We start from the raw sequence: 288,358 nt of genomic DNA, 5'->3' as shown, positions 1-288,358 counted from the left end.
TCACACAGGGTATATACACGTAGCTGCGTCACACAGGGTATATACACGTAGCTGCGTCACACAGGGTATATATACACGTAGCTGTGTCACACAGGGTATATACACGTAGCTGCGTCACACAGGGTATATACACGTAGCTGTGTCACACAGGGTATATACACGTAGCTGCGTCACACAGGGTATATATACACGTAGCTGTGTCACACAGGGTATATACACAGTAGCTGCGTCACACAGGGTATATACACGTAGCTGCGTCACACAGGGTATATACACGTAGCTGTGTCACACAGGGTATATACACGTAGCTGCGTCACACAGGGTATATACACATAGCTGCGTCACACAGGGTATATACACGTAGCTGTGTCACACAGGGTATATACACGTAGCTGTGTCACACAGGGTATATACACGTAGCTGCGTCACACAGGGTATATATACACGTAGCTGTGTCACACAGGGTATATACACATAGCTGTGTCACACAGGGTATATACACGTAGCTGCGTCACACAGGGTATATACACAGTAGCTGTGTCACACAGGGTATATACACGTAGCTGCGTCACACAGGGTATATACACGTAGCTGTGTCACACAGGGTATATACACGTAGCTGTGTCACACAGGGTATATACACGTAGCTGCGTCACACAGGGTATATACACGTAGCTGCGTCACACAGGGTATATACACGTAGCTGCGTCACACAGGGTATATACACGTAGCTGTGTCACACAGGGTATATACACATAGCTGCGTCACACAGGGTATATACACGTAGCTGCGTCACACAGGGTATATACACGTAGCTGTGTCACACAGGGTATATACACGTAGCTGTGTCACACAGGGTATATACACGTAGCTGCGTCACACAGGGTATATACACGTAGCTGCGTCACACAGGGTATATACACGTAGCTGCGTCACACAGGGTATATACACGTAGCTGTGTCACACAGGGTATATACACATAGCTGTGTCACACAGGGTATATACACATAGCTGTGTCACACAGGGTATATACACGTAGCTGCGTCACACAGGGTATATACACGTAGCTGCGTCACACAGGGTATATACACGTAGCTGTGTCACACAGGGTATATACACGTAGCTGCGTCACACAGGGTATATACACGTAGCTGCGTCACACAGGGTATATACACATAGCTGCGTCACACAGGGTATATACACGTAGCTGTGTCACACAGGGTATATACACGTAGCTGCGTCACACAGGGTATATATACACGTAGCTGCGTCACACAGGGTATATACACGTAGCTGTGTCACACAGGGTATATACACATAGCTGCGTCACACAGGGTATATACACGTAGCTGCGTCACACAGGGTATATACACGTAGCTGCGTCACACAGGGTATATACACGTAGCTGCGTCACACAGGGTATATACACGTAGCTGCGTCACACAGGGTATATACACGTAGCTGCGTCACACAGGGTATATACACGTAGCTGCGTCACACAGGGTATATACACATAGCTGTGTCACACAGGGTATATACACATAGCTGTGTCACACAGGGTATATACACATAGCTGCGTCACACAGGGTATATACACGTAGCTGCGTCACACAGGGTATATACACGTAGCTGTGTCACACAGGGTATATACACGTAGCTGCGTCACACAGGGTATATACACGTAGCTGTGTCACACAGGGTATATACACGTAGCTGCGTCACACAGGGTATATACACATAGCTGCGTCACACAGGGTATATACACATAGCTGCGTCACACAGGGTATATACACATAGCTGCGTCACACAGGGTATATACACATAGCTGTGTCACACAGGGTATATACACATAGCTGTGTCACACAGGGTATATACACATAGCTGTGTCACACAGGGTATATACACATAGCTGCGTCACACAGGGTATATACACATAGCTGTGTCACACAGGGTATATACACGTAGCTGTGTCACACAGGGTATATACACGTAGCTGTGTCACACAGGGTATATATACACATAGCTGCGTCACACAGGGTATATACACGTAGCTGTGTCACACAGGGTATATACACGTAGCTGCGTCACACAGGGTATATACACATAGCTGCGTCACACAGGGTATATACACGTAGCTGCGTCACACAGGGTATATACACGTAGCTGCGTCACACAGGGTATATACACGTAGCTGCGTCACACAGGGTATATATACACATAGCTGCGTCACACAGGGTATATACACGTAGCTGTGTCACACAGGGTATATACACGTAGCTGCGTCACACAGGGTATATACACGTAGCTGCGTCACACAGGGTATATACACGTAGCTGTGTCACACAGGGTATATACACGTAGCTGCGTCACACAGGGTATATACACGTAGCTGTGTCACACAGGGTATATACACGTAGCTGTGTCACACAGGGTATATACACATAGCTGTGTCACACAGGGTATATACACGTAGCTGCGTCACACAGGGTATATACACGTAGCTGCGTCACACAGGGTATATACACGTAGCTGCGTCACACAGGGTATATACACATAGCTGCGTCACACAGGGTATATACACATAGCTGCGTCACACAGGGTATATACACATAGCTGTGTCACACAGGGTATATACACATAGCTGTGTCACACAGGGTATATACACATAGCTGTGTCACACAGGGTATATACACATAGCTGCGTCACACAGGGTATATACACATAGCTGTGTCACACAGGGTATATACACGTAGCTGTGTCACACAGGGTATATACACGTAGCTGTGTCACACAGGGTATATATACACATAGCTGCGTCACACAGGGTATATACACGTAGCTGTGTCACACAGGGTATATACACGTAGCTGCGTCACACAGGGTATATACACATAGCTGCGTCACACAGGGTATATACACGTAGCTGCGTCACACAGGGTATATACACGTAGCTGCGTCACACAGGGTATATACACGTAGCTGCGTCACACAGGGTATATATACACATAGCTGCGTCACACAGGGTATATACACGTAGCTGTGTCACACAGGGTATATACACGTAGCTGCGTCACACAGGGTATATACACGTAGCTGCGTCACACAGGGTATATACACGTAGCTGTGTCACACAGGGTATATACACGTAGCTGCGTCACACAGGGTATATACACGTAGCTGTGTCACACAGGGTATATACACGTAGCTGTGTCACACAGGGTATATACACATAGCTGTGTCACACAGGGTATATACACGTAGCTGCGTCACACAGGGTATATACACGTAGCTGCGTCACACAGGGTATATACACGTAGCTGTGTCACACAGGGTATATACACGTAGCTGTGTCACACAGGGTATATACACATAGCTGTGTCACACAGGGTATATACACGTAGCTGCGTCACACAGGGTATATACACGTAGCTGTGTCACACAGGGTATATACACGTAGCTGTGTCACACAGGGTATATACACGTAGCTGCGTCACACAGGGTATATACATAGCTGTGTCACACAGGGTATATACACGTAGCTGCGTCACACAGGGTATATACACGTAGCTGCGTCACACAGGGTATATACACGTAGCTGCGTCACACAGGGTATATACACATAGCTGCGTCACACAGGGTATATACATAGCTGTGTCACACAGGGTATATACACATAGCTGCGTCACACAGGGTATATACACGTAGCTGCGTCACACAGGGTATATACACATAGCTGTGTCACACAGGGTATATACACGTAGCTGCGTCACACAGGGTATATACACGTAGCTGCGTCACACAGGGTATATACACGTAGCTGTGTCACACAGGGTATATACACGTAGCTGCGTCACACAGGGTATATACACGTAGCTGCGTCACACAGGGTATATACACGTAGCTGTGTCACACAGGGTATATACACGTAGCTGCGTCACACAGGGTATATACACGTAGCTGCGTCACACAGGGTATATACACGTAGCTGCGTCACACAGGGTATATACACGTAGCTGCGTCACACAGGGTATATACACGTAGCTGCGTCACACAGGGTATATACACGTAGCTGCGTCACACAGGGTATATACACATAGCTGCGTCACACAGGGTATATACACATAGCTGCGTCACACAGGGTATATACACGTAGCTGCGTCACACAGGGTATATACATAGCTGCGTCACACAGGGTATATACACATAGCTGCGTCACACAGGGTATATCCACGTAGCTGCGTCACACAGGGTATATACATAGCTGTGTCACACAGGGTATATACACGTAGCTGCGTCACACAGGGTATATACACGTAGATGCGTCACACAGGGTATATACACGTAGCTGCGTCACACAGGGTATATACATAGCTGCGTCACACAGGGTATATACACGTAGCTGCGTCACACAGGGTATATACACGTAGCTGCGTCACACAGGGTATATACATAGCTGCGTCACACAGGGTATATCCACGTAGCTGCGTCACACAGGGTATATACACGTAGCTGCGTCACACAGGGTATATACATAGCTGCGTCACACAGGGTATATACACATAGCTGTGTCACACAGGGTATATACACATAGCTGTGTCACACAGGGTATATACACATAGCTGTGTCACACAGGGTATATACACATAGCTGTGTCACACAGGGTATATACACATAGCTGTGTCACACAGGGTATATACACATAGCTGTGTCACACAGGGTATATACACATAGCTGTGTCAGTACTGACATAAGTATCAGGGCGGCAGAAACCGAGGGATTTGGTGCCATCAAATGGAGTATTGAAAAGAAGGTTAAGTAAGATACATAGAAGCACATGAGGGAGGAGGGCCCTGCTCGTGAGAGCTTACATTCTAAAGGGGAGGGGCAGACAGACAGGGGTGACACCAGAGGCAGAACTCTGGGAGGCAACGGAGTCATCTGCTGCCGGGCTCCTGCTCTGAAGGGGGGCACCTCTCCTCTCATTCTGTGACACCATTGAATTAAGTTAATTGATAGCTGCTGCTGTCTTTTCAGTGGCCGACTTCCTCACTGGTCCCTGCACCTTACACATCACACCCTCCCTATTATACTGAATATACACATTTTACAAGTGTCACACCCAGGATTAGAAACCACAACCTATTACACTGGAAGCAGACACCTTACTGATGAAGCTGTTGCTCCTGTATAGGAAATATGAGAATTTTAACTATATGAAGATACTTCTCTGACAATTACACGTAACGTCATATAGTCAGAATTCTCATACTTCCTGTACAGCAGCAAGTAGCTCCATCAGTAAAGTGTCTGCTGTTAGTGTAACAGGTCATGGGTTCTAATCCTGGGTATAACTGCTAAGAAATGTGTGCTTCAAAATAAAAGACAATTAAATGTATAAATACAGAATATACATTTTTTTTCAGGACACACACACGTATATATATATACACACATGCACACATACACACATACATACATATATTTATCTTAATATAGGAAATAGGGGGGCACCAATATTTATCTTGCCTCCGGGCAACTGTCACGAACTTACGCCACTGGGTGACACAACGGCGTTCACAGACATATCATTCGTACACACTGGCCAAAGGACCCGCGATATATCGGCGTAGATTACAGACATATCACGTCGGGCCTACACCACAGCCGATGGCCAATATATCTGCAGATATATAGGACAGCACGGATGGTGTAGTGGTTAGCATTACTGCCTCACAGCACTGGGGTCCTGGGTTCCATTCCCACCATGGCCCTAACTGTGTGGAGTTTGTATATTCTCCCCGTACTTACGTGTGTTTCTCCCACAATCAAATAAAATATACTGGCACGTTAATTGGCTTCCAGCAAAAAAAATAACCCTAGTGTGTAAGTGTGTGTGTGTGTGTGTGTGTGTACATGTGGTAGGGAATATAGAGTGTAAGCTTCCCTGGGGCACTGAATGGGCAGCTATTCTCTGTACAGCACTGCGGAATATGTGTGCGCTATATAAATAAATATATCAGCGCATGTGGCTGTGTGTATGGGCAGCAGTGCCGTTTATTGCGGCAGGCGAGCCGTGCAACCGCATGGGGCGCCTGCCGCGGCACTTTACGGGTCTCAGATTCCCCCCTCCTCCCTTTTCCCGAGTACTCCTGCTCGGTGGGCGGAGTTTCACGGTATGACGCGGTTGCGTCATGACGTCACGACGCAACAGCGTCAATCCGTGAAACTCCACCCCACGAGCAGGAGTACTCGGGAAAAGGGAGGAAGGGGAGCCAAGCAAGCTGTTAAGAAGCCGGCGGCCGGCGCGAGGAGCGGGGAGATCTTCTTCACATGTAAGTTGTTCATCTCTCTCCCCCCCCCCACTTGACACTTGCCTGCCGTACTGCATAGAATAGGGACACTTTCCTGCCGTACTGTGTAAAATAGGGACACTTTCCTGCCTTACTGCGTAAAATAGGGACACTTTCCTGCCGTACTATGTAAAATAGGGACACTTTCCTGCCGTACTGTGTAAAATAGGGACACTTTCCTGCCATACTGTGTAAAATAGGGACACTTTCCTGCCTTACTGCGTAAAATAGGGACACTTTCCTGCCGTACTATGTAAAATAGGGACACTTTCCTGCCGTATTGTGTAAAATAGGGACACTTTCCTGCCATACTGTGTAAAATAGGGACACTTTCCTGTCTTACTGTGTAAAATAGGGACACTTTCCTGCCGTACTGTGTAAAATAGGGACACTTTCCTGCCGTATTGTGTAAAATAGGGACACTTTCCTGCCGTACTGTGTAAAATAGGAACACTTTCCTGCCGTACTGTGTAAAATAGGAACACTTTCCTGCCGTACTGTGTAAAATAGGGACACTTTCCTGCCGTACTGTGTAAAATAGGGACACTTTCCTGCCGTACTGTGTAAAATAGGGACACTTTCCTGCCTTACTGTGTAAAATAGGGACACTTTCCTGCCGTACTGTGTAAAATAGGGACACTTTCCTGCCGTACTGTGTAAAATAGGGACACTTTCCTGCCTTACTGTGTAAAATAGGGACACTTTCCTGCCGTACTGTGTAAAATAGGGACACTTTCCTGCCTTACTGTGTAAAATAGGGACACTTTCCTGCCGTACTGTGTAAAATAGGGACACTTTCCTGCCGTACTGTGTAAAAAAGGAACACTTTCCTGCCGTACTGTGTAAAATAGGGACACTTTCCTGCCTTACTGTGTAAAATAGGGACACTTTCCTGCCGTACTGTGTAAAATAGGGACACTTTCCTGCCGTACTGTGTAAAATAGGGACACTTTCCTGCCTTACTGTGTAAAATAGGGACACTTTCCTGCCGTACTGTGTAAAATAGGGACACTTTCCTGCCGTACTGTGTAAAATAGGGACACTTTCCTGCCGTACTGTGTAAAATAGGGATACTTTCCTGCCTTACTTTGTAAAATAGGGACACTTTCCTGCCGTACTGTGTAAAATAGGGACACTATCCTGCCGTACTGTGTAAAATAGGGACACTTTCCTGCCGTACTGTGTAAAATAGGGACACTTGCCTGCCGTACTGCATAGAATAGGGACACTTTCCTGCCGTACTGTGTAAAATAGGAACACTTTCCTGCCATACTGTGTAAAATAGGGACACTTTCCTGCCTTACTGTGTAAAATAGGGACACTTTCCTGCCGTACTGTGTAAAATAGGGACACTTGCCTGCCGTACTGCATAGAATAGGGACACTTTCCTGCCTTACTGTGTAAAATAGGGACACTTTCCTGCCGTACTGTGTAAAATAGGGACACTTTCCTGCCGTACTGTGTAAAATAGGGACACTTTCCTGCCTTACTGTGTAAAATAGGGACACTTTCCTGCCGTACTGTGTAAAATAGGGACACTTGCCTGCCGTACTGCATAGAATAGGGACACTTTCCTGCCTTACTGTGTAAAATAGGGACACTTTCCTGCCGTACTGTGTAAAATAGGGACACTTTCCTGCCGTACTGTATAAAATAGGGACACTTTCCTGCCTTACTGTGTAAAATAGGGACACTTTCCTGCCATACTGTGTAAAATAGGGACACTTTCCTGCCGTACTGTGTAAAATAGGGACACTTTCCTGCGGTACTGTGTAAAATAGGGACACTTTCCTGCCTTACTGTGTAAAATAGGGACACTTTCCTGCCGTACTGTGTAAAATAGGGACACTTTCCTGCCTTACTTTGTAAAATATGGACACTTTCCTGCCGTACTGTGTAAAATAGGGACACTTTCCTGCCGTACTGTGTAAAATAGGGACACTTGCCTGCCGTACTGCATAGAATAGGGACACTTTCCTGCCGTACTGTGTAAAATAGGGACACTTTCCTGCCTTACTGTGTAAAATAGGGACACTTTCCTGCCGTACTGTGTAAAATAGGGACACTTTCCTGCCTTACTGTGTAAAATAGGGACACTTTCCTGCCGTACTGTGTAAAATAGGGACACTTGCCTGCCGTACTGCATAGAATAGGGACACTTTCCTGCCGTACTGTGTAAAATAGGAACACTTTCCTGCTGTACTGTGTAAAATAGGGACACTTTCCTGCCTTACTGTGTAAAATAGGGACACTTTCCTGCCGTACTTTGTAAAATAGGGACACTTTCCTGCCATACTGTGTAAAATAGGGACACTTTCATGCCGTACTGTGTAAAATAGGGACACTTTCCTGCTGTACTGTGTAAAATAGGGACACTTTCCTGCCGTACTGTGTAAAATAGGGACACTTTCCTGCCTTACTGTGTAAAATAGGGACACTTGCCTGCCGTACTGCATAGAATAGGGACACTTTCCTGCCGTACTGTGTAAAATAGGGACACTTTCCTGCCGTACTGTGTAAAATAGGGACACTTGCCTGCCGTACTGCATAGAATAGGGACACTTTCCTGCCTTACTGTGTAAAATAGGGACACTTTCCTGCCTTACTGTGTAAAATAGGGACACTTTCATGCCGTACTGTGTAAAATAGGGACACTTTCCTGCCGTACTGTGTAAAATAGGGACACTTTCCTGCCGTACTGTGTAAAATAGGGACACTTTCCTGCCTTACTGTGTAAAATAGGGACACTTGCCTGCCGTACTGCATAGAATAGGGACACTTTCCTGTAGAGATGAGCGGGTTCGGTTCCTCGGAATCCGAACCCGCCCGAACTTCATGTTTTTTTACACGGGTCCGAGCGACTCGGATCTTCCCGCCTTGCTCGGTTAACCCGAGCGCGCCCGAACGTCATCATCACGCTGTCGGATTCTCGCGAGGCTCGGATTCTATCGCGAGACTCGGATTCTATATAAGGAGCCGCGCGTCGCCGCCATTTTTCACACGTGCATTGAGATTGATAGGGAGAGGACGTGGCTGGCGTCCTCTCCGTTTATAGAGATTCGAGAAGAGAGTGAGACAGAGAGAGACACAGTAGTAATTTGGGGAGCATTAGGAGGAGTACTACTACTACTAGTACTTGCTGAAGTGATAGAGAGAGAGATAGTGTGACTGTATTATCTGACTTGTGGGGGAGACACTGACAGTGGGGAGCAGTTAGAGTCTGAGAGCAGGACTCAGGACTCAGGAGTACATATAACGTACAGTGCACACTTTTGCTGCCAGAGTGCCAGCCACACTGCCATTGTTTGTGACCACACTGACCACCAGTATAATATATATTGTGATTGTCTGCTTAGGACTCAGGAGTACTACTTGCAAGTTGCTGATAGTGTGACCAGTGACCTGACCACCAGTTTAATAATCACCACCAGTTTATGAGTTTAATATATATTATATATATATATAATTGTATATAATATATATATAATATTGTATACCACCTAGCACCTACCCGTGTTTTTTTTTCTTTTTTTCTTCTTTATACATACTACTATAGTAGCTTACTGTAGCAGTCTGCGGTGCTGCTGAGCTGACAGTGTCCAGCAGGTCCGTCATCAGTCATTACATAATAAATATATAATATATATACCTGTCCGGCTGCAGTACTAGTGATATTATATATACATATATATTGATTTCATCTCATTATCATCCAGTCTATATTATCAGCAGACACAGTACGTTAGTCCACGGCTGTAGCTACCTCTGTGTCGGCACTCGGCAGTCCATCCATAATTGTATACCACCTACCCGTGGTTGTTTTTTTTTTCTTTCTTCTTTATACATACTACTATAGTAGCTTACTGTAGCAGTCTGCGGTGCTGCTGAGCTGACAGTGTCCAGCAGGTCCGTCATCAGTCATTACATAATAAATATATAATATATACCTGTCCGGCTGCAGTACTAGTGATATTATATATACATATATATTGATTTCATCTCATTATCATCCAGTCTATATTATCAGCAGACACAGTACGTTAGTCCACGGCTGTAGCTACCTCTGTGTCGGCACTCGGCAGTCCATCCATAATTGTATACCACCTACCCGTGGTTGTTTTTTTTTCTTTCTTCTTTATACATACTACTATAGTAGCTTACTGTAGCAGTCTGCGGTGCTGCTGAGCTGACAGTGTCCAGCAGGTCCGTCATCAGTCATTACATAATAAATATATAATATATATACCTGTCCAGCTGCAGTACTAGTGATATTATATATACATATATATTGATTTCATCTCATTATCATCCAGTCTATATTATCAGCAGACACAGTACGTTAGTCCACGGCTGTAGCTACCTCTGTGTCGGCACTCGGCAGTCCATCCATAATTGTATACCACCTACCCGTGGTTGTTGTTTTTTTCTTTCTTCTTTATACATACTACTATAGTAGCTTACTGTAGCAGTCTGCGGTGCTGCTGAGCTGACAGTGTCCAGCAGGTCCGTCATCAGTCATTACATAATAAATATATAATATATACCTGTCCGGCTGCAGTACTAGTGATATTATATATACATATATATTGATTTCATCTCATTATCATCCAGTCTATATTAGCAGCAGACACAGTACGGTAGTCCACGGCTGTAGCTACCTCTGTGTCGGCACTCGGCAGTCCATCCATAATTGTATACCACCTACCCGTGGTTGTTTTTTTCTTTCTTTCTTCTTTATACATACTACTATAGTAGCTTACTGTAGCAGTCTGCGGTGCTGCTGAGCTGACAGTGTCCAGCAGGTCCGTCATCAGTCATTACATAATAAATATATATACCTGTCCGGCTGCAGTACTAGTGATATTATATATATATATATATATATATATATTAATTTCATCTCATTATCATCCAGTCTATATTAGCAGCAGACACAGTACGGTAGTCCACGGCTGTAGCTACCTCTGTGTCGGCAGTCGCTCGTCCATCCATAATTGTATACCACCTACCCGTGGTTTTTTTTTTTCTTTCTTCTTGATACATACTACTATAGTAGCTTACTGTAGCAGTCTGCGGTGCTGCTGAGCTGACAGTGTCCAGCAGGTCCGTCATCAGTCATTACATAATAAATATATATACCTGTCCGGCTGCAGTACTAGTGATATTATATATACATATTGTGACAAGAACACTGGGATAGTGTTTGAGGGCAGGTATATTTGTCCCAGGTTCTTGTCTTACATGTTTTAGAAAATGTTAACTTCTAGGAAAAATGCTTTTTGTTTTGTCTGAACCTTTTCAGTTTGCTGTAAAAGCTGGGTAAAGGCTCTGAGAGAGAGATAAGGCGAGTTCTAGACATTGGGCCCAGTTCGGGTCTTTGGCCTCACAGAGGGCTAATCAGGGTTTCAGCTGTGTAAGAGTGTTATAGTGCTTCTAACCTGATTAGTATGGGCAGACTGCCTGGGAAGGCTGCAGGATCTGTGTGTGAGAGACACGCTTTCTGATGCAAGTAAGCTATACAGTATGTACTGAAGAACTCTGTGTTTTGTTTAGTGACAGTTAGGAACATCTTATGTTTAGTTAGTGCCGGACAGGCAAGGTATTTTTATTTTGGGGTTTGTTTTATTTTCTGTTTCAATAAAACTGGCCGGGGTCAGTTGTACCAGAAACTGGACTTGTGTTGTTCCTCAGCTGCTGCGTGCGGCCATATTCCCCAGGAAAAGGCGCCTTGCACCCCTACAGTGTTACAACTTGGTGGAGAATGCGAGCACACCGTTCTGCGCATAAGTGAAAGCAGCAGCTTTGTGAGGCCTGCAGAAAACGGTGGTTTATGCAGATACAGCCCAGTGTGAAGTTACTGAGACTCACCCCTGAGGGTTTGATATATGTCCTGGGTGAAAGCTGCTAAAAAGCCGCCTGAAAAATCTGTCGACATGGAGGATCTGCTTAAAGCCTTGCTGCAAGCTACAGCGGCTCAGCAGGAGGCCAACCGACAGCAGCAGGTGGCAATGGAGGAAAATAGGAGACAACAGCAGGTGGCAATGGAGGAAAATTGGAGACTACAGCAGGAGGCCAACAGACAGCAGCAGGTGGCAATGGAGGAAAATATAAGACAGCAGCAGGTGGCAATGGAGGAAAATAAGAGACAACAGCAGGCAGTTGTTGATGAACTTTACAGGCAACAGCGTCAGGATAGAGAGGCCTTAGCAGAAGTGGTGCAGAGACTTGCAGCTCGGGTTGGAGATGTGGCCGTCAGTGCTCCAACCAGCTCTAGTTCTATACGGGCCAGTCACTTCCTGCAGAAAATGACAGAGGCTGATGATGTGGAGGCCTATCTGACCACGTTTGAAAGGACTGCCGAGCGTGAGAACTGGCCGAAAGCACAGTGGGCCAGTCTGCTGGCACCTTTCCTGTCAGGTGAGCCCCAAAAAGCTTACTTTGATTTAAGCCCTGCTGAGGCTCGGGACTATGATAAACTAAAGACTGAGATCCTGACCCGCCTGGGAGTCACGCTGTCAGTACGAGCACAACGGGTGCACCGTTGGCTGTACGCCATGGAGAAGCCTCCGCGCTCCCAGATGCACGACCTTATTCAGCTAACAAAAAAATGGCTACAGCCAGAGACATTAACTGGTCCCCAGATGGTGGAAAGAGTCGTCATGGACCGCTACTTGAGATCTTTGCCCATGGTCCTGCGCAAGTGGGTGAGCCATGGAAACCCGGGTACTGCTGACCAATTAGTGGACATGGTAGAGAGGTATTTGGCAGCAGAGGAACTACTGATGACCACCCAGCAACCCATAGATCCTCGACAGCGCCCTTCAGTAAAGACTGGTAAGACTGTTCCGTGGGAAAACGTTGCTGGGCGGTTAAGAGAACGCAAGGCTGGAGAGACTGTAAACACTGGCCCTGGAGACAGGCCAATGGGGCTAGAACGGTCTATGCTGCCCAAACGGGTTGATAATCGTGTGGTTAAATGTTTTAGGTGTGGTATGCCAGGTCATGTTATTGCCAATTGCCCAGTCACGCAAGAACCCATGCAATGTGATGCTGCCTTTGAATGTCGCAGAATGTCTTTCTTTGCTAGGTTAGCCTGTACTGTGGTACCTTCACCTGAGCTGGAAAAACAAATGTGTGATGTGTTCTTAGAGGGTAACCGGGTAGAGGCCTTGCTAGATTCAGGAAGTTTAGTTACCCTCGTGAAAGCTGGGTTAGTGAACCCCTTAAAGGTCCAGCAAATACCTATTGGGGTAACTTGCATACATGGGGATACCCAACATTATGCCACTGCTGAGGTGAATATAGAAACTTGTTGTGGGTCAGCAATGGTTAAAGTGGGACTGGTCCCTACCTTGGTGCATGAGGCCATAATAGGGAGGGATTTTCCTCATTTTTGGAAACTGTGGGAATCACGGTTATCAACAGATGTGAGAAGTAAAAAGCCAGTTGATAATACCGGTGATTTTATGGATGTACGTGGGTCTTCGGAACTTTCTGGCCCTTTGCCTTTTGCTAGTTTGGCTGGGGAAGTGACAGATGGGGAGTCCAGTGAGGACCCTCTTGCCGGGAACAGAGACATAGTAGTTAGAACTGAAAGCGTGCCTGACCTGGAGGTAAAGAAGGATCTGTTTGCGTCTGAACAGTTAAAGGATCCTACCTTAATAAAGGCTAGAGAGAATGTTAAGATTGTTAATGGGGAACCTGTGGTACCAGGTGACAGGGTTACGTATCCCCACATGGCCATCTGTAATGAGCTCTTGTACCACATTGTCAAAAGGGGTGAGGATGTGGTGGAACAGCTGGTAGTTCCCCAGCCTTATCGGAGAACGGTACTAGATTTAGCTCATAGTCACGTTACCGCAGGACATTTAGGGGCAGAAAAAACCACTGAAAGAGTTTTACAAAGGTTCTTTTGGCCAGGGGTTTATAAAGAAGTGTCTGAATATTGTTCTTCCTGTCCTGAATGCCAGTATCATGCCCCTAGACCCCATTTCAGGAGCCCACTAGTTCCCATGCCTATTATAGAGGTCCCGTTTGACAGAATAGCCATGGATCTCGTGGGGCCCTTGTTAAAGTCTGCTCGGGGCCATCAGTATATCCTGGTAATTATGGACTATGCCACTCGATATCCTGAGGCTGTCCCTTTACGCACTATCACAACCAAGGCGATAGCTAGGGAGCTGGTGCAGGTATTTAGTAGAGTGGGAATACCAAAAGAAATTTTGACTGACCAAGGTACTCCATTTATGTCAAGGATCATGAAAGAGTTGTGCAAGTTATTTAAGGTCACTCACCTCAGGACGTCCATCTACCATCCCCAAACTGACGGGTTGGTGGAAAGGTTTAATAAAACATTAAAAAGTATGTTAAAAAAGGTTGTTGAGAGAGATGGGAAAAACTGGGATTGTTTGTTGCCCTACTTGTTAATGGCCATCAGAGAAGTTCCTCAGTCCTCTACGGGGTTTTCTCCATTTGATTTGTTGTATGGTAGACACCCCAGAGGGCTGTTGGATATTGCCAAAGAGACGTGGGAAGGACAGCCCACTCCTTATAGAAGCGTTATTGAGCATGTAACACAAATGCAGGATAGGATTGCAGCCGTGGTACCTGTTGTCAGAGAGCACATGGAACAGGCCCAAAGTGCTCAACAGAGGGTCTATAACCGGAGTGCCAAGATACGGGAATTTGCTCCTGGCGATAGAGTTCTTGTTTTGGTACCCACTGTGGAAAGCAAATTCCTAGCTAAATGGCAGGGTCCATTTGAGATTAGGGAAAAAGTGAATGAGGTTAATTACAAAGTATACCAGCCGGGAAAGAGAAAACCCGAACAGATCTACCATGTTAACTTAATCAAACCCTGGAAAGATAGGTTGTCTCTGTCAGCGGAGCCTTGCCCTTCGGTGTCTTCACCCCGGTTGCTTCCCGCAGTGAAGGTGTCAGAGACATTATCAGCTGATCAGAACAATCAGGTTAAAGAATTTCTCATCCAAAATAGGGAGGTATTTTCAGAGCTGCCTGGCCGAACGACCATAATAAAACATGACATTGTCACAGAACCAGGGGTCAGGGTTCATTTAAAGCCATATAGGATTCCTGAAGCTCAGCGAGAAGCTATTTCTAAGGAAGTTAAAACCATGTTAGAACTGGGAGTCATAGAGGAGTCTAACAGTGAGTGGTCCAGTCCCATAGTGCTCATCCCGAAGCCCGACGGTAGCATACGCTTCTGTAATGACTTCCGTAAGTTAAATGAGGTGTCCAAGTTTGACGCATACCCCATGCCCCGTGTGGATGAGCTTGTAGAAAGGCTGGGAACAGCCAGGTTTCTCACCACATTGGACCTGACCAAAGGTTACTGGCAAATACCTTTATCTGATAGCGCCAAAGAAAAAACAGCCTTTTCGGTTCCGGAGGGGCTGTACCAGTATAAGATGTTACCCTTTGGGTTGCATGGGGCTCCAGCAACCTTTCAACGGGCGATGGATAAAATTTTGAGGCCCCATAGAAAATATGCAGCTGCCTATTTGGATGATGTGGTAATTCACAGTACAGACTGGGGGTCCCATTTGGTTAAAGTACAAGCAGTACTGGTCTCAATCAGAGAGGCAGGGTTAACTGCTAACCCAAAGAAGTGCTGCCTCGCAATGGAGGAGGTCAAATACTTGGGCTTCACCATAGGCAGAGGTCTGATTAGGCCCCAATTGAATAAAGTTGATGCTATTCAAAACTGGCCTCGTCCAGTGAATAAAAAACAGGTAAGGGCTTTTTTGGGAATTACTGGGTACTATAGACGGTTTATTCCTAATTTTGCGACCACAGCGGTGCCGTTGTCAGACCTTACCAAAGGGAAGCAGTCAAATGTGGTGAAATGGAACCCTGATGCAGAAAAGGCGTTCCAAGCGTTAAAAGTGGCTTTGTGTTCACAACCGGTGTTGATAACACCAGATTTTTCAAAAGAATTTGTGGTACAGACAGATGCCTCAGAGGTAGGGATAGGTGCTGTGCTGTCCCAAACCAGAGATGGGGACGAACACCCTATCATTTATTTGAGTAGGAAACTCAATGAGCATGAAAAAAGGTATGCCATTGTGGAAAAGGAGGCTTTGGCCATTAAGTGGGCACTAGATACCTTGAGATATTACCTCTTGGGTAGACAATTCAGACTAGTGACAGACCATGCCCCTTTAAAATGGATGTATGTAAATAGAGGCAAGAATGCTCGTGTAACTAGATGGTTTCTAGCGTTGCAGGACTTTAAGTTTACTGTCGAACATAGACCGGGAACACAATTGGCCAACGCAGATGCATTGTCTCGCATCTTCTGTTTGGGGGCTACAAGTGTTCCGGCCCCTAGGTCGAAACAGGGGAGGGGGATATGTGACAAGAACACTGGGATAGTGTTTGAGGGCAGGTATATTTGTCCCAGGTTCTTGTCTTACATGTTTTAGAAAATGTTAACTTCTAGGAAAAATGCTTTTTGTTTTGTCTGAACCTTTTCAGTTTGCTGTAAAAGCTGGGTAAAGGCTCTGAGAGAGAGATAAGGTGAGTTCTAGACATTGGGCCCAGTTCGGGTCTTTGGCCTCACGGAGGGCTAATCAGGGTTTCAGCTGTGTAAGAGTGTTATAGTGCTTCTAACCTGATTAGTATGGGCAGACTGCCTGGGAAGGCTGCAGGATCTGTGTGTGAGAGACACGCTTTCTGATGCAAGTAAGCTATACAGTATGTACTGAAGAACTCTGTGTTTTGTTTAGTGACAGTTAGGAATATCTTATGTTTAGTTAGTGCCGGACAGGCAAGGTATTTTTATTTTGGGGTTTGTTTTATTTTCTGTTTCAATAAAACTGGCCGGGGTCAGTTGTACCAGAAACTGGACTTGTGTTGTTCCTCAGCTGCTGCGTGCGGCCATATTCCCCAGGAAAAGGCGCCTTGCACCCCTACAGTGTTACAATATATATTGATTTCATCTCATTATCATCCAGTCTATATTAGCAGCAGACACAGTACGGTAGCTACCTCTGTGTCGGCACTCGGCAGTCCATCCATAAGTATACTAGTATCCATCCATCTCCATTGTTTATCTGAGGTGCCTTTTAGTTGTGCCTATTAAAATATGGAGAACAAAAATGTTGAGGTTCCAAAATTAGGGAAAGATCAAGATCCACTTCCACCTCGTGCTGAAGCTGCTGCCACTAGTCATGGCCGAGACGATGAAATGCCAGCAACGTCGTCTGCCAAGGCTGATGCCCAATGTCATAGTACAGAGCATGTAAAATCCAAAACACCAAATATCAGTAAAAAAAGGACTCCAAAACCTAAAATAAAATTGTCGGAGGAGAAGCGTAAACTTGCCAATATGCCATTTACCACACGGAGTGGCAAGGAACGGCTGAGGCCCTGGCCTATGTTCATGGCTAGTGGTTCAGCTTCACATGAGGATGGAAGCACTCAGCCTCTCGCTAGAAAAATGAAAAGACTCAAGCTGGCAAAAGCACCGCAAAGAACTGTGCGTTCTTCGAAATCCCAAATCCACAAGGAGAGTCCAATTGTGTCGGTTGCGATGCCTGACCTTCCCAACACTGGACGTGAAGAGCATGCGCCTTCCACCATTTGCACGCCCCCTGCAAGTGCTGGAAGGAGCACCCGCAGTCCAGTTCCTGATAGTCAGATTGAAGATGTCAGTGTTGAAGTACACCAGGATGAGGAGGATATGGGTGTTGCTGGCGCTGGGGAGGAAATTGACCAGGAGGATTCTGATGGTGAGGTGGTTTGTTTAAGTCAGGCACCCGGGGAGACACCTGTTGTCCGTGGGAGGAATATGGCCATTGACATGCCTGGTGAAAATACCAAAAAAATCAGCTCTTCGGTGTGGAAGTATTTCAACAGAAATGCGGACAACAGGTGTCAAGCCGTGTGTTGCCTTTGTCAAGCTGTAATAAGTAGGGGTAAGGACGTTAACCACCTCGGAACATCCTCCCTTATACGTCACCTGCAGCGCATTCATAATAAGTCAGTGACAAGTTCAAAAACTTTGGGTGACAGCGGAAGCAGTCCACTGACCAGTAAATCCCTTCCTCTTGTAACCAAGCTCACGCAAACCACCCCACCAACTCCCTCAGTGTCAATTTCCTCCTTACCCAGGAATGCCAATAGTCCTGCAGGCCATGTCACTGGCAATTCTGACGAGTCCTCTCCTGCCTGGGATTCCTCCGATGCATCCTTGAGTGTAATGCCTACTGCTGCTGGCGCTGCTGTTGTTGCTGCTGGGAGTCGATGGTCATCCCAGAGGGGAAGTCGTAAGCCCACTTGTACTACTTCCAGTAAGCAATTGACTGTCCAACAGTCCTTTGCGAGGAAGATGAAATATCACAGCAGTCATCCTGCTGCAAAGCGGATAACTGAGGCCTTGACAACTATGTTGGTGTTAGACGTGCGTCCGGTATCCGCCGTTAGTTCACAGGGAACTAGACAATTTATTGAGGCAGTGTGCCCCCGTTACCAAATACCATCTAGGTTCCACTTCTCTAGGCAGGCGATACCGAGAATGTACACGGACGTCAGAAAAAGACTCACCAGTGTCCTAAAAAATGCAGTTGTACCCAATGTCCACTTAACCACGGACATGTGGACAAGTGGAGCAGGGCAGGGTCAGGACTATATGACTGTGACAGCCCACTGGGTAGATGTATGGACTCCCGCCGCAAGAACAGCAGCGGCGGCACCAGTAGCAGCATCTCGCAAACGCCAACTCTTTCCTAGGCAGGCTACGCTTTGTATCACCGCTTTCCAGAATACGCACACAGCTGAAAACCTCTTACGGCAACTGAGGAAGATCATCGCGGAATGGCTTACCCCAATTGGACTCTCCTGTGGATTTGTGGCATCGGACAACGCCAGCAATATTGTGTGTGCATTAAATATGGGCAAATTCCAGCACGTCCCATGTTTTGCACATACCTTGAATTTGGTGGTGCAGAATTTTTTTAAAAACGACAGGGGTGTGCAAGAGATGCTGTCGGTGGCCAGAAGAATTGCGGGACACTTTCGGCGTACAGGCACCACGTACAGAAGACTGGAGCACCACCAAAAACAACTGAACCTGCCCTGCCATCATCTGAAGCAAGAAGTGGTAACGAGGTGGAATTCAACCCTCTATATGCTTCAGAGGTTGGAGGAGCAGCTAAGGCCATTCAAGCCTATACAATTCAGCACGATATAGGAGGTGGAATGCACCTGTCTCAAGCGCAGTGGAGAATGATTTCAACATTGTGCAAGGTTCTGATGCCCTTTGAACTTGCCACACGTGAAGTCAGTTCAGACACTGCCAGCCTGAGTCAGGTCATTCCCCTCATCAGGCTTTTGCAGAAGAAGCTGGAGACATTGAAGGAGGAGCTAACACAGAGCGATTCCGCTAGGCATGTGGGACTTGTGGATGGAGCCCTTAATTCGCTTAACAAGGATTCACGGGTGGTCAATCTGTTGAAATCAGAGCACTACATTTTGGCCACCATGCTCGATCCTAGATTTAAAGCCTACCTTGGATCTCTCTTTCCGGCAGACACAAGTCTGCTGGGGTTCAAAGACCTGCTGGTGAGAAAATTGTCAAGTCAAGCGGAACGCGACCTGTCAACATCTCCTCCTTCACATTCTCCCGCAACTGGGGGTGCGAGGAAAAGGCTCAGAATTCCGAGCCCACCCGCTGGCGGTGATGCAGGGCAGTCTGGAGCGACTGCTGATGCTGACATCTGGTCCGGACTGAAGGACCTGACAACGATTACGGACATGTCGTCTACTGTCACTGCATATGATTCTCTCACCATTGAAAGAATGGTGGAGGATTATATGAGTGACCGCATCCAAGTAGGCACGTCACACAGTCCGTACTTATACTGGCAGGAAAAAGAGGCAATTTGGAGGCCCTTGCACAAACTGGCTTTATTCTACCTAAGTTGCCCTCCCACAAGTGTGTACTCCGAAAGAGTGATAAAAAATAAAGGTATATACAGCGCTAACAAAAAACTGGATATGGGAAAATATTCACAATTTATTAAAAGACATTGTTGCAACAAATAAATTCATATATAAAAGAAGGACATTATTTTGTTAGTAAAAAATAAATAAATAAAGAAATATATATAGGGCAGGTATATATAGGGCAGGCACAGCAATTTTTGTTTGATAAATTACCACACGAGGAGACCGAATGGATGTACTGGTATAAGTCCTTGGAATGGTAGCCACAGTCCTAGGGAGCAGTTTGCAGTGCTAGCAGGTGAGGTCCAAATGTAGGAGGCAGATCTTTAAGATGTTTGATCCGGACTGAGGTGCGTCCTGTTAGATTGGTGGATCTTTCTGCGCCTCGTGGACATCCGCTATTTTTCCCAATTAGCTGGTGGACTTCTAGGCTGGTTTCCAAGTTCCAAAAGTGATTCCAGTAATATACGGCTCCTCAGAACCAACGCGTTTCGCTGTATTCACAGCTTTTTCAAGGTGTAAGGGATAAGCATACCCTCTTAACAGCGCCGGACAAATTACCTTGGTAATTTATTTCTTGCGTACTCCGAAAGAGTGTTTAGTGCCGCCGCTCACCTTGTCAGCAATCGGCGTACGAGGTTACATCCAGAAAATGTGGAGAAGATGATGTTCATTAAAATGAATTATAATCAATTTCTCCGTGGAGACATTGACCAGCAGCAATTGCCTCCACAAAGTACACAGGGAGCTGAGATGGTGGATTCCAGTGGGGACGAATTGATAATCTGTGAGGAGGGGGATGTACACGGTGATATATCGGAGGATGATGATGAGGTGGACATCTTGCCTCTGTAGAGCCAGTTTGTGCAAGGAGAGATTAATTGCTTCTTTTTAGGTGGGGGTCCAAACCAACCCGTCATTTCAGTCACAGTCGTGTGGCAGACCCTGTCACTGAAATGATGGGTTGGTTAAAGTGTGCATGTCCTGTTTATACAACATAAGGGTGGGTGGGAGGGCCCAAGGACAATTCCATCTTGCACCTCTTTTTTCTTTCATTTTTATTTGCGTCATGTGCTGTTTGGGGAGTGTTTTTTGGAAGGGCCATCCTGCGTGACACTGCAGTGCCACTCCTAGATGGGCCCGGTGTTTGTGTCGGCCACTAGGGTCGCTTATCTTACTCACACAGCTACCTCATTGCGCCTCTTTTTTTCTTTGCGTCATGTGCTGTTTGGGGAGGGTTTTTTGGAAGGGACATCCTGCGTGACACTGCAGTGCCACTCCTAGATGGGCCCGGTGTTTGTGTCGGCCACTAGGGCCGCTTATCTTACTCACACAGCTACCTCATTGCGCCTCTTTTTTTCTTTGCGTCATGTGCTGTTTGGGGAGGGTTTTTTGGAAGGGACATCCTGCGTGACACTGCAGTGCCACTCCTAGATGGGCCCGGTGTTTGTGTCGGCCACTAGGGTCGCTTATCTTACTCACACAGCTACCTCATTGCGCCTCTTTTTTTCTTTGCGTCATGTGCTGTTTGGGGAGGGTTTTTTGGAAGGGACATCCTGCGTGACACTGCAGTGCCACTCCTAGATGGGCCAGGTGTTTGTGTCGGCCACTAGGGTCGCTTATCTTACTCACACAGCTACCTCATTGCGCCTCTTTTTTTCTTTGCGTCATGTGCTGTTTGGGGAGGGTATTTTGGAAGGGACATCCTGCGTGACACTGCAGTGCCACTCCTAGATGGGCCAGGTGTTTGTGTCGGCCACTAGGGTCGCTTATCTTACTCACACAGCTACCTCATTGCGCCTCTTTTTTTCTTTGCGTCATGTGCTGTTTGGGGAGGGTTTTTTGGAAGGGACATCCTGCGTGACACTGCAGTGCCACTCCTAGATGGGCCAGGTGTTTGTGTCGGCCACTAGGATCGCTTATCTTACTCACACAGCTACCTCATTGCGCCTCTTTTTTTCTTTGCGTCATGTGCTGTTTGGGGAGGGTTTTTTGGAAGGGACATCCTGCGTGACACTGCAGTGCCACTCCTAGATGGGCCCGGTGTTTGTGTCGGCCACTAGGGTCGCTTATCTTACTCACACAGCTACCTCATTGCGCCTCTTTTTTTCTTTGCGTCATGTGCTGTTTGGGGAGGGTTTTTTGGAAGGGACATCCTGCGTGACACTGCAGTGCCACTCCTAGATGGGCCAGGTGTTTGTGTCGGCCACTAGGGTCGCTTATCTTACTCACACAGCTACCTCATTGCGCCTCTTTTTTTCTTTGCGTCATGTGCTGTTTGGGGAGGGTTTTTTGGAAGGGACATCCTGCGTGACACTGCAGTGCCACTCCTAGATGGGCCAGGTGTTTGTGTCGGCCACTAGGGTCGCTTATCTTATTCACACAGCTACCTCATTGCGCCTCTTTTTTTCTTTGCGTCATGTGCTGTTTGGGGAGGGTTTTTTGGAAGGGCCATCCTGCGTGACACTGCAGTGCCACTCCTAGATGGGCCCGGTGTTTGTGTCGGCCACTAGGGTCGCTTATCTTACTCACACAGCTACCTCATTGCGCCTCTTTTTTTCTTTGCGTCATGTGCTGTTTGGGGAGGGTTTTTTGAATGGGACATCCTGCGTGACACTGCAGTGCCACTCCTAGATGGGCCCGGTGTTTGTGTCGGCCACTAGGGTCGCTTATCTTACTCACACAGCTACCTCATTGCGCCTCTTTTTTTCTTTGCGTCATGTGCTGTTTGGGGAGGGTTTTTTGGAAGGGACATCCTGCGTGACACTGCAGTGCCACTCCTAGATGGGCCCGGTGTTTGTGTCGGCCACTAGGGTCGCTTATCTTACTCACACAGCTACCTCATTGCGCCTCTTTTTTTCTTTGCGTCATGTGCTGTTTGGGGAGGGTTTTTTGGAAGGGACATCCTGCGTGACACTGCAGTGCCACTCCTAGATGGGCCCGGTGTTTGTGTCGGCCACTAGGGTCGCTTATCTTACTCACACAGCTACCTCATTGCGCCTCTTTTTTTCTTTGCGTCATGTGCTGTTTGGGGAGGGTTTTTTGGAAGGGACATCCTGCGTGACACTGCAGTGCCACTCCTAGATGGGCCAGGTGTTTGTGTCGGCCACTAGGGTCGCTTAGCTTAGTCATCCAGCGACCTCGGTGCAAATTTTAGGACTAAAAATAATATTGTGAGGTATTCAGAATAGACTGAAAATGAGTGGAAATTATGGTTTTTGAGGTTAATAATACTTTGGGAATAGAATAGGGACACTTTCCTGCCGTACTGTGTAAAATAGGAACACTTTCCTGCCGTACTGTGTAAAATAGGGACACTTTCCTGCCGCAATGTGTAAAATGGGGACTCTTGCCTGCCGCAATGTGTAAAATGGGGACACGTGCCTGCCGTGCTGTGTAAAATGGGGTCGCGTGCCTGCTGTAATGTGTAAAATGGGGTCGCGTGCCTGCCGTGCTGTGTAAAATGGGGTCGCGTGCCTGCTGTAATGTGTAAAATGGGGTCGCGTGCCTGCCGTGCTGTGTAAAATGGGGTCGCGTGCCTGCTGTAATGTGTAAAATGGGGTCGCGTGCCTGCCGTGCTGTGTAAAATGGGGTCGCGTGCCTGCTGTAATGTGTAAAATGGGGTCGCGTGCCTGCTGTAATGTGTAAAATGGGGTCGCGTGCCTGCCGTGCTGTGTAAAATGGGGTCGCGTGCCTGCTGTAATGTGTAAAATGGGGTCGCGTGCCTGCCGTGCTGTGTAAAATGGGGTCGCGTGCCTGCTGTAATGTGTAAAATGGGGTCGCGTGCCTGCCGTGCTGTGTAAAATGGGGTCGCGTGCCTGCCGTGCTGTGTAAAATGGGGTCGCGTGCCAGCTGTAATGTGTAAAATGGGGTCGCGTGCCTGCCGTGCTGTGTAAAATGGGGTCGCGTGCCTGCTGTAATGTGTAAAATGGGGTCGCGTGCCTGCTGTAATGTGTAAAATGGGGTCGCGTGCCTGCCGTGCTGTGTAAAATGGGGTCGCGTGCCTGCTGTAATGTGTAAAATGGGGTCGCGTGCCTGCTGTAATGTGTAAAATGGGGGCACGTGCCTGCTGTAATGTGTAAAATGGGGGCACGTGCCTGTTGTACTATGTAAAATGGGGGCACGTGCCTGTCGCAATGTGTAAAATGGGGGCATGTGCCTGCCGCAATGTGTAAAATGAGGACTTTTTTTTTTTATCCTGTGGTGGCTGTGATGATGAGATCAGATGAGGACACGCCCACCTTAACAAAGCCACACCCATTTTAATGAGGCCACACACCCTTGTCGGGAGTGCGCGCATGCTTTTCCTCTTTATATCTATGGGGGGGGGGGGGGCGCATTTTTTTAATGTGAATGGGGGGAGGGGGCGCATTTTTAAATCTCGCACTGGGAGCCAAATTGGCTAGAAACGCCCCTGATGGGCAGTCATACCCTTCTGCAGGGACAGCCAGTGACTGGCATCTCACCTGGCGGGCACGTGTAAACCATACTTGCCTACTTTTGAGAAGGCGTGTCAGGGAGATGTGACAGTAACACCTATCAGCGCGGACGGGTACTGTACATCTGAGAGGCGCGTCATAAACATGACTTACATACAAATGTAAATGAGCCCCAAAGCAGTCAGTAACATCTACTTGTTGAAGAAAAGACGCTGATATTTTGCAGGATATGTTTGTGTATTGTGTTTTACAAGAGGTTCCATATACTGTAAGTGGCCACGAGAAACCTTATTTACAATGCACGTCGCCATAGGGATCATTGTGCCTTATTCCCATCAGGCTTCCTCCCACTTGCCTGCACCTCATGTCATCTGTCTGTCGCCCCTCCCCACTAGATTGTTAGCTCTTCAGAGCAGGGCCCTCTTTACTCTTGTTATCTAAGCCCTCGTCTCCTCACATGTCACTCGCAGCGCTCTCCTACTCAGCGACCATCTTTACCGCTTTCTCTCCTGCTGGTAAAGGCTCATCTATTCTCCATATATGGCCGCCAGCCCCTAGTAGTACAATGATCACTCCCTCACTACTTACATCTTAGCTGTATTATGAATGAGAATTGTGGTGCTCTATGTTACCTGTAATCTATTTGTGTTATTTATTTACTGTAATGCTAAGTTTTGTCTCCCTGTACTGTCCTTTGTACGGCGCTGCGAAACACTTGTGGCGCCTTAGAAATAAAATGTAATAATAATAATACCCAATGCAGGGAAATGGCACCAGTGTTCCCATTTGAATGTATGTATCTGATTTATTTTTCCCCCAAGAATGTAACAGCTGCATAATGGGGGTAAGGTAAAATCAGGGAGATTGCTGGTCTATTCAGGGAGTCGGGGAGATTGCTGCTATTTCAGGGAGTCTCCAGAATGAGGGAGGGTAGGCTACTATGATGTAAATGCCTGCCCAGCAGTGATGTCAGGCACAACCCATGGGTGGACGATTGGTAAGTGTGTATGCACTTACCAATCGCCAGAGAGGTCGGCAGAATGGCTGAATGGCCGATCCATCTGCCAGGTGTGTACCCAGCATAACACAATAGAAATGGTGGCAGTCTGCACGTGTGCCGTAGCCAGGGCTGTAACTACGTAGAGTGGTGCACATAGCTCTGCAGGCTAGGGGGTGCTGTTGAGCTATCTACCCTTACATAGAAAGGTAGAGAATCCTAACCATGTGAAGCTTACCTTGTACTCTGTGATAAAATGATCAGCATTGCGGCTGAGCAGATCTATGTAGTGTATGGCTGGGAGAGATTGGATGTGTGGCTGCGCACTACATAGATCTGCTCCATTACAATGCTGATTATTTGTTTGCTTCATGTAGTTAGAAATCTCATAGTTTTTATGCAGAACAAAATAGCTCAATGATACCGCGTTCAGATCGCAATCCCAGGTCAGACCCAGCTTTTGTACCCAGGTCGGACCCCTTCACATTGCAGTTATTCCCGGGTTATTCCCAGGTTGGTGATTTTCACACTGAATCCGGGTCTCCCATGTTAAATGCTGTGATGTGATTTATAATGGACTTTTCTGGCTCACATTGATGAGGTTTCAAAGGAAATAAAAGGAGGCGCTGGGACCGCTCTGAGCAGACAAATACACAGCCAATCAGCACCTTTTCCTGAGACCCGGGTTATATATCCCAGGTCAGAGGCTTTCACACTGCACAACGACCCGGGTCCCAACCGTGTTTACCCTTCTTTTAACCCGGGTTGAAATGGCGAGTTGCTTGCCCGGGTTATTCACTTTGGCGCTTACACACTGCACCTCAGGGACGTGCAGTCAGGGGAGGCGAGGAATGCAGCCAAATCTCTGTGGGAGGCAGCGAGAGCGATGCCTCCCACTGACAATAATAAAGTGGCTGACGAGGGGGGGGGGCAATCTCCGGGCTGGAAAAGCCCATTAAAAAGCGGCACCAGAACGTCTGTCTCATTGACAGGAGGCTGTGCCTTCAGCTCACATCAAGGCACACCCCTGTCAATCAGGCAGACATGATTGGACAGTAGCAGGGGTGGGCTGAGCCGGGTGGGCAGGGTGTCAGATGCCATTCCTCCAGGGCGGCCGTATTTTAAGTACTCACAGACAGGCCTGCCATCAGAAATTATGGGGCCCGGGACTGGCCAAATAGGCAGGGCCCCCAAAAAATAAATAAATAAATAAAATAAAAAATAAAATTAAAATATAGAAATAAATTAAAAATAAATACATATTTAAAACTAATAATAATTTCTATGCCCCATCATCATATTATTCAATGCCCCACACAGTAATGCCCCAGTACCTGTAATGGGGTTCTAATCATTTTCAGGGGTTCTGCTCGTCCTCCTCCATTCCTTGTCACCGCAGCAGGCTGTTCAGCAGCCTGCTTCTTGTAAAACTATTGAAAATGTCCCTCCTAAAATGGCCACCGCCTCAGAGGAGACAGTTATTAAAGATACTAGAGCCTTCTCTAGTATCTTTAATAACTGTCTCCTCTGAAGTGGCAGCCATCTTAAGAGGGACATTTTCAATAGCCTGCTTGCGCTGGGCAGTGGGCACATACGCAGAGGCAGTGGCGGCGGATAAACGGCGGCAGACAGGCGGTGGCAGGCGGGCAGTGGCATGAGCGGCTCGGGCCCTCCCCTCTCTGTCAGACAGGCCGGGCCCGGGATGGCTGTGCCCGCAGCACCCCCTGATGGCGGGCCTGCTCACAGAGCAGCAATCCCTACTGGAGGGAGCGGACGTAGCTCAACCACGGATCTTCTGCAGCTCCTCACCTCCTCCAGTTCAGCCTGCAGCTGCTTGACTACCCTACTCCTCTCCGGCCGCTGACAGCTCCCTCTGCTTGTGCTGGGCGCTCAGTAGAGGGATGAAGGGAAGGGCAGAGCGGTGGATCTCCTGGCTCAGGATGCGGACAGACAGTAGTGTACTGCTGCCAGGTGAGTGCATACCTCCCAACTTTCATTTCTTTTGGGCCCAATTATATGGGGCGTGGCCTCATGGCAAGTGCCGCGATCGCAAGCCACGCCTCCATGTTCGTGAGATTATGGGGACATGAACTGCCTCAGTGAGCTGCTGGCCACGCCTCTTGTCCCTCTCTGCCGGGGGGAGGGGAGGTGTACTTACGTGACCGGTGCTCAGGAGACCGCAGGTCACAATACCTCCCCCTACATCCCACCCCCTCACAATCCGAACAGCAGGGACTATTCCCACTGGTGAGTGTCCACAACACCCATAGAGTGGGAATAGAAAATGTGGCTACCGCAGGTCGCCACCGAGCCCGCAGCATGGCGAGCGCAGCCATATATATATATATATATATATATAATGTGGGAAATGGCATCATAGTATGGGCTTTCTCTGGGATAGTTTTGTCATTCCCCTTCCCCACAAGGGCCTGCACCTTATGTCCCTATCGGAAACATAAGTGTGTGTGTGTGGGGGGGCGGGGGGGGGGGGGGCTCAATTCTCTTTTGGGCACAGGGCACTAAAAAGTTCAGTTACGGGTTCAGTATGAATGACCGCTGGCGAGGATGCCGGTTGTCAGTGTACCGACAGCGGAATCCCGGCCAGTAGTATGCCGGGAGCGGGGCAAGTGCTAGAAAATCCACCGTGGTTTGCTGTGCTCGCTACAGGTTCTACTCTCCCTCTATGGACACCTACACGGGGTAAAATAGCCTGTGTTGCCGGTATTCTGGCGTCGGCATTGTACCACTCTGCGGGATTCTGGCGTCTGCATTGTACCACTGTGCGGAATTCTGGCGTCAGCATTGTACCACTGTGCAGGATTCTGGCGTCAGCATTGTACCACTGTGCGGGATTCTGGCGTCGGCATTGTACCACTGTGCGGGATTCTGGCGTCGGCATTGTGTTCGCCAGGATCTTGTGCGGCAGTATCTTAACCGCTTCTCCTAGTTACAGCTCTGGCGGGAGCACATCAGACTATTAGGCTCCGTTACTTTTGTGTTACGTATGGTAATTATATAAATATTGTAGATTTTGGCTTGTCAGGCGGTAACGGAGCTTTAACTCTGGTTAATAATAAAAGAACTGCACAATAGAGATTTGCTAGCACACAGCCCCTCATTACGTAGGCAGATCCAGGCATGGCTGGCAAAATCAGGCGCATCCTAAAATGCCATTTATACCGCTCAGAATTTGGTGACTTGGTGAAAAATGACAAAAACTTCAGCAAACAGAAGCCTAAAGCTGCGCCGGTCCCCAGGTGTGGGTGTGACTTGCAGTTCTCCTGGGCTAGTCACTTGGTTCTCCCAGTCTCGAGCCACCCTGACTGTCTAGATTATAAGGTAATCCATGTTTGTGCAGATGGTATATTCAGACTGACTGGCATTATTAGGGTTCCTGTACTATGGGGTCATTTTGAGTTGGTCGCTAGCTGCCGTTGTTCGCTGTGTAGCGATCAGTGAAAAAAAACGCTAATCTGCACATGCGTATGCACCGCAATGCGCACGCGCGTCGTACGGGTACGAAGGCCCTCATTCCGAGTTGTTCGCTCGCAAGCTGCTTTTAGCAGCATTACACACGCTAAGCCGCCGCCTACTGGGAGTGAATCTTAGCTTAGCAAAATTGCGAACGAAAGATTCGCAATATTGCGAAAAGACTTCTCTGTGCAGTTTCTGAGTAGCTCCAGACTTACTCTGCCAGTGCGATCAGTTCAGTGCTTGTCGTTCCTGGTTTGACGTCACAAACACACCCAGCGTTCGCCCAGACACTCCTCCGTTTCTCCAGCCACTCCTGCGTTTTTCCCAGAAACGGTAGCGTTTTTTCACACACTCCCATAAAACGGCCAGTTTCCGCCCAGAAACACCCACTTCCTGTCAATCACAGTACGATCACCAGAACGAAGAAAAAACCTCGTAATGACGTGAGTAAAATACCTAACTGCATAGCAAATTTACTTGGCGCAGTCGCACTGCGGACATTGCGCATGCGCATTAGCGACTAATCGCTCCGTTGCGAAAAAATAATAATGAGCGATCAACTCGGAATGACCACCGAAGTCCTTTGTGGTTTTGCACAGGTTCTAGTGACGATTCCAATCGCACAGCCGATCGCAAGGAGATTGACAGGAAGAGGGCGTTTCTGGTGTCAACTGACCGTTTTCTGTGAGTGTTTGGAGAAACGCAGGCGTGGCCGGGCATTTGCTGGGCGTGTATCTGACATCATTACCGTGTCACTCGTCGCAGCAATCATCGCACAGGATAAGTAACTACAGGGCTGGTCTTGTTTTGCACAAAATGTTTTTGCAGGCGCTCTGCTGCACAGGCGTTCACACTCCTGCAAAGCGAAAATACACTCCCCCGTGGGCGGCGACTATGCGTTTGCATGGCTGTTAAAAACTGCTAGCGAGCGATCAACTTGGAATGACCCCCTATACCTTTACACCGGGCCAGAAACCTTTACATTACACAGGTTCTGAGGCTGCTGACGTGAAACCTGCATGTCACCTGGTGTAATCAGCCATAGAACCTATGTAATGAGTGTCCCAGTGTAAAGGGACAGTATGGTAAACCTAGGTATTATGTCAGGGGCGTTATAAGAGAGGAAGAGGCCCGGGTGCAGCCTTCTCTGTCCGGTCACCCTCCTCTCTGCCGTCAGCGCTGAGAGTCTGAGCACTAGAAGGCTCAGACTCTACTGCGCATGTGCAGATCTCCGGGAAAATGGCGCGGTGGCCATTTTCCCTGAGATTTCTCTACTGCACAGAACTCTGTGAAAATGGCCGCTGAGCCATTTTCACAGTGTTTTAACAGCGCTGCGGATGTCGGCGCTGGACTCCGGAGGGGTGAATATTTTAAAAATGAGTGCAGCTTGGACTAGGGGCCCGTGTGCATCGCACACACTGCACCCATTATGGAAACGCCAGTGTATTATGTACTAATTAAGCCGGCTGTGCTTAGACAGATACTTCACACCTGGACTGGTAGGGTGCCGTGAGGTCGGAGTTTGGGAAGCACTGCGCTAGTAGCTCGGCGTTTGTAGGAGAGCGTGGTGTGCCTGCCTACAGATATACAGCGTGTGACTATATGAAGGTAAAGCACAGCTGTAGCGGAGATCCCCTTAGGTGCATACCAGCAGAAACTGATTACTTTACAAGGTGGTTAATTCTGTACCGAGCTCTCTGGCTTTGTGCGGAGCATAGTAATGAGTGACATGCTGGCTGTGGTATTGGGAGAGCAAGCGTAAATCTTACCTAAGGAAAGTGCGATCTGTGCCACGATGGCTTATATCTGTAGGTGTCTAATTGTATGAAGAGATGCTTATTTTTAGAGTGTATCTGAAGCACACTGACACTTAAGATATGCCCCTTTATTCACTGGAATGGAAATGTACAAAAGAAATAAAAGGAATGGAGAAGCTGGAGTTACAGACTGCACATTGCCATAACATCGCACTCCAATCCTGAGCCAGATAATCTGCACATATTAGAACCTAGTGGTCCCCTCTTTAGCTGCCCCTGTCTCTACTCTCTTTAGCTGCCCTTGACTCTCCTCTCTTTAGCTGCCCCAGAGTCTCCTCTCTTTAGCTGCCCCTGACTCTCCACTCTTTAGCCACCCGTGACTCTCCTCTCTTTAGCTGCCCCTGACTCTCCTTTCTTTAGCCGCCCCTGACTTTCCTCTCTTTAGCTGCCCATGACTCTCCTCTCTTTAGCCACCCCTGTCTCTCCCCTCTTTAGCTGCCCCTGTCTCTCCTCTCTTTAGCTGCCCCAGAGTCTCCTCTCTTTAGCTGCCCCTGACTCTCCTCTCTTTAGCTGCCCCTGACTCTCCTCTCTTTAGCTGCCCCTAACTCTCCTCTCTTTAGCTGCCCCTGACTCTCCTGTCTTTAGCCGCCCCTGACTCTCCTCTCTTTAGCTGCCCCTAACTCTCCTCTCTTTAGCTGCCCCTGTCTCTCCTCTCTTTAGCTGCCATTGACTCTCCTCTCTTTAGCTGCCCCTAACTCTCCTCTCTTTAGCTGCCCCTGACTCTCCTCTCTTTAGCTGCCATTGACTCTCCTCTCTTTAGCTGCCCCTAACTCTCCTCTCTTTAGCTGCCCCTGTCTCTCCTCTCTTTAGCTGCCATTGACTCTCCTCTCTTTAGCTGCCCCAGAGTCTCCTCTCTTTAGCTGCCCCTGACTCTCCTCTCTTTAGCGGTCCCTGACTCTTCTCTCTTTAGCTGCCCCTGACTCTCCTCTCTTTAGCTGCCCCTGACTCTCCTTTCTTTAGCTGCTAATGACTCTCCTGTCTTTAGCAGCCCATGACTCTCCTCTCTTTAGCCACCCCTGTCTCTCCCCTCTTTAGCTGCCCCTGTCTCTCCTCTCTTTAGCTGCCCCAGAGTCTCCTCTCTTTAGCTGCCCCTGACTCTCCTCTCTTTAGCTGCCCCTGACTCTCCTCTCTTTAGCTGCCCCTAACTCTCCTCTCTATAGCAGCCCCTGACTCTCCTGTCTTTAGCCACCCCTGACTCTCCTCTCTTTAGCTGCCCCTGACTCTCCTCTCTTTAGCTGCCATTGACTCTCCTCTCTTTAGCTGCCCCTAACTCTCCTCTCTTTAGCTGCCCCTGTCTCTCCTCTCTTTAGCTACCATTGACTCTCCTCTCTTTAGCTGCCCCAGAGTCTCCTCTCTTTAGCGGCCCCTGACTCTCTTCTCTTTAGCGGCCCCTGACTCTCCTCTCTTTAGCTTCCCCTGACTCTCCTCTCTTTAGCTGCCCCTGACTCTCCTTTCTTTAGCTGCTAATGACTCTCCTGTCTTTAGTCGCCCCTGACTCTCCTGTCTTTAGCTGCCCCTGACTCTCTTCTCTTTAGCCGCCCCTGAGTCGCCTCTCTTTAGCTGCCCCTGACTCTCTTCTCTTTAGCTGCCCCTGACTCTCCTCTCTTTAGCCGCCCCTGAGTCGCCTCTCTTTAGCTGCCCCTGACTCTCCTCTCTTTAGCCGCCCCTGACTCTCCTGTCTTTAGCCGCCCCTGATTCTCCTCTCTTTAGCCGCCCCTGATTGTAACCCAGGGTTTCTCATCTTCAGTCCTCAGGTAACCCCAATAATGCACACTTTCCAGGCCTCCTCACAGAATCACAAGTACAATACTCACCAATGTATCAGTCCATAATGAATACACCTGTGCTCAGCACGGGGCATGGAAAACATGCACTGTTATGCCGCTGTCGGACAAGCGCCCCAGGAATTTGCCGGTTCTAGCAAGCATGCAAATTCCCCTGTTTCAGCTCCATGACCCTGTGTGGGAGCAGGGTCTTGTACCCGGGACTTAGTCCCGGGTCGTTTGTATACAGAAATCCGGGGTTGACGCGCGTTCACGTGCAAACACCTGGGATTTACATGTATGTCAGAATAGGGTATCTTGGTGCGCTGAGGACTGGAGTGGGAAAACACTGATCTAACCCAGTGGTCCTCAAGTACCCCCAACAGGTCATGTTTTTTGGATTTGTTTAATCATGCACATAACCTATTTTGCTAGGTTAGTAATTATACCACCTGTATCCGCAGATAGAAACCATGAAAATATGACCTGCTGGGGGCACTGGAAGACTAGAGTTGAGAACCATTGCTCTAAACCATTTTTAGGTGTTATTCTGACAAATGGGAAGGGGGCCCCTATGCCAGTATGTGGCCTGGGGCCCCATTAGGTCTTATCCAGCCTTTGCTCCTTTGAAATGGACTCAGAACTCTCTTTAAGGTAACGTTGCCAAAATAATACTTTGATTTACTAAAGCAAAAACTACACATGGACAACACTCAGCTTTTATATTTGGTAAAGATGAGAGATTCCAATAACTTACGATTATTAACATGGTCATGGGGGATTTTGCTGTTGGGGCTCATTCAGTTCCTCGTTCAGGCAGAACATTGGTTATTGTTCCTCATTATGTTTGGTGTGTTGGAGTATAGTGCACTCAGTACCTTGTCTCCTGTGTATACATTACACTGGGTGCACATCCTCTAGTGTTTATCCTCTAGTGCTGGAGCATCAGGGAGGCGGAGACTGATGACACAGTTCCTCCTGCAGTGGAGAAAGAGAGACGGTTCCTCCTGCAGTGGAGAAAGAGAGACGGTTCCTCCTGCAGTGGAGAAAGAGAGACGGTTCCTCCTGCAGTGGAGAGGGAGAGACAGTTCCTCCTGCAGTGGAGAGAGAGAGAGACGGTTCCTCCTGCAGTGGAGAGAGACAGTTCCTCCTGCAGTGGAGAGAGACAGTTCCTCCTGCAGTGGCGAGGGAGAGACAGTTCCTCCTGCAGTGGAGAGAGAGAGACGGTTCCTCCTGCAGTGGAGAGAGAGACGGTTCCTCCTGCAGTGGAGAGAGACAGTTCCTCCTGCAGTGGAGAGAGACAGTTCCTCCTGCAGTGGCGAGGGAGAGACAGTTCCTCCTGCAGTGGAGAGAGAGAGATGGTTCCTCCTGCAGTGGAGAGAGACAGTTCCTCCTGCAGTGGATAGAGACAGTTCCTCCTGCAGTAGCGAGGGAGAGACAGTTCCTCCTGCAGTGGAGAGAGAGAGACGGTTCCTCCTACAGTGGAGAGAGAGACGGTTCCTCCTGCAGTGGCGAGGGAGAGACAGTTCCTCCTGCAGTGGAGAGAGACAGACGGTTCCTCCTGCAGTGGAGAGAGAGAGACTGGTTCCTCCAGCAGTGGAGAGAGAGACGGTTCCTCCTGCAGTGGCGAGGGAGAGACAGTTCCTCCTGCAGTGGAGAGAGACAGACGGTTCCTCCTGCAGTGGAGAGAGAGAGACGGTTGCTCCTGCAGTGGAGAAAGAGAGACAGCTCCTCCTGCAGTGGAGAGAGAGAGACAGTTCCTCCTGCAGTGGCGAGGGAGAGACAGTTCCTCCTGCAGTGGAGAGAGGAGACGGTTCCTCCTGCAGTGGCGAGGGAGAGACAGTTACTCCTGCAGTGGAGAGAGAGAGACAGTTACTCCTGCAGTGGAGAGAGAGAGAGAGAGAGAGAGAGATGGTTCCTCCTGCAGTGGAGAGAGAGAGACAGCTCCTCCTGCAGTGGAGAGAGACAGTTCCTCCTGCAGTGGAGAGAGAGAGACAGCTCCTCCTGCAGTGGAGCGAGACAGTTCCTACTGCAGTGGAGAGAGACAGTTACTCCTGCAGTGGGGAGAGAGACAGCTCCTCCTGCAGTGGAGAGAGAGAGACAGTTCCTCCTGCAGTGGAGAGAGAGTGACAGCTCCTCCTGCAGTGGAGAGAGAGACAGTTCCTACTGCAGTGGAGAGAGACAGTTCCTCCTGCAGTGGAGAGAGAGAGAGACAGTTCCTTCTGCAGTGGAGAGAGAGAGAGAGAGAGACAGTTCCTCCTGCAGTGGAGAGAGAGACAGTTCTTACTGCAGTGGAGAGAGACAGTTCCTCCTGCAGTGGAGAGAGAGAGACAGTGCCTTCTGCAGTGGAGAGAGAGAGACAATTCCTCCTGCAGTGGAGAGAGACGGTTCCTCCTGTAGCGTGTGTCACACTGCCTGAGCGGGACGGAGAGCAGTGGGCGGTGTGTGTTCCTTCCAATGGGAGTCAGTCTGCACAGATGTGCAATCTTCCATCCTATACTGTCAGAGTCACTACCTTACCACAGCCGCATGACGTATAGTAATAAGTACTGCGCTTTCACTGTACCAGCCTGTTATATATATGAGTGAGTGATTGCTGCTGCAGAACATCTTCCGCATTAACATGTGTTGTCTTTGTATGTTAATAAATCAGCGTTCTGGTTAACTATCAATTGTGTGGATTAACATCACTATCAAACACCGCAACACTCTGCCAACAGGTTATGGGCCCCGCCCCGTGTGTTTGAGTGATAGCCCAGAACAGAGGTACACAGAACAAAAGTACAACAGATTCATTTAAAGGGACATTTTATTAAAACACTGAGAAGATGCAAGGGCTCAGCATGAACTTTGCAAAATTGAAAGTTTCAGAAAACTACACTACATGGAAGTTTGCCATGGAGATGAGGCTTAAGCGGGAAAAATTGTGGAAGGTCACAATAGACCCAGGAGCAGGCCCTAACCCAGATGATGTAGACAGAGCCATCGGCATGATAGGCTTAGCTGTGGAGCAGCATGTCTATTCAATAGTCAGTGGGAAAGTGTCAGCTAAGGACATGTGGACAGCCCTATAAAAGGCATATGAAGACAGAGGTGTGATGTGAAGGATAAGTTTGAGACGCATGCTATATGTGACAAATTGAGTGGCTGCAAGGACATGAATGATTACATTGATAAAATATTGTCAATAGCTCAGCAGTTGGCATCTGTGGGGGCATAGGTAGATGAGGAGGAAGTGGTAGTGGCGATGTTACAAAATCTGAAGCCAGAATTTGATTTTTTGGTGGTTGCTTTGGAGTCTAATGATACCAAGCTGACAACAGAAATTGTAAGGGCCAAGGTGCTACAGTTCAAAGAATGTGTCCCTGTCGAGATTATAGCTGAGGGTTCTGCCATACTCACAAAAGGAACAAAGTCCCAAAAGCTCAAGTTCAAGTGTTTTGTGTGTCACAAGTTGGGGCATAAGGCTTCAGATTGTAGGATGAGAAATTCCAGTGGTGTGCAGAAGCAGCATGACAAACCAAACGAGTCAGCACTGAATGTAGCAGACAGTCACAGGAAGGATTGCTGGTACATAGACTTGGGGGCCACTAGGCATTTCAGTTGCAATCAGCATTGGTTCAGTTCTTTAACACGGTGTGACCCATTACAGTAAAAGGGATTGGAAATAATATCCTTCTGCATGACAAGTTGGGACAATCGCAGTGCGTTTAAAGATTGGAGGAGAAACAGTTGTTACAGATATCCAAGGCGTATTATTCGTGACAGATTTGGGAAGTAATCTCATTGCCCAGTTTGCAAAGGGCAACCGTATGGTGCAAAATAAAAGAGGGACTGTAATTGCTTAAGCAACCCGGTGCAACCATCTATAAGTCCTGGACACTGAGTAGTGTTCTGCAATGATGGATACTGATGCAAACCAATCAGTGGAGCTGTGGCACAAACTTTTGGGTCATCTAGGATATGACAACATCCAGAAACTGCTAGATGGAATGGTAACAGGGATCACCATGAGTAACGATGAAAAACCCATGTGTGAGAGTTACATAAAAGGCAAGAAAACTCGTAACCCATTTCGACAGTCAGTTAGTAGAGCAGAGACAACTTTAGCTCTAGTGCACACCAACGTATGTGATCCAATGGAGGAAGAATCAATCAGTGGCTACAGGTATTTCATGACTCTCATTGATGACGCCACAAGAATGACATATGTATATTTTAGGAAAGAAAAGAGTGAAGTTGTCAACAAAATTGTGGAATACAAAAACCTAGTGGAGACTCAGACAAGTCTGAAATTAGAGGTCTTGAGATCCGACAATGGTGGAGAGTATGACAACAAGGTGTTAGCCACATTCCTTAACAAATATGGCATAAAGCATCAGCTAACAATTGTATCTACAGTAGCTGCAAAAGTTAAAATGCCACTGGAGGCATCGTCCAATAAAAAGCCAAGTATCAGTCATCTTCAAGTCTTCGGGAGCAAAGCTTTTGCACATATACCTAAGGAGAAAAGGAGAAAGCTAGATCCAAAATCTATAGAATGCATTATGCTCGGATACTGTGAAGAAAGCAAAGGATACAGACTTTGGGACATTACAAACGTCTTCTTAAATCCAGAGATGTGGTGTTCCATGAAATAGTGCCACTACCTGGGACAGAGGAGCAAGAAGAAAAACAACATGTATTATTGGATGTACACGCAGGAGAAAGCGTGTCTGAAACTGAGGATGTCCATGTAGACAACCAATCAGGAAACAGAAGTTCCATGAGGAGCAACAAAGGTGTTCCAGCCAAGAAATACAGTGAGGAGTATGCAAACATAGCTTACTGTGAACCCCAAAACATACAGGAAGCAAAGTCCAGCAGTGATTGGACAGAGAGGAAGTCAGCAATTGATACAGAGCTGTCAGCACTGGATGATAACAGTACATGGACTGTAGTTGATAGGCTAAGCAACTGTAAAATGATCAAGAACAAGTGGGGCTTTTGCAAGAAGATAAATGCAGATGGGACAATTGCTCATTACAAAGCCCGCCTTGTTGCCAAGGGATATAACCAAAGGTCCGGAATCGATTACGTAGATGATCTACTACTGGCAGGCCAAGAGAAACACATCACTGACGTAAAACACCCGCTAAAGCAAAGGTTCAAGTTAAAGGATCAAGTTCCGGCAAATCATTTGTTAGGCACGAGGATTGTACAAAATGTAAAAGAAGGGAGTGTTACAATTTATCAACAAACATATATTGAGGCAATACTTTCCAAGTATAGAATGTCTGACGCAAAACCAGTCAGCACTCCCATTGACAAAGGTGTAGAAATGGTAAAGGCCATGTCAACAAGTAGCCAGGAAGAGAGAGAGGAAATGAAAGAGATTCCCATCAGAATGATGTTGGTAGATTAATGTACGCAAGTATTGGGACTCGTCCTGACATCACACATGCAGTAATTCGGGCAAGTCAGTTTGCAATCAATCCTGGGAGGCAACACTGGATTGCAGTTAAAATTATTTTTAGATACCTTAAAGGTACAATTTCACTAAAGTTGGGATGTACAAAGTCTAAAGATTCCATCTTAAAAGTTTTCTGTGATGTCGACTGGGGGTCAGATGAGGACGACCTTTGTTCCTACACAGGGTATCTGTTTGCATTGGCAGGTGTAGCCGTCAGCTGGTGTCTACTATATCATCTCCAGCCTGGTGTCTACTATATCATCTCCAGCCTGGTGTCTACTATATCATCTACAGCCTGGTGTCTACTATATCATCTACAGCCTGGTGTCTACTATATCATCTACAGCCTGGTGTCTACTATATCATCTACAGCCTGGTGTCTACTATATCATCTCCAGCCTGGTGTCTACTATATCATCTACAGCCTGGTGTCTACTATATCATCTCCAGCCTGGTGTCTACTATATCATCTACAGACTGGTGTCTACTATATCATCTACAGCCTGGTGTCTACTATATCATCTACAGCCTGGTGTCTACTATATCATCTCCAGCCTGGTGTCTACTATATCATCTACAGCCTGGTGTCTACTATATCATCTCCAGCCTGGTGTCTACTATATCATCTACAGCCTGGTGTCTACTATATCATCTACAGCCTGGTGTCTACTATATCATCTCCAGCCTGTTGTCTACTATATCATCTACAGCCTGGTGTCTACTATATCATCTACAGCCTGGTGTCTACTATATCATCTCCAGCCTGGTGTCTACTATATCATCTACAGCCTGGTGTCTACTATATCATCTACAGCCTGGTGTCTACTATATCATCTCCAGCCTGGTGTCTACTATATCATCTCCAGCCTGGTGTCTACTATATCATCTACAGCCTGGTGTCTACTATATCATCTACAGCCTGGTGTCTACTATATCATCTACAGCCTGGTGTCTACTATATAATCTACAGCCTGGTGTCTACTATATCATCTACAGCCTGGTGTCTACTATATCATCTACAGCCTGGTGTCTACTATATCATCAGCTAGAATTTCTCAGAGCATAGTAAAATGTCTATCGTAGACTATCCTTCATTCACACACATACTCAAGACATACTCTTAGGAAATAACTGACACCGACAACAGGAATAATTTTGCCAAATAAAAATGTCAGGTCAGCTTTATTATTAAACAATTGCTATGGTGGTAAGGAGGGACGGCCTATTTAAATCAAGTCCCTATTTATGCTAAATTTTAACCCTTTTATTGTGGCTGAGCCAAACAACATCTAAGTTTCAAACCATAAGAAGAGGCAAGGGCCCAATTTCAGCCCAGCCTCCATCGCATCACAAGGGGCCATATGGGGCCATTTGCCACCCCTTGTGTTGATTAATCTTTACCGGGGATACCGTGGCCAACTCTCCACTCAAGGTATTCCCCAACTCCAAACCAAAAGGTGCTCAGGTGTCTACCCACTCCACTGGAGACTGAAGCCCACCTGGTCCGATAGTACTCCGTCCCTGTAATGTATCAAACTCCACCACCTTCTCATCTCCTGAGCACCTATAAACCCTTTTTCAACTACAGACACAATTTCAGGCTGTCCCAACCTGCCACAGTTTCAACGAAACCCCGTCACATACCTCAAACTTTAAAAAACTCATCTTACTCCTTCTCCTAAAAATCCCATCTTACTCCTTCTCCTAAAAATCCTTCTACCTAACTAATAAAATTCCCAAGTATAAACTGAGGACAACAGGTCCTCCAGAAAGATTTCCAGACCCCTCACATTCAAATGGACACCATCGGCCATGTAAACCTGAGGAGTAGAAACCGAAATGGAGGGATGCGGGACCACAAACCCCCAGTTCTCACTCACAGCCCGGCCCACCACAGAATTGATCCAGCGCCGGACCAACTCTATGGCAGCCGGTCTCTCCGCACCTCTCCACACCAACCGTGGAACGATGTCACACCATCCCACGCTTAGGAAGGATAACCTGTTTTGTAGGCTAACTAGGTCCCTAACCATGGTTTTCCAAAGGTCAAGACTTGACTTTTTGGTCAAGTGATTTCCCCGGCATGAAACACCACTCTCAACAGGCATCCCGACCTCTGCATCTGCTGCCAAAATAGGGGCATGACTTGCTCCCAACATAGGCCCCTCACACTGATCCACCTGATCAGCTCCTCTTCAGGGGACTGAAGGCACTCTAACCCAGACCTTTTTCCATGAAAGACATATGAGTGCCCCACAATCCATATCGGACACTCATCCAAATGCCAATCTGAAAATATAAAAACAATATTCACAAAACCTTCATACTACCAGAATTCAAAGAAATAACCTAAAAGTAACCTTACTTCCAAGACAAAAAAAAACCCCAACTATTCCCATTATGACCTTTCTAAAATGGTATTTTTTTAATCAATAAGCTATTTTTAATTTGGACTCTAAGATAACAAATTTGAAAGGTAGGGTGGAGGGGGGAGGTAATATGGAGAATCAGACTTGACGAGAGGCTAAAAACACACCTGTCAAGCGGGTGTGAACCCCATGGCTTAAGGCACCTGACAGGATAAAAAAATTCTCAAGACCCCCAAATATGGTGAGTGGTTGAAACCTCAAGTCTGATTTAGTTACCCCAGGTCAAAACCTGTTATATTTCCGAAATACATCAGACTTCCACCTACCAAGAGCTCTAATTTACCCGCTCAAACGGCCCTCAACAGCCACTGTTGTCTCCACACCTATACGGAACAAATGGGTACCGTATTTCGATACTGATAAACCCATCGTGAAAATACAACGTTCCATCACCCATCTAAATTGGAATTGAGTAACCGGCATACCATCCATATGCTGCAACCATGGACCTGGAATATCAGTCCTTGCTCTCAAATATTCCTTTGCCAGTGACACTGGGCAAATCTCAGTATCCTCAACACACCTCAAGGCCACCCAACACTCTTTGCCTAATTGATCAGTTTTGGAACACTGCACTTTGCACCATAAGCATCCTTCTTCCAGTGACACATGCTCACGAAGCATAGGTGACATTGCTGTTTTTGATGCAGCCACCAATTCACTGACTGTAAAAGCCCCGAAGAAGGCCATCACAAAACACAATCTAAATATAAGTGCTTCGTAATCAGATGCACAGACCTCCTGCAAAACGACCGCCATGCGCCACAACATTGAAATGGTTATTGGTCTTTGTGCTTCCTGTACAGGGGGCATCGCTCACACCCACCCTTTCAGTACTCTCTAAAAAGAAAGATTTAGTGAAATCATGCCGGCCTTCAAGTCTCAAGAAATAAGATAGAGCAGACAGTAAGCATGATACAAATCCTCCTGACTTGCCTTCGCTAAAACATTCCCAAACATAATCCAATAACATGGTATAATCGTTCTTACCTTGGTCTCGACGTATGTGCACTTATCTCTCCCGCTCTCTCATTGCTGTTCTGTACCCCCGAAGAGTTGAAGGTGCCAAGGCCCTTAGCGCTAAGCCCTCCAATCCGGGTGTATCACCTGCCAGGCATAGGATGGGCAAGGGTCACCAGATACATCCGCATCCGGCGCTAGCACCCTGAACCTGTGCCACTCAAAACGTTATAGAGCATCTGCCATGCCATTTTCAATGCCTGGAACATGCCTAGTGCAAAAATGTATATTCCATTGTAGGCAACGCAGGACAATCTGACCCAACAAACACAAAATAGGTAGACCAGCAGCTTTTTGTCTGTTAATCGCCTGAACTACCCCCAGATTATCGTACCAAAAAACTACTGAAACATTGGCCAGTACCTCATGCCATACCTCCAGCGCAACCATGATTGGGAATAACTTTAACAACAACAGAGTCCCTGTAAGGCCTTCATCAAACCATGGTTTGGACCAGGGGGACGCACACCACCTGCGCTCCAGGTACGCTCCAAAACCCAGAGAACCAGACGAATCAGTGAATAATTGCAACTCAACATTGAATCTGGGTTCAATCTGCCAAATGCAAACACCATTAAAATCCGACAAAAACCTCTTTCCAAATATGCAAATCCCTATGAATTTCTTTAGATAATTGTATAAAATGACCAGGCCTCTTAACAACTGCTGTCGCTCTTTCCAACTTCCTGCTACAGACCTTACCCATTGGGATAACCCTGCAAGCGAAATTAAGCGACCCCAACAATGATTGAGTCTGTTTCAACGTCACCTTACCATTAGTCAATGCCACCATTATATCCTCCCTCAGCTTAGCTACTTTTTCTATGGGCAAACAACAGTAAACCTCAATCGTATCAATTTCAATACCTAAGAAGGTCAACACCGATATAGGGCCCACCGTCTTTTCCTCAGCTACTGGAACCCCAAAATCAGTAAACAGTGACAATGCATTCAATAAAATATTATCACAAATATCAGACTCGGCGGGGCCCATGAACAAAAAATCATCTAAATAATAAACAATTCCAGACTGGCCTGAATATTCTGAAATGCACCAATGCAAAAACTACTAAACTTTTCAAAATACGAACAAGATATAAAACAACCCATCGGAAGATATCTATCAACACAGAAACCATCATCCAGGTGAAAACCCAAATAACGAAAAAAATTCCGGATCAACGGGCAAAAGACAAAAAGCCGACTCTAAGTCAATTTCACTCATCAACGCTCCCCTACCAAATGACCTAATCTTTGCCAACACATCTTCAAAAGATTGATAAACTTCCATAGTCAAAAACTCAGGAATGGCATCATTAACTGAAGACCCATTTGGACAGGATAAATGCTGAATTAATCTAAACTTTCCCGGGGTCTTTTTAGGAACAAAACCCACTGGGGACAAAATTAAATTGGGAACTGGTGGAGAACTAAAAGGCCCTACCATTCTTCCCAAAGCAAAATCTTTATCAACTTTTTCTTTCAAAATTTCTGGAAACTGCTCAGCCGAGCGCAAATTACGAACCAAACCAAAACCAACTTGGCCCTTAACAGGCAAAGGAAAACTTCTGGAAAACGCCCAACCATAACAAAAAAGCTCTTCTCTGTTTGGATAAATTGTCTTATTGGTTAGAATATTACCCAATCTCACAGGAGTAGGGGCGTTACTCAGTATTGGCAACTGCGGGAGCACAGTTCTGCTGTTTGTAAAAACCTCCTCTACCACCCAAGGGCCGCGAGCAGTCTCTAATGGGAAGTGACCCCCCACAGCGGATACAAACATGCTGAAAACGACACCTTGATCCTAGGGTGCATTGACCATTATTAAAAGCATAGCTCCTACCTTGGCTGTTCTTCCCTGCCATCCATCTATTACTGTTACTACCACGTTTCTCGCTTCAGAACCACTCTTCAATGGTTGTGTTTCGTCTACAAAAATCTCCACATATTTTTTACCAAAATCTATGACAACTCTGCCATGCTGTTTCCTGTGAAAATCCTCATCATAAATCCTCCAAGCTGTCCCACGCCCTGATCTCGCTAATTCATGTAACAAATACATATATTTCATTATGTTCAAATGCTCTTGAGGTCTCGTCTCTAAATAACAGGACACAAAGACCAGCATGCCTATTTGCCAATTAGAATATGATTTATACGCCTCTTCACCTATACCCGATGTCTTTCTGGCTGCAGCTAATGCCTTCTGTGCTTTGCTGGTTAATGCAGACATGTTAACATATCTGCCCTGATCCCTAATTCTGGGCCGTACTCCTCTTAAAACAGCCGTATTAGCACATTGCAGAGAATCCTCAGGACCCTCCTCCGAGGACATACTAGAACTGCTGTCTTTGCACCTTCTTTTGTGTTTTATCTTGCAACCGCTGCATTCACTATCTACTGACCCTTAGGACTCAGAGGAAGATGTGGATGAACCACTCTCTTTCCTACGCCTGCGCCTACGTTTCTGCTTATCTGCAGCTTTTTGCTTGCATGTTTTCTCCTTAACTACTGACTAATTGTCCGAGCTGGCCACCACACCCTCCTGACACGCTTCAAAGTCAAAATCAGACTCACCATAAAATCTACCACCATCGTCCAGAGCGGATTCAACCACAGCCGCCGAGTCCCCTGAATCCTCCTGTAGTTCAGGGACAATCAAAGATTCTGCAGGAGAAATGCAAGGGGAAACATCCACTAGACACTCATCAACTATCTCATTACCCCCACTTTTCCTGCGTGCCCTAGCGCATGAACCTGCGGCCACTGGTTCACTTACACTAGACTCATTAATCATGGAGGGATTCTGCCCCCTCAAGACTCTCCCCTCAGCATGACCCGCAGTAAGAACAGGGACCAGAGCTGATATTACTGAAGTGCATATAGACGCCAGCTTAGACGAATTCCAGCCAGCACCTTTACGCCCAGCATCTACATATGAACACCTAGGAACCCTGCGCCTGCTTTAATTTACTTCAGACGCCACACTTCTGCCCCTCATACTCAAGTTACCAGGCTCAATTCTCTGCTGCACACCAGTATTTTCCATGCCTGAAGTACCCGCGCGCTGACCGACTCCCTCTGTGATTCCATAGGCACCTCTTAAACTGGCGCGCTGACCGACACCCTCTGTGATTCCATAGGCACCCCTTAAACTGGCCCTCTCCCTGTTACCGCCTCTATTAGGTGCTCCCAATCCTTGCACCACCAATTGTTCACTTGTGCCCCTTCCAGATTGCTCACCTCTGGAAAGTCCGGTTCTGCAATGAACGCTTCTGCCTGTCACGCTCCCCCACGGGATGACCACGGTGCACTTCCGGAACATGCAATTCTGAGGTACCCCATCTCGATGTCACCGCTCTCTGCATCACCCTACTGCATGATACCACCATGGCACCCACACTCCAAGACATCATACCTTTGGTCTGCACTCCCAAAGGATTAGCACGCACTCCACTAAGTATGCCACCAGTGGGTGACACAGACGAGCTGGTCACCTGACCTCTGTGTGACGCAGCTCCACCCGCCACAGCTCTCTCAGGAGGTTGAGGCCGACCTCTGGTGGCGGGATTACCACCCACATTTACTACACCCCGCCGTCTTCCCTGTGCTGAAATGACCTGTCCCCCACTTGACACAGACTCAGCGGTACCTCTTCCACCGCTTTCAATCGTGAAAATCGCGTGTCGCTCCCGGACCCATGGAAAGGTTGGCAAGTGTCCTGCATCCGCCTCCAGAACCCACACCACCCCCCTTCCTCAGCCGCCCACAACGTTGCACCAGTGAGTGGTCCGAGGTGGACGCGATTTGCATTGAATCGCGTTATCGTAGCTCCGTTCTCCACTATCCAATGCCTGTTTTCTTGGCACTGGATAGTAGGGGGCTGAGCCACAATTACGTTTTCATACCTCCACACCCACAGACATGCCCCCTTATGACTAGACCCGCCCCCTGTTCACCAACCAGGCTGCCCCCTCCCGAAAGAGGGGCAGTAATGTCGGCAAGTATGCATCAGAGGTCCTTTCTCCAATTTGGTTTTAGCTATAACCATGGCATCAACTTGATGGTGATGAGGCAATGTCGTCATCCCCCCCCCCAGTTACACAGTGCATAGGCCCAGCCCCGTCGCATCCACTTAGCCCCACCCTCCTTCTCTGAGTGGCCCATCTCACTCACATGTCCCTAGCCAGTGATGGTTTTCTGCCATCTATGTAAAGTGCCAGCGGCCTTCCCTACCGGGGGGTAGAGTAGTGTTGGGTAGATACAGTCTACCTGTGGAGGTTAGGAGCCTTCATAGAGACGTGACGCAGCGCGGACAGGTAAAGGGTCCCGCCCACAACTACAAGTGCTGCTGAGATTTGCCTGGTGTATCAGGTGGTAGTTCAGACTGGATCGCTGCAGCAGCGATCACAGTCTGAATTACTTTGTGGAGTGTGCACGCACCCCGGGAGCACACGCACCATAGTGAGATGCTGATTGACAGACAGAGGCAGTTGCTGGGGGTGGGCGTGTTAGAACACCGTTGGTGTTTTAACACGCCCGTTCTAACCCACCGTGGCCTGCCCTCCCAACGGAGGTGTGTCCGGACCGTTGGGAGGGCGGGCCACGGTGGCTGCGTGACTTCACATGCTGCCACTGCGACCCGGGATGCAGTGAGTAGCGGCCTGCCAATGCGCAGGAGATGCGCTGGCAGGGAGCTACTCACCAGGTGCAAAAGCATTGCCGACGTGCAATGTTTTTTGTACCTGTGCGGGGGGGAAGGGGGGTCAGAGCCAGACATGTGGGGTGGACTAACCCTGTGCTGGGCGTACCCCCGCATGTCAGTGACACTGATCGTAGATGTGCTATATTTATCTCATATATGATCAGATCTGAATTAGCCCCTTAGTTCCACATATTAACTAATTATATATTTTTTGGGGACTATTTAAATCATTTTCCCAACCGCCACCGCCCAGGGAGGGCCACAGGGTCCCAGGGAGGGCCACCGGGTCCCAGGGCTGGTTTTCCCTGAAACACATTGAATAGAAATGTACAGATATGAATGCGTTTCCCCCAGTACCATTAAAACACACAAATGACATGAAAGAAACTTAAGGAAGGCGTCATTACGCTTTCAGTCGTCAAGTTGCTTGTTAAAATCACCCAGATTTGGAGCATCTTGTGGGCGCGGATGGAAAGCTGCTGCTCCCGGCCCCTCGCTTCTGCTTTCAGATGAGTAATTTGTGCAGTCATTGTGAAATAGGCTGGAGAGCCGAGGATGAATCTGTTAATCTACTGGAAGCATAAATGACAGCACATATATGAAAGTGTGTTATTAATGCACGCCGTCTTCTTGGAATGCTGACTCCGAGACTCTAGCGGCAGCCCCATGATATGTAAATCTGGAGACATTACTATGCAGCGTCTATTGTATGGACTGTAAATGATGTCCCACTGTCCTTTCCCAGGAATGGTAATTAAATCCTGTGAAATATAAGTAGCTCAATATCTAGGAGGTTAGTTTGTCAGCCAGAAAACCTTGGGGAAAATAAAATAAATTGAAACTCGTACGCTTTATTTTTTAGTTTTTAAATTCATTCCTATCCTTCTAAATGGATCAGAAGTTGATCTGGAAATAATTATACATTTTTCTGTTGTCTTCTGATGAAAAAAACAATGGGGTATATTTACTAAAAATCGTATTTTCCCGATTGAGGTTAAAGTTCAATCACGAATGACATCAAAAGTGTAAAGTTGCAACTTTTTGAATTTATTACGACTAATTTACTAAGCTGTCGTATTCTGCATTTTCGTATTTACCGATGTCGATGTCATTCGTATTTTTTTGCAGTGTTTTACGTGAGTGACTTGGAAAACACTGCCGACTTTAACACAATGAATCTCGGCCGGATCTGTGAGATCCGTGCTGGGCTTCATTGTGCACCTTTATAAAAAAATAAATCATTGTTAAAATCTTTAAAAAAAATGCGTGGGGTCCCCCCTCCTAAGCAAAACCAGCCTCGGGCTCTTTGAGCCAGTCCTGGTTGTAAAAATATGGGGAAAAAAGTGACAGGGGTTCCCCCATATTTAAACAACCAGCACCGGGCTCTGCGCCTGGTTCCAAAAATATGGGGGACAAAAAGCGTAGGGGTCCCCCGTATTTCTGAAACCAGCACCGGGCTCCACTAGCCAGATACATAATGCCACAGCCGGGGGACACTTTTATATTGGTCCCTGCGGCCCTGGCATTACATACCCAACTAGTCACCCCTGGGCGGGGTACCCTGGAGGAGTGGGGATCCCTTCAATCAAGGGGTCCCCCCCCCCCCTCCAGCCACCCAAGGGCCAGGGGTGAAGCCCGAGGCTGTCCCCCCCCCCATCCAAGGGCTGCGGATGGGGGGCTGATAGCCTTTTTGTCAAAACTTTAATATTGTTTTTAGTAGCAGTACTACAAGTCCCAGCAAGCCTCCCCCGCATGCTGGTACTTGGAGAACCACAAGTACCAGCATGCGATGGAAAACCGGGCCTGCTGGTACCTCTAGTACTACTACTAAAAAAATACCCCAATAAAAACAGAAGACACACACCTTGATAGTAAAAGTTTAATACATACATCCACACCTCCATATACACATACTTACCTATGTTCACACGAGGGTCGGTCCTCTTCTCCATGTAGAATCCATGGGGTACCTGTTGGAAAAATTATACTCACCAAATCCAGTGTAGAGGGCTCCTCGGGTAATCCATTTGTAATCCACGTACTTTGCAAAATAAAAAAACGGATACATGACCACGCACTGAAAGGGGCCCCATGTTTTCACATGGGACCCCTTTCCCCGACTGCCAGGAACCCCCCCTGACTTCTGTCTAAGAGGATTCCTTCAGCCAATCAGGGAGCGCCACGTTGTGGCACCCTCCTGATTGGCTGTGTGCTCCTGTAGTGTATGTCAGGCAGCACACGGCAGTGTTACAATGTAGCGCCTATGCGCTCCATTGTAACCAATGGTGGGAACTTTGCGGTCAGTGGTGAGGTTACTTTCGGTCAACCGCTGACCACAAAGTTCCCACCATTGGTTACAATGGAGCGCATAGGCGCTACATTGTAACACTGCCGTGTGCTGCCTGTCATACAGTACAGGAGCACACAGCCAATCAGGAGGATGCCAAAACGTGGCGCTCCCTGATTGGCTGATGGAACCCTCTTAGACATAACTCAGAGGGGGTTCCTGGCATTCGGGGAAAGGGGTCCCATGTGAAAACATGGGGCCCCTTTCAGTGCGTGGTCATGTATCGGTTTTTTTATTTTGCAAAGTACCTGGATTACAAATAGAAAAGAAGAGGACCGATCCACTGGATTATGTGAGTATAATTTTTCCAACAGGTACCCCATGGATTCTACATGGAGAAGAGGACCGACCCTCGTGTGAACATAGGTAAGTATGTATGTTTGGAGGTGTGGATGTATGTATTAAACTTTTACTTTCAAGGTGTGTGTCTTCTGTTTTTATTGGTGTATTTTTTTAGTAGTAGTACTAGAGGTACCAGCGGGCCCGGTTTTCCACCGCATGCTGGTACTTGTGGTTCTCCAAGTACCAGCTTGCGGGGGAGGCTTGCTGGGACTTGTAGTACTGCTACTAAAAACAATATTCATTTTTTTACAAAAAGGCTATCAGCCCCCCATCCGCAGCCCTTGGATGGGGGGGGACAGCCTCGGGCTTCACCCCTGGCCCTTGGGTGGCTGGAGGGGGGGACCCCTTGATTTAAGGGGTCCCACTCCTCCAGGGTACCCCGGCCAGGGGTGACTAGTTGGGTATGTAATGCCAGGGCCGTAGGGACCAATATAAAAGTGTCCCCCGGCTGTGGCATTATGTATCTGGCTAGTGGAGCCCGGTGCTGGTTTCAGAAATACGGGGGACCCCTACGCTTTTTGTTCCCCGTATTTTTGGAAACAGGACCAGGCGCAGAGCCCGGTGCTGGTTGTTTAAATATGGGGGAACCCCTGTCACTTTTTTCCCCATATTTTTTCAACCAGGGCCGCCCGAGACTGGTTTTGCTTAGGAGGGGGGACCCCACGCATTTTTTTTGGGAAAAATTAACACTTTCCCACCCCTTCCCACTGAAAAACATGCACGGATCTCATGGATCCGTGCATGCCTATCCGAACACGGTAAAAAAAAGCAGGTCTGGTTTTTTTTTGCACTTTTTCACGAATTGTATTTCTGCACGGCAGTGTTTGGCTATTGTCGGCAGTGTTTGTGATTTGCACTTTTTAGTAAATGACCGATTTCTACCAAATTCCAGGCGTATTTGACCGATGGTGTTTTGATTCGTAATTTTTTCCTAGGACTTCCAAAAAATACGAATGCCCTCATCACTGCCGTGATTTGAGTTTAGTAAATTCCCGAGATGACACTTTGAAGAAAAAACACCATCTCGGTCAAAATCGGGACCTTCGTAAATATACCCCAATGTATCAATTATGTTGAAAAGAAATAGAAGTTTAATGCCGGGTACACAACATCCAGTATATCGCAAGCCCGTCGGCAGGTGCGTACCCCGATATGTCTGTGACAGACGTTGTTCACAGACATATCGCGTCGGCAGTGCAGCACAGCCGACGGCCAATATATATCAGTAGATCTGGCTGTGTGTACGGGCGGTCATCCGAGTGCCGTCCACTTGCTGCAAGGACCGCCGGGGACTGACTTCACAACTGGGCGAGTACGAGTAAATGCCCGCCTACTTGTGACATCATGCACGACACATAGGGCGGGCGGATGATTGGTGAGTGTATAAGCTTAGGGCTGGGTACACACTGAGCGATATGTCGTCTGATAATGCTAATTGGACCGACATATTGCACACATAGGGGGTAATTCAGACCTGATTGTAGCTGATTTGTTAGCAGTTGGGCAAAACCATGGGGGTCATTCCGAGTTGTTTGCTCGCTAGCTGCTGTTAGAAGTAGAGATGAGCGCCGGAAATTTTTCGGGTTTTGTGTTTTGGTTTTGGGTTCGGTTCCGCGGCCGTGTTTTGGGTTCGACCGCGTTTTGGCAAAACCTAACCGATTTTTTTTTGTCGGATTCGGGTGTGTTTTGGATTCGGGTGTTTTTTTCAAAAAACACTAAAAAACAGCTTAAATCATAGAATTTGGGGGTCATTTTGATCCCAAAGTATTATTAACCTCAAAAACCATAATTTACACTCATTTTCAGTCTATTCTGAATACCTCACACCTCACAATATTATTTTTAGTCCTAAAATTTGCACCTAGGTCGCTGGATGACTAAGCTAAGCGACCCTAGTGGCCGACACAAACACCGGGCCCATCTAGGAGTGTCACTGCAGTGTCACGCAGGATGTCCCTTCCAAAAAACCCTCCCCAAACAGCACATGACGCAAAGAAAAAAAGAGGCGCAATGAGGTAGCTGTGTGAGTAAGATAAGCGACCCTAGTGGCCGACACAAACACCGGGCCCATCTAGGAGTGGCACTGCAGTGTCACGCAGGATGTCCCTTCCAAAAAACCCTCCCCAAACAGCACATGACGCAAAGAAAAAAAGAGGCGCAATGAGGTAGCTGTGTGAGTAAGATAAGCGACCCTAGTGGCCGACACAAACACCGGGCCCATCTAGGAGTGGCACTGCAGTGTCACGCAGGATGTCCCTTCCAAAAAACCCTCCCCAAACAGCACATGACGCAAAGAAAAATTAAAGAAAAAAGAGGTGCAAGATGGAATTGTCCTTGGGCCCTCCCACCCACCCTTATGTTGTATAAACAGGACATGCACACTTTAACCAACCCATCATTTCAGTGACAGGGTCTGCCACACGACTGTGACTGAAATGACGGGTTGGTTTGGACCCCCACCAAAAAAGAAGCAATTAATCTCTCCTTGCACAAACTGGCTCTACAGAGGCAAGATGTCCACCTCATCATCATCCTCCGATATATCACCGTGTACATCCCCCTCCTCACAGATTATCAATTCGTCCCCACTGGAATCCACCATCTCAGCTCCCTGTGTACTTTGTGGAGGCAATTGCTGCTGGTCAATGTCTCCACGGAGGAATTGATTATAATTCATTTTAATGAACATCATCTTCTCCACATTTTCTGGATGTAACCTCGTACGCCGATTGCTGACAAGGTGAGCGGCGGCACTAAACACTCTTTCGGAGTACACACTTGTGGGAGGGCAACTTAGGTAGAATAAAGCCAGTTTGTGCTAGGGCCTCCAAATTGCCTCTTTTTCCTGCCAGTATAAGTACGGACTGTGTGACGTGCCTACTTGGATGCGGTCACTCATATAATCCTCCACCATTCTTTCAATGGCGAGAGAATCATATGCAGTGACAGTAGACGACATGTCCGTAATCGTTGTCAGGTCCTTCAGTCCGGACCAGATGTCAGCATCAGCAGTCGCTCCAGACTGCCCTGCATCACCGCCAGCGGGTGGGCTCGGAATTCTGAGCCTTTTCCTCGCACCCCCAGTTGCGGGAGAATGTGAAGGAGGAGATGTTGACAGGTCGCGTTCCGCTTGACTTGACAATTTTCTCACCAGCAGGTCTTTCAACCCCAGCAGACTTGTGTCTGCCGGAAAGAGAGATCCAAGGTAGGCTTTAAATTAGTGATGAGCGGATTCGGTTTTACTCGGTTGTAGTGCTCTGATTTCAACAGATTGACCACCCGTGAATCCTTGTTAAGCGAATTAAGGGCTCCATCCACAAGTCCCACATGCCTAGCGGAATCGCTCCGTGTTAGCTCCTCCTTCAATGTCTCCAGCTTCTTCTGCAAAAGCCTGATGAGGGGAATGACCTGACTCAGGCTGGCAGTGTCTGAACTGACTTCACGTGTGGCAAGTTCAAAGGGCATCAGAACCTTGCACAACGTTGAAATCATTCTCCACTGCACTTGAGACAGGTGCATTCCACCTCCTATATCGTGCTCAATTGTATAGGCTTGAATGGCCTTTTGCTGCTCCTCCAACCTCTGAAGCATATAGAGGGTTGAATTCCACCTCGTTACCACTTCTTGCTTCAGATGATGGCAGGGCAGGTTCAGTAGTTTTTGGTGGTGCTCCAGTCTTCTGTACGTGGTGCCTGTACGCCGAAAGTGTCCCGCAATTCTTCTGGCCACCGACAGCATCTCTTGCACGCCCCTGTCGTTTTTAAAAAAATTCTGCACCACCAAATTCAAGGTATGTGCAAAACATGGGACGTGCTGGAATTTGCCCATATTTAATGCACACACAATATTGCTGGCGTTGTCCGATGCCACAAATCCACAGGAGAGTCCAATTGGGGTAAGCCATTCCGCGATGATCTTCCTCAGTTGCCGTAAGAGGTTTTCAGCTGTGTGCGTATTCTGGAAAGCGGTGATACAAAGCGTAGCCTGCCTAGGAAAGAGTTGGCGTTTGCGAGATGCTGCTACTGGTGCCGCCGCTGCTGTTCTTGCGGCGGGAGTCCATACATCTACCCAGTGGGCTGTCACAGTCATATAGTCCTGACCCTGCCCTGCTCCACTTGTCCACATGTCCGTGGTTAAGTGGACATTGGGTACAACTGCATTTTTTAGGACACTGGTGAGTCTTTTTCTGACGTCCGTGTACATTCTCGGTATCGCCTGCCTAGAGAAGTGGAACCTAGATGGTATTTGGTAACCGGGGCACACTGCCTCAATAAATTGTCTAGTTCCCTGTGAACTAACGGCGGATACCGGACGCACGTCTAACACCAACATAGTTGTCAAGGCCTCAGTTATCCGCTTTGCAGCAGGATGACTGCTGTGATATTTCATCTTCCTCGCAAAGGACTGTTGGACAGTCAATTGCTTACTGGAAGTAGTACAAGTGGGCTTACGACTTCCCCTCTGGGATGACCATCGACTCCCAGCAGCAACAACAGCAGCGCCAGCAGCAGTAGGCGTTACACGCAAGGATGCATCGGAGGAATCCCAGGCAGGAGAGGACTCGTCAGAATTGCCAGTGACATGGCCTGCAGGACTATTGGCATTCCTGGGGAAGGAGGAAATTGACACTGAGGGAGTTGGTGGGGTGGTTTGCGTGAGCTTGGTTACAAGAGGAAGGGATTTACTGGTCAGTGGACTGCTTCCGCTGTCGCCCAAAGTTTTTGAACTTGTCACTGACTTATTATGAATGCGCTGCAGGTGACGTATAAGGGAGGATGTTCCGAGGTGGTTAACGTCCTTACCCCTACTTATTACAGCTTGACAAAGGCAACACACGGCTTGACACCTGTTGTCCGCTTTTCTGTTGAAATACCTCCGCACTGAAGAGCTGATTTTTTTGGTATTTTCACCAGGCATGTCAACGGCCATATTCCTCCCACGGACAACAGGTGTCTCCCCGGGTGCCTGACTTAAACAAACCACCTCACCATCAGAATCCTCCTGGTCAATTTCCTCCCCAGCGCCAGCAACACCCATATCCTCCTCATCCTGGTGTACTTCAACACTGACATCTTCAATCTGACTATCAGGAACTGGACTGCGGGTGCTCCTTCCAGCACTTGCAGGGGGCGTGAAAATGGTGGAAGGCGCATGCTCTTCACGTCCAGTGTTGGGAAGGTCAGGCATCGCAACCGACACAATTGGACTCTCCTTGTGGATTTGGGATTTCGAAGAACGCACAGTTCTTTGCGGTGCTTTTGCCAGCTTGAGTCTTTTCAGTTTTCTAGCGAGAGGCTGAGTGCTTCCATCCTCATGTGAAGCTGAACCACTAGCCATGAACATAGGCCAGGGCCTCAGCCGTTCCTTGCCACTCCGTGTGGTAAATGGCATATTGGCAAGTTTACGCTTCTTCTCCGACAATTTTATTTTAGGTTTTGGAGTCCTTTTTTTACTGATATTTGGTGTTTTGGATTTTACATGCTCTGTACTATGACATTGGGCATCGGCCTTGGCAGACGACGTTGCTAGCATTTCATCGTCTCGGCCATGACTAGTGGCAGCAGCTTCAGCACGAGGTGGAAGTGGATCTTGATCTTTCCCTAATTTTGGAACCTCAACATTTTTGTTCTCCATATTTTAATAGGCACAACTAAAAGGCACCTCAGGCAAACAATGGAGATGGATGGATACTAGTATACAATTATGGATGGACTGCCGAGTGCCGACACAGAGGTAGCTACAGCCGTGAACTACCGTACTGTGTCTGCTGCTAATATAGACTGGTTGATAATGAGATGTAGTATGTATAAAGAAGAAAGAAAAAAAAAACCACGGGTAGGTGGTATACAATTATGGATGGACTGCCGAGTGCCGACACAGAGGTAGCTACAGCCGTGGACTACCGTACTGTACTGTGTCTGCTGCTAATATAGACTGGATGATAATGAGATGTAGTATGTATAAAGAAGAAAGAAAAAAAAACCACGGGTAGGTGGTATACAATTATGGATGGACTGCCGAGTGCCAACACAGAGGTAGCTACAGCCGTGAACTACCGTACTGTGTCTGCTGCTAATATAGACTGGTTGATAATGAGATGTAGTATGTATAAAGAAGAAAGAAAAAAAAAAAACACGGGTAGGTGGTATACAATTATGGATGGACTGCCGAGTGCCGACACAGAGGTAGCTACAGCCGTGGACTACCGTACTGTACTGTGTCTGCTGCTAATATAGACTGGATGATAATGAGATGTAGTATGTATAAAGAAGAAAGAAAAAAAAAAACACGGGTAGGTGGTATACAATTATGGATGGACTGCCGAGTGCCGACACAGAGGTAGCTACAGCCGTGGACTACCGTACTGTACTGTGTCTGCTGCTAATATAGACTGGATGATAATGAGATGTAGTATGTATAAAGAAGAAAGAAAAAAAAACCACGGGTAGGTGGTATACAATTATGGATGGACTGCCGAGTGCCGACACAGAGGTAGCTACAGCCGTGAACTACCGTACTGTGTCTGCTGCTAATATAGACTGGTTGATAATGAGATGTAGTATGTATAAAGAAGAAAGAAAAAAAAAACCACGGGTAGGTGGTATACAATTATGGATGGACTGCCGAGTGCCGACACAGAGGTAGCTACAGCCGTGGACTACCGTACTGTACTGTGTCTGCTGCTAATATAGACTGGATGATAATGAGATGTAGTATGTATAAAGAAGAAAGAAAAAAAAAACCACGGGTAGGTGGTATACAATTATGGATGGACTGCCGAGTGCCGACACAGAGGTAGCTACAGCCGTGGACTACCGTACTGTACTGTGTCTGCTGCTAATATAGACTGGATGATAATGAGATGTAGTATGTATAAAGAAGAAAGAAAAAAAAACCACGGGTAGGTGGTATACAATTATGGATGGACTGCCGAGTGCCGACACAGAGGTAGCTACAGCCGTGAACTACCGTACTGTGTCTGCTGCTAATATAGACTGGTTGATAATGAGATGTAGTATGTATAAAGAAGAAAGAAAAAAAAAACCACGGGTAGGTGGTATACAATTATGGATGGACTGCCAAGTGCCGACACAGAGATAGCTACAGCCGTGGACTACCGTACTGTACTGTGTCTGCTGCTAATATAGACTGGATGATAATGAGATGTAGTATGTATAAAGAAGAAAGAAAAAAAAAACCACGGGTAGGTGGTATACAATTATGGATGGACTGCCGAGTGCCGACACAGAGGTAGCTACAGCCGTGGACTACCGTACTGTACTGTGTCTGCTGCTAATATAGACTGGATGATAATGAGATGTAGTATGTATAAAGAAGAAAGAAAAAAAAAACCACGGGTAGGTGGTATACAATTATGGATGGACTGCCGAGTGCCGACACAGAGGTAGCTACAGCCGTGGACTACCGTACTGTACTGTGTCTGCTGCTAATATAGACTGGATGATAATGAGATGTAGTATGTATAAAGAAGAAAGAAAAAAAAACACGGGTAGGTGGTATACAATTATGGATGGACTGCCGAGTGCCGACACAGAGGTAGCTACAGCCGTGAACTACCGTACTGTGGCCCTCATTCCGAGTTGATCGGTCGCAAGGCGAATTTAGCAGAGTTACACACGCTAAGCCGCCGCCTACTGGGAGTGAATCTTAGCTTCTTAAAATTGCGACCGATGTATTCGCAATATTGCGATTACTAACTACTTAGCAGTTTCAGAGTAGCTCCAGACTTACTCTGCCTGTGCGATCAGTTCAGTGCTTGTCGTTCCTGGTTGACGTCACAAACACACCCAGCGTTCGCCCAGGCACTCCCACCGTTTCTCCGGCCACTCCTGCGTTTTTTCCGGAAACGGTAGCGTTTTCAGCCACACGCCCCTGAAACGCCGTGTTTCCGCCCAGTAACACCCATTTCCTGTCAATCACATTACGTTCGCCGGAGCGATGAAAAAGCCGTGAGTAAAATTACTTTCTACATAGCAAAGTTACTTGGCGCAGTCGCAGTGCGAACATTGCGCATGCGTACTAAGCGGATTTTCATTGCGATGCGATGAAAAATACCGAGCGAACAACTCGGAATGAGGGCCTGTGTCTGCTGCTAGTATAGACTGGATGATAAATAATGATATAAAAAATATATATATATCACTACTGCAGCCGGACAGGTATATATTATATAATGAGGGACCTGCTGGACACTGTCTGTCAGCAGAATGAGTTTTTTAATTTTTATAGAATAAAAAAACACCACACAAGTCACACGACGAGTGTACTTTTTCAGGCAGACAATCACAATATACTATACTGGTGGTCAGTGTGGTCAGGTCACAGTGGTCAGTGGTCAGTCACACTGGCAGTGGCACTCTGGCAGCAAAAGTGTGCACTGTTTAATATGTACTCCTGGCTCCTGCTATAACCTATAACTGCTCCCCAGTCTCCCCCACAATTAAGCTGTGTGAGCACAGTCAGATATTATACATAGATGATGCAGCACACTGGGCTGAGCACAGATATGGTATGTGAGTGTGACTGAGTCACTGTGTATCGTTTTTTTCAGGCAGAGAACAAGAACAGAACGGATTATTAAATAATAATAAATTATAAAACTGCACTGGTGGTCAGGTCACTGGTCATCAGTCACTAGTATAACTCCTCCTAAGCTCCAGTAAGTAAATGAAGTGTCTCACTCTCACTCTCCTATCTATTTTAATTTCTAAACGGAGAGGACGCCAGCCACGTCCTCTCCCTATCAATCTCAATGCACGTGTGAAAATGGCCGCGACGCGCGGCTCCTTATATAGAATCCGAGTCACGCGATAGAATCCGAGCCTTGCGAGAATCCGACAGCGTGATGATGACGTTCGGGCGCGCTCGGGTTAACCGAGCAAGGCGGGAAGATCCGAGTCGCTCGGACCCGTGTAAAAAAACATGAAGTTCGGGCGGGTTCGGATTCAGAGAAACCGAACCCGCTCATCTCTAGTTAGAAGCATTGCACACGCTAGGCCGCCGCCCTCTGGGAGTGAATCTTAGCTTAGCAGAGTAGCCAACGAAAGATTCGCAGAACTGCTACTAAATAATTCCCTGCAGTTCCTGAGTAGCTCCAGACCTACTCACAGATTGCGATCAGCTCAGTCCGTTTAGTTCCTGGTTTGACGTCACAAACACGCCCTGCGTCTGGCCAGCCACTCCCCCGTTTCTCCAGACACTCCTGCGTTTTCTGCTGGCACGCCTGAGTTTTTTAGCACACTCCCTGAAAACGCTCAGTTTCCGCCCTGAAACACCCACTTCCTGTCAATTACTCACCGATCAGCAGTGCGACTGAAAAGCTTTGTTCGCCCATGAGTAAATAGCATAGTTTTGTGTAAAATTGTTTAGCGCGTGCGCCCTGCTGTGCATACGCATGCGCAGAACTGCCGGATTTTAGCCTATTAGCTAATCTGCTAAAAATAGCAGCGAGCGAACAACTCGGAATGACCACCCATGTGCAGTGCAGGGTGGGGTGGGGGTGGAGTGGAGGGGGGCAAATGTAACATATGCAGAGAGAATCAGTGACGTGCGGTGGGGTGAGGCAGAGCCTTTCCTGTCATACTTACGTTTAAACCAGAGTTTTGATTGAATAAAGAATATGAAAAATACTAATAATTTGTTTGATATATCTTCTTTGCATTATTCTAATAATTTTTATAGCCAAAACTCTGGAGTAAAAAGTCTATGGCAGGTGAGGCAGTGCCTCCTAACCACCCACCCTCCTCACCTGCTTATTTTTTCAGCACATCTCTGATCAAAAATCATCAAATTCCAAAGAGTTTATACTGCTGCACCTGTGTATAATGCCCAGATGTACCCTTTGGCTTATATATTGCATGGAAATCTGGCTTTGGGTTTAGCTAACGCCTCCTGAGCCACTTAGCTCACCGCATGTCCCTGGAGAGAAGTAGATTTGGGTGGGGTGTGTTCAAACTGAAATCTAAATTGCATTGTAAAAATAAAGCAGCCAGTATTTACTCTGCACTGAAACAATATAACCCACCAAACCTAACTCTCTCTGCACATGTTACTAGAGATGAGCGGGTTCGGTTTCTCTGAATCCGAACCCGCCAGAACTTCATGTTTTTTTTCACGGGTCCGAGCGACTCGGATCTTCCCGCCTTGCTCGGTTAACCCGAGCGCGCCCGAACGTCATCATGACGCTGTCGGATTCTCGCGAGGCTCGGATTCTATCGCGAGACTCGGATTCTATATAAGGAGCCGCGCGTCGCCGCCATTTTCACACGTGCATTGAGATTGATAGGGAGAGGACGTGGCTGGCGTCCTCTCCGTTTAGAATAGATTAGAGAGACACTTGATTTACTAATTTTGGGGAGCATTAGGAGTACTCAGTACAGTGCAGAGTTTTGCTGATAGTGACCACCAGTTTTATTTATAATCCGTTCTCTGCCTGAAAAAAGCGATACACAGCACACAGTGACTCAGTCACATACCATATCTGTGTGCACTGCTCAGGCTCAGGCCAGTGTGCTGCATCATCTATTATCTATATATAATATTATATATATCTGTCTGACTGCTCAGCTCACACAGCTTATAATTGTGGGGGAGACTGGGGAGCACTACTGCAGTGCCAGTTATAGGTTATAGCAGGAGCCAGGAGTACATAATATATTATATAGTGAGTGACCACCAGACACACAGTGCAGTTTATTTAATATATCCGTTCTCTGCCTGAAAAAAGCGATACACACAGTGACTCAGTCAGTCACATACCATATCTGTGTGCACTGCTCAGGCTCAGGCCAGTGTGCTGCATCATCTATATATTATATATCTGTCTGACTGCTCAGCTCACACAGCTTATAATTGTGGGGGAGACTGGGGAGCACTACTGCAGTGCCAGTTATAGGTTATAGCAGGAGCCAGGAGTACATAATATTATATTAAAATTAAACAGTGCACACTTTTGCTGCAGGAGTGCCACTGCCAGTGTGACTAGTGACCAGTGACCTGACCACCAGTATATATAATATTAGTAGTATACTATCTCTTTATCAACCAGTCTATATTAGCAGCAGACACAGTACAGTGCGGTAGTTCACGGCTGTGGCTACCTCTGTGTCGGCACTCGGCAGCCCGTCCATAATTGTATATACCACCTAACCGTGGTTTTTTTTTCTTTCTTTATACATACATACTAGTTACGAGTATACTATCTCTTTATCAACCAGTCTATATATTAGCAGCAGACACAGTACAGTGCGGTAGTTCACGGCTGTGGCTACCTCTGTGTCGGCACTCGGCAGCCCGTCCATAATTGTATATACCACCTAACCGTGGTTTTTTTTTCTTTCTTTATACATACATACTAGTTACGAGTATACTATCTCTTTATCAACCAGTCTATATATTAGCAGCAGACACAGTACAGTGCGGTAGTTCACGGCTGTGGCTACCTCTGTGTCGGCACTCGGCAGCCCGTCCATAATTGTATATACCACCTAACCGTGGTTTTTTTTTCTTTCTTTATACATACATACTAGTTACGAGTATACTATCTCTTTATCAACCAGTCTATATATTAGCAGCAGACACAGTACAGTGCGGTAGTTCACGGCTGTGGCTACCTCTGTGTCGGCACTCGGCAGCCCGTCCATAATTGTATATACCACCTAACCGTGGTTTTTTTTTCTTTCTTTATACATACATACTAGTTACGAGTATACTATCTCTTTATCAACCAGTCTATATATTAGCAGCAGACACAGTACAGTGCGGTAGTTCACGGCTGTGGCTACCTCTGTGTCGGCACTCGGCAGCCCGTCCATAATTGTATATACCACCTAACCGTGGTTTTTTTTTCTTTCTTTATACATACATACTAGTTACGAGTATACTATCTCTTTATCAACCAGTCTATATATTAGCAGCAGACACAGTACAGTGCGGTAGTTCACGGCTGTGGCTACCTCTGTGTCGGCACTCGGCAGCCCGTCCATAATTGTATATACCACCTAACCGTGGTTTTTTTTTCTTTCTTTATACATACATACTAGTTACGAGTATACTATCTCTTTATCAACCAGTCTATATATTAGCAGCAGACACAGTACAGTGCGGTAGTTCACGGCTGTGGCTACCTCTGTGTCGGCACTCGGCAGCCCGTCCATAATTGTATATACCACCTAACCGTGGTTTTTTTTTCTTTCTTTATACATACATACTAGTTACGAGTATACTATCTCTTTATCAACCAGTCTATATTAGCAGCAGACACAGTACAGTGCGGTAGTTCACGGCTGTGGCTACCTCTGTGTCGGCACTCGGCAGCCCGTCCATAATTGTATATACCACCTAACCGTGGTTTTTTTTTCTTTCTTTATACATACATACTAGTTACGAGTATACTATCTCTTTATCAACCAGTCTATATATTAGCAGCAGACACAGTACAGTGCGGTAGTTCACGGCTGTGGCTACCTCTGTGTCGGCACTCGGCAGCCCGTCCATAATTGTATATACCACCTAACCGTGGTTTTTTTTTCTTTCTTTATACATACATACTAGTTACGAGTATACTATCTCTTTATCAACCAGTCTATATATTAGCAGCAGACACAGTACAGTGCGGTAGTTCACGGCTGTGGCTACCTCTGTGTCGGCACTCGGCAGCCCGTCCATAATTGTATACTAGTATCCAATCCATCCATCTCCATTGTTTACCTGAGGTGCCTTTTAGTTGTGCCTATTAAAATATGGAGAACAAAAATGTTGAGGTTCCAAAATTAGGGAAAGATCAAGATCCACTTCCACCTCGTGCTGAAGCTGCTGCCACTAGTCATGGCCGAGACGATGAAATGCCAGCAACGTCGTCTGCCAAGGCCGATGCCCAATGTCATAGTACAGAGCATGTCAAATCCAAAACACCAAATATCAGTAAAAAAAGAACTCCAAAACCTAAAATAAAATTGTCGGAGGAGAAGCGTAAACTTGCCAATATGCCATTTACCACACGGAGTGGCAAGGAACGGCTGAGGCCCTGGCCTATGTTCATGGCTAGTGGTTCAGCTTCACATGAGGATGGAAGCACTCAGCCTCTCGCTAGAAAAATGAAAAGACTCAAGCTGGCAAAAGCAGCACAGCAAAGAACTGTGCATTCTTCGAAATCCCAAATCCACAAGGAGAGTCCAATTGTGTCGGTTGCGATGCCTGACCTTCCCAACACTGGACGTGAAGAGCATGCGCCTTCCACCATTTGCACGCCCCCTGCAAGTGCTGGAAGGAGCACCCGCAGTCCAGTTCCTGATAGTCAGATTGAAGATGTCAGTGTTGAAGTACACCAGGATGAGGAGGATATGGGTGTTGCTGGCGCTGGGGAGGAAATTGACCAGGAGGATTCTGATGGTGAGGTGGTTTGTTTAAGTCAGGCACCCGGGGAGACACCTGTTGTCCGTGGGAGGAATATGGCCGTTGACATGCCAGGTGAAAATACCAAAAAAATCAGCTCTTCGGTGTGGAGGTATTTCACCAGAAATGCGGACAACAGGTGTCAAGCCGTGTGTTCCCTTTGTCAAGCTGTAATAAGTAGGGGTAAGGACGTTAACCACCTCGGAACATCCTCCCTTATATGTCACCTGCAGCGCATTCATAATAAGTCAGTGACAAGTTCAAAAACTTTGGGTGACAGCGGAAGCAGTCCACTGACCAGTAAATCCCTTCCTCTTGTAACCAAGCTCACGCAAACCACCCCACCAACTCCCTCAGTGTCAATTTCCTCCTTCCCCAGGAATGCCAATAGTCCTGCAGGCCATGTCACTGGCAATTCTGACGAGTCCTCTCCTGCCTGGGATTCCTCCGATGCATCCTTGCGTGTAACGCCTACTGCTGCTGGCGCTGCTGTTGTTGCCGCTGGGAGTCGATGGTCATCCCAGAGGGGAAGTCGTAAGCCCACTTGTACTACTTCCAGTAAGCAATTGACTGTTCAACAGTCCTTTGCGAGGAAGATGAAATATCACAGCAGTCATCCTACTGCAAAGCGGATAACTGAGTCCTTGACAACTATGTTGGTGTTAGACGTGCGTCCGGTATCCGCCGTTAGTTCACAGGGAACTAGACAATTTATTGAGGCAGTGTGCCCCCGTTACCAAATACCATCTAGGTTCCACTTCTCTAGGCAGGCGATACCGAGAATGTACACGGACGTCAGAAAAAGACTCACCAGTGTCCTAAAAAATGCAGTTGTACCCAATGTCCACTTAACCACGGACATGTGGACAAGTGGAGCAGGGCAGGGTCAGGACTATATGACTGTGACAGCCCACTGGGTAGATGTATGGACTCCCGCCGCAAGAACAGCAGCGGCGGCACCAGTAGCAGCATCTCGCAAACGCCAACTCTTTCCTAGGCAGGCTACGCTTTGTATCACCGCTTTCCAGAATACGCACACAGCTGAAAACCTCTTACGGCAACTGAGGAAGATCATCGCGGAATGGCTTACCCCAATTGGACTCTCCTGTGGATTTGTGGCATCGGACAACGCCAGCAATATTGTGTGTGCATTAAATATGGGCAAATTCCAGCACGTCCCATGTTTTGCACATACCTTGAATTTGGTGGTGCAGAATTTTTTAAAAAACGACAGGGGCGTGCAAGAGATGCTGTCGGTGGCCAGAAAAATTGCGGGACACTTTCGGCGTACAGGCACCACGTACAGAAGACTGGAGCACCACCAAAAACTACTGAACCTGCCCTGCCATCATCTGAAGCAAGAAGTGGTAACGAGGTGGAATTCAACCCTCTATATGCTTCAGAGGTTGGAGGAGCAGCAAAAGGCCATTCAAGCCTATACAATTGAGCACGATATAGGAGGTGGAATGCACCTGTCTCAAGTGCAGTGGAGAATGATTTCAACGTTGTGCAAGGTTCTGATGCCCTTTGAACTTGCCACACGTGAAGTCAGTTCAGACACTGCCAGCCTGAGTCAGGTCATTCCCCTCATCAGGCTTTTGCAGAAGAAGCTGGAGGCATTGAAGAAGGAGCTAAAAGGGAGCGATTCCGCTAGGCATGTGGGACTTGTGGATGCAGCCCTTAATTCGCTTAACAAGGATTCACGGGTGGTCAATCTGTTGAAATCAGAGCACTACATTTTGGCCACCGTGCTCGATCCTAGATTTAAAGCCTACCTTGGATCTCTCTTTCCGGCAGACACAGGTCTGCTGGGGTTGAAAGACCTGCTGGTGACAAAATTGTCAAGTCAAGCGGAACGCGACCTGTCAACATCTCCTCCTTCACATTCTCCCGCAACTGGGGGTGCGAGGAAAAGGCTCAGAATTCCGAGCCCACCCGCTGGCGGTGATGCAGGGCAGTCTGGAGCGACTGCTGATGCTGACATCTGGTCCGGACTGAAGGACCTGACAACGATTACGGACATGTCGTCTACTGTCACTGCATATGATTCTCTCAACATTGATAGAATGGTGGAGGATTATATGAGTGACCGCATCCAAGTAGGCACGTCACACAGTCCGTACTTATACTGGCAGGAAAAAGAGGCAATTTGGAGGCCCTTGCACAAACTGGCTTTATTCTACCTAAGTTGCCCTCCCACAAGTGTGTACTCCGAAAGAGTGTTTAGTGCCGCCGCTCACCTTGTCAGCAATCGGCGTACGAGGTTACATCCAGAAAATGTGGAGAAGATGATGTTCATTAAAATGAATTATAATCAATTCCTCCGCGGAGACATTGACCAGCAGCAATTGCCTCCACAAAGTACACAGGGAGCTGAGATGGTGGATTCCAGTGGGGACGAATTGATAATCTGTGAGGAGGGGGATGTACACGGTGATATATCGGAGGGTAAAGATGAGGTGGACATCTTGCCTCTGTAGAGCCAGTTTGTGCAAGGAGAGATTAATTGCTTCTTTTTTGGGGGGTGTCCAAACCAACCCGTCATATCAGTCACAGTCGTGTGGCAGACCCTGTCACTGAAATGATGGGTTGGTTAAAGTGTGCATGTCCTGTTTTGTTTATACAACATAAGGGTGGGTGGGAGGGCCCAAGGACAATTCCATCTTGCACCTCTTTTTTCTTTTCTTTTTCTTTGCATCATGTGCTGATTGGGGAGGGTTTTTTGGAAGGGACATCCTGCGTGACACTGCAGTGCCACTCCTAGATGGGCCCGGTGTTTGTGTCGGCCACTAGGGTCGCTAATCTTACTCACACAGCTACCTCATTGCGCCTCTTTTTTTCTTTGCGTCATGTGCTGTTTGGGGAGGGTTTTTTGGAAGGGACATCCTGCGTGACACTGCAGTGCCACTCCTAGATGGGCCCGGTGTTTGTGTCGGCCACTAGGGTCGCTAATCTTACTCACACAGTCAGCTACCTCATTGCGCCTCTTTTTTTCTTTGCGTCATGTGCTGTTTGGGGAGGGTTTTTTGGAAGGGCCATCCTGCGTGACACTGCAGTGCCACTCCTAGATGGGCCCGGTGTTTGTGTCGGCCACTAGGGTCGCTAATCTTACTCACACAGCTACCTCATTGCGCCTCTTTTTTTCTTTGCGTCATGTGCTGTTTGGGGAGGGTTTTTTGGAAGGGACATCCTGCGTGACACTGCAGTGCCACTCCTAGATGGGCCCGGTGTTTGTGTCGGCCACTAGGGTCGCTAATCTTACTCACACAGCTACCTCATTGTGCCTCTTTTTTTCTTTGCGTCATGTGCTGTTTGGGGAGGGTTTTTTGGAAGGGCCATCCTGCGTGACACTGCAGTGCCACTCCTAGATGGGCCCGGTGTTTGTGTCGGCCACTAGGGTCGCTAATCTTACTCACACAGCTACCTCATTGCGCCTCTTTTTTTCTTTGCGTCATGTGCTGTTTGGGGAGGGTTTTTTGGAAGGGCCATCCTGCGTGACACTGCAGTGCCACTCCTAGATGGGCCCGGTGTTTGTGTCGGCCACTAGGGTCGCTAATCTTACTCACACAGCTACCTCATTGCGCCTCTTTTTTTCTTTGCGTCATGTGCTGTTTGGGGAGGGTTTTTTGGAAGGGACATCCTGCGTGACACTGCAGTGCCACTCCTAGATGGGCCCGGTGTTTGTGTCGGCCACTAGGGTCGCTTATCTTACTCACACAGCGACCTCGGTGCAAATTTTAGGACTAAAAATAATATTGTGAGGTGTGAGGTATTCAGAATAGACTGAAAATGAGTGTAAATTATGGTTTTTGAGGTTAATAATACTTTGGGATCAAAATGACCCCCAAATTCTATGATTTAAGCTGTTTTTTAGTGTTTTTTGAAAAAAACACCCGAATCCAAAACACACCCGAATCCGACAAAAAAAATTCGGTGAGGTTTTGCCAAAACGCGTTCGAACCCAAAACACGGCCGCGGAACCGAACCCAAAACCAAAACACAAAACCCGAAAAATTTCAGGCGCTCATCTCTACATGTTACATCTGCCCCCCCCCCCCCCCCCCCTGCAGTGCACATGGTTTTGCCCATTAACTAACACATATGCTGCTGCGATCAGGTCTGAATTACCTCCATATTGTGGTGTATTGCCACTACTGCGCACACCCACCTGCCGATATTGGGGTCATCCCATCTGCTGTGCTGCATGGCTGAAGGGGACTGCTAGGCGCCCGGCACCTTACTTCTGAATGCAGCTAATGTATGATATATCGTTCAGTATGTACGGCTGATCGACATCTTGTCCCACCTGGCATGATCTCAGTTGACATACACATCGTTCTAGTGTGTACTCTACAGCCTGGGAGAGATGACAATCTCCCCCTCAACTTCTATTTTTCCTACATTTTTTGTCTATCTTCTGTGCACTTCAGTATTGCATTTATATTATCAGAATTGTTAATTGTATGTTGCCTTTGCCTTATTTTCTATCTTCTGTGCACTTCAGTATTGCAGTTATATTATCAGAATTGTTAAGTTTATGTTGCCTTTGAGCTGCTCTGTGGACACCATCGTATCCAGTGCAGGGACCACACCAGGATTGTGTCCTCTCCTAGATTAACAAGATATAAACAGGAGAAAGGAAGCCGCACTCATCAAGTGCATAAAGGCGAGCAAAAGTAAAAATAAAAAAGTCATCTGAAGGTGGAGACAGCTCTTTGAAGCACAACAATTATCTTCCGGCTAATGAAGACTTCTGAATAGCAATACAGATCTTCTTTCTGCCGTATTGATTGCAATCTGCAGCCGAGAAGTGCTGTTGCGGTGCCTCCACCTGCCTCTGCCTATCTAGATTCACAGCAGACAACGGCTGAGGAGTTCACCCACAGGGGGCTGCTTCCCGGGAGAACACCCCCTGGCTCACCAGGCACAAACACACTCCAAAAGTGACGCCTGGGAGACCAGCTCATAAGGGGCATTGACTGATGGGGGGGGGGGGGGGGGGGGGGGTTGCGGTTGGAAAGTAATTGGGTCAATGAACAGGGTTAAAACATATAGCAAACCTGTGCAAAAACATTCTCATGCACCGAAGAGAAATCCAATGCAATCAATATCCATTCTGCAGAGAAAAGAATGAAAAGCAACGTATCGGCACCTCTGGAGAGATGCACTATTACTGGAGCACTAATACTCTCACACTCCCAGCAGATAGATTACAACTAACTAAGCAACCTTCACATATGTACAATCAATAGACAGCGGCACCTCCGTACACTGGCGGCTGGACTTGGGACAAGTGCTCATAGCGTCTATCACGGTGGGGCAAGGCCAACCCCGAGCCCTTACCCAGTTGTGTCTGGATAGAATAATGGCTTCCTATTGACTCCGTACTCTCCCAGGACTATAGAAATAATTAGAGTTGGCAGAATATGGTCTCCGTCTATAGTAATAACTGCTGTATAGGCTAGCGCTTGTAAGGATCAGCTGTATGCTCATCCCTGGGGTTAATGTTAGACTGTAGAACACATGCCGGTCTGTTTCTGCTCCTGAACACATCCACTGAGTTCCGGAACCTCCTGCCTGGAAACCAGACTTGCTGGATACTGACTCTGGCTAGCCAGAAGTGCTCCTTCTCTCAGCCAAACTTGGACCCCATGTGACTCTAGGCCAGATGGTTTGGGACCCCTATGCGCGTAAAAAATAAAATAAACCTAAAAATGAATCCGGGTAATCTGGGTCCCCAACTGGATCGGTTGCTCAATGAGAGCCTCTAAATTGTCCAGGGCTGTGTGCATTTCATTCCATACATACAGCAGGTGTGCCACATGCTGTATGGCGTATAGGCGCTTGGCATATGAGGAAACATCTCTATGGGCTTTCTTTATCATACATAAAAGCCTTAAATCCCGCAAACTCTGTTTGTACAAAGTTTTTTTTTAAATCATTTAATTTATTAACATTTTTTCTTTGTAGTATCTGGAAATGGGAGTCTGGCTTCCACTTCTAGTGTACATAGCAGATCCAATAAGACTGGTCTTTCACGCACCCCTGTCCCCAACTGGCCTGGCAATCTGTAAGACTGCTCTTACCGCCACCGTCTAGTGTTATCGGGCACCTGAGCAGTGATCATTACTTAGCTGCACCCGTCATTTTTATTAGAAATGTTTTTAATAAATCAGCCCAAATAAGTTAGAGGAAATCTCTATCTCTATCCTTTCTCTGTAGCAAAAAATACAAGACTGTTTTAAGGACTTTCACAAATCTGGGTCAAGTAAACAAATGTTCCCCTTGTTCCTCTATACGTGACCAACCCAGATCTACGAAACATACGAACCATAAATTTATGTTTATGGATTCTTTTTTAAATGACCCCAAAATGCCAAGGAACGTCTTCCCTCCTCACAAGCACTTCCATAATCATAGTAATGCAGGGTCTCTGCGGGATGAGAGAAGGGGGGTGTTTAGCACTTGTCAGGAATCCTAGAGACTTGTCTGTTCCAGTACGTTTTATATACACTGCTGTCACTTCATGTTTTAACGTCAATGTCACTTCTATCATTTCCAGCAAGATACTCAATAGCGCTTTTGAAAAAGATTGTCAAATCAAAAATCAGTAATTAGTGGTATGATCACGTGATATGGGATAATAAAGAGAGCGGTGGGAGTATAATATGGACAGAAAGTACTATGTGACAGCTGGTATTTCTTAGTTTGAGAGATTCCACCCATCTGCTCATGTACACCTAGGGGGGGCTGTATCAAAGCATTGAGAGAGAGAAAGTGCCAACCAATCAGCTCCTAACTGTCATTTTAGACACAACTGTCCCGATTCTGGAGGACTATCCTGATGTCCTGACAGCCGGAACATTTGTCCCTATTGCCAGGTAGATTACAAGTTGTATCCATCTCACACCGGTGAGTGTGTATGCACGGCAATGCTAGGGTGATCCAGGGGGAATAAAGAGAGCCTAGAGGTGGTAGGGTGCATAAAAAACAACAGACAGGCCCACGGAAGCAGGATTAGGCCGCCCGACTCCAAAAGTATAACTGGGACGAATGGGAGCGGATGTAGTTCTCCAGCTGTAATTGAGCTGCATGTTCCAGCTTGCTGGGACTTTAAGGTGTCCTAGGTTCCTTACCGCCATTATAGTTGGTTCCGTCGTGGCTGGATGCAGAACATTGTTACGCCTTAACTGCCCAGAAGTTACTAACCTGTTGTGTCCATCATTGGATAAGAACAGGCTCAGAATAAATGTAGACATCAACTTCACTGCAAAGGTCAGATGGAGGTCCAGTGTAGAGCATTGTGGGAATAATGATTAATGCCTGAATAATGAAGGCACTTTCTATATGTGACGTGTTTCTTGTTGACGTGCTGAGATGTGCGTGGTAGTGTGTGTCTGCAGTGTGGATGATGCTTTGCCATGTCTGGACTTAAAGGGACATCAAGCAATCCTGTTTTCCCCATGATCTTCTGCTTTGCGATGGTGCGATGATTGAAAGGGGCATGTGCCTCCATATTGGGGTGTGTGACATTGTTCCCAATGGCATACCCAGTGGTTCTGAAGTTCTCCTAAAACACAGATCTACAGTGTTGTGCATGACTGTGGAGGTACCCCTCATCGTGACCTTTGAATGGTTAACCATCAGGAAGCCATTGACATCACTAGCTGGTTATACGTGAATGGAAGGCACCAATCAGGGAAGGAGAGCAGGACTAAGTGGGGCATGTTGGTGGAGGAGATAACACAGTCCATCGGACTTCAGGCATCAATGACAAAACCACCACCCATCGATGGTCATGGGCCATCCCTATAATCGTGAACTTCTGCTTGATGAAGGAGTCAGTTCTTTTATCTCCCCATCTTTCTCAGACCCCTGGGTACAAATGTTGGAACTGATGATGTAATAGGTGTTAGTGTAGGTGGGAAAGAATAGTCCCTGATTATTGGCATGCGGTTTTCTTAATTTAATATTAGACAGGCATTCAGATACTCCATTCAGATAGTGTTTTTAGTTTTTATTTGGTGCCCCTGCTCTTCTATGTTGGTCATAAGCTGGAAGCTTGGATCTCTGATGTCACAATCCAGAGCCAAACTCCTGGGATGACATAGAGCCCCCCCCCCCCCTCCCCCCTAACTATCACCATACAATGGAAGAAGTTTGTGTGGGGGCTGATTATAGCAGTGACGTGCGGTGCGGTGGGGTGAGGCAGGTGAGGCAGAGCCTTTCCAGTCATACTAACGTTTGTGCCAGAGTTTTGACTCTATAAAGTATATGAAAAATACAAATAATTTGTTTGAAATATCTTCTTTGCATTATTGTAATGATTTTTATAGCCCAAACTCTGGAGTAAAAAGTCTATGGCAGGTGAGGCAGTGCCTTACCTGTCTATCTTTTCTGAACATATCTGATCAAAACTCACCAAATTTCCAGGAGTTTATACTGCTGAACCTGTGCATAATGCCCAGATGTACGCTTTGGCTCCTATATTGTATGTAAATCTGTCTCTGGGGCTTGCCAGTGCCTCCTGAGCCATTTAGCTCACCGCACGTCCCTGGATTATAGCAATCTGATATGGCTCTTGTGCCTCCTTATAGCAGAATCAATCACGTCATAGCTTTGTTCATCGTAACTTGGTGACGTTCCCAATGAGTTCATAGGCGGTTTACTCATGAGACATCACTGGATGCCTCGTTACTTGTTAATGTCACCAGGGAATTGTTGGATTTCACACCCAAGGGGAAAAAATAAATAAAAGTTCCTAAACGTCTTCAATGGTTAATCAAAGTGAATAACTGAATCGTGAAAGCCACAGACGCTGTACAAGGTAAACGTATCCATTGCTGAAATATTATGAAATTCATCTGCAATTTCAATTACTGTCAGTGTCTGAATCTCCTGGCAGCTGCAATCTCCAGAAGCGAGGATTTAGGGAAGCTGAAATTCTACACAATGTAGTATATTAAAAAGTAATTTATTAGCTAAGAAGCACACGTGATGCATTCAGAGTAAGGAGGCTTTAGTATCGCCGCTACTGTGAACAGGGGACTTAGCCGAATTCCTTCCCGATCTCAGACTGAGATGCAGCTCGCCCGGACAATGTTGTCTGTAGGCGGGGGTGGCAGCAGCTAATGTAATCCTCTAATGATGTATTAAGCTCCACAGACATTGTGGAACTGGTTGGGAACAGTTTTCTCTAACATGCTTTTCTATCGACTGTTGTAATAGTGATTATTTTACACATTATATATGACTACATTTCATACTGCTGTTGCCAACATCTAGTACCTATCTGTAGACCTTATTGGGAGTGATCAGAACCTCTGTCATACAGGTCCTTTGTGTACTTGCTGTGAAGGCCTCATTGCTAGAACCAGTGCTGCAGCAACCTGTGTAGTAAGGGGACCAGGTAATGCTGGAAGGCCTTGTGCAGTGAGTCCCTGTTTGGGCTTTCATTTCAGAGTCTAAAGCCTAAACATAGCTTCACAGAGTATGCTAGGGTAGGGCAGGCTTGGTGATCCTAGAGGAGGATGGGCCTGGTGATCTTAGGGTATGGCGGGCCTGTTCATGCTAGTGTAGGGGGGATTTGGTTATTGTAGGGTAGGACTGTCCTGGTGATCTTAGGGTATGGCGGGGCGGGCCTGTTCATGCTAGTGTAGGGGGGATTTGGTTATTGTAGGGTAGAACTGTCCTGGTGATCTTAGGGTATGGTGGGGCGGGCCTGTTCTTGCTAGTGTAGGGGGGATTTGGTTATTGTAGGGTTGGACTGTCCTGGTGATCTTAGGGTATGGCGGGGCGGGCCTGTTCATGCTAGTGTAGGGGGGATTTGGTTATTGTAGGGTAGAACTGTCCTGGTGATCTTAGGGTATGGTGGGGCGGGCCTGTTCTTGCTAGTGTAGGGGGGATTTGGTTATTGTAGGGTAGGACTGACCTGGTGATCTTAGGGTATGGCGGGCCTGCTCGTGCTAGGGTAGTTGGGATTTGGTTATTGTAGGGTTGGGCGGGCCTGATGATCTTAGGGTATAGCGGGATTGTTCATGTTAGGGTAGGGCGGGGTTGTTTATCCTAGAGTAGGACGCACCTGGTGATCTTAGGGTATGGCAGGCCTTTTCATGCTAGGGTAGGGGGGATTTGGTTATTGTAGTGTTGGGTGGGCCTGGTGATTTTAGGGTATAACGGGTCTGTTCATACTAAGGTAGGTGGTATTTGGTTATGGAACAGAAGGGTGGATTTGGTTATGCTAGTGTAGGGTGGGCCTGGTGATGCCAAGGTAGGGCAGATCTAGTCTTATTAGGGTGGGGTGGGTCTTGCCATTGTAGGTAGGGTCATGCCAGCAATTCAATATTCTTCATTTATAATTTAATTGATGACAATGGTGGTTGTATTTCAGCATCAGTCAATTAATTTCCGCCCTGTTAACTACATTATACATTTATTTGGAAGTTTGAAGGCAGGGCATGTTGTATTGGGTGGAATGAGTCAAGTTAGAGAGGATCCAGAGTATCGGTCTGGACAATGCAGGAAGGGGGCAACTATATGACTATATAGTAGTATAACATGCAGCTGACCATTTTATGCTGGAGAAATGGCACCAATAGAGGTAGAAGCAAAAATGTCAGTCTCTGCTAGATGCCCTAAAGCCATATAGTTACAAAGCTCGCCTAGGGGGAGAGAGGGTGTTACGTACCTGACTTATAACACTGCTTTCTGTGGTAGATAGTATCCAAGCCCTTGGAGTAGGATGGGGCAGTCTACTGTAGAGTCATGGGCTATTAGAGCAGTCACCCCTCCCAGTCCCTGCATCTTAAAAATAAAATTGTCAGCGCAGGCTGGTATCATGGCAAGAGGGCACAGGCTGGTCTGATGGTTGGGGACACAGGCTGGTTGTATGGTAGGAGACACAGGCTGGTCTCATGGTTGGGGGCACAGGCTGGTCTGATGGTTGGGGACACAGGCTGGTTTTATGGTTGGGGGCACAGGCTGGTTTTATCGTAGGGGACACAGGCTGGTTTTATCGTAGGGGACACAGGCTGGTCTCATGGTTGGGGGCACAGGCTGGTCAAACCTTTCATGTTTTTAAAGGGAAACATTGGTACCTCGTACATTTACAAATCATGGTTACCGATGTTAACGATGAATGCCCACAATGGTCAATGCAGCCAGCACAGTTCTTGGCAGCTGTATCACCTGTGGCCACAGCTGGAACATACGTGTACAAGTTAGATGCCATGGTACACCGGCTGATCTCATGGTTGGGGACACAGGCTGGTCTCATGGTAGGGTGCACAGGCTGGTCTCATGGTTGGGTACACAGGCTGGTCTCATGATAGGGGGCACAGGCTGGTCTCATGATAGGGGGCACAGGCTGGTCTCATGGTAGGGGGCACAGGCTGGTCTCATGGTATGGAATACAGGCTGGTCTCATGGTAAGGAATACAGGCTGGCCTCATGGTAAGGAATACAGGCTGGCCTCATGGTAAGGAATACAGGCTGGTCTCATGGTAGGGAACACAGGCCAGTGAAACATGGGGAAGTAGAAGTTGGTATAGAGTATTGTACAATGTGACGGGCACAGGCTGGTATCTTGGGATTGGTGAAACCGCACACTCTCTGAACTGGGGATGCATTTTCATGCTTTGGCCCCTTAGCTAGTCTCAGTAAATGTGAGACCGCATTGTGTTATATGTTCTCAGGTCATACAGTGTTACATGTTCTCAGGTCATACAGTGTTACATGTTCTCAGGTCATACAGTGTTATATGTTCTCAGGTCATACAGTGTTACATGTTCTCAGGTCATACAGTGTTACATGTTCTCAGGTCATACAGTGTTACATGTTCTCAGGTCATACAGTGTTACATGTTCTCAGGTCATACAGTGTTACATGTTCTCAGGTCATACAGTGTTGCATTGTGCAGATAATCTACCAAGTAAACCTTTCATGTTTTTAAAGGGAAACATTGGTACCTCGTACATTTACAAATCACGGTTACCGATGTTAACGATGAATGCCCACAATGGACAATGCAGCCAGCACAGTTCTTGGCGGTTGTATCACCTGTGGCCACAGCTGGAACATACGTGTACAAGTTAGATGCCACGGACAGAGATGAAGGTGTGAATGGAGAAGTGGAGTATTTCCTATTGGAAGGTAAAATGAGTGGTCTCTTCTTTTTATTTTTTTGAAAAGTGACTTTGGGGGTAATTCAGACCTGATCGCAGCAGCATATGTGTTAGCTAATGGGCAAGACCATGTGCACTGCAGGGGGGGCAGATGTAACATGTGCAGAGAGAGTTAGATGTGGGTCGGTTATATTGTTTCTGTGCAGGGTAAATACTGACTGTTTTATTTTTACACTGCAATTTAGATTTCAGTTTGAACACACCCCACCCAACTCTCTCTGCACATGTTACATCTGCCCCACCTGCAGTGCACATGGTTTTGCCCATTAGCTAACAAATTTGCTGCCGCGATCAGATCTGAATTAGGCCCCTTATTTCTTTACCAACCAAGTTATTTGAACTGCTAATTATAATGGTGGAGAGCCTTGGGGGGCATTAGAATGACATCGATATACAGTACTGTATAGATATAAACCTGTACAAATGCCAGTGTCCCTAAGAATATTCCAATGTGAAAGCGGAAAGTCTTATTAGCACTTCTCTAAATCTATCAAGTGGCAAAACAGATAAATGTTAGATACCTCCATTGGCAGTGGCACCTCTGTTTTCGTCGGCACGGCCTAATTCTAAACATAATAAGAGGTGCTACCATGCTGAGACTTGTAGTGTCACACTCTAAACACTAAGCACACTGGCAATTAGAACAATTATATTAAAATTGAGGTTTTTAGCATACTTTTTGTCCCAAAATTACGGTCCCACCTATCACAGCCAGTTGACCTCATCAGGTGAGTCCCTGACATTGCTAAGGTTCAAGTCCAAAGCACAGGACTTGAACTTCAGGAGTGTTAGGGACCCACCTGATGAAGTCACCTGGCCATGGTAGGTGGGCCAATATTTTTTGGTCTAAAAATTATGCTAAGATCCTCAATTTTACTAAATGTAAAATTGCAGTGTTTATTATAATTTGTTCTGATTGCAGGTGTTCTTAGTGTTTAGTGTGCATACCTGCCATCTCAGCATAGTGTTACACAGTCTCCCCTACTGTCAGAGAAGAGGATCACTGTGCAAGATCATCATCTTCTTAGAGGATGCTGGGCTTGCTTCTACCCTGGTCTTGCAGAGTCTCTAAATCTCTCATTCCAAACGAGGCATATTACATCAGCAAATCGATGATGCAGAACGTGGGAAAACACATCACCGGAACAATGAGATGACGCAACACCTCTCCAGTGGTTGGAATACTGATAAATAAGGATGAAACTACGCTGCGAAAAAAGTGGTAAAATTACACTCTGCTGGAAAACGAAGAATGATAAATCTACCCCAATAACTGCCACTGTCCTAGTAATACAAATCTACCCCAATAACTGCCACTGTCCTAGTAATACAAATCTACCCCAATAACTGCCACTGTCCTAGCAATACAAATCTACCCCAATAACTGCCACTGTTCTAATAATACAAATCTATCCCAATAACTGCCACTGTCCTAGTAATAACAATCTACCCCAATAACTGCCACTGCCCTAGTAATAAAAATCTACCCCAATAACTGCCACTGTCCTAGTAATACAAATCTACCCCAATAACTGCCACTGTCCTAGTAATACAAATCTACCCCAATAACTGCCACTGTCCTAGCAATACAAATCTACCCCAATAACTGCCACTGTTCTAATAATACAAATCTACCCCAATAACTGCCACTGTCCTAATAATACAAATCTAACCCAATAACTGCCACTGTCCTAATAATACAAATCTACCCAAATAACTGCCACTGTCCTAATAATACAAATCTACCCCAATAACTGCCACTGTCCTAATAATAAAAATCTACCCCAATAACTGCCACTGTCCTAATAATACAAATCTACCCCAATAACTGCCACTGTCCTAGTAATACAAATCTACCCCAAAAACTGCCACTGTCCTAATAATACAAATCTACCCCAATAACTGCCACTGTCCTAGTAATACAAATCTACCCCAATAACTGCCACTGTCCTAGCAATACAAATCTACCACAATAACTGCCACTGTCCTAATAATACAAATCTACCCCAATAACTGCCACTGTCCTAATAATACAAATCTACCCTAATAACTGCCACTGTCCTAATAATACAAATCTACCCAAATAACTGCCACTGTCCTAATAATACAAATCTACCCCAATAACTGCCACTGTCCTAATAATAAAAATCTACCCCAATAACTGCCACTGGCCTAATAATACAAATCTACCCCAATAACTGCCACTGTCCTAGTAATACAAATCTACCCCAATAACTGCCACTGTCCTAGCAATACAAATCTACCCCAATAACTGCCACTGTTCTAATAATACAAATCTACCCCAATAACTGCCACTGTCCTAATAATACAAATCTACCCCAATAACTGCCACTGTCCTAATAATACAAATCTACCCAAATAACTGCCACTGTCCTAATAATACAAATCTACCCCAATAACTGCCACTGTCCTAATAATAAAAATCTACCCCAATAACTGCCACTGTCCTAATAATACAAATCTACCCCAAAAACTGCCACTGTCCTAATAATACAAATCTACCCCAATAACTGCCACTGTCCTAGTAATACAAATCTACCCCAATAACTGCCACTGTCCTAGCAATACAAATCTACCCCAATAACTGCCACTGTCCTAATAATACAAATCTACCCCAATAACTGCCACTGTCCTAATAATACAAATCTACCCCAATAACTGCCACTGTCCTAGTAATACAAATCTAGCCCAATAACTGCCACTGTCCTAATAATCCAAATCTACCCCAATAACTGCCACTGTCCTAATAATACAAATCTACCCCAATAACTGCCACTGTTCTAGCAATACAAATCTACCCCAATAACTGCCACTGTCCTAATAATACAAATCTATCCCAATAACTGCCACTGTCCTAGCAATACAAATCTACCCCAATAACTGCCACTGTCCTAATAATACAAATCTACCCCAATAACTGCCACTGTCCTAATAATACAAATCTACCCCAATAACTGCCACTGTCCTAGCAATACAAATCTACCCCAATAACTGCCACTGTCCTAATAATAAAAATCTACCCCAATAACTGCCACTGTCCTAGTAATACAAATCTACCCCAATAACTGCCACTGTCCTAGCAATACAAATCTACCCCAATAACTGCCACTGTCCTAATAATACAAATCTACCCCAATAACTGCCACTGCCCTAGTAATACAAATCTACCCCAATAACTGCCACTCTAATAGTAATACAAATCTACCCCAATAACTGCCACTGTCCCAGTAATACAAATCTACCCCAGTAACTGCCACTGTCCCAGTAATACAAATCTACCCCAATAACTGCCACTGTCCCAGTAATACATATCTACCCAAATAACTGCCACTGTCCTGGTAATACAAATCTACCCCAATAACTGCCACTGTCCTAGTAATACAAATCTACCCCAATAACTGCCACAATACAAATCTACCCCAATAACTGCCACTGTCCTAATAATACAAATCTACCCCAATAACTGCCACTGTCCTAATAATACAAATCTACCCAAATAACTGCCACTGTCCTAATAATACAAATCTACCCCAATAACTGCCACTGTCCTAATAATAAAAATCTACCCCAATAACTGCCACTGGCCTAATAATACAAATCTACCCCAATAACTGCCACTGTCCTAGTAATACAAATCTACCCCAATAACTGCCACTGTCCTAGCAATACAAATCTACCCCAATAACTGCCACTGTTCTAATAATACAAATCTACCCCAATAACTGCCACTGTCCTAATAATACAAATCTACCCCAATAACTGCCACTGTCCTAATAATACAAATCTACCCAAATAACTGCCACTGTCCTAATAATACAAATCTACCCCAATAACTGCCACTGTCCTAATAATAAAAATCTACCCCAATAACTGCCACTGTCCTAATAATACAAATCTACCCCAATAACTGCCACTGTCCTAGTAATACAAATCTACCCCAAAAACTGCCACTGTCCTAATAATACAAATCTACCCCAATAACTGCCACTGTCCTAGTAATACAAATCTACCCCAATAACTGCCACTGTCCTAGCAATACAAATCTACCCCAATAACTTCCACTGTCCTAATAATACAAATCTACCCCAATAACTGCCACTGTCCTAATAATACAAATCTACCCCAATAACTGCCACTGTCCTAGTAATACAAATCTACCCCAATAACTGCCACTGTCCTAATAATCCAAATCTACCCCAATAACTGCCACTGTCCTAATAATACAAATCTACCCCAATAACTGCCACGGTTCTAGCAATACAAATCTACCCCAATAACTGCCACTGTCCTAATAATGCAAATCTATCCCAATAACTGCCACTGTCCTAGCAATACAAATCTACCCCAATAACTGCCACTGTCCTAATAATACAAATCTACCCCAATAACTGCCACTGTCCTAATAATACAAATCTACCCCAATAACTGCCACTGTCCTAGCAATACAAATCTACCCCAATAACTGCCACTGTCCTAATAATAAAAATCTACCCCAATAACTGCCACTGTCCTAGTAATACAAATCTACCCCAATAACTGCCACTGTCCTAGCAATACAAATCTACCCCAATAACTGCCACTGTCCTAATAATACAAATCTACCCCAATAACTGCCACTGCCCTAGTAATACAAATCTACCACAATAACTACCACTCTCCTAGTAATACAAATCTACCCCAATAACTGCCACTGTCCCAGTAATACAAATCTACCCCAGTAACTGCCACTGTCCCAGTAATACAAATCTACCCCAATAACTGCCACTGTCCCAGTAATACAAATCTACCCAAATAACTGCCACTGTCCTGGTAATACAAATCTACCCCAATAACTGCCACTGTCCTAGTAATACAAATCTACCCCAATAACTGCCACAATACAAATCTACCCCAATAACTGCCACTGTCCTAGCAATACAAATCTACCCCCAATAACTGCCACTGTCCTGACAATACAAATCTATCCCAATAACTGCCACTGTCCTAGCAATACAATTCTACCCCAATATCTGCCACTGTCCTAGCAATACAAATCTACCCCAATAACTGCCACTGTCCCAGTAATACAAATCTACCCCAATAACTGCCACTGTCCTAGTAATACAAATCTACCCCAATAACTGCCACTGTCCTAGCAATACAATTCTACCCCAATATCTGCCACTGTCCTAGCAATACAAATCTACCCCAATAACTGCCACTGTCCCAGTAATACAAATCTACCCCAATAACTGCCACTGTCCTAGTAATACAAATCTACCCCAATAACTGCCACTGTCCTAGCAATACAAATCTACCCCAATAACTGCCACTGTCCCAGTAATACAAATCTACCCCAATAACTGCCACTGTCCTAGTAATACAAATGTACTCCAATAACTGCCACTGTCCTACTAATACAAATCTACCCCAATAACTGCCACTGTCCTAGCAATACAAATCTACCCCAATAACTGCCACTGTCCTAGCAATACAAATCTACCCCGATAACTGCCACTGTCCTAGCAATACAAATCTACCCCAATAACTACCACTGTCCCAGTAATACAAATCTACCCCAATAACTGCCACTGTCCCAGTAATACAAATGTACTCCAATAACTGCCACTGTCCTAGTAATACACATCTACCCCAATAACTGCCACTGTCCCAGTAATACAAATGTACTCCAATAACTGCCACTGTCCTAGTAATACAAATCTACCCCAATAACTGCCACTGTCCCAGTAATACAAATGTACTCCAATAACTGCCACTGTCCTACTAATACAAATCTACCCCAATAACTGCCACTGTCCTAGCAATACAAATCTGCAGCAATAACTGCCACTGTCCTAGCAATACAAATCTACCCCGATAACTGCCACTGTCCTAGCAATACAAATCTTCCCCAATAACTGCCACTGTCCCAGTAATACAAATCTACCCCAATAACTGCCACTATCCTAGCAATACAGATCTACCCCAATAACTGCCACTGTCCTAGCAATACAAATCTACCCCAATAACTGCCACTGTCCTAGTAATACAAATCTACCCCAATAACTGCCACTGTCCCAGTAATACAAATCTACCCCAATAACTGCCACTGTCCTAGCAATACAAATCTACCCCAATAACTGCCACTGTCCCAGTAATACAAATCTACCCCAATAACTGCCACTGTCCCAGTAATACAAATCTACCCCAATAACTGCCACTGCCCTATGAATACAAATCTACCCCAATAACTGCCACTCTCCTAGTAATACAAATCTACCCCAATAACTGCCACTGTCCTAGTAATACAAATCTACCCCAATAACTGCTACTGTCCCAGTAATACAAATCTACCCCAATAACTGCCACTGTCCTAGTAATACAAATCTACCCCAATAACTGCCACTGTCCTAGTAATACAAATCTACCCCAATAACTGCCACTGTCCTAGTAATACAAATCGACCCCAATAACTGCCACTGTCCCAGTAATACAAATCTACCCCAATAACTGCCACTGTCCCAGTAATACAAATCTACCCCAATAACTGCCACTGTCCTAGTAATACAAATCTACCCCAATAACTGCCACTGTCCTAGTAATACAAATCTACCCCAATAACTGCCACTGTCCTAGTAATACAAATCTACCCCAATAACTGCCACTGTCCCAGTAATACAAATCTACCCCAATAACTGCCACTGTCCTAGTAATACAAATCTACCCCAAAACTGCCCCTGTCCTAGTAATACAAATCTACCCCAATAACTGCCACTGTCCCAGTACTACAAATCTACCCCAATAACTGCCACTGTCCTAGTAATACAAATCTACCCCAATAACTGCCACTGTCCTAGCAATACAAATCTACCCCAATAACTGCCACTGTTCCAGTAATACAAATCTACCCCAATAACTGCCACTGTCCTAGTAATACAAATCTACCCCAATAACTGCCACTGTCCCAGTACTACAAATCTACCCCAATAACTGCCACTGTCCTAGTAATACAAATCTACCCCAATAACTGCCACTGTCCCAGTAATACAAATCTACCCCAATAACTGCCACTGTCCTAGTAATACAAATCTACCCCAATAACTGCCACTGTCCTAGCAATACAAATCTACCCCAATAACTGCCACTGTTCCAGTAATACAAATCTACCCCAATAACTGCCCCTGTCCTAGTAATACAAATCTACCCCAATAACTGCCCCTGTCCCAGTAATACAAATCTACCCCAATAACTGCCACTGTCCTAGTAATACAAATCTACCCCAATAACTGCCACTGTCCTAGTAATACAAATCTACCCCAATAACTGCCACTGTCCCAGTAATACAAATCTACCCCAATAACTGCCACTGTCCTAGTAATACAAATCTACCCCAAAACTGCCCCTGTCCTAGTAATACAAATCTACCCCAATAACTGCCACTGTCCCAGTACTACAAATCTACCCCAATAACTGCCACTGTCCTAGTAATACAAATCTACCCCAATAACTGCCACTGTCCTAGCAATACAAATCTACCCCAATAACTGCCACTGTTCCAGTAATACAAATCTACCCCAATAACTGCCCCTGTCCTAGTAATACAAATCTACCCCAATAACTGCCACTGTCCCAGTACTACAAATCTACCCCAATAACTGCCACTGTCCTAGTAATACAAATCTACCCCAATAACTGCCACTGTCCTAGCAATACAAATCTACCCCAATAACTGCCACTGTTCCAGTAATACAAATCTACCCCAATAACTGCCACTGTCCTAGTAATGCAAATGTACTCCAATAACTGCCACTGTCCTAGTAATACAAATCTACCCCAATAACTGCCCCTGTCCTAGTAATACAAATCTACCCCAATAACTGCCACTGTCCTAGCAATACAATTCTACCCAATAACTGCCACTGTCCTAGTAATACAAATCTACCCCAATAACTGCCACTGCCCTAGTAATACAAATCTACCCTAATAACTGCCACTCTCCTAGTAATACAAATTTACCCCAATAACTGCCACTGTCCCAGTAATACAAATCTACCCCAATAACTGCCCCTGTCCTAGTAATACAAATCTACCCCAATAACTGCCACTGTCCTAGCAATACAATTCTACCCCAATAACTGCCACTGCCCTAGTAATACAAATCTACCCCAATAACTGCCCCTGTTTTAGTAATACAAATCTACCCCAATTACTGCCCCTGTCCCAGTAATACAAATCTACCCCAATAACTGCCACTGTCCTAGTAATACAAATCTACCCCAATAACTGCCACTGTCCTAGTAATACAAATCGACCCCAATAACTGCCACAGTCCTAGTAATACAAATCTACCCCAATAACTGCCACTGTCCTAGTAATACAAATCTACCCCAATAACTGCCACTGTCCTAGTAATACAAATCTACCCCAATAACTGCCACTGTCCCAGTAATACAAAGCTACCCCAATAACTGCCACTGTCCTAGTAATACAAATCTACCCCAATAACTGCCCCTGTCCTAGTAATACAAATCTACCCCAATAACTGCCCCTGTCCTAGTAATACAAATCTACCCCAATAACTGCCACTGTCCCAGTAATACAAATCTACCCCAATAACTGCCACTGTCCTAGTAATACAAATCTACCCCAATAACTGCCACTGTCCTAGCAATACAAATCTACCCCAATAACTGCCACTGTTCCAGTAATACAAATCTACCCCAATAACTGCCACTGTCCTAGTAATACAAATGTACTCCAATAACTGCCACTGTCCTACTAATACAAATCAACCCCAATAACTGCCACTGTCCTAGTAATACAAATCTACCCCAATAACTGCCACTGTCCCAGTAATACAAATCTACCCCAATAACTGCCCCTGTCCTAGTAATACAAATCTACCCCAATAACTGCCACTGTCCCAGTAATACAAATCTACCCCAATAACTGCCACTGTCCCAGTAATACAAATCTACCCCAATAACTGCCACTGTCCCAGTAATACAAATCTACCCCAATAACTGCCACTGTCCCAGTAATACAAATCTACCCCAATAACTGCCACTGTCCTAGTAATACAAATCTACCACAATAACTGCCACTGTCCTAGTAATACAAATCTACCCCAATAACTGCCACTGTCCTAGTAATACAAATCTACCCCAATAACTGCCACTGTCCTAGTAATACAAATATACCCCAATAACTGCCACTGTCCTAGTAATACAAATCTACCCCAATAACTGCCACTGTCCTAGTAATACAAATATACCCCGATAACTGCCACTGTCCTAGTAATACAAATCTACCCCAATAACTGCCACTGTCCCAGTAATACAAATCTACCCCAATAACTGCCACTGTCCTAGTAATACAAATCTACCCCAATAACTGCCCCTGTCCTAGTAATACAAATCTACCCCAATAACTGCCCCTGTCCTAGTAATACAAATCTACCCCAATAACTGCCACTGTCCCAGTAATCCAAATCTACCCCAATAACTGCCACTGTCCTAGTAATACAAATCTACCCCAATAACTGCCACTGTCCTAGCAATACAAATCTACCCCAATAACTGCCACTGTTCCAGTAATACAAATCTACCCCAATAACTGCCACTGTCCTAGTAATACAAATGTACTCCAATAACTGCCACTGTCCTACTAATACAAATCTACCCCAATAACTGCCACTGTTCCAGTAATACAAATCTACCCCAATAACTGCCACTGTCCCAGTAATACAAATCTACCCCAATAACTGCCACTGTCCCAGTAATACAAATCTACCCCAATAACTGCCACTGTCCCAGTAATACAAATCTACCCCAATAACTGCCCTTGTCCTAGTAATACAAATCTACCCCAATAACTGCCACTGTCCCAGTAATACAAATCTACCCCAATAACTGCCACTGTCCCAGTAATACAAATCTACCCCAATAACTGCCACTGTCCCAGTAATACAAATCTACCCCAATAACTGCCCCTGTCCTAGTAATACAAATCTACCCCAATAACTGCCACTGTCCTAGCAATACAATTCTACCCCAATAACTGCCACTGTCCTAGTAATACAAATCTACCCCAATAACTGCCACTGCCCTAGTAATACAAATCTACCTCAATAACTGCCACTCTCCTAGTAATACAAATTTACCCCAATAACTGCCACTGTCCCAGTAATACAAATCTACCCCAATAACTGCCCCTGTCCTAGTAATACAAATCTACCCCAGTAACTGCCACTGTCCTAGCAATACAATTCTACCCCAATAACTGCCACTGCCCTAGTAATACAAATCTACCCCAATAACTGCCCCTGTCTTAGTAATACAAATCTACCCCAATTACTGCCCCTGTCCCAGTAATACAAATCTACCCCAATAACTGCCACTGTCCTAGTAATACAAATCTACCCCAATAACTGCCACTGTCCTAGCAATACAAATCTACCCCAATAACTGCCACTGCCCTAGTAATACAAATCTACCCCAATAACTGCCACTGTCCTAGTAATACAAATCTACCCCAATAACTGCCACTGTCCTAGTAATACAAATCTACCTAAATTACTGCCACTGTCCTAGTAATACAAATCTACCCCAATAACTGCCACTGTCCTAGTAATACAAATCTACCCCAATAACTGCCACTGTCCTAGTAATACAAATCTACCCCAATAACTGCCACTGTCCCAGTAATACAAATCTACCCCAATAACTGCCACTGTCCTAGTAATACAAATCTACCCCAATAACTGCCCCTGTCCTAGTAATACAAATCTACCCCAATAACTGCCCCGTCCTAATAATACAAATCTACCCCAATAACTGCCACTGTCCCAGTAATACAAATCTACCCCAATAACTGCCACTGTCCTAGTTATACAAATCTACCCCAATAACTGCCACTGTCCTAGCAATACAAATCTACCCCAATAACTGCCACTGTTCCAGTAATACAAATCTACCCCAATAACTGCCACTGTCCTAGTAATACAAATGTACTCCAATAACTGCCACTGTCCCAGTAATACAAATCTACCCCAATAACTGCCACTGTCCCAGTAATACAAATCTACCCCAATAACTGCCACTGTCCCAGTAATACAAATCTACCCCAATAACTGCCACTGTCCCAGTAATACAAATCTACCCAAATAACTGCCACTGTCCCAGTAATACAAATCTACCCCAATAACTGCCACTGTCCTAGTAATACAAATCTACCCCAATAACTGCCACTGTCCTAGTAATACAAATCTACCCCAATAACTGCCACTGTCCTAGTAATACAAATCTACCCCAATAACTGCCACTGTCCTAGTAATACAAATCTACCACAATAACTGCCACTGTCCTAGTAATACAAATCTACCCCAATAACTGCCACTGTCCCAGTAAAACAAATCTACCCCAATAACTGCCACTGTCCTAGTAATACAAATCTACCCCAATAACTGCCCCTGTCCTAGTAATACAAATCTACCCCAATAACTGCCCCTGTCCTAGTAATACAAATCTACCCCAATAACTGCCACTGTCCCAGTAATACAAATCTACCCCAATAACTGCCACTGTCCTAGTAATACAAATCTACCCCAATAACTGCCACTGTCCTAGCAATACAAATCTACACCAATAACTGCCACTGTTCCAGTAATACAAATCTACCCCAATAACTGCCCCTGTCCTAGTAATACAAATGTACTCCAATAACTGCCACTGTCCTACTAATACAAATCTACCCCAATAACTGCCACTGTTCCAGTGATACAAATCTACCCCAATAACTGCCACTGTCCTAGCAATACAAATCTACCCCAATAACTGCCACTGTTCCAGTAATACAAATCTACCCCAATAACTGCCACTGTCCCATTAATACAAATCTACCCCAATAACTGCCACTGTCCCAGTAATACAAATCTACCCCAATAACTGCCACTGTCCCAGTAATACAAATCTACCCCAATAACTGCCACTGTCCTAGCAATACAAATCTACCCCAATAACTGCCACTGTCCTAATAATACAAATCTACCCCAATAACTGCCACTGTCCTAATAATACAAATCTACCCCAATAACTGCCACTGTCCTAGTAATACAAATCTACCCCAATAACTGCCACTGTCCTAGTAATACAAATCTACCCCAATAACTGCCACTGTCCTAGTAATACTGATGCGTCTAAAGGGGATAAATATTAGGTTGGTTTAGGCATCAGGGGATATGTATCAAGCAGTGTAAAGAGTGGAGAAGTGGACAAGCGCTGAAGTTGCCCATTTCAATCAATCATCTTCTATCATTTAGTAAAATGTACTTGATAAATGCCACCTCTAAGCTGATTGCCTGAAATGGGCGATTTCTCCACTTGTCCATTCCTTCCACCATATTTCCTATACATTTGTTGACGCTTGTTTTGTTGATTCAGGCGGAAGAGACAGATTTACTGTTGACAGAAGCACCGGTTTGATACAGACGACCGGGCAGAGTTTGGACGAGGGCGTAGAATACCTTCTCACCGTGCAAGCGGCTGATAAACTTGGAAAGAAAAGCTCGGCGGTTACAGTGTCAGTGATTGCTGGCGAAAGGCCGCCACAGTTTCAAAACGCTTCGTATACTGTGTACATCCCAGAGAATACCCCAGCAGGACACATGTAAGTTACATAGGAATATGATTTTCTTCTGATTTTCTACAACAAATTTAGTTAATTTTTACTGTTTAATTTTTTTTAACGTAAGTGGCTTTAAGTAGATTCACAAAGTGACACCAGTGATGCATGAAAATCTACGTCAGACTTAAAGGAACCAAAGCAAAACTCACCTGCAAACAGCATTGTTTAAAATGAATAATTGTGGATATTTTATATGAATTTTTTATTGAAATTTTATTGTGCCAATTTAAACATTTTATAATTTTACGATGATGGGGTTATTTATACAGCCATAAAATAATAAATTTTGCCCCATCATTAAAACATTTTTTAACACCAATTAACAACGAATCAATATGTACTTTTTAATCAAATTAATAAATATTGCTCTCTTAATCAAATTAAACATTAATGTTGCCCTCTGATATATTAATAAAAATATGACTCCTGTAATAGAATTATTAATGCTATCTGACCCCAATACATAATGATTGTCCTCATTGAAAATGTGATTCCTCCACTTCTCATTGGCTGGATATGAGCAGCAGTTTAACGGCGGTTTCGTGGCATTTTTTGCTGTAGTGGTTTAGAGACCTGACGGTAGTTTGACCATTTGTAAACCGCTCCACATTGCCGGCAATTTAAAAATGACTGTCCAAACCGCCGTATCGTAAATCCAGCGGTTTGTAAAAAACACACTTTCAAGCCCACAGTAGAATCACATATAGTAAATGTTGCCCTTTGTTTGCAAATATGGGGGGTCATTCTGACCCGTTCGCACGCTGCGGTTCTTTGCAACAGTGCGAATGGGTCGGTTCTGCGCATGTGCGGTGGACGCAATGCACAGGCGCGTTGTTGCTCAGCGACAGAAGTCGCTGGGCAATGACGGCGGGAACGAAGAAAACGGTCGCAGCGCAGACCGCAAGAAGATTGACAGGTGGGAGGCGAATTGGGACGTCTACTCACCGTTTTCGGGAAGTAGAGATCCGAACGCAGGTGTGTTGAGGCGTTTGGAGGGTGGATGTCTGACGTCAATTCCGGGACCTTCATCGCTGGATCCATCGCACAGGGTAAGTAGCAGCAGGGCTAGTCTTCTTTTACACAAAACTGTTTTAGCATAGCAGTGCTGTACAAGCGATCGCAGCCTTGCTATGCAGAAATACACTCCATAGGCGGCGTCTAGTTGATCACACGAGCAGCAAAAAGTTGCTACATGTGATCAACTCGGAATGACCCCCATAGACCATCTCTAAGGTCAAAACCTTCGCATCAGCTTTGTGTGTTACTGTGTGGTGCCATGTCACAGGCTGTGAATGAAAAATGACAATTACAGTAGGAGCTGATTAGTTTATCACTCTCCAAGTTTTGATACATATGCCCCTATAACTCTTAGAGACCTGTGCTGTACTGGAGGATGGTAACTAGCAGCTGGCGTGACATATGTGGCCTTCTAGCTGGCCTAGGTGAAGCGTCTGCCATTGCTGGGAGTACATTGGCGCTCACACTTAAAAAAAGGAGAAATGGGTATATTCACAAAATTATATTTTGATAGTGAAATTGTTTTGTTACTTTTTAAATTGATAAATGTTAAAGGTTGAAAACAAAAGAACAGGCTGGGAGTCTTCCGTATCAAGAGTGGAACATATTGAAATGTATTTTTTCGGGTTCCATAACTTCTGAACGCATTCTCCACATTACAGACTACTGACGGTCTCAGCAATGTCGTATCAGAACCGGTCCTTAAGGTACAGTTTGGTCACTAACCCGCACTACCTGTTCCGTCTCCACCACTTAAGTGGTGAGATGGCATTGACCCAGAGTGTGGACTTTGAGACGGAACCTAACCGGTTTCTGCTGCTGGTGAGAGCAAGTGAGGACCTGCACCCGCTAAACAGCACTGTGGAGGTAAGTGGTCATGTACATGTATATAGGAAGTCTCAATGAGCCCAGACATTCTGTGTGGAACGATGAGCTCACTCCATGTTATAAAGAGTTAACTCCAGCTTCCAAACCCACGCATTATCCCTGGTATCAGTTCTGGTCTGGAGCATACAGGCCCCACTGGGGGAAGGCAGTGATAGGGTCCCATGCTTAGGGGGTCTAGCCAACCACAAGACAGGCTCGGCCAACCATTAGAGAGGACATACCCTGCAGACAGCATGGATTCTAAAGTGGATGATCTGTTCATTCATGTAACTGCTCTACCAGGTAACTTACCCTATATTAGAGTAACATGGTATAATTTGACCACACTTTCTGGAACCTGAAAAAGGAAGTGGTGCTCCCTGGGGATTTTCCCTGTACTCGTGTGGGCCAGTCTGATCCTGCCTGGTAATAACATTGTGGTAATCCTGTATGTTTGTGGAGATACAGAAGCCAGGCTTGTTTTGGTTAAGGGAGAAGTTCTGCTGCAGGACGGAGCTACTGCCTCCGGTTCCACCCCTTGGCATGTACTGCACATGTATAAATATGACAAGTTTATGACCCAAGGATAATGCTGATGTGTGAAAGTAGATTTTATTACTGTGCGCACAAGAGGCCAGGTGCACACTGAATCATTTTTATATCAAGATATTAGTGTCCGTTTTATTGCACTCCGCTGAAACTCTTCCGCATTTAATGGAAATGTTTTGCAGGTTGTGGTGGTGATTACAGACATAAATGATTGCACCCCAGAATTTCAGCAGACAATCTACAGCCGTGACAGCGTCCCTGAGACCGTGCCGGTGGCAACCTCTCTCTTGCAAGGTTAGTACCCTCTGGTCATATTGCTGAAGTGCAGTAAATTTTCCCACTTATAAAGCGCTCAGCAGGCAGCTAGGAGAACATAACTACACTTAGTTTATACAATACAGTCACTCCGGAGAAGGACTGCAAAAGTTTCTGTGTCAGAGGAGAATTACACAGGGTATAAATACTTGCTGGGTGACAAGATCTTATTGGAAATGCTATGCAGTATTTTATGGAGATTTCACTAACGCTCGGAGACAGAGGTTTTCCTTGGATGGTTACGATGTAGACAACACAGGGAATGTTATACCCAGATTTATCAAGCCTTGGAGAGTGATAAATTGCACCAACCAATCAGCTCCTAACTGCCATGCTACAGGCTGTATAAAAAAAAATGACAGTTAAGAGCTGATTGGTTAGTACTTTATCTCCGTGAAATTTATCACTCTAAAGATGCTCTCTTTTTCCTCGAGTCGCCCCTTTTCAGTGCTGATATTGGGGCGTCAATAAGGGTTTAGATATAACTATACGATTTGCCTGAATTCGCACTTGTTAGATTTATCAGTTTTCTGTGTTTCTTTGAAGTCATAAAACGGTTTCTAGCAATAACCTAGAAGAAGACTGACGTGCCGTAGATACAAGCAGCATGTATGAGCCAAATAACAATGGTATAATTATCTTGGCTTTAAACTACCCGTCATTTTCCCCTTTAATAACATGGTGCATCGATGCATCACGTCCGCTAATTGTCCTTCTGCTTCAGCAATTATTTCCTTTCTTCTTTCTCACCAGTGACAGCCACTGACTGTGACTCCGCTATGAATGGGGAGTTTTCATACTTCACTCTCAGCCCTGATTTCAGCATCTCCACTCAGGGCACCATTAGCCCAGCAAGGAGCTTGGATTACGAGAGGCCAAACCATCTGTATGAGTTTGTCATCCTTGCAATCGACAGCGGAGAGCCATCAAACACGGGGACGGCCACAGTCAGGATTCGCGTCTCCAATGTGAACGACGAAGCCCCCAAATTTTCTCAAGCAATGTCAGTTATGTTTATTGTTATTGACACGTTGGCTCATAGAAAGGGAGAGGGGTTAAACATGTTACTGTCTGGAGGGATCATCTGTTTTACAGTTATAAAGTCTTGCACGTTTCATGATACGGCTTGTTCATTCAGATGTGGTTTGCCCCACTGAAATTTGCCATTTTAAAACTTTGAGAATTGTAAGTACTGCCCCGCCCTTTTTTATTTCAAATATATAGCAATTACTTGCCCAAAAATAAAAAAAAGTATTTTATCTATTTTATAAGTGGAAAACATAATAAATGTAAGATTCTCCTGAACGCTTAGGGCTCTTACCCACTGGAATTAAAACGCGGCATTAGACCTGAGTGTTAAACTCAGGTATAAAGCATGGAACCTTGATCCACCTCTAGACAGTCTAAGCTTGGAAAGTCCATTCTCCTTATGGGTGGTCTTCAGTATGCCGGCTGTCGGTTGTCTGTTACAACTAAAGGTTAAAGGGCTGTACGTATTTTTCTTATGTATGACTATGTTCTATTCATTACAATGGGTCATGCAGTAGAAACAGAAAGCCCACTGGAAAGAATGGACCAGTGAGATGAATGAAAATTAATTTCCCCCCCCCCCCCCCCCCCCCCCCATTCACACACACACACGACTTGATAAAGAATCAGTTCATCTCCATTGATTTGTGGTTGAAACTGGAAGCGCTCTCCTCCCCAGCCAGTCATATTGTGGCTACCTTGGAAAACACATGCGCCTGGCTGGTCAGCTCTTATTTTATAAGCAAATGTGTGGGTGGGCATTGACATAATGCGTAGTGGTTTTAAGGGTCCCCTTACCATTATACATAGCTTAGGTGTGGTAAAGTTGCCATATCAGGTGTCTCAGTTCCCAGACCACAGGGTTGCTGGGAAGAGTCCTGCTAGGAGAGGTTTGTACTGTTTTACTGTATCCTCATAGAGGCTGACCAGTCTTTGACCATTTTACACTATGCCCCCACGCTGCAGATCTTATATTTCATAAACTTTCACTTGGTTTAATGGGAACCAGCTCAGGCTATGTTGTGCTAACGTTCATTAAGAAATTTACTGGCCGAGTTTCTGCTGCTTGTATTCCAAACTATGAAAACTTTTCCATTTATTCCAGTACAATTTCTACATGTATCACACCTTCCAGAAAGTCCATCGAAATGAATGGGCCATTGAAACAAATGGGAAAAGTCCAGTCCTGCATGCATTTGCATATCCCATGCATAACAACCACGTGCTGACCTCCTATCATAATACTTATCGGATGCACATGTGTCGATTCAATTTGTATGCCATGCCAATGGGCAAGAGCTCTTTTTAATAGATCCCCTACTTTTTTTTTTTCAATGTTGGCAAATAGCACAAAATTTTAATAGCAATAAAGAGAGTAGCAAGACATTGCGGATTCATATCTGTCAGGGTTTGGGAATTAAAAATAAATAAATTGTATATTTCCCATTTGAAGCTGATTCTCAAGCAGAAAGTAAATGACAGTTTTATGTGGTGGAAATCAGGAAGCGGCTGATTGTGTCCTTTCCTTCATAACGCATACTGCAAAACGCTGATTAAAATCACTGCTTGGCAAACGCTTGCCTAGAAACCTACATTTTCTTTGGTACTATTTTGAGGCTGAAGCCTCCCCTACCTCCGACCCCCCTTGAAAATGCCTTTATTATGTACATAAATCAAATATAGAAGTTTAAAATAACATTTTCAATTTTAATGGAAACATGCATATTGTATATATTTAAATTCTGCCTGATGGAAATTCCTTCTATAATAGCGTAAAATATATTCTTGTTATTTCTACCGCGAGACGACACTGCAGTTCTCTGCTTTCCTCAGATTAAGAGCATCTATTTTTGCATTGTGCCTTTAAGTTAAAATTTTACATTTATCCCCCTGATTAGCGCAGAGCGCTCTGTATTTTGCTGCAAGGTGCCCAAATCCCCAGCCCCCCGCATATCCCCGTCAGCACAACAGTACACTGTATGTTATAGATACGATGGTGGCCTATTTTCCCTTAAAACCCCTCTCCGTCTTCAGAGACCTTTCCATGTAACGTTCCAAGCTCCCCTCTCTCTGTTCCTCTTCATTTTATGTCTTTAAAACAGTCAGAACTGGAATCGATTCACTCGTTAGACTGTAGGCTAAGACAGTGGCCTCGGGGCTGTAATTTGTTGTTGAGTGGCTGAACAAAATCACTGTTCCCATCCCCTAATCTAGAGCATTAAAGGAAACTCTCACAAATAAATATATATATTTCCCAGTCTCTTTCGATTTGCAGCGGCGCGGCGCAGACGGAGCCCATGTCTGCTTATTATGACCGTTGGTAATGTTCCTTTTTATTCCTACAGGCTTTCTTGTCATTTGCAGTTTCATTCGTCGGTTCTTTATCTTTTAGTAGAATTCAGAGTACCAGATGCCATTTATTATTAAAGTGGACATAAATGTAACGTCAGAAAACATTTAGAACTCAGAAGAGGATATTCTATATTAAAGATACATTTTACATTCCAATTTTGTTTCTTCCATTTCTTAGACTGTAGGTCCAGTTCACCTTACGTTACCTCTCTTTGGGGTCTATTCATGAAGCAGTGATAATAAGTGTGGAGAAGTGAGCCAGAGGAGAAGTTACCCATGGCAACCAATCAGCATTGAAGTAACATTATAATTTGCTATACAATTATACGGAGCAGCTGATTGGTTGCCATGGGCAACTTCTCCACTGTCTCACTTCTCCACTCTTATCACTGCTTCATGAATAGACCCCTTTGTTGAACTGTTTTATGAAATTCAAACATCTTCCTTAACAGATGTATTAAGCCTGGAGAAGTGATAAAGCAGTGATAAGTGCAAGGTGATAACGCACCAGCCAATCAGCTCCAATATGTAAATTGACAATTAGGAGCTGATTGGTTGGCGCGTTATCACCTTCCACTTATCACTGCTTTATCACTTCTCCAGGCTTAATACATCTGCCCAGGAGGATTTGTCATTAATCATTGGTAACATCTGTTGTTTTCTGCACAGTAACATATTCCACATAATTTTGGAGTAACTTTTTTGTTTGAGGTTTATTAATAACACTTACCCTGAGGGGTGCGCCTGCTCATTCCTCTGTCAATCATTTGGCCAGGCGGAATATATGGATGAGCATGTTTGGGATGGGTAGAAATGATAGGAAAGTGGGAAAATGGGAGTATATATTCCTGCTTACTATGGTGAGTGCTGTGCGCGCTAGATCCGGGTGTATGTGATATAAGATAGCATTGGCCATCGATGGTTTGCTGTTGGTCAATGATTTTACCATCGTTGGCAGGGCCTGATAGCTCCCAATTTGTGGGGGAGGTTTCCTAGCACGTGTGCTGGCCCAGAGGCTTCCTTCCGGTCAGGACTGATCAATGGTTCATTCATCGATGGTTTACTATTAATGGTTAAAAACCATTGATGAAGGGTGCCTTGATGGACAACCCTAATGTAATTGTCGGGAGGTATGGTATAGGGTCTACCCCTGACTGTAGGGTAATATCTGGCAATGTTTGATCCTCTGAGAAAAGCAATATGGGGCTCATTTATCAACGAGTGATAAAACTGAAAACTATGATGAATGGCGCTCCAGCCAATCAGCTCCCAACTGTCATGTGTTCAGCTCCTAACTGTCATTTAGGAGTGACAGTTGGGAGCTGTTTGACCGGAGCACCATTCATCATACACAACAAGTTTTATCGTTCACAACAAGATTTATCACTCATTGATAAATGGGCCCCTAAAGTTGAAGATTGTGAGAGTGAAGTGATAAATAAGGGCCCTTAGTAACTATAATAGGTCGATGTATCAAGCAGTGACAAGAGGTTGCACAATGCAAACAATCATCTTCAACTTATTTGGTAGAATGTACTTGATTAATGCTACCTTGAAGCTGGTTCGTTGCTATGGGAAACGTCTCCACTTTTTTACTGATTGATAAATCACCCCTAAAGTTTCTGTCCCAGTTTAGCTCACTATAAACACACTCTGTTCACCCCTATTCCCGGCTCCCAAGGATAACTGCAATACTCTGTGGCTCTTATGTGTGTGCGTGTTTACTGCGCTATGTAAGTATAGAAACCCCACAGAACGATAACTGATTGCAGTGTATGTAAATGTGGCGAATCCGCATCATCCGCCGCATATTCTCACCCCCGAGGATGAGAGGAACTGCGCAACGGAAGCCTCCCCGGGGCAGGAACAGATCAGTGTGTGGCCAGACACAGTCATTACTTTCCGCTGCTCTCCCCCGGGCACAGCAGGATTATATAATGTTGGGGTTGTACACAGAGCACAAGGCATATGTGTATAAAGTGTGTGTCTGTGATTGTAGAGCTGTGCGGCTGTCACACCTATTACATTACTGCAGCACAACATGACCCGAGCAGCATGAAGGGAATGGAGAACTATTGTTCCAGTACAGTGGAAGCCGGATGCCTCATTCTTGGTAGAGGTGATTTCTCCTAATGCAGAGGTTCCCAAACTCAGTCCTCAAGACACTTTAACAATTCAGGATTTAAAGCTATGTATACTTGAGCACATGTGTCTTCATTAGTACCTCAGTCAGTTTGATGTAACCATCTGTGTTCAGCTTGCGATCTCCTTACAACCTGGACCGTTAGGGTGTATACGCACTTAGCGATATAGTAAACTATATATACATTTTCCTCCTCCTGAGCGATTATAGATTACTATATCGCCAAGTGTGCTTGCAGCTGATGACGGCTGATGCGCGGACCCGCGGGTTGTTAACGACCCTCGTTATCGGCCGTACATTCAGCTCAATTTGGACTCATCGTCCAAAGCTGCATGTACAGCCCAGCCGCGGCATTGCGTCACTGTGTGATATCGCATCATGTGTATTCCACCCAGCCCGGGAGGAGAAACACTGGGCGACGTCGCTCACAGAGCGTATAGCGTAGTATGTACTTACCCTTGGGGTGTCTGGAAGACCAAGCCATAAAGGATATGCACTCAGGGTGGTACAGGGGATAGAAATGTTTATAATTCAGGGTTAACTGTGTTACAAAGCACAAGCAGTCTGGCAGCTTTTCTAGCAATTACCTCTAGGACTGCTGTAAAGCGCTGCGGAATATGTGGGTATATATAGATATATATATATATATATAAAGATCTCTGCGGAGCGCTCTTATTTAATGGATAATCCAATTTGTTTTTGGATATGAACCAAGGCTGACTTTAATAGTACCTTAATACACATATATAATATTTTACACTGATATTTCTATAACGGGTGCAGTGTGTGCGGTGCTGTCACTGGTATTTCTATAATAGGTGCAGTGTGTACGGTGCACACGGGCCCCTGAGTCCAGAGGGGGCCCCCACCGCACACACTGCACCCATTTGTAAAATACTTACCCCTCCGAAGTCCAGCACCGGCAACCGCAGCGCCGCTAGAACACGGTGAAAATGGCCCAGCGGCCATTTTCACAGAGTTCTGCGCATGCGCAGTAGAGAGATCTCAGGGAAAATGGCCGCCGCGCCATTTTCCTGGAGATCTGCGCATGCGCAGTAGAGTCTGAGCGCTCTAGTGCTCAGACTCTACGGCGCTCCGGGCAGAGAGGAGGGGCCCGAACGGAGGAGGCTGAACACGGGCCTCCTCCTCTCTTAAAACGCCCCTGATATTTTATATATATATATTTTATTGTATGAACAAATATTGTACAAACATATGGTCTATCAGTGATCTATATATTTATAAAACAATGATTACAGAAACATATATTTGTATATGTCAGTTGTGTTTTACCTTTATAGACCCATATCGGCAGGAGTCCTTTCTTCGTGGAAGCTGCCCGAAGTGAGCTATATTTAATAGAAGAATTGGCTCCAGGGTTAATTTACATTCTAATAATAGCGCATTAAGGAAACACATATATATATATATATATTTAAAACTACTAATAGGAAATAAGTAAAGCAAGGTGTTTGTGTCTAGAGTGCCATGGAGGGCCTAAAATGGTGAATAAGTAGATGTATCAAATCAAAAGAGCCCCAGTAGAGAAGTTGCCCGTATCAACCAATCAGAACCTGGCTAGCACTTCATAGACTGTACTACACAAACCATAGGATGAAGCTGATTGGTAGCTGGCGTCTACTTCTCACCTTGGCCCTCATTCCGAGTTGATCGGTCGCAAGGCGAATTTAGCAGAGTTACACACGCTTAGTCTACGCCTACTGGGAGTGTATCTTAGCATCTTAAAAGTGCGAACGAAGTTTACGCAATATTGCGAACAAAAAAAACTTAGCAGTTTTAGAGTAGCTCCAGACTTACTCTGTCAGTGCGATCAGTTCAGTGCTTGTCGTTCCTGGTTTGACGTCACAAACACTCCCAGCGTTCGTACATGTAGTTTGTGTAATCCCGCACCAGTTCTTTAACTATAATTTTTTGTGTATACAGTTCAGTTGTATTATGGTACTCTCTGCGTTACTAAAAATATTTGGGGTTCCTCTCGACCCTATATGACCCTGTACGCAGGTGCCCTCCAAATGCTTTTGAGTCCTGGACTCATATGAAGCTACCAAAGAAAAAAGAAGAAAGAAGCATTTTCTTGGACGCACTCTACCACTAATTATTTGTTTAAAATATCTATTCTTTATTGGATATACGTTAAAATTCTTAAGGAATTGGTGAAATATTAAAATATAGTGTGAATAAGAAAAACAGTATGTGATAATAAAAAACTACTCGTTTCCGAATGGTGATCCCTCAAAGTATTATTTCAATAAAGGCTATATTGCTTATAACATAGTATCCGTGTCCCAGCGTTCGCCCAGACACTCCCCCGTTTCTCCGGCCACTCCTGCGTTTTTTCCGGAAACGGTAGCGTTTTCAGCCACACGCCCATAAAACGCCGTGTTTCCGCCCAGTAACACCCATTTCCTGTCAATCACACTACGTTCGCCGGTGCGAACAAAAAGCCGTGAGTAAAAATCCTTTCTTCATAGCAGAATTGCTTAGCGCAGTCGCAGTGCGAACATTGCGCATGCGCTCTAAGCTGATTTTCACTGCGATGCGAAAAAAAAGACCGAGCGAACGACTCGGAATGAGGGCCCTTGTCCGCTTTGGAAGGTTTTACACATCTCCTTCTCCTAAAGCGGAGGAGATGCTGCGTCTAGGCCACCCTGGCCACAGATGTCAGCCTTGCTGCCAAGGTCTGGTGCTGGAGTGGTAGCTGTGTAAAGGAGGAGAGCATTGACGGCCGAGGCTAGCTTGTTTGGGCTGACATTTTCTCCAGATTGGTGAGCGAGAGCGCTTAATTCACCCACAAGGCAGCATGACTATAGGGGGGAGGGGATGGGGGGGGTCGTAGTAATGGGGATTATTAGCTAATAATGTAATATAGGGACTTGTTCAGACCTAGCGCTAAACCTGGACAGACCATGCTGCATGAGTGTGGACCATAGGGTTGACAGTCATTAGGTCGACCACTATTGGTCGACAGTGGCTAGGTCAACACCTGAAATAGGTCGGCACGTTCATTAGGGCAACATGGAAAAAGGTCGACATGAGTTTTTATATAATTTTTGGTGTTTTCTTCTTCGGAAAGTGACCGGGATCCCCGATTGGTGCACCGTGTCCCCTCGCTCCGCTACCGCTACGCTCAGCACAGGTTACTATTCCCTATCGTAGTCCACGTGGATCATAAATTACGAAAAGGGTCAAAGAATTTTTTTTTAAATGTGAAAAACCCATGTCGACTTTTTCATGTGTCGACCTTTACGATGTCAACCTAGTGACCATGTCGCCCAATAGTGGTCGACCTAATGAGTGTCGACCTAAAGACCGGATCCCCTCTTTCATGTAGTGATATTACTGTCTGCTTTCTCACGTAACCTCCAAATACTGCGCAGCTGTATACTTACCCTGTGACTGAACGTATTATCCCTTGTACCCCGGACACTGATGAATTACACAGGTTCTGGGGCCGGCTGACTACAAGCTGCATCTCACCTGGTATTAAGCAGCCACAGAACCTGTGTAATCATGAGCGTCCCAGGTACAAGGGATAATATGGTCAGCGTACTGTAACGTGGGATAACTATATCTTCCTCATATCCATAAATGCCCCCCTCCCCCTCCCCCCAGATCTGAGTACAGATATGTCATTTTCCGGCTGGATTTACCTATAAATCACTGCGTCCCGTAATGCGCCCCCTGGCCTGAGAGCAGGGGAGGGGAGAGGAGAGGAGAGAAGAGGAGAGGGGAGGAGAGGAGAGGAGAGGAGAGGAGAGGAGAGGAGAGAGAAGAGAGGAGAGGGGAGGGGAGGGGAGAGGAGAGGAGAGGAGAGGAGAGGAGAGGAGAGGAGAAAGAAGAGAGGAGAGGAGAGAGAAGAGAGGAGAGGAGAGGAGAGAGAAGAGAGAGGAGAGGAGAGGAGAGGAGAGGGGAGAGGAGAGGGGAGAGGAGAGGAGAGGGGAGAGGAGAGAGGAGAGGAGAGAGGAGAGGAGAGGGGAGGGTAGAGGAGAGGAGGGGAGAGGAGAGGAGAGGAGAGAGAAGAGAGGAGAGGAGAGGGGAGAGGAGAGGAGAGGAGAGGGGAGGGGAGAGGAGAGGAGAGGAGAGGGGAGGAGAGGGGAGGGGAGGGGAGGGGAGAGGAGAGGAGAGGAGAGGAGAGAGAAGAGAGGAGAGGAGAGGGGAGAGGAGAAGAGAGGAGAGGAGAGAGAAGAGAAGAGAGGAGAGGAGAGGAGAGGAGAGGGGAGAGGAGAAGAGAGGGGAGGGGAGAGGAGAGGAGAGGAGAGGGGAGAGGAGAGGAGAGGGGAGAGTAGAGGGGAGGAGAGAGAAGAGAGGGGAGAGGAGAGGAGAAGAGAGGAGAGAGGAGAAGAGAGAGGAGAGGAGATAGGAGAGGAGAGGAGAGGAGAGGAGAGGGGAGAGGAGAGGAGAGGAGAGGAGAGGGGAGAGGAGAGGAGAGGAGAGAGGAGAGGAGAGGAGAGGAGAGAAGAGGAGAGGGGAGAGGGGAGGGGAGGGGAGGAGAGAAGAGGGGAGAGGAGAGGAGAGGGGAGAGGAGAGGAGAGAGAAGAGAGGAGAGGAGAGGAGAGGGGAGAGGAGAGGAGAGAGAAGAGAGGAGAGGAGAGGAGAGGAGAGGAGAGGGGAGAGGAGAGGAGAGGGGAGGGTAGAGGAGAGGAGAGGAGAGGGGAGGGGAGGGGAGAGGAGAGGAGAGGAGAGAGAAGAGAGGAGAGGAGAGGAGAGGAGAGGAGAGGAGAGGGGAGAGGAGAGGAGAGGAGAGGAGAGGGGAGGGGAGGGGAGAGGAGAGGAGAGGAGAGGAGAGAGAGGAGAGGGGAGGGGAGAGGAGAGGAGAGGGGAGGAGAGAGAAGAGAGGGGAGAGGAGAGGAGAAGAGAGGAGAGAGGAGAGAGGAGAAGAGAGAGGAGAGGAGAGAGGGGAGGAGAGGGGAGAGGATAGGAGAGAGGAGAGAGGAGAGGAGAGGAGAGGAGAGGGGAGAGGAGAGGAGAGGAGAGAAGAGGAGAGGGGAGAGGGCAGGAGAGGGGAGAGGAGAGGAGAAGAGAGGAGAGGGGAGGAGAGGGGAGAGGAGAGGAGAGGAGAGAGGAGAGGAGAAGAGAGGAGAGCGGAGAGGAGAGGTGAGAGGAGAAGGGAGGAGAGGAGAGGAGAGGAGAGAGGAGAGGAGAGGAGAGGAGAGGAGAGGAGAGGGGAGGGGAGGAGAGGAGAGGGGAGAGGATAGGAGAGAGGAGAGATGAGAGGAGAGAGGAGATTAGAAGAGAGGAGAGGAGAGGGGAGAGGAGGAGAGGAAAGGAGAGGAGGGGAGGTGTGGTGTGTGAATGTAGAATATTGTGTGTGGCTGACGACGTTCTTAATCGCTGAATTGCTTTCTGCTGTTTTTCTAGTTATCGGACCTTTGTATCGGAGGATGCGACCCCCAATACTTTGGTGGCCACGGTGCAGGCGTTCGATCCCGATGGAGACAGAGTCACTTATGAAATTTCAGAAGGAAATAGGGAGGGAAATTTTCTTATTGATCCTCAGAAAGGTAATAATAGCTGAGAGGAGCAGAGCGGATAATGTTTACATGTCTTGTGAGATTGTGGAAATGGTTTCAGAACATACTTATTGATTGAACCCCGACGTCATCTGCTTAAAATCAATGGATGCAATAAACCGCGGTGACCCAACATTCAGAGCTGCAGTATTCCATCGCAGATCATCTCTCTCTTACTCCTCTGTTAGATTGTAAGCTCTGTGTTATAGGATTGCGTAAGAGTTTATCTCAGCAGACGCACTGTTGGGAAATATAGCAAGTGACTTTACACCTGGACAAGCCATGTTGCCATGCAAGAGGAGTAATACATTTGTTATGTTTGCGTGCAGGGTAAATACCAGTTGCTTTTGCATGTAGCCCACAAATGCTGCACAGTTGGTTGTATTATTACACTGCAATTTACATCTGAGTTTGGCCGCGCCTCTCTTTAAATCTCTTTGCACGTGTTACATCTGCCCCACCTGCAGCGCAGCCTGGTTTTACCAAAGGGCAAAGTTACCGGCTGTTTTTTGCTTTGATCCCAGCCCCCCGTAGTGTAGTTATAGGAGTGTGAAATTAAACGCTTTTAATGCTGAGTATGAAGCGATTCATTTGAATTCTCTTCGATTAACCCAACAGGACTCATCCGTCTTGGTTCCAGCCTCCGCCCCTGGCTCCATGGGACAGAGTATGCGCTCACTGTGACGGCCACAGACGACAATTCTAGTGGCGGTCCTAGCAGCCTCACAAGCAATGCGACTGTCCTCATTCGAGTTGATGACATTAATAACAATAAGCCCATCTTTTATCAGGTAGGTCAAAATGATGTCATCTAAATCACACCGGCCTTTACCCCAACTTACCCAACATATATAAAACATATCTGTCTAAGAGCGCTCTATGGGGAATTTTCCTTGTGACTGTAGGGCTGGTGTCTCTTCCCAATATGTCCCAAACAGAATGATGTGTGCGAAAAAAGGCATGGTTACTTCACCTGGGGTATCTTGTTGCATCGCATTGGGGTGTAACATATCCCCCAGTGGTGTGCCACTGCCCTGCAGTTAAAAGGCTCAAGGCCATTGCCAAACTTCTTCTTGCCCCCTAAATCCATCCCCAGTATTGCCAGGAGACATGGAGGCAGTTCAGCAGTACAGTCTCCATAGGCGTGCGCAGGACATTTTATTAGGGGGTGCACGATTAGAAGGGCGTGTTTAGCACCGCCTATTGTGCATGTCTAACAACACCTAATGGGCGTGTCTAGCACCACCTATCAGGCGTGTCTACTACCACATATTGGCACTCAATGCCAACTAAATAATATAGAGAATTGATGCACAGATAGATATATATATATATATATATATATATATATATAAAATCTGTTAAATTTGTATATTTTATTACCATAGATTATATCCTAATCTCTCGAAATATATATTGTTATTGAATTTGAACTTGTCCTCCTCCAAGAGGAACGCTGTATTCTGTGGCGTTGGCACATGATAAGGAGAGAGAGAGCGTGGGTGGGAGCATGTGCATGCATGCACGCAGCATGACATCATCACGACACATCCCACAGGTTAGAGGAACTGGGAGTAGGATTACGTCAGTGATGCTGCACCATACAAATGAATGACAGCCAGACTGAGCAGAGGGGGTGGCGGGCGCAATGGGCGGGAGGACAGAAATGAGCACACTCTGCGATCGCCGATACTGTAGCAGCAGCAGGTGTGTGTGAGGGGGTGACAGACATTAGGGGGTGCCTGTGCGCACCAGGAACCCCCCCTGCGCACGCCTATGACAGTCTCCTACTGTCAGGGCTAATATCTGGACATATGGGAGGTATGTAACTGGGCATAAATTGATATCATCTCTTCTCTTAAATGGAAACTCATCTCTTCCTCTTTATGATACAATTGTCACGTGGTATGATGGGGCGGATTGGGAAACAAAAGTGGCCCTGGAAAAATTTCTAGAAGGGGCCTCATGTGGGTGGTAAAAAACCAACTGTAAGCGGATCCAATACCAAAGTAGGCGGGATTACTTCAAAATGTAATGTAGGCCGACTTACACCAACAAAAGGCAGAGCATGTCATATTAACTGGACCTAGCACATTAAGAAGTTTAGAAAATATTGTGTTGTAGCAGAAGTAAAACTGGGGTGACATTTAATCCTCTGCACACTCTCTAAATATCTCAGTCCATTTCCTGAAGGCTTCTCCTCTCTCTCTGTCCATCTCCTGCATGTGTCTCCTCCCCCCTATCAGTCCATCTCCTGCATGTGTCTCCTCCCCCCTATCAGTCCATCTCCTGCATGTGTCTCCTCCCCCCTATCAGTCCATCTCCTGCATGTGTCTCCTCCCCCCTATCAGTCCATCTTCTGCATGTGTCTCCTCCCCCTAGTCCATCTCCTGCATGTGTCTCCTCCCCCCTATCAGTCCATCTTCTGCATGTGTCTCCTCCCCCCTATCAGTCCATCTCCTGCATGTGTCTCCTCCCCCCTATCAGTCCATCTTCTGCATGTGTCTCCTCCTCCCTATCAGTCCATCTCCTGCATGTGTCTCCTCCCCCCTATCAGTCCATCTTCTGCATGTGTCTCCTCCCCCTATCAGTCCATCTTCTGCATGTGTCTCCTCCCTCCTATCAGTCCATCTTCTGCATGTGTCTCCTCCCCCCTATCAGTCCATCTCCTGCATGTGTCTCCTCCCCATATCAGTCCATCTCCTGCATGTGTCTCCTCCCCCCTATAAGTCCATCTCCTGCATGTGTCTCCTCCCCCCTATCAGTCCATCTTCTGCATGTGTCTCCTCCCCCACTAAGTCCATCTTCTGCATGTGTCTCCTCCTCCATATCAGTCCATCTTCTGCATGTGTCTCCTCCCCCTATCAGTCCATCTCCTGCATGTGTCTCCTCCCCCCTATCAGTCCATCTTCTGCATGTGTCTCCTCCCCCTATCAGTCCATCTTCTGCATGTGTCTCCTCCCCCCTATCAGTCCATCTTCTGCATGTGTCTCCTCCCCCTTATCCATCCATCTCCTGCATGTGTCTCATGCCCCCTATCAGTCCATCTCCTGCATGTGTCTCCTCCCCCTATCAGTCCATCTCCTGCATGTGTCTCCTCCCCCCTATCAGTCCATCTCCTGCATGTGTCTCCTCCCCCCTATCAGTCCATCTTCTGCATGTGTCTCCTCCCCCACTAAGTCCATCTTCTGCATGGGTCTCCTCCTCCCTATCAGTCCATCTCCTGCATGTGTCTCCTTCCCCCTATCATGTCAGGAATCGACTCACCACGGTGACATCTGTCCGCCGCTGCGGACTCCGTCCTGGGTCCCTGCGTTCATCTGTCATCCGCGTCTCTGCCATCAGACGCCATCCTGGGCCTGGGAGCGCTCCTGTGATAGCGGGCGTGTAGCACGCCGCGTTCCCGCTAGGCCGCGGCATGGGCGCCGCCATGACAGCCTCCAGCAGTCAGCATACGGCGGCCAATCCGGTGCTTGGCCGCACCCACTTTTCCTCACTCCACCAATGACTGTGTAACAAGGGGTATATATGAAGCTGCAGGATCAGTCTGCAGGCATCCTGAACTTTGTGTCACTCCTGCGACTCATGTGTAAGGATCTGGTTCCTGTTTCCTCCGTGTACCTGGATACCTACCTGCTGTTCCGTGTTCCTGGCTATCTACTTAAGACTCTGTACTCCTGGTTACTTCTCACAGCTCCGTGGAACTACAAGCCCCAGCAATACCTGCTTCCATCTACAGGCTTCACACTCACCACCATCTCTGTGTGCTTCAGCCTAGCAGTAGAGACTGACTCCAGGTGTGTTCCATCTCTCCACCTGTGATGCAGCTTGCATGCTGCCAGTGCTTCATCACCTGCACTGTGGACATAGTCAGACTCCTGCCTCTGCTACCAGGTTTGCCATACAACACCATTTCTGCTGGTTCCATGTTTTAATCTGCTCTGGTTCCCATACCAGAATATTCTCTGCCAAGTTATCACTCATCTGTTATCATCACTACCGGTTATCATTTCATCAGTCACCATTCATTCTGTTACCATAGACTTTCAGCTGCCACGCTGTACAATTGACATTTGCATTTCCTACTGTTATTTTCTGCTGCCGTTTTGTGAACCATCTGTCTAATAAAGATCATTGCGCTCATGCGCAGAAACATAATCCAGCCTCCTCGTTTTCTCCCATCCACCTCCACTGACCCACTAGCGCCCCCTCCGGGGACACAGACAAAACCAAGTCTGACAGTAAGTTCAGGATCGATGGACTCGGATGGTGGACGGAGTGTGGGGTCAGAGGCCTTGCAAAATCTGGTCTCCCGTTTGGATGGTCAAGAGGCTGCGCAGCAGCAGATGTTCCAGTTCCTGCAAGGGATGTCCTCCCGGATAGATACACTACAGCAATCCCTGCCTAGTGTACACACTCCTACAGTTCCTGTTACTCCAGCACCTGCCAGTACTGTGAGTTCCTCTATGCCGGCTGCATCAGCTCCAGTGTCACGTCTGCACCTGCCCGTGCCAAGCAAGTATGATGGCAGCCCAAAGTTATGTCGCGGGTTTCTCAACCAATGTGAAATCCAGTTTGAATTGTTATCACATAATTTCCCCACGTCAAGATCCAAGGTTGCCTACATCATCTCTCTACTTTCTGGATCTGCTTTGAGTTGGGTGTCTCCTCTGTGGGAACGTGCCGACCCTCTGATTAACAACTATGCAGAATTCGTGTCAACCTTCAGACGGATCTTTGACGAGCCTGGTCGTGCAACATCAGCTTCTGCCGACCTAATCCAACTTCGTCAAGGTACCCGTAGTATGGGACAATATGTCATCCAGTTCCAGACGTTGGCCGCAGAGATTCAGTGGAACAATCAAGCCCTGGTAGCAGCTTTCTGGCATGGACTCTCAGATCGGATCAAGGACGAACTGGCAACCCGCGATCTTCCTGTACAATTGTCCGATTTAATTTCCTTGTGCATCAAGTTGGACTCTCGCATCCGCGAACGCAACAATGAACGTGCTCGGAGTGAGCCACGCAGATCAAGGATGATACCTTCCGTACAGTTCCAGTCTCCACCTTCTGATGAGCCTATGCAAATAAATAGGTCCCGCCTAACTCCTGAGGAGCGGTCAAGAAGACTTCGTGAGAGACTATGTCTTTATTGTGCGGCTGCAGGTCACCAGATTAATTCCTGCACAGTGCGTTCGGGAAACGCCAGATCCTGACTTGTAAAGGAGGAGTCAAGTTGGGATCTTCTAGACAAGCTCCTTCTAATCAAGACCTTATCCTTCCTGTGACTTTAGAGACTTCAGTTGGGCTTCAGTCTGCATCAGCATTAGTGGACTGTGGAGCCGCAGGAAATTTCATCACCCAAGCTGCGGTAAATAAATTTTGCTTGCCTGTATGTGAACTTTCTTACCCAGTCTACATTACCGCCGTGGATGGTAGCCGAATCTCCAAGGGGAATATTTCTCACCAAACTGCACCAGTGGTTTTGGGAGTTGGGTTCCTACACTCAGAATTAATAAAGTTCTTAGTCATTCCTCAAGCCACCCAGGAGATCGTTTTGGGCATGCCCTGGCTCCAGCTACACAATCCACAGTTTGACTGGTCAACGTTACAACTTACTTCATGGGGTTCACATTGCCATCAGTCCTGTTTAGCCCAAGTTTGTCCAATCAAGTCTACTGAAGTAAAAACCCAGTCAAGTCTTCCTGCGGCTTATCAAGATTTCTCTGATGTCTTCAGTGAAAAAGCCGCGGATGTCCTGCCGCCCCATAGAGAATGGGATTGTCCCATCGATCTCCTTCCCGGCAAGAAGCCACCTAGGGGGCGTACCTACCCGTTATCTGTTCCCGAAACTGAAGCGATGAGCGACTACATCAGGGAGAATTTACAGAAGGGATTCATTCGTCCTTAATCATCACCCGCTGGTGCAGGCTTCTTCTTTGTTAAAAAGAAGGATGGAGGACTGCGTCCATGCATTGACTACCGGGGTCTCAATGACATTACCATTAAAAATAGTTATCCATTACCACTCATTACCGAATTATTTGACAGAGTTAAAGGAGCCCGCATCTTCACCAAGCTAGATCTCCGCGGTGCCTACAACCTCATCAGAATCCGGAGTGGTGACGAATGGAAGACAGCTTTTAACACTCGAGATGGTCATTACGAGTACCTGGTAATGCCATTCGGGTTGAGTAATGCCCCAGCAGTGTTCCAACACTTTGTGAACGAAATCTTCCGTGACGTTCTGTATAAATACCTCGTTGTTTATCTGGATGATATCCTCATCTTCTCCCAAGATCTTCCCTCTCATCGTCTACAAGTCCGTGAAGTCCTCCGACGTCTTCGTGAGAACCGGCTCTACTGTAAACTATCCAAGTGTACCTTTGAAGTTTCCTCTATACCCTTCCTGGGATATATAATTTCCGGATCGGATCTCCAGATGGACCCGACAAAGTTGGAAGCCATTGCCAATTGGTCCATTCCAAATTCTCTCAAGTCTATTCAGCGGTTCCTGGGATTTGCCAACTACTATAGGAAATTTATTCGGGGATTCTCCACTCTCATCGCTCCTATTACCAACTTAACTCGGAAAGGGGCAGACCATTCCAACTGGTCAGAAGAGGCTTTAGCGGCCTTCCAGAAAATCAAGCTGGCCTTTATGTCTGCTCCAGTTCTGTCCCAGCCAGATGTAAACAGACCGTTCAAGTTGGAGGTGGATGCCTCTACAGTTGGAGTTGGAGCTGTTCTCTCCCAGAAGGGAACTGATGGGAAAATCCACCCCTGTGGATTTTATTCTCGTAAATTCCTCCCTGCAGAAGCTAACTATTCCGTTGGAGATCAAGAACTACTGGCGATTAAGCTGGCCCTCGAGGAATGGAGGTATCTCCTGGAAGGGGCCAAACATCCGTTCAACATCTACACGGATCATAAAAATCTGCTATATTTAAAGGCAGCCCAGTGCCTTAATCCTCGCCAGTCCAGGTGGGCTATGTTTTTCTCACGTTTTAACTTTAAGCTTCATTTCCGCCCAGGTTCGCAGAATGTTAAAGCTGACGCCTTATCCCGATCTATGGAATCCGTAGAGGAAACGTCTGACTCAGTTCCACATTCCATCCTGAGTCCAGTGGTATTTGCTGCATCTCAAGTCTCCCCAGCTCCTCCTCCTGGTAAGACTTTTGTTTCCCCAGAACTCCGTCCCAAGTTGCTGTCTTGGGCCCATCAATCCAAGTTCACTGGTCATCCCGGTGTTCTGAAAACCTTCAAGTTCCTCTCTGAGACATACTGGTGGCCAAAGATGAAAGCTGACATCAAGGATTTCGTGGCATCCTGTCCTAAGTGTGTGCAGCACAAGACTCCTCGTCAGTCTCCAGCAGGTCAGTTACAACCATTGTCTGTTCCTAGTCGCCCTTGGTCACACCTGTCCATGGACTTTATCTCCGACCTTCCTCCTTCTCAAGGATACAATACCATCTGGGTTGTAGTGGACAGATTTACCAAGATGGCCCATTTTGTTCCTCTCCAGGGTCTCCCTTCTGCCCCAAAACTCGCCCAAATCTTCCTACGGGAGATTTTCCGCTTACATGGTCTACCCTCAGAAATAATATCCGACCGAGGTGTACAGTTTGTAGCGAGGTTTTGGAGGGCTCTCTGTTCTGCCATGCAGGTTAAACTGAAGTTCTCGTCATCTTACCACCCTCAGACGAATGGGCAGACAGAGAGGGTAAATCAAGAACTAGAGACATTTTTAAGGTTGTATGTTTCATCTTCTCAGGATGACTGGTTTGATCTGCTCCCATGGGCCGAGTTTGCCCACAACTTCCGCTACCACACTGCTACTGAGACAACTCCATTGTGTTCCAGAACACACAACTCCATCCTCGTGTTCCAGATTTCCAAGAACTCCCTCACATGGATGTTCCTGCTGCCACTACTGCCCTGAGTCAGTTTTCTTCAATCTGGAGGAAGATTCACACTTCTCTCAAAAAGGCCTCCAGCCGGTATAAATACTTTGCTGATCGCAAAAGACGTGCAGTTCCTAGCCTGAAACCTGGGGACAAGGTTTGGCTGTCTACCCGGAACCTCCGTCTTAGGGTCCCGTCTATGAAATTTGCACCACGTTTCATTGGTCCCTTTCCTGTCGAAAGAGTCATCAACCCTGTGGCCTACAAGCTGAAGTTACCACCTTCTTTGCGAATACCTAATGCTTTTCATGTTTCTCTCCTCAGACCTTTAGTCCTGAATCGTTTCCAAAGAGCTCTTCCAGTTGGTCCCAAAGTTCGAACTCAGCGGGGCGTGGAGTTCGAGATTGGCAAGATTCTGGATTCCCGTTGCCGGTATGGACGTCTTCAATACCTTGTCGATTGGTCCGGTTATGGCCCAGAGGAGAGAAGTTGGGTAAATTCGTTGGATGACCATGCTCCAAGGTTGGTCCGTGTCTTCCATAACACTCATCCTTCCAAGCCACGTGGGTGTTCGGTGCCCACCCTTAAAGGAGGGGGTACTGTCAGGAATCGACTCACCACGGTGACATCTGTCCGCCGCTGCGGACTCCGTCCTGGGTCCCTGCGTTCATCTGTCATCCGCGTCTCTGCCATCAGACGCCATCCTGGGCCTGGGAGCGCTCCTGTGATAGCGGGCGTGTAGCACGCCGCGTTCCCGCTAGGCCGCGGCATGGGCGCCGCCATGACAGCCTCCAGCAGTCAGCATACGGCGGCCAATCCGGTGCTTGGCCGCACCCACTTTTCCTCACTCCACCAATGACTGTGTAACAAGGGGTATATATGAAGCTGCAGGATCAGTCTGCAGGCATCCTGAACTTTGTGTCACTCCTGCGACTCATGTGTAAGGATCTGGTTCCTGTTTCCTCCGTGTACCTGGATACCTACCTGCTGTTCCGTGTTCCTGGCTATCTACTTAAGACTCTGTACTCCTGGTTACTTCTCACAGCTCCGTGGAACTACAAGCCCCAGCAATACCTGCTTCCATCTACAGGCTTCACACTCACCACCATCTCTGTGTGCTTCAGCCTAGCAGTAGAGACTGACTCCAGGTGTGTTCCATCTCTCCACCTGTGATGCAGCTTGCATGCTGCCAGTGCTTCATCACCTGCACTGTGGACATAGTCAGACTCCTGCCTCTGCTACCAGGTTTGCCATACAACACTATCTCTGCTGGTTCCATGTTTTAATCTGCTCTGGTTCCCATACCAGAATATTCTCTGCCAAGTTATCACTCATCTGTTATCATCACTACCGGTTATCATTTCATCAGTCACCATTCATTCTGTTACCATAGACTTTCAGCTGCCACGCTGTACAATTGACATTTGCATTTCCTACTGTTATTTTCTGCTGCCGTTTTGTGAACCATCTGTCTAATAAATATCATTGCGCTCATGCGCAGAAACATAATCCAGCCTCCTCGTTTTCTCCCATCCACCTCCACTGACCCACTAGCGCCCCCTCCGGGGACACAGACAAAACCAAGTCTGACATATCAGTCCATCTTATGCATGTCTCCTCCCCACTATCAGTCCATCTTCTGCATGTGTCTCCTCCCCCTACTCCATCTTCTGAATGTGTCTCCTCCTCCCTATCAGTCCATCTCCTGCATGTGTCTCCTCCCCCCCTATCAGTCCATCTTCTGCATGTGTCTCCTCCCCCTATCAGTCCATCTTCTGCATGTGTCTCCTCCCCCCTATCAGTCTATCTTTTGCATGTGTCTCCTGCCCCCTATCAGTCCATCTCCTGCATGTGTCTCCTCCCCCTATCAGTCCATCTCCTGCATGTGTCTCCTCCTCCCTATCAGTCCATCTCCTGCATGTGTCTCCTCCCCCCTATCAGTCCATCTTCTGCATGTGTCTCCTCCCCCACTAAGTTCATCTTCTGCATGGGTCTCCTCCTCCCTATCAGTCCATCTCCTGCATGTGTCTCCTCCTCCCTATCAGTCCATCTCCTGCATGTGTCTCCTCCCCCCTATCAGTCCATCTTCTGCATGTGTCTCCTCCCCCACTAAGTCCATCTTCTGCGTGGGTCTCCTCCTCCATATCAGTCCATCTTCTGCATGTGTCTCCTCCCACCTATCCATCCATCTCCTGCATGTGTCTCATGCCCCATCAGTCCATCTCCTGCATGTGTCTCTTCCCCCCTATCAGTCCATCTCCTGCATGTGTCTCCTCCCCCTATCAGTCCATCTCCTGCATGTGTCTCCTCCCCCCTATCAGTCCATCTCCTGCATGTGTCTCCTCCCCCCTATCAGTCCATCTTCTGCATGTGTCTCCTCCCCCACTAAGTCCATCTTCTGCATGTGTCTCCTCCTCCATATCAGTCCATCTCCTGCATGTGTCTCCTCCCCCCTATCAGTCCATCTTCTGCATGTGTCTCCTCCCCCTATCAGTCCATCTTCTGCATGTGTCTCCTCCCCCCTATCAGTCCATCTTCTGCATGTGTCTCCTCCCCCTTATCCATCCATCTCCTGCATGTGTCTCATGCCCCCTATCAGTCCATCTCCTGCATGTGTCTCCTCCCCCTATCAGTCCATCTCCTGCATGTGTCTCCTCCCCCCTATCAGTCCATCTCCTGCATGTGTCTCCTCCCCCCTATCAGTCCATCTTCTGCATGTGTCTCCTCCCCCACTAAGTCCATCTTCTGCATGGGTCTCCTCCTCCCTATCAGTCCATCTCCTGCATGTGTCTCCTTCCCCCTATCAGTCCATCTTATGCATGTGTCTCCTCCCCACTATCAGTCCATCTTCTGCATGTGTCTCCTCCCCCTACTCCATCTTCTGAATGTGTCTCCTCCTCCCTATCAGTCCATCTCCTGCATGTGTCTCCTCCCCCCCTATCAGTCCATCTTCTGCATGTGTCTCCTCCCCCCTATCAGTCTATCTTTTGCATGTGTCTCCTGCCCCCTATCAGTCCATCTCCTGCATGTGTCTCCTCCCCTTATCAGTCCATCTCCTGCATGTGTCTCCTCCCCCTATCAGTCCATCTCCTGCATGTGTCTCCTCCTCCCTATCAGTCCATCTCCTGCATGTGTCTCCTCCCCCCTATCAGTCCATCTTCTGCATGTGTCTCCTCCCCCACTAAGTCCATCTTCTGCGTGGGTCTCCTCCTCCATATCAGTCCATCTTCTGCATGTGTCTCCTCCGTCCTATCCATCCATCTCCTGCATGTGTCTCATGCCCCCATCAGTCCATCTCCTGCATGTGTCTCCTCCCCCCTATCAGTCCATCTCCTGCATGTGTCTCCTACCCCCATCAGTCCATCTTCTGCATGTGTCTCCTCCCCCTTTCAGTCCATCTCCTGCATGTGTCTCCTCCCCCTATCAGTCCATCTCCTGCATGTGTCTCCTCCTCCCTATCAGTCCAGCTTCTGCATGTGTCTCCCCCCCCTATCAGTCCACCTCCTGCATTTGTCTCTTCCCCCCTATCAGTCCATCTCCTGCATGTGTCTCCTCCCCCTATCAGTCCATCTCCTGCATGTGTCTCCTCCCCCCTATCAGTCCCTCTCCTGCAGGTGTCTCCTCCTCCCTATCAGTCCATCTCCTGCAGGTGTCTCCTCCCCCTTATCAGTCCATCTTCTGCATGTGTCCCCTCCCCCTATCAGTCCATCTTCTGCATGTGTCTTCTTAACCCTTTCAGTACATCTCCTGCATGTGTCTCCTCCCCGCTATCAGTCCATCTTCTGCATGTGTCTCCTCCCACACTAAGTTCATCTTCTGCATGTGTCTCCTCCTCCCTCAGTCCATCTTCTGTATGTGTCTCCTCCCCCCTATCTATCCATCTCCTGCATGTGTCTCCTCCCCCTATCAGTCCATCTCCTGCATGTGTCTCCTCCCCGCTATCAGTCCATCTTCTGCATGTGTCTCCTCCCCCCTATCAGTCCATCTCCTGCATGTGTCTCCTCCCCCCTATCTATCCATCTCCTGCATGTGTCTCCTCCCCCTATCAGTCCATCTCCTGCATGTGTCTCCTCCCCCCTATCAGTCCATCTCCTGCATGTGTCTCTTCCCCCCTATCAGTCCATCTCCTGCATTTGTCTCCTACCCCCATCAGTCCATCTTCTGCATGTGTCTCCTCCCCCTTTCAGTCCATCTCCTGCATGTGTCTCCTCCCCCTATCAGTCCATCTCCTGCATGTGTCTCCTCCTCCCTATCAGTCCATCTTCTGCATGTGTCTCCTGCCCCTATCAGTCCATCTCCTGCATTTGTCTCTTCCCCCCTATCAGTCCATCTCCTGCATGTGTCTCCTCCCCCCTATCAGTCCATCTTCTGCATGTGTCTCCTCCCCGCTATCAGTCCATCTCCTGCATGTGTCTCCTCCCCGCTATCAGTCCATCTCCGGCAGGTGTCTCCTCCTCCCTATCAGTCCATCTCCTGCAGGTGTCTCCTCCCCCTTATCAGTCCATCTTTTGCTTGTGTCTCCTCCCCGCTATCAGTCCATCTTCTGCATGTGTCTCCTACCCCACTAAGTTCATCTTCTGCATGTGTCTCCTCCTCCCTATCAGTCCATCTTCTGCATGTGTCTCCTCCCCCCTATCTATCCATCTCCTGCATGTGTCTCCTCCCCCTATCAGTCCATTTCCTGCATGTGTCTCCTCCCCCCTATCAGTCCATCTTCTGCATGTGTCTCCTCCCCCACTAAGTTCATCTTCTGCATGGGTCTCCTCCTCCCTATCAGTCCATCTTCTGCATGTGTCTCCTCCCCCCTATCCATCCATCTCCTGCATGTGTCTCTTCCCCCCATCAGTCCATCTCCTACATGTGTCTCTTCCCCCCTAGTCCATCTCCTGCATGTGTCTCCTCCCCCCATCAGTCCATCTTCTGCATGTGTCTCCTCCCCCTTTCAGTCCATCTCCTGCATGTGGCTCCTCCCCCTATCAGTCCATCTCCTGCATGTGTCTCCTGCCCCTATCAGTCCATCTCCTGCATGTGTCTCCTGCCCCCTATCAGTCCATCTCCTGCATGTGTCTCCACCTCCCTATCAGTCCATCTTCTGCATGTGTCTCCTCCCCCTATCAGTCCACCTCCTGCATGTCTCTTCCCCACTATCAGTCCATCTCCTGCACGTGTCTCCCCCCCCCCTATCAGTCCATCTCCTGCATGTGTCTCCTCCCCCCTATCAGTCCATCTCCTGCAGGTGTCTCCTCCTCCCTATCAGTACATCTCCTGCAGGTGTCTCCTCCCCCCTATCAGTCCATCTTCTGCATGTGTCTCCTCCCCCTATCAGTCCATCTTCTGCATGTGTCTTCTCCACCCTATCAGTACATCTCCTGCATGTGTTTCCTCCCCCTATCAGCCCATCTTCTGCATGTGTCTCCTCCCCCACTAAGTTCATCTTCTGCATGTGTCTCCTCCTCCCTATCAGTCCATCTTCTGCATGTGTCTCCTCCCCCTATCAGTCCATCTCCTGCATGTGTCTCCTCCCCCTATCAGTCCATCTTCTGCATGTGTCTCCTACTCCCTATCAGTCCATCTCCGTCATGGTTCTCCTCCCCCACTAAGTCCATCTCCTGCATGGTTCTCCTCCCCCACTAAGTCAATCTCCTGCATGGTTCTCCTCACCCCTATCAGTCCATCTCCTGCATGTGTCTCCTCCCCCTATCAGTCCATCTCCTGCATGTGTCTCTTCCCCCCTATCAGTCCATCTCCTGCATTTGTCTCCTACCCCCATCAGTCCATCTTCTGCATGTTTCTCCTCCCCCTTTCAGTCCATCTCCTGCATGTGTCTCCTCCCCCTATCAGTCCATCTCCTGCATGTGTCTCCTCTCCCCTATCAGTCCATCTCCTGCAGGTGTCTCCTCCTCCCTATCAGTCCATCTCCTGCAGGTGTCTCCTCCCCCTTATCAGTCCATCTTCTGCATGTGTCTCCTCCCCCTATCAGTCCATCTTCTGCATGTGTCTTCTTCACCCTATCAGTCCATCTCCTGCATGTGTCTCCTCCCCCTTATCAGTCCATCTTCTGCATGTGTCTCCTCCCCCTATCAGTCCATCTTCTGCATGTGTCTTCTTCACCCTATCAGTACATCTTCTGCATGTGTCTCCTCCCCCACTAAGTTCATCTTCTGCATGTGTCTCCTCCTCCCTATCAGTCCATCTTCTGCATGTGTCTCCTCCCCCTATCAGTCCATCTCCTGCATGTGTCTCCTCCCCCCTATCAGTCCATCTTCTGCATGTGTCTCCTCCCCCACTAAGTTCATCTTCTGCATGTGTCTCCTCCTCCCTATCAGTCCATCTTCTGCATGTGTCTCCTCCCCCCTATCTATCCATCTCCTGCATGTGTCTCCTCCCCCTATCAGTCCATTTCCTGCATGTGTCTCCTCCCCCCTATCAGTCCATCTCCTGCATGTGTCTCCTCCTCCCTATCAGTCCATCTTCTGCATGTGTCTCCTGCCCCTATCAGTCCATCTCCTGCATTTGTCTCTTCCCCCCTATCAGTCCATCTCCTGCATGTGTCTCCTCCCCCCTATCAGTCCATCTTCTGCATGTGTCTCCTCCCCGCTATCAGTCCATCTCCTGCATGTGTCTCCTCCCCGCTATCAGTCCATCTCCTGCAGGTGTCTCCTCCTCCCTATCAGTCCATCTTCTGCATGTGTCTCCTACTCCCTATCAGTCCATCTCCGTCATGGTTCTCCTCCCCCACTAAGTCCATCTCCTGCATGGTTCTCCTCCCCCACTAAGTCAATCTCCTGCATGGTTCTCCTCACCCCTATCAGTCCATCTCCTGCATGTGTCTCCTCCCCCTATCAGTCCATCTCCTGCATGTGTCTCTTCCCCCCTATCAGTCCATCTCCTGCATTTGTCTCCTACCCCCATCAGTCCATCTTCTGCATGTGTCTCCTCCCCCTTTCAGTCCATCTCCTGCATGTGGCTCCTCCCCCTATCAGTCCATCTCCTGCATGTGTCTCCTGCCCCTATCAGTCCATCTCCTGCATGTGTCTCCTGCCCCCTATCAGTCCATCTCCTGCATGTGTCTCCACCTCCCTATCAGTCCATCTTCTGCATGTGTCTCCTCCCCCTATCAGTCCACCTCCTGCATGTCTCTTCCCCACTATCAGTCCATCTCCTGCACGTGTCTCCCCCCCCCTATCAGTCCATCTCCTGCATGTGTCTCCTCCCCCCTATCAGTCCATCTCCTGCAGGTGTCTCCTCCTCCCTATCAGTACATCTCCTGCAGGTGTCTCCTCCCCCCTATCAGTCCATCTTCTGCATGTGTCTCCTCCCCCTATCAGTCCATCTTCTGCATGTGTCTTCTCCACCCTATCAGTACATCTCCTGCATGTGTTTCCTCCCCCTATCAGCCCATCTTCTGCATGGTTCTCCTCCCCCACTAAGTCAATCTCCTGCATGGTTCTCCTCACCCCTATCAGTCCATCTCCTGCATGTGTCTCCTCCCCCTATCAGTCCATCTCCTGCATGTGTCTCTTCCCCCCTATCAGTCCATCTCCTGCATTTGTCTCCTACCCCCATCAGTCCATCTTCTGCATGTTTCTCCTCCCCCTTTCAGTCCATCTCCTGCATGTGTCTCCTCCCCCTATCAGTCCATCTCCTGCATGTGTCTCCTCTCCCCTATCAGTCCATCTCCTGCAGGTGTCTCCTCCTCCCTATCAGTCCATCTCCTGCAGGTGTCTCCTCCCCCTTATCAGTCCATCTTCTGCATGTGTCTCCTCCCCCTATCAGTCCATCTTCTGCATGTGTCTTCTTCACCCTATCAGTCCATCTCCTGCATGTGTCTCCTCCCCCTTATCAGTCCATCTTCTGCATGTGTCTCCTCCCCCTATCAGTCCATCTTCTGCATGTGTCTTCTTCACCCTATCAGTACATCTTCTGCATGTGTCTCCTCCCCCACTAAGTTCATCTTCTGCATGTGTCTCCTCCTCCCTATCAGTCCATCTTCTGCATGTGTCTCCTCCCCCTATCAGTCCATCTCCTGCATGTGTCTCCTCCCCCCTATCAGTCCATCTTCTGCATGTGTCTCCTCCCCCACTAAGTCCATCTTCTGCATGGGTCTCCTCCTCCCTATCAGTCCATCTCCTGCATGTGTCTCCCCCCCCCCTATCAGTCCATCTCCTGCATGTGTCTCCTCCCCCCTATCAGTCCATCTTCTGCATGTGTCTCCTCCCCCTATCAGTCCATCTCCTGCATGTGTCTCCTCCCCCCTATCAGTCCATCTCATGCATGTGTCTCCTCCCCCCTATCAGTCCATCTTCTGCATGTGTCTCCTCCCCCACTAAGTCCATCTTCTGCATGGTTCTCCTCCTCCCTATCAGTCCATCTCTTGCCTGTGTCTCCCCCCCTATCAGTCCATCTCCTGCATGTGTCTCCTCCCCCCTATCAGTCCATCTTCTGCATGTGTCTCCTCCCCCTATCAGTCCATCTCCTGCATGTGTCTCCCCCCCCCTATCAGTCCATCTCCTGCATGTGTCTCCTCCCCCCTATCAGTCCATCTTCTGCATGTGTCTCCTCCCCCACTAAGTCCATCTTCTGCATGGGTCTCCTCCTCCCTATCAGTCCATCTCCTGCATGTGTCTCCCCCCCTATCAGTCCATCTCCTGCATGTGTCTTCTCCCCCCTATCAGTCCATCTTCTGCATGTGTCTCCTCCCCCACTAAGTCCATCTTCTGCATGTGTCTCCTCCCCCTTTCAGTCCATCTTCTGCATGTGTCTCTTCCCCCCATCAGTCCATCTCCTACATGTGTCTCTTTTCCCTAGTCCGTCTCCTGCATGTGTCTCCTCCCCCCATCAGTCCATCTTCTGCATGTGTCTCCTCCCCCTTTCAGTCCATCTCCTGCATGTGTCTCCTCCCCCTATCAGTCCATCTCCTTCATGTGTCTCCTGCCCCTATCAGTCCATCTCCTGCATGTGTCTCCTGCCCCCTATCAGTCCATCTCCTGCATGTGTCTCCACCTCCCTATCAGTCCATCTTCTGCATGTGTCTCCTCCCCCTATCAGTCCACCTCCTGTATGTGTCTCTTCCCCCCTATCAGTCCATCTACTGCACGTGTCTACTCCCCCCTATCAGTCCATCTCCTGCAGGTGTCTCCTCCTCCCTATCAGTACATCTCCTGCAGGTGTCTCCTCCCCCCTATCAGTCCATCGTCTGCATGTGTCTCCTCTCCCTATCAGTCCATCCTCTGCATGTGTCTTCTCCACCCTATCAGTACATCTCCTGCATGTGTCTTCTGCATGTGTCTCCTCCTCCCTATCAGTCCATCTTCTGCATGTGTCTCCTCCCCCTATCAGTCCATCTCCTGCATGTGTCTCCTCCCCCCTATCAGTACATCTCCTGCATGTGTCTTCTGCATGTGTCTCCTCCCCCTATCAGTCCATCTCCTGCATGTGTCTCCTCCCCCCTATAAGTCCATCTTCTGCATGTGTCTCCTACTCCCTATCAGTCCATCTTCTGCATGTGTCTCCTCCCCCACTAAGTCCATCTTCTGCATGTGTCTCCTCCTCCCTGTCAGTCCATCTTCTGCATGTGTCTCCTTTCCACTATCAGTCCATCTCCGTCATGGTTCTCCTCCCCCACTAAGTCCATCTCCTGCATGGTTCTCCTCCCCCACTAAGTCAATCTCCTGCATGGTTCTCCTCCCCCACTAAGTCCATCTCCTGCATTGTTCTCCTCCCCCACTAAGTGCATCTCCTGCATGGTTCTCCTCCCCCACTAAGTCAATCTCCTGCATGTTTCTCCTCCCCCACTAAGTCAATCTCCTGCATGCTTCTCCTCTCCCCTATCAGTCCATCTTCTGCATGTGTCTCCTCCACATATCATTCCATCTTCTGCATGGTTCCCCTCTCCCCTATCAGTCAATCTTCTGCATGGGTCTTCTCCCCCCCTCTCAGTCCATCTTCTGCATGTGTTTCCTCCCCCCATCAGTCCATCTTCTGCATGTGTCTCCTCCCCCCTATCAGTCCATCTTCTGCATGTGTCTCCCCCCCTATCAGGCCATCTCCTGCATGGTTCTCCTCCCCCCTATCAGTCCATCTTCTCTATGTGTCTCCTTCCCCCTATCAGTCCATCTTCTGCATGTGTCTCCTGCACCCTATCAGTCCATCTCCTGCATGGTTCTCCTCCCCCCTCAGCTTTCAAATGTCATGTGTTCAGCTCTCAACTGTCGTGTGTTCAGCTCCCAACTGTCGTGTGTTCAGCTCCCAACTGTCGTGTTTTCAGCTTCCAACTGTCGTGTGTTCAGCTCCCAACTGTCGTGTGTTCAGATCCCAACTGTCCTGTGTTCAGATCCCAACTGTCCTGTGTTCAGATCCCAACTGTTGTGTGTTCAGATCCCAACTGTCATGTGTTCAGATCCCAACTGTCATGTGTTCAGATCCCAACTGTCGTGTGTACAGCTCCCAACTGTCAGGTGTTCAGCTCCTTACTGTCATGTGGTCAGCTCGCAACTGTTGTGTGTTCAGCTCCCAACTGTCGTGTATTCAGCTCCTCACTGTCATGTGTTCAGCTCCCAACTGCCATGTGTCCCAGTTGTGAGCTCTTTGGCTGGAACACCATTTATCATACAGAACAATTTATCACTCATTGAGTACCTAATTCTTTCTGCCCGTGATATAATTTGATCCTGCACCTGGAAATCTCTTACCATTTTGCAGTGAGAGTTGAGTATACCTGTTGATGAGCCTGTGTAATATACCTGGCAGTTGGGGTTGTATAACTTGCAGGTAGGTGGTGTTAGGAGATGTGACGGAGCTCGGGTCTTGCACCAGCGCACACACTATAATGATGGGCATCTCACCTGGGGCAGGATGTATTAAGATACATCGCCGCCCTTCGCCGGTTACCACAGTGATGTTGATCGCATATGTACTAACATATGCGATCAACATCGCGATGCGGTGACGAAGGCCCCCCGCGATATCTGTTGGTCTGCGGGGGGTCTCCGTCACCTCCCAGGGGTCCCCACACTGGCTAGACTCCGGGTAGCAGCAGCAGGCTGTCCCCGGCGCCTCCTCCTCCCCCCCCTCCAGCCGGAAGGACATCCGGCTGCGTTGCTAGGGGGAGGAGGAGACTACCTTCCGGGTCCAGGGCAGCCTGGAGGAAGGTAAGCCGGGGGGGGAGGCATCTGCGGCGGTGTCGGCGGGTTGCGGCGATAAGAAGCCCATAGGCTTCTATAGGGTATCGCCATCTCTGGACGACGAATATGCGGTGGTAGGGTATTAGTAAATTTGAAAATGCGGTAAAACCCTCGTTTTCGGGGTTTTTACCGCATTTTTCCTTTAGTACATCCCGCCCCTGAGCTTATAATCGCACCTGTCTTACCTGGGGAACTGAGATCGTTACACCTTCTCCTCTCAATGGTCTTTGCCGTTCTTTAAGTGTTTATCCCGCTACATCTTCCTCTATTTGCAGTGTGCAGATTATAGCAAGATCACCTCTGTCTTGGAAAACCAGCCCCCTGGAACATTTGTTCTTCAAGTAGAGGCAAAAGATGCCGACACCGGGGTGAATGGACAGGTGAAGTACGGAATTGTGCACAGAGAAGGCTTCCTGCCTGCCTTCACCATCCACCCAGATACAGGTAATGAGGACATGTAATAATCTCTCACTGCTTGTCTATATACCACGGTTATTCCTTCTGCTGTTCTGGTGTAGGAGAATTGACTATGGTGACATTTTATAATTTATTATTCATACTACTCAAAACCTACCGTGACAGGTAACACAATGTTAATTGAGTGCAGAAAACTTGGCTGTATGTCACAAAATAAATTTATACTCAAATGCCCAAATTACTCTTTGTTCAGCAATGAAATTCAAAAGCAAAGAATTTAGCTTTGTAACACAAAATCAGTTGTGTAGCAGTCAGAGGCGTAACTGCGGGAGGCAATGGCGTCAGCTGCCGCCGGGCTCCTGCTTTAGGGGGGCACCTCTCCTCCCATTCCATGTTCAACGACACTATTCAATTAAGTTAATTGACATGCTTACTGTATCTCTTCCGTGGCCAACTCCCCTCCCCCACTAGTCCCTGCACACCCTCTATATTATATATTCACATTTTACAAGTGTCACACCCAGGATTAGAACCCACGACCTATTACACTGGAGACAGACACCTTACTGATAGAGCTATTTGCTCCTGTATAGGAAATATGAGAATTCTAACTATATGAAGTTACTTCTCTGACAATTACACGTAACTTCATATAGTTAGAATTCTCATGCTTACTGTACAGTGTAATAGGTCATGGGTTCTAATCCTGGGCATGATACTTGTAAATGAATTGTCAGAGAAATAATGACTGAGCAGATCTATGTGGTGTGTGGCTGCACATTACACAGATCTGCCTAGTTGCAATGGTTTTGACTTGACAATTCTAAGTAGCTTCGTATAATTATAATCCGCAGGCGCAAATAGCTTGATCAGTAAGGCGTCTGCTTTCCGTGTAACAGGTCATGGGTTCTAATCCTGGGTGTGACTGCTAAGAAATGTGTGATTTGAACTAAATGACAATGAAATGTAAATATCTATAATGATTGCCGGGTACAGATCAGTGGTATGCAAAATGATTATTACTCTAGTTTCTGCCACACAGTCCCCCATAAAATGATTAGTGATTTCTGCATGTTTTACATTGGAAGAATATTCAGTACGATAGATATTTGTGCTAAGCATATGTCCATCAAACACAAATGTAATTCTGTTGGTAATCCGCAAGTGTATATCCTGCTGTCACTCCCTATTAAGTCTAATGTGACATGACGTCACAATGCTTATTAAATAAAATAGTTGTTGATAAATTGACATGCAGAAATATAAATGCAAATCCGAACCCAACACAGAAACAGTCATAGGACACTTGAACAGAATTTTGTTTGTAATGCTGACTTCTCTATGGAGAAATCCCCAGCAGATGACTGAGCCCCAAGAACTGACACTTTAATCATTCTATAAGCCATTTTCTTTCCACTCACATTCCCTTTTTCCATGTGACATCAGGACGGGAGAAGAAACGCTTATCTAATGTCAAATTATTTTCTTCTAATGATAAGTTCTATTCATACTGTATTTTATCTTGCTTCTAAAACAGAGATATAATGAGTCCATTAACCAGAGTATGATTGTTTACACCTGTTCATAGGAAACATAATTATATGTGACTTCTTTGTAGAGATACATAGGGGTATATTCAATTGACGTCGGATCCATTCCGACATTCATTTGTCTGAATGGATCCGACCTGGGTTATTCCATGTCAACTCAATTCGACTTTTTAAAAAGTCGAATTGAGATGCGGGAGCTGAGACAGGGGAGAGCCGCGGGCAGAAGGGGGAGAGCAGTGCTGTCTGTAGCGTTACTCTCCTCCGTCTGCCCGCGGCTCTCTCTCATCTCCCCCTCGTCCCTCCCCTCCATGGCTCTCCCGGTCTCTGCTCCCGCATCTCACTTCAACTTTTTTTAAAGTCGAATTGAGATGGTCAAAAAGGGGGCCAAAACCGCCGTTTTCGACACAAGCACGTGGATCGGCAGCTATTCCGCCGATCCACGTGCTTTTCGACAAGTCGAATTCCTCGACTTGTCGAATAATTTGGGGTTAGATTGAATAGGTCAGAACCCCTTCTGACCTAAAAAAGTAGAAAAATGCCGTCTTTTCGACACGCGGCAGCTTTCGATTTCAATTGAATATACCCCATAATCTCTACGGCTTCTTTATGAAACTAGTATCAGCTGAGGACATGTTGTGTGGCTGGTTACACTGTATAGAACTGAACTGAGATTTCTCTAAACATGTATAATGGATGGAAGTGTTTTCATGTCTCATGTTTCCTGTATAGATATATAATGCACCCGGGATGACCAAAACTATTGTCAAATCATCTGTGGACTGTGCCATAAACCATAACTGACCAGTGCTGTGAAACACCAGGCACGCCTTAATAAACAATCCACGCTAGGTGCCAGGAGACAGGCCCAAGTCAAATTGGAAGTGGGTGCAGGCAGGGTGACTGTTTTGTCCTTTGGCCAGGCTGACATACATTATATTCAATGCAAGGCATTACACAGACTACTACTACACAGACTACTACTACTACACAGACTACTACTACTACTACTACTACTACTACTACTACTACTACTACACAGACTACTACTACTACTACACAGACTACTACTACTACATAGACTACTACTACACAGACTACTACTACTACTACTACTACTACTACTACACAGACTACTACTACTACTACACAGACTACTACTACACAGACTACTACTACTACTACACAGACTACTACTACACAGACTACTACAACACAGACTACTACTACACAGGCTACTACTACTACACAGACTACTACTACACAGACTACTACTACTACTACTACTACTACTACTACTACTACTACTACTACTACAACACAGACTACTACTACACAGACTACTACTACACAGACTACTACTACACAGACTACTACTACTACTACACAGACTACTACTACTACACAGACTTCTACTACACAGACTACTACTACACAGACTACTACTACACAGACTACTACTACTACTACTACACAGACTACTACACAGACTACTACTACACAGACTACTACTACTACACAGACTACTACTACTACACAGACTACTACTACACAGACTACTACTACTACTACTACACAGACTACTACTACACAGACTACTACAACACAGACTACTACTACACAGACTACTACTACACAGACTACTACTACTACACAGACTACTACTACACAGACTACTACTACTACTACTACACAGACTACTACTACACAGACTACTACTACACAGACTACACAGACTACTACTACACAGACTACTACTACTACACAGACTACTACTACTACTACACAGACTACTACTACTACTACTACACAGACTACTACTACTACTACTACACAGACTACTACACAGACTACTACTACTACACAGACTACTACTACTACTACTACACAGACTACTACTACTACTACTACTACACAGACTACTACTACTACTACTACTACTACTACACAGACTACTACTACTACTACTACACAGACTACTACTACTACACAGACTACTACTACTACTACACAGACTACTACTACTACTACTACTGCTACTACACAGACTACTACTACTACTACTACTACTACACAGACTACTACTACTACTACTACTACTACACAGACTACTACTACTACTACTACTACTACTACTACTACTACTACTACTACTACTACTACTACTACTACTACACAGACTACTACTACTACTACTACTACTACTACTACACAGACTACTACTACTACACAGACTATTACTACACAGACTACTACTACTACTACACAGACTACTACTACTACACAGACTATTACTACACAGAATACTACTACACAGACTACTACTACACAGACTACTACTACTACACAGACTATTACTACTACACAGACTACTACACAGACTACTACTACTACACAGACTATTACTACTACACAGACTACTACTACACAGACTACTACTACTACACAGACTACTACTACACAGACTACTACTACTACTACACAGACTATTACTACACAGATTACTACTACACAGATTACTACTACACAGACTACTACTACACAGACTACTACTACTACTACACAGACTACTACTACACAGACTACTACTACTACTACACAGACTACTACTACTACTACACAGACTATTACTACACAGATTACTACTACACAGACTACTACTACTACACAGACTACTACTACACAGACTACTACTACTACTACTACTACTACTACTACACAGACTATTACTACTACACAGACTACTACTACACAGACTACTACTACTACACAGACTACTACTACACAGACTACTACTACACAGACTACTACTACTACACAGACTACTACTACACAGACTACTACTACTACTACTACTACACAGACTACTACTACACAGACTACTACTACTACTACTACTACACAGACTACTACTACACAGACTACTACTACTACTACTACTACTACTACTACTACTACTACACAGACTACTACTACTACACAGACTACTACTACTACACAGACTACTACTACTACTACTACACAGACTACTACTACTACACAGACTACTACTACACAGACTACTACTACTACTACTACTACACAGACTACTACTACACAGACTACTACTACTACACAGTCTACTACTACTACTACACAGACTACTACTACACAGACTACTACTACTACTACTACTACTACTACTACTACACAGACTACTACTACACAGACTACTACTACTACTACTACTACTACTACAACACAGACTACTACTACACAGACTACTACTACACAGACTACTACTACTACTACTACACAGACTACTACTACTACACAGACTACTACTACACAGACTACTACTACTACACAGACTACTACTACTACACAGACTATTACTACTACTACACAAACTACTACACAGACTACTACTACTACACAGACTATTACTACTACACAGACTACTACTACACAGACTACTACTACACAGACTACTACTACTACACAGACTACTACTACACAGACTACTACTACTACTACACAGACTACTACTACTACACAGACTACTACTACTACTACTACACAGACTACTACTACTACTACACAGACTACTACTACTACACAGACTATTACTACACAGACTACTACTACACAGACTACTACTACACAGACTACTACTACTACTACACAGACTACTACTACACAGACTACTACTACACAGACTACTACTACTACTACACAGACTACTACTACTACTACACAGACTACTACTACACAGACTACTACTACTACACAGACTATTACTACACAGACTACTACTACTACTACACAGACTATTACTACACAGACTACTACTACTACTACACAGACTACTACTACACAGACTACTACTACTACACAGACTATTACTACTACACAGACTACTACTACTACACAGACTACTACTACACAGACTACTACTACACAGACTACTACTACTACACAGACTATTACTACTACACAGACTACTACTACACAGACTACTACTACACAGACTACTACTGCACAGACTACACAGACTACTACTACACAGACTACACAGACTACTACTACTACACAGACTACTACTACTACACAGACGACTACTACTACTACTACTACTACTACTACTACTACTACTACTACTACTACACAGACTACTACTACTACTACTACACAGACTACTACTACACATACTACTACTACTACACAGACTACTACTACTACTACTACTACACAGACTACTACTACTACACAGACTACTACTACACAGACTACTACTACTACTACTACTACACAGACTACTACTACTACACAGACTACTACTACACAGACTACTACTACTACTACTACTACTACTACACAAACTACTACTACACAGACTACTACTACTACTACACAGACTACTACTACACAGACTACTACTACTACACAGACTACTACTACTACTACTACACAGACTACTACTACACAGACTACTACTACACAGACTTCTACTACACAGACTACTACTACACAGACTACTACTACTACTACTACACAGACTACTACTACTACTACTACACAGACTACTACACAGACTACTACTACTACACAGACTACTACTACTACTACACAGACTACTACTACTACTACTACTACTACACAGACTACTACTACTACTACACAGACTACTACTACACAGACTACTACAACACAGACTACTACTACACAGACTACTACTACACAGACTACTACTACTACACAGACTACTACTACTACACAGACTACTACTACTACTACACAGACTACTACTACACAGACTACTACTACACAGACTACACAGACTACTACTACACAGACTACTACTACTACTACACAGACTACTACTACTACACAGACTTCTACTACACAGACTACTACTACACAGACTACTACTACTACTACTACACAGACTACTACTACTACTACTACTACACAGACTACTACACAGACTACTACTACACAGACTACTACTACTACTACTACTACACAGACTACTACTACTACTACACAGACTACTACTACACAGACTACTACTACTACACAGACTACTACTACACAGACTACTACAACACAGACTACTACTACACAGACTACTACAACACAGACTACTACTACACAGACTACTACTACACAGACTACTACTACTACTACTACTACTACTACACAGACTACTACTACACAGACTACTACTACACAGACTACACAGACTACTACTACACAGACTACTACTACTACTACACAGACTACTACTACTACTACACAGACTACTACACAGACTACTACTACACAGACTACTACTACTACTACACAGACTACTACTACTACTACTACTACTACACAGACTACTACTACTACTACTACTACTACTACTACACAGACTACTACTACTACTACTACTACACAGACTACTACTACTACTACTACACAGACTACTACTACTACTACTACTACACAGACTACTACTACACAGACTACTACTGCTACTACACAGACTACTACTACACAGACTACTACTACTACTACACAGACTACTACTACTACTACTACTACTACACAGACTACTACTACTACTACACAGACTACTACTACACAGACTACTACTACTACTACTACTACTACTACTACACAGACTATTACTACACAGACTACTACTACTACTACTACTACACAGACTACTACTACTACTACACAGACTATTACTACACAGAATACTACTACACAGACTACTACTACTACACAGACTATTACTACTACACAGACTACTACACAGACTACTACTACTACACAGACTATTACTACTACACAGACTACTACTACTACACAGACTATTACTACACAGATTACTACTACACAGACTACTACTACACAGACTACTACTACTACTACTACACAGACTACTACTACACAGACTACTACTACTACTACTACACAGACTACTACTACTACTACTACACAGACTATTACTACACAGATTACTACTACACAGACTACTACTACTACACAGACTACTACTACACAGACTACTACTACTACTACTACTACTACAACACAGACTATTACTACTACACAGACTACTACTACACAGACTACTACTACTACTACACAGACTACTACTACACAGACTACTACTACACAGACTACTACTACTACTACACAGACTACTACTACACAGACTACTACTACTACTACTACTACTACACAGACTACTACTACACAGACTACTACTACTACTACTACTACTACTACACAGACTACTACTACACAGACTACTACTACTACTACTACTACTACTACTACTACACAGACTACTACTACACAGACTACTACTACACAGACTACTACTACTACTACTACACAGACTACTACTACTACTACACAGACTACTACTACACAGACTACTACTACTACACAGACTACTACTACACAGACTACTACTACTACACAGTCTACTACTACTACACAGACTACTACTACTACTACACAGACTACTACTACACAGACTACTACTACTACTACTACTACTACTACTATACAGACTACTACTACACAGACTACTACTACTACTACAACACAGGACTACTACTACACAGACTACTACTACTACTACTACTACTACTACTACTACTACACAGACTACTACTACTACACAGACTACTACTACTACACAGACTACTACTACACAGACTACTACTACACAGACTACTACTACTACACAGACTATTACTACTACTACACAGACTACTACACAGACTACTACTACTACTACACAGACTATTACTACTACACAGACTACTACTACACAGACTACTACTACTACTACACAGACTACTACTACACAGACTACTACTACTACTACACAGACTACTACTACTACACAGACTACTACTACTACTACACAGACTACTACTACTACACAGACTACTACTACACAGACTATTACTACACAGACTACTACTACACAGACTACTACTACACAGACTACTACTACTACACAGACTACTACTACACAGACTACTACTACTACACAGACTACTACTACTACTACTACACAGACTACTACTACTACTACACAGACTACTACTACTACACAGACTATTACTACACAGACTACTACTACTACACAGACTATTACTACACAGACTACTACTACTACACAGACTACTACTACACAGACTACTACTACTACACAGACTATTACTACTACACAGACTACTACTACTACACAGACTACTACTACACAGACTACTACTACACAGACTACTACTACTACACAGACTATTACTACTACACAGACTACTACTACACAGACTACTACTGCACAGACTACACAGACTACTACTACTACACAGACTACTACTACTACACAGACTACTACTACTACACAGACTACTACTACTACTACTACTACTACACAGACTACTACTACTACTACACAGACTACTACTACACATACTACTACTACTACTACACAGACTACTACTACTACTACTACACAGACTACTACTACTACTACACAGACTACTACTACACAGACTACTACTACTACTACTACTACTACACAGACTACTACTACTACACAGACTACTACTACACAGACTACTACTACTACTACTACTACTACACAAACTACTACTACACAGACTACTACTACTACTACTACTACTACTACACAGATGACTACTACTACACAGACTACTACTACTACTACTACTACTACACAGACTACTACTACTACTACTACACAGACTACTACTACACAGACTACTACTACACAAACTACTACTACACAGACTACTACTACTACTACTACTACTACTACTACTGCTACACAGACTACTACTACACAGACTACTACTACTACTACTACTACACAGACTACTACTACACAGACGACTACTACTACTACTACTACTACACAGACTACTACTACACAGACTACTACTACTACACAGACTACTACTATTACTACACAGACTACTACTACACAGACTACTACTACTACTACTACTACTACACAGACTACTACTACACAGACGACTACTACTACTACTACACAGACTACTACTACTACACAGACTACTACTACTACACAGACTACTACTACTACTACTACTACTACACAGACTACTACTACTACACAGACTACTACTACTACTACTACTACTACTACTACTACTACTACTACACAGACTTCAGCTACTTGTAATGTGCAGCTCAGGACCAGTGAAGATTGCTGCTGTCAGGGATAGTACATCAGTATAGGTGGGCAACAAGGGCTTAGAGGGGCTTTCACTTTCATATTGCTTTAATAACTGGTTTATACCATACTTGCCTAGCTGCCCCTCTCCATGAGGGAGAAAATACTCTGTTCCTGGACTCTCCTGGTAATGTATGATTGCCATCACCTGTGGTGACACACCTTTCTTACCAATTATACCCCTTTTCCACTAGCTCCTTAAAACACGGGTAAATGTGCAGGGGCGCGCATTTACCCGTGTTTTTCGCTAGTGGAAATGGGTCCCCCGGCAAATTCCCGGATCAAGTGATCCGGGAATCCTACCCGGGTAGCTAGCCGGGTTGAACACGTGTTCAACCCGGCTAGCTGTCTAGTGTGAACGGGAGCCGTGTCGAGGCGACACGGCTCCCGTTCACAGTGTATGGGAGGGCGGCGCTGGGAGATCATGTGATCTCCCAGCGCTGCCCCTGCCGCGTCACTAGCAGCGTCACCAACCCGGCAATATGCCGGGTTGGTGAGCGCTGCTGAAAGGGGCTGTAGCACGGGTTGCAGCCGTGTCAGGCGACACGGCTGCGACCCGTGCTTATAGTGGAAAAGGGGTATTAACTAGCTCACCACAGGTGATGGCAATCATACATTACCAGGAGAGTCCAGGAACAGAGCATTTTCTCCCTCATGGAGAGGGGCAGGTAGGCAAGTATGGTTTATATAATCCCTCCTGCGACATTGATAACCCTTCATATTAAGGCCGTTCTAGAAAGAAGCCCGGACAGGCCACAGGAATTATACACATTGTAATAGGTTATATTTTCAATATTAAACAGGAAGAATAATAACACATATAATTTCATTGTGAGTTTCAAACCCGCAAAAAGTGTAGAACAGGAGATATAGGGGCCGATTCAGACCTGATCGATGTGGTGCGAAATCGCACAGCGGCTGATTATCGAATGACTGCGCATGTGTATGCACCGCAATGCACAGGCGTGAAGCCAAACAGCGACAGAATGGTGCAAAAATGTAGATCGCTAGGCGTTCACATGGTGATTGACAGGAAGCAAACGTTTGTGGGTGGTAACTGACGCAGGCATTCCCAAGCGTTGTCAGGGCGGGTGTGTGACGTCAGCTCCGGCGCGATCAGCCGGATTCTATCACACTGTCGGAGTAAGTCCTGGGCTGCGCACACACTGCGCACACTGGAAAACCATTAGATGGTGAGTGAGTTGTTAACGGATTTGCAGATGTCCGCTGTCTGGTGAAGTTTTCGCACGGCGTACACATACATTCGCACACTTGCACGAGGCGGGATTTCACTCTCTATGAGCGGCGACTATCTGATCGCAGCCCTCTGCATATTTACAGCGCAGCGTACAGGTCTGAGGGCCCATAGTCCATAGTAAGTAATAGAGTAAGGTGAGGATAATTCCCGTGTCACAATGACCAATTCATATAAATTTTACATATTTACAGAGAAAATAGTCATGTTATAGAAATATTTCCCACCAATTAGTAATACAGGTTGAGTCTCCCTTATCCAAAATGCTTGGGACCAGAGGTATTTTGGATATGGGATTTTTCCGTATTTTGGAATAATTGCATACCATAATGAGATATCATGGTGATGGGACCCAAGTCTAAGCACAGAATGCATTTATGTTACATATACACCTTATACACACAGCCTGACGGTCATTCTATACTATATTTATGTTACATATACACCTTATACACACACAGCCTGACGGTCATTCTATACTATATTTATGTGTCATATACACCTTATACACACACAGCCTGACGGTCATTCTATACTATATTTATGTGTCATATACACCTTATACACAGCCTGACGGTCATTTAATACAATATTTTTTATAACTGTGCATTAAACAAAGTGTGTCTACATTCACACAATTCATTTATGTTTCATATACACCTTATACACACAGCCTGAAGGTCATTTAATACAATATTTTTAATAACTTTGTGTATTAAACAAAGTTTCTATACATTGAGCCATCAGAAAACAAAGGTTTCACTATCTCACGCTCACTCAAAAAAGTTCGTATTTCGGAATATTCCGTATTTCGGAATATTTGGATATGGGATACTCAACCTGTAATTCATTATTAGTATATAAGTTCTTGTCTACAATTATATCTCCAATCACATAGAATAAAATACAAGTACAATTTACAAACGCAGACGGTGTAACATTACTCCGTAAGGACAAGAAAGGTGACCGCCAGGTGGCATATACAGGGTACAGTACACCATATACAGGGTACAGTACACCATATACAGGGTACAGTACACCGTATACTACAGGGTATAGTATACCATATACAGGGTACAGTACACCATATACAGGGTATAGTACACCGTATACAGGGTACAGTACACCGTATACAGGGCACAGTACACCATATACAGGGTACAGTACACCATATACAGGGTACAGTACACCGTATACAGGGTACAGTACACCGTATAGAGGGTACAGTACACCATATACAGGGTACAGTACACCGTATACAGGGCACAGTACACCATATACAGGCTACAGTACACCATATACAGGCTACAGTACACTGTATACAGGGCACAGTACACCGTATACAGGGTACAGTACACCATATACTACAGGGTATAGTATACCATATACAGGGTACAGTACACCATATACAGGGTATAGTACACCGTATACAGGGTACAGTACACCGTATACAGGGCACAATACACCATATACAGGGTACAGTACACCGTATACAGGGCACAGTACACCATATACAGGGTACAGTACACCGTATACTACAGGGTATAGTATACCATATACAGGGTATAGTACACCACATACAGGGTACAGTACACCATATACAGGGCACAGTACACCATATACAGGGTACAGTACACTATATACAGGGCACAGTACACTATATACAGGGCACAGTACACTATATACAGGGCACAGTACACCATATACAGGGCACAGTACACCGTATACTACAGGGTACAGTACACCATATACAGGGTACAGTACACCATATACAGGGTACAGTACACCGTATACTACAGGGTATAGTATACCATATACAGGGTACAGTAGAGATGTGCACTTGAAATTTTTCGGGTTTTGTGTTTTGGTTTTGGGTTCGGTTCCGCGGCCGTGTTTTGGGTTCGACCGCGTTTTGGCAAAACCTCACCGAATTTTTTTTGTCGGATTCGGGTGTGTTTTGGATTCGGGTGTTTTTTTTTTAAAAACACTAAAAAACAGCTTAAATCATAGAATTTGGGGGTCATTTTGATCCCAAAGTATTATTAACCTCAAAAACCATAATTTCCACTCATTTTCAGTCTATTCTGAATACCTCACAATATTATTTTTAGTCCTAAAATTTGCACCTAGGTCGCTGGATGACTAAGCTAAGCGACCCTAGTGGCCGACACAAACACCGTGCCCATCTAGGAGTGGCACTGCAGTGTCACGCAGGATGGCCCTTCCAAAAAACACTCCCCAAACAGCACATGACGCAAAGAAAAAAAGAGGCGCAATGAGGTAGCTGTGTGAGTAAGATAAGCGACCCTAGTGGCCGACACAAACACCGGGCCCATCTAGGAGTGGCACTGCAGTGTCACGCAGGATGGCCCTTCCAAAAAACCCTCCCCAAACAGCACATGACGCAAACAAAAAAAGAGGCGCAATGAGGTAGCTGTGTGAGTAAGATAAGCGACCCTAGTGGCCGACACAAACACCGGGCCCATCTAGGAGTGGCACTGCAGTGTCACGCAGGATGGCCCTTCCAAAAAACACTCCCCAAACAGCACATGACGCAAAGAAAAAAAGAGGCGCAATGAGGTAGCTGTGTGAGTAAGATAAGCGACCCTAGTGGCCGACACAAACACCGGGCCCATCTAGGAGTGTCACTGCAGTGTCACGCAGGATGTCCCTTCCAAAAAACCCTCCCCAAACAGCACATGACGCAAAGAAAAAAAGAGGCGCAATGAGGTAGCTGTGTGAGTAAGATAAGCGACCCTAGTGGCCGACACAAACACCGGGCCCATCTAGGAGTGGCACTGCAGTGTCACGCAGGATGGCCCTTCCAAAAAACCCTCCCCAAACAGCACATGACGCAAAGAAAAAAAGAGGCGCAATGAGGTAGCTGTGTGAGTAAGATAAGCGACCCTAGTGGCCGACACAAACACCGGGCCCATCTAGGAGTGGCACTGCAGTGTCACGCAGGATGGCCCTTCCAAAAAACCCTCCCCAAACAGCACATGACGCAAAGAAAAAAAGAGGCGCAATGAGGTAGCTGTGTGAGTAAGATAAGCGACCCTAGTGGCCGACACAAACACCGGGCCCATCTAGGAGTGGCACTGCAGTGTCACGCAGGATGGCCCTTCCAAAAAACCCTCCCCAAACAGCACATGACGCAAAGAAAAAAAGAGGCGCAATGAGGTAGCTGTGTGAGTAAGATAAGCGACCCTAGTGGCCGACACAAACACCGGGCCCATCTAGGAGTGGCACTGCAGTGTCACGCAGGATGGCCCTTCCAAAAAACCCTCCCCAAACAGCACATGACGCAAAGAAAAAAAGAGGCGCAATGAGGTAGCTGTGTGAGTAAGATAAGCGACCCTAGTGGCCGACACAAACACCGGGCCCATCTAGGAGTGGCACTGCAGTGTCACGCAGGATGGCCCTTCCAAAAAACACTCCCCAAACAGCACATGACGCAAAGAAAAAAAGAGGCGCAATGAGGTAGCTGTGTGAGTAAGATAAGCGACCCTAGTGGCCGACACAAACACCGGGCCCATCTAGGAGTGGCACTGCAGTGTCACGCAGGATGGCCCTTCCAAAAAACCCTCCCCAAACAGCACATGACGCAAAGAAAAAAAGAGGCGCAATGAGGTAGCTGTGTGAGTAAGATAAGCGACCCTAGTGGCCGACACAAACACCGTGCCCATCTAGGAGTGGCACTGCAGTGTCACGCAGGATGGCCCTTCCAAAAAACCCTCCCCAAACAGCACATGACGCAAAGAAAAAAAGAGGCGCAATGAGGTAGCTGTGTGAGTAAGATAAGCGACCCTAGTGGCCGACACAAACACCGGGCCCATCTAGGAGTGGCACTGCAGTGTCACGCAGGATGGCCCTTCCAAAAAAACCTCCCCAAACAGCACATGACGCAAAGAAAAAAAGAGGCGCAATGAGGTAGCTGTGTGAGTAAGATAAGCGACCCTAGTGGCCGACACAAACACCGGGCCCATCTAGGAGTGGCACTGCAGTGTCACGCAGGATGGCCCTTCCAAAAAACATTCCACAAACAGCACATGACGCAAAGAAAAATTAAAGAAAAAAGAGGTGCAAGATGGAATTGTCCTTGGGCCCTCCTACCCACCCTTATGTTGTATAAACAGGACATGCACACTTTAACCAACCCATCATTTCAGTGACAGGGTCTGCCACACGACTGTGACTGAAATGACGGGTTGGTTTGGACCCCCACCAAAAAAGAAGCAATTAATCTCTCCTTGCACAAACTGGCTCTACAGAGGCAAGATGTCCACCTCATCATCATCCTCCGATATATCACCGTGTACATCCCCCTCCTCACAGATTATCAATTCGTCCCCACTGGAATCCACCATCTCAGCTCCCTGTGTACTTTGTGGAGGCAATTGCTGCTGGTCAATGTCTCCACGGAGGAATTGATTATAATTCATTTTAATGAACATCATCTTCTCCACATTTTCTGGATGTAACCTCGTACGCCGATTGCTGACAAGGTGAGCGGCGGCACTAAACACTCTTTCGGAGTACACACTTGTGGGAGGGCAACTTAGGTAGAATAAAGCCAGTTTGTGCAAGGGCCTCCAAATTGCCTCTTTTTCCTGCCAGTATAAGTACGGACTGTGTGACGTGCCTACTTGGATGCGGTCACTCATATAATCCTCCACCATTCTTTCAATGGTGAGAGAATCATATGCAGTGACAGTAGATGACATGTCAGTAATCGTTGTCAGGTCCTTCAGTCCGGACCAGATGTCAGCATCAGCAGTCGCTCCAGACTGCCCTGCATCACCGCCAGCGGGTGGGCTCGGAATTCTGAGCCTTTTCCTCGCACCCCCAGTTGCGGGAGAATGTGAAGGAGGAGATGTTGACAGGTCGCGTTCCGCTTGACTTGACAATTTTCTCACCAGCAGGTCTTTCAACCCCAGCAGACTTGTGTCTGCCGGAAAGAGAGATCCAAGGTAGGCTTTAAATCTAGGATCGAGCACGGTGGCCAAAATGTAGTGCTCTGATTTCAACAGATTGACCACCCGTGAATCCTTGTTAAGCGAATTAAGGGCTCCATCCACAAGTCCCACATGCCTAGCGGAATCGCTCCGTGTTAGCTCCTCCTTCAATGTCTCCAGCTTCTTCTGCAAAAGCCTGATGAGGGGAATGACCTGACTCAGGCTGGCAGTGTCTGAACTGACTTCACGTGTGGCAAGTTCAAAGGGCATCAGAACCTTGCACAACGTTGAAATCATTCTCCACTGCGCTTGAGACAGGTGCATTCCACCTCCTATATCGTGCTCAATTGTATAGGCTTGAATGGCCTTTTGCTGCTCCTCCAACCTCTGAAGCATATAGAGGGTTGAATTCCACCTCGTTACCACTTCTTGCTTCAGATGATGGCAGGGCAGGTTCAGTAGTTTTTGGTGGTGCTCCAGTCTTCTGTACGTGGTGCCTGTACGCCGAAAGTGTCCCGCAATTCTTCTGGCCACCGACAGCATCTCTTGCACGCCCCTGACGTTTTTTAAAAAATTCTGCACCACCAAATTCAAGGTATGTGCAAAACATGGGACGTGCTGGAATTTGCCCATATTTAATGCACACACAATATTGCTGGCGTTGTCCGATGCCACAAATCCACAGGAGAGTCCAATTGGGGTAAGCCATTCCGCGATGATCTTCCTCAGTTGCCGTAAGAGGTTTTCAGCTGTGTGCGTATTCTGGAAAGCGGTGATACAAAGTGTAGCCTGCCTAGGAAAGAGTTGGCGTTTGCGAGATGCTGCTACTGGTGCCGCCGCTGCTGTTCTTGCGGCGGGAGTCCATACATCTACCCAGTGGGCTGTCACAGTCATAGTCCTGACCCTGCCCTGCTCCACTTGTCCACATGTCCGTGGTTAAGTGGACATTGGGTACAGCTGCATTTTTTAGGACACTGGTGAGTCTTTTTCTGAGGTCTGTGTACATTTTCGGTATCGCCTGCCTAGAGAAGTGGAACCTAGATGGTATTTGGTAACGGGGGAACACTACCTCAAGAAATTGTCTAGTTCCCTGTGAACTAACGGCGGATACCGGTCGCACGTCTAACACCAACATAGTTGTCAAGGCCTCAGTTATCCGCTTTGCAGCAGGATGACTGCTGTGATATTTCATCTTCCTCGCAAAGGACTGTTGGACAGTCAATTGCTTACTGGAAGTAGTACAAGTGGTCTTCCGACTTCCCCTCTGGGATGACCATCGACTCCCAGCAGCAACAACAGCAGCGCCGGCAGCAGTAGGCGTTACACGCAAGGATGCATCGGAGGAATCCCAGGCAGGAGAGGAATCGTCAGAATTGCCAGTGACATGGCCTGCAGGACTATTGGCATTCCTGGGGAAGGAGGAAATTGACACTGAGGGAATTGGTGGGGTGGTTTGCGTGAGCTTGGTTACAAGAGGAAGGGATTTACTGGTCAGTGGACTGCTTCCGCTGTCACCCAAAGTTTTTTAACTTGTCACTGACTTATTATGAATGCGCTGCAGGTGACGTATAAGGGAGGATGTTCCGAGGTGGTTAACGTCCTTACCCCTACTTATTACAGCTTGACAAAGGCAACACACGGCTTGACACCTGTTGTCCGCTTTTCTGTTGAAATACCTCCACACTGAAGAGCTGATTTTTTTGGTATTTTCACCAGGCATGTCAACGGCCATATTCCTCCCACGGACAACAGGTGTCTCCCCGGGTGCCTGACTTAAACAAACCACCTCACCATCAGAATCCTCCTGGTCAATTTCCTCCCCAGCGCCAGCAACACCCATATCCTCCTCATCCTGGTGTACTTCAACACTGACATCTTCAATCTGACTATCAGGAACTGGACTGCGGGTGCTCCTTCCAGCACTTGCAGGGGGCGTGCAAATGGTGGAAGGCGCATGCTCTTCATGTCCAGTGTTGGGAAGGTCAGGCATCGCAACCGACACAATTGGACTCTCCTTGTGGATTTGGGATTTCGAAGAACGCACAGTTCTTTGCGGTGCTTTTGCCAGCTTGAGTCTTTTCAGTTTTCTAGCGAGAGGCTGAGTGCTTCCATCCTCATGTGAAGCTGAACCACTAGCCATGAACATAGGCCAGGGCCTCAGCCGTTCCTTGCCACTCCGTGTGGTAAATGGCATATTGGCAAGTTTACGCTTCTCCTCCGACAATTTTATTTTAGGTTTTGGAGTCCTTTTTTTACTGATATTTGGTGTTTTGGATTTGACATGCTCTGTACTATGACATTGGGCATCGGCCTTGGCAGACGACGTTGCTGGCATTTCATCGTCTCGGCCATGACTAGTGGCAGCAGCTTCAGCACGAGGTGGAAGTGGATCTTGATCTTTCCCTAATTTTGGAACCTCAACATTTTTGTTCTCCATATTTTAATAGGCACAACTAAAAGGCACCTCAGGTAAACAATGGAGATGGATGGATACTAGTATACTTATGGATGGACTGCCGAGTGCCGACACAGAGGTAGCTACAGCCGTGGACTACCGTACTGTGTCTGCTGCTAATATAGACTGGATGATTGATAATGAGATGAAATCAATATATATATGTATGTATATATAATATCACTAGTACTGCAGCCGGACAGGTAGATAATATATTTATTAGGTAATGATGACTGATGACGGACCTGCTGGACACTGTCAGCTCAGCAGCACCGCAGACTGCTACAGTAAGCTACTATACTATAGTAGTATGTACAAAGAAGAAAGAAAAAAAAAACCACGGGTAGGTGGTATACAATTATGGATGGACTGCCGAGTGCCGACACAGAGGTAGCTACAGCCGTGGACTAACGTACTGTGTCTGCTGCTAATATAGACTGGATGATTGATAATGAGATGAAATCAATATATATATGTATGTATATATAATATCACTAGTACTGCAACCGGACAGGTAGATAATATATTTATTAGGTAATGATGACTGATGACGGACCTGCTGGACACTGTCAGCTCAGCAGCACCGCAGACTGCTACAGTAAGCTACTATACTCTATAGTAGTATGTACAAAGAAGAAAGAAAAAAAAAACCACGGGTAGGTGGTATACAATTATGGATGGACTGCCGAGTGCCGACACAGAGGTAGCTACAGCCGTGGACTAACGTACTGTGTCTGCTGCTAATATAGAGTCTATACTGGATGATAAATTATTGATAATGAGATGAAATCAATATAATATCACTAGTACTGCAGCCGGACAGGTACTATATATATTTATTATGTAATGACTGATGACGGACCTGCTGGACACTGTCAGGTCAGCACAGCACCGCAGACTGCTACAGTAAGCTACTATAGTAGTATGTATAAAGAAGAATGAAAAAAAAAAAACCACGGGTAGGTGGTATACAATATTTTATATATATATATATATATATTATATACAATTATATATATATATATATATATTAAACTGGTGGTGATTGATTATTAAACTGGTGGTCACTTCAGGTCACGTTGCAACTTGCAACTAGTACTCCGAGGCCTAAGCAGACAATCACAAAATATATTATTATACTGGTGGTCAGTGTGGTCACAACAATGGCAGTGTGGCACTGACTCTGGCAGCAAAAGTGTGCACTGTACGTTATATGTACTCCTGAGTCCTGATCTCAGACTCTAACTGCTCCCCACTGTCAGTGTCTCCCCCACAAGTCAGATAATACACTTACAGTCACACTATCTATTATCTAATCTATAAATATCACTTCAGCAAGTAGTATAGTAGTATACAGTATAGTAGTACTCCTCCTAATAATGCTCCCCAAAATACTGTGTCTCTCTCTTCTCTAAACGGAGAGGACGCCAGCCACGTCCTCTCCCTATGACTCTCAATGCACGTGTGAAAATGGCGGCGACGCGCGGCTCCTTATATAGAATCCGAGTCTCGCGATAGAATCCGAGCCTCGCGAGAATCCGACAGCGTGATGATGACGTTCGGGCGCGCTCGGGTTAGCCGAGCAAGGCGGGAAGATCCGAGCCTGCTCGGACCCGTGTAAAAAACCTGAAGTTCGGGCGGGTTCGGATTCAGAGGAACCGAACCCGCTCATCTCTAGGGTACAGTACACCATATACAGGGTATAGTACACCGTATACAGGTACAGTACACCGTATACAGGGCACAGTACACCATATACAGGGTACAGTACACCGTATACAGGGCACAGTACACCATATATAGGGTACAGTACACCGTATACAGGGTACAGTACACCACATACAGGGTACAGTACACCACATACAGGGTACAGTACACCATATACAGGGTACAGTACACCATATACAGGGCACAGTACACCATATATAGGGTACAGTACACCGTATACAGGGTACAGTACACTGTATACAGGGTACAGTACACCATATACAGGGTACAGTACACCATATACAGGGTACAGTACACCGTATACAGGTTACAGTACACCATATACAGGGTACAGTACACCGTATGCAGGGTACAGTACACCATATACAGGGTACAGTACACCATATACATGGTACAGTACACCATATACAGGGTACAGTACACCGTATACAGGTTACAGTACACCATATACAGGGTACAGTACACCGTATGCAGGGTACAGTACACCATATACAGGGTACAGTACACCATATACAGGGTACAGTACACCATATACAGGGTACAGTACACCGTATACAGGGTACAGTACACCATATACAGGGTACAGTACACCACATACAGGGTACAGTACACCATATACGGGGTACAGTACATCATATACAGGGTACAGTACATCGTATACAGGGTACAGTACACTGTATACAGGGTACAGTACACCATATACAGGGTACAGTACACCATATACAGGGTACAGTACACCGTATACAGGGTACAGTACACCGTACAGGTAATGTGTAAGTAATACTGTACGGTTATGCATACACATAATAAATAATATACTCTGTGGATCAGTGGTTCTCTTTCTGCTGGTATTCCTGCTCTTCATGTCTCATTATTAAACAGACTCTATGATTGGCAGGGAAGAGCGGAGTAGAAGCCATGACAGGTGGCAGATCTGACTCTCCTATGTCGCACTTTCCGCTCTTCCCCTTGTCCTGCAGGGATCATCACTACGCTCCAGAGTTTTGATCGGGAGAAAGAGAAGGAATATCCCCTGACTATCAAAGCCACAGACCAGGCCGCCGATCCCCTCATCGGCCTCTGTCAGATCACCATTGCTATCCTCGACCAGAATGACAACGACCCGAGCTTTGAAAACAACCGCTATGAATGTAACTGAGATTCACGTTTCTTTGCAATAGATTTTTGTATTATTTTATTTCTGCTCATTTTGAGAATATAGATGAAAATGTTATGAATATCCCTGATCTGCCCGTGGTGATGTGACGGTGGCGTTTTGCAGATATAGGGCTGGGGAACGTGTGCACTGATGGCGATTATGGTTATCAAACCAAGTGTGCGGATTGGGCGTTCCACTCACGCTTATTTCTGTGCACGCAATGAAGGAACAACTACGCCTGACGTGCAGCCATCTCTGCGTTAGCAATGTTGTGCCTCCACTTCTATTAAATACATTTCTGGATACCTTGTGGCCATAATGAAAGTTTCACTATTCAGAGCTGTCTGTAGCTAATAGCTGGAACGCCACCAGGGTTAGGAAGTATACTACTAGTAATCACATGCCGGTGTGCTAGTTATTGTGCCCGGTGTTGCAGGTATTCCCCTCCTGTTTCTCATCTCTGGCCCCCTCATTTCCCACCCTCATCTCTGTCCTCCCTGTCTGCCTTTCTCTAGTTTTGTCTCCCTGTCTCTCAGTCCTTTACCCTCACTTTCTGTCTCTCATCTTTGTCTTGCCCCCGTCTTTCATATCTATCCCCCTACCTTCCCTTGGCACTGATGCTCATCTCTGTCCTTCTCACCCCCACTCCCTGTTGCTCATCTGTCGCCATCACCCTCCCCCTTGCCTCTTATCTCTGTCCCTGTCACTTCTCCCTTTCTGTTATGTCTGTCCCATTTACCACCCCCAACCCTTTTATCTCTGTACCCCTACCTTCCCTCCTCCTGCATCCTTGTCCCTCTCAACCCCCTGCCTGTTTATCATCTCTGACCCCAACATCCCCACCCATTTCCCTGTCTTTTCTTTCTGCCCCCTCTCAATATCTTAACTCTGTGCCCCTAACCCCCACATCTGCCTCTTTCAATCTCATCTGTCCCTCTCGCCCCCTCAGGGTTTTTTTCACTATTTTTATTACTCCATCTAATTAGGTCCAGCAAATGACGTCCATTTTTCACATGAAAATACATAGGTCCCTCGAAAAGCTGAGGAGCTACAGTATGTATTTTCGCAGCATTTATCGCGAGTCTAAGGGGCATTTATCACAGATTATGCTTAATCCCAGATATATGCCGGAATCGGGAATAAACAATGGTTTATCGGGGCTAATTGGATGAACCAATTAGCAGCTGTAAATTACTGGAGCTAATTGGATACCACATTATGTAAATGATCGTGGCTAATTGGCTACCGCCCTATAATTGGTTCACTGGGGGCTATTCAATTAGCCCCGATAAAATGGAGTTTATCCCCGATGCCGGAATATATCAGGGATTAATTCTCATGCACGCGAAGCATAATCCGCGATAAATGCCGCAAAATGACATAGGTCTGCGGCTTTTCGCAGGACGTATGTATTTTCGCACGAAAAACTAGTGTTTTTCGTGGGACCTAGTTGAATAGGGTAATAAAAACCCCCGAAAAACACCAGTTTTTCATGCAAACGGCACTATCCATGGTAATTGAATACCCCCTATATCTGTGACTTGAGTAATGTTTAAGGGCCCCGAACATACCGGGGAAGGATCACCCAAGATACATCGGATACTGTCCTTTTGATACACTGTTGTCAGGTCCGGGTGTTTTTGTGAATCCGTTAACCTGGAACCAACCTCAGGTGTAGGTGCTGGGGTATGAAGAAAACAGGGAGGACGAAGGAAGTTCCGTTTCATATATTTATTAAAGTAACAATTCGGTAAGGAGTTAAATGACTAGTTGTTAATCATCATTATACTGAAGTATTGCAGGAATGACAGAAATAATATGCAAGAGAAAACTCAGAAATAAATAAAAGAAATGTTCATGGAAACATATGCAGAAACAAGCTGAAGAATAAATGTTGAATTGTCCAAATATAAACAGGCTTTGATGCTGAACTGCAGATTGTGTTTAACTGGTTAATGCAGACATGGAGAATTAACTGTAAGAATTTGTAATGGAGTTTTAAGAGTTAACTGAGAGACTGTGAAGAATTATCCTTGTAATGACAACATAGAAAAAGAACTGAATTGGGTTACTTGCGGGTTCCGGAGATCACTGTGAAACTGTAGTAGATGGCAAGGTGATGAATGGGTTAAATGCAGAGTTGAACAAACGAACAGCTGAGGGAATTGGAATCCTCCAGACTTTGTATGATAGGCAGACAGACAGGGTAACCTCATGCAGGACACTGGGAATCCGAGTATTTCCAATAGGTGTGCAATTGACTGATAGCACAATGGAGAGCCGGTAGATCTTTGGCAGTGAAGGCTGCAAAACGGACCTCTGGGAACGGAGGCGATATCTGGACCACGGGAATCACACAGGAATGCACGGAGAGAGTTCAGAGCTAGAGCACAGCTTTGATACAACAAAGCACTGGCCCAGAGTGACATAATCCCAGCCTACTTAAAGGCAGCACAAGCACGGGATTGGCTTACACCTGCCCACAGGTGTTTTCACAAGTGCTCAGTATTAGCTATTTGGTCTCCAACATGGCCACCTCCTATACAGCAGACACACCGCAGTGCCTTAGGCCATTTGGTCCCCGCACTCACAGTTCCCAGACTCTGCATTACCTGTGCCATTGATCACGCCGTGTCCCCACACGGGCGCACAGCACCGCGAGCAACCGCACTGGCAACGGATGAACCCCAGAACCCGCAAAGGTGAGAGACCGGTTCGTGACAGTACCCCCTCTTCTACGGGTGGTCTCCGAACACCTTTGAACCTTGTCAGGATTTTTGGAGAAGTATTTCTGTACCAGTCTTGGAGCATGAACATCTTCAGAGAAAACCCAGGATCTCTCCTCCGGGCCGTAACCCTTCCAGTCAACCAGAAACTGTAAACGTCCATATCGGGAACGTGAGTCCACAATCTCTTTAACTTCAAATTCCTCATTCTGCAAAGAGTGAACTTTAGGAGATTTGGACTGGGTAGTACGGAACTTATTGAGAATCAAAGGCTTCAGTAAAGATGTATGAAAGGCGTTAGGAATTCTCAAAGACGGAGGCAGCTTGACTTTGTATGACACAGGGTTGAGTACCTTTACAATGGGAAATGGACCAATAAACCTGGGAGCAAATTTCTTAGAAGGAACTTTGAACTTGAGATTGCGCGTAGAAATCCAAACTTGGTCTCCCACTTTGTAATTCGGTACAGCTTTACGTTTTCTATCTGCAAAAGATTTATAACGAGCGGAAGTTTTGACCAAGGACTTACGTACACAACTCCAGATGCTAGATAGACGTTGAAGCTCTTGATCTGCCGCTGGGACCTCTAGGGCTGGCAATGGATGAAACTCTGGCACACGAGGATGAAAGCCGAAGTTAATATAAAAGGGCGTAGATTCTGAAGACGAATGGAAGAGATTATTATGAGCAAATTCTGCCAATGGAAGGTAGTCAACCCAGTCATCCTGTGAGGACGATATATATAGCCGGAGAAATGTTTCAAGGTCTTGGTTGACTCTCTCAGTTTGTCCATCTGTCTGAGGATGATATGCAGAAGAAAAGTTCAACTTGACATTTAAAGATGAACAAAGCGACCTCCAAAACTTGGCCACAAACTGTGTTCCCCGATCAGAAACAATTTCTCGAGGAAGGCCATGCAACTTGAAGATTTCAGAGATGAACAATCTGGCTAGTAAAGGGGCAGATGGTAACCCAGTTAATGGAATGAAATGTGCCATTTTCGAAAATCGATCCACTATCACCCAAATGGTATTTCGCCCTTTTGATGGAGGTAGATCGGTCACGAAATCCATTGAGATATGAGTCCATGGTTGTTTGGGTATGGATAGTGGATGTAACAAACCTGGTGGAGAACTTCTTGGACTCTTATGTTGGGCACATTTAGGACATGCTGCTATAAACTCTTGGACATCGGCTTTGAGACGTGGCCACCAATAAGACTGTTGAATAAACTTGAGAGTCTTTAGAACCCCAGGATGACCCATGAAGGAAGAGGAGTGAGCCCAGGTAAGCAGCCGTTTTCGAAGACTTGTGGCGACAAAGGTCTTGCCAGGCGGAGGAACTGGAGAGGTTCGAGTCATTAAAAAGGACCTAGGATTCACAATGGCTTGATTCGTGGTAGCATCATTTAATTCAGAAGAAGCAAAGGACCGGGAAAGGGCATCTGCCTTTTTGTTCTGAGACCCTGGACGATAGGTGAGTTTGAAATCAAATCGTGAGAAGAAAAGCGCCCATCGAGCTTGTCGTGGATTCAAACACTGAGCTGACTGCAGATACAGAAGATTCTTATGATCAGTATAAACTGTAATGCGATGTTGAGCTCCTTCTAGAAGGTATCTCCACTCCTCAAATGCCAACTTGATGGCAAGTAACTCTTGCTCACCGATTGCATAATTACGTTCTGCCGGGAGGAACTTACGGGAGAAATATCCGCAGGGATGGACCTTTTTATCTTCAAAGACTTGTGACAACACAGCTCCTACTGCTTCTGTAGATGCATCCACCTCTAGTAGAAAGGGACGATTCAGATCAGGCTGTCGAAGAATGGGGGCTGACACAAAGGCTTGCTTTAAATCAGAGAAGGCTTTGATTGCTTCTGAAGACCAGTTCGTAGGATTTGCTCCCTTACGAGTTAGGGCTGTGATGGGAGCAGCTAACGTAGAATAATTCTTAATGAATCTCCTATAGAAATTAGCAAAGCCGAGAAATCGCTGAATCCCCTTGAGAGTTGTAGGAGTGGACCAATCTCGGATAGCTTGTACCTTACCGGGATCCATACATAGCTCTGATCCAGAAATGATGTAACCAAGGAACGGTATGGAAGATACTTCAAAAGTGCACTTCTCTAACTTACAATAAAGTTGATTTTTCCTCAGACGTGTCAGTACCTCTTTAACTTGGTGACGGTGAGACTTTATATCCCTAGAGAATATTAGGATATCATCCAGGTACACTACTAGACACTTGTAGAGAAGATCACGAAAAAGTTCATTCACATAGCTTTGAAAAACTGCAGGTGCATTACAAAGACCGAAAGGCATTACAAGGTATTCGTAATGCCCATCCCGGGTATTAAAAGCAGTTTTCCACTCGTCCCCTTCTCGGATGCGGATTAAATTGTAGGCCCCTCGGAGATCCAGTTTTGTAAACACAGTAGCTCCTTTTACCCGGTCAAATAATTCTGGAATTAAGGGTAATGGATACTTGTTTTTCACAGTGATCTCATTGAGTCCACGGTAATCTATGCATGGTCGTAACCCACCGTCCTTCTTCTTAACGAAAAAGAATCCGGCTCCTGCAGGTGAAGAAGATGGTCTGATAAATCCTTTGGTTAGATTTTCTTGTATATAATCAGACATAGCTTGCGTCTCTGGGATGGATAGCGGATAAATTCGTCCCCTAGGAGGTGTTTTACCCGGAACCAGGACAATTGGGCAGTCCCATTCGCGATGAGGAGGTAGAGAGTCTGCTGCTTGTTTACTGAAAACATCCGCAAAGGATTGATACACCGGAGGTAGGTCGGGAAGGCTGATTGACCGGAGAGGTACAATTGAGGCTAAACAGTCCTTGGTACAAGATTTACCCCATGAAAGGACTTCCATGGTTTGCCAATTAAGTTGAGGGTTATGTTTCTGCAGCCAAGGTAAACCAAGTATCACATCTTGAGAGGCTTTGGGAATCACGTAGAAGGAGAGGTATTCGGAATGGAGCACACCAACTTTCATCTTGAGACATACGGTTCGATGAGTAATTATACCATCTGGAATTCGACTTCCATCCACTGCTGTAACGGCAACTGCTGCTTCCAGAGGCATGGTTTGAACTTTAGACCGCATGACAAAGGCTGAGGAGATGAAGTTCTCGGCTGCCCCAGAATCTAGGAGAGCTGAAACTTTCACTGTAGAACTTGGAACTTCTAATTGAATAGACAAAGTCGGCTCTTCCCCAGAACGTGATTCTAGAGTAACTCCTAGCTTAACCTCTCTTGAATAAGCTAGGAGCGAGAGTTTCCCGGTCGGAGTTTGCAGAATTTAACTAAGTGTTCAGAGGACCCACAGTACATGCAGAGGTTACCCTGTCGACGACGAAGTCGTTCCTCTTCTGTGAGGCGAGAGCGCCCAATCTGCATAGGTTCGTCTGTCGTTACCGGAGACTGTGATGAAGAATCTTGTCTAGGCCTAGGATGATAACGTGGACTGGATCGCTCTGCCCTGGATTTCTCTAAACATCGCTCCCTGTAGCGTAGGTCAAGTTTGTTACAGAGAGAAATCAATTCATCCAGTTTAGTTGGCACATCCCGGATAGTTAAATCGTCCTTGATTCTCTCAGAAAGTCCATTCCAAAACGCGGCGATCAGGGCCTCCTCATTCCAGTTTAACTCTGAAGACAACGTGCGAAACTGAACAATATATTGATTGACAGGACGTAAACCTTGACGTAGACGGAGAATCTCCAAAGATGCTGAGGTGGTCCTGCCGGGTTCGTCAAAGATTCTCCGGAAAGAAGATACAAACTCTTTGTAATTAGAGAGGATAGGATCACCTCTCTCCCATAATGGTGATGCCCACTCCAGAGCCTGACCGGAGAGGAGGGCAATAATATATGCGACCTTAGAACGAGCTGATGGGAAACTGGCGGACATCAGTTCGAACTGGATCTCGCATTGATTCAGGAATCCCCTGCAAAGTTTTGGAGTTCCGTCAAACTTACTCGGAGAGGGTAACTGCAAGCGGGACGTAGGCAGCATCACAGGAGAAGCTGTAGTGGTAACTGGGACAACCGGAGTTGGAATCTGGACTTGAGACGTTTTAATTGCTGTATGAAGAGTCTCTAAACGGTCTGCCATAGTTTGCATAAACTGCACTATTTGTGTCTGTATAGACTCCTGGTTTTCCAGACGGGAAAGGATATTTGACGTAGCACCGCCTCCTGCGAATTGGTCACTTGACGGATCCATGTGGCCAGTGCTTACTGTCAGGTCCGGGTGTTTTTGTGAATCCGTTAACCTGGAACCAACCTCAGGTGTAGGTGCTGGGGTATGAAGAAAACAGGGAGGACGAAGGAAGTTCCGTTTCATATATTTATTAAAGTAACAATTCGGTAAGGAGTTAAATGACTAGTTGTTAATCATCATTATACTGAAGTATTGCAGGAATGACAGAAATAATATGCAAGAGAAAACTCAGAAATAAATAAAAGAAATGTTCATGGAAACATATGCAGAAACAAGCTGAAGAATAAATGTTGAATTGTCCAAATATAAACAGGCTTTGATGCTGAACTGCAGATTGTGTTTAACTGGTTAATGCAGACATGGAGAATTAACTGTAAGAATTTGTAATGGAGTTTTAAGAGTTAACTGAGAGACTGTGAAGAATTATCCTTGTAATGACAACATAGAAAAAGAACTGAATTGGGTTACTTGCGGGTTCCGGAGATCACTGTGAAACTGTAGTAGATGGCAAGGTGATGAATGGGTTAAATGCAGAGTTGAACAAACGAACAGCTGAGGGAATTGGAATCCTCCAGACTTTGTATGCTAGGCAGACAGACAAGGTAACCTCATGCAGGACACTGGGAATCCGAGTATTTCCAATAGGTGTGCAATTGACTGATAGCACAATGGAGAGCCGGTAGATCTTTGGCAGTGAAGGCTGCAAAACGGACCTCTGGGAACGGAGGCGATATCTGGACCACGGGAATCACACAGGAATGCACGGAGAGAGTTCAGAGCTAGAGCACAGCTTTGATACAACAAAGCACTGGCCCAGAGTGACATAATCCCAGCCTACTTAAAGGCAGCACAAGCACGGGATTGGCTTACACCTGCCCACAGGTGTTTTCACAAGTGCTCAGTATTAGCTATTTGGTCTCCAACATGGCCACCTCCTATACAGCAGACACACCGCAGTGCCTTAGGCCATTTGGTCCCCGCACTCACAGTTCCCAGACTCTGCATTACCTGTGCCATTGATCACGCCGTGTCCCCACACGGGCGCACAGCACCGCGAGCAACCGCACTGGCAACGGATGAACCCCAGAACCCGCAAAGGTGAGAGACCGGTTCGTGACAACTGTATCTTGGGTGATCCTGGCTGATCCCAGCCACGCCTGCGGAGTCGGACCATATTGAATGTGCAGCACATTCAATCTGGAGGATCCGATGCTCACGGGAACGCGCATCGGATCGGAAATGCCTCCAAGATGCCCGATTCCATCCGATATATCGCGCCGAATGCCTGAAATTGGATGAAATCGGGCATTATGGTCCTAGTGTATGGGGCATTCTACATCAAGGACATGTTTATTTTGTAAAGCTAGGACGGCATCCTGTAATCAGTTCTACACAGATGAAATCTCACAGGACACTGAACTGACTAACACCGTGTGAGCGTCCACTGGGTCTCTATGAGAGTCTTGCGCAGCTGTCCAGTCTCACTTTGGGCCTGATTCTGCCTCAGACACAAGTGGAAACACAGAAGATCCCCGTGGATGTGCATGCATGATGAGAAGACACAGGTGGCATGCCCTGGCCCTCGCACCATCCTTATCACAACGCTCTTTCTGTGAAATAGGTGTTTCTGGGCGGGGACCCAGATTGGGGTGTATGCACGAGCCTGATAACACTGACTATGGGCGGATGAAGATAATCGGGCGGACGCTGGCATTAGTGTAGGGTAGTAAGCAGGCCGGCCTCCGGCTCACAGTCATCCCCTTACGCTGTGCGCTCAGACTCATTAAGCTACAGTCCATTATCTGCTAATTAGTGCTCATACTACAATTACAGTTTTGCAGCACAATGAAAATGTGATGTTACAAAAACACCCAAAGCCATAAACTAGAACGTGTAATTCTGCAGCGTTTCCTGTGCTGGGGAACAATGGGCCTGATTCAGCCTGACATCATGTCGGCGTCCAGGGGAGGAGACAGGGAGCAGTCGTCAAATCGGAGGGGTGCCGAAGCCTCAGACACAGGTGCACTACCCCGGCAGAGCCGCCAGACATCCGGACTGACCTAAGTGGCTACGCACTTACACGATGTCGGCACGACAAATCGTCTACATCGTGTATGCACTATTGCACACTCCCGCGGGGCACATGTGCTATATTACGGTCGGCCCTGCTGCACGGTCATCCAGAAAATATCACATGCAACCCGGCGCAGTGTAACGAAGGACGGAATGAGATTTGTTCCCTTGTTCATTACATCAGGCTAGGGTGTAGCGGCAATCTGGCATGGTGCAGGGTGAAACCTCCCTGATCATCAGCCTGATTACCAGTCGTCCTATTGTGTGCCCACCCTTACTCAGATGTGTGATGCTGTGACCGGTGGTCCATCTCCAGCCGCAGCCAGCAGATCATAGAAGCTTTTTACACAATACGCCTTCTGCGCATTTTGCATTTTTCGCACAGCCGCTGTGTGCCAGCGAGTCTCTGCAGTGCCTCTACCTCTGTACTCCATAGGAAACCCCGGGCCTGATTCAGTGTGTGACTGTAATGTGCATTTTTTTAAATGGGGAAGTGAAGTGTTAATGCTAAAGGGGCAATTCAGATCATTGCAGTGTATGGTTGCGGGCATTACTGCTTATTACCACAAATAATTGCCTGCGCACCTCTGTGGAGTGCTGGGAAAAATGAACAGATACACAATAACAGCGCAGTGCTGATAGCATGTCACTGGGCTCCCGGGGTGCGCACACGCCGTGCAGCCGCTGCGCGTGCGCACTCCACACAGAAATTCAGACTGCGATTGCTGCCGCTGCAGCCTGAATTACCCACGAGGTTCCCTGCGTTTGCATTGCGGTTGCGATGGTGTATGCAGTTGCTGAGATTGTTGCAATGGCTTTGGCGACCGTCTCTGTTCTCTTGTGGGTGCCTGCTTCACTTTCATTGCCTCGCAGTTCCGTCACTAAATAGAATCGCTGCTGCGTCAGTATTGCGCCGGCATCTGATTAAGACCCAGAGCCGGATGTACTAAGCGGAAAATGCGGTAAACCCCCTGTTTAATGCATTTTCCTGATGTACTAACCCACGTCCGGCAGGTCAGCGCCGCGGCGGGTTTCGCCAGCTTTAGCTATGGGCTTCTCTCCGCAGCGCTCCTCCCAGCATGCCCTGCGGCCGCCCCCCGTCACCCCGCGCATGCACAGACTGACTCCTGGGGCCAAATCCCGGAAGTCAGGCTGCCGCTGTGCATCGCGGAGGACAGCTCTTATCGGAAGATCCTCCGCAATGCTGATCGCATATGTTAGTACATATGCGATCAGCATCGTGGCGCAGGGCGGCGATGTACATTAGTACATCCCGCCCCCAGTGTCTTGTGACTGTTCCGCAGGCACAACGTTACATTACAATCTAGTAAACTTTATAAAACCTCATCACAAGAGTTTAAAATAATCATTCCGGAACCTAAAATATAAAGCAGATTACAATTGTGGGTTCTCCCTCTCCTAGATTTCCTGAAGGAAGACACGCCGGTGGGCACAAGCTTCCTGCGTATTGCTGCGCATGACGAGGACTATGGCGTTAATGCGGCACTCACTTACTCTGTGGCAGGTGACGAGCGGCCATTCTTCCAGATCAACAGGACAACAGGGTGGCTGTACGTCAGCCAGCTGGTATTGCGGGTGAGGTTACGATGGAATCTTCCACTTTGCTTGTACAAGGTGACGGGACTTATTTGTCTATCGCCCCCTTTTACGAACGCTATTTTGTTTCCCTTATTGAGATCATTTACCAAACAAGGATCGTCCCACTCCAGAGCGGTGATACCACTACTCCGGGATAAATGCACCCCCAGCCCATACTTGCCTACCTGCCCCTCTCCATGAGGGAGAAAATGCTCTGCTCCTGGACTTTCCTGGTAATGTATGATTGCCATCACCTGTGGTGAAACACCTTTCTCATCAATTACCTATCTCACCACAGGTGATGGCAATCATACATTACCAGGAACGTCATAGTGACAGAATGCGGAGAGACATATCCGCCCAAGGCTTGTGTGTATTCCTTTCCTGGGTCCTGTTAGGACTGTCTCTGGCTGTATGATGAGCAGCTCTTGTGACAGATAAAGACACATGTATGGCACACACAATTCATGTTACAGGAGAAAGTACTCTGCTCCGTGTCTGCAGCTGCTGGACTGCAGGACATCTCCTGCTCTCTCAGCTGCTGGACTGCGGGACATCTCCTGCTCTCTCAGCTGCTGGACTGCGGGACATCTCCTGCTCTCTCAGCTGCTGGACTGCGGGACATCTCCTGCTCTCTCAGCTGCTGGACTGCGGGACATCTCCTGCTCTCTCAGCTGGTGGACTGTGGGACATCGCCTGCTCTCTCAGTGGTGGACTGCGGGACATCTCCTGCTCTCTCAGCTGCTGGACTGCGGGACATCTCCTGCTCTCTCAGCGGCTGGACTGCGGGACATCTCCTGCTCTCTCAGCTGGTGGACTGCGGGACATCTCCTGCTCTCTCAGCTGGCGGACTGCGGGACATCTCCTGCTCTCTCAGCTGGCGGACTGCGGGACATCTCCTGCTCTCTCAGCTGGTGGACTGCGGGACATCTCCTACTCTCTCAGCTGGTGGACTGCGGGACATCTCCTACTCTCTCACCTGGTGGACTGCGGGACATCTGCTCTCTCAGCTGCTGGACTGCAGGACATCGTCTGCTCTCTCAGCTGGTGGACTGCGGGACATCTCCTGCTCTCTCAGCTGGTGGACTGCGGGACATCTCCTACTCTCTCAGCTGGTGGACTGCGGGACATCTCCTGCTCTCTCACCTGGTGGACTGCGGGACATCTGCTCTCTCAGCTGCTGGACTGCAGGACATCGTCTGCTCTCTCAGCTGGTGGACTGCGGGACATCTCCTGCTCTCACAGCTGGTGGGCTGCGGGACATCTCCTGCTCTCTCAGCAGGTGGACTGCGGGACATCTCCTGCTCTCTCAGCTGGTGGACTGCGGAACATCTCCTGCTCTCTCAGCTGGTGGACTGCGGGACATCTCCTGCTCTCTCAGCTGCTGGACTGCGGGACATCTCCTGCTCTCTCAGCTGGTGGACTGTGGGACATCGCCTGCTTTCTCAGCTGGTGGACTGCGGGACATTGTCTGCTCTCTCAGCTGGTGGACTGCGGGACATCTCCTGCTCTCTCAGCTGCTGGACTGCGGGACATCTCCTGCTCTCTCAGCTGGTGGACTGTGGGACATCGCCTGCTCTCTCAGCTGGTGGACTGCGGGACATCTCCTGCTCTCTCAGCTGGTGGACTGCGGGACATCTCCTGCTCTCTCAGCTGCTGGACTGCGGGACATCTCCTGCTCTCTCAGCTGGTGGACTGTGGGACATCGCCTGCTCTCTCAGCTGGTGGACTGCGGGACATCTCCTGCTCTCTCAGCTGCTGGACTGTGGGACATCTCCTGCTCTCTCAGCTGCTGGACTGCGGGACATCTCCTGCTCTCTCAGCTGCTGGACTGCGGGACATCTCCTGCTCTCTCAGCTGCTGGACTGCGGGACATCTCCTGCTCTCTCAGCTGGTGGACTGCGGGACATCTCCTGCTCTCACAGCTGGTGGGCTGCGGGACATCTCCTGCTCTCTCAGCAGGTGGACTGCGGGACATCTCCTGCTCTCTCAGCAGGTGGACTGCGGGACATCTCCTGCTCTCTCAGCTGGTGGACTGCGGGACATCTCCTGCTCTCTCAGCTGGTGGACTGCGGGACATCTCCTGCTTTCTCAGCTGGTGGACTGCGGGACATTGTCTGCTCTCTCAGCTGGAGGACTGCGGGACATCTCCTGCTCTCACAGCTGGTGGGCTGCGGGACATCTCCTGCTCTCTCAGCAGGTGGACTGCGGGACATCTCCTGCTCTCTCAGCTGGTGGACTTCGGGACATCTCCTGCTCTCTCAGCTGCTGGACTGCGGGACATTTCCTGCTCTCTCAGCTGGTGGACTGCGGGACATCTCCTGCTCTCACAGCTGGTGGGCTGCGGGACATCTCCTGCTCTCTCAGCAGGTGGACTGCGGGACATCTCCTGCTCTCTCAGCAGGTGGACTGCGGGACATCTCCTGCTCTCTCAGCTGGTGGACTGCGGGACATCGCCTGCTCTCTCAGCTGGTGGACTGCGGGACATCTCCTGCTCTCTCAGCAGGTGGACTGCGGGACATCTCCTGCTCTCTCACCTGGTGGACTGCGGGACATCTCCTGCTCTCTCAGCTGGTGGACTGCGGGACATCTCCTGCTCTCTCAGCTGGTGGACTGCGGGACATCTCCCGCTCTCTCAGCTGGTGGACTGTGGGACACCTCCCACTCTCTCAGCTGGTGGACTGCGGGACATCTCCTGCTCTCACAGCTGCTGGACTGCAGGACATCTCCTGCTCTCTCAGCTGGTAGACTGCGGGACATCTCCTTCTCTCTCAGCTGCTGGACTGCGGGACATCTCCTGCTCTCTCAGCTGGTGGACTGCAGGACATCGCCTGCTCTCTCAGCTGGTGGACTGTAGACATCGCCTGCTCTCTCAGCTGGTGGACTGCGGGACATCTCCTGCTCTCTCAGCTGGTGGACTGCGGGACTTCTCCTACTCTCTCAGCAGGTGGACTGCGGGACATCTCCTGCTCTCTCAGCTGGTGGACTGTGGGACATCTCCTGCTCTCTCAGCTGCTGGACTGCGGGACATCTCCTGCTCTCTCAGATGGTGGACTGCGGGACATCTCCTACTCTCTCAGCTGGTGGACTGCGGGACATCTCCTACTCTCTCAGCAGGTGGACTGCGGGACATCTCCTGCTCTCTCAGCTGGTGGACTGCGGGACATCTCCTGCTCTCTCGGCTGGTGAACTGCGGGACATCTCCTGCTCTCTCAGCTGGTGGACTGCGGGACATCTCCTGCTCTCTCAGCTGGTGGACTGCGGGACATCTCCTGCTCTCTCAGCTGGTTGACTGCGAGACATCTCCTACTCTCTCAGCTGGTGGACTGCGGGACATCTCCTGCTCTCTCAGCTGCTGGACTGCGGGACATCTCCTGCTCTCTCAGTGGTTGGACTGTGGGACATCTCCTGCTCTCTCAGCTGCTGGACTGTGGGACATCTCCTGCTCTCTCAGCTGCTGGACTGCGGGACATCTCCTGCTCTCTCAGCTGGTGGACTGCGGGACATCTCCTGCTCTCTCAGCAGGTGGACTGCGGGACATCTCCTGCTCTCTCAGCTGGTGGACTGCGGGACATCTCCTGCTCTATTAGCTGATGGACTGCGGGACATCTCCTGCTCTCTCAGCTGGTGGACTGCGGGACATCTCCTGCTCTCTCAGCAGGTGGGCTGCGGGACATCTCCTGCTCTCTCAGCTGGTGGACTGCGGGACATCTCTTGCTCTATCAGCTGATGGACTGCGGGACATCTCCTGCTCTCTCAGCTGATGGACTTCGGGACATCTCCTGCTCTCTCTGCTGCTGGACACTTTCTCAGACAGTTCTGGGGCTCTGTCCAGCTGTCGTGTCCGGTTTTCTCTTTCCTGCTTACGTCCCTCTGGCCGCTTCAGGGGGACAGATGTCTGCAGAGCTGGATTTACAACAGGGCAGCTGGGGCGGTCGCCTAGGGGCACCATACACTGGGGGCCCCTGCACAATGCTGCATCACCAAACTGGGGTTTCTTTGTGGTATAATGTGAACTGGGCTGGGGCCACTACAGTGTGTTTAACACATTTGTAGTTCTGGGAGTATTTACACCTTATACTTTTTAAAAACATCGCCAGCAAACCGTTTTATTGGTTGTCCTGGGCCCCCGCAAACGTTAACCCGGCCCTGGATGTTTGCGGAGTGTCCCGGAGTCCTACACCTGTCCTGTAGGTATATTTGGGGGTGTCTCAGCGAGTCATAAACCATAGTTGGTAAATTGCTTTGCACTTGGATAGTTTTAGTCAGACCAACAAACAAAGATTAAAATCAATGATCATTCATTTTATTGTCCCTTAGAAGCATAAATTAACAATGATCGCTGAGTGCTAGATTCTGCTTGTCACAATCACTACATTTCATTATTTAGAAGATACACTTGGCTACTCTCCCGGAATGTACTGGAGACTCCTGGACTCCAGGGTGAGAGAAGACCACTTTCCCGGATCCGCCCACTTTGGCCAATGAAGTGGGCAGTCCGAGGGGTCGATGAAGCAATTTGCAGAGAAATCGCGCCATTCTTTCGGCGCCTCCCGCATTGTACAGCAGAGACAAAATGATATTTACTGCACTACATCCCCACAGCTCCCACCTGTGCGCCCCCTACTGGCACCTCCTGAGGTTCCTGGTGAAAAAGTTAACGGGCAAAATTCTACGGAGTCTCCTGTCATCGGATAATCTTTTATTCAGGGTTGGGGTTTGATCTAATGTATCATGAGTGACTGATTTATTTTGTTTACCTATAGAAGTCTTTAATAACACAAGAAGTCATTGCGACGGATGGAGGAAACCGGAGCACACGTGCGGAGGTAGTTGTACGGGTCACGGATGCCCAGAATCAGCCCCCAGTGTGGGAAAGAGATCGATATGAAATTGTCATACCGGAGAATACGCAGAGAGATACGCCTGTTGTGGTACGATATGTGGCTTCAATACGATATAGTTCTGGTGGCATTTACTGTACAAGTTGTGCGCTACGGTCTCCGGATGATAGGTCGACGGGCAATAGAAATGCATTATGTCGACAGGGTCAAACAGTTGACAGGTTGAAGGTAGACAGTGCTTCAGATAGATAGGTTTAAAAGGTCGACAAGCATATGGCTGACAAAAGTTTTTTGGGGGGTTTCACATTTTTTTTCAACTTTTGCTTGATTTACCATCCACGTGGACTACGATTGGGAATCGTAACCTTGCCCAAAACGTGACGAGCGTAGCGAGCTCGTGAGCGTATACATTAACACTAATGGTGGTCACATGTGATGGAACATAGAGATTGAAAGCCAAAAAAAGGTTAAAAAAAATCAGTGTGCCGACATTTTTTGTGTCGACCATTTCCTTTCAATCTTTCACCTATACATTTAAAATGCGCAGACACACAGAGGCGGCATTTTGAGGATTTATTTTTTTTATTTTTTATAGCCACGGTGGCTTGAAATTTTGCTAAAGGCGGCTAATGGTATAAAAAGACGCCCCTCTTTCTCTAATCGGAAATGTACTCGTCACAGCCAGATTATTGCTTCCAGTTTCTACCACAACACTATAACCCATGAGTTAGAAAGAGGGGCAGCAACCGCAGTGGGGGTCAGCAGTGACCCCCCCTCATTCCCCCCTTCAGCCCCCCCCCCTCTATATGTGAGGAGGCCACTGCGGCAACCTAGAAAGTGTCGCTACCCGTCTGACCATCATTGCACATCGCACTGACTAAATGGAAGAGCAGCACTGAGAATCCCGGAGTGTTCCTACATTCACACCTGTCTGGGGAAAGTGCAGATTTCACGTCGTGTTAATGCATGAAGAGCTCTGACATCTTACTGCTGCCTCCAGACTGTAGCATTATGGCCCTCATTCCGAGTTGTTCGCTCGGTATTTTTCATCGCATCGCAGTGAAAATCCGCTTAGTACGCATGCGCAATGTTCGCACTGCGACTGCGCCAAGTAACTTTACTATGAAGATAGTATTTTTACTCACGGCTTTTTCTTCGCTCCGGCGATCGTAATGTGATTGACAGGAAATGGGTGTTACTGGGCGGAAACACGGTGTTTCAGGGGCGTGTGGCTGAAAACGCTACCGTTTCCGGAAAAAACGCAGGAGTGGCCGGAGAAACGGTGGGAGTGCCTGGGCGAACGCTGGGTGTGTTTGTGACGTCAACCAGGAACGACAAGCACTGAAATGATCGCACAGGCAGAGTAAGTCTGGAGCTACTCTGAAACTGCTAAGTAGTTAGTAAACGCAATATTGCGCATACATCGGTCGCAATTTTAAGAAGCTAAGATTCACTCCCAGTAGGCGGCGGCTTAGCGTGTGTAACTCTGCTAAATTCGCCTTGCGACCGATCAACTCGGAATGAGGGCCAATGTTCTGCTCTCTGTGCTCAAACGTGGACCTCACTTACCTCACAGGAAAACTGGGAAGACGGGGAAGGGGGGGGGGGGGGGGCAGCATCATTCAGGGGAAACCATCTAAGAATAATTATTTTCTAATTTTATCATTACATTCTATTATTTTTACTCTGTGTTTTTACCAAACTTTACCATATATGGGAGTACTGTACCTAATACAGGAATATAAGACAACATAGACAAAGATCAGCTTCACAGTATACGCACCAGTCCTCAGGGAGGAAGATGATCGATGTCTCGCACACCGCTTCATTTCTTCCCCTGTCTCCTCGTAATAGCGGACTGACGTCACAGTGGCCATTTTACTAAATATTAAACTATATATTGGGGAGGGGGGATAAAATGTTGTCGTTCAACATGTTGACATGGATGGGAGATCAATATGTCAAATTCACAGTATTGACACTGTTAGAGTGTCGACATTTGGCATGTCGAGTCATACAGCTTCCCATAGGGCTCTGAACTAACCCTATAACCCGAACCACAGACTACCCTTAACCCCAGCCTTACCCTAACTGCATACTAACCCTAACTGCAGACTAACCTTAACCGCAACCTAACTGCGGCCTTAACCTCAGCCTAGTGTAACCTTAAGCACAGCCTAACCCTAACTGCAGACTAACCCTAACTGCAGACTAACCTTAACCGCAACCTAACTGCGGCCTTAACCACAGCCTAGCGTAACCTTAAGCACAGCCTAACCCTAACTGCAGACTAACCTTAACCCCAGCCTTACCCTAACTGCATACTAACCGTAACTGCAGACTAACCTTAACCCTAGCCTTACCCTAACTGCATACTAACCTTAGCCCCAGCCTAACCCTAACTGCAGATTAACCCTTACTGCATACTAACCTTAGCCCCAGCCTAACCCTAACTGCAGATTGACCCTAACTGCAGACTAACCTTAACCCCAGCCTTACCCTAACTGCATACCTACCCTATCTGCAGCCTAGTCTAACCCTAACAGCAGCTTAAAACTTACCCTGAAATTGGGAAAAATTGGGTGTCGACTTTGTGCCTGTTGACATTCACAATGATGACATGTTCTGTGTCAACATCCCGTCCATGATGACATTCTGAACGTATACCCATTAATAATACTGTGGTATATCCATTATTTCTGTGCAGGTTGTTAAAGCAACGTTACTTCATGGGGACCCTCGGGTGACCTACAACTTGGAAGAGGGTCTGGTTCCGGAGAGCAACATGCCCGTCCGCTTTTACCTGACCATGAACCGGGAGGACGGCTCCGCCTCTGTGCTGGTGGCGGAAAACTTAGACTATGAAACCACCAAGAATTTCATCCTGAAGATCCGGGCCCAGAACGTGGCTCCTGTCCCTCTAGCCGCTTTCACTACAGTCTACATGAACGTCACCGGTAAGGTCGGGAGGTGCTGCCGCCATCACTTGGCGCTGGGGTCTTTGTTGGCTTGGAGTCTGAGCACTGAGTTCCTTTATTAAACTTGCAGATGTGAATGATAACGTCCCGTTCTTCAGCTCCTCCATCTACGAGGCGTCGGTGACCGAAGGGTTGGAGTTGGGAACCTTTGTGCTTCAGGTGTCGGCATCAGACCAGGACCTAGGTCTTAATGGGGAGGTACTGGAACTATGCGCTGTATTCAACCTAGGTTTTTTTTTTTGTATTTTTGTTTTATTGGGGCCTATTTATCAACTTTTTATTTTATGTTGTTTCTGCATAATTTTATATATTGTGATTTGTACTAATAGCCTAATGCCGGATTTCACAGCGCTCTCCTGCAGAAGACTAATTAGCGCTGCAGATCGCAGTCCCCAGTATTATCAGTGGGGACTACAATCTGACCCCTATTACACCATCTTCATAAACTGCTTTAAGCCTATGGAGGCACATTATCAGGAGAGAGATCTTCTGATCCCTCTCCTGCAGCCGTCATCCACCTCCTGCTACCATTCCGGAAACTGATACTTTGTGCAGTATCAGATTCCCCGGAGGAGAAATCCCAAAATCCCAAAATGCCGGGAAGTAAGACAGTAAATAGTGGAGATATCCATTGCGGAAAGGAGTGGTCATAATGGCGGCAGTAGTGTTATAAAATATAATGAATACGAGATGAAGAACTTGTGGAAACATGACCTGGATTACTAGCAGTCATTTATTCCCACAGCTCTGTAGACAGGGAGGTCACAATTCCATTCAGAGTTTAATAAATACATTTAAAAAAAAATGTCACTTTTCTTCATTTTTAGCTGTGAAAGTTTTCTTTAAAAAAAGTTTATGTTGCATCTTACAGACTCTTTGGGGGGAATTCAATTGTTGTAAAAGTCAGTTGGGTGTCTGTTTTTTTTCCTATCTAATAGACACCCAACCAACTTATCAAACAATTGAATACCCCCCTTTGTGTCCTGATGATAGCGTTACAGCTGCGTCTGTTGTGTCCTGTCCTCCCCATTTTCTCATTCTCCAGATCACCTATTCTATCCTGGAAGATCGCAGTGGGGACCACGCTCTGTTCCACATAGATCCCCAGACGGGCAACATCTACACCGCCTCACTGTTCGACCGGGAGGTAAAGACTTCCTACTTACTGGAGGTGAAGTCTTCTGATGGCTCTGAGTCCGCTCGCCCTGGAAAATACGGACAGCCCAACTCCGGTAGGTGTAATAGCGCTATTCCTCATAGAATCTTTCTGTGTCAATCTGTAGCCATATTTCATTATGGGCCTGATTACGAGTCGCACACCGTACTGTGGTCGCAATTCTGTCTGCTTCCTGCGATCAGAAATTGCGCTCACCTCAGTATAGGCCGCAACTCTAAGGGGTCAATCCAATTGGCTGCGATAAACTCATGGGTGTGAGTCATTGTGGTAGCGGCTGCACCTTACGGTGGACAAATTCTCACAATAGTTTTTGCTGCCCCATAGGGCTCAGAGCAATTTTATGCAAATTCAGGCTGAAACCAGCCCGCGAAGGGTGCGAGATTGGGTGCCGTTGCTGGCGTTAAAAGTCCACGGCAACGGATCGTCACACCCATTGCGGCTAATTTGATTGACCCTTATGTGTCTACAAAATGCACGCAGAAGGCTTCTTCTATGTGCATGCATCCTATTGCCACCCAGTAACTCCCTCTCAGCCATATGTGAGATGCGGCCGATGCGACATTTACTAAAAATGGTGACATCCATTCACATTCAGTATTGCGCACATCTCCGTATCGGCACCATTGGTCCAGTAATGTTCCTCAGTAAAGTGAGATTGTGGGTAGCGTGAGATGTACAGCCTGCGGTGCAGAGCGCAGTGCGTCCATTTCTAGTAAATGGAAATAAATTATAAACCTAAATGTATACGCTAGTACAAGGATTAATTCAGAGCTCCAAACATGTACGCTGCAGGCTAACTCAGACACCGCTATTACTGCATCAAGTGCAAAGTGCATTGGAAATCCACAACGCCTCAAACGTATTAATCTGCTTTCCCTAATTCCATTACAGAAAAAATCACTTCACATATTGCAGACAGAAAACACTTGGTAATTATTGATTGAAGAAAATATAAATACAGAAATATACAAAGTGACACACACTCTCTGAACTGTCCCTGGAGCAGGGGAATGCAATCAGGATAGGGGAGCAGGGACATGCAGTCAGGGGAGGGGAGCAGGGACGTGCAGTCAGGGGAGGGGAGCAGGGACGTGCAGTCAGGGGAGGGGAGCAGGGACGTGCAGTCAGGGGAGGAGAGCAGGGACGTGCAGTCAGGGGAGGGGAGCAGGGACATGCAGTCAGGGGAGGGGAGCAGGGACGTGCAGTCAGGGGAGGGGAGCAGGCACATGCAATCAGGATAGGGGAGCAGGGACGTGCAGTCAGGGGAGGGGAGCAGGGACGTGCAGTCAGGGGAGGGGAGCAGGGACATGCAATCAGGATAGGGGAGCAGGGACGTGCAGTCAGGGGAGGGGAGCAGGGACATGCAATCAGGGGAGGGGAGCAGGGACGTGCAGTCAGGGGAGGGGAGCAGGGACGTGCAGTCAGGGGAGGGGAGCAGGGACGTGCAGTCAGGGGAGGGGAGCAGGGACGTGCAGTCAGGGGAGGGGAGCAGGGACGTGCAGTCAGGGGAGGAGAGCAGGGACGTGCAGTCAGGGGAGGGGAGCAGGCACATGCAATCAGGATAGGGGAGCAGGGACGTGCAGTCAGGGGAGGGGAGCAGGGACGTGCAGTCAGGGGAGGGGAGCAGGGACGTGCAGTCAGGGGAGGGGAGCAGGGACGTGCAGTCAGGGGAGGGGAGCAGGGACGTGCAGTCAGGGGAGGGGAGCAGGGACATGCAGTCAGGGGAGGAGAGCAGGGACGTGCAGTCAGGGGAGGGGAGCAGGGACGTGCAGTCAGGGGAGGGGAGCAGGGACGTGCAGTCAGGGGAGGGGAGCAGGGACGTGCAGTCAGGGGAGGGGAGCAGGGACATGCAGTCAGGGTATGCAGGAGAGGGGAGCAGGGACGTGCAGTCAGGGGAGGGGAGCAGGGACATGCAGTCAGGGTATGCAGGAGAGGGGAGCAGGGACGTGCAGTCAGGGGAGGAGAGCAGGGACGTGCAGTCAGGGGAGGGGAGCAGGGACGTGCAGTCAGGGGAGGGGAGCAGGGACATGCAATCAGGATAGGGGAGCAGGGACGTGCAGTCAGGGGAGGGGAGCAGGGACATGCAGTCAGGGGAGGGGAGCAGGGACATGCAATCAGGATAGGGGAGCAGGGACGTGCAGTCAGGGGAGGAGAGCAGGGACATGCAATCAGGATAGGGGAGCAGGGACGTGCAGTCAGGGGAGGGGAGCAGGGACGTGCAGTCAGGGGAGGAGAGCAGGGACATGCAATCAGGATAGGGGAGCAGGGACGTGCAGTCAGGGGAGGGGAGCAGGGACGTGCAGTCAGGGGAGGGGAGCAGGGACATGCAATCAGGATAGGGGAGCAGGGACGTGCAGTCAGGGGAGGGGAGCAGGGACGTGCAGTCAGGGGAGGAGAGCAGGGACATGCAATCAGGATAGGGGAGCAGGGACGTGCAGTCAGGGGAGGGGAGCAGGGACGTGCAGTCAGGGGAGGGGAGCAGGGACGTGCAGTCAGGGGAGGGGAGCAGGGACGTGCAGTCAGGGGAGGGGAGCAGGGACGTGCAGTCAGGGGAGGGGAGCAGGGACATGCAGTCAGGGGAGGAGAGCAGGGACGTGCAGTCAGGGGAGGGGAGCAGGCACATGCAATCAGGATAGGGGAGCAGGGACGTGCAGTCAGGGGAGGGGAGCAGGGACATGCAATCAGGGGAGGGGAGCAGGGACGTGCAGTCAGGGGAGGAGAGCAGGGACATGCAATCAGGATAGGGGAGCAGGGACGTGCAGTCAGGGGAGGGGAGCAGGGACGTGCAGTCAGGGGAGGAGAGCAGGGACATGCAGTCAGGGTATGCAGGAAAGGGGAGCAGGGACATGCAGTCAGGGGAGGGGAGCAGGGACATGCAGTCAGGGGAGGGGAGCAGGGACGTGCAGTCAGGGGAGGGGAGCAGGGACGTGCAGTCAGGGGAGGGGAGCAGGGACGTGCAGTCAGGGGAGGGGAGCAGGGACGTGCAGTCAGGGGAGGGGAGCAGGGACGTGCAGTCAGGGGAGGGGAGCAGGGACATGCAGTCAGGGTATGCAGGAAAGGGGAGCAGGGACATGCAGTCAGGGGAGGGGAGCAGGGACATGCAGTCAGGGGAGGGGAGCAGGGACATGCAGTCAGGGTATGCAGGAAAGGGGAGCAGGGACATGCAGTCAGGGGAGGGGAGCAGGGACATGCAGTCAGGGTATGCAGGAAAGGGGAGCAGTGACGTGCAGTCAGGGTATGCAGGAGAGGGGGAGCAGGGACGTGCAGTCAGGGGAGGGGAGCAGTGACGTGCAGTCAGGGGAGGGGAGCAGGGACGTGCAGTCAGGGGAGGGGAGCAGGGACGTGCAGTCAGGGGAGGGGAGCAGGGACGTGCAGTCAGGGTAGGCAGAGGAGGGGAGCAGGGCCGTGCAGTCAGGGGAGGCAGGGGAGGGGAGCAGGGACGTGCAGTCAGGGGAGGGGAGCAGGTACGTGCAGTCAGGGTAGGCAGGGGAGGGGAGCAGGGGCGTGCAGTCAGGGGAGGGGAGCAGGGACGTGCAGTCAGGGTAGGCAGGGGAGCAGGGACGTGCAGTCAGGGGAGCAGGGATGTGCAGTCAGGGGAGCAGGGGACGTGCAGTCAGGGTAGGGAAGCGGGGATGTGCAGTCAGGGGGGGCAGGGGAGGGGAGCAGGGACGTGAAGTCAAGGTACACAGGGGAGGGGATCGGGGACGTGCAGTCAGGGTACACAGGGGAGGGGAGCAGGGACATGCAGTCAGGTTAGGCAGTGGAGGGGAGCAGGGATGTGCAGTCAGGGTAGGGGAGCAGGGACGTGCAGTCAGGGGAGGGGAGCAGGAATGTGCAGTCAGGGGATGTGTGCAGGTACAAGCAGTCAGGGTAGACAGGGGAGGGGAGCAGGTACGTGCAGTCAGGGTAGGCAGGGGAGGGGAGCAGGGACGTGCAGTCAGGGGAGGGGAGCAGGTACGTGCAGTCAGGGTAGGCAGGGGAGGGGAGCAGGGACGTGCAGTCAGGGGAGGGGAGCAGGTACGTGCAGTCAGGGTAGGCAGGGGAGGGGAGCAGGGACGTGCAGTCAGGGGAGGGGAGCAGGGATGTGCAGTCAGGGGAGGGGAGCAGGGACGTGCAGTCAGGGTAGGCAGGGGAGCAGGGACGTGCAGTCAGGGGAGCAGGGATGTGCAGTCAGGGGAGCAGGGAAGTGCAGTCAGGGTAGGGAAGCGGGGATGTGCAGTCAGGGGGGGCAGGGGAGGGGAGCAGGGACGTGAAGTCAGGGTAGGCAGGGGGAAGGGAGCAGGGACGTGCAGTCAGGGGAGGGGAGCAGGGACATGCAGTCAGGGTATGCAGGAGAGGAGAGCAGGGACGTGCAGTCAGGGGAGGGGAGCAGGGACATGCAGTCAGGGTATGCAGGAGAGGGGAGCAGGGACATGCAGTCAGGGTAGACAGGGGAAGGGAGCAGGGATGTGCAGTCAGGGGAGGGGAGCAGGGACGTGCAGTCAGGGTATGCAGGAGAGGAGAGCAAGGACGTGCAGTCAGGGGAGGGGAGCAGGGACATGCAGTCAGGGTATGCAGGAGAGGGGAGCAGGGACATGCAGTCAGGGTAGACGGGAGGGGAGCAGAGACGTGCAGTCAGGGTACACAGGGGAGGGGAGCAGGGACGTGCAGTCAGGGTTGGCAGGGGAGGGGAGCAGGGACGTGCAGTCAGGGTAGGCAGGGGAGGGGAGCAGGGACGTGCAGTCAGGGTACGCAGGGGAGGGAAGCAGGGACGTGCAGTCAGGGTAGGCAGGGGAGGGGAGCAGGGACCTGCAGTCAGGGTACACAGGGGAGGGAAGCAGGGACCTGCAGTCAGGGTAGGCAGGGGAGGGGAGCAGGGCCCTGCAGTCAGGGTACACAGGGGAGGGGAGCAGGGATGTGCAGTCAGGGTAGGCAGGGGAGGGAAGCAGGGACGTGCAGTCAGGGTAGGCAGGGGAGGAGAGCAGGGATGTGCAGTCAGGGTAGGCAGGGGAGGGGAGCAGGGACCTGCCGTCAGGGTACACAGGGGAGGGGATCAGGGACGTGCAGTCAGGGTAGGCAGGGGAGGAGAGCAGGGACCTGCAGTCAGGGTACACAGGGGAGGGAAGCCGGGACCTGCAGTCAGGGTAGGCAGGGGAGCAGGACCCTGCAGTCAGGGTACACAGGGGAGGGGAGCAGGGACATGCAGTCAGGGTAGACAGGGGAGGGGAGCAGAGACGTGCAGTCAGGGTACACAGGGGAGGGGAGCAGGGACGTGCAGTCAGGGTAGGCAGGGGAGGGGAGCAGGGACGTGCAGTCAGGGTAGGCAGGGGAGGGGAGCAGGGACGTGCAGTCAGGGTACGCAGGGGAGGGAAGCAGGGACGTGCAGTCAGGGTAGGCAGGGGAGGGGAGCAGGGACCTGCAGTCAGGGTACACAGGGGAGGGAAGCAGGGACCTGCAGTCAGGGTAGGCAGGGGAGGGGAGCAGGGCCCTGCAGTCAGGGTACACAGGGGAGGGGAGCAGGGATGTGCAGTCAGGGTAGGCAGGGGAGGGAAGCAGGGACGTGCAGTCAGGGTAGGCAGGGGAGGAGAGCAGGGATGTGCAGTCAGGGTAGGCAGGGGAGGGGAGCAGGGACCTGCCGTCAGGGTACACAGGGGAGGGGATCAGGGACGTGCAGTCAGGGTAGGCAGGGGAGGAGTGCAGGGACCTGCAGTCAGGGTACACAGGGGAGGGAAGCAGGGACCTGCAGTCAGGGTAGGCAGGGGAGCAGGACCCTGCAGTCAGTGTACACAGGGGAGGGGAGCAGGGACGTGCAGTCAGGGTAGGCAGGGGAGGGAAGCAGGGGACCTGCAGTCAGGGTACACAGGGGAGGGGAGCAGGGACCTGCAGTCAGGGTAGGCAGGGGAGGGGAGCAGGGACGAGCAGTCAGGGTAGGCAGGGGAGGAGAGCAGGGACCTGCAGTCAGGGTAGGCAGGGGAGGGGAGCAGGGACCTGCAGTCAGGGTACACAGGGGAGGGGATCAGGGACGTGCAGTCAGGGTAGGCAGGGGAGGGGAGCAGGGACCTGCAGTCAGGGTACACAGGGGAGGGAAGCAGGGACCTGCAGTCAGGGTAGGCAGGGGAGGGGAGCAGGGCCCTGCAGTCAGGGTACACAGGGGAGGGGAGCAGGGACGTGCAGTCAGGGTAGGCAGGGGAGGGGAGCAGGGACATGCAGTCAGGGTAGGCAGGGATGTGCAGTCAGGGTACACAGGAGGGGAGCAGGGACGTGCAGTCAGGGTAGACAGGGGAGGGGAGTGGGGACGTGCAGTCAGGGTAGACAGGGGAGGGGAGCGGGGACGTGCAGTCAGGGTAGGCAGGGGAGGGGAGCAGGGACGTGCAGTCGGGGTAGGCAGGGGAGGGGAGCAGGGACGTGCAGTCAGGGTAGGCAGGGGAGGTTAGCAGGGACGTGCAGTCAGGGTAGGCAGGGGAGGGGAGCAGGGACGTGCAGTCAGGGTACACAGGGGAGGGGAGCAGGGACGTGCAGTCAGGGTAGACGGGGGAGGGGAGCAGGGAAATGCAGTCAGGGTAGACAGGGGAGTGGGGATGTGCAGTCAGGGTAGGTGGGGGAGGGGAGCAGGGACTTGAAGTCAGGGTACACAGGGGAGGGAAGCAGGGACGTGCAGTCAGGGTAGGCAGGGGAGGGGATTAGGGACGTGAACTCAGGGTAGGCAGGGATGCAGGGACGTGCAGTCAGGGTACACAGGGGAGGGAAGCGAGGACGTGCAGTCAGGGGAGGCAGGGGAGCAGGAACTTGAAGTCAGGGCACACAGGGGAGGGGGTCGGGGACGTGCAGTCAGGGTTGGCAGGGGAGGGGAACAGGGACGTGAGGTCAGGGTAGGCAGGGAAGCAGGGACGTGCAGTCAGGGTATGCAGGAGAGGGGAGCAGGGACGTGCAGTCAGGGGAGGGGAGCAGTGACGTGCAGTCAGGGGAGGGGAGCAGGGACGTGCAGTCAGGGGAGGGGAGCAGGGACGTGCAGTCAGGGGAGGGGAGCAGGGACGTGCAGTCAGGGGAGGGGAGCAGGGACGTGCAGTCAGGGGAGGGGAGCAGGGACATGCAGTCAGGGTATGCAGGAGAGGGGAGCAGGGACGTGCAGTCAGGGGAGGGGAGCAGGGACATGCAGTCAGGGTATGCAGGAGAGGGGAGCAGGGACGTGCAGTCAGGGGAGGGGAGCAGGGACGTGCAGTCAGGGGAGGGGAGCAGGGACGTGCAGTCAGGGTAGGCAGAGGAGGGGAGCAGGGCCGTGCAGTCAGGGGAGGCAGGGGAGGGGAGCAGGGACGTGCAGTCAGGGGAGGGGAGCAGGTACGTGCAGTCAGGGTAGGCAGGGGAGGGGAGCAGGGGCGTGCAGTCAGGGGAGGGGAGCAGGGACGTGCAGTCAGGGTAGGCAGGGGAGCAGGGACGTGCAGTCAGGGGAGCAGGGATGTGCAGTCAGGGGAGCAGGGACGTGCAGTCAGGGTAGGGAAGCGGGGATGTGCAGTCAGGGGGGGCAGGGGAGGGGAGCAGGGACGTGAAGTCAAGGTACACAGGGGAGGGGATCGGGGACGTGCAGTCAGGGTACACAGGGGAGGGGAGCAGGGACATGCAGTCAGGTTAGGCAGTGGAGGGGAGCAGGGATGTGCAGTCAGGGTAGGGGAGCAGGGACGTGCAGTCAGGGGAGGGGAGCAGGAATGTGCAGTCAGGGGATGTGTGCAGGTACAAGCAGTCAGGGTAGACAGGGGAGGGGAGCAGGTACGTGCAGTCAGGGTAGGCAGGGGAGGGGAGCAGGGACGTGCAGTCAGGGGAGGGGAGCAGGTACGTGCAGTCAGGGTAGGCAGGGGAGGGGAGCAGGGACGTGCAGTCAGGGGAGGGGAGCAGGTACGTGCAGTCAGGGTAGGCAGGGGAGGGGAGCAGGGACGTGCAGTCAGGGGAGGGGAGCAGGGATGTGCAGTCAGGGGAGGTGAGCAGGGACGTGCAGTCAGGGTAGGCAGGGGAGCAGGGACGTGCAGTCAGGGGAGCAGGGATGTGCAGTCAGGGGAGCAGGGAAGTGCAGTCAGGGTAGGGAAGCGGGGATGTGCAGTCAGGGGGGGCAGGGGAGGGGAGCAGGGACGTGAAGTCAGGGTAGGCAGGGGAAGGGAGCAGGGACGTGCAGTCAGGGGAGGGGAGCAGGGACATGCAGTCAGGGTATGCAGGAGAGGAGAGCAGGGACGTGCAGTCAGGGGAGGGGAGCAGGGACATGCAGTCAGGGTATGCAGGAGAGGGGAGCAGGGACATGCAGTCAGGGTAGACAGGGGAAGGGAGCAGGGATGTGCAGTCAGGGGAGGGGAGCAGGGACGTGCAGTCAGGGTATGCAGGAGAGGAGAGCAAGGACGTGCAGTCAGGGGAGGGGAGCAGGGACATGCAGTCAGGGTATGCAGGAGAGGGGAGCAGGGACATGCAGTCAGGGTAGACGGGAGGGGAGCAGAGACGTGCAGTCAGGGTACACAGGGGAGGGGAGCAGGGACGTGCAGTCAGGGTTGGCAGGGGAGGGGAGCAGGGACGTGCAGTCAGGGTAGGCAGGGGAGGGGAGCAGGGACGTGCAGTCAGGGTACGCAGGGGAGGGAAGCAGGGACGTGCAGTCAGGGTAGGCAGGGGAGGGGAGCAGGGACCTGCAGTCAGGGTACACAGGGGAGGGAAGCAGGGACCTGCAGTCAGGGTAGGCAGGGGAGGGGAGCAGGGCCCTGCAGTCAGGGTACACAGGGGAGGGGAGCAGGGATGTGCAGTCAGGGTAGGCAGGGGAGGGAAGCAGGGACGTGCAGTCAGGGTAGGCAGGGGAGGAGAGCAGGGATGTGCAGTCAGGGTAGGCAGGGGAGGGGAGCAGGGACCTGCCGTCAGGGTACACAGGGGAGGGGATCAGGGACGTGCAGTCAGGGTAGGCAGGGGAGGAGAGCAGGGACCTGCAGTCAGGGTACACAGGGGAGGGAAGCCGGGACCTGCAGTCAGGGTAGGCAGGGGAGCAGGACCCTGCAGTCAGGGTACACAGGGGAGGGGAGCAGGGACATGCAGTCAGGGTAGACAGGGGAGGGGAGCAGAGACGTGCAGTCAGGGTACACAGGGGAGGGGAGCAGGGACGTGCAGTCAGGGTAGGCAGGGGAGGGGAGCAGGGACGTGCAGTCAGGGTAGGCAGGGGAGGGGAGCAGGGACGTGCAGTCAGGGTACGCAGGGGAGGGAAGCAGGGACGTGCAGTCAGGGTAGGCAGGGGAGGGGAGCAGGGACCTGCAGTCAGGGTACACAGGGGAGGGAAGCAGGGACCTGCAGTCAGGGTAGGCAGGGGAGGGGAGCAGGGCCCTGCAGTCAGGGTACACAGGGGAGGGGAGCAGGGATGTGCAGTCAGGGTAGGCAGGGGAGGGAAGCAGGGACGTGCAGTCAGGGTAGGCAGGGGAGGAGAGCAGGGATGTGCAGTCAGGGTAGGCAGGGGAGGGGAGCAGGGACCTGCCGTCAGGGTACACAGGGGAGGGGATCAGGGACGTGCAGTCAGGGTAGGCAGGGGAGGAGTGCAGGGACCTGCAGTCAGGGTACACAGGGGAGGGAAGCAGGGACCTGCAGTCAGGGTAGGCAGGGGAGCAGGACCCTGCAGTCAGTGTACACAGGGGAGGGGAGCAGGGACGTGCAGTCAGGGTAGGCAGGGGAGGGAAGCAGGGACCTGCAGTCAGGGTACACAGGGGAGGGGAGCAGGGACCTGCAGTCAGGGTAGGCAGGGGAGGGGAGCAGGGACGAGCAGTCAGGGTAGGCAGGGGAGGAGAGCAGGGACCTGCAGTCAGGGTAGGCAGGGGAGGGGAGCAGGGACCTGCAGTCAGGGTACACAGGGGAGGGGATCAGGGACGTGCAGTCAGGGTAGGCAGGGGAGGGGAGCAGGGACCTGCAGTCAGGGTACACAGGGGAGGGAAGCAGGGACCTGCAGTCAGGGTAGGCAGGGGAGGGGAGCAGGGCCCTGCAGTCAGGGTACACAGGGGAGGGGAGCAGGGACGTGCAGTCAGGGTAGGCAGGGGAGGGGAGCAGGGACATGCAGTCAGGGTAGGCAGGGATGTGCAGTCAGGGTACACAGGAGGGGAGCAGGGACGTGCAGTCAGGGTAGACAGGGGAGGGGAGTGGGGACGTGCAGTCAGGGTAGACAGGGGAGGGGAGCGGGGACGTGCAGTCAGGGTAGGCAGGGGAGGGGAGCAGGGACGTGCAGTCGGGGTAGGCAGGGGAGGGGAGCAGGGACGTGCAGTCAGGGTAGGCAGGGGAGGTTAGCAGGGACGTGCAGTCAGGGTAGGCAGGGGAGGGGAGCAGGGACGTGCAGTCAGGGTACACAGGGGAGGGGAGCAGGGACGTGCAGTCAGGGTAGACGGGGGAGGGGAGCAGGGAAATGCAGTCAGGGTAGACAGGGGAGTGGGGATGTGCAGTCAGGGTAGGTGGGGGAGGGGAGCAGGGACTTGAAGTCAGGGTACACAGGGGAGGGAAGCAGGGACGTGCAGTCAGGGTAGGCAGGGGAGGGGATTAGGGACGTGAACTCAGGGTAGGCAGGGATGCAGGGACGTGCAGTCAGGGTACACAGGGGAGGGAAGCGAGGACGTGCAGTCAGGGGAGGCAGGGGAGCAGGAACTTGAAGTCAGGGCACACAGGGGAGGGGGTCGGGGACGTGCAGTCAGGGTTGGCAGGGGAGGGGAACAGGGACGTGAGGTCAGGGTAGGCAGGGAAGCAGGGACGTGCAGTCAGGGTATGCAGGAGAGGGGAGCAGGGACGTGCAGTCAGGGGAGGGGAGCAGTGACGTGCAGTCAGGGGAGGGGAGCAGGGACGTGCAGTCAGGGGAGGGGAGCAGGGACGTGCAGTCAGGGGAGGGGAGCAGGGACGTGCAGTCAGGGGAGGGGAGCAGGGACGTGCAGTCAGGGGAGGGGAGCAGGGACATGCAGTCAGGGTATGCAGGAGAGGGGAGCAGGGACGTGCAGTCAGGGGAGGGGAGCAGGGACATGCAGTCAGGGTATGCAGGAGAGGGGAGCAGGGACGTGCAGTCAGGGGAGGGGAGCAGGGACGTGCAGTCAGGGGAGGGGAGCAGGGACGTGCAGTCAGGGTAGGCAGAGGAGGGGAGCAGGGCCGTGCAGTCAGGGGAGGCAGGGGAGGGGAGCAGGGACGTGCAGTCAGGGGAGGGGAGCAGGTACGTGCAGTCAGGGTAGGCAGGGGAGGGGAGCAGGGGCGTGCAGTCAGGGGAGGGGAGCAGGGACGTGCAGTCAGGGTAGGCAGGGGAGCAGGGACGTGCAGTCAGGGGAGCAGGGATGTGCAGTCAGGGGAGCAGGGACGTGCAGTCAGGGTAGGGAAGCGGGGATGTGCAGTCAGGGGGGGCAGGGGAGGGGAGCAGGGACGTGAAGTCAAGGTACACAGGGGAGGGGATCGGGGACGTGCAGTCAGGGTACACAGGGGAGGGGAGCAGGGACATGCAGTCAGGTTAGGCAGTGGAGGGGAGCAGGGATGTGCAGTCAGGGTAGGGGAGCAGGGACGTGCAGTCAGGGGAGGGGAGCAGGAATGTGCAGTCAGGGGATGTGTGCAGGTACAAGCAGTCAGGGTAGACAGGGGAGGGGAGCAGGTACGTGCAGTCAGGGTAGGCAGGGGAGGGGAGCAGGGACGTGCAGTCAGGGGAGGGGAGCAGGTACGTGCAGTCAGGGTAGGCAGGGGAGCAGGGACGTGCAGTCAGGGGAGGGGAGCAGGTACGTGCAGTCAGGGTAGGCAGGGGAGGGGAGCAGGGACGTGCAGTCAGGGGAGGGGAGCAGGGATGTGCAGTCAGGGGAGGGGGAGCAGGGACGTGCAGTCAGGGTAGGCAGGGGAGCAGGGACGTGCAGTCAGGGGAGCAGGGATGTGCAGTCAGGGGAGCAGGGAAGTGCAGTCAGGGTAGGGAAGCGGGGATGTGCAGTCAGGGGGGGCAGGGGAGGGGAGCAGGGACGTGAAGTCAGGGTAGGCAGGGGAAGGGGAGCAGGGACGTGCAGTCAGGGGAGGGGAGCAGGGACATGCAGTCAGGGTATGCAGGAGAGGAGAGCAGGGACGTGCAGTCAGGGGAGGGGAGCAGGGACATGCAGTCAGGGTATGCAGGAGAGGGGAGCAGGGACATGCAGTCAGGGTAGACAGGGGAAGGGAGCAGGGATGTGCAGTCAGGGGAGGGGAGCAGGGACGTGCAGTCAGGGTATGCAGGAGAGGAGAGCAAGGACGTGCAGTCAGGGGAGGGGAGCAGGGACATGCAGTCAGGGTATGCAGGAGAGGGGAGCAGGGACATGCAGTCAGGGTAGACGGGAGGGGAGCAGAGACGTGCAGTCAGGGTACACAGGGGAGGGGAGCAGGGGACGTGCAGTCAGGGTTGGCAGGGGAGGGGAGCAGGGACGTGCAGTCAGGGTAGGCAGGGGAGGGGAGCAGGGGACGTGCAGTCAGGGTACGCAGGGGAGGGAAGCAGGGACGTGCAGTCAGGGTAGGCAGGGGAGGGGAGCAGGGACCTGCAGTCCAGGGTACACAGGGGAGGGAAGCAGGGACCTGCAGTCAGGGTAGGCAGGGGAGGGGAGCAGGGCCCTGCAGTCAGGGTACACAGGGGAGGGGAGCAGGGATGTGCAGTCAGGGTAGGCAGGGGAGGGAAGCAGGGACGTGCAGTCAGGGTAGGCAGGGGAGGAGAGCAGGGATGTGCAGTCAGGGTAGGCAGGGGAGGGGAGCAGGGACCTGCCGTCAGGGTACACAGGGGAGGGGATCAGGGACGTGCAGTCAGGGTAGGCAGGGGAGGAGAGCAGGGACCTGCAGTCAGGGTACACAGGGGAGGGAAGCCGGGACCTGCAGTCAGGGTAGGCAGGGGAGCAGGACCCTGCAGTCAGGGTACACAGGGGAGGGGAGCAGGGACATGCAGTCAGGGTAGACAGGGGAGGGGAGCAGAGACGTGCAGTCAGGGTACACAGGGGAGGGGAGCAGGGACGTGCAGTCAGGGTAGGCAGGGGAGGGGAGCAGGGACGTGCAGTCAGGGTAGGCAGGGGAGGGGAGCAGGGACGTGCAGTCAGGGTACGCAGGGGAGGGAAGCAGGGACGTGCAGTCAGGGTAGGCAGGGGAGGGGAGCAGGGACCTGCAGTCAGGGTACACAGGGGAGGGAAGCAGGGACCTGCAGTCAGGGTAGGCAGGGGAGGGGAGCAGGGCCCTGCAGTCAGGGTACACAGGGGAGGGGAGCAGGGATGTGCAGTCAGGGTAGGCAGGGGAGGGAAGCAGGGACGTGCAGTCAGGGTAGGCAGGGGAGGAGAGCAGGGATGTGCAGTCAGGGTAGGCAGGGGAGGGGAGCAGGGACCTGCCGTCAGGGTACACAGGGGAGGGGATCAGGGACGTGCAGTCAGGGTAGGCAGGGGAGGAGTGCAGGGACCTGCAGTCAGGGTACACAGGGGAGGGAAGCAGGGACCTGCAGTCAGGGTAGGCAGGGGAGCAGGACCCTGCAGTCAGTGTACACAGGGGAGGGGAGCAGGGACGTGCAGTCAGGGTAGGCAGGGGAGGGAAGCAGGGACCTGCAGTCAGGGTACACAGGGGAGGGGAGCAGGGACCTGCAGTCAGGGTAGGCAGGGGAGGGGAGCAGGGACGAGCAGTCAGGGTAGGCAGGGGAGGAGAGCAGGGACCTGCAGTCAGGGTAGGCAGGGGAGGGGAGCAGGGACCTGCAGTCAGGGTACACAGGGGAGGGGATCAGGGACGTGCAGTCAGGGTAGGCAGGGGAGGGGAGCAGGGACCTGCAGTCAGGGTACACAGGGGAGGGAAGCAGGGACCTGCAGTCAGGGTAGGCAGGGGAGGGGAGCAGGGCCCTGCAGTCAGGGTACACAGGGGAGGGGAGCAGGGACGTGCAGTCAGGGTAGGCAGGGGAGGGGAGCAGGGACATGCAGTCAGGGTAGGCAGGGATGTGCAGTCAGGGTACACAGGAGGGGAGCAGGGACGTGCAGTCAGGGTAGACAGGGGAGGGGAGTGGGGACGTGCAGTCAGGGTAGACAGGGGAGGGGAGCGGGGACGTGCAGTCAGGGTAGGCAGGGGAGGGGAGCAGGGACGTGCAGTCGGGGTAGGCAGGGGAGGGGAGCAGGGACGTGCAGTCAGGGTAGGCAGGGGAGGTTAGCAGGGACGTGCAGTCAGGGTAGGCAGGGGAGGGGAGCAGGGACGTGCAGTCAGGGTACACAGGGGAGGGGAGCAGGGACGTGCAGTCAGGGTAGACGGGGGAGGGGAGCAGGGAAATGCAGTCAGGGTAGACAGGGGAGTGGGGATGTGCAGTCAGGGTAGGTGGGGGAGGGGAGCAGGGACTTGAAGTCAGGGTACACAGGGGAGGGAAGCAGGGACGTGCAGTCAGGGTAGGCAGGGGAGGGGATTAGGGACGTGAACTCAGGGTAGGCAGGGATGCAGGGACGTGCAGTCAGGGTACACAGGGGAGGGAAGCGAGGACGTGCAGTCAGGGGAGGCAGGGGAGCAGGAACTTGAAGTCAGGGCACACAGGGGAGGGGGTCGGGGACGTGCAGTCAGGGTTGGCAGGGGAGGGGAACAGGGACGTGAGGTCAGGGTAGGCAGGGAAGCAGGGACGTGCAGTCAGGGTACACAGGGGAGGGGGCGGGGACGTGCAGTCAGCGTAGGCAGGGGAGGGGAGCAGGGACGTGAAGTCAGGGGAGGGGAGCAGGGCCGTGCAGTCAGGGTAGACAGGGGAGGGGAGTGGGGACGTGCAGTCAGGGTAGACAGGGGAGGGGAGCAGGGACGTGCAGTCAGGGTAGGTGGGGGAGGGGAGCAGGGACATGCAGTCAGGGTAAGCAGGAGAGGGGAGCAGGGATGTGCAGTCAGGGTAGACAGGGGAGGGGAGCAGGGACGTGCAGTCAGGGTAGGTAGGGGAGGGGAGCAGGGATGTGCAGTCAGGGTAGGCAGGGGAGAGGAGCAGGTACCTGCAGTCAGGGTAGGCAGGGGAGCAGGGACATGCAGTCAGCGTAGGCAGAGGAGGGGAGCAGGGACGTGCAGGCACGGTAGGTGGGGGAGGGTAGCAGAGATGTGCAGTCATGGTAGGCAGGGGAGGGGAGCAGGGACGTGCAGTCAGGGTAGGCAGGGGAGGGGAGCAGGGACGTGCAGTCAGGGTAGACAGGTGAGGGGAGCAGGGACGTGAAGTCAGGGTACACAGGGGAGGGGATCAGGGACGTGCACTCAGGGTAGGCAGGGGAGGGGAGCAGGGACGTGCAGTCAGGGTACACAGGGGAGGGGGTCGGGGACGTGCAGTCAGGGTAGGCAGGGGAGGGGAGCAGGGACATGCATTGAGGGTAGACAGGGGAGGGGAGCAGGGACGTGCAGTCAGGGTAGGCAGGGGAGGGGAGCAGGGACCTGCAGTCAGAGAAGGCAGGGGAGGGGAGCAGGGACGTGCAGTCAGGGTAGGCAGGGGAGGGGAGCAGGGACGTGCAGTCAGGGTAGGCAGGGGAGGGGAGCAGGGACGTGCAGTCAGGGTAGGCAGGGGAGGGAAGCAGGGACGTGCAGTCAGGGGAGGGGAGCAGGGACGTGCAGTCAGGGTAGACGGGGGAGGGGAGCAGGGACGTGAAGTCAGGGGAGGGGAGCAGGGACGTGCACTCAGGGTAGACAGGGTAGGGGAGTGGAGACGTGCAGTCAGGGTAGGCAGAGGAGGGGAGCAGGGACGTGCAGTCAGGGTAGGTGGGGGAGGGGAGCAGGGACGTGCAGTCAGGGAAGGCAGGGGAGGGGAGCAGGGACGTGCAGTCAGGGTACACAGGGGAGGGGAGCAGGGACGTGCAGTCAGGGTAGGCGGGGAGGGGAGCAGGGATGTGCAGTCAGGGTAGGCAGGGGAGGGGAGCAGGGATGTGCAGTCAGGGTAGGCAGGGGAGGGGAGCAGGGATGTGCAGTCAGGGTAGGCAGGGGAGGGGAGCAGGGATCTGCAGTCAGGGGAGGGGAGCAGGGACGTGCAGTCAGGGTAGGCAGGGGAGGGGAGCAGGGACGTGCAGTCAGGGGAGCTGGGACGTGCAGTCAGGGGAGCAGGGACGTGCAGTCAGGGTAGGGAAGCGGGGATGTGCAGTCAGGGGAGGCAGGGGAGGGGAGCAGGGACGTGTAGTCAGGGGAGGGGAGCAGGGACGTGCAGTCAGGGTAGGCAGGGGAGGGGAGCAGGGACGTGCAGTCAGGGGAGGGGAGCAGGGACATGCAGTAAGGGTATGCAGGAGAGGGGAGCAGGGACATGCAGTCAGGGGAGGGGAGCAGGAATGTGCAGTCAGGGGATGTGTGCAGGTACAAGCAGTCAGGGTAGACAGGGGAGGGGAGCAGGGATGTGCAGTCAGGGGAGGGGAGCAGGGATGTGCAGTCAGGGTAGGCAGGGGAGGGGAGCAGGGACATGCAGTCAGGGGAGGGGAGCAGGAATGTGCAGTCAGGGGATGTGTGCAGGTACAAGCAGTCAGGGTAGACAGGGGAGGGGAGCAGGGATGTGCAGTCAGGGGAGGGGAGCAGGTACGTGCAGTCAGGGTAGGCAGGGGAGGGGAGCAGGGACGTGCAGTCAGGGGGGGGAGCAGGGACGTGCAGTCAGGGGAGGGGAGCAGGGACATGCAGTAAGGGTATGCAGGAGAGGGGAGCAGGGACATGCAGTCAGGGTAGGGGAGCAGGGACATGCAGTCAGGGTATGCAGGAGAGGGGAGCAGGGATGTGCAGTCAGGGGAGGGGAGTAGGGACATGCAATCAGGGTATGCAGGAGAGGGGAGCAGGGACGTGCAGTCAGGGGAGGGGAGCAGGGATATGCAGTCAGGGAATGCAGGAGTGGGGGGCAGGGACATGCAGTCAGGGTAGACAGGGGAGGGGAGCAGGGACATGCAGTCAGGGTAGGCAGGGGAGGGGAGCAGGGACGTGCAGTCAGGGTAGGCAGGGGAGGGGAGCAGGGACGTGCAGTCAGGGTACACAGGGGAGGGAAGCAGGGACGTGCAGTCAGAGTAGGCAGGGGAGGGGAGCAAGGATGTGCAGTCAGGGTAGGCAGGGGAGGGGAGCAGGGACCTGCAGTCAGGGTAGGCAGGGGAGGGGAGCAGGGACCTGCAGTCAGGATACACAGGGGAGGGGATCAGGGACGTGCAGTCAGGGTAGGCAGGGGAGGGGAGCAGGGACCTGCAGTCAGGGTACACAGGGGAGGGGAGCAGGGCCCTGCAGTCAGGGTACACAGGGGAGGGGAGCAGGGACGTGCAGTCAGGGTAGGCAGGGGAGGGGAGCAGGGACGTGCAGTCAGGGTAGGCAGAGGAGGAGAGCAGGGATGTGCAGTCAGGGTAGGCAGGGGAGAGAAGCAGGGACCTGCAGTCAGGGTACACAGGGGAGCAGGGACGTGCAGTCAGGGTAGGCAGGGGAGGGGAGCAGGGACCTGCAGTCTGGGTAGGCAGGGGAGGGGAGCAGGACCTGCAGTCATGGTACACAGGGGAGGGGAGCAGGGACGTGCAGTCAGAGTAGGCAGGGGAGGGGAGCAGGGACCTGCAGTCAGGGTACACAGGGGAGGGAAGCAGGGACCTGCAGTCAGGGTAGGCAGGGGAGGGGAGCAGGGACCTGCAGTCAGGGTAGGCAGGGGAGGGGAGCAGGGACGTGCAGTCAGGGTAGGCAGGGGAGGGGAGCAGGGATGTGCAGTCAGTGTACACGGGAGGGGAGCAGGGATGTGCAGTCAGGGTACACGGGAGTGGAGCAGGGACGTGCAGTCAGGGTACACAGGGGAGTGGAGCAGGGACGTGCAGTCAGGGTAGGCAGGGGAGGGGAGCAAGGATGTGCAGTCAGGGTACACGGGAGGGGAGCAGGGATGTGCAGTCAGGGTACACGGGTGGGGAGCAGGGATGTGCAGTCAGGGTACACGGGAGGGGAGCAGGGACGTGCAGTCAGGGTAGACGGGGGAGGGGAGCAGGGACGTGCAGTCAGGGTAGACAGGGGAGGGGAGCAGGGACGTGCAGTCAGGGTAGACGGGGGAGGGGAGCAGGGACGTGAAGTCAGGGGAGGGGAGCAGGGACGTGCAGTCAGGGTAGACAGGGGAGGGGAGCGGGGACGTGCAGTCAGGGTAGACAGGGGAGGGGAGCAGGGACGTGCAGTCAGGGTAGACAGGGGAGGGGAGCAGGGACGTGCAGTCAGGGTAGACAGGGGAGGGGAGCGGGGACGTGCAGTCAGGGTAGGCGGGGAGGGGAGCAGGGACGTGCAGTCAGGGTACACAGGGGAGGGAAGCAGGGACGTGAAGTCAGGGTACACAGGGGAGGGGAGCAGGACGTGAAGTCAGGGTACACAGTGGATGGGAGCAGGGATGTGCAGTCAGGGTAGGCAGGGGAGGGGAGCAGGGACGTGCAGTCAGGGTAGGCAGGGGAGGGGAGCAGGGACGTGCAGTCAGGGTAGGCAGGGGAGGGGAGCAGGGACGTGCAGTCAGGGTAGACAGGTGAGGGGAGCAGGGGCGTAAAGTCAGGGTACACAGGGGAGGGGATCGGGGACGTGCAGTCAGGGTCGGCGGGGGAGGGGAGCAGGGACGTGCAGTCAGGGTACACAGGGGAGGGAAGCGGGGACGTGCAGTCAGCCGAGGCAGGGGAGGGGAGCAGGGACTTGAAGCCAGGGTACACAGGGGAGGGGATCGGGGACGTGCAGTCAGGGTAGGCGGGGGTGGGGAGCAGGGACGTGCAGTTAGGGTACACAGGGGAGGGAAGCAAGGACGTGCAGTCAGGGGAGGCAGGGGAGGGGAGCAGGGACTTGAAGTCAGGGTACACAGGGGAGGGGGTCAGGAACGTGCAGTCAGGGTAGGCAGGGGAGGGGAGCAGGGACGTGCAGTCAGGGTAGACAGGGGGGAGCAGGGACGTGCAGTCAGGGTAGGCAGGGGAGGGAAGCAGGGACGTGCAGTCAGGGTAGGCAGGGGAGGGGAGCAGGGACTTCATGTCAGGGTACACAGGGGAGGGGGTCGGGGACGTGCAGTCAGGGTAGACAGGGGAGGGGAGCAGCAACGTGCAGTCAGGGTAGGCAGGGGAGGGAAGCAGGGACGTGCAGTCAGGGTACACAGGGGAGGGGAGCAGGGACGTGCAGTCAGGGGAGGGGAGCAGGGATGTGCAGTAAGGGTAGGCAGAGGAGGGAAGCAGGGACGTGCAGTCAGGGTACACAGGGGAGGGGAGCAGGGACGTGCAGTCAGGGGAGGGGAGCAGGGACGTGCAGTCAGGGTACACAGGGAAGGGGAGCAGGGACGTGCAGTCAGGGCAAACAGGGGAGGGGAGTGGGGACGTGCAGGCAGGGTAGGCAGAGGAGGTGAGCAGGGACGTGCAGTCAGGGTAGGCGGGGGAGGGGAGCAGGGACGTGCAGTCAGGGTAGGCGGGGGAGGGGAGCAGGGACGTGCAGTCAGGGTATGCAGGGGAGTGGAGCAGGGACGTGCAGTCAGGGGAGGCAGGGGAGGGAAGCAGGGACGTGCAGTCAGGGTAGACAGGGGAGGGGAGCAGGGACATGCAATCAGGGGAGGCATGGGAGGGGAGCAGGGACGTGCATTCAAGGTAGGCAGGGGAGAGGAGCAGGGACCTGCAGTCAGGGTAGGGAGGGGAGCAGGGACGTGCAGTCAGGGTAGGCAGGGGAGGGGAGCAGGGACTTGCAGTCAGGGTAGGCAGGGGAGGGGAGCAGGGACGTGCAGTCAGGGTACACAGGGGAGGGGAGCAGGGACGTGCAGTCAGGGTAGACAGGGGAGGGGAGTGGGTACGTGTAGTCAGGATAGGTGGAGGAGGGGAGCAGGGACCTGCAGTCAGGGTACACAGGGGAGGGGAGTGGGGACGTGCATTCAGGGTAGGTGGGGGAGGGGAGCAGGGACGTGAAGTCAGGGTACACAGGGGAGGGAAGCAGGGACGTGCAGTCAGGGTAGGCAGGGGAGGGGAGCAGGGACGTGAAGTCGGTACACAGGGGAGGGAAGCAGGGACGTGCAGTCAGGGTAGGCAGGGGAGGGGAGCAGGGACGTGAAGTCAGGGTAGGCAGGAAAGCAGGGACGTGCAGTCAGGGTACACAGGGGAGGGAAGCGGGACGTGCAGTCAGGGGAGGCAGGGGAGGGGAGCAGGGACTTGAAGTCAGGGTACACAGGGGAGGGGGTCGGGGACGTGCAGTCAGGGTATGCAGGGGAGGGGAGCAGGGATGTGCAGTCAGGTTAGGCAGGGGAGGGGAGCAGAGACGTGCAGTCAGGGTAGACAGGTGAGGGGAGCAGGGACGTGAAGTCAGGGTACACAAGGGAGGGGATCGTAGACGTGCAGTCAGGGTAGGCGGGAGAGGGGAGCAGGTACGTGAAGTCAGGGTAGGCAGGGGAGGGGTTTGGGGACGTGCAGTCAGGGTAGGCAGGGGAGGGGAGCAGGTACGTGAAGTCAGAGTAGGCAGGGGAGCAGGGACGTGCAGTCAGGTGAGGGGAGTGGGGACGTTCAGTCAGGGTAGGCAGGGGAGGGGAGAAGGGACGTGCAGTCAGGGGAGGGGAGTGGGGACGTGAAGTCAGGGCAGGGAAGAGGGGACGTGCAGTCAGGGGAGGCAGGGGAGGGTAGCAGGGACGTGAAGTCAGGGTACACAGGGTAGGTGATCGGGGACGTGCAGTCAGGGTAGGTGGGGGAGGGGAGCAGGTACGTGAAGTCAGAGTAGGCAGGGGAGGGGATCGGGGACGTGCAGTCAGGGTAGGCGGGGGAGGGGATCAGGGACGTGCAGTCAGGGTAGGCAGGGGAGGGGATCGGGGACGTGCAGTCAGGGTAGGCGATCGGGGACGTGCAGTCAGAGTAGACGGGGGAGGGGAGTGGGTACGTGAAGTCAGGGTACACAGGGGAGTGGAGCAGGGACATGCAGTCAGGGCAGGGAAGAGGGGACGTGAAGTCAGGGGAGGCAGGGGAGGGTAGCAGGGACGTGAAGTCAGGGTACACAGGGGAGGGGATCGGGGACGTGCAGTCAGGGTAGGTGGGGGAGGGGAGCAGGTACGTGAAGTCAGATTAGGCAGGGGAGGGGATCGGGGACGTGCAGTCAGGGTAGGCGGGGGAGGGGATCGGGGACGTGCAGTCAGGGTAGGCAGGGGAAGGGATCGGGGACGTGCAGTCAGGGTAGGCGGGGGAGGGGAGCAGGTACGTGAAGTCAGAGTAGGCAGGGGAAGGGATCGGGGACGTGCAGTCAGGGTAGGTGGGGGAGGGGATCGGGGACGTGCAGTCAGAGTAGGCGGGGGAGGGGATCAAGGACGTGCAGTCAGAGTAGGCAGGGGAGGGGATCGGGGACGTGCAGTCAGGGTAGGCGGGGGAGGGGATCGGGGACGTGCAGTCAGAGTAGGCAGGGGAGGGGATCGGGGACGTGCAGTCAGGGTAGGCGGGGGAGGGGATCGGGGACGTGCAGTCAGAGTAGGCAGGGGAGGGGATCGGGGACGTGCAGTCAGAGTAGGCAGGGGAGGGGATCGGGGACGTGCAGTCAGGCTAGGCGAGGGAGGGGATCGGGGACGTGCAGTCAGGGTAGGGGATCGGAGACGTGCAGTCAGGGTAGGCAGGAGAGGGGAGCAGGGATGTGCAGTCAGAGTAGGCAGGGGAGGGGATCGGGGACGTGCAGTCAGGCTAGACGAGGGAGGGGATCGGGGACGTGCAGTCAGGGTAGGGGATCGGAGACGTGCAGTCAGGGTAGGCAGGAGAGGGGAGCAGGGATGTGCAGTCAGAGTAGGCAGGGGAGGGGATCGGGGACGTGCAGTCAGGGTAGGCGGGGGAGGGGATCGGGGACGTGCAGTCAGAGTAGGCGGGGGAGGGGATCGAGGACGTGCAGTCAGAGTAGGCAGGAGAGGGTATCGGGGACGTGCAGTCAGGGTAGGCGGGGGAGGGGATCGGGGACGTGCAGTCAGGGTAGGCGGGGGAGGGGATCGGGGACGTGCAGTCAGATTAGGCGGGGGAGGGAATCGGGGACGTGCAGTCAGAGTAGGCGGGGGAGGGGATCGGGGACGTGCAGTCAGGGTAGGCGGGGGAGGGGATCGGGGACGTGCAGTCAGAGTAGGCGGGGGAGGGGATCGGGGACGTGCAGTCAGGGTAGGCGGGGGAGGGAATCGGGGACGTGCAGTCAGAGTAGGCGGGGGAGGGGATCGGGGACGTGCAGTCAGGGTAGGCGGGGGAGGGGATCGGGGACGTGCAGTCAGAGTAGGCAGGGGAGGGGATCGGGGACGTGCAGTCAGGGTAGGCGGGGGAGGGGATCGGGGACGTGCAGTCAGGGTAGGCGGGGGAGGGGATCGGGGACGTGCAGTCAGAGTAGGCAGGGGAGGGGATCGGGGACGTGCAGTCAGGGTAGGCGGGGGAGGGGATCGGGGACATGCAGTCAGAGTAGGCAGGGGAGGGGATCGGGGACATGCAGTCAGGGTAGGCGGGGGAGGGAATCGGGGACGTGCAGTCAGAGTAGGCGGGGGAAGCTGAGCCTCTCATCATACTCCCTGCCATCCTTCAGAGTTTTGACTGTAAAAATGATTTGCATTCCGGAGCTCTTTAAATCTGACAGCATCGTATGGGGGATGCTGCTGCTATCGGCAATGGAGGGAACGGAGATATCTGCTGCAATCCTTCATTTATACATGGGGTAATAATAAATATTTGCGGTTACCCCCCGAGAATGTGTTTTCAGGGAATAAGCTGCAAAGATTTAATGATAAATGGACCCCTTAGTGGGAGTTGTGTATCTTTGCTCGTCTTGCTAATTGTTACACAAGTAATAATTACTATAGCATTGCAAAGTGAAGAGTTCTGGATATAACGTTCCCCATGTACACACAGTAATAACCAACCAGATTCATTGATGTATAACACTATCATTTTTAATGAGGGCTGGAGTGGGACCCCACCAATATCGCCCCCTTGTGGATAACTGAAGAGTGAATAGCTTTGGAGACAGCTCTCTGCCGCTATAGAAGGGGCTATGGCTGGAGAGGAGAGATTCTAGGCCGGTCCTTCCTCCACCTCTGTAAGCTGCGTTACATGCTCTATTTCTACCAAAAATAAGATTTTACTTACCGATAAATCTATTTCTCATAGTCCGTAGTGGATGCTGGGACTCCGTAAGGACCATGGGGAACAGCGGCTCCGCAGGAGACAGGGCACAAGAATAAAAGCTTTAGGATCAGGTGGTGTGCACTGGCTCCTCCCCCTATGACCCTCCTCCAAGCCTCAGTTAGGATACTGTGCCCGGACGAGCGTACATAATAAGGAAGGATATTGAATCCCGGGTAAGACTCATACCAGCCACACCAATCACACCGTACAACTCGTGATCTGAACCCAGTTAACAGTATGATAACAACGAAGGAGCCTCTGAAAAGATGGCTCACAACAACAATAACCCGATTTTGTTAACAATAACTATGTACAAGTATTGCAGACAATCCGCACTTGGGATGGGCGCCCAGCATCCACTACGGACTATGAGAAATAGATTTATCGGTAAGTAAAATCTCATTTTCTCTGACGTCCGAGTGGATGCTGGGACTCCGTAAGGACCATGGGGATTATACCAAAGCTCCCAAACGGGCGGGAGAGTGCGGATGACTCTGCAGCACCGAATGAGAGAACTCCAGGTCCTCCTCAGCCAGGGTATCAAATTTGTAGAATTTAGCAAACGTGTTTGCCCCTGACCAAGTAGCTGCTCGGCAAAGTTGTAAAGCCGAGACCCCTCGGGCAGCCGCCCAAGATGAGCCCACTTTCCTTGTGGAATGGGCTTTTACCGATTTAGGCTGTGGCAGGCCTGCCACAGAATGTGCAAGTTGAATTGTACTACAAATCCAACGAGCAATAGTCTGCTTAGAAGCAGGAGCACCCAGCTTGTTGGGTGCATACAGAATAAACAACGAGTCAGACTTTCTGACTCCAGCCGTCCTGGAAACATATATTTTCAGGGCCCTGACAACGTCTAGCAACTTGGAATCCTCCAAATCCCTAGTAGCCGCAGGCACCACAATAGGTTGGTTCATGTGAAAAGCAGAAACCACCTTAGGGAGAAATTGAGGACGAGTCCTCAATTCTGCCCTGTCAGAATGAAAAATTAAGTAAGGGCTTTTATATGATTTAGCCGCCAATTCTGACACACGCCTGGCTGAAGCCAGGGCTAACAGCATCGTCACCTTCCATGTGAGATATTTTAAGTCCACAGTGGTGAGTGGTTCAAACCAATGTGACTTAAGGAACCTCAAAACAACATTGAGATCCCAAGGTGCCACTGGAGGCACAAAAGGAGGTTGTATATGCAGTACCCCTTTTACAAATGTCTGAACTTCAGGTACTGAAGCCAGTTCTTTCTGGAAGAAAATCGACAGGGCCGAAATTTGAACCTTAATGGACCCTAATTTTAGGCCCATAGACAGTCCTGTTTGCAGGAAATGGAGGAAACGACCCAGTTGAAATTCCTCTGTAGGGGCCTTCTTGGCCTCACACCACGCAACATATTTTCGCCAAATGCGGTGATAATGTTTTGCGGTTACATCCTTCCTGGCTTTGACCAGGGTAGGGATGACTTCATCTGGAATGCCTTTTTCCTTCAGGATCCGGCGTTCAACCGCCATGCCGTCAAACGCAGCCGCGGTAAGTCTTGGAACAGACAAGGCCCCTGCTGGAGCAGGTCCTTTCTTAGAGGTAGAGGCCACGGGTCTTCCGTGAGCATCTCCTGAAGTTCCGGGTACCAAGTCCTTCTTGGCCAATCCGGAACCACGAGTATCGTTTTTACTCCTCTCCTTCTTATGATTCTCAGTACTTTTGGTATGAGAGGCAGAGGAGGGAACACATACACTGACTGGTACACCCACGGTGTCACCAGAGCGTCCACTGCTATTGCCTGAGGGTCCCTTGACCTGGCGCAATATCTGTCTAATTTTTTGTTTAGACGTGACGCCATCATGTCCACCTTTGGTTTTTCCCAACGGTTTACAATCAGGTGGAAGACTTCTGGGTGAAGTCCCCACTCTCCCGGGTGAAGGTCGTGTCTGCTGAGGAAGTCTGCTTCCCAGTTGTCCACTCCCGGAATGAACACTGCTGACAGAGCTATCACATGATTTTCCACCCAGCGAAGAATCCTTGCAGCCTCTGCCATTGCCCTCCTGCTTCTCGTGCCGCCCTGTCTGTTTACGTGGGCGACTGACGTGATGTTGTCCGATTGGATCAATACCGCCTGACCCTGAAGCAGGGGTTTCGCTTGACTTAGGGCATTGTAAATGGCCCGTAGTTCCAGAATGTTTATATGAAGAGATGTTTCCATGCTTGACCACAAGCCCTGGAAGTTTTTTCCCTGTGTGACTGCTCCCCAGCCTCTCAGGCTTGCATCCGTGGTCACCAGGATCCAATCCTGAATGCCGAATCTGCGGCCCTCTAGAAGATGAGCACTCTGCAACCACCACAGGAGAGACACCCTTGTCTTTGGTGACAGGGTTATCCGCTGCTGCATCTGAAGATGCGAACCGGACCATTTGTCCAGTAGATCCCACTGAAACGTTCTTGCATGGAATCTTCCGAATGGAATTGCTTCGTAAGAAGCCACCATTTTTCCCAGGACCCTCGTGCACTGATGCACTGACACCTGGGCTGGTTTTAGGAGGTTCCTGACTAGCTCGGATAACTCCTTGGCCTTCTCCTCCGGGAGAAAAACCTTCTTCTGGACTGTGTCCAGAATCATTCCTAGGAACAGAAGACGTGTCGTTGGAATCAGCTGCGATTTTGGAATATTTAGGATCCACCCGTGCTGACGTAACACTATCTGAGATAGTGCTACTCCGACTTCTAACTGTTCCCTGGACCTTGCCCTTATCAGGAGATCGTCCAAGTAAGGGATAATTAATACGCCTTTTCTTCGAAGAAGAATCATCATTTCGGCCATTACCTTGGTAAAGACCCGAGGTGCCGTGGACAACCCAAACGGCAGCGTCTGAAACTGATAATGACAGTCTTGTACTACAAACCTGAGATACCCTTGGTGAGAAGGGTAGATTGGGACGTGGAGATAAGCATCTTTGATGTCCAGAGACACCATATAGTCCCCTTCTTCCAGGTTCGCTATCACCGCTCTGAGTGATTCCATCTTGAATTTGAACCTTTTTATGTAAGTGTTCAAGGATTTCAGATTTAAAATTGGTCTCACCGAGCCGTCCGGCTTCGGTACCACAAACAGCGTGGAATAATACCCCTTTCCTTGTTGTAGGAGGGGTACCTTGATTATCACCTGCTGGGAATACAGCTTGTGAATGGCTTCCAGAACTGCCTCCCTGTCGGAGGGAGACTTTGGCAGAGCAGACTTCAGGAACCGGCGAGGGGGAAACGCCTCGAATTCCAGTTTGTACCCCTGCGATACTACCTGTAGAATCCAGGGATCCACTTGCGAGTGAGCCCACTGCGCGTTGAAATTCTTGAGACGGGCCCCCACCAAGCCTGAGTCTGCTTGTAAAGCCCCAGCGTCATGCTGAAGACTTGGCAGAAGCAGGGGAAGGCTTCTGATCCTGGGAAGCGGCTGCATGGTGCAGTCTTTTTCCCCTTCCTCTGCCCCGGGGCAGAAAGGAATGGCCTTTTGCTCGCTTGTATTTATGGGAACGAAAGGACTGAGTTTGAAAAGACGGTGTCTTTTTCTGTTGATGTGAAGTGACCTGGGGTAAGAAGGTGGACTTTCCAGCCGTTGCCGTGGCCACCAGGTCCGAAAGACCAGCCCCAAATAACTCCTCCCCTTTATACGGCAATACTTCCATATGTCGTTTGGAATCCGCATCCCCTGACCACTGACGCGTCCATAACGTTCTTCTGGCAGAGATGGACATAGCACTTACTCTTGATGCCAGGGTGCAAATATCCCTCTGTGCATCACGCATATATAGTAATGCATCCTTCAAATGCTCTATAGTTAACAATATATTGTCCCTATCCAGGGTATCAATATTTTCAGTCAGGGAATCCGACCAAGCCACTCCAGCGCTGCACATCCAGGCTGAAGCGATTGCTGGTCGCAGTATAACACCAGTATGTGTGTATATACTTTTTAGGATATTTTCCAGCCTTCTATCAGCTGGTTCTTTGAGGGTGGCCGTATCTGGAGACGGTAACGCTACTTGTTTAGATAAACGTGTGAGCGCCTTATCTACCCTAGGGGGTGTTTCCCAACGTGTCCTAACCTCTGATGGGAAAGGATATAGTGCCAATAATTTATTAGAAATTAGCAGTTTTTTGTCGGGGGAAACCCACGCTTTATCACACACCTCATTCAATTCATCTGACTCAGGAAAAACTATTGGTAGTTTTTTCACCCCCCACATAATACCCTTCTTAGTGGTATTTGTAGTGTCAGAAATGTGCAATGCTTCCTTCATTGCCGTGATCATGTAACGTGTGGCCCTACTGGACATTACGTTCGACTCATCACCGTCGACACTAGACTCCGTATCTGTGTCTGGGTCTGTGTCGACCCACTGAGGTAACGGGCGTTTTAGGGCCCCTGACGGTGTCTGAGACGCCTGGACAGGCACTAATTGATTTGCCGGCTGTCTCATGTCGTCAACAGTTTTTTGCAAAGTGTTGACATTATCACTTAATTGTTTGAACACGATCATCCAGTCAGGTGTCGACTCCCTAGGGGGTGACATCACTAACGCAGGCAATTGCTCCGCCTCCACATCATTTTCCACCTCATACATGTCGACACACACGTACCGACACACAGCACACACACCGGGAATGCTCTGATAGAGGACAGGACCCCACGAGCCCTTTGGAGAGACAGAGGGAGAGTCTGCCAGCACACACCCAGCGCTATATATATATACAGGGATAACCTTATATAAGTGTTATTCCCTTATAGCTGCTGTTTATATTGTCATTTGCTGCCAATAGTGCCCCCCCTTCTCTTTTTTACCCTGATTCTGAAGCAGGACTGCAGGGGAGAGTCAGGGGGCCGTCCTTCCAGCGGAACTGTGAGGGAAAATGGCGCTTGTGTGCTGAGGAGATAGGCTCCGCCCCTTCACGACGTCCTTATCTCCCGCTTTTTTGTGTAAAAATGGCAGGGGTTAAAATACATCCATATAGCCCAGGAGCTATATGTGATGTATTCTTTTGCCACCTAAGGTATTATCATTTATATTGCGTCTCAGGGCGCTCCCCCCCAAGCGCCCTGCACCCTCAGTGACCGGAGTGTGAAGTGTGCTGAGAGCAATGGCGCACAGCTGCGGTGCTGTGCGCTACCTTAGTCTGAAGACAGGATTGTCTTCTGCCGCCGATTTCACCGGACCTCTTCGTCTCTTCTGACTCTGTAAGGGGGACGGCGGCGCGGCTCCGGTGATCCATCCAGGCTGTACCTGTGATCGTCCCTCTGGAGCTAATGTCCAGTAGCCTAAGAAGCCCAATCCACTCTGCACGCAGGTGAGTTCGCTTCTTCTCCCCTTAGTCCCACGATGCAGTGAGCCTGTTGCCAGCAGGACTCACTGAAAATAAAAAACCTATTTAAACTTTTATTCTAAGCAGCTCAGGAGTGCCACCTAGCATGCACCCTTCTCGTTCGGGCACAAAAATCTAACTGGGGCTTGGAGGAGGGTCATAGGGGGAGGAGCCAGTGCACACCACCTGATCCTAAAGCTTTTATTCTTGTGCCCTGTCTCCTGCGGAGCCGCTGTTCCCCATGGTCCTTACGGAGTCCCAGCATCCACTAGGACGTCAGAGAAATGCTGTTAGGATTATATAAAAAAAAATGTAAACAATAGTTTGCAAATCCTATCAGTTTGCTGTATAAAAACAATGCGTGAATATTCATTTAATAACGCTGAGATTGGAAGGGGTTGATTTGCCAATGGCATTATAAGGGGGGGAAAAAGGCTTCAAAGACATTTGTCTTAAAGACGCCATAAATGGAAAGTATAGAACTTGCGTTCCTGTAATGACATTGCTAATAATAAGATATATACGTGCAGACAGCGGAGTAAATCTAGACCACGCTGGGCTGCAGGCTACACAGATAAATACTATGAATATATAATGGTATTTAGCTGCCCAGGGAAGATGATGTGGAAATCGAGGGAAATTATCCTGTGTAAATGGTATTATTGGGGCATTAGACCCAAAATAAAAAGCCACTGACATCAGGAATCAGTTCTTCCCGTGTTATCCGTGGAGGGGAATTGATCATGACGTTTGTTTCATCTTCAAGAGCTTTTGGAATAATGCGGCTGTATAAATTGTTCCCAGCCTGGAGGGGTTGTTCCTGTATCGTCTGCATATTAGTTTTCATTTACCGCTCGTCTCGGCAGGCCGAGGAATTGTAGCTGACATAAGTGGCTCATTCAAGTATTTTAATTTCCTGCCTCTTGTCTCTGTAGACACGGCCTACGTGCGCATTTTTATCAGCGATGTCAACGATAACCAGCCGTCCTTCACTCAGCGCGCCTATTATGTGAGCGTGGACGAGGATCAGGATGTCGGATCCGTCGTGGTTACCGTGAGCGCTAATGACCCAGATGAAGGTGGCGTAAAGTTGGGGATCTATCATGTGATGTTCAGTTTATGGGGGCGCATGATCATAACCTTCCAGCTATTGTCAGATCTGGTGCCTTCTACGCTCTTAATGTCGCGCTTATATTCAGATTATCCCCAGTTCATCACGTTTTTCTAGGATCAATTATGTAGGTGATTAAAGCAAAAGTTATCTAGTAATGAATCATTTTTATTTAACAGTGGGTAATGACAGAAGTTTTCATGAAAACACCCCTGGAACTGGAGTTTGCTTTAAATAATAGAAACTGGCATCCTGCCCCCTTACTGATAGTCATTTCTGAATGGTGTTATACCTCCGCCCCCTTATAGAGGTGCCGCATGGATCTACCCATAGGCCCTCATTCCGAGTTGATCGCTCGCAAGGCGAATGTAGCAGAGTTACACACGCTAAGCCGCCGCCTACTGGGAGTGAATCTTAGCTTCGTAAAATTGCGACCGACGTACGCGCAATATTGCGATTACAAACGAGTTAGCAGTTTCTGAGTAGCTTCAGACTTACTCTGCCTGTGCGATCAGTTCAGTGCTTTTCGTTCCTGGCTGACGTCATAAACACACCCAGCGTTCGCCCAGGCACTCCCACCGTTTCTCCGGCCACTCCTGCGTTTTTTCCGGAAACGGTAGCGTTTCCAGCCACACGCCCCTAAAACGCCGTGCTTCCGCCCAGTAACACCCATTTCCTGTCAATCACAATGCGAACGTCGGAGCGATGAAAATGCCGTGAGTAAACTTACTTTCTTCATAGTAAAGTTACTTGGCGCAGTCGCAGTGCGAACATTGCGCATGCGCACTAAGAGAATTCTCACTGCGATGCGATGAAAAACTCCGAGCGAACAACTCGGAATGAGGGCCATAATCCCTTGCTGCTACTGCTTTCTCTTTAATGCAAATCTGACTTCTACTGCAGTGTGAATGGGTTCAAGACTTATAGGAAGGTTGTTACGCAATACAAAAGTTATATACAGTTGCGTATTATGCTCAAAATACAATATAATGCAGATCTCACACTGTATTGTAGTAGTAATTATCATCATCATCATCATAATATTTATCATAGAAGTCTTATTATACACCTGTTATCAATCTGTAAATGCTGAATGTTGAATTTGAGATGCCTGGATTAAGGGCCTGATTCATATTTGTAAGTAAAGCAAAAAAAAGTAAGCAATTGGGCAAAACCATGTGCACTGCAGGGGGGGGGGCAGATGTAACATGTGCAGAGAGAGGTAGATTTGGGTGGGTTATATTGTTTCTGTGCAGGGTAAATAATGGCTGCTTTATTTTTACACTGCAATTTAGATTTCAGTTTGACCACACCCCACCCAAATCTAACTCTCTCTGCACATGTTACATCTGCGCCCCCCCCCCCCTGCCACACCCCACCCATATCTAACTCTCTCTGCACATGTTACATATGCGCGCGCCCCCCCCCCCCCCCCCCCGCCACACCCCACCAAAATCTAACTCTCTCTGCACATGTTACATCTGCCCCTCCTGCCACACCCCACCCAAATCTAACTCTCTCTGCACTAGTCTTAGTAGTGCAACATGTAAGTATGGATTTCTGCCTCTCGTTATTTTGTGAGATGACTAAGACTTTATTTATTCTATTTGCCGCAAGTACTTTTTTCTATGAATAGTCCTGTGCGCTACAACCTTGTATTCTTCCTTAGGCATGAACGCCAACATCCGGTATCAAATCACAGCAGGGAACGTTGGGGGGGTTCTGGATGTGAACCCAGAAACAGGATCCATTTTGGTTGTCCACCCCCTGGATTACGAAGGCGTGAAAGTTTATGTCCTCACTCTGTTGGCGTCGGACGGGAAGTGGGAGGATTACGCTACAGTGACCATCAATGTCTTAAATCAAAATGATGAAGCTCCAGTCTTCTCTCTGAATGAGTACCGAGGAAGTATATCAGAGGGACTGGCTGTGCTACCAACGTTCGTGCTGCAGGTGAGGGTTCAGTCCGGTACAGGTCTACAGGTTACAGTTACTGGTCTATATGTAGCCATTACACATAATTCATGTTACCTATGAATGGAAGCTCAGCTGTCGGATGGTCCTGTTTAATTTCTAATAGATTTCTATTGTGTTTAATCCACAATGAGACTTAGTATTTAATAAACCTAATTAGTTTATCAATTTTGTTTTCAGGATCATTTAACCCTGTCTGCATATAACTGTTCAGCATACGTATGTATTTACAGATAGAAGAGTGTTGTGTCATGACATCACTTCCTGTGTGCAGTACCATTTCCTGTTAACGTCTCAATCATCCAATGGCGGTTTGAGCAGGGGCCTTTTTTTATTTTCAGATCTGTCCCAGTTAGCATCTGCTTAATGTAAAGTACAAGTGCTCAGTACTACTTCTGTATCCATCTAGAACTCAGCTGCCTACTCGCAATATATTTTTGAAAGTAAACTCCAATCCCGGCAAAGTAGATTTAATTTATGGTTACTCAAAGGGAATTTTCCACTTACAGATTATTTTCATTTATTGGTTATGACTGTAACTTTTACAATTCATGGTTAAATCCCCAGGCAAGAGGAATAACACCTTTTCCAGGTATAGAGGGAGCGTAGAAGGACAGTAGAAAGCAATGCAATGTAAAAGTTGCATGAGGGCTCATGTTAAACAATACATTAGTTATCTGGAGGTGGGGAGAACTCCAAGCATAAATTGCAACTATTACCAATAAACTGGTTTCACGTTAATGAATACTCCTTCTTATCACTGCCCAGGTTTCAGCCACTGATCCAGATCATGATGAACAGGGTGGTTTGAAGTACTCTCTTCATGGAACCGGTGCCGAGAACATATTTACCATCGATGAGAAGACGGGAAGTATCTTTGCGATGGAGACCCTGGACCGTGAGGAACACTCAGTTTGGAGATTTGTGGCACTGGCCACTGATGGTGAAGGTGATGGACTCACAGGCTTCACAGACGTAATAATTTATGTACAGGACATCAATGATAATGCTCCCAAGTTCATCTGTCCATTAAACATTTGCAATGCTAGCGTGGTAGAACATGCACCACCAAACACCTCAGTTATGGAGATGGCTGCCATAGATATAGACGACAAAAATCAAGGTCTAAATGCCATTTTAACCTACTCCATAGTGCCTGATCCATTAAATTTGTTGAGCTTAGAGATGTTTGCCATAAATCACAGTACTGGCTCCATTTATACAGCCCATGGTAATCTTGATAGAGAAGAGAATGATTCCTTCTTCATTGTGGTTGAAGTTCGAGATGGTGGTGGACTGTCCACCACTGGTACAGCAACAGTCACGATATTAGACATTAATGACAATGCCCCAAAATTTACTCAGGATATCTGGACTGCGGTCATCTTGGAGTCCAGTGAAGTCAACTCTAATGTCCTTCAAGTCTTTGCAACAGACATGGATATTGGGGACAATGCTTTGCTGACCTTTAGCATCATTGATGGAGATCCAGATCAGAAGTTTTCCATTGAGAACACTAGGAAAAATCACCAGGCGGAAATAAAACTGAAAAAAAGATTGGATTACGAGAACCCCCAAGAACGTTGGTTTAACCTCACAATTAAGGTGGAAGATCCAAATTTCTCCAGCACTTCCCAGTGTCTGATTGAATTACAAGACTGCAATGACCACTCTCCAGTCTTCAGTCCTTCACCGGTGCAAGTGGTCCCTTTTTATGAAAATATAACCGTAGGGAGCATAATCACACAAGTCACCGCATCTGATGCCGATTCTGGTAAAAATGGACAAATTACTTACAGTATTAGACACGATTCTGATGTTCTTGGTGAATTTGCTGTTGACCAAGTTGGCTCTATTATGGTAACAAAATCCCTGGACCGAGAAGTCCTTTCTCAATACACACTTGTCATTTTGGCAACTGATGAGGGTTCTCCGGCACAAACTGGCACAGTGACTGTGTTTCTTGACCTACTGGATGTCAACGATAATGGGCCGATGTTTGAGGGCATCTATAAACCTATAGTTTGGGAGAATGCACCCTGGCCCCAGACTATACGCGTGAACGAGAGCTCAAGTTTATTGCATGCTGTCGATCTGGACTCACCGGAGAATGGCCCACCTTTTCATTTCTCCCTGCCTACTGACCAACAGAATTTTTTCGACTTCCTTGTGGTGGATCATGGAGATAGCACAGCCTCAATTCAGACCCAGAGAGGCTTTGATAGAGAACAAGAGAAAGAGTTTCATCTCCCTGTGATTATAACGGATAGCGGGAGTCCACCGATGAGTTCTACGAACATGCTCACTATAACCATCAGTGATGAGAATGATAATGGTCACAAAGGAGGCCACAAGGAAATCTACATTTACACCAATGCAGGTAAGTAATAGAGATGAGCGCCTGAAATTTTTCGGGTTTTGTGTTTTGGTTTTGGGTTCGGTTCCGCGGCCGTGTTTTGGGTTCGAACGCGTTTTGGCAAAACCTCACCGAATTTTTTTTGTCGGATTCGGGTGTGTTTTGGATTCGGGTGTTTTTTTCCAAAAACACTAAAAAACAGCTTAAATCATAGAATTTGGGGGTCATTTTGATCCCAAAGTATTATTAACCTCAAAAACCATAATTTACACTCATTTTCAGTCTATTCTGAATACCTCACACCTCACAATATTATTTTTAATCCTAAAATTTGCACCGAGGTCGCTGTGTGAGTAAGATAAGCGACCCTAGTGGCCGACACAAACACCGGGCCCATCTAGGAGTGGCACTGCAGTGTCACGCAGGATGTCCCTTCCAAAAAACCCTCCCCAAACAGCACATGACGCAAAGAAAAAAAGAGGCGCAATGAGGTAGCTGTGTGAGTAAGATTAGCGACCCTAGTGGCCGACACAAACACCGGGCCCATCTAGGAGTGGCACTGCAGTGTCACGCAGGATGGCCCTTCCAAAAAACCCTCCCCAAACAGCACATGACGCAAAGAAAAAAAGAGGCGCAATGAGGTAGCTGTGTGAGTAAGATTAGCGACCCTAGTGGCCGACACAAACACCGGGCCCATCTAGGAGTGGCACTGCAGTGTCACGCAGGATGGCCCTTCCAAAAAACCCTCCCCAAACAGCACATGACGCAAAGAAAAAAAGAGGCGCAATGAGGTAGCTGACTGTGTGAGTAAGATTAGCGACCCTAGTGGCCGACACAAACACCGGGCCCATCTAGGAGTGGCACTGCAGTGTCACGCAGGATGGCCCTTCCAAAAAACCCTCCCCAAACAGCACATGACGCAAAGAAAAAAAGAGGCGCAATGAGGTAGCTGACTGTGTGAGTAAGATTAGCGACCCTAGTGGCCGACACAAACACCGGGCCCATCTAGGAGTGGCACTGCAGTGTCACGCAGGATGGCCCTTCCAAAAAACCCTCCCCAAACAGCACATGACGCAAAGAAAAAAAGAGGCGCAATGAGGTAGCTGTGTGAGTAAGATTAGCGACCCTAGTGGCCGACACAAACACCGGGCCCATCTAGGAGTGGCACTGCAGTGTCACGCAGGATGGCCCTTCCAAAAAACCCTCCCCAAACAGCACATGACGCAAAGAAAAAAAGAGGCGCAATGAGGTAGCTGACTGTGTGAGTAAGATTAGCGACCCTAGTGGCCGACACAAACACCGGGCCCATCTAGGAGTGGCACTGCAGTGTCACACAGGATGTCCCTTCCAAAAAACCCTCCCCAAACAGCACATGACGCAAAGAAAAAAAGAGGCGCAATGAGGTAGCTGTGTGAGTAAGATTAGCGACCCTAGTGGCCGACACAAACACCGGGCCCATCTAGGAGTGGCACTGCAGTGTCACGCAGGATGGCCCTTCCAAAAAACCCTCCCCAAACAGCACATGACGCAAAGAAAAAAAGAGGCGCAATGAGGTAGCTGTGTGAGTAAGATTAGCGACCCTAGTGGCCGACACAAACACCGGGCACATCTAGGAGTGGCACTGCAGTGTCACGCAGGATGTCCCTTCCAAAAAACCCTCCCCAAACAGCACATGACGCAAAGAAAAAAAGAGGCGCAATGAGGTAGCTGACTGTGTGAGTAAGATTAGCGACCCTAGTGGCCGACACAAACACCGGGCCCATCTAGGAGTGGCACTGCAGTGTCACGCAGGATGTCCCTTCCAAAAAACCCTCCCCAAACAGCACATGACGCAAAGAAAAAAAGAGGCGCAATGAGGTAGCTGACTGTGTGAGTAAGATTAGCGACCCTAGTGGCCGACACAAACACCGGGCCCATCTAGGAGTGGCACTGCAGTGTCACGCAGGATGTCCCTTCCAAAAAACCCTCCCCAAACAGCACATGACGCAAAGAAAAAAAGAGGCGCAATGAGGTAGCTGACTGTGTGAGTAAGATTAGCGACCCTAGTGGCCGACACAAACACCGGGCCCATCTAGGAGTGGCACTGCAGTGTCACGCAGGATGTCCCTTCCAAAAAACCCTCCCCAATCAGCACATGATGCAAAGAAAAAGAAAAGAAAAAAGAGGTGCAAGATGGAATTGTCCTTGGGCCCTCCCACCCACCCTTATGTTGTATAAACAAAACAGGACATGCACACTTTAACCAACCCATCATTTCAGTGACAGGGTCTGCCACACGACTGTGACTGATATGACGGGTTGGTTTGGACCCCCCCCAAAAAAGAAGCAATTAATCTCTCCTTGCACAAACTGGCTCTACAGAGGCAAGATGTCCACCTCATCTTCACCCTCCGATATATCACCGTGTACATCCCCCTCCTCACAGATTATCAATTCGTCCCCACTGGAATCCACCATCTCAGCTCCCTGTGTACTTTGTGGAGGCAATTGCTGCTGGTCAATGTCTCCGCGGAGGAATTGATTATAATTCATTTTAATGAACATCATCTTCTCCACATTTTCTGGATGTAACCTCGTACGCCGATTGCTGACAAGGTGAGCGGCGGCACTAAACACTCTTTCGGAGTACACACTTGTGGGAGGGCAACTTAGGTAGAATAAAGCCAGTTTGTGCAAGGGCCTCCAAATTGCCTCTTTTTCCTGCCAGTATAAGTACGGACTGTGTGACGTGCCTACTTGGATGCGGTCACTCATATAATCCTCCACCATTCTATCAATGTTGAGAGAATCATATGCAGTGACAGTAGACGACATGTCCGTAATCGTTGTCAGGTCCTTCAGTCCGGACCAGATGTCAGCATCAGCAGTCGCTCCAGACTGCCCTGCATCACCGCCAGCGGGTGGGCTCGGAATTCTGAGCCTTTTCCTCGCACCCCCAGTTGCGGGAGAATGTGAAGGAGGAGATGTTGACAGGTCGCGTTCCGCTTGACTTGACAATTTTGTCACCAGCAGGTCTTTCAACCCCAGCAGACCTGTGTCTGCCGGAAAGAGAGATCCAAGGTAGGCTTTAAATCTAGGATCGAGCACGGTGGCCAAAATGTAGTGCTCTGATTTCAACAGATTGACCACCCGTGAATCCTTGTTAAGCGAATTAAGGGCTGCATCCACAAGTCCCACATGCCTAGCGGAATCGCTCCCTTTTAGCTCCTTCTTCAATGCCTCCAGCTTCTTCTGCAAAAGCCTGATGAGGGGAATGACTTGACTCAGGCTGGCAGTGTCTGAACTGACTTCACGTGTGGCAAGTTCAAAGGGCATCAGAACCTTGCACAACGTTGAAATCATTCTCCACTGCACTTGAGACAGGTGCATTCCACCTACTATATCGTGCTCAATTGTATAGGCTTGAATGGCCTTTTGCTGCTCCTCCAACCTCTGAAGCATATAGAGGGTTGAATTCCACCTCGTTACCACTTCTTGCTTCAGATGATGGCAGGGCAGGTTCAGTAGTTTTTGGTGGTGCTCCAGTTTTCTGTACGTGGTGCCTGTACGCCGAAAGTGTCCCGCAATTCTTCTGGCCACCGACAGCATCTCTTGCACGCCCCTGTCGTTTTTTAAAAAATTCTGCACCACCAAATTCAAGGTATGTGCAAAACATGGGACGTGCTGGAATTGGCCCAGATTTAATGCACACACAATATTGCTGGCGTTGTCCGATGCCACAAATCCACAGGAGAGTCCAATTGGGGTAAGCCATTCCGCGATGATCTTCCTCAGTTGCCGTAAGAGGTTTTCAGCTGTGTGCGTATTCTGGAAAGCGGTGATACAAAGCGTAGCCTGCCTAGGAAAGAGTTGGCGTTTGCGAGATGCTACTACTGGTGCCGCCGCTGCTGTTCTTGCGGCGGGAGTCCATACATCTACCCAGTGGGCTGTCACAGTCATATAGTCCTGACCCTGCCCTGCTCCACTTGTCCACATGTCCGTGGTTAAGTGGACATTGGGTACAGCTGCATTTTTTAGGACACTGGTGACTCTTTTTCTGAGGTCTGTGTACATTTTCGGTATCGCCTGCCTAGAGAAATGGAACCTAGATGGTATTTGGTACCGGGGACACAGTACCTCCAACAAGTCTCTAGTTGGCTCTGCAGTAATGATGGATACCGGAACCACGTTTCTCACCACCCAGGATGCCAAGGCCTCAGTTATCCGCTTTGCAGTAGGATGACTGCTGTGATATTTCATCTTCCTCGCAAAGGACTGTTGAACAGTCAATTGCTTACTGGAAGTAGTACAAGTGGGCTTACGACTTCCCCTCTGGGATGACCATCGACTCCCAGCGGCAACAACAGCAGCGCCAGCAGCAGTAGGCGTTACACGCAAGGATGCATCGGAGGAATCCCAGGCAGGAGAGGACTCGTCAGAATTGCCAGTGACATGGCCTGCAGGACTATTGGCATTCCTGGGGAAGGAGGAAATTGACACTGAGGGAGTTGGTGGGGTGGTTTGCGTGAGCTTGGTTACAAGAGGAAGGGATTTACTGGTCAGTGGACTGCTTCCGCTGTCACCCAAAGTTTTTGAACTTGTCACTGACTTATTATGAATGCGCTGCAGGTGACGTATAAGGGAGGATGTTCCGAGGTGGTTAACGTCCTTACCCCTACTTATTACAGCTTGACAAAGGGAACACACGGCTTGACACCTGTTGTCCGCATTTCTGGTGAAATACCTCCACACCGAAGAGCTGATTTTTTTGGTATTTTCACCTGGCATGTCAACGGCCATATTCCTCCCACGGACAACAGGTGTCTCCCCGGGTGCCTGACTTAAACAAACCACCTCACCATCAGAATCCTCCTGGTCAATTTCCTCCCCAGCGCCAGCAACACCCATATTCTCCTCATCCTGGTGTACTTCAACACTGACATCTTCAATCTGACTATCAGGAACTGGACTGCGGGTGCTCCTTCCAGCACTTGCAGGGGGCGTGCAAATGGTGGAAGGCGCATGCTCTTCACGTCCAGTGTTGGGAAGGTCAGGCATCGCAACCGACACAATTGGACTCTCCTTGTGGATTTGGGATTTCAAAGAACGCACAGTTCTTTGCGGTGCTTTGCCTTTTGCCAGCTTGAGTCTTTTCAGTTTTCTAGCGAGAGGCTGAGTGCTTCCATCCTCATGTGAAGCTGAACCACTAGCCATGAACATAGGCCAGGGCCTCAGCCGTTCCTTGCCACTCCGTGTGGTAAATGGCATATTGGCAAGTTTACGCTTCTCCTCCGACAATTTTATTTTAGGTTTTGGAGTCCTTTTTTTACTGATATTTGGTGTTTTGGTTTTGACATGCTCTGTACTATGCCATTGGGCATCGGCCTTGGCAGACGACGTTGCTGGCATTTCATCGTCTCGGCCATGACTAGTGGCAGCAGCTTCAGCACGAGGTGGAAGTGGATCTTGATCTTTCCCTAATTTTGGAACCTCAACATTTTTGTTCTCCATATTTTAATAGGCACAACTAAAAGGCACCTCAGGTAAACAATGGAGATGGATGGATTGGATACTAGTATACAATTATGGACGGGCTGCCGAGTGCCGACACAGAGGTAGCCACAGCCGTGAACTACCGCACTGTACTGTGTCTGCTGCTAATATATAGACTGGTTGATAAAGAGGTAGTATACTCGTAACTAGTATGTATGTATAAAGAAAGAAAAAAAAACCACGGTTAGGTGGTATATACAATTATGGACGGGCTGCCGAGTGCCGACACAGAGGTAGCCACAGCCGTGAACTACCGCACTGTACTGTGTCTGCTGCTAATATATAGACTGGTTGATAAAGAGATAGTATACTCGTAACTAGTATGTATGTATAAAGAAAGAAAAAAAAACCACGGTTAGGTGGTATATACAATTATGGACGGGCTGCCGAGTGCCGACACAGAGGTAGCCACAGCCGTGAACTACCGCACTGTACTGTGTCTGCTGCTAATATATAGACTGGTTGATAAAGAGATAGTATACTCGTAACTAGTATGTATGTATAAAGAAAGAAAAAAAAACCACGGTTAGGTGGTATATACAATTATGGACGGGCTGCCGAGTGCCGACACAGAGGTAGCCACAGCCGTGAACTACCGCACTGTACTGTGTCTGCTGCTAATATATAGACTGGTTGATAAAGAGATAGTATACTCGTAACTAGTATGTATGTATAAAGAAAGAAAAAAAAACCACGGTTAGGTGGTATATACAATTATGGACGGGCTGCCGAGTGCCGACACAGAGGTAGCCACAGCCGTGAACTACCGCACTGTACTGTGTCTGCTGCTAATATATAGACTGGTTGATAAAGAGATAGTATACTCGTAACTAGTATGTATGTATAAAGAAAGAAAAAAAAACCACGGTTAGGTGGTATATACAATTATGGACGGGCTGCCGAGTGCCGACACAGAGGTAGCCACAGCCGTGAACTACCGCACTGTACTGTGTCTGCTGCTAATATATAGACTGGTTGATAAAGAGATAGTATACTCGTAACTAGTATGTATGTATAAAGAAAGAAAAAAAAACCACGGTTAGGTGGTATATACAATTATGGACGGGCTGCCGAGTGCCGACACAGAGGTAGCCACAGCCATGAACTACCGCACTGTACTGTGTCTGCTGCTAATATATAGACTGGTTGATAAAGAGATAGTATACTCGTAACTAGTATGTATGTATAAAGAAAGAAAAAAAAACCACGGTTAGGTGGTATATACAATTATGGACGGGCTGCCGAGTGCCGACACAGAGGTAGCCACAGCCGTGAACTACCGCACTGTACTGTGTCTGCTGCTAATATATAGACTGGTTGATAAAGAGATAGTATACTCGTAACTAGTATGTATGTATAAAGAAAGAAAAAAAAACCACGGTTAGGTCACTGGTATATACAATTATGGACGGGCTGCCGAGTGCCGACACAGAGGTAGCCACAGCCGTGAACTACCGCACTGTACTGTGTCTGCTGCTAATATAGACTGGTTGATAAAGAGATAGTATACTACTAATATTATATACTGGTGGTCAGGTCACTGGTCACTAGTCACACTGGCAGTGGCACTCCTGCAGCAAAAGTGTGCACTGTTTAATTTTAATATAATATTATGTACTCCTGGCTCCTGCTATAACCTATAACTGGCACTGCAGTAGTGCTCCCCAGTCTCCCCCACAATTATAAGCTGTGTGAGCTGAGCAGTCAGACAGATATATAATATATATAGATGATGCAGCACACTGGCCTGAGCCTGAGCAGTGCACACAGATATGGTATGTGACTGAGTCACTGTGTGCTGTGTATCGCTTTTTTCAGGCAGAGAACGGATTATAAATAAAAGTGGTGGTCACTGGTCACTATCAGCAAAACTCTGCACTGTACACTACTGAGTACTCCTAATGCTCCCCAAAATTAGTAAATCAAGTGTCTCTCTAATCTATTCTAATTCTAAACGGAGAGGACGCCAGCCACGTCCTCTCCCTATCAATCTCAATGCACGTGTGAAAATGGCGGCGACGCGCGGCTCCTTATATAGAATCCGAGTCTCGCGATAGAATCCGAGCCTCGCGAGAATCCGACAGCGTCATGATGACGTTCGGGCGCGCTCGGGTCAACCGAGCAAGGCGGGAAGATCCGAGTCGCTCGGACCCGTGAAAAAAAACATGAAGTTCTGGCGGGTTCGGATTCAGAGAAACCGAACCCGCTCATCTCTAGTAAGTAAGAGTATTAATTTAAGGTACAAGAGGATTCCAAACCTAAAACTAATCACATAAGGAATATATTATATAACTGTGCTAGTTTATAGATTAAGCAGCCACCAAATATTGGTCTTGTATAGATTTGGGCCACTGAGGTCCACACTCCAACTATGTTCTGTTTTGTTATAAGTTGTGCAAATACCTAGCATTAAATGCTGAGGACTGCTTTTCACAGTGGCTGCAGGGGAATCTGTGGAGCAGGGATGGGTGTGGGCTGGTACCATACAGGTTGGCATCTGCATAATTAATGCAGAATATATACATTTTAGGAATATAAACTTGACCCCTATATGGTTGTTAGGGACAGTACGTTGAAAAAAAGCAAATATCAGTGAAATGGAAAAGAAAACAGAAGCTCCGTTCCATAGTGCAGAGCAGGTTTTATGCTTTTAATTATTTAAAATTGCCTAAGGGAAGGTAAAACAGACATTTGTGCAAAGTGAACTTTATCCCTCAAAGGAACGGGTGTTCTAAGAATTAGTGGCCTGTGGGCAGACGTCAAACTTGATCTCCCCCATTCTCCTCTTGTTACATAGGGTATGATTCTATATGTGACATACTGTATAGGGTATGCTTCTGAGATGGACGCAGCGCTGATGTCACATGCAAATGGGTGGAGGAAAGTGGTCCATGGAGAAGGTTAGGAGGAAGAGAGATGGAGGTGGTATGAGGAGAAGGATAGAGGAGGAAGAGAGAAGGAGGTGGTATGAGGAGGAGGAGGAGGAGGAGGAGGAGGAGGAGGAGGAGGAGGAGGAGGAGGAAACGAGATGGAGGTGGTATGAGAAGGATAGAGGAGGAAGAGAGATGAAGGTGGTATGAGGAGAAGGATAGAGGAGGAAGAGAGATGGAGGTTGTATGAGAAGGATAGAGGAGGAAGAGAGATGGAGGTGGTATGAGGAGAAGGATAGAGGAGGAAGAGAGATGGAGGTTGTATGAGGAGAAGGATAGAGGAGGAAGAGAGATGGAGGTTGTATGAGGAGAAGGATAGAGGAGGAAGAGAGATGGAGGTGGTATGAGGAGAAGGATAGAGGAGGAAGAGAGATGGAGGTTGTATGAGAAGGATAGAGGAGGAAGAGAGATGGAGGTGGTATGAGGAGAAGGATAGAGGAGGAAGAGAGATGGAGGTTGTATGAGAAGGATAGAGGAGGAAGAGAGATGGAGGTGGTATGAGGAGAAGGATAGAGGAGGAAGAGAGATGGAGGTTGTATGAGAAGGATAGAGGAGGAAGAGAGATGGAGGTGGTATGAGGAGAAGGATAGAGGAGGAAGAGAGATGGAGGTTGTATGAGGAGAAGGATGGAGGAGGAAGAGAGATGGAGGTTGTATGAGGAGAAGGATAGAGGAGGAAGAGAGATGGAGGTTGTGTGAGGAGAAGGATAGAGGAGGAAGAGAGATGGAGGTGGTATGAGGAGAAGGATAGAGGAGGAAGAGAGATGGAGGTGGTATGAGGAGAAGGATAGAGGAGGAAGGTGGATGAGGATATAGAAAGGAAGAAAGAAGGATGATGTAGGTGGGGGATAAAGAAGGGGATGGAGTAGTGTAACTTCACTTTATGGCTGTCTGTTCCCATGGTATAGCTGGGTCTCATTGAGCGCCCTCCATGGCGCAGAGCCTGCAGAACTGATCCATTGTACTGTAGGGAAGAGGCAATAACATGCCATTGATGCAGTAAAGGAGGCAGGGATCAGATACCTCAGGCAGGTACATAGATGTACGATACTGTTTGTAACTAGGAAACTCTCTGTGTAGTGTGGTGGACACTAGGATACTCTCTGTGTAGCGTGGTGGACACTAGGATACTCTCTGTGTAGCGTGGTGGACACTAGGATACTCTCTGTGTAGCGTGGTGGACACTAGGATACTCTCTGTGTAGCGTGGTGGACACTAGGATACTCTCTGTGTAGCGTGGTGGACACTAGGATACTCTCTGTGTAGCGTGGTGGACACTAGGATACTCTCTGTGTAGTGTGGTGGACACTAGGATACTCTCTGTGTAGCGTGGTGGACACTAGGATACTCTCTGTTTTGTGTAGCAGTCACTATGATGCTGTTTTCTATAGCAGTTAATAGGATACATTTTGAATTGTACAGTGACCACTAGGTTGCTCCTTGTATGTTGGTCATTAGGATGCCCTCTGCATTGTGTGTGTGTCCCTCACTATTACGCTTTCTATTATTGGCGGTCACTGGAATGCTCTCTGTACTGCTCTATTCTGTCAGACAGGAAGCTTACCGACTCAGGACAAGAGGCTGATCTGTTGAGGGCACTTAATATTGGGATTTGTTCCTTGGATGATGGCTGCCACCATTAAGGATACCCAATGTCAAGGCCTGACCTCTCAGATAAACTTTGGACTATAGGTCAGGGTCCCTATCCCCTCTACCACCATGCCAATGAAAAACAAATGAACATTTTACTGGCCCTCTAGGTGCAGGGTGGGCCCATGAGGCTCACTGACACCCTTAACTCATAGTGCAACACAACCTGCACCCATGGGGGATACACCTCTGCTTACCTGTCTTACTGAGCCTGGCACACTAGAGGGGTGTGTACCCTGTAGCGCCACCCAGGGCACAGGGATTTTGTTCTGTGACGTCACGTGTGCCGTAGTTTATCGGCCCAAGGGGCATAGGTACAATACTAGAGGACACTGGGCCCACACATTATGATTATGGCAAGTGATGGGATGTACAGGATACACTCAGCTCGTTCAGACAAGACAGCAGATATAGGGCCTGATTCCGTCTAGATAGACACCTCCTGCATGCATCTGCGAGGATCCGACGAGTGCTGCGTCAGAGAACGTAGCCTTGGAGCACCATCGCGACCATTGATCGCAATTCACAATGTTTGTAGCCACTGGCCAGTCTGCGTAAGCTGAATCGTACTCGGGGTGGCCATAGGATCTGGACACTCGGGTCCAGGAAGTCTCCATCCAACAACACAAACTCTGGACCCATCACGCCTTCAAACGGGTGGTCTTCAGTATGCCGACTGTCGGGATCCCGGCGCACAGTATACCGGCGCCGGAATCCCGACAGCCGGCATACTGACACTTGTTCTCCCTCGTGGGGGGTCCACGACCCCCCTGGAGGGAGAATAAAATGGCGTGCACTGTGCCTGCAGCGTGGCGAGCCCGCAAGGGGCTCATTTGCGGTCGCCACGCTGTTGGTATGCCGGTGGTTGGGCTCCCGGCGCCGGTATACTGGTCGCCGGGAGCCCGGCCGCCGGCATACCATGCTACACCCCTTCAAACAATGTGGTTGGGACACAAATATGAATCAGGTCCGTGGACTGTATTTGTGAGATACATTAACTCTGTAAAACAGGTTTTTCTTCCCCAGGAGAGTTTATAAATCATCTCCGCTGTGCAAATTATTTTCTATTTTATTTTCTACCCCCTGAGCTTTTGCCATTTTAAATACGTAAAAAAGACTGAGCAAATAAATCGGCTGGGCGAGCGTTCAGAAAATAACCTGACTTATTTAATTCCTCATCCTATACGCCATGCATCCAACTGGCATTCTAAATTATATCGTCTTTTTTTCCCCCTGCCTTGTGAATCACCTAAAATAACGGCTCCCTCATCTCATTCCTCTCTCCTCGTTCCAGTACATGACAGTGAAATGCAGGATTTCTCTGTCCCAAATGCATTATTTTGCATTTATTGGCATTCAAATGCAGCGGTCACCCTTTCAGTCGTTCCTCTAATTTACTGAAACCATTAATCTTGATGTTTCACTCCCCTGGAACGTCAGCGCTGCTCCAAGGATATATTTACTCTAATGGTTGGAGACTGCTATAATGTGATTCAGTTTTTGAACTGTACTTCAACCTGATTATACAGAAACACAAACACAACGCCGCAACAAAACATTTTCTTTTTGAAAAATAAAGGTCAGCGTGGAGTTCCGACACACCAGCTGACAGTAACGAACGCGTATACGCTGACATGGCGCAATAAGGAAGAAACAAAACAACAAAAGAAAACAACTGAGGGGTAAATTTACTAAGGTGGGAGTTTTTTAGAACTGGTGATGTTGCCTATAGCAACCAATCAGATTCTATCTATTATCTTCTAGAAGCAGCTTGATAAATGTTAAGTAGAATCAGATTGGTTGCTATGGGCAACATCACTAGTTCTAAAAAACTCCCACCTTAGTAAATTTACCCGAGAGTGTGTGCGTTTCTAAAGTGCATTCAGAGAATCTTTTTGTTAAGTAGGTTAATGGCATGTAAAATATATGAGCTATGAATCTGTAGCGTCCTCGCACAACATGGATTGTTTGTGACAGAATTAGCCGTAAGTAACCCGTTTCCGCAGTGGACATTGGTAGGAATTAATATTTATATCCGGAGCCTCTTTTTGTTGTCACGCTGCTTTCATGCTTTGTTGAGTTGATAAATTTGGGAAGATGGGACAAGAGCGGGTTATAATAATTAATAGAATGTTATTAAATTCAGAGTTGTTTTATGTTCGGCTGCTAGAGTATTACAGGTATTATAATTCCAATGGAATAAATTACTTTTACTGCTTGTTTTGCTTTTATTTTTAACTACAGTATCTGGGAAACCAGAGCAGACCTGGTAAAGTGCTGAAGGAAATACCCGGGTGTAAATAGGGCGATACGGCACGTTATTCTGGACCCTACCGGTGGGCGACCTGTGTGCTTGGTGTGTGAAAGTCACTCCCACATGTGCGCGGTTGACCGTTGTTTTCTGTATTGCGTCTGAGCCTGATTGCGCACAGAGACGCAGCACAGAATTGGACGCATAGGGCTAAATTTACTAACGCTTCTAAAACAGAGAAATGGTGATGTTGCCCATAGCAACCAATCACATGCTGCCTATAATTTCTCTATTGCCTTATAGAAAATTACAGCATCTAATTGGTTGCTAAGGGCAACATCACGATTTCTCTCTTTTAGAAGCCGATGTGGGCGTGTCTATGCTAGTGTCTGCATTCAAAGACGCACAGCCGCCCACTCAGGAGGCCGTACTTGGACAAAGAAGCTGCACCCGCCGTAGGGAACGTTTGGCTGGTGAGACCATTGGTGCGGCTAAATACACACAATGACGGAAATGCATCGGCTTAAGATGCTGCAAGTGACCGTCTCAGCTGTTTAAAAATTGGAAGCGGCATTAGCATCTGTGTCCTGCACTGAATCGGACCACGATGAGGCCGGGATGGGTTTCTAAGGGCATTAGAAATAACACTCGTCCTCCTCCCCCTCCCGTCATCCCCAGGACCAGTCTATACACAATGTGTGACTGTGGCCTACAAGATACAGCGGCATCTCTATGTACCCTAAAACAGGCCCTGCTCACCAGAGCCGGCCCTAGGCATAGGCAAACTAGGCAAATGCCTGTGTGCTGTGGCTCCCTGGGGCGCCTCAGGGGGTGGTCTTCAGTATGCCGGCGGTCGGGCTCCCGGCGCCCAGCATACCGGCGCCGGGAGCCCGACAGCCGGCATACCGACACTTATTCCCCCTCGTGGGGGTCCATGACCCCCCTGGAGGGAGAATAAAATAGTGTGGCGCGCGTAGCGCACCACCGTGCCCGTAGCGTGGCGAGCGCAGCGAGCCCACAAGGGGCTCATTTGCGCTCGCCACACTGTCGGTAAGCCGGCGGCCGGCATCCCGGCATCCCGGCGCCGGTATGCTGGTCGCCGGGAGGCCGGCCGCCGGCAGATCGTAGTGAACCCGCCTCAGGACACGTGCGGGGGGGCCTTGGATTGGTGGTCCAGGACCAATTCAAGTTATTTATAGTCAATGTCATTGGCAGACGCCAGCACTGGTTTTGCCTATCATAAAATACGTGCACACACAGAAGCAAATCCTGTCCCCCACCATATAACTGATCCTAAGGATGATAGATAGATAGATAGATAGATAGATAGATAGATAGATAGATAGACTATTTTTTTTAAACCCCCACTCTGACACGTTAAGGGGGGTTAAAGGGGCCCAGAGATATCAGTGTGCTGGGCCCCAAGATTTCTGTTTCTGGCCCTGACCCTAACCCAGACCCCTAAACTTACCCTAATGTCTTAACCCCAAAGGGTGCCGTGCTTTATGAATCAAACCTATTACATGCAGGTATCTCTCTCTCTCTTTCTCTCTCTCTCTCTCTCTCTCTCTCTATATATATACCATTTTTTTTAAACCCCTCTCTGCCAAGTAAAGGGGGGTTGCATGGGCCTCAGAGTTATCAGTGTACCGGGCCCCAAGACTTCTGTTGCCGGCCCTGATCACAGGAGGCGTGGACATGCACCCTTAGAAACACCCCCAGAAAAAATAGTTAATTAAGCGCCTCATGGCCGCACTGCAGCCCGGCACACCGCCGCGTGTACAGAGCTGAGGAGAAGAGCAGCAGCTGCCAGGTAAGAGGGGGTGGGGGGCCTGGGTCCCCACTGTGCCCCTCCATCAGACCTGGGCCCGGCTACTTAGTACCCTCTCTCCTCCCCTCTGTTTGGCAGCTGTTATCCAGGAAGGTTCTCTCCGAGAAATGATTGCGAATGACCCCATTATTTGTTGTTTCCTCCGCACAGCGTCTCCTTCCCAGGTGGAGATTGGAAAGGTCTTTGCTCCAGATGAAGACGACTGGAATAATAAAACCTATACAGCCGCCTCGGAGATGCCTGCGTAAGCTCCATGCCACAACTCACACTCACAGAGGGGAAGAGTGGTTTATGTCCATCCATATCATGCGCCACCCCCCAGCCACAAACCTCTCATCAGCTCCTCCATCCACTTCATGACATCACGCGGTACTCATCCCCACACCGTCTGTCTGGTCACCACCTCATATCACTCCTAGGTCCCGCTTATGAAGCTCCTTACACCGCCTGACCATTGCCTCCCAACCTGCACTCATCCAAGTGCTCACTCAATAACCACCCTGTTTACTACAGCTGACACCTCCTCTGGGTACTACCAGCTATAGCCCCAATCTCCTTTCCGAGTCCCAGATTTACCCTGTCCTTCTACACCAGGGGTTACCTAATAAAGGTCTTCTAGTGTGAAGTACAGGGGCAAAAGTGGATTGTCCAAACATTGATTTTCCATCCTCATATAACGTTCATTTAGCAGTCAGTACATGGCCTCCAGCAACGTTGATTAGATGTAATGGCTTCTGAGTTTCGTTTCCTTTTGCCGTATCTTTGTATCACCAGACAATCCGTTTTCATTGCCGTCGTAAACGACACAAAATCGCTCTGTGAATGCAGTTGTAACCCAATGCAAAAAATCTAAATCTGCCTCATGATACAAATGCATGGCGGAGAGCACAGACTTCTTATTTAGAAAGTTACAAGCCAATACATTTATGTTGACCACCCCTTTAAAATCAGATGATAGTTCCAAGATACAGTAACAATTCATGAGAACGTCTCTGTATTGTGCGATATTCATTGGAAAATATTGTGCCCAGTTTCTAATGTCTACATCTATTTTCCAGTAGATGCTCGGTAATAATATCACGCACCGGAGAACAATAAAAGATAAATACTGAAAATATACATCTCATGCTCATATGTTCTTTCACTATTAGATCCTGTACAGATGTGTCCTCATACACTAATGCTGCAGTCGCAATAAACAGCCCTTCTGGGTGCGCCAGGTCCCTCACAAGTCAGCTTGCGCTGAGAGTCTTGATCGCAAAGGGATTGCGACAATCCACTCACATACAAGTGTCGTGCCAAATTAATCAGTGCCGTCTTGTGAGGCTGTTTGACGCAAAAAGATGCTAAGCACAAGCCAGGTAGCACAGAACCTATCAGCTCTCTGGCGCAAGGCGTCTCACGCCACATGGCTTATTGAGGCTAGGTGTTCAGATGTGTCCTTCATCTTGTTGCGCCTAGTCATCAGCGCGTTTACCAGCGCTGGACATCTTTTTGTCCGAAAATGTGCCTTATTCGCATTTCTATGCAAATAGAACACACAAGGAGACTGTGTGCAACTATGGCTGCATCTGCATGCGAACGTTACAGTGTGAAAACACTGTAGTGTAGCATTTCGTATGCAGATACAGCTGCAGTCGCACACAGAATATAGGCATGCTGCATATCATTGCAGAGTCAGAGTCTGCTTGTGCAACGCCCGATGTTAGCAGAGTTACACGGTTACACCAGCTCATTCACGCCAGACATGGCGCATTGAGGCTAAATGTATGAGGACACATATGTGTATATCCATTTTGTTGCACTTTGCGCAGCTAATCCTCTGGTGCTGTTTGGTACGACAAGCACAAAAAAAAGTGGGTTCCCGGCTCCGGAACAAACTTTTGCCTATCGCCCCATCTAAAATGAAGGACCATATGCAAAAGACATTGAATTGCTTTGTAACACTAATATCCCAATACTCTGTTAATCCTACTGTGTATTCTTCTTGTTTAGGCACTTTCTATTGGACCATACCACAGGGACTCTGCTGATGGAGAACAGCGACCAAGGAACTTACAATCTAACGGTCAACGTTTCAGACGGCATTTGGCCAGATGTTACATCTACTGTGCAAATTCATGTAAAAGATTTAACGAGCGAGGCCATCTCCAGCTCCATATCTCTGGCACTAACAGGTATGGAGACACTTTTACACTGATCCGGCTTCACATTCCATCCTAAGACTTCACATTCCATTCCACCCTAAGACTTCACATTCCACCCTAAGACTTCACATTCCATCCAACACATTCCATCCAAAGACTTCACATTCCATTCCACCCTAGGACTTCACATTCCATCCATAGACTTCACAATCCATCCAAAGACTTCACATTCCATCCAAAGACTTCACATTCCATCCAAAGACTTCACATTCCATTCATAGACTTCACATTCCATCCAAAGACTTCACATTCCATCCAACACATTCCATCCTTAGACTTCACATTCCATCCTTAGACTTCACATTCCACCCTTAGACTTCACATTCCATCCTTAGACTTCACATTCCACCCTTAGACTTCACATTCCATCCTTAGACTTCACATTCCATCCAAAGACTTCACATTCCATCTAAAGACTTCACATTCCATCTAAAGACTTCACATTTCATCCAAAGACTTCACATTCCATCCAAAGACTTCACATTCCATTCCACCCTAAGAGTTCACATTCCACCCTAAGACTTCACATTCCACCCTAAGACTTCACATTCCACCCTAAGACTTCACATTCCATCCAAAGACTTCACATTCCATCCAAAGACTTCACATTTCATCCAAAGACTTCACATTTCATCCAAAGACTTCACATTTCATCCAAAGACTTCACATTCCATTCCACCCTAAGAGTTCACATTCCATCCAAAGACTTCACATTCCATTCCACCCTAAGACTTCACATTCCACCCTAAGACTTCACATTCCACCCTAAGACTTCACATTCCATCCATAGACTTCACATTCCATCCAAAGACTTCACATTCCATCCAAAGACTTCACATTCCATCCAAAGACTTCACATTCCATTCCACCCTAAGACTTCACATTCCACCCTAAGACTTCACATTCCCTCCAACACATTCCATCCAAAGACTTCACATTCCATTCCACCCTAAGACTTCACATTCCAAAGACTTCACATTCCATCCATAGACTTCACATTCCATCCAAAGACTTCACATTCCATTCCACCCAAAGACTTCACATTCCACCCTAACACTTCACATTCCATCCAAATACTTCACATTCCACCCTAACACTTCACATTCCATCCAAAGACTTCACATTCCACCCAAAGACTTCACATTCCACCCAAAGACTTCACATTCCACCCTAACACTTCACATTCCACCCAAAGACTTCACATTCCACCCTAACACTTCACATTCCACCCTAACACTTCACATTCCACCCTAACACTTCACATTCCACCCTAACACTTCACATTCCATTCCACCCTAAGACTTCACATTCCACCCTAAGACTTCACATTCCACCCTAAGACTTCACATTCACCCTAACACTTCACATTCCACCCTAACACTTCACATTCCATCCAAAGACTTCACATTCCACCCTAAGACTTCACATTCCACCCTAACACTTCACATTCCACCCTAACACTTCACATTCCAACCACCGTTTACACATTTTCTTTCTTCAGCCCCAACCGCTTCATTTTTTGTAAGCATGAACCATATCATCCCTTTGTCCTCGTCCCCTCGTAACCGCTAAATGTGGGGACAGGGAGAGGTGGGGAGTGTAAAATCATGAATGGGATAATGTATCTTCTACGTACGATGATGAGAATATTCAAAGTTCCGAGTGAGGTTTGTCACCGTATAAAGGATGAGAATATGGGAACTTTTCTACAGTAACTTCCAATATCCTAATACGGTGCAGATGCCATTTCCTAGTAGTAACTGCATTTTTAAAAACCTGCAATAATATGGACAGAATATAACTTAGTTATAATGTACATTGGAATTCAGTTACTTTCAAAACATGAAGAATATACAGATGTGTCCTCACTTACTGGGTGTGCAGCTGCATACACTATGCAACGAGACCCCGACACATGTCTGAGAAGTGTAGCGTCCCGCATTCTATTTCAATTTTCCATATTAATGGCATCGAATAGCCGCTCGCAGTGTACTAGACACGTTGGGCTGTGACTGTAACCGCACAGGAAATTGTTTTACACAAAGTTGCAGATGATGCATAACGGATCCTGGAGTAAGGAGAAGCCGCGTCATCTGCATCAGAGACCGTCTTACACAGATTCAGACTCATCCGCACACAGGGCCTAATTCAGATCTGATCACTAGCAGGCGATTTTTGCAGTGCTGCGATCAGATAGTCGCAGTCCATAGGGGAGTGTATTTTAGCTGCGCAAGTGTGCGATCACATGTGTAGCCGAGCTGTACAAACAGATCTTGTGTAGTCTCTGCGCAGCCCAGGAGTTACTCAGCCGCTGCGATCACATCAGCCTGTCCGGGACTGGAATTTGCGTCAGACACCCGCCCTGCAAACGCCTGGACACGCCTGCTTTATTCCAATCACTCCCAGAAAATGGTCAGTTGCCACCCACAAACGCCTTCTTCCTGTCAATCTCCTTGCGAACGCCCGTGTGATCGTATTTATCGCACCATCCCATCGTTGACCGGTGATTCGCTTTGCAGCCGTCCGTCGCGCCTATGTATTATGATGCATACGCATGTGCAGTTTGGATCAGATCGCCCGCTGTGCGAAAACGCAGCCTAGCGATCAGGTCTGAATGACCCCCACAGATGTACAAATGTTACACACACACACACACACACACACACACACACACACACACACACACACACACACACACACGGCAGCATTATCGTTTTTGTCACTCCCAGACTCTTTTTCTATGGAAACTACACCTCCTGCCAATCAAAATGTGTAGTCCTGACTCCTGACACACCCCTGTCTCCTCCCTTATATAGAGGCCCCGTTCCTTGCAGTCTCTCTGTGTCCTCTCTGATGGTGGCTCAAATCCCTCTGTGTTAGTTGGCCACACCCCCTATGGTGGCTGGTCACACCCCTTAAGCATGCCCACTCCACTCACTGCATCCCCTAGTGGGCCCTTGATGCCCCAGTGGATCCCAAAAGATGCTTATCCCTATGCCAGCCTCTAGGTGGCACACCGCTGTTCTAAGCAATGCGTAGAGAGCCATGTATAGGTATCACAAGCGTCACACTCTGTACGAGGTTCATGTTGACATTCTGTTTACTGAACATATTTCTTTAGACGTCACTGCCGAAGAGTTTATACAGAGGGATCAGCTAGGGGACACCAAAGCCGACCAACTGCGGAGGGTCCTGGCGGAAATCGTCCCAGCTCAGCCGGCAAATGTCCAGATCTTCAGCCTGAACAGCGAAGAGCGAGTGACAGAACTGCGCCTGGCTGTCCTGGGTTCCTCCTCTTACTACAGAGCCGAGCGACTGCTGAGTGCCATCGTCTCGCACAGGAACAAGGTGGGTTCTCGGGTCAATATCCACCAAGTGTCTGGCAGAAGTCGTCTCACTTGTACACAGTCTCCATGGCCTCCCGCCTGGATATAGGGGGTAATTCAGAGCTGGTCGCAGCAGCAAATTTGTTAGCAGTTGGGAAAAACCATGTGCACTGCAGGGGGAGGGGGGGGGGGGCAGATGTAACATGTGCAGAGAGAGTTAGATTTGGGTGGGTTATATTGTTTCTGTGCAGGGTAAATACTGGCTGCTTTATTTTTACACTGCAATTTAGATTTCAGCTTGAACACACCACACCCAAATCTAACTCTCTCTGCACATGTTACATCTGCCTCCCCTGCAGTGCACATGGGCCCTCATTCCGAGTTGTTCGCTCGCAAGCTGCTTTTAGCAGCATTGCACACGCTAAGCCGCCGCCTACTGGGAGTGAATCTTAGCTTAGCAGAATTGCAAACGCAAGATTAGCAGAATTGCGAATAGAAATTTCTTAGCAGTTTCTGAGTAGCTCGACACTTACTCTGTCACTGTGATCAGTTCAGTCAGTTTCGTTCCTGGTTTGACATCACAAACACACCCAGCGTTCACCCAGGCACTCCCCCGTTTCTCCAGTCACTCCCGCGTTTTTCCCAGAAACGGCAGCGTTTTTTCACACACTTCCATAAAACGGCCAGTTTCCGCCCAGAAACACCCACTTCCTGTCAATCACACTCCGATCACCAGAACGAAGAAAAAACCTCGTAATGCCGTGAGTAAAATACCTAACTGCATAGCAAATTTACTTGGCGCAGTCGCAGTGCGAACATTGCGCATACGCAATTAGCAGAAAATCGCTGCGATGCGAAGAAAATTACCGAGCGAACAACTCGGAATGAGGGCCATGGTTTTGCCCAATTGCTAACAGAATTTCTGCTGCGATCAACTTGGAATTACCCCCATGGTTTTGCCCAACTTCTAACAAATTTGCTGCTGCGATCAGGTCAGAATTAGACCCATAGCTGGCTGCTTATGGTATTAAGATTTAGATTTTCATATTCAATTGTATTCACTGACTTTTGTCAATTAGCAACACTCAAATCATAGAATACCAACAGGATCTAACACAATCTATAAAATATCAGCGCAGGCTTCAAAAGCAGAACAGGGGGTGTAGGGTGGCAGTGGAGAATGGAGAGGAGTGCTTCCAAAGACGCTTCTTATCCCTTTGTAATTATCTACCCAACAGTATAGTAAAGAACAGTAAGTAACCCACAGTTTTATATTAATATATATATATATGGCAAAAATGGAAGACTCATAGCAAACCCAGTAACTGGTGTCTGCAGTTACATGTTAGCTGCAAAAATGTTTATAAATGTAACAAAAAAGTAAAAAAAAATATATATATTGACTTTGAAATGACCGTTAGAAACGGACTAGCTGCTTTGGCCAACGTCTCCACTTTATCTCTCTCCAAGGCTTGATTCATCTCCCCCAGGTGTGGTATGTTATGTTGACGTCCAGAATGTTGACAGTCACAATGCCGACATAGCATTTTCTGACTATTTAAGCCCTAAACCTAAATCTAGCACTTAGGCTGTGCACACATGGCGCGATGCGCCGTACAGTCCGGCACTGACTATTTGACGGCCGATATAGTCCATGTTGGGCTGCCTGCACAGTCTATTTTTACTTGCAATGCCGATCCCGTGGGACCGCACATCGGCATCGCAAGGACTACACACATGGGCCCTCATTCCGAGTTGTTCGCTCGTTAGCTGCTTTTAGCAGCATTGCACACGCTAGGCCGCCGCCCTCTGGGAGTGAATCTTAGCTTAGCAGAATAGCGAACGAAAGATTAGCAGAATTGCGAATAGAAATTTCTGTGCAGTTTCTGAGTAGCTCCAGACTTACTCCTACACTGCGATCAGTTCAGTCAGTTTCGTTCCTGGTTTGACGTCACAAACACACCCAGCGTTCGCCCAGACACTCCCCCATTTCTCCAGCCACTCCCGCGTTTTTCCCAGAAACGGCAGCGTTTTTTTGCACACGCCCAGAAAACGGCCAGTTTACGCCCAGAAACACCCACTTCCTGTCAATCACAGTACGATCACCAGAACGATGAAAAATCCTCGTTATGCAGTGAGTAAAATAGCTAACTTTTGTGTAAAATAACTAACCGCATGCGCTCTGCGAACCTTGCGCATGTGCAGTAAGCGACTAATCGCAATATAGCGAAAATCGGCAACGAGCTAACAACTCGGAATGACCACCATGGTGCGTCTCGCACTATATAGTCAAAATCATAAGAACAATCGCACCGTGTGTACACACCTTAACGTGTGCTGGTGAAATGCACAATGATGACTTTATGACTGGATACCCTCTATTATGCCCACTCTTATGCCGCTATTCTGTGTCTCTGAAGAATGGAAAAGTAGGGATCAGAGAAGTACAGTGTTGGGGAGAAGCGGAGCTATACTGTAACTGGTTGGTATTAAGGGCAGAGGATAAGGTAGGAAAATGTAATCATTTCTAGACTATAGAACATGATACATAGGCAGCGTCTGATGCACTACTGACTCTGAGAACGTTAATTTGGTGTGATGGGCCCACTTTACCTGGATGTGAGGTCTACATGTACGGAGAGACGTTATGATGTGCTCAGTCCGGCTGGCTTCAGAAGACTTGATGAATGTGAAAGTTGTCACATGAATAATGTATCTGGCTGTACACAGCCGTACACCACAATACCATTTGTCTGCTGACATAAAATCTATCCTTTACTTTTATGGCTCTTTCCCTTTTGTTTCATCGTCTTTTTCTCCAACGTCAGATCCAGGCAGCTGTGCAGACGGAGATATTCCCAGGAGGAGCAGACTTCTGCCTACGTGCAGTATGTTTGAGGGGTGGCGGGTGCAGTAAACATAGTGGAATCGCAGACTCCCCAAAACTTGTAGATGGGGGCAGCGCCTCTTTTGTTTCAATCATCCACAACTTGAGTGCAGCGTGCAGATGTCCATCGTATGTCCGGGATCGAAATTTCTGCAACTCTTTGCCCCAAAACCCATGTCTAAATGGTGGAACTTGTGTAGATGCTACTAGTGGATACCGGTAAGTTAAATAATTATTATTGGTTTATAGGAGCTGGGTATAACAAGTCTAGGGTTGCATTGTTCAAGGTGTAGTATCCTGATAATGTCTAATCAGTACAGTTCCATGTGACCCTAACATACACTCAGACTGTAATACACCGTCCAGGGCCAGAAATTATTCCATTGTGTGACCAGGACCCATTCCATTGTGTGACCAGGAACATTCCATTGTGTGGCCATGAACCATTCCATTGTGTGGCCAGGAACCATTCCGTTGTGTGGCCAGGAACCATTCCGTTGTGTAGCCAGGAACCATTCCGTTGTGTGGCCAGGAACCATTCCGTTGTGTGGCCAGGAACCATTCCATTATGTGGCCAGGAACCATTCCATTATGTGGCCAGGAATCATTCCGTTATGTGGCCAGGAACCATTCCATTATGTGGCCAGGAACCATTCCGTTGTGTGACCAAGAACCATTCCGTTGTGTGGCCAGGAACCATTCCATTGTGTGACCAGGAACCATTCCATTGTGTGACCAGGAACCATTCCATTTAGTGGCCAGGAACCATTCCATTGTGTGACCAGGAACCATTCCATTTAGTGGCCAGGAACCATTCCATTGTGTGGCCAGGAACCATTCCATTGTGTGATGAGGGACCATTCCATTGTGTGGCTAGGAACCATTCCATTGTGTGACCAGGAACCATTCCATTGTGTGGCCAGGAACCATTCCATTGTGTGGCCAGGAACCATTCCATTGTGTGGCCAGGAACCATTCCATTGTGTGGCCAGGAACCATTCCATTGTGTGGCCAGGAACCATTCCATTGTGTTGACAGGAACCATTCCATTGTGTGGCCAGGAACCATTCCATTATGTGGCCAGGAACCATTCCATTGTGTGGCCAGGAACCATTCCATTATGTGACCAGGAACCATTCCATTGTGTGACCAAGAACCATTCAGTTGTGTGGCCAGGTACCATTCCGTTGTGAACCATTCAATTGTGTGGCCAGTAATCATTCCATTGTGGGCCAGGAACCATTCCGTTGTGTTGCCAGGAACCATTCCATTATGTGGCCAGGAACCATTCCATTGTGTGGCCAGGAACCATTCCATTGTGTGGCCAGGAACCATTCCATTGTGTGATGAGGGACCATTCCATTGTGTGGCTAGGAACCATTCCATTGTGTGACCAGGAACCATTCCATTGTGTGGCCAGGAACCATTCCATTGTGTAGCTAGGAACCATTCCATTGTGTGGCCAGGAACCATTCCATTGTGTGGCCAGGAACCATTCTGTTGTGTGGCCAGGAACCATTCCATTATGTGGCCAGGGACCATTCCATTGTGTGGCCAGGAACCATTCCATTATGTGACCAGGAACCATTCCATTGTGTGACCAAGAACCATTCAGTTGTGTGGCCAGGTACCATTCCGTTGTGAACCATTCAATTGTCTGGCCAGTAATCATTCCATTGTGGGCCAGGAACCATTCCGTTGTGTTGCCAGGAACCATTCTATTATGTGGCCAGGAACCATTCCATTGTGTGGCCAGGAACCATTCCATTGTGTGGCCAGGAACCATTCCATTGTGTGGCCAGGAACCATTCCATTGTGTGGACAGGAACCATTCCATTGTGTGGACAGGAACCATTCCATTGTGTGGCCAGGAACCATTCCGTTGTGTGGCCAGGAACCATTCCGTTGTGTGGCCAGGTACCATTCCGTTGTGTGGCCAGGTACCATTCCTTTGTGTGGCCAGGAACCATTCCATTGTGTGACCAGGAACCATTCCATTGTGTGGCCAAGAACCATCCATTGTGTGGCCAAGAACCATCCATTGTGACCAGGAACCATTCCATTGTGTGGCCAGGGACCATTCCATTGTGTGATGAGGGACCATTCCATTGTGTGACCAGGAACCATTCCATTGTGTGACCAGGAACCATTCCATTGTGTGGCCAGGAACCATTCCATTGTGTGGCCAAGAACCATCCATTGTGACCAGGAACCATTCCATTGTGTGGCCAGGGACCATTCCATTGTGTGATGAGGGACCATTCCATTGTGTGGCCAGGAACCATTCCATTGTGTGGCCAGGAACCATTCCATTGTGTGGCCAGGAACCATTCCATTGTGTGGCCAGGAACCATTCCATTGTGTGGCCAGGAACCATTCCATTGTGTGGCCAGGAACCATTCCATTGTGTGGCCAGGTACCATTCCGTTGTGTGGCCAGGTACCATTCCGTTGTGTGGCCAGGAACCATTCCATTGTGTGACCAGGAACCATTCCATTGTGTGACCAGGAACCATTCCATTGTGTGGCCAAGAACCATCCATTGTGTGGCCAGGAACCATTCCATTGTGTGGCCAGGAACCATTCCATTGTGTGGCCAGGGACCATTCCATTGTGTGATGAGGGACCATTCCATTGTGTGACCAGGAACCATTCCATTGTGTGACCAGGAACCATTCCATTGTGTGGCCAGGAACCATTCCATTGTGTGGCCAGGAACCATTCCATTGTGTGGCCAAGAACCATCCATTGTGTGGCCAGGGACCATTCCATTGTGTGATGAGGGACCATTCCATTGTGTGGCCAGGAACCATTTTATTGTGTGGCCAGGAACCATTCCATTGTGTGGCCAGGAACCATTCCATTGTGTGGCCAGGAACCATTCCATTGTGTGGCCAGGAACCATTCATTTGTGTGGCCAGGAACCATTCCATTGTGTGATTAGGGACCATTCCATTGTGTGGCCAGGAACGATTCCATTGTGTGGCCAGGAACCATTCCATTGTGTGGCCAGGTACCATTCCGTTGTGAACCATTCAATTGTGTGGCCAGTAATCATTCCATTGTGGGGCAGGAACCATTCCGTTGTGGGGCCAGGAACCATTCCATTGTGTGGCCAGGAACCATTCCATTGTGTGGCCAGGAACCATTCCATTGTGTGACCAAGAACCATTCAGTTGTGTGGCCAGGTACCATTCCGTTGTGTGGCCAGGAACCATTCCGTTGTGTGGCCAGGAACCATTCCATTGTGTGGCCAGGAACCATTCCATTGTGTGGCCAGGAACCATTCATTTGTGTGGCCAGGAACCATTCCATTGTGTGATTAGGGACCATTCCATTGTGTGGCCAGGAACGATTCCATTGTGTGGCCAGGAACCATTCCATTGTGTGGCCAGGAACCATTCCATTGTGTGGCCAGGTACCATTCCGTTGTGAACCATTCAATTGTGTGGCCAGTAATCATTCCATTGTGGGGCAGGAACCATTCCGTTGTGGGGCCAGGAACCATTCCATTGTGTGGCCAGGAACCATTCCATTGTGTGGCCAGGAACCATTCCATTGTGTGACCAAGAACCATTCAGTTGTGTGGCCAGGTACCATTCCGTTGTGTGGCCAGGAACCATTCCGTTGTGTGGCCAGGAACCATTCCATTGTGTGACCAAGAACCATTCAGTTGTGTGGCCAGGTACCATTCCGTTGTGTGGCCAGGAACCATTCCATTGTGCGACCAAGAACCATTCCATTGTGTGACCAAGAACCATTCAATTGTGTGGCCAGGTACCATTCCATTGTGTGGCCAGGAACCATTCCATTGTGGGGCCAGGAACCATTCCGTTGTGTGGCCAGAAACCATTCCGTTGTGTGGCCAGGAACCATTCCATTGTGTTGACAGGAACCATTCCGTTATGTGGCCAGGAACCATTCCGTTGTGTGGCCAGGAACCATTCCATTGTGTGGCCATGAACCATTCCATGTGTGGCCATTCCATTATGTGATGAGGGACCATTCCATTGTGTGGCCAGGAACCATTCCATTGTTTGATGAGGGACCATTCCATTGTGTGGCCAGGAACCATTCCGTTGTGTGGCCAGGAACCATTCCGTTGTGTGGCCAGGAACCATTCCGTTGTGTGGCCAGGAACCATTCCGTTGTGTGGCCAGGAACCATTCCATTGTGTGGCTAGGAACCATTCCATTGTGTGGCCATTCCATTATGTGATGAGGGACCATTCCATTGTGTGGCCAGGAACCATTCCATTGTGTGGCCAGGAACCATTCCATTGTGTGGCCAGGAACCATTCATTTGTGTGGCCAGGAACCATTCCATTGTGTGATTAGGGACCATTCCATTGTGTGGCCAGGAACGATTCCATTGTGTGGCCAGGAACCATTCCATTGTGTGGCCAGGTACCATTCCGTTGTGAACCATTCAATTGTGTGGCCAGTAATCATTCCATTGTGGGGCAGGAACCATTCCGTTGTGGGGCCAGGAACCATTCCATTGTGTGGCCAGGAACCATTCCATTGTGTGGCCAGGAACCATTCCATTGTGTGACCAAGAACCATTCAGTTGTGTGGCCAGGTACCATTCCGTTGTGTGGCCAGGAACCATTCCGTTGTGTGGCCAGGAACCATTCCATTGTGTGGCCAGGAACCATTCCATTGTGTGGCCAGGAACCATTCATTTGTGTGGCCAGGAACCATTCCATTGTGTGATTAGGGACCATTCCATTGTGTGGCCAGGAACGATTCCATTGTGTGGCCAGGAACCATTCCATTGTGTGGCCAGGTACCATTCCGTTGTGAACCATTCAATTGTGTGGCCAGTAATCATTCCATTGTGGGGCAGGAACCATTCCGTTGTGGGGCCAGGAACCATTCCATTGTGTGGCCAGGAACCATTCCATTGTGTGGCCAGGAACCATTCCATTGTGTGACCAAGAACCATTCAGTTGTGTGGCCAGGTACCATTCCGTTGTGTGGCCAGGAACCATTCCGTTGTGTGGCCAGGAACCATTCCATTGTGTGACCAAGAACCATTCAGTTGTGTGGCCAGGTACCATTCCGTTGTGTGGCCAGGAACCATTCCATTGTGCGACCAAGAACCATTCCATTGTGTGACCAAGAACCATTCAATTGTGTGGCCAGGTACCATTCCATTGTGTGGCCAGGAACCATTCCATTGTGGGGCCAGGAACCATTCCGTTGTGTGGCCAGAAACCATTCCGTTGTGTGGCCAGGAACCATTCCATTGTGTTGACAGGAACCATTCCGTTATGTGGCCAGGAACCATTCCGTTGTGTGGCCAGGAACCATTCCATTGTGTGGCCATGAACCATTCCATGTGTGGCCATTCCATTATGTGATGAGGGACCATTCCATTGTGTGGCCAGGAACCATTCCATTGTTTGATGAGGGACCATTCCATTGTGTGGCCAGGAACCATTCCGTTGTGTGGCCAGGAACCATTCCGTTGTGTGGCCAGGAACCATTCCGTTGTGTGGCCAGGAACCATTCCGTTGTGTGGCCAGGAACCATTCCATTGTGTGGCTAGGAACCATTCCATTGTGTGGCCATTCCATTATGTGATGAGGGACCATTCCATTGTGTGGCCAGGAACCATTCCATTGTTTGATGAGGGACCATTCCATTGTGTGGCCAGGTACCATTCCGTTGTGTGGCCAGGAACCATTCCTGTGTGGCCAGGAACCATTCTGTTGTGTGGCCAGGAACCATTCCGTTGTGTGGCCAGGAACCAATCCGTTGTGTGGCCAGGAACCAATCCGTTGTGTGGCCAGGAACCATTCCGTTGTGTGGCCAGGTACCATTCCTTTGTGTGGCCAGGTACTATTCCGTTGTGTGGCCAGGAACCATTCTGTTGTGTGGCCAGGAACCATTCCGTTGTGTGGCCAGGAACCATTCCGTTGTGTGGCCAGGTACTATTCCGTTGTGTGGCCAGGAACCATTCTGTTGTGTGGCCAGGAACCATTCCGTTGTGTGGCCAGGAACCAATCCGTTGTGTGGCCAGGAACCAATCCGTTGTGTGGCCAGGAACCATTCCGTTGTGTGGCCAGGAACCATTCCGTTGTGTGGCCAGGAACCAATCCGTTGTGTGGCCAGGAACCATTCCTTTGTGTGGCCAGGATCCATTCATTCAGTTCATGGTGACCAGATGACAATATGTTTTGTTCTATGTGGATACCGTGTGCTTGTGTTCTTGAAGGAGAATCTGGTTACACCGTAATTGTGACCTTGTTAAATAAACTACTATGTGAAGATTGAGATCTGGAGGCGATACTACAGCAAAGTGACCCCAGGCAGAATCTTGCACCATGTGGGGTTGGGTAAGAGCCCCAAGCACTAGGTTGTGGGCTACTGCAAGTGTACAATAGAGGCGCAGTCGCAATTGAGCCGCACAGTCTCTGAAATGTATAGTAAATGTATTGGGCAGTAACTGGGAGGTACAAGTTTTGATAGTGTGTCCGAATGTTGCATCTACAGATGCTCAAAGTGGGCGTCTCAGGTCATGCACACTCAGATGCACACTTGCACACCGGGGGAAGGGCTGGTACTAACACTGGCATAAAGTCGCAGGCACGACTACAGCAAAAGGCGCTAAAGCGGTCACAGCAGCATATGACTATGGACCAGCACCCAAATGCGGACATTCCCCCAATGCAGAGATGTGCGCATCTCTCCATCCGTTCATCCATCCTGATTACTGGCGCCCACTGGCTGTAGCTTTTGTAAGAGACCCACCTGAAATCAGACGGGTCCCTGTGTCCTCATAGCCGCCAATTCCGACTACAGCCCCTCCACACGCTCTGGTGAAAAAAAACCTACGTGCGAGCACCTTCCGGCCAGTTATGCGCCTTCAGCTACAAGCAACTGATATGCATAAAGCTCCGAATCTCCGATACACGTGTGCGCTCGGCTACGGAACATGTGCAGCGCTGAAGAGAAATTGCATGGGGGCATAGGTTAATTGCTGTGTCTCATTTTATGGTTAACTCCAAGGGGGATATTTACTAAAGTTCGATTTGATCAATATTTTGTTATTCTACGGCCAAAACACACAATTATTAATATAAAATGTCTGTTTCAGCCCCTGAAACCCAACATTGACTGAGATCAAGTTTGATTGTTTTTTTATTGATTTAAATCCAATAAAATTGTACTTTAGTAAATTTCCCCCCAAGTGTGGTGTTTTGGAGAACAGTTGTGCCCATGACTGTTATATGGGGTGGCCGGAGTTTATGTGCACCCACTTCCCGGGTAACCACACACCTTTACGCTTTGTCTCGCACATATCTTTGACAATGACGGATTTTCAAAACCACTTACGGTTTCTCACAATGGTATTTTGTTTTCCGTTAGCACTGGCGTTCCCGCATTCCACTCTGAGATTACCAGATGGATTAAAATAAAAATGCATCTTTTCATATAGACTTATATATAATATTCTTATTTCCCATTGAAGTAATTCCCTAGAAACGTCTCTGTTTATATTTAGCAGACTGCTCGGTAAGGAGATATGTTCTATAGAAAGCCGAGCTGTAAAAACCAATCGGATTACAGGAAAAGAAGCGACAGATGGGAGAGTAATTTGTATTTATTAAATGCTGTGTTACAAGAAAAGGTGCTTGTGTAACGTATGCGGCGATGGTATTTCTGTAATCCGGCCATAAATCTTATCGCCGCCGTGTTAGTAAATTGCTTGCAGGAAATACAGTTCTGCTAAATCTCTCTCTGCATATTTGCTTACAAAAAAGAAATCAATGTCTGAGTTATACAGGAGTATTATTGCGTGCTTGTAATTTGTATATTGATTTCCACTTGTGTCTAGGTGTCACTGTGGGTCTCAGTTCAGTGGGCCCTTGTGTCAGCTGACTCTACGCCGTTTCCATGGTGACGGATACACCATCTTTTCACCAATGAGCGTTTGCTCGGACAGTCATCTATCTGTAGAATTTATAAGCGATGAACCCAATGGTACCTTATTATATAATGGACCTCTGTCCAATCAGACGCCCGGAAATGAAGAATATTTTATGTCTGTCGGTACGTTCAGAAACAAATGCCTGAAGCCGTTTACACACATACACATCTGTGTCTTCATCTTTTTTCTTTCTTTGTGGGGGGAGATTTATCAAATCTTGGAGAGAGAGCATGTGGAGACGTTGCTAATAGCAACCAACCAGTTTGTAGCTGTCATTTATCTAGCACAGCCTGTGAAAGGACCATTAGAATCTGATTGGTTGCTATGGCAACTCATAGCTGCCTACCCTCCTGGAACAGCTGGGAGGCTCCCGAAAATCGTGTAGCACTCGGAAAAGAGGGCAAGTCTCCCAGAGGCGGCTTACACCCGCCAACTTCCTGTGTATGCCGCCAACACCACCCTCCTCAGCTGCCGCTTACGGAGGAAAACTGGGTGGGACGAGGACACGATTTGTACTGAATTGCCTCATTGCAGTCCTGCTCCCCCGCTTTACAGTGTCGGTAATGTGGGCACTGTATAAGGGGGAGGGGCCGGGATGACACAACTGTGTCTCCACACCCCCAGACCGTCCCCTATGCTGGAACCACGCCCCCTGTTGTGACAACCTGGTTGGGGCAACTTTTGCACTTTATCTCTCAAGATTTGATAACTATCCCCCTCTATGTATTATTTACTACAAGTATATACTGTATGCTGGCTGTAAGCATTGCATGGGGCAAGTCACTAGTCCTTCTAACCCTATCACTGGGGCAATAATAAGCAGGGACCTGAGTGGGGTCAGCAATCCAGCGTATTATTTGTTGTTGGACAAGTACTGCAATGATACATCCACACATGTAATTATATTTCCCTGACGTCCTAGTGGATGCTGGGAACTCCGTAAGGACCATGGGGAATAGCGGCTCCGCAGGAGACTGGGCACAACTAAAAGAAAGCTTTTAGACTACCTGGTGTGCACTGGCTCCTCCCACTATGACCCTCCTCCAAGCCTCAGTTAGATTTCTGTGCCCGGCCGAGCTGGATGCACACTAGGGGCTCTCCTGAGCTCCTAGAAAGAAAGTTTATTTTAGGTTTTTTATTTTACAGTGAGACCTGCTGGCAACAGGCTCACTGCAACGAGGGACTAAGGGGAGAAGAAGCGAACCTACCTGCTTGCAGCTAGCTTGGGCTTCTTAGGCTACTGGACACCATTAGCTCCAGAGGGATCGACCGCATGGAACTGGCCTTGGTGTTCGTTCCCGGAGCCGCGCCGCCGTCCCCCTTACAGAGCCAGAAGAAGAGGTCCGGAAAATCGGCGGCAGAAGACATCAGTCTTCACCAAGGTAGCGCACAGCACTGCAGCTGTGCGCCATTGCTCCTCATACACACCTCACACTCCGGTCACTGAGGGTGCAGGGCGCTGGGGGGGGGGGGGGCGCCCTGAGCAGCAATAAAAACACCTTGGCTGGCAAATATATCACAATATATAGCCCCAGAGGCTATATATGTGATAAATACCCCTGCCAGAATCCATAAAAAAACGGGAGAAAAGTCAGCGAAAAAGGGGCGGAGCTATCTCCCTCAGCACACTGGCGCCATTTTCTCTTCACAGTACAGCTGGAAGACAGCTCCCCAGGCTCTCCCCTGTAGTTTGCAGGCTCAAAGGGTTAAAAAGAGAGGGGGGGCACTAAATTTAGGCGCAATATTGTATATACAAGCAGCTATTGGGAAAAATTCACTCAATATAGTGTTAATCCCTAAATTATATAGCGCTCTGGTGTGTGCTGGCATACTCTCTCTCTGTCTCCCCAAAGGGCTGTGTGGGGTCCTGTCCTCAGTCAGAGCATTCCCTGTGTGTGTGCGGTGTGTCGGTACAGCTGTGTCGACACGTTTGATGAGGAGGCTTATGTGGTGGCAGAGCAGATGCCGATAAATGTGATGTCGCCCCCTCTGGGGCTGACACCAGAGTGGATGGATAGGTGGAAGGTATAAACCGACAGTGTCAACTCCTTACATAAAAGGCTGGATGACGTAACAGCTGTGGGACAGCCGGCTTCTCAGCCCGCGCCTGCCCAGGCGTCTCAAAGGCCATCAGGGGCTCAAAAACGCCCGCTCCCTCAGATGGCAGACACAGATGTCGACACGGAGTCTGACTCCAGTGTCGACGAGGTTGAGACATATACACAATCCACTAGGAACATCCGTTACATGATCCCGGCAATAAAAAATGTGTTACACAATTCTGACATTAACCCAAGTACCACTAAAAAAAGGGTTTTAGGTTTGGGGAGAAAAAGCAGGCAGTGTTTTGTTCCCCCATCCGATGAGTGAATGAAGTGTGTGAAGAAACGTGGGTTCCCCCCGATAAGAAACTGGTAATTTCTAAAAAGTTACTGATGGCGTACCCTTTCCCGCCAGAGGATAAGTTACGCTGGGAGATATCCCCTAGGGTGGATAAGGCGCTCACACGTTTGTCAAAAAAGGTGGCACTGCCGTCTTAGGACACGGCCACTTTGAAGGTAACTGCTGATAAAAAGCAGGAGGCTATCCTGAAGTCTGTATTTACACACTCAGGTACTAGACTGAGACCTGCAGATAGTGCTGCTGCAGCGTGGTCTGTGACCCTGTCAAACAGGGATACTATTTTGCGAACATAAGAGCATATTAAAGACGTCGTCTTATATATGAGGGATGCACAGAGGGATATTTTGCCGGCTGGCATCCAGAATTAATGCAATGTCCATTCTGTCAGGAGGGTATTAGAGACCCGACACTGGACAGGTGATGCTGACTTTAAAAGGCACATAGAGCCTTATAAGGGTGAGGAATTGTTTGGGGATGGTCTCTGGGACCTCGTATCCACAGCAACAGCTGGGAAGAAACATTTTTACCTCAGGTTTCCTCACAGCCTAAGAAAGCACCGTATTTTCAGGTACGGTCCTTTCGGCTTCAGAAAAGCAAGCGGGTCAAAGGCGCTTCCTTTCTGCACAGAGACGAGGGAAGAGGGAAAAAGCTGCACCAGTCAGCCAGTTCCCAGAATCAAAATTCTTCCCCCGCTTCCTCTGAGTCCACCGCATGACGCGGGGGCTCCACAGGCGTAGCCAGTTACGGTGGGGGGCCGCCTCAAAAATTTCAGCGATCAGTGGGCTTGCTCACAGGTGGATCCCTGGATCCTTCAAGTAGTATCTCAGGGGTACAAGCTGGAATTCGAGGCGTCTCCCCCCCCCCCGCCGTTTCCTCAAATCTGCCTTGCCGACAACTCCCTCAGGCAGGGAGGCTGTGCTAGAGGCAATTCACAAGCTGTATTCCCAGCAGGTGATAGTCAAGGTGCCCCTACTTCAACAAGGACGGGGTTACTATTCCACATTGTTTGTGGTACCGAAACCGGACGGTTCGGTGAGACCCATTTTAAATTTGAAATCCTTGAACACATACATAAAAAAATTCAAGTTCAAGATGGAATCGCTCAGGGCGGTTATTGCAAGCCTGGAGGAGGGGGATTACATGGTATCCCTGGACATCAAGGATGCTTACCTACATGTCCCCATTTACCATCCTCACCAGGAGTACCTCAGATTTGTGGTACAGGATTGCCATTACCAATTCCAAACACTGCCGTTTGGACTGTCCACGGCACCGAGGGTCTTTACCAAGGTAATGGCAGAAATGATGATACTCCTTCGAAAAAAGGTAGTTTTAATTATCCCGTACTTGGACGATCTCCTTATAAAGGCGAGGTCCAAGGAGCAGTTGTTGGTCGGAGTAGCACTATCTCGGGATGTGCTACAACAGCATGGCTGGATTCTATACATTCCAAAGTCACAGCTGGTTCCTACCACACGCCTACTGTTCCTGGGGATGGTTCTGGACACAGAACAGAAAAAAGTATTTCTCCCGCAGGAGAAAGCCAAGGAGCTGTCATCTCTAGTCAGAGACCTCCTGAAACCAAAACAGGTATCGGTGCATCACTGCACACGAGTCCTGGGAAAAATGATAGCTTCTTACGAAGCAGAATTCCATTCGGCAGGTTCCATGCAAGAACCTTTCAGTGGGACCTCTTGGACAAGTTGTCGGGATCGCATCTTCAGATGCATCGTCTGATAACCCTGTCTCCAAGGACCAGGGTATCTCTACTGTGGTGGCTGCAGAGTGCTCATCTTCAAGAGGGCCGCAGATTCGGCATACAGGACTGGGTCCTGGTAACCACGGATGCCAGCCTTCGAGGCTGGGGGGCAGTCACACATTCTGGAACTGAGGGCCATTTACAATGCCTTAAGTCTGGCAAGGCCTCGGCTTCAAAACCAGCCGGTACTGATCCAATCAGACAACATCACGGCAGTCGCCCATGTAAACCGACAGGGCGGCACAAGAAGCAGGATGGCGATGGCAGAAGCCACAAGGATTCTCCGATGGGCGGAAAATCACGTCTTAGCACTGTCAGCAGTGTTCATTCCGGGAGTGGTCAACTGGGAAGCAGACTTCCTCAGCAGACACGACCTACACCCGGGAGAGTGGGGACTTCATCCAGAAGTCTTCCAACTGTTGGTAAACTGTTGGGAAAGACCACAGGTGGACATGATGGCGTCCCGCCTAAACAAAAAACTAGATATTGCGCCAGGTCAAGGGACCCTCAGGCGATAGCTGTGGACGCTCTAGTGACACCGTGGGTGTACCAGTCGGTTTATGTATTCCCTCCTCTGCCTCTCATACCAAAGGTACTGAGAATAAGAAGACGACGAGGAGTAAGAACGATACTCGTGGTTCCGGATGGGCCAAGAAGAGCTTGGTACCCAGAACTGCAAGAAATGATATCAGAGGACCCATGGCCTCTAAAGCTCAGACAGGATCTGCTACAGCAGGGGCCCTGTCTGTTCCAAGACTTACCGCAGCTGCGTTTGACGGCATGGCGGTTGAATTCCGGATCCTAAAGGAAAAGGGCATTCCGGAGGAAGTCATTCCTACGCTGATAAAAGCCAGGAAAGAAGTAACTGCGAACCATTATCACCGTATTTGGCGAAAATATGTTGCGTGGTGTGAGGCCAGGAAGGCCCCAACAGAGGAATTTCAGCTGGGTCGTTTTCTGCACTTCCTACAGTCAGGAGTGACTATGGGCCTAAACTTGGGTTCCATTAAGGTCCAGATTTCGGCTCTGTCGATTTTCTTCCAGAAAGAACTGGCTTCACTGCCTGGAGTTCAGACATTTGTAAAGGGAGTGCTACATATTCAGCCCCCTTTTGTGCCTCCTGTGGCACCTTGGGATCTCAACGTGGTGTTGAGTTTCCTAAAATCACATTGGTTTGAGCCACTTAAAACTGTGGATTTGAAATATCTCACGTGGAAAGTGGTCATGTTATTGGCCTTGGCTTCGGCCAGGTGTGTGTCAGAATTGGCGGCTTTGTCATGTAAAAGCCCTTATCTGATTTTCCATATGGATAGGGCAGAATTGAGGACTCGTCCCCAGTTTCTCCCTAAGGTGGTATCAGCTTTTCACTTGAACCAACCTATTGTAGTGCCTGCGGCTACTAGGGACTTTGAAGATTCCAAGTTACTGGACGTAGTCAGGGCCTTAAAAATTTATATTTCCAGGACGGCTGGAGTCAGGAAAATTGACTCGCTTTTTATCCTGTAGGCACCCAACAAAATAGGTGCTCCTGCTTGTAAGCAGAATTTGTAGCACAATTCAGCTGGAGCATTCTGCGGCTGGATTGCCGCATCCTAAATCAGTAAAAGCCCATTCCACGAGGAAAGTGGGCTCATCTTGGGCGGCTGCCCGAGGGGTCTCGGCTCTACAACTTTGCCGAGCTGCAACTTGGTCAGGGGCAAACACGTTTGCAAAATTCTACAAATTTGATACCCTGGCTGAGGAGGACCTTGAGTCCTCTCATTCGGTGCTGCAGAGTCATCCGCACTCTCCCGCCCGTTTAGGAGCTTTGGTATAATCCCCATGGTCCTTACGGAGTTCCCAGCATCCACTAGGACGTCAGAGAAAATAAGATTTTACTCACCGGTAAATCTATTTCTCGTAGTCCGTAGTGGATGCTGGGCGCCCATCCCAAGTGCGGATTGTCTGCAATACTTGTATGTAGTTACTGCCTAACTAAGGGTTATTGTTGAGCCATCTGTTGAGAGGCTCAGTTATTGTTCATACTGTTAACTGGATATGGTATCACGTGTTATACGGTGTGATTGGTGTGGCTGGTATGAGTCTTACCCGGGATTCAAAATCCTTCCTTATTGTGTCAGCTCTTCCGGGCACAGAGATCTAACTGAGGCTTGGAGGAGGGTCATAGGGGGAGGAGCCAGTGCACACCAGGTAGTCTAAAAGCTTTCTTTTAGTTGTGCCCAGTCTCCTGCGGAGCCGCTATTCCCCATGGTCCTTACGGAGTTCCCAGCATCCACTACGGACTACGAGAAACAGATTTACCGGTGAGTAAAATCTTATTTTTTATTTTACTCATTATTATTGTTAATATAATTATCATATACAGAGAATGTATGTCCTACCCTAGAATAGTCTGTAAGTCGCAGCGTGGCTGTTAACTAACAAAGTGAAAATATAATGTGACTCAAAAGAACAAAGCTGATAGATTAAAGATAATTACGGAAGGGGTCTCCGCGGTTACTGTGCAGTTACAGATACCAGCACCAGTGGAAGGGGTCTCCGCGGTTACTGTGCAGTTACAGATACCAGCACCAGTGGAAGGGGTCTCCGCGGTTACTGTGCAGTTACAGATACCAGCCCCAGTGGAAGGGGTCTCCGCGGTTACTGTGCAGTTACAGATACCAGCCCCAGTGGAAGGGGTCTCCGCGGTTACTGTGCAGTTACAGATACCAGCCCCAGTGGAAGGGGTCTCCGCGGTTACTGTGCAGTTACAGATACCAGCCCCAGTGGAAGGGGTCTCCACGGTTACTGTGCAGTTACAGATACCAGCCCCAGTGGAAGGGGTCTCCGCGGTTACTGTGCAGTTACAGATACCAACCCCAGGGGAAGGGTTCTCAGCGGTTACTGTGCAGTTACAGATACCAGCCCCAGTGGAAGGGATCTCCGCGTTTACTGTGTAGTTACAGATACCAGCCCCAGTGGAAGGGGTCTCCGCGGTTACTGTGTAGTTACAGATACCAGCACCAGTGGAAGGAGTCTCCACGGTTACTGCGCAGTGACAGATACCAGCACCAGTGCCTGCTACTTGACCATTGCAATGGCCGTGCACGTGATTGGTCAGATAGCATATTGTTATAATACATGGCCGTCTTCTTGTCTAGGTGACATTCTGGGTATCAGTATACACATTGTCCCTGCACTAATATATGTCCTTGCGTCTCATTAGATGTTGTGCAGGGTGTACCCAGGCTGAGGATTGGACAGATCTATGACACCCTACACTTACAGCTACCTGCGGCAGTAAATGTGACGGACGGGAGCTGGCACCGGCTAGATGTGAGACTGAAGAAAAAGGTTCATTTCTATTTTATTAAATACAATGCTTTTACTGTGCCTCTGTGACAGAACAAATAGAACCAGTTACATCATTTATTTGGAATTTAGCGTCACCCATTCACAGCTACTATACTCCCATCATCGCTGTCTGTAGACATTAGAGACATTGATAAATACAGAGTAATCATATTGTTCTGCATTCTGGTTTCCACTGTTCACTAACCTTAGAAACCTTCTATGGCGCTAATCCACAGATTACTAATTAATTGCCACAATGGTATTACCAACATTTGGAGTACACTTTTTCTTTTATATTTGCAATAGAACTTTTTCTCAGAAATAGTCTGTTAAAGACTAAGAATTATACTGTTACTTACAAAGGTTTTTTAATAACTTACTCACATTAGCAACACCTGTTACCGTGGAAATAAACTGTGCTCTTCACTGGTTGTTCCCAAAGTTGCAGATGTTACTTAGAGCAGTCACAACCTGTCAACATGCAGCACCAATGGCTTTTTCGAGCCTTTGACAGCCAATTTCAGGCAAAGATACTATGGAGGTCATTCCGAGTTGTTCGCTCGCAAGGCGATTTTAGCAGAGTTGCTCACGCTAAGCCGCCGCCTACTGGGAGTGAATCTTAGCATCTTAAAATTGCGAACGAAGTATTCGCAATATTGCGATTACACACCTCGAAGCAGTTTCTGAGTAGCTTCAGACTTACTCGGCATCTGCGATCAGTTCAGTGCTTGTCGTTCCTGGTTTGACGTCACAAACACTCCCAGCGTTCGCCCAGACACTCCTCCGTTTCTCCGGCCACTCCTGCGTTTTTTCCGGAAACGGTAGCGTTTTTTCCCACACGCCCATAAAACGGCCAGTTTCCGCCCAGTAACACCCATTTCCTGTCAATCACATTACGATCGCCAGACCGATGAAAAAGCCGTGAGTAAAATTACTAAGTGCATAGCAAATTTACTTGGCGCAGTCGCAGTGCGGACATTGCGCATGCGCATTAAGCGGAAAATCGCTGCGATGCGAAGATTTTTACCGAGCGAACAACTCGGAATGAGGGCCTATGTTCACTACATTGCTTGGAGAGCGCCTAAAAATGTGCCTAAAAGCAGAAGTGGGATTAGAAGGGGCAAATTGGGTGAGATTAAAGCTTTAAGATGAGACCAGTATATCAGAGGTAGTGGAAGAATCAAATCCGTCTCTGGGGAGAGAAGACCTATGTGCAGGGCCGTCTTTTCGTATGGGCTCAATGGGCACTTGCCCAAGGGCCCCAGGAGTATAAGGGCCCTAATCTGATTGCTGAGGGTCCCCTCTTTCCAGGGGTACCAGATTTTTTTAAATCGTCCCTAGGGAACCGGAGATATCCGACTTCAAAGCAGTGGTCCCCATCAGGGCCTGTTAATTGCTCTTCCGAGACAGATCTCTCAGGCTCTTTCTGACTTAAAGTTTTTCTGAGGGTATACTCCAAAAGCTGTGACTCTCCCCTTTCGGTGGTCACTGGGAGCGTGTCTCTACTTTGCCCAGAACCAGAGATATCAACCTTCAAGCAGCCGGTCCCTGCTCCAGCTCCACATGCCTAATATGCAGTTTTATATATTCGTCAGGGGATTGCTCTGGCTCCTGAACTCTGATCCCCAAGTCCCCAGTACCCCCTGATAGGTGGAACGCTCTAGATTTTTATCCAATTCAAAGCTAAGAAATCTTTTAACAGGAACTTGAGATATCTGCAGTCAAGCACGCTGCCCTCTCATCAGAAAATGATAAATATTAAGCCCACTCCACTATTGACCCCTCCCCTACATATTAAACACCCCCTACCACCCTGGAAGTCATGTACCGGGGCCCCTTCATTCAGCCCAATGCCCCCTTCTACAGTTTAGTGTTCTCCCTCCCGCCCCATATGTGCAGAAAAAGAGTGATTAGCAGAAATTACTGCTCCAGGTCCTACATGCTGAGTGGAAGATAGAACACCCCCTACCACCCACGGGATATCAAAGCTGCCACTGATAGCACCCCCCACCCCTACCGCTGGAGGATGGGTAGGGGCCCCAGTGCATTGCTGTGCCCAGGGGCCCACACTGTTGTTAAGACGGCCCTGCCTATGTGCTCCCAGCAAATGAGGGAATGTCTTAGTAAATGCTCTCCCGGCTCCTCTCTACCTCATTCACGCTGAGAGGAAACTTGGGATCCGCTGAGGCTTCAAACAGACTCCACACGTTGATTCTTCTGGAAAAGCCAAGGGGGTGGGACTGGGTGACCAAGAAACCAATAGAAAGCTGTTGTATTACAGTCACCTACCTGCACTGTCATCCTGCCCATAAACCAGCTCACACGGGGCCAATGATGGACAGATGGCAATAGAGCCTTGGTTCCCCAGGACACCAGCTCTTGCCCCATCTGCCCTGTTACAGTTTGCCAGGACCAGTGCTATAATATATATTCTTGTCCTACATAAATAAAGCATATACAATATATTATAGAAGAGTCCGTCAGTCACTGCGGTTCTGTCCCCGCCTGGTATATAAATGACGCTTTGTGTTACAGGAAGTGACATTCACTCTGGATCGCTGCAGCTCAGTCGTTATCATGGAAAAGGAGGGAGTGGGGAAGAGTCTATTATCGGAGGATCGCGGAGGCTGCGAAGTCCACGGACTGATGACCCGGGCCTGGCGGTAATGTGGATACACGTATACAGATATTATTATCATCAAGGGGTCTATTTACTAAGCCTTAGAGAGAGATAGAGATAGGTTGTGTTTGAAAAATGACAGGAGCTGGTTGGTTGGTGCTTTAGCTCCGTTTCCTGTATCTCTCCACGGCTTAGTAAATAGATCCCCAAGTCTTTTGTGATGAGCATTTCATTCTGCTGCACAAAGCCGCAGTCTCATCCGAACATTGCAGGTCTTTAAATGGTCACCATAGAACCCTGTTGGTGTTACTGTGTTTTATCCGTGTGATAAAGTCATAGGTGTGCGCAGGGGGGGGGGTTCCTGGTGCGCACAGGCACCCCCTAATGTCTGGCACCCCGATCTCACATGCCTGATGCAGCGATCGCCGAGCAGGCTGATTACTGTCCCCTCTGCACTGCACCCTGTCAGGACTGCATTACTGATCGGACGCCTGGGTTAATCAAGGGTGCCACTGACACCGCTTTCAAACTCCCGGCTCCACCTCCATGTACAAAAACTGTGATGTGACGTGATTACGTCATGCTGCTCGCATGCCCACCCGCCACACCCGCCACATATACACCTCTCTCCTTCTATGCTATGCCAATGCCAGCCACTGATGAGGATCAGCATGCAGCCAGCATTCCTCTTAGGAAGACAAATTCAATACTAGCAGACGGTCGGCAGCAGCATTGACACGTCACTCGTTTTTCCAGCAGCAGCAGTACTAGTCTAAGACTGTCAGTGACAGTGAGTGGCTGACTTGTAAGTAAGCTGCTGCAGCTTGCAGGGGAAAGAGAGGGGGAGCCAGACCAGGCTGAGGAGGAGCAGTGTAATTGCAGTGAGTGCCATCAGGGGTGTTTGTTTGGTGCACACCACAACATCTGACAATGTATCTGCTTTATTAGGATTGGTACAAGGGTGGATATTTTATATTGCGTTGACCATCAGTAGGTGCTAGACACACCCCAGGCTCCGACGGTGCACCCCCTAATAAAATGTGCTGCGCACGCCAGTGGTTAAAGTGTTACTGTGAGTCGTACTCCTATACGCAGCGGAACAGATGAGGTTATGGAGTATGTACGTTACATTCATGGAGCGTCCGCTGACCATTATCTGAGGAATAGTTGTTTCGTTGTGTAATGTACCTGGCGGGATCGGTAATTACCCATCATTCTCCACAGGCATCGGAATCCGCATCATGTTCTGCAGCTGGGCGGGATAAAGGCGTCGGCCCCTCCGTCACACCTGCCGCTGGGACTGGCTGGTTTCAAAGGATGTGTGCGGAATCTTGTGGTCAGTAAGCAGGTGAGTGAGGCCCATGGTGGCTCCTGCGTATCTAATGCAGCCGTCCAGCTCCGGCGGGAATCTTCCAGCCTCCGACACGTTAGCCCGCCACTGGGGTTCAGTATGATTTACCGACAAACACAATACCGATGGTCATAATCCCGACAGCCATTGGCCTACAGTCGAAATACCGACATGGTCAAAATTCCAACATTCATTATGCCGACATGATCAAAATGCCGACATAGAATACTGCCATTTGTAATGTTGACGTGTCAGAATACCGACATGAGGTTTTTTGTGTCAGTGGCGACATATGTCGACATGGACACTGTGTAAGTGTACCGCATCCCCTCACATAGCTCGCCGCGCTCGGCGCACTATTATATTCCCCTCCAGGTCCACTGGGATGGTAAAGTGTGAACAAGTCTGTTCTGGGGCAAAAATTCCTTAAAAACACGTCGGCATTTTGACATGTCGGCATGTCAAATGTCGGTATTCTGACTATGTTGGCATTTTGAACATGTCAGCATAATGAATGTCTGTATTTTGACCATGTCGGTATGTTGACTGTCGGTCAATGGCTGTCGAGATTATGACCGTCGGTATTGTGTTTGTCGGTAAATCAACTGCTACCCCACCAATGGGCCAAGGCCATGAGAAACTGGGACGTCACCGGTATAGCGGCAGCTACTTGGCGCAGGCATGTCATTGTGCACGTACACATGCGGCTCCAGCATGCGGGGATTATAAGTCGGATTCAGGTGCCGCCCAGCGCGGCGTAATAAAGGGACTGCGGGTAACTGTACTGTCACACACAGTACAGCCGCAGTAGTATCCCTGCTGAACGTGGCGTTATTTGGTGTTGCGGTCGGTGTCGGCTCCTGCGCAGTGTTTCTCTTTACCTTGTGTGACTGAGGTTAGTCACTTCCTGGACGGTATTAGGTAAAGGAGAATCGCCGGCGCGTACATAACATCATTCTGGTCTCTGTTACCCAGGTGTATGATCTGGGGTCTCCTCTGGAGGGGGTCAGTAGCTCTCCCGGCTGTGCAGTCTGTGATGCCATCAGATCACCCTCTAGCCTGTGCGAGACCCCATCACGGTGTACTGGAGGATCTGCTGCCCCCGGCTGTGACTGCCCTCCCGGATCCAGCCAACATGGCTGCCATAAAGGTAACGTCCAATGACGGTGAGACTACAGGCGCTCACTTCCCAGGCACTGGCATATATTCCTGACATTCCCATCCATTCAGCATCACCCCCATCATCCAGCCTCTAATCTGTGAGCACGAGAATGGAGGCAGCAGGAAGCCACAGACTGAGAGTTATATAGTGGGAGGAGCAGGGTCCCCAGCAGCACAGAGTATATCAGGAGATGAGTGATGTGTCAGTGAGGACAGGGCTGCATGTGACAGGGGCAGTGACATGATGTGAGGAGGGGAATGGAGGCAGTAGGAAGCCACAGACTGAGAGTTATATAGTGGGAGGAGCAGGGTCCCCAGCAGCACAGAGTATATCAGGAGATGAGTGATGTGTCAGTGAGGACAGGGCTGCATGTGACAGAGGCAGTGACATGATGTGAGGAGGGGAATGGAGGCAGCAGGAAGCCACAGACTGAGAGTTATATAGTGGGAGGAGCAGGGTCCCCAGCAGCACAGAGTATATCAGGAGATGAGTGATGTGTCATAGAGGACAGGGCTGCATGTGACAGGGGCAGTGACATGATGTGAGGAGGGGAATAGAGGCAACAGGAAGCCACAGACAGAGTTATATAGTGGGAGGAGCAGGGTCCCCAGCAGCACAGAGTATATCAGGAGATGAGTGATGTCAGTGAGGACAGGGCTGCATGTGACAGGGGCAGTGACATGATGTGAGGAGGGGAATGGAGGCAGCAGGAAGCCACAGACTGAGAGTTATATAGTGGGAGGAGCAGGGTCCCCAGCAGCACAGAGTATATCAGGAGATGAGTGATGTGTCAGTGAGGACAGTGCTGCATGTGACAGGGGCAGTGACATGATGTGAGGAGGGGAATGGAGGCAGCAGGAAGCCACAGACTGAGAGTTATATAGTGGGAGGAGCAGCGTCCCCAGCAGCACAGAGTATATCAGGAAATGTTTTTTATTTAAAACTTGCATCAAAATTTACAATATATACAGAATAAAACAAATAAATATATAAATACATTATACAAAATAATAATAATAATAATAATAATAATAATGTTTAACAAACAGAACTCAAATTTACATTCCTTGAATAAGATACACTGTATATATAAATATTCAGAAATAATACTCCAAACCAACCACCACCCTCACCAACACTCCACCCAAATCTACACACTTATGTTTAAGAAAAACTGAGCAAAGCTAGTTAAATGTATGCAAACCTATTCCATAAAACATAAAAGTACTCAAAATCTATGGGATGTGAAATGAAGAAAAGACCCTAAAGCTAGATTTAGAGAGGACTTCTACCACCCACTCAAGGGGGTTTCAGGTGGCCCCACCAACGAGACCACCTGACAGCATCCATCCTCTCCTTATCCAGAACCATCATCCTTTCCACCTCGTGCAGAATTAAATCCACCACCACTTCACAGGGAAGGACTTTATTTCTTATGGACACCTGACACCGTGCCATCCAAGTGTGATATCTAACTGCTAAACTGACTAAAAAAATGGCGGTCAAATTAAATCTACCATATCTTTTGAATGCTCCATAAGCCCACTCAGGGTAACTAAGCCCCGAAAGGCACGGGATACGTAAACCTCTTGAAACTCTCTTGTAAATTTCTACGTTAAAGGGGCACCTGATCAAGAAATGGTCCATTGTCTTCACCTCCCCTAGACATTCCTACCGTGGGCAACCATGATCACTGGCATTTCTCCACATCATGTTCCCCTTTACGTAAAGCTTCCCGTGGAAAGAAAGCCAAGCAATCTCTGTGAACTTCAGTGGTATTCTCTCTGAATTAATAAGAACCAACCCTGCTGAACTGACATCGCTCGGGCAATCCCTTAGTGACAGTGGAACATGAAAGTGGGTTCGCAAAATCCTCTCCCCCAACTCCTTCCTGGAAAGACTTTTGACTTCCCCAACTTCCAGTCCCCAACGCTTTATGACTTTCAAGCACTGGATAACGTAGATCGGGAGATACCCATGCCGAATTTGGGGACTCTTCGCTTGGCCTCCTTCTAACCAAAACCTGAGGAAGGGATACACCCAGATCTCAAAGCCACTTACCCATCGAGGGGGAGTCTCTAACAGTAGGCTCCCAAAATTAAGTTTTACAAAGGTTGTTACAAAAAAGACCACAGGGTTGAGCATACTCAAACCCCCGTCTTTCCTCGACTTATAAGTGATGCCCCTCTTGACTATATTTATTCTGTTCCCCCAAAGTAACATAAAGAACAGAGAGTTCAATTTGGTCCATAAAGATTGAGGCAAGAAGCACACATAGCTGACATACAGAAAGATCGGGATCAGGTAGGTTTTGCACAAGTCAACCTTTTCCCTGTAAGAGAATTTCCATCTCTTCCAGCTCTCTACTTTCCGGGCAGCATTTTCCAGAGTTCTCTCCCAATTTAGAGTGGCATAGTCACCATGGTCGAAACAGATGCCTAAAATCTTTGTCTGTGAACTGGCCGGGGGGAGGCTGTCCGGAAGGCAAAATTCCCCGCCTTCCTTCCCCATCCAGAAAACGTCACACTTCTCATGGTTTATTCTGGAGCATGAAGCTTCAGAGTATTCACAGATGAGATTTTCTACTTCACGTGCCTCTGCCACTGATGACAGAACCACTGTGACATCATCTGCGTAAGGCCACTACCTTCAGAGGGAACTCCGGTCCCAGCTGCACTCCTCCCACTGCACCGTTCTCTACCCTTCTGATGAAGGGATCGATCGCGAATACATATAGAAGGGGGCTCAGGGGGCATCCCTGACGAACACCAGAGCTCACCCCAAAGGTAGGACCCACCCAACCATTAACAAGTGGGAAGCTCTCGGCCTGACTGTATATTGTTCTTAGCCAATTCACCACCCTGACTGGAAAACCATACCTTTCAAGCAAGGCCCACAGGTACTCATGATTTACTCGGTCAAAAGCCTTAGACTGATCTAATGCCAGCAAGTACTTTCCCCATTTCTCAGCACGGCACTGCTCTATGGCCTCCCGGACGCCAAGGACTGCACTAAAGGTGCTGCGGCCCTTCACAGTACAGTGCTGAGATGGCGAAAGCAGTTGTTCAGAAAATTCCAACAACCTATTAAAAAGTACTTTTGCCAAAATCTTTCTATCTGTATTGAGAAGGGCGATGGGGCGCCAGTTCTCAATGCGAGATGGATCCTTACCTTTGGACAACAATATGAGAGCAGATAACCTCATAGAAGGAGGGAGAATTCCCTCGTCCAGGCACTCATTATATACTTCTACAAGGCGGGGAATCAAGAGGTCTGCAAAAGCTATATAAAACTCAGATGTTAACCCATCTGGGCCTGGAGACTTCTTTAAATTTAACCCATCAATCGCCTTCCTGATTTCCTCTGCTGTCACATTATTACCCAAAGTTTCAATAGAGGCATCTGGGTTACAAAGACCAGGAGTCTCCCTTAGAAATGTTTCCATCTTTTCTCTGATAAGTGGCTGCTCAGACAAAAGATCGGAGTAATAGGATCCAATAACATTCAGGATGCCTTCCTTGTCCTCTTGAAGGACACCCTGTCTGTCATACAGACCCCTCACCTCCTTCACCTCGACTGATTTTCCACAGCTCTGGTAGGGATCAGGTGAGTGGTACTTTCCAAAATCCCTCTCCAGAACCAAGGAATCCAGTCGGTTATACTGATATTCCTTCATCTGAGCTTTCACCCGGGAGATTTCCCCACTATCTCCACACTCAGAGATTAAGAAATATAATTTCCTTCTCAGGTTCTGATAGATATTCCATCTTATCAAGTTCTTTTTTGCTACCAGCCTACGGAAGAGTCTCCGAATTCTCTTTTTAGTTTCTTCCCACCACTCAGATCTACTCCAACCCGCCTCCAAAAGTGTTTCCTGGGATTGAAAGAAGTCTCTAAAGGATTGTCTAACCCTTTCTTCCTTTAGGAGCTCAGAGCTCAAGCGCCATAGGCCCCATCCTTTCTGAGTAGCTTTTGAAGCATTCAAAGTAATAGAGAGAAAAGCGTGATCAGAGAACTCTACTAGCTTTACCTCTGGAGGTAAAGTTTTCGAAGTTCCCTTAACAAAAAACCTATCTATCCTAGACCTACGACTACCACTAAAATAGGTGTAACCCGTGAGGTCTGGGAAATGGCGAACATGCACATCCACCAGACCGGCCTGTCTAACCATGCTAACTAAAAAATTGGAATCAGGACCCAGTGTTGTCCTTGAACCTCCCCTGTCTTTTGGCCTGATAATGGTGTTGAAATCACCTCCAAAGACAATCTGCTGGGCCGTAAAAAGGAACGGTTTTATCTCCCTGAAGAGACATTTCCTGTCCCATGAAGACTGTGGCCCATAAATGTTAATGAGTCTCAGGTCATGTCCCCTCAGGTTGACATCCAAAATCATACACCTACCTGCCTGTAATTCTATAACCTTGTGCACGGTTACCATACCAGTAAAAAGTACTGCCACCCCACCGTACAGCTCGGCCGCAAGAGACCAGTAAGAAGGCCCACGCCTCCACTCACGCTTCACCTTGTGGAGGGTGTCCAACTTAGTAATTCTAGTCTCTTGCAAAAATAAAAAGTCAATCTCAATCGTATTGAAAAAATCAAAGGCCAGAAAACGAGCACGTTCAGAAATTACGGAAGCCACATTAATGGTGGCACATCGTATGGGTTGGGGATCCATGTTTCTTTTGGTTATAGAAGCAGAACCTTGCTCACTTTTCCTTTACATCTTTCCCTGACCCCATATTTGAAGACCCGGATCCTTGTGTCTCTTTCCCTTTGGGAGGGGTTTCCCTCTCCCCAATGACACCCAACATGTCATCCCCCTTGCCTAACCCTTGGGACAGGCCATCCTTACTCTGTGAGGGTCCAGGATCTGGTGGTTTACGCTCAGACCTGTGTGTCAAGCCTGGAACCCCCAGTGAATCACATGCAGGTGCCCCACTTGGTTTAATTATTGAACCAGAAGAGTCCATGTTAATCTCTTCTTCCTCCACCTCTTGAGTCTCCTCTATTACCATTTCATCAATAGGAGTATGCCCGTTTCCAACCTCTGAATCCCTGGCCACCTCTTTTTCCACCAACTCTGTGCCCATGGGGTCCCATTCTAGACCCTCCTCCCCTCCGCTTTCTCCACTATCATCTTCTACCAGTACTTGGTATTTCTTTTTCCTTCTTTTACCTTTACCCTTTTCAAGAGTTACCCCTTCAGATGTTTTTTTAATCTGTTTTGCTTTTTTTTTTTACTCACTCTGGGTACAAAAATTGGTTCCCCACCATTCCTTGCCACCTCCCCCTCCTCTTCCTCATCAGTGGAAAGCACATCAAATCTGTTAGTAAGGATTACCTGCTCATCATCACCTTTCCTCTTTTTTTTATTGTTACCGTTTTTCACCATTTGAAAGGCATCTTCCTGGTCTACAGATCTCCTTGTCCTTACTCCCACAAAAACTGGTCCCTGTTCTTTTCCCTGACCTTCTTTCTCATTCCTAGTTGTTTCCTCCCTCTGCTCTCTCTCACTTTCCATATTGTGACTTGCCCAGGGGCACCTGCTGTAAGGATGGCCATCCTCACCACACAAATTACATTTGACATTACTGCAATCCCTGGAAACATGTCCGATTTTCCCACATAATGTACATTTGGTAATATTACAATCACTGCTCATGTGTTGAAAATCCCCGCATTTGAAGCAGGTGCGGGGTTGCCCTGAATAAAAACATTGAACACGATCTCGGCCTATATATGCAGCAGAAGGCACATGTATAAAATCTCTGTCCGTACTTTTTAATTGGACCATGGCTGACCACGCTCCCCCCCAAACTCCCATTGTAAAACCAACCTTGATCAAGTTGGACTGTACAGTACAGAATCTGGATAACCAGAACAATATATCCTGGGCAGGAATTGATTCGTTCCTGACCAAGATTGTCAGTTTAACTTTATCCTGTTTAGTAACCAAGTTTGTTTTATAGCTACTGTAGGGTGCCACGGATCTGCATGCCTGCCACTTCGTCCAAAATGTCTGCAGTCCCTGATAGGACAGGAAGCTTACATCAAAATCTGGTGTCTTAACTGGATGGATGCAGGCATACAGATCCGAGGCATGGAACCCAAGACTGAAAATCATTTCCAGGAACACTTCTTTAGTGGGAACTTCACCTGTTCCTGCCCATTTAAACTGTAAAAGATTTCTTCTTTTACTGACCTGACCAGGCCCGACCATTACAGGTGACACATTATTAATAACATTTGGCCTTGCATCCACGTTAGCATAAGACATTGTACCGGGAACAGGCTGTTCATTCACATTTCCAATAGCATTTGCATTAACCACATTTATATTGCTTAACCCTTCGCGCCTCTTTTGTTCCTGGCTAATCAATTCAACAGCAGCCTTGGCCCTGGCTGAGGCAGCCATCTGTCCATATACAGACTGAATAATGTCTTTACCACCATCTGGTAGAGTACTTTTGTCTAGTGCTGGCATACCCTGTGCTGTACTGCAGGATTGCACAGTGTCCCCACCAGCATTAACCCCCAGAGCCTCCCCAGTCACTGGCACATTACTGACATTCACTGATTTACTTTGTACACCGGACTTTAATTTTATTTTTTCTGAATTTTTGGCCAACATTAGTTCTGCTTTAATTACCTCCATGCGCAATTGGAAGTCTGTGCGCTTTTCCTCTTCCTCAAGGTCATCTAATGTACTCATCACTACAGAAGGAGGCCCCACTGCTGGGGGAGCAGGACCAAGCTGAGCTGCTGCTGATGTGGTAGGCACCTGTGACCCCGCATGGACCGGCACACCTGCATTCTCCTGCACACCACTGTCAGTCTCCAGATCAGTCAGTAGGCCAGGGTGTGCACTGCTTTCTGTCCTCACTGGAGCCTCTGTAATCATGCTCTGGACACCACACCCTTCTGCTTCCTGAGAGCTCATCTGCATAGACACTTGCAACACCTGAGCTGCAGCTTGATCAGGTAACTCATGCTCTGCTGCTTGATCAGGTAACTCTTGCACTGCTGCTTGATCAGGTAACTCTTGCACTGCTGCTTGTGCTGCCATTTCTTTGTCTTTTCTCTCTTGCCGCTTTTCATGCAGCTTGCTTTTTACCTTTTCCAGGTCTTTAGAAAGTGACTTGATGGCCTCTCTTAGCACAGGTCTTTCCCATTTAAAGCAAGAGTATCTTCTCTTTTTCTTATCAGTGGTTCTTGCACTTATTCTTTTTGATTCTTTCTGCAGCTCCTCCACACTGAGGCTATCAAAAGTCTCTTCCTCATCATCAGTACTTCCAGGAGACTCAGGCACATTCTCTTTGGCATCAAAGGGCTTCATCCCCTCCCCCACTACTTCACTGTCCATAGGGCAGACAGCGGCTGCTGCCACTCCACCCCATGTTACAGCACATGGGGGAGCACCCTCGGACAGTTTGGGGGGATTTGAAGGCTCTAGTTCCTTCACTAGAGCCACACCAACAGGGCTGGTAGCAGCTACCACCGCTCGATCCTGTGTTTCCTCACACATGAGAGCAGCACCCTCCGGTATGTTATGGGGAACTGACTGCGACTCCAGTTGCCTCACTAAATCCTCACCATTAGCACTGCCACTGCTGCCTCTTCTGGATGTCCCCGACTGGCCAGCCGCACAACCTGTCAGGGCACCGGATGTCTTTAGTCTGGCTGTTGGTTTAGGGCCCGAGCCATGGCCTGCACTCAGGGAGCTCTCTCCCCCAGGAGGATCCATCCCCCTGGGGAAGCCAGCAGGAAAACTCCCTGCAGCACAATATCACAGCTACCACTGATGGAACTCTCCTGCACACACCTGCTCACAGCACAAAGGGGCGGTGACAGGATGTGAGGAGGGGAATGGAGGCAGCAGGAAGCCACAGACTGAGAGTTATATAGTGGTAGGAGCAGGGTCCCCAGCAGCACAGAGTATATCAGGAGATGAGTGATGTGTCAGTGAGGACAGGGCTGCATGTGACAGGGGCAGTGACATGATGTGAGGAGGGGAATGGAGGCAGCAGGAAGCCACAGACTGAGAGTTATATAGTGGGAGGAGCAGGGTCCCCAGCAGCACAGAGTATATCAGGAGATGAGTGATGTGTCAGTGAGGACAGGGCTGCATGTGACAGGGACAGTGACATGATGTGAGGAGGGGAATGGAGACAGCAGGAAGCCACAGACTGAGAGTTATATAGTGGGAGGAGCATGGTCCCCAGCAGCACAGAGTATATCAGGAGATGAGTGGTGTGTCAGTGAGGACAGGGCTGCATGTGACAGGGACAGTGACATGATGTGAGGAGGAGAATGGAGGCAGCAGGAAGCCACAGACTGAGAGTTATATAGTGGGAGGAGCAGGGTCCCCAGCAGCACAGAGTATATCAGGAGATGAGTGATGTGTCAGTGAGGACAGGGCTGCATGTGACAGGGGCAGTGACATGATGTGAGGAGGGGAATGGAGACAGCAGGAAGCCACAGACTGAGAGTTATATAGTGGGAGGAGCAGGGTCCCCAGCAGCACAGAGTATATCAGGAGATGAGTGATGTGTCAGTGAGGACAGGGCTGCATGTGACAGGGGCAGTGACATGATGTGAGGAGGGGAATGGAGGCAGCAGGAAGCCACAGACTGAGAGTTATATAGTGGGAGGAGCAGGGTCCCCAGCAGCACAGAGTATATCAGGAGATGAGTGATGTGTCAGTGAGGACAGGGCTGCATGTGACAGGGGCAGTGACATGATGTGAGGAGGGGAATGGAGGCAGCAGGAAGCCACAGACTGAGAGTTATATAGTGGGAGGAGCAGGGTCCCCAGCAGCACAGAGTATATCAGGAGATGAGTGATGTGTCAGTGAGGACAGGGCTGCATGTGACAGGGGCAGTGACATGATGTGAGGAGGGGAATGGAGGCAGCAGGAAGCCACAGACTGAGAGTTATATAGTGGGAGGAGCAGGGTCCCCAGCAGCACAGAGTATATCAGGAGATGAGTGATGTGTCAGTGAGGACAGGGCTGCATGTGACAGGGGCAGTGACATGATGTGAGGAGGGGAATGGAGGCAGCAGGAAGCCACAGATTGAGAGTTATATAGTGGGAGGAGCAGGATCCCCAGCAGCACAGAGTATAACAGGAGATAAGTGATGTGTCAGTGAGGACAGGGCTGCATGTGACAGGAGCAGTGACATGATGTGAGGAGGGGAATGGAGGCAGCAGGAAGACAGACTGAGAGTTATATAGTGGGAAGAGCAGGGTCCCCAGCAGCACAGAGTATATCAGGAGATGAGTGATGTGTCAGTGAGGACAGGGCTGCATGTGACAGGAGCAGTGACATGATGTGAGGAGGGGAATGGAGGCAGCAGGAAGACAGACTGAGAGTTATATAGTGGGAGGAGCAGGGTCCCCAGCAGCACAGAGTATATCAGGAGATAAGTGATGTGTCAGTGAGGACAGGGCTGCATGTGACAGGGGCAGTGATATGATGTGAGGAGGGGAATGGAGGCAGCAGGAAGGAACAATCACTATATGTCTTGAATGGTAGCTGGAAGCAGCATCAGCAGAGTAGTGTTGCGAGATGCATCTACATGTTATCATCATTTGTGCATTCATTAGTAATACCTCTTGTATTTTCCTATATTTTGTTGCTCATCCTTTTGCAGATGTTATGGAATATTTCTTCCAATCTGGAAGTTTTATCCAGTACAGGTTTCCTCGCCTGTTGCACCCACAGAGGACGCATTTCCAGGCAATGTTGAGAACACGTCAGTCCAACAGCATTATCCTGAGCCTGTCGTCCAGGGACCAAACGGAGTACATCATCCTGCAGGTAACAGGAGGTTAAAGTGTAGCCTGGTGTCTAGTGCTCCCATTCCACATAAATGTGACCTGCGGTGCATATACCTTACTAGGTGCTGCACATACCTTTCCTGTGCTGTATATACCTTACCTGTGCTGCATATACCTTACTAGGTGCTGCATATACCTTACTAGGTGCTGCATATACCTTACTAGGTGCTGCACAAACCTTACCTGTGCTGCATATACCTTACTAGGTGCTGCACAAACCTTACCTGTGCTGCATATACCTTACTAGGTGCTGCATATACCTTACTAGGTGCTGCACATACCTTTCCTGTGCTGTATATACCTTACCTGTGCTGTATATACCTTACCTGTGCTGCATATACCTTACTAGGTGCTGCATATACCTTACCTGTGCTGCATATACCTTACTAGGTGCTGCACAAACCTTACCTGTGCTGCATATACCTTACCTGTGCTGCATATACCTTACCTGTGCTGCATATTACTTACTAGGTGTTGCATATACCTTACCTGTGCTGCATATACCTTACCTGCGCTGCATAGACCTTACCTGCGCTGCATATACCTTACCTGCACTGCATATACCTTACCTGTGCTGCATATACCTTCCTAGGTGCTGCATTTACCTTAACTGTGCTGCATATACCTTACTAGGTGCTGCATATACCTTACCTGTGCTACATATACCTTACTAGGTGCTGCATATACCTTACCTGTGCTGCATATACCTTACTAAGTGCTGCATATACCTTACCTGTGCTGCATATACCTTACCTGTGCTGCATATACCTTACTATGTGCTGCATATACCTTACCTGTGCTGCATATACCTTACTTGGTGCTGCATATACCTTACCTGTGCTGCATATACCTTACTAGGTGCTGCACAAACCTTACCTATGCTTCATATACCTTACCTGTGCTGCATATACCTTACTAGGTGCTGCATATACCTTACTAGGTGCTGCATATACCTTAGCTGTGCTGCATATACCTTACTAGGTGCTGCATATACCTTACCTGTGCTGCATATACCTTACCTGCACTGCATATACCTTACTAGGTGCTGCATATACCTTACCTGTGCTGCATATACCTTACTAGGTGCTCCATATACCTTACCTGTACTGCATATACCTTAACTGTGCTGCATATACCTTAACTGTGTTGCTTATACCTTACCTGTGTGGCATATACCTTACTAGGTGCTGCATATACCTTACCTGTGCTGCATATATCTTACTAGGTGCTGCATATACCTTACTAGGTGCTGCATGTACCTTACCTGTGCTGCATATTCCTTACTAGGTGCTGCACAAACCTTACCTGTGCTGCATATACCTTACCTGTGCTTCATATACCTTACCTGTGCTGCATATACCTTACTAGGTGCTGCACATACCTTTCCTGTGCTGTATATACCTTACCTGTGCTGCATTTACCTTACTAGGTGCTGCATATACCTTACTAGGTGCTGTATACCTTACCTGTGCTGCATATACCTTACTAGGTGCTGCACAAACCTTACCTGTGCTGCATATACCTTACCTGTGCTGCATATTACTTACTAGGTGTTGCATATACCTTACCTGTGCTGCATATACCTTACCTGCGCTGCATATACCTTACCTGCGCTGCATATACCTTACCTGCACTGCATATACCTTACCTGTGCTGAATATACCTTCCTAGGTGCTGCATTTACCTTAACTGTGCTGCATATACCTTACTAGGTGCTGCATATACCTTACCTGTGCTGCATATACCTTACTAGGTGCTGCATATACCTTACCTGTGCTGCATATACCTAACTAGGTGCTGCATATACCTTACATGTGCTGCATATACCTTACTAGGTGCTGCATATACCTTACTAGGTGCTGCATATACCTTACCTGTGCTGCATATACCTTACTATGTGCTGCATATACCTTACCTGTGCTGCATATACCTTACTAGGTGCTGCATATACCTTACCTGTGCTGCCTATACCTTACTAGGTGCTGCATATACCTTACCTGTGCTGCATATACCTTACTATGTGCTGCATATACCTTACTTGGTGCTGCATATACCTTACTAGGTGCTGCACAAACCTTACCTGTGCTTCATATACCTTACCTGTGCTGCATATACCTTACTAGGTGCTGCATATACCTTAGCTGTGCTGCATATACCTTACTAAGTGCTGCATATACCTTACCTGTGCTGCATATACCTTACTAGTTGCTGCATATACCTTACCTGTTCTGCATTTACCTTACCTGCACTGCATATACCTTACTAGGTGCTGCATATACCTTACCTGTGCTGCATATACCTTACTAGGTGCTCCATATACCTTACCTGTGCTTCATATACCTTACCTGTACTGCATATACCTTAACTGTGCTGCATATACCTTAACTGTGTTGCATATACCTTACCTGTGTGGCATATACCTTACTAGGTGCTGCATATACCTTACCCGTGCTGCATATATCTTACTAGGTGCTGCATATACCTTACTAGGTGCTGCATGTACCTTACCTGTGCTGCATATTCCTTACTAGGTGCTGCATAAACCTTACCTGTGCTGCATATACCTTACTAGGTGCTGCATATACCTTACCTGTGCTTCATATACCTTACCTGTGCTGCATATACCTTACTAGGTGCTGCATATACCTTACCTGTGCGGCATATACCTTACTAGGTGCTGCATATACCTTACCTGTGCTGCATATACCTTACCTGTGCTGCATATAACTTACCTTTGCTTCAAATACCTTACCTGTGCTGCATATACCTTACTAGGTGCTGCATATACCTTACTAGGTGCTGCATATACCTTACCTGTGCTGCATATACCTTACCTGTGCTGCATATACCTTACTAGGTGCTGCATATACCTTACTAGGTGCTGCATATAGCTTACCTGTGCTGCATATACCTTACTAGGTGCTGCATATACCTTACTTGTGCTTCATATACCTTACCTGTGCTGCATATACCTTACTAAGTGCTGCATATACCTTACTAGGTGCTGCATATACCTTACCTGTGCTGCATATACCTTACCTGTGCTGCATATACCTTACTAGGTGCTGCATATACCTTACCTGTGCTGCATATACCTTACTAGGTGCTGCATATACCTTACCTGTGCTGCATATATCTTACCTGTGCTGTATATACCTTACCTGTGTGGCATATACCTTACTAGGTGCTGCATATACCTTACCTGTGCTGCATATACGTTACTAGGTGCTGCATATACCTTACTAGGTGCTGCATATACCTTACCTGTGCTGCATATACCTTACTAGGTGCTGCATATACCTTACCTGTGCTGCATTTACCTTGCTAGGTGCTACATATACCTTACTAGGTGCTGCATATACCTTACCTGTGCTGCATATACCTTACTAGGTGCTGCATTTACCTTGCTAGGTGCTGCATATACCTTACTAGGTGCTGCATATATCTTACCTGTACTTCAAATACCTTACCTGTGCTCCATATACCTTACTAGGTGCTCCATATACCTTACTAGGTGCTGCTTATACCTTACCTGTGCTGCATATACCTTACTAGTTGCTGCACATACCTTACTAGGTGCTGCATATACCTTACTAGGTGCTGCATATTCCTTACCTGTGCTGCATATACCTTACCTGTGCTTCATATACCTTACTAGGTGCTGCATATACCTTACCTGTGCTGCATATACCTTACTAGGTGCTGCATATACCTTACCTGTGCTGCATATACCTTACTAGGTGCTGCATATACCGTACCTGTACTTCAAATACCTTACCTGTGCTCCATATACCTTACTAGGTGCTACATATACCTTACTAGGTGCTGCATATACCTTACCTGTGCTGCATATACCTTACTAGGTGCTGTATATACCTTACCTGTGCTACATATACCTTACTAGGTGCTGCATATACCTTACTAGGTGCTACATATACCTTACCTGTGCTGCATATACCTTACTAGGTGCTGCATATACCTTACTAGGTGCTGCATATACCTTACTAGGTGCTGCATATACCTTACCTGTGCTGCATATACCTTACTAGGTGCTGTATATACCTTACCTGTGCTACATATACCTTACTAGGTGCTGCATATACCTTACCTGTGCTGCATATACCTTACTAGGTGCTGTATATACCTTACTAGGTGCTGCATATACCTTACTAGGTGCCGCATATACCTTACCTGTGCTGCATATACCTTACTAGGTGCTACATATACCTTACTAGGTGCTACATATACCTTACTAGGTGCTGCATATACCTTACTAGGTGCTGCATATACCTTACTAGGTGCTGCATATACCTTACCTGTGCTGCATATACCTTACTAGGTGCTACATATACCTTACTAGGTGCTGCATATACCTTACCTGTGCTCCATATACCTTACCTGTGCTGCATATACCTTACTAGGTGCTACATATACCTTACTAGGTGCTGCATATACCTTACCTGTGCTGCATATACCTAACTAGGTGCTACATATACCTTACTAGGTGCTGCATATACCTTACTAGGTGCTGCATATACCTTACCTGTGCTGCATATACCTTACCTGTGCTGCATATAACTTACCTTTGCTTCAAATACCTTACCTGTGCTGCATATACCTTACTAGGTGCTGCATATACCTTACTAGGTGCTGCATATACCTTACCTGTGCTGCATATACCTTACCTGTGCTGCATATACCTTACTAGGTGCTGCATATACCTTACTAGGTGCTGCATATAGCTTACCTGTGCTGCATATACCTTACTAGGTGCTGCATATACCTTACTTGTGCTTCATATACCTTACCTGTGCTGCATATACCTTACTAAGTGCTGCATATACCTTACTAGGTGCTGCATATACCTTACCTGTGCTGCATATACCTTACCTGTGCTGCATATACCTTACTAGGTGCTGCATATACCTTACCTGTGCTGCATATACCTTACTAGGTGCTGCATATACCTTACCTGTGCTGCATATATCTTACCTGTGCTGTATATACCTTACCTGTGTGGCATATACCTTACTAGGTGCTGCATATACCTTACCTGTGCTGCATATACCTTACTAGGTGCTGCATATACCTTACTAGGTGCTGCATATACCTTACCTGTGCTGCATATACCTTACTAGGTGCTGCATATACCTTACCTGTGCTGCATTTACCTTGCTAGGTGCTACATATACCTTACTAGGTGCTGCATATACCTTACCTGTGCTGCATATACCTTACTAGGTGCTGCATTTACCTTGCTAGGTGCTGCATATACCTTACTAGGTGCTGCATATATCTTACCTGTACTTCAAATACCTTACCTGTGCTCCATATACCTTACTAGGTGCTACATATACCTTACTAGGTGCTGCTTATACCTTACCTGTGCTGCATATACCTTACTAGTTGCTGCACATACCTTACTAGGTGCTGCATATACCTTACTAGGTGCTGCATATACCTTACCTGTGCTGCATATACCTTACCTGTGCTTCATATACCTTACTAGGTGCTGCATATACCTTACTAGGTGCTGCATATACCTTACTAGGTGCTGCATATACCTTACCTGTACTTCAAATACCTTACCTGTGCTCCATATACCTTACTAGGTGCTACATATACCTTACTAGGTGCTGCATATACCTTACCTGTGCTGCATATACCTTACTAGGTGCTGTATATACCTTACCTGTGCTACATATACCTTACTAGGTGCTGCATATACCTTACTAGGTGCTACATATACCTTACCTGTGCTGCATATACCTTACTAGGTGCTGCATATACCTTACTAGGTGCTGCATATACCTTACTAGGTGCTGCATATACCTTACCTGTGCTGCATATACCTTACTAGGTGCTGTATATACCTTACCTGTGCTACATATACCTTACTAGGTGCTGCATATACCTTACTAGGTGCTGCATATACCTTACCTGTGCTGCATATACCTTACTAGGTGCTGTATATACCTTACTAGGTGCTGCATATACCTTACTAGGTGCTGCATATACCTTACTAGGTGCTACATATACCTTACTAGGTGCTGCATATACCTTACCTGTGCTCCATATACCTTACTAGGTGCTGCATATACCTTACCTGTGCTGCATATACCTTACTAGGTGCTACATATACCTTACTAGGTGCTGCATATACCTTACCTGTGCTGCATATACCTAACTAGGTGCTACATATACCTTACTAGGTGCTGCATATACCTTACTAGGTGCTGCATATACCTTACCTGTGCTGCATATACCTTACTAGGTGCTGCATATACCTTACCTGTGCTGCATATACCTTACCTATGCTGCATATACCTTACTAGGTGCTGCATATACCTTACCTGTGCTGCATATACCTTACTAGGTGCTACATATACCTTACCTGTGCTGCATATACCTTACTAGGTGCTGCATATACCTTACCTGTGCTGCATATACCTTACTAGGTGCTGCATATACCTTACCTGTGCTGCATATACCTTACCTGTGCTGCATATACCTTACTAGGTGCTACATATACCTTACCTGTGCTGCATATACCTTACTAGGTGCTGCATATACCTTACCTGTGCTGCATATACCTTACTAGGTGCTGCATATACCTTACCTGTGCTGCATATACCTTACCTGTGCTGCATATACCTTACCTGTGCTGCATATACCTTACTAGGTGCTGCATATACCTTACCTGTGCTGCATATACCTTACCTGTGCTGCATATACCTTACTAGGTGCTGCATATACCTTACCTGTGCTGCATATACCTTACCTGTGCTGCATATACCTTACTAGGTGCTACATATACCTTACTAGGTGCTGCATATACCTTACCTGTGCTGCATATACCTTACCTGTGCTGCATATACCTTACTAGGTGCTGCACGGGCTCCTGGCGGTGTCCTATAACTTAGGCGATGGCGATTACTCAGTCACGCTCCCCAGTCACAGGATTGATTCCGGGGAGTGGACAGATATCAGTTTGGAGAGAGTACAAAATGAATTCACTCTCAGCGTGAACGGAGGAGGGGAACATGAAGACATCACCGCGACACACGGGACCTACAAGGAAATTAAGGTGGATCCAAACCGCATCATTCTCGGCAATGGCAACCTGCAAGAGCTGAGTTTTCAGGGTAACGTCCATTTCTCTCCTCTCACAATGTCTAGTAGAGTCAGTTAACCCCCACTGTCACTGCAGGGTGTCAGGATATCCAGAAATGGATTACCTGCTTATTCTGGCAGTGATTTCATCTGTTCTGAGAGCACCCTGACCTGCTGTGTGATAATGATCTTCATTTGGGAGCCTGATATCTTTTCCTGCAGCGACAGTACATGCGGGGTGAGAGGCGGCAGGATGTATGTTTTAGCAGGAGATTAGTGGAGAACAGTAGAGTGTGGGGGAATGTAAGAAGCTGCCGTACGTTACAGGTTATACCTTTGTATATGTACTCAACAGATTCTTTAATAACATGGTGGAAATTACACTTTTAGTTCATAGTAAGCAATCTCTTTAGGCAGCCCAATGCAAAAAAGCGCATTATAAAAGCAGCTTTGTGGTTGCTAGGGGTTACAGCATATTTGCAGATCATTATTAAAGTCACTAGTGTTTTTGACCCCTTATTGCTGGGTCGCGTGCCTGGACAATGCCTTAGAAATGTGTTCTGCATCCTGTAGATGTTGTGCCCGCTGTTGCCACGCTTTATATTTCTTGTGTCATCCTTTTCCCTCTTCTCCCTCATCTCTCTCCCTCCCCCTTTTACCCTGTCTCACTCTCTCCCTCATCTCTTTTCCTCCCTCTTTTACCATCTCACTCTCTCCCCTTTTCTCCCTTATCTCTTTCCCTCACCCTTTTAGCCTGTCCCACTCTCTCCCTCGTCTCTCTCTATGTCCCTTTTACCCTGTCTCTCTCTCCCGTCTTCTCCATCATCTCTCTCATTCCCCATTTTACTCTGTCCCACTCTCTCCCCTCTTCTCCCTCATCTCTCTCCCTCCCCCTTTTACCCTGTCTCACTCTCTCTCTTCTCTTTTTCTCCCCCTTTTACCATCTAACTATCTTCCCTTTTCTCCCTCATCTCTCTCCATCAACCTTTTACCCTGTAACACTCTCTCCCATCTTCTCCCTCATCGCTCTCCCTCCCCCTTTCAGCCTGTCCCACTCTCTCCCCTCTTCTCCATCAACCTTTTACCCTGTCTCACACTCTCCCATCTTCTCCCTCATCGCTCTTTCTCCCCCTTTTACCGTCTCCCTCTCTCCCTCCCCCTTTTACCCTGTCTCACTCGCTCCCTCATCTCTTTTCCTCCCCTTTTATTCTCACTCTTTATCCTTTTCTCCCTTATCTCTCTCCCTCCCTCATCTCTCTCTCTCCCCCTTTTAGCCTGTCCCACTCTCTCCCCTCTTCTCCCTCATCTCTCTCTATCCCCCTTTTACCCTGTCCCACTCTCTCCCCTCTTCTCCCTCATCTCTCTCCCACCCCCTTTTACCTAGTCCCACTCTCTCCCGTCTTCTTCCACATCGCTCTCAATCCCCTTTTTACCATGTCTCACTCTCTCCCTCATCTCTTTCCCTCCCACTTTTACCCTGTCTCACTCTCTCCCCTCTTCTCCCTCATCTCTCTCCCTCCCCCTTTTTGCCTGTCCCACTCTTTCTCCCTCCCCCTTTTACCCTGTCCCACTCTCCCGTCTTCTTCCTCATCGCTCTGCCTCCCCTTTTACCCTGTCTCACTCTCCCTCATCTCTCTCCCTCCCCCTTTTACCCTGTCTCACTCTCTCTCTCCCTCCCCTTTTACGGTCTCACTCTCTCCCTCTTTTCCCTCATCCCTCTCCCTCCCCCTTTTACTCTGTCTTACTCTCTCCCTCTTTTCCCTCATCTCTCTCCCTCTTTTCCCTCATCTCTCTCCCCCTCTTTTTGCACCTACACTGCATCCTCCTCCTGCCTTTATGTAGTGAAGAACCTCTAGTGTTGTCTCGGCATGACCTGCAGGCAATGTGTCTGTTGAGAACAGTTGAGGTGGTACTTTGAGTCAGGGTAAGAGTCCGGAGCCTAGAGCAGCTCATCATCCCGGTAGAGGGCACAGGAGTACTTCTTCCTGATTGGCTCACGTAGCAATCTTCAGTACAAAACAATTGGCAGAGTATGGCCATCATCCATGTGAGCATGAATGTGTTTTTAAACATACTTGGCACCTGGGTTCTACACTTTGCCATCTTTAACATATGCTTTAAACACTTAAGATTAAAAAAAAGTAGGATCCCCAACACTTAAACATATTTGTGGAATTATGTAAAACTCTGTGATTGGTTGGAGATTTTGTAAGATCTATAAAGGCAAAAATATCAGTGGTGACAAAGGATGAATGAGCGTAAAAAGAAAAGGAAACAAAAAACCAAAACAGCATAAAATGCAAACTGAAATCTATATCCTAAAAGCAAATACAGTAATATAAGTTGTTGTCAGCACATAGTGTATACATCTAACAAACTGGCTGCATGAGGTATTGGTTAGATTATTATTTATAGGGCACCACCAGCTGACCACAGTGACAACAATTACAGAAATATAGCACAAGGGGTATAAGATAGAGACTCACTAAGGCTTGTAGATGCCAGCAGTGATAGGTGGCACAGGGGTGAGTAGGGAGCACACAACTCTCAATGGCCTGTACCCACTATATGGACGTACAGACAAGGTCACAGTCACCGGTGGGAAAAATGTAGATAAGAACAAATACTAGTGACAAGGAAAGTGCTAGGAGAAAAGACCGGGGGAAGAGAGCCCTCTCCATGGCGGCATACAGTCCCAGAGGGAGATAGGTAACCAGGAGGGTGACCTGGAAGAGAGGGTAGGTGTGTGGTCGGAGGCGCAGAGTAGAGATTCATGATACGTCTGTATGAAGTCTGCTAGAGCGGGAGTGGGTTCCAGTGTAGATTCGGGAGTGAGAGGAGAACATGGGAGGCTCAATATATTTATTATAATATATAATATACATTTCTGCAAGTCGTACATTGACGTCATGCTTAGAGGAAGGATGAACGACAGATAAAAGGAACTGCTCTTGCCTCCATCAAGGACAGTGACATGTGGAAAGGCAGGATTGTTTTGGTTGCCGTCTAGCAAGCCTATTTGAGGCCTTTTGGGAGTGACTGGCATGCCAGCCTCCTGCATGTCAGTATAACTCGTACTTTCAGTGGCTAGACGTATACAGCTGTGAGGACAAGCCCTGATAACTCAATTTTCATTTTGTCCCTATAACTAATACAGACAAATGGCCGTCCCTGACTAGTTTGATGCCCTAGGCAAGATTCTAGCTGGTGTACCCAATGTGGGACCCTTTGCATGCACCCAATAAAGGGGTGTGTTCTCACAAAATAGGCGTGTCCTCACAACAGATGCTTCTAGGCTTTTCCCAGATGCCCTTAAGCATTTGTCTATGCTGCCTATGCATAGGGCTGGCTCTGTAGACAGGAGCCTGGAAGGACCTGTTAATGAGACATCTACAGCTGCAGAAGTTGTCCAGGTTCCCACAAGCGACCAGTCTAGTTCCATAAAATACACCATTCATGGCTACGATGTATAACCATATGTACCTAAGATGTAAAGGTAACAACTTATTTCTACTGATTTCCAATAGGCTGCATAAAAAACGCAAGGCTGAATAACTACCGTGTTCCCATGGAAAACCAGTCCAGCTCTCCTGTGTCTGTTATAAAGAAACACGGAGTAATGAAGGGTTGTGTGTCCGAGGTCTGCAAAAGTCACCCTTGCAGTCGGGGCTTTCTCTGTACAGATCTATGGATGATACATGAATGCAGGTAGGATTTTATATTAAAACAGAATCTTTAACCAATAATGTGTGTCACTTCTACCTTTGTGGTTCTACAGGGTGATTCAAAAGTCGCAGTACACCCTTTTGTTTCAAAAACTGTGCAGGAAATGGGAATACTGAATACTCCAGTAAGGTATGGGCTATCTTTTAGGGTATGTACCGGCACCCAGAAACCTCCAATTTCACATAACACCGCCAGGTGCCTAATTTCCAAATTCTGAGAAACTGGGACTGTGGCTGACAAGTCTACGAAGTGGTCATCCAAAACGTGCTACTGACGAGACAACCTCAACAATGGTTATGTGAAATTGGAGGTCTTTTTGGGTGCCGGTTGTTAAAATCTGGAGCTATGACACGGAAACTTCATTCTCCAGGCATCAAAATGACCTCAATTCTCTCCTTTTTTGTCAAAGCCATCTTCAGTTACCTGCAACAAAAAAAGTGTTGTAACTATTGAACCATAACTGTTATTTCACATCTGTTTGCAGCAATAAACTTTTCATCAAATTCTAATGTTGTTTGACATGTTACACGGCCCCCTTTGCATTTGAAAAAAACTGACTTAGATTCAAGATGGCCGATTTCAAGATGGCGTCCATGTTCAGTACATACCCTAAAAGATAGCCCACCTGACCCATACCTGGGGTATTCAGTTTTCCCATTTCCTGCACAGTTTTTAAACAAAAGGGTGTACTGCGACTTTCTGCAGCAGGGTACACTGGGGTTCCACAGGGATAACATCGGGGTGTAGAGTTGGATCTTGATCCGAGGCACCAACAGGCTAAAAGCTTTGACTGTTCCCAAGATGCACAGCGCTGCCTCCTCTATAACCCCGCCTCCGTGCACAGGAGCTCAGTTTGTAAGCTGGTGCCTGCAGTGCAGGCTAACAACAGGGCGAGCTGCGCTAGGCAGCCCTGAAAAGTGTTTTCAATTGAAGCAAGAAGACTTCAGAGCCACAGCATAGGCACTTAAAAGTGCTATGTGTCATTCTGACACATCATGCTGCGGCTCCCTCAACTCCCAGCGGCACTGTACACTCCCGCGCCCTGGTTGCCGGGTAACTACAGCGAAGGCTCCGGTTCTCTCATAAGGGCACACACAAACCACCGCTGCTCTCCGGTATCACGTGGCCGCTGAAAGGAGGCGGTAAAAGGGTCCCCCAGGCGGGACCCGCTGCAAACCGCGATCTGGCGCGGTCCTTGGGAGGCGGACTGCACGTGCTGGCGTGAACACTGGTCGGATTTTTGCATAAGTCCGTATCTTTAAGGCTTGCAGTACCGGTGGTGAAGTCCAGCAATGGGATAAGGCTCTGACCTGTAGCCCCTCCCCTAGCCCCAAGGCGCCATTTACTGCTAATGTTCCTGCACTGGAGCTGCATCTCTCTCTCCCTCGCTCCCTGTCAGCATTTGGGCGCCATTACACACAGCTGCGCTGATTCTGGGACTGCTGGGCACTGTCTCCTCTGTAAAGCCGCCTGTCTCATCAGCACTGGGCATTTACAGGACACTAAGTATTCTACATGTCTTTAGACAGTGTTAGTTAAGAACAAGTGCATTACTACAGGGATATTTAGTACAGGTACCCTGTGATATACATCCAGTCTTTACTGTGCATTGTTATATCTATATACCTACTTAGCTTTACTTGTGTAGTGCAGTTACTACAGTATTGCTAGTCCAGTGCAGTTTTATTGTTATCTGTGATAATTTCTGCATTGTACATGTGACTGTGTGTGCCGATAGCTGTTGTGTGATTTCCATTCTGTGTATCTCACATCTACTGCTATCCCTATATTCTATACCCTGAATGGGGCTATGTGCGTCAGAGTTTTCATATAATATAGTGGTTTTCACAAGATATACTTTTTTTTTTTGGTATTTTCTCTGTGTATTACAGTCACCATTTACCTCTTAAATCCTCTGTGTGTGCTCTGCCTGTAGTCATACTATCCGGGGGGATTTTTGTTAGGTATTCTGTCTTTTATTGCACTATTCCTTCCTACGGTAACGCTTTCATATAATGTCAGCTCATCAGGGTGAGGGTTTGGTGGCAGACCCTGCGTCTGACAGTGTTCATTCCCTGGATGTCTCTGAGGAAAATATTGCAGCTGAGGGTTCAGGTGCTGGGGTTGTGTACCCCTTAGTCAGTTTCCTACATTGAGGGTAACTACTGACCCACCGTGGGCTACATTTTCTAATTTACTAACTACGCTTGTAACTAGACCTGCGCCCCCTATGGGACCTCCTGTGCCATTACAGCCACATATTGTCCCTGCTGTTAATCCACCATGGGCAGATACTCTGTCCTCTCAGTTACAGCAATTAAATCAGTCTTTGGCCAAGCAAAATCCTAACCCTCGCCCACCTAAGACCAAAGTGTCCTCTAAGCAGGCCCTTACATCCTCACAGTCCACTCATGTTACAGATACTTCATCGGATGAAGATGGCGCATATACCGTCCCCTCAGAGACTGATGCAGATGCTTCTGATGGGGAATCCCTGACCCAAGTGGATGTTCCTGAACTCTTGGAGGCTATAAGGCTGATTCTTCAAATTGATGATGATGAAGAACCCCCAGCTACCTCTAAGAAACCAGATAAGTTTAAGCGTCAGAAGGTTACTAAATTAGTTTTACCACATTTTGACCATTTAGTTGACATACATCAGGAACCCTGAGAATATCCAGGAAAGAAATTCTCTCTGTCTAAGAAAATGCTAGCTCGTTATCCCCTCGCTGCAGAGTTAAGCAAAAATTGGGAAACACCGCTGCCGGTGGACTCACAAGGCGCACGTTTGGTGGTGTCATCTGCTCTGCCTGTCACTACGGTCACCTCTCTGAAGGAACCGATGGATAAGCGCGTGGAGGGTTGCTTGAAGTCTATTTACACTCTGGCTGGAGCTGTGCATAGGCCTACTATTGCGGCCTCTTGGGCTGCTAAAGCTATAGAAGCCTGGGTTCAGGAAGTAGAAGCGGAACTACCATCTAATTTTCCTGATAATACCAGACAGTGTCTTTCATACATTGTTACAGCCTCTCATTATATTCAGGAGGCGGCATCAGATGCAGGTATCCTAGCGGCCAAAGCGTCTACCACATCTATTCTGGCTCGCCGGATCCTCTGGTTGCGGTCCTGGTCGGTAGATCTGGACTCGAAAAAGACCTTGGAGGTGATCCCTTTTAAGGGAAACATTCTTTTTGGGGAAGTTCTCAACAAGATTGTCGCTGACTTAGCGTCTGCTAAGACTGCATGTCTGCCTAGTACTACTCCTTTGGCCCCGAAGGCTAAGAGTACTTAATTTCGTTACTTTCGACCTCCAGGTAAAGCAAAGGGTCAGGCGTACCCGAAACAGGCTCGCACTTCCAAATCCACTAAGCCCAAACCTAAACGTGCCTGGGCTGCCCGTCAGCCTGCTGCCAAAACAGACAAGCCTGCTGCATGACGGGGCGGGCCTCCCTCTGGGGGATCCCAGGGTGGGAGGCCGACTTCTACGGTTTGCTCGGGTATGGCTACAGACCACTTCGGACACCTGGGTAAGGGAAGTCATCACTCACGGATACGCCATCTCTTTCAAGAAATGTCCCCCTCACCAGTTTTGCTCAACAAACGTCCCTTCGGATCCGGTGAAAGCAAGGACTCTCCATCTGGTGGTGCAATCCCTCCTGGACATAGGAGTGGTAGTGCCGGTGCCTCTGGTCCTAGTCTGGCTCCTAGTCCCGAAACCGAATGGATCTTCTCGGCCCATTCTCAACCTCAAGTCTTTGAACAAGTTTGTGAAAGTCTCCAAATTCCGTATGGAAACTCTTCGCTCTATTGTTTGGCCTTGGAGCCCAAGGACTACATGGTGTCCCTGGACATACAGGATGCTTACCTGCATATACCTATTGCAGTGTCACATCAGCAATACCTACATTTTCAATTCCAGGCCTTGCCGTTTGGTCTAACCTCGGCTCCTCGAGTTTTCACCAAGGTCATGACGACCCTACTCCGCTGTCAGGGTATCAGGATCCTGCCATATCTTGACCACTTGTTGATCCTGGCGTATTCTCCAGAGGTTCTCCTTCGTCATCTGGAGCTGACGGTCCAATTCCTGCAAGCCCACGGGTGGCTCATCAACTGGAAGAAATCTTCCTTGGTCCCAGCTCAGAGCATGGTGCACCTGGGAGCACTGTTGGACACCCAAAACCAGCGGTTGTTTTTGTCTCCGGAAAAGATCCTGAAACTTCAGGACAAGATAAGATGCTTCCTTTCTCGTCCACGTGTGTCGATACACTCGGCGATGCAAGTACTAGGCCTATTGGTGTTGGCTTTCAACATGGTGGAGTGTGCTCAATTTCATTCCCGCCCTCTACAGAGGTTAATTCTCTCCGAGTGGGACTGCCTGCCTCACCGGATCAGGTCTCACATGATATCTTTGACTCCAGAGGTCCGTCTGTCACTGACTTGGTGGCTGCAGGACCAACAACAGAGCAGGGGTTGTCCATTCTGGATCTCCAACTGGGTCCTGCTGATGACGGACGCAAGTCTGCGGGGTTGGGGCGTGGTGTTAGAGCAATGCTCTCTTCAGGGTCGGTGGACCAGGGAGGAATCTCTCCTCCCGATAAACATTCTGGAATTGTGGGCAGTGTTCAACGCCTTGACACTGGCCCTGCATCTGGTACAGAACAGGCCTGTTCAAGTACAGTCGGACAACACCACCATGGTGGCGTACATAAATCATTAAGGTGGCACCCGAAGCTGCAAAGCCATGACAGAAGTGTCAAAGATTCTTCGTTGGGCGGAACGCCATCTGCCAGCCCTATCGGCAGTGTTCATTCCAGAGGTCCTGAACTGGGAAGTGGACTTCCTCAGTCATCAGGACGTACACGCCGGAGAGTGGACCCTCCATCCGGAGGTCTTTCAACTCCTCGTGGAACAGTGGGGTCTACCAGATGTAGACCTGATGGTGTCTCGACACAATCACAAGGTTCCGGTCTTCGGAGCAAGGGCGAGGGATCCTCAAGCAGCGTTCGTGGACGCATTGGCAATTCCATGGAACTTTCGACTGCAGTACGTGTTCCCTCCGGTGTCACTCCTGCCCAGGGTAATTCGGAAGTTCAAGCAAGAAGGAGGAATACTAATTCTAATCGCTCCGGCGTGGCCCAGATGGCATTGGTTCTCAGACCTGCAGGGTCTATTGATAGAGCATCCTCTTCTGCTTCCGCAGCGCCTAGACCTCCTCGTTCAGGGCCCTTGTGTCTACCAGGATTTGGCCCGGCTGGCTTTGACGGCATGGCTCTTGAGGCTTCCATACTGAGGGCCAAAGGGTTTTCTGAGGCAGTCATTTAAACTATGTTGAAGGCCTGTAAACCGGCTTCTACTCGGATTTATCATAGGGTCTGGAATTCTTACTTCGCCTGGTGTGCGACTAACAATTATGATGCAGGCAAGTTCTGTACTGCCAAACTTTTGGCTTTCCTGCAACAGGGCCTGGACTTAGGCCTTCGTTTGGCCTCCCTCAAGGTTCATATTTCTGCCTTGTCGATATGGTTTCAGAGAAAAATTGTGACTCTGCCTGATGTTCATACATTCACTCAGGGTGTTTTGCGGATTCAACCTCCCTATGTCCTGCCTGTGGCTCCTTGGGATTTGTCGGTTGTCCTGGATGCCTTACAAGAGTCTCCGTTTGAACTGCTTGAGTCTGTGTACCTTGAGTGGCTTACTCTTAAGGTCTTGTTCTTGCTGGCTATTGCCTCTGCTAGATGGGTTTCAGACTTGGGTGCCTTGTCCTGTCGGTCACCATTTTTGATTTTTCACCGTGACCGGGCGGTTCTTAGAACTCGCCCTGGTTATTTGCCAAAGGCGGTGTCGTCTTTCCACCTTAACCAGGAAATTGTGGTTCCGGCATTTACCTCTCCTGGTTTATCCTCCAAAGAGCGGTCTTTGGATGTGGTACGGGCTCTCCGTATTTGTGTGGAGAGAACTGCTTCTCTTAGGAGATCTGATTCCCTCTTTGTCCTTTTTGGTTTTCACAAACGTGGCTGGCCTGCTAATAAGCAGACCTTGGCTAGATGGATTAGAATGGTGATTGCACAAGCTTATGTACAGGCTCCTGCTACCATCAAAGCCCCTGTTGGACCTTCTTGGGCGGCCCGCCGTAGTGCGACCCTTGAACAATTGTGCAAAGCCGCTACGTGGTTCTCAGTGAACACGTTCATAAGGTTCTATGCCTTCGATCCTTCTGCCTCCCAGGATGTCTCCTTTGGACGCCCGGTTCTTGTGCCCGCTACAATGCATCCCCTCCCATGAGGAACTGCTTTAGGACATCCCTGATGTTATCCCTGTGGAACTCCAGTGTACCCCGCTGCAGAAAAGGAGATTTATGGTAAGAACTTACCTTTGTTAAATCTCTTTCTGCGAGGTACACTGGGTTCCACAGGGCGCCCACCCTGACGCACTTAGCTTCTTTGGGTTTGTATGGCATTAGCCGCTGATACCTTCTCCTGTCGTGAGAATGTGGTGTATGTGGCTACTAACGGTTGTTGTCTCTTTTACCTGCTACTGCATTGGACTGGTTAACAAAACTGAGCTCCTGTGCATGGAGGCGGGGTTATAGAGGAAGCGACGCTGAACATCTTGGGAACAGTCAAAGCTTTTAGCCTGTTGGTGCCGCGGATCAAGATTCAACTCTACACCTCAATGTTATCCCTTTGGAACCCAGTGTACCTCGCAGAAAGAGATTTAACAAAGGTAAGTTCTTACCATAAATCGCCTTTTTGAATCACCCTGTACTTTACAATATGGTCTAAAATACTTTACAAACTATCCCAGGGAAGATACGGATTTAAAAAGGCAAAAAAAAATTGAGATGTCTGAAGTACATGTCAAGGACAATATTTCCTAGGAGCCAGTGACATCATTGAGAATGCAGCCTATCCAGTGACAAGGAACCAGTGACATCACTGAGAATGCAGCCTATCCAGTGACAAGGAACCAGTGACATCACTGAGAATGCAGCCTGTCCATTCACTAGAAGCCGGTGACCTCGCTGCAAATGCAGCCTATCCAGTGACAAGGAACCAGTGACATCACTGAGAATGCAGCCTATCCATTCACTAGAAGCCGGTGACCTCACTGCAAATGCAGCCTATCCAGTGACAAGGAACCAGTGACATCATTGAGAATGCAGCCTGTCCATTCACTAGAAGCCGGTGACCTTGCTGCAAATGCAGCCTATCCAGTGACAAGGAACCAGTGACATCACTGAGAATGCAGCCTAACCATTCACTAGACGCCAGTGACCTCACTGCAAATGCAGCCTATCCAGTGACAAGGAACCAGTGACATCACTGAGAATGCAGCCTATCCATTCACTAGAAGCCGGTGACCTTGCTGCAAATGCAGCCTATCCAGTGACATTATGGAGAATGCAGCCTGTCCATTCACTAGAAGCCGGTGACCTCGCTGCAAATGCAGCCTATCCAGTGACAAGGAACCAGTGACATCACTGAGAATGCAACCTATCCATTCACTAGAAGCCGATGACCTCGCTGCAAATGCAGCCTATCCAGTGACAAGGAACCAGTGACATCACTGAGAATGCAGCCTGTCCATTCACTAGAAGCCGGTGACCTTGCTGCAAATGCAGCCTATCCAGTGACAAGGAACCAGTGACATCACTGAGAATGCAGCCTATCCATTCACTAGAAGCCGATGACCTCGCTGCAAATGCAGCCTATCCAGTGACAAGGAACCAGTGACATCACTGAGAATGCAGCCTAACCATTCACTAGACGCCAGTGACCTCACTGCAAATGCAGCCTATCCAGTGACAAGGAACCAGTGACATCACTGAGATGTCACTGGTTCCTAGTGAATGGATTGGCTGCATTTTCAGTGATGTCACTGGTTCATAGTGAATGGATAGGCTGCATTCTCAATGATGTCAATAGCTCCTAATGAATGATTGGCTGCATTGTATAGATCATTGCACATTTGAAATCATAGTGACAAATGTTGCTTATTCCTGTAGACCTGGAAATACTAACCATTTGTTCTTTATCTTCTTGCACAGGTGCCCCCCAGGATACCTGCTAATAGAGAATAACACAGGCCAGTGGTGTATGTACACTGTGTGCGTGCGGACTCCTTGTAAACATGGCACTTGTGTACCGCGATCTCCAGCTGAGTTTACCTGCCTATGTTCTGAAGGATACGTAGGAAGTAATTGCGATGTCATTCTGCACAGCCTTGACCCGGGATTTGGGCTCATTACCTTCCTTATATGTATCTGCTCCACTACACTGATCGGTAATTCATGACAAAGCTCTCTGAGATGAACCCAGATACAAAGGACAGATATTGGGGGGGTGGGGGTTATATTTTAGGACTCAAATATGTGCAATATTTCACACAGCTGCTGTGAGGCTGCTGTTCTGAAGCAGTGTGTAGGCGACCGTGGCAACAGGGCAGCTGACAGGTGTGTGGATTAAAAGATAGACAGTCGGATGGTCTACAGTAAATAGGTTGACAGGGTCAAAATGTTGACATGCAAACAGTCGAAGAAAAAAAAAGGTTGACTTTTTTGTGTTATTTTAACCCTAATCCTAACCATTAAACCTAACACTCCCCCATGTGCCAAACCCTTACTGTCCCTTTCTGCACCCTAACCCTCCTCCAAGTGCCTAATCCTAACCCTCCTCCAAGTGCCTAACCTTAACCCTCCCCTAAGTGCCTAACCCTCCCCAAGTGCCTAATCCTAACCCTCTGCCAAGTGCCTAATCCTAACCCTCCTCCAAGTGCCTAATCCTAACCCTCCTCCAAGTGCCTAATCCTAACCCTCCTCCAAGTGCCTAATCCTAACCCTCTGCCAAGTGCCTAATCCTAACCCTCCTCCAAGTGCCTAATCCTAACCCTCCTCCAAGTGCCTAATCCTAACCCTCCTCCAAGTGCCTAATCCTAACCCTCTGCCAAGTGCCTAACCCTCCCCCAAGTGCCTAATCCTAACCCTCTGCCAAGTGCCAAACCCTCCCCCAAGTGCCTACTCCTAACCCTCCTCCAAGTGCCTAACCCTAACCCTCCCCTAAGTGCCTAATCCTAACCCTCTGCCAAGTGCCTAACCCTCTGCCAAGTGCCTAACCCTAACCCTCCCCCAAGTGCCTAACCCTCTGCCAAGTGCCTAATCCTAACCCTCCTCCAAGTGCCTAACCCTAACCCTCCCCCAAGTGCCTAACCCTCCCCCAAGTGCCTAATCCTAACCCTCTGCCAAGTGCCTAACCCTCTGCCAAGTGCCTACTCCTAACCCTCCTCCAAGTGCCTAACCCTAACCCTGCCCCAAGTGCCTAACCCTAACCAAGTGCCTAACCCTCCAAGTGCCTAATCCTAACCCTCCTCCAAGTGCCTAACCCTAACCCTCCCCCAAGTGCCTAACCCTAACCCTCTGCCAAGTGCCTAACCCTCCCCCAAGTGCCTAATCCTAACCTTCTGCCAAGTGCCCAACCCTCTGCCAAGTGCCTAATCCTAACCCTCCCCCATGTGACTAACCCTCCACCATGTGACTAACCCTTACTGTCCCTTTCTGCAGCCTAACCCTCCCCCCAAGTGCCTAATCCAAACTCTTCCCCAAGTGCCTAATTCTAACCCTCCTCCAAGTGCCTAACCATCCCTGAGGTGTCTACCCCTCCCCCAAGTGCCTAATCCTAACCTTCTGCAAAGTGCCTAACCCTCTGCCAAGTGCCAAACCCTCCCCCAAGTGCCTAATCCTAACCTTCTGCAAAGTGCCTAACCCTCTGCCAAGTGCCAAACCCTCCCCCAAGTGCCTACTCCTAACCCTCCTCCAAGTGCCTAACCCTCCCCCAAGTGCCTAATCCTAACCCTCCTCCAAGTACCTATCCCTCCCGGAGGTGCCGAACCCTCCCCAAGTGCCTAATCCTAACCCTCTACCAAGTGCCTAATCCTAACCCTCCTCCAAGTGCCTAACCCTCCCCAAGTGCCTAATCCTAACCGTTTGCAAAGTACCTAATCCTAACTCTCCACTAAGTGCCTAACCCTAACCCAAGTGCCTAATCCTAACCCTCTGGCAAGTGCCTAACCCTCACCCTCCCTCCTAGTGCCTAACCCTCACCCTCCCTCCTAGTGCCTAACCCTAACTCCTAGTGACTAACCCTAACCCTTCCTCCTAGTGCCTAACCCTAACCCTCCCCCAGGTTCCTAATCCTCTGCCAAGTGCCTAACCTTAACCATCTGCCAAGTGCCTAATCCTAACCCTCCTCCAAGTACCTTACCCTCCCCGAGGTGCCTAACCCTCCACCAGGTGCCTAACCCTCCCGTAAGTGCCTAATCCTAACCCTCGAAGTGCCTAACCCTAACCCTCCCCAAGTGCCTAATCCTAACCCTCTGCCAAGTGCCTAATCCTAACCCTCCCCCAAGTGCCTAACCCTAACCCTCCTCCTAGTGCCTAACCCTCACCCTCCCTCCTAGTGCCTAACCCTCCTCCAAGTGCCTAACCCTCCCTCAAGTGCCTAACCTTAACCATCTGCCAAGTGCTTAATACTAACCCTCTGTCAAGTGTTTAACCCTCTACCAAGTGCCTAATCCTAACCCTCTGCCAAGTGCCTAATCCTAACCCTCTGCCAAGTACCTAATCCTAACCCTCTGCCAAGTGCCCAACCTTCCCACTAGTGCCTAACCTTCTACCAAGTGCCTAACCCAAACCCTCCCCCTAGTGCCTAACCCTAAACCTCTGCCAAGTGCCTAATTAACCCTAATCATCCCCAAGTGCCTACCCCTAACCCTCCCCTTAGTGCCTAACCCTACTGCATAACCCTCTACCACGTGCCTAACCCTCTACCACGTGCCTAACCCTAAAAATCATGAAAACCCATGTTTCAACATTTGTGTCAACCTTTTGCATGTCAACCTTTTGACCCTGTTGACCATCTGGTGTTGACCTATTTACTGTCTATCTTCCATCCGGATACCAACTGAAAGGGTGGGAGTCGTGGGACTCCCTTGTATGCCATGCTATGGTGTGCTCAGCTAAAGTGCTGGCTTTATAAGTTGTTCAGTTTACTAATCATTCCAGTGAACTGTGTAATGTTCCAGTGTTTCATAGCCCGTGGGTACAGACTGGCGCTGCATGTGACCTGGTGCCACATTCTAAGTTACTCTTACCCAACATCTGCACTCTTAGAGTTGTCCACCTTCAGATACGTCAGTGTCGTATAAGCGCCTTCCTGGAACATTTACTGAGTACATTTGTCTTCCCTCTGTAACTTCTAGCCATGTATTTATATCATTAGGAGCTACAAACTCCCTGATCATATCAGAAACATGACTAAGAAGCAGAGATGGAAGCCACAGAGGTGAGGTGGCAGGAGGGCACGTCTGATGTCATCTGAAAATGGAAAACCACTGTAAGAGGGGACTCTCCCTCCGAGATGTGGCCAGTCTGCCTGCCCACTGGTCAGCTATTAATAACTTATTGATCGTGGTCATACACTCTGCGATTATTGCCCCAATCTGCAGCGGATCGGGGCAATAAGCGCATAATGTATGCTCTGCTGTACTTACTGTCCTTACCATATTCTTGGACTATATGGGGCAGGACATAGAATACTCTTATACCACTATTAAGAGCACATGCTACAATGTAACATACAAAGCAACAGCACCTACTAGCATGTAACACAAACACGTAGCACCTGCTATAATAAAGCGGGTGTGTTGTGCAGCTGTCTCACCAGACTCTCTGTGCATTGCAGCTCTGATTGCAGGAGCCGTGCTGTGCTCTCACTGCAACAAGAAGAGAAGACTAAATGAAGGAGTCTACCATGTTTCTGCTTATGAGGATCCAAAGGACACCCAGCAAAATATATTTCACTACAAAGAGGAAGGAGGCGGAGAGGAAGATCAGGTAAGCGACGGCTCCTGGGTTACACCATCACACCCAGTCACAAATCTATTCCATCTATTACACTATATAACGGACTAAGTCCTCTGCCACCTCCCCTCATAGCTGTCTGATAGGACACAGTCCCTGGCCATCACCCCTCATTGGCTGCCTGCCAGGACATATCCCTGCGCAACCTCCCCTCATACAAGTTCTCACTGGCTGCCTGCTATGACACAATCCTGTGCTACTTCCCCTCCCAGCTGGATAGTCACACAGCAGATCCCGATTACAACCTCCTCTCACTGCGCTCAATGGCTGAATGTCATAACACAGCCCTGTGCCCCTTCCCCTCATAGCTCTCACTGGCTGCCTGTTAGGACACAGCCCTGCGTCACTTTCCCACATAGCTCTCACTGGCTGCCTGCTAGGACACAGCCCCCTGCCATCGCCTCTCACTGGCTGCCTGCCAGGACATATCCCTGCGCAACCTCCCCTCATACAAGCTCTCACAGGCTGCCTGCTAGAACACAGCCCTGCGTCACTTTCCCTCATAGCTCTCACTGGATGCCTGCTAGGACACAGCCCTGTGCCCCTTACCCTCATAGCTCTCACTGGCTGCCTGCTAGGACACAGCCCTGCGTCACTTCCCCTCATAGCTCTCAGTGGCTGCCTGCTAGGACACAGCCCCCTGCCATCGCCTCTCACTGGCTGCCTGCCAGGACATATCCCTGCGCAACCTCCCCTCATACAAGTTCTCACTGGCTGCCTGCTAGGACACAGCCCTGTGCCCCTTACCCTCACAGCTCTCACTGGCTGCCTGCTAGGACACAGCCCTGTGCCACTTTCCCTCATAGCTCTCACTGGCTGCCTGCTAGGACACAGCCCCCTGCCATCGCCTCTCACTGGCTGCCTGCCAGGACATATCCCTGCGCAACCTCCCCTCATACAAGTTCTCACTGGCTGCCTGCTAGGACACAGCCCTGTGCCCCTTCCCCTCATAGCTCTCACAGGCTGCCTGCTAGGACACAGCCTCTACGTCACTTCCCCTCATAGCTCTCACTGGCTGCCTGCTAGGACACAGCCCTGTGCCCCTTCCCCTCATAGCTCTCACTGGCTGCCTGCTAGGACACAGCCCTGTGCCTCTTCCCCTCATAGCTCTCACTGGCTGCCTGCTAGGACACAGCCCTGTGCCACTTCCCCTCATAGCTCTCACTGGCTGCCTGCTAGGACACAGCCCCCTGCCATCGCCTCTCACTGGCTGCCTGCCAGGACATATCCCTGCGCAACCTCCCCTCATACAAGCTCTCACAGGCTGCCTGCTAGAACACAGCCCTGCGTCACTTCCCCTCATAGCTCTCACTGGATGCCTGCTAGGACACAGCCCTGCGTCACTTCCCATCATAGCTCTCACTGGCTGCCTGCTAGGACACAGCCCTGCGTCACTTCCCCTCATAGCTCTCACTGGCTGCCTGCTAGGACACAGCCCCCTGCCATCGCCTCTCACTGGCTGCCTGCCAGGACATATCCCTGCGCAACCTCCCCTCATACAAGCTCTCAAAGGCTGCCTGCTAGAACACAGCCCTGCATCACTTCCCCTCATAGCTCTCACTGGATGCCTGCTAGGACACAGCCCTGCGTCACTTCCCCTCATAGCTCTCACTGGCTGCCTGCTAGGATACAGCCCCGCCATCGCCTCTCACTGGCTGCCTGCCAGGACATATCCCTGCGCAACCTCCCCTCATACAAGCTCTCACAGGCTGCCTGCTAGAACACAGCCCTGCGTCACTTCCCCTCATAGCTCTCACTGGATGCCTGCTAGGACACAGCCCTGCGTCACTTCCCCTCATAGCTCTCACTGGCTGCCTGCTAGGACACAGCCCCCTGCCATCGCCTCTCAATGGCTGCCTGCCAGGACATATCCCTGCGCAACCTCCCCTCATACAAGCTCTCAAAGGCTGCCTGCTAGAACACAGCCCTGCATCACTTCCCCTCATAGCTCTCACTGGATGCCTGCTAGGACACAGCCCTGCGTCACTTCCCCTCATAGCTCTCACTGGCTGCCTGCTAGGATACAGCCCCCTGCCATCGCCTCTCACTGGCTGCCTGCCAGGACATATCCCTGCGCAACCTCCCCTCATACAAGCTCTCACAGGCTGCCTGCTAGAACACAGCCCTGCGTCACTTCCCCTCATAGCTCTCACTGGATGCCTGCTAGGACACAGCCCTGCGTCACTTCCCCTCATAGCTCTCACTGGCTGCCTGCTAGGACACAGCCCCCTGCCATCGCCTCTCAATGGCTGCCTGCCAGGACATATCCCTGCGCAACCTCCCCTCATACAAGCTCTCACAGGCTGCCTGCTAGAACACAGCCCTGCGTCACTTCCCCTCATAGCTCTCACTGGATGCCTGCTAGGACACAGCCCTGCGTCACTTCCCCTCATAGCTCTCACTGGATGCCTGCTAGGACACAGCCCTGCGTCACTTCCCCTCATAGCTCTCACTGACTGCCTGCTAGGACACAGCCCCCTGCCATCGCCTCTCACTGGCTGCCTGCCAGGACATATCCCTGCGCAACCTCCCCTCATACAAGCTCTCACAGGCTGCCTGCTAGAACACAGCCCTGCGTCACTTCCCCTCATAGCTCTCACTGGATGCCTGCTAGGACACAGCCCTGTGCCCCTTCCCCTCATAGCTCACTGGCTGCCTGCTAGGACACAGCCCCCTGCCATCGCCTCTCACTGGCTGCCTGCCAGGACATATCCCTGCGCAACCTCCCCTCATACAAGTTCTCACTGGCTGCCTGCTAGGACACAGCCCTGTGCCCCTTCCCCTCATAGCTCTCACAGGCTGCCTGCTAGGACACAGCCCTGTGCCCCTTCCCCTCATAGCTCTCACTGGCTGCCTGCTAGGACACAGCCCTGCGTCACTTCCCCTCATAGCTCTCACTGGCTGCCTGCTAGGACACAGCCCTGTGCCCCTTCCCCTCATAGCTCTCACTGGCTGCCTGCTAGGACACAGCCCTGTGCCCCTTCCCCTCATAGCTCTCACTGGCTGCCTGCTAGGACACAGCCCTGTGCCACTTTCCCTCATAGCTCTCACTGGCTGCCTGCTAGGACACAGCCCCCTGCCATCGCCTCTCACTGGCTGCCTGCCAGGACATATCCCTGCGCAACCTCCCCTCATACAAGCTCTCACAGGCTGCCTTCTAGAACACAGCCCTGCGTCACTTCCCCTCATAGCTCTCACTGGATGCCTGCTAGGACACAGCCCTGCGTCACTTCCCCTCATAGCTCTCACTGGATACCTGCTAGGACACAGCCCTGCATCACTTCCCCTCATAGCTCTCACTGGCTGCCTGCTAGGAAACAGCCCCCTGCCATCGCCTCACTGGCTGCCTGCCAGGACATATCCCTGCGCAACCTCCCCTCATACAAGCTCTCACAGGCTGCCTGCTAGAACACAGCCCTGCATCATTTCCCCTCATAGCTCACTGGCTGCCTGCTAGGACACAGCCCTGTGCCCCTTCCCCTCATAGCTCTCACTGGCTGCCTGCTAGGACACAGCCCTGTGCCCCTTCCCCTCATAGCTCTCACTGGCTGCCTGCTAGGACACAGCCCTGTGCCACTTTCCCTCATAGCTCTCACTGGCTGCCTGCTAGGATACAACCTTGCTCCACCTTCCCTCATAGTAGGATGGTCCAGTTATACTAATATCTGAAGTCCATGCTGTATCCCTCACTGTAAGAGACTCAGGCTGCACAGTGTATCACACACTGCAGTTTAACATACAGTAGCATAAATGGACTAAAATCCTAATTGCAATGTAGAATTATTAACACATGTTCCTGAGAAAATCTGCTGTAAAAATTTGGAGCTACCTATCGTGCCATAGCACCTTCCCATTATTCAGATCAGTTGTTGGTGTAAGATTGGTGTCCTGTCTACAGGATGTAGTTAAAATGCCGCCGGAAGGGATCCCTGCAGCAGAGATACAGACACCGGATTTCCAAATGGCGGCATAATGCCGGCATCAAAATACTGACGCCTGGAATCCCGAACGTTCTTTAAGTGAGATGCGCTTGCACTCTGCAACAAGCGGGGAGGTTTAGGCAGCGGGGAAGATGGGTAAGGGTTGGGCACCAAGCGGGGAGGGTTAGGTTTAGGCAGCGGGGAAGGTAGGTTAGGGTTGGGCACCAAGCGGGGAGGGTTAGGTTTAGGCAGCGGGGTAGGGTGGGTAAGGGTTGGGCACCAAGCGGGGAGGGTTAGATTTAGGCAGCGGGGAAGGTAGGTTAGGGTTGGGCATCACGTTGAGAGGGTTAGATTTAGGCAGCGGGGAAGGGTTAGGGTTGGGCACCCACATGGGAGGGTTAGGGTAGGTGGCAGGGGAAGGTTAGGGTTAGGCACCCACAAGGGAGGGTTAGGGTAGGTGGCAGGGGAAGGTTAAGGTTAGGCACCCACATGGGACGGTTAGGGTAGGTGGCAGGGGAAGGTTAGGCACCCACAAGGGAGGGTTAGGGTAGGTGGCAGGGGAAGGTTAGGGTTGGGCACCGACAAGGGAGGGTTAGGGTAGGTGGCAGGGGAAGGTTAGGGTTAGGCACCCACAAGGGACGGTTAGGGTAGGTGGCAGGGGAAGGTTAGGGTTAGGCACCCACATGGGAGGGTTAGGGTAGGTGGCAGGGGAAGGTTAGGGTTAGGCACCCACAAGGGACGGTTAGGGTAGGTGGCAGGGGAAGGTTAGGGTTAGGCACCCACAAGGGATGGTTAGGGTAGGTGGCAGGGGAAGGTTAGGGTTAGGCACCCACAAGGGAGGGTTAGGGTAGGTGGCAGGGGAAGGTTAGGGTTAGGCACCCACAAGGGACGGTTAGGGTAGGTGGCAGGGGAAGGTTAGGATTAGGCACCCACAAGGGACGGTTAGGGTAGGTGGCAGGGGAAGGTTAGGGTTAGGCACCCACATGGGAGGGTTAGGGTAGGTGGCAGGGGAAGGTTAGGGTACTTTCTAGGGTGCTGTCAGTATTCTGACCGTCGTCATCCCGCATCCATGGGTATATCATACCGAATCCCTATCTAGAACCTTCCTTGATATTACATTTCTGTATCTCAGGAACACCGAGGCTGCTGCTGCCAGGACATTAATACTCATCATTTACTGAGAACTTATAGCTGACAAGTAGAATAGGAGAATTTAGAATAAGCCATGTAACACCAATTAATGTGACAGTAATTTTATGTAATTTAGTTACCACCCATACTGTCTATTCAAGTGCTGCCTTAACGTGAACAGGGTGTGACTGTGGGGGAAGCACTTTTACCTAGGCACACCACATCGTATCTGAGATATAGTGCATCTGATCCTGATCAACCCTGCGAGGTTTTAGACATTTCCGCATGCTATTATTTGTATATTATTTGTTGCTCTCTTTAAATAGAAATTGTATCGTGTTCTGTTGGCTGACCCATGTAAGACAGGGCTGAATTCTGGGGGGGGTTTATGTAAAGTGAATGGCTGCCAATCAGGTCTAATTATAATGATTGTATACCGCAGGACGCATTCAGCATGACAGATCTCCAGCTGTCCCTTCGGAGAAGCCCCGGTCACTCTCTCTGCAGGACACGGAGGGAGCAGCACGTAAACGGCCCCTTAAGCTGCGATTATCATACGTCTGACAGCCACAAGGCACCGTCACAACTGACCGCATCAAGACTGAGCTGTTCTTTTACCAGCGGAGACTTTGGGCAGTATTTCCACGACGTCTGTCAAGACGCTGTCTACATGCACTCGTCGTGCGACAGCTTGAAGGTGTACGATACGGAGGGAGCAGGGTCTAGCGCCGGCAGCCTCAGTACGCTGGCCTCATCTGGATTAGAATCAGACTTGGAGTATGAGGACGTGAGGGCATGGGGGCCCAAGTTTAGTTATCTCAGTAAACTCTACTCCTACACAGAGGATGATGACGCGCAGTGAGATGTATGGAACACGGGTACAGAGGAGACTTGTTATGTCACACGCGTGTGCGCACACACGTACATGTATCATCACTGATGGCGCTTGCAGAAGGTTTTCTAGTAATGATGAATAATGTGTACAACCGTACATACAGTGCTGATGAGAGGATCTTAGCTGTTACTCTGACGTGTGCAGCTGCAGCAATGCTCCCTTGCCCACAGAGCTTACACTCATAAGCAGACCAGGGGGTATCATAAAACAAGCACTGTGAGACTCTTCAGGACCTTTGTAAGGTGCGATGACCCTAAAACGATCCCCACGCACCCAGACACCTGTGTTTATATTTTGTAGTGCCCATTCTCCTGCTCTCCGTGTGATGTGTTATCCTGTGTTACTTACATTTTATATTACGTGTGTTTGAGGCTTTTATGAATGTTTGTTGGAAATGACTAGTCAGTGTAACGTAGGCATGAATACAGGAGAGGAAAAGCAATACTCACCACTGACTGTACCCGTCACTGGAGAGACACGGGAGTCACCGCTGTCCATAGATGGTTATTATACGTAGAGCTCTTTGGAGCTGTCCCTTCCCCTATGTAACAAAAATGCTAATTCAGCCCCAAAAGGGAAAAACTCACATTTTATTGAGCATTTCAGTGATGAAGGGAAAACGGATTAATAATGAGATTCCCTTTACACTGTGTATGAGCCACCCCCTGTGTACTGGATACCCTCCAGCTGTGCGTCATCCCCCTCCAGCCCAACATGCAAAATCTCTCCCCAACAACCTTATTACATACCCAGGACTGTCTGTGTGTCAATGTGCCTTATTCATGCATGCTGTACCAGGGTTTTACCTATGCATTGGGCATTGGTAAAATGCGGTTTTATATCTTTCCTATCACTAGATTAATTTCAGATGGATGTTATTAAAAAATAAATAAAAATCACCATGTCATATGCTTCCATGTGTTTCTATATCGCCGGTACTTTCATCCGCAATGAACTGGTTAATGTGCAACATTCCGTCCACCACGCAATACACGTTGTGTTACTGAAACAGAGAACCCCTATGGGCAATATGCAAATACTCCATTCCTGGTGGGTAATGCCATCTGAGCAACTGCTCCCCCCAGTGGCTACTGAGAGCATGAAAACCTGTCTTGTCCTTGGCAGGCCCAGCGACAGGAGGGGACACTTGTGCAGGGCCCAGAGGTTCACGGGGGCCCCAAGGATCAGGGACACAAATATGCTCCAACTGCTCAGTTTAAGTAGGACTACAATTACCAGCCCCCTAAACCCTCCCCCCTCCTCGCTGAGTTCAGTCCCTGGGCTCCATGCTGTATTGCACCATTATGCAGGTCGCTGCGCTGGCGCTTTTCTGTATGTCCCTGTCACTGTAGAGCCGCGTATCCCAGCAATACAACCACCCGCCGGGGTCACTGACTGTCTGAGTCAAAGGCTCCATTTTTAAAAAAATCCCCTCAGACAATTTAAGGGGGGTTGAGGGCCCCCCAGAGATATCGGTGTGCTGGGCCCCAAGATTTCTGTTGCTGGCCCTGACCCTAACCCAGACCCCTAAACTAACCCCAATGTCTGCTGTACAGTTCTATGTTTCTATGTATATAATGTATTGCAAGAAAATATCTGCGAATACAATGGTACGGTAAGTGTGGTATATACTTGCACGGTATATGTAGGTACGGTAATTGTGGTATATACTTGCACTGTATATGTAGGTACGGTAATTGTGGTATATACTTGCACTGTATATGTAGGTACAGTAAGTGTGGTATATACTTGCACGGTATATGTAGGTAAAGTAAGTGTGGTATATACTTGAACGTCATAAGTCGGTACGGTAAGTGTGGTATATACTTGCACGGTATATGTCGATACGGTAAGTGCGGTATATACTTGCACGGTATATGTCGGTACAGTAAGTGTGGTATATACTTGCACGGTATATGTAGGTACAGTAAGTGTGGTATATACTTGCACGGTATATGTCGATACGGTAAGTGCGGTATATACTTGCACGGTATATGTCGGTACAGTAAGTGTGGTATATACTTGCACGGTATATGTAGGTACAGTAAGTGCGGTATATACTTGCACGGTATATGTAGGTAAAGTAAGTGTGGTATATACTTGCACGGTATATGTCGGTACAGTAAGTGTGGTATATACTTGCACGGTATATGTAGGTACAGTAAGTGCGGTATATACTTGCACGGTATATGTAGGTACAGTAAGTGCGGTATATACTTGCACGGTATATGTAGGTACGGTAATTGTGGTATATACTTGCACGGTATATGTCGGTACAGTAATTGTGGTATATACTTGCACGGTATATGTAGGTACAGTAAGTGCGGTATATACTTGCACGGTATATGTAGGTACAGTAAGTGTGGTATATACTTGCACGGTATATGTAGGTACAGTAAGTGTGGTATATACTTGCACTGTATATGTAGGTACAGTAATAGTGGTATATACTTGCACTGTATATGTCGGTACAGTAAGTGTGGTATATACTTGCACGGTATATGTAGGTACAGTAATTGTGGTATATACTTGCACGGTGTATGTCGGTACAGTAAGTGTGGTATATACTTGCACGGTATATGTCGGTACAGTAAGTGTGGTATATACTTGCACGGTATATGTCGGTACAGTAAGTGTGGTATATACTTGCACGGTGTATGTCGGTACAGTAAGTGTGGTATATACTTGCACGGTATATGTCGGTACAGTAAGTGCGGTATATACTTGCACGGTATATGTCGGTACAGTAAGTGCGGTATATACTTGCACGGTATATGTCGGTACAGTAAGTGCGGTATATACTTGCACGGTATATGTAGGTACAGTAAGTGTGGTATATACTTGCACGGTATATGTAGGTACAGTAAGTGCGGTATATACTTGCACGGTGTATGTCGGTACAGTAAGTGCGGTATATACTTGCACGGTATATGTAGGTACAGTAAGTGTGGTATATACTTGCACGGTATATGTCGGTACAGTAAGTGTGGTATATACTTGCACGGTATATGTCGGTACGGTAAGTGTGGTATATACTTGCACGGTATATGTAGGTACAGTAAGTGTGGTATATACTTGCACGGTATATGTAGGTACAGTAAGTGTGGTATATACTTGCACGGTATATGTCGGTACAGTAAGTGTGGTATATACTTGCACGGTATATGTCGGTACAGTAAGTGCGGTATATACTTGCACGGTGTATGTCGGTACAGTAAGTGCGGTATATACTTGCACGGTATATGTCGGTACAGTAAGTGCGGTATATACTTGCACGGTATATGTAGGTACAGTAAGTGTGGTATATACTTGCACGGTATATGTCGGTACAGTAATTGTGGTATATACTTGCACGGTGTATGTCGGTACAGTAAGTGTGGTATATACTTGCACGTATGTCGGTACAGTAAGTGTGGTATATACTTGCACGGTATATGTAGGTACAGTAAGTGTGGTATATACTTGCACTGTATATGTCGGTACAGTAAGTGCGGTATATACTTGCACGGTATATGTAGGTACAGTAAGTGCGGTATATACTTGCACGGTGTATGTCGGTACAGTAAGTGTGGTATATACTTGCACGGTATATGTCGGTACAGTAAGTGTGGTATATACTTGCACGGTATATGTCGGTACAGTAAGTGTGGTATATACTTGCACGGTATATGTAGGTACAGTAAGTGTGGTATATACTTGCACGGTATATGTAGGTACAGTAAGTGCGGTATATACTTGCACGGTATATGTAGGTACAGTAAGTGTGGTATATACTTGCACGGTATATGTCGATACGGTAAGTGCGGTATATACTTGCACGGTATATGTCGGTACAGTAAGTGTGGTATATACTTGCACGGTATATGTCGGTACGGTAAGTGCGGTATATACTTGCACTGTATATGTAGGTACAGTAAGTGTGGTATATACTTGCACGGTATATGTCGGTACGGTAAGTGTGGTATATACTTGCATGGTATATGTCAGTACGGTAAGTGTGGTATATACTTGCACGGTATATGTCGGTACGGTAAGTGCGGTATATACTTGCACTGTATATGTAGGTACAGTAAGTGCGGTATATACTTGCACGGTATATGTCGGTACGGTAAGTGTGGTATATACTTGCACTGTATATGTAGGTACAGTAAGTGCGGTATATACTTGCACTGTATATGTAGGTACAGTAAGTGCGGTATATACTTGCACGGTATATGTAGGTACAGTAAGTGTGGTATATACTTGCACGGTATATGTAGGTACAGTAAGTGTGGTATATACTTGCACGGTGTATGTCGGTACAGTAAGTGCGGTATATACTTGCACGGTATATGTAGGTACAGTAAGTGTGGTATATACTTGCACGGTATATGTCGGTACAGTAAGTGCGGTATATACTTGCACGGTATATGTAGGTACAGTAAGTGTGGTATATACTTGCACGGTATATGTCGGTACAGTAAGTGTGGTATATACTTGCACGGTATATGTCGGTACGGTAAGTGTGGTATATACTTGCACGGTATATGTAGGTACAGTAAGTGTGGTATATACTTGCACGGTATATGTAGGTACAGTAAGTGCGGTATATACTTGCACGGTATATGTCGGTACGGTAAGTGCGGTATATACTTGCACTGTATATGTAGGTACAGTAAGTGCGGTATATACTTGCACGGTATATGTCGGTACAGTAAGTGCGGTATATACTTGCACGGTATATGTCGGTACAGTAAGTGTGGTATATACTTGCACGGTATATGTCGGTACAGTAAGTGCGGTATATACTTGCACGGTATATGTCGGTACAGTAAGTGTGGTATATACTTGCACGGTATATGTCAGTACGGTAAGTGTGGTATATACTTGCACGGTATATGTAGGTACAGTAAGTGTGGTATATACTTGCACGGTATATGTAGGTACAGTAAGTGTGGTATATACTTGCACGGTATATGTCGGTACAGTAAGTGCGGTATATACTTGCACGGTATATGTCGGTACAGTAAGTGCGGTATATACTTGCACGGTATATGTAGGTACAGTAAGTGCGGTATATACTTGCACGGTATATGTCGTCAGTACGGTAAGTGTGGTATATACTTGCACTGTATATGTCGGTACAGTAAGTGCGGTATATTAGAGATGAGCGGGTTCGGTTTCTCTGAAACCGAACCCGCACGAACTTCATGTTTTTTTTACGGGTCCGAGCAGACTCGGATCCTCCCGCCTTGCTCGGTTAACCCGAGCGCGCCCGAACGTCATCATGACGCTGTCGGATTCTCGCGAGACTCGGATTCTATATAAGGAGCCGCGCGTCGCCGCCATTTTCACACGTGCATTGAGATTGATAGGGAGAGGACGTGGCTGGCGTCCTCTCCATTAGAAATTAGATTAGAAGAGAGAGAGAGATTGTGCAGAGTCAGACAGAGTTTACCACAGTGACCAGTGCAGTTGTTGTTAGTTAACTTTTATTTATTTTAATATAATATATCCGTTCTCTGCTATATCCGTTCTCTGCCTGAAAAAAAACGATACACAGCAGCAGCCAGTCACACAGTGTGACTCAGTCTGTGTGCACTCAGCTCAGCCCAGTGTGCTGCACATCAATGTATAAAAGGCAAAGCTTATAATAATTGTGGGGGAGACTGGGGAGCACTGCAGGTTGTTATAGCAGGAGCCCCCAGGAGTACATAATATTATATTAATTTAAAATTAAACAGTGCACACTTTTGCTGCAGGAGTGCCACTGCCAGTGTGACTAGTGGTGACCAGTGCCTGACCACCAGTATAGTAGTATATTGTTGTATGTATTGTATACTATCTCTTTATCAACCAGTCTATATTAGCAGCAGACACAGTACAGTGCGGTAGTTCACGGCTGTGGCTACCTCTGTGTCGGCAGTCGGAACTCGGCAGGCAGTCCGTCCATCCATAATTGTATTACAATATATACCACCTAACCGTGGTATTTTTTTTTCTTTCTTTATACCGTCGTCATAGTGTCATACTAGTTGTTACGAGTATACTACTATCTCTTTATCAACCAGTGTACAGTGCGGTAGTTCACGGCTGTGGCTACCTCTGTGTCGGCAGTCGGCAGGCAGTCCGTCCATCCATAATTGTATTACAATATATACCACCTAACCGTGGTATTTTTTTTTCTTTCTTTATACCGTCGTCATAGTGTCATACTAGTTGTTACGAGTATACTACTATCTCTTTATCAACCAGTGTACAGTGCGGTAGTTCACGGCTGTGGCTACCTCTGTGTCGGCAGTCGGCAGGCAGGCCGTCCATCCATAATTGTATTATTATTATAATATATACCACCTAACCGTGGTTTTTTTTTCATTCTTTATACCGTCATAGTGTCATACTAGTTGTTACGAGTATACTACTATCTCTTTATCAACCAGTGTACAGTGCGGTAGTTCACGGCTGTGGCTACCTCTGTGTCGGCAGTCGGCAGGCAGTCCGTCCATCCATAATTGTATTATTATTATAATATATACCACCTAACCGTGGTTTTTTTTTCATTCTTTATACCGTCGTCATAGTGTCATACTAGTTGTTACGAGTATACTACTATCTCTTTATCAACCAGTGTACAGTGCGGTAGTTCACGGCTGTGGCTACCTCTGTGTCGGCAGTCGGCAGGCAGTCCGTCCATCCATAATTGTATTATTATTATAATATATACCACCTAACCGTGGTTTTTTTTTCATTCTTTATACCGTCGTCATAGTGTCATACTAGTTGTTACGAGTATACTACTATCTCTTTATCAACCAGTGTACAGTGCGGTAGTTCACGGCTGTGGCTACCTCTGTGTCGGCACTCGGCAGGCAGTCCGTCCATCCATAATTGTATTATTATTATAATATATACCACCTAACTGTGGTATTTTTTTTTCTTTCTTTATACCGTCGTCATAGTGTCATACTAGTTGTTACGAGTATACTACTATCTCTTTATCAACCAGTGTACAGTGCGGTAGTTCACGGCTGTGGCTACCTCTGTGTCGGCAGTCGGCAGGCAGTCCGTCCATCCATAATTGTATTATTATTATAATATATACCACCTAACTGTGGTATTTTTTTTTCTTTCTTTATACCGTCGTCATAGTGTCATACTAGTTGTTACGAGTATACTACTATCTCTTTATCAACCAGTGTACAGTGCGGTAGTTCACGGCTGTGGCTACCTCTGTGTCGGCAGTCGGCAGGCAGTCCGTCCATCCATAATTGTATTATTATTATAATATATACCACCTAACCGTGGTTTTTTTTTTCATTCTTTATACCGTCGTCATAGTGTCATACTAGTTGTTACGAGTATACTACTATCTCTTTATCAACCAGTGTACAGTGCGGTAGTTCACGGCTGTGGCTACCTCTGTGTCGGCAGTCGGCAGGCAGTCCGTCCATCCATAATTGTATTATTATTATAATATATACCACCTAACCGTGGTATTTTTTTTTCTTTCTTTATACCGTCGTCATAGTGTCATACTAGTTGTTACGAGTATACTACTATCTCTTTATCAACCAGTGTACAGTGCGGTAGTTCACGGCTGTGGCTACCTCTGTGTCGGCACTCGGCAGGCAGTCCGTCCATCCATAATTGTATTATTATTATAATATATACCACCTAACCGTGGTTTTTTTTTCATTCTTTATACCGTCGTCATAGTGTCATACTAGTTGTTACGAGTATACTACTATCTCTTTATCAACCAGTGTACAGTGCGGTAGTTCACGGCTGTGGCTACCTCTGTGTCGGCAGTCGGCAGGCAGTCCGTCCATCCATAATTGTATTATTATTATAATATATACCACCTAACTGTGGTATTTTTTTTTCTTTCTTTATACCGTCGTCATAGTGTCATACTAGTTGTTACGAGTATACTACTATCTCTTTATCAACCAGTGTACAGTGCGGTAGTTCACGGCTGTGGCTACCTCTGTGTCGGCAGTCGGCAGGCAGTCCGTCCATCCATAATTGTATTATTATTATAATTTATACCACCTAACCGTGGTTTTTTTATACCACCTAACCGTGGCAGTCCGTCCATAATTGTATACTAGTATCCAATCCATCCATCTCCATTGTTTACCTGAGGTGCCTTTTAGTTCTGCCTATAAAATATGGAGAACAAAAAAGTTGAGGTTCCAAAATTAGGGAAAGATCAAGATCCACTTCCACCTCGTGCTGAAGCTGCTGCCACTAGTCATGGCCGAGACGATGAAATGCCAGCAACGTCGTCTGCCAAGGCCGATGCCCAATGTCATAGTACAGAGCATGTCAAATCCAAAACACCAAATATCAGAAAAAAAAGGACTCCAAAACCTAAAATAAAATTGTCGGAGGAGAAGCGTAAACTTGCCAATATGCCATTTACCACACGGAGTGGCAAGGAACGGCTGAGGCCCTGGCCTATGTTCATGGCTAGTGGTTCAGCTTCACATGAGGATGGAAGCACTCAGCCTCTCGCTAGAAAACTGAAAAGACTCAAGCTGGCAAAAGCACCGCAAAGAACTGTGCGTTCTTTGAAATCCCAAATCCACAAGGAGAGTCCAATTGTGTCGTTTGCGATGCCTGACCTTCCCAACACTGGACGTGAAGAGCATGCGCCTTCCACTATTTGCATGCCCCCTGCAAGTGCTGGAAGGAGCACCCGCAGTCCAGTTCCTGATAGTCAGATTGAAGATGTCAGTGTTGAAGTACACCAGGATGAGGAGGATATGGGTGTTGCTGGCGCTGGGGAGGAAATTGACCAGGAGGATTCTGATGGTGAGGTGGTTTGTTTAAGTCAGGCACCCGGGGAGACACCTGTTGTCCGTGGGAGGAATATGGCCGTTGACATGCCAGGTGAAAATACCAAAAAAATCAGCTCTTCGGTGTGGAGGTATTTCACCAGAAATGCGGACAACAGGTGTCAAGCCGTGTGTTCCCTTTGTCAAGCTGTAATAAGTAGGGGTAAGGACGTTAACCACCTCGGAACATCCTCCCTTATACGTCACCTGCAGCGCATTCATAATAAGTCAGTGACAAGTTCAAAAACTTTGGGTGACAGCGGAAGCAGTCCACTGACCAGTAAATCCCTTCCTCTTGTAACCAAGCTCACGCAAACCACCCCACCAACTCCCTCAGTGTCAATTTCCTCCTTCCCCAGGAATGCCAATAGTCCTGCAGGCCATGTCACTGGCAAGTCTGACGAGTCCTCTCCTGCCTGTGATTCCTCCGATGCATCCTTGCGTGTAACGCCTACTGCTGCTGGCGCTGCTGTTGTTGCCGCTGGGAGTCGATAGTCATCCCAGAGGGGAAGTCGTAAGCCCACTTGTACTACTTCCAGTAAGCAATTGACTGTTCAACAGTCCTTTGCGAGGAAGATGAAATATCACAGCAGTCATCCTACTGCAAAGCGGATAACTGAGTCCTTGACAACTATGTTGGTGTTAGACGTGCGTCCGGTATCCGCCGTTAGTTCACAGGGAACTAGACAATTTATTGAGGCAGTGTGCCCCCGTTACCAAATACCATCTAGGTTCCACTTCTCTAGGCAGGCGATACCGAGAATGTACACGGACGTCAGAAAAAGACTCACCAGTGTCCTAAAAAATGCAGTTGTACCCAATGTCCACTTAACCACGGACATGTGGACAAGTGGAGCAGGGCAGGGTCAGGACTATATGACTGTGACAGCCCACTGGGTAGATGTATGGACTCCCGCCGCAAGAACAGCAGCGGCGGCACCAGTAGCAGCATCTCGCAAACGCCAACTCTTTCCTAGGCAGGCTACGCTTTGTATCACCGCTTTCCAGAATACGCACACAGCTGAAAACCTCTTACGGCAACTGAGGAAGATCATCGCGGAATGGCTTACCCCAATTGGACTCTCCTGTGGATTTGTGGCATCGGACAACGCCAGCAATATTGTGTGTGCATTAAATATGGGCAAATTCCAGCACGTCCCATGTTTTGCACATACCTTGAATTTGGTGGTGCAGAATTTTTTAAAAAACGACAGGGGCGTGCAAGAGATGCTGTCGGTGGCCAGAAAAATTGCGGGACACTTTCGGCGTACAGGCACCACGTACAGAAGACTGGAGCACCACCAAAAACTACTGAACCTGCCCTGCCATCATCTGAAGCAAGAAGTGGTAACGAGGTGGAATTCAACCCTCTATATGCTTCAGAGGTTGGAGGAGCAGCAAAAGGCCATTCAAGCCTATACAATTGAGCACGATATAGGAGATGGAATGCACCTGTCTCAAGTGCAGTGGAGAATGATTTCAACGTTGTGCAAGGTTCTGATGCCCTTTGAACTTGCCACACGTGAAGTCAGTTCAGACACTGCCAGCCTGAGTCAGGTCATTCCCCTCATCAGGCTTTTGCAGAAGAAGCTGGAGGCATTGAAGAAGGAGCTAACACGGAGCGATTCCGCTAGGCATGTGGGACTTGTGGATGCAGCCCTTAATTCGCTTAACAAGGATTCACGGGTGGTCAATCTGTTGAAATCAGAGCACTACATTTTGGCCACCGTGCTCGATCCTAGATTTAAAGCCTACCTTGGATCTCTCTTTCCGGCAGACACAGGTCTGCTGGGGTTGAAAGACCTGCTGGTGACAAAATTGTCAAGTCAAGCGGAACGCGACCTGTCAACATCTCCTCCTTCACATTCTCCCGCAACTGGGGGTGCGAGGAAAAGGCTCAGAATTCCGAGCCCACCCGCTGGCGGTGATGCAGGGCAGTCTGGAGCGACTGCTGATGCTGACATCTGGTCCGGACTGAAGGACCTGACAACGATTACGGACATGTCGTCTACTGTCACTGCATATGATTCTCTCAACATTGATAGAATGGTGGAGGATTATATGAGTGACCGCATCCAAGTAGGCACGTCACACAGTCCGTACTTATACTGGCAGGAAAAAGAGGCAATTTGGAGGCCCTTGCACAAACTGGCTTTATTCTACCTAAGTTGCCCTCCCACAAGTGTGTACTCCGAAAGAGTGTTTAGTGCCGCCGCTCACCTTGTCAGCAATCGGCGTACGAGGTTACATCCAGAAAATGTGGAGAAGATGATGTTCATTAAAATGAATTATAATCAATTCCTCCGCGGAGACATTGACCAGCAGCAATTGCCTCCACAAAGTACACAG

At 48.6% G+C, this 288,358-nt stretch overlaps 1 protein-coding gene across 1 annotated transcript; it reads left to right on the top strand.

Moving 5' to 3' along the window:
• The first annotated feature begins 74,473 nt into the window (after nucleotides 1-74,473).
• On the top strand, nucleotides 74,474-278,090 carry LOC134982206 (neural-cadherin-like). The gene is made up of 32 exons (XM_063948707.1): nucleotides 74,474-74,666; nucleotides 87,139-87,364; nucleotides 89,062-89,266; nucleotides 89,998-90,109; nucleotides 90,884-91,133; nucleotides 101,034-101,176; nucleotides 101,804-101,976; nucleotides 120,548-120,716; nucleotides 141,885-142,055; nucleotides 152,520-152,692; nucleotides 157,462-157,629; nucleotides 160,247-160,496; nucleotides 160,588-160,715; nucleotides 161,563-161,749; nucleotides 190,964-191,107; nucleotides 192,809-193,092; nucleotides 193,882-195,493; nucleotides 209,813-209,906; nucleotides 211,658-211,839; nucleotides 214,991-215,217; nucleotides 218,024-218,301; nucleotides 225,927-226,141; nucleotides 233,387-233,514; nucleotides 236,050-236,177; nucleotides 237,359-237,482; nucleotides 238,461-238,635; nucleotides 248,305-248,471; nucleotides 255,378-255,636; nucleotides 259,132-259,312; nucleotides 267,378-267,613; nucleotides 271,066-271,217; nucleotides 276,738-278,090. The coding sequence occupies exons 1-32, from the start codon at nucleotides 74,540-74,542 to the stop codon at nucleotides 277,155-277,157; spliced, it is 7,488 nt and encodes a 2,495-aa protein (XP_063804777.1). The 5' UTR covers nucleotides 74,474-74,539; the 3' UTR covers nucleotides 277,158-278,090.
• Nucleotides 278,091-288,358: the final 10,268 nt, after the last annotated feature.

Source organism: Pseudophryne corroboree (genome assembly GCF_028390025.1).
Source record: "Pseudophryne corroboree isolate aPseCor3 chromosome 11 unlocalized genomic scaffold, aPseCor3.hap2 SUPER_11_unloc_8, whole genome shotgun sequence".
Taxonomy (NCBI): Eukaryota; Metazoa; Chordata; class Amphibia; order Anura; family Myobatrachidae; genus Pseudophryne; species Pseudophryne corroboree.
This window is presented reverse-complemented; position numbering and strand designations above follow the sequence as displayed.

Coding starts and splice junctions, on each gene's coding strand:
- LOC134982206 (XM_063948707.1), top strand. CDS start 74,540: ATGCAGCCAGCACAGTTCTTGGCGGTTGTATCACCTGTGGCCACAGCT. Junction 91,134..101,033: donor CCCAAATTTTCTCAAGCAAT/GTCAGTTATGTT, acceptor CTGTTTTTCTAG/TTATCGGACCTTTGTATCGG. Junction 211,840..214,990: donor CATATCTCTGGCACTAACAG/GTATGGAGACAC, acceptor ATATTTCTTTAG/ACGTCACTGCCGAAGAGTTT.